At 45.2% G+C, this 288,358-nt stretch overlaps 1 protein-coding gene across 1 annotated transcript; it reads left to right on the forward strand.

Moving 5' to 3' along the window:
- The first annotated feature begins 8,674 nt into the window (after positions 1-8,674).
- Positions 8,675-239,523, forward strand: CTC1 (CST telomere replication complex component 1). The gene is made up of 24 exons (XM_078671543.1): positions 8,675-8,831; positions 15,583-15,770; positions 16,290-16,542; positions 18,056-18,294; positions 19,431-19,572; positions 31,013-31,345; positions 32,053-32,181; positions 33,989-34,215; positions 52,698-52,869; positions 53,640-53,840; positions 64,002-64,137; positions 72,249-72,363; positions 77,217-77,745; positions 90,318-90,407; positions 96,662-96,811; positions 98,763-98,830; positions 130,853-130,962; positions 138,245-138,410; positions 148,383-148,460; positions 148,959-149,136; positions 191,349-191,413; positions 192,467-192,632; positions 202,291-202,417; positions 238,889-239,523. Exons 1-24 carry the CDS (start codon positions 8,796-8,798, stop codon positions 239,041-239,043), a joined length of 4,053 nt encoding a protein of 1,350 aa, XP_078527669.1. The 5' UTR covers positions 8,675-8,795; the 3' UTR covers positions 239,044-239,523.
- Positions 239,524-288,358: the final 48,835 nt, after the last annotated feature.

Below are 288,358 nucleotides of genomic sequence, written 5' to 3' on the forward strand. Positions count from 1 at the left end.
TCACCCACACATAAGGTAAAGCTATCCTTTGGGGTTTTCAAGTGGGGTCAAAGTCTTGGCCACAAGAGTTGCATATGCATTTCTTTAGGATTCATTGTGATTGGTTAGGTTTTGCATATTAAGTGAATCGCGAATTGACTTTGTGGTTTTCTGTCCTGCCTGCATCGTCTGCGCTACAGGAGTAGCCCAACACCCCTTCCTTGCGCTGCTGGACCGGCTAGGAAGCCTGACAACACCTCGTGGCCGCAGAGGAGGGTGAGGCGCCGGCCCCGGGACTGCGAGGACCAGCACACAACAGCTCCAGCTGGTCCTCTTCCCGCGTGAGCCGCGCCCCTTCCCAGTGCCACGCCCCCAGCCAAGCCCAATAACTTCTCGCGGCACCCGCTTCGCGGGTGCCACTCGTGAATTGACTTTGTGGTTTTCTGTCCTGCCTGCATCGTCTGCGCTACAGGAGTAGCCCAACACCCCTTCCTTGCGCTGCTGGACCGGCTAGGAAGCCTGACAACACCTCGTGGCCGCAGAGGAGGGTGAGGCGCCGGCCCCGGGACTGCGAGGACCAGCACACAACAGCTCCAGCTGGTCCTCTTCCCGCATGAGCCGCGCCCCCTCCCAGTGCCACGCCCCCAGCCAAGCCCAATAACTTCTCGCGGCACCCGCTTCGCGGGTGCCACTCGTGAATTGACTTTGTGGTTTTCTGTCCTGCCTGCATCGTCTGCGCTACAGGAGTAGCCCAACACCCCTTCCTTGCGCTGCTGGACCGGCTAGGAAGCCTGACAACACCTCCTGGCCGCAGAGGAGGGTGAGGCGCCGGCCCCGGGACTGCGAGGACCAGCACACAACAGCTCCAGCTGGTCCTCTTCCCGCGTGAGCCGCGCCCCCTCCCAGTGCCACGCCCCCAGCCAAGCCCAATAACTTCTCGCGGCACCCGCTTTGCGGGTGCCACTCGTGAATTGACTTTGTGGTTTTCTGTCCTGCCTGCATCGTCTGCGCTACAGGAGTAGCCCAACACCCCTTCCTTGCGCTGCTGGACCGGCTAGGAAGCCTGACAACACCTCGTGGCCGCAGAGGAGGGTGAGGCGCCGGCCCCGGGACTGCGAGGACCAGCACACAACAGCTCCAGCTGGTCCTCTTTCCGCGTGAGCCGCGCCCCCTCCCAGTGCCACGCCCCCACAACCGACCACACCTTAAAGTCGATCTCTGGAACGCGCATCGCGGGACGCGCGCGGGTCGCAGCCCGGGGCGAAGACCGGGCAAAGAGCGGGCCGTTTGAGGCCGTTCGAGGACCGGAGAGACTGGACTGGGCCACTCCCTTTGTAAGTAATTATTTATACCCCCCATACACTCACCATCCTAGTAATATTTATTGTAGTCATAGGAACATTAATCACTACATCGACTTCTAACATCAAACGATGGTAGTCACAAGAGGAAAAAAGACACTAGCTCCAGGGAGCGTCGGAAAGCTATTGGGCCCTATGGACGACTTTATTACAAAAGCAAACTCGTTCATCGACCAAAGTATCTCCCTTATGGAAAACAGAGTCTCATTGGATCTAGACTTCGCTAAACGATCCTCCCTGGGAAATCTCGCTGAAGCCAGAACTCCCGTTTCGATTACCAATAAAAAAGCACCAGGAACTGTGAACGAGGGTAGACGCAGCCTGCCAAATAATGTAGACTTATCGGTATCCGAGCTTGCAGATTCTCCGTTAGGCTCAGAACTAGAAAAAACCCCTGAGCTACCCCCTCAATCCCCCACTCAAATATTACTCTTGGAGGATATTCAAGCTAGAGGAAGGAGGGAAGGAGCAATTAGTAAAAACAAGCCTACCCAAATAATTTCCATCATACCTAAAACTGCTCCTCCTCCCAATACTCCAGACATTCCACACATTCCATTACCACCACTACAGCAACAACCTGTACATCATGACCTGCAGGAAGGCACTACTCCCATTTTACTGGACTCACCAACCCAACCACCCGCGGAAAAGGGCCCGGAAGACCATGACAATCTTATTTTCATAAATAAGTTAGCCGAAATTTTTAAACAACTTCTACAACCTGTAGAACAAAAACTAACAAAGATAGAGACTCAGATTTCGAAGCTCATTTCCATGCCACAACACAATCAGGGGCCTCCCCCACAGAAGAAAGGGGGCACAAATCCTTTTCATAACGCCCTCTCAAATCCTTTGGGCGTCATCGCAAAATCTACCATTCCCTAAACAACCACACCACAGACAGTAACATCGATAGTATCGTCCCCTACCCCAACACCCCCAGTCACGTCGACCTCAAGCACACTAAACATTACTACCACAGGGCCAACCACATCAAAACAAAGTAATAATGGGGCATCCAGAACTACCTCGTCACAACCAGCACCAAGAAAAACCGCTCCTTCCAAGACCCCGGCACACAACTTCTTTTCCCAACCAACCCAAAGAAATATCCTAAGAGGGACTGGAGAAGTTAGAGCTCATTCTGAGCTTCCCCCTGAGGCTGCCCCTTACGTAGCGGTTATGATTGGAGTACCTGAACTAGCTCCCAATACGGTGGAACCTCCATGGTCCTTAAAAAATAAAGTACACCATTGGCTACAGACAAATCGTCCCATGCCACCAAACTGCGATGGAAGGATTTCCTCACTACGTAGGACCCCATGGGTGGGGAAAGGCAGCAAACAATTTTCAGGGGACTGTATCATCATTACTTTTGAGGACCCCTGGGCGGCAGACTACATTAGCTCCTGGGATCAATCCAATGTAAATGGAGGAATTAGAATTAAACCACTTTCCTTCTTCTATCTCATTATTCAAACTACAAATAATAACTTTTTTGAGGACCCTGTTTTCCCTTGGGTCGAACCACCCCAGCGCCAACCTACATTTTACGAGAATAGACAATATGGCGCCTCTCGCTTTCGGGAGCAGGAAAACCCTTGGCAAATAGTAAATCCACGTCATCAGGGAGCAAACTGGGGAGAATGGGGACATCAACAGCAGAGGATGATCCGTAGAGAACCGCCTAGATGGGACCCTTGGTACAACATTCCACTAGCAAATAGATATAGTTCCTTAGAAATGGTGGACTGACCATCAAGGGATACAGAACATATTAGCTCTAACTTGCTACATTCCCCCCCCCTAAGCAACAACATTGTGACGATCTCACCAACCTTAGCCCCGAAAGCGAATCCCCACACAATACCTTTCCTATTTTGGAATGTGGCGGGTCTACGAACAAAGATCGAAGACCCCGTGGCTGTGAACTTCCTAGAACAAGGCAAAATAATTTGTCTTCAAGAGACCTGGACAACCTCAGAGCTCCATCTACTGGGGTATAAAACCTATTCTTCCCCAGCTATCCGCAGTGCAATAGGTCGACCCAAAGGAGGACTAACAACTTACATTGCTAACACCCTATCCCGCTTAAAAGTCACCAATCTTTTCACTGACTCTAACTGCCAGATACTTTCCCTCTCCTTTGCAAACGAAGACACTATCACTCTTGTTAATTCATATAACAATCTAACGGAAAACGACTTCCTGATTTTCGTTGAAAATCTGCAGGAGAGACTAAGATGCCTACAACACCGGGAGGACAACTCTAAAATGATTCATCTCATTTGGGGAGGCGATTTTAACATTCACCCATGCCCAATGGCAGACTCCCAATGTTGTGGGTTTGTGGACGATCATGAGGTTTCACTAGCCCACTTTGTCCACAACAAATCGGGCAATGCTATGAACAACACACTGTCAGAGTTTGACTTACTGATCGCTAACTCCCCAAAGGCGGAGAAAAACCAGTTTAACCCAACTTACGTGGGCAGAGGCCATCAAACAACAGTGGACTACATCCTGCTGTCCCAAGGTCTCTCCACAATGGTCACAGATCACCAAGTAATGGATAACACACTAAGCGATCACTATGCACTAAAGATTGAATTCCATCCATCAGAATACAAATCTAAGGTCACTGATATAGCAAAAGCTCTTACCCAAGATAGATTGCAACTACGAAAACACAACGGTTACTCTATAAAATGGGAAACGATCGACCCACAAAACCTCACAAAAAAATTAGTGAACCAGGCGTATCCAAATATTATTAACTGCCTGGACCCAGCGCTAAATCACGCAGAGGTCCTGTTGAATTTTGCAGAAATCTTGGTAGTAGCCAAGGGACTACTCACGGGGAAAACAACTAACAAACATCAAGAAAGAAAAGGTTGGTTTGACCACAATTGCACGAGAGCTATAACTGATCTAAAATCTGACCTTCATAAAAAGCCAAGAGATGCGGGCCTTATTCAACTTCTGAGAAGAAAATACAAAACGGAACGCAAGCTAAGACTACAACAAATGAAAGAGAAACTCTGGAAAGACCTAGACAAGAGCTCCCTATCGAAAAACAGCAAGGATTTCTGGAGAACGGTCAGATCCCCATACCTCTCGGATAACAACTCTCCCAAGATAGAGGTGGCCATAGATGAGGGAACTTGGATAGCCCACTTTGAAAACATATTCAAAGATCAAGGAACCACAGACCACCCATTTAACTTTTATAACGAGGTACAATACCCAATCCCAATATCCTTTGACATCTCCGAAATCTTGGTGGCTTTGGAAAGAAGCAAGACAGGAAAAGCCCCGGGCCCTGATGGTGTCCCTGTTGACCTTTTTAAATTCAACCAGGATCTCTGGGCACCTATCCTGACTAGAGTATGTGCAGCTGCAGCCAGCGAGGGCATTCTAGACTCCTGGTCCAGATCAATCATGGTCCCCATTTTTAAGAAAGGGGATCGACAGGATGCGAAATGCTACCGTCCTATTTCCCTCTTGGACTCCCTTGGCAAAGTGGTGGGGAGGGTCATTTTGGAGAGACTCCAACAGTGGAGCGAGGAAAAAGCTATTATCTCGGATCTACAATTCGGTTTCAGAGAAGGCCTTGGGACAGTAGAGCAGGCACTCAACCTTAGTCTTATAATGGCCAAATACATGCACACAAAGAAAAACACGGTATACATGGTCTATGTGGACCTGTCTGCCGCATTTGACTGTGTTTCACATTCCAAACTATGGACAGTCCTAAGAGAAATGGATGTGGATCCCTCCTTGTTGGATTTCCTGAGAGAGCTGTACTCTGGGGCCTCGGCGAGAGTCCGCTTTGGAAAGAACGGTGAGCTGACAGCGTCATTTGGCGTGGAGCGAGGAGTCAGGCAGGGCTGTGTTCTGGCCCCCTTTCTTTTCTCACTCTACACCAACGGCCTGGAGGAGGAGATGCTGAGGGGGGCCCAGGACCTCCCAAAAACGAAACAGAGACCGATTCCAGCACTCCTCTACGCGGATGACGCTGTCATCCTGGCCCGAACGCCGCGCGAACTTCAGCACTCACTTAATAGATACACCACCTTCATGAACGCCTTGGACTTAAAGGTCAACGTAAAAAAAAAGTTTGTTATGATCATGGGGGGGCAAAGAAAGGTACAAAAAACATCTTCCTTGATAGCCAACCACTTGAGATCACCACACAATATCCATACCTCGGGATCATGATAGACGACAAGCTAACATGGAAACCGGCAGTGGAGGCGAGATGCCATCTTTTTAAGCGTTCAATAGCGGCCTTGCAGACCTTCTCACGGAAACTGGGAAGGAGGCGCCCAGCAGAATTGTTGAGAATCTACAACGCCAAGTGCCAGGCGATTGCTCTTTACGGAGCAGGGGTCTGGGGTCACACAGACGTTGGAGCCCTACAAAAAATTGAAAATTTATTTATAAGATTTCTTCTCGCCACTCCGAAAGGTTCATCAACCTACGCCTCCCACATGGAACTGGGAATTCCTTATCTCCAGGATCTTCTCAAAATCCAGCCATTGCTCTTGTGGAGGCGTATCTGGATATCGGACACACACACATTATCTCAGTCGATAGTGGCTGACACAATGTCACTCGACCACTCCTTCAGACTGAAGTGGCTCCGTTATATCAGAAACTTTTTTACCGACCTTGGGCTTGAAAAATACTATCTTCAACCAGAGTCAATTGTCGCCCTCCCAAAAAAGGAGCTTAAGGAACTCGCACTACGACATCTGGAAACACTAAGATTGTCAACCGATGCTGTAAAACCCTCAGTGATTCACGCGAATATAGTTCAGCAAACCTTTGGCATTCAACCGTATCTTACCTTGCAGACTAAAATATATGAGAGGATGCTGCTGACCAGGCTCAGACTGAACCTTTTTTTCAGACTGGTCGCTTTTCCCTTAAATAAGGCCTGGGAATCAAGCATGCCCCCGTGTCCCTGCGACGGGAAATCAATTCAATCTAATATCCACGTTATTATGTTTTGCAAATTTTACCATCCTCACAGAAAACGTTGGATTCTCCCGCTATGCAGGCGATGGGGCCTCAGACAATGTCGACCGGCCTTTTATCGACTGCAAACCTTAGAGTCTGAAGAAGTCTGTTACCTGGTCCTAAACTTTTTAAAATGTATCATGAACCATAGAAAAAACCTTTAGCAACATGCACAAGAAAAAACAATGACTTTTAAAAGCAAATACCCCTTCTTTTTTAATCGTATGTCAGTTTTTTCTTATTGTGTAAACGTTCTTATGAAATGTCTTTTCTAATCATTTGTATTTGTATGGACTTTTTTCTGCTGACTGTTTCTTTTATGGTTTTCTTCGTGATTAACCGAATAAAGAATTATTATATTATATTATATTAAGTTAAGTGCATGCAACAGTAGATGGCACTGTTGCTGCATTCTGGGAGTGACCAATTATGAGTTTCGCATCAGCTGAAATGCACTTTTTATACAAGGAGTTTGTTCTTCGCCCCGAGTAAACAAGCATGGCTTCTAATGGGCTAGGTTCTTAAAAGCAGGTGCTGAGAAAAGTTGCTATGGAGGGCTTCATTTTTACCTTGAGGGTGAAAAAAATATATATATCAACTGGGCAGCAGCACTACTGCTCCAAAAGCCTTTGTCATTTCAAATCGACTCGTTTTCATTCATTTCAGATCTGAAGTATTTTCAATATTATATACAACAAAGCCATAGTTTTTGCTTATTTATTTTATGCAAATAACAACCACTGACTGGGGTCTCCATTTTCGCCCTCTGGGTGAAAAAAAAAAAAAATCTCAATTCAACATCAGCACCACTGCTCAAAGCCTTTGAAGCCTTAATGTAATTCCAAACAGGCCCGTTTTAGTTCTTTCACAGTTTCATTGTTTCAGAACTGAAGCATTTTCAATGCTATATTTTATGTACATCAAAGCTACAGTTGTTGTTTATTTATCTCATGCAACTAACAACCATTGTTGGAATCTGGGGACCACGGTTCGATCCCCGGCTCCGGCGGCAGGTTAGCCCAGCACCATGTGACTCTGGGCAATAGCTCGCTTAATCTTCCCGACGGCCCCCCAGCGCCTAGAGACCCTTACGGGTGATTGTGCGCTTTACAAATGTGGACTTTACTTTTACTTTACCATTGACAAAGCCAATAGTCCTGACTTGTTGCAGGTATAATGTTACTTGTTGTATCTGATATATCTGGAATCAATGACAAACCGCAAAATACCAGTAGGGTGGCACACTATGCTAAGCACAGATTTTTAGCCCCGCCCTCAAATCGCCCCTCCCTCCACGGTCATATGTGCGGCCTCCCGGCGATTAACCGGACAGTGCATTTCGGCCCCTGAGGAAATGTTTGTGAGTACCCATGGTCTAGAGAAAAACAAGGCATTACAACTCAGGATTAAAAACATAACACGGTGGTTAGTGAAGTTTATACTCTAGACTACTTTTAGAGAGTAGGGAATGATTGACGAAAAAAATTTACATTTCTAAGCCTGTGCATTTAGTTTTCACATGCCTCTTTCATGCCACTTCATAGCTCCATCAGCTATGAGTGGGGGCCCCATCCAAGTACTTTGCAGTGGGGCCCAATCAGGTGTTGTTACACTGTTGACTTCAATGCCACGTCAGGGGTAGTAAGCACTATATAAATAATATTACAATATATATATATATATATATATAGTATTTATATTGTGCTTAATATATATATATATATATATATATATATAGTGTATAATAGAGGAGGCAGTCCAAATCTGTAGAAGAGTTAACCTGAGATATGTAGAAATATTTGCCTAAATATGGTGAGGGGGGCAGAGGGGGAACCTAAAAGATTGTATTCAATATACATTCAAATACCAGCATTTTATATGCAAAATATAAAACCAAACACTTTCAGCTTTCATGTTTGACGCTGAAGCCAAATGATGCTTTGCATTATATGAGGTGAGGCAGCATAGAAGGCAAAGAAGCAACCAGACTGATTACTAAATGTTCCTTCATATATACCAACATTTTAGAACAGGAACGGAACGGGAACGTATTGTCCTCGTTGACTTCTATCAACCAGAGGCAATTTCAAGGAGACTGCTGGTATAAACCCATTTGGGTTTCAAAAATCGGGAGCCTCCCTCCTTATTCGGGTGTATTGTCATGTATGATCCTGTCACATTTTAGAACCTCCTGGTATTATTAATTTCCGATTATATTAGAAGACTGCAGTAAAAACACGTGGTTGCCTTTATTTCGCGCCCATTTGAGCCTGTCCTTTTTAGTCTTTCCTTTATTTCCGCACTCCTGCCGCTCTCGGTGCAGCGCCATGTTGCTAGTTCGGCGCACTGTCTGTGTGTGTCTGGTTCTGACGTAGATGGTGGGAGACCCGTTTGGAATGGCGATGCAGTCAAAGGCTCTTGCACATAATGGCAGAGGAGAGGGCAACTGTTCTCAATAGTGCGGTAAGTGATGGGAAGAGCACCAACTACTGGAATCGGAATGTCCTCAGAGTTGACCACTCCCGGGCTGGGCGTCAGACACATTCACAGGTGAGGGCGGGAAGGTACAGTTGGTTCCCCAGCTTTACTGCCATGCTCTTTTTTACGGTCTGTGTTTCCGGAAGTGACGACGACGGCTACAAATAAAGTTTAGAATCGCTTGTGTTTCTCTGTTTCCCGTAACCCGGAAGTAGAAAAGAAAAATGCGTGATCGTTGTTTTTAGGGACAATAAATGCTATTTAGTCGGTAAACAAGCAGTAACAAAGTGTGTACTACTCATGCTAGATAAATTAAATGTTTAAATGTGTACTGTTGTGGCTTTACTTTTGCCCACAATCCAATTACGTAGCAATACCACCCGCTTTGTTTTTATTTTTACGTTACTTATCTCCAAGGCAAACTGAAATTATGCCGCACCAGTGGATTAAATTAATCTTTACTAAAGGTCTTTAACATTTTGCTGTAAGAGCACAATACACACTTCAGAAGCATTCATAGATAAATATGCGAGCTTACCATTGAAAATACTGCACCGCTACTGTCGCCTAACAAAGGCTTACACATAAACAGTGCACTTCAGTATGGTCTGCAAATAACACCCATTACGCTCCAATTTATTCAAAGGCCAGACCACTCCATCATTCCCTTAATCGTGCCCTGTCCACTTCATGCCCTACTAGCAAAACTATCTCCACTCCCTCGCTTTTTTCGGAACCAACACAAATCTCCTGTCCAGCGTCTTCAAGACCATGCTAAATGTCATTATGTCCCACATTTTTCCAGACCGCATCTTCTCTGCCTTTACAGGACCATAAAACAAGCTATGGGGAAAAAAATAAAAAATACACCTCGCTCGAACTCCTGGTTTACTGACCGCCTATTGAAACCTCTCAAAACTAGTTGTTGCAACCTGAAACAACTGAGCGCAAAGAGAATACGTTCGACTCGCTTCTTTTGATCAAACACCTATGCACAGAACACTACCAAGCAATGTTAAAAGCAAAAATAACCATATTATTCAAAAGAATAAAAGAGACGGTGAATAGTCCACTGGTACTTTTCACGGTTGTGCAAAAATTCATCCAGCTACAAAGCCCTGCTTTATCCATGTCCCAAGCACTGGTTCTATGCTCTGCTTTGCTACCTCCTTAAATACATACCCCAAATTAAGAGTTAAGATCAATATCTTTTCAAAATGAAGTTTTAGAACATCCAGTAATAAAATGCGATTCCTCTGTCAGAAAATAAAGTCCAAAATACCTTGCATAAAGAGCACATTGAACTATTCTCAAGAGAGCGCAAATATGTATCTAGAATATGAAACCTCTTGTTTATAATACATTATAATGCACACTATGAACAATTGTTTTCAAATACAGACCACAGATTCAATGTGTTGACAAATGCATGTTAATCTGTTAAACGTACTCACAGTTGTTTTAAAAAATGTACTAACTGCAACATTTAAATTCTGTAGCAAGCGTTAACATAAAAAAAATGTGGATTCTTTTGCAGATGAAAACATTTGGTACAGTAGTCAGTGACAGAGAGATACAAAAGTAGTTTTGGTCATTGTGGCCTGGCATATATTAAAATATAATGCTTCCAGACAGAGTTCCAATCAAAATATCTGTTTATCAGTACAAATTAGTTATTACTACCTAATCCTACTATTCTCGCATTTACACATAACATTTAAAAAAATGTTGATACAGTTTGAAAATTATTATTTATCGAATTAACCTTAACAATATTGACTTGTAGTGGGATAGACCTTTAAGTAGACACACGATCATGGTGACAGCTGCATCCAAACCCTTTATCTTTAGAGTGAGAGTTTTAGATCGTAACCATTGGGCCACAACCACCATACTATTTTTGGAATGCTAGCTGCAATGTAGCACCCCATTAACTGTCAGCCAACAACATTCAAATTAAGGACCAACGTCCTCACTTAAAGTGTTGGCTACAGATAGATATTCATTCGAAATAACAGATGACACAAATAAATAATGGTCAAGTGGTAACCTAGTGTGCACGTTTATATACCTGAACCACTTTCATTAATGCAAGATGTACTCGCATCTCATTGAACTTCCTTAGAGAGCCACCCTAATAATAAAGACTTAGCCTTAAGAATTGTATATACACGTTTGAGCAAATTATACTTATGCATACAAACCTTGCGTTAATGCCGACTATTCTTTTTCGCAGTTTCATACTGCGGTATGGTAAACTGGCAGCCAAAGGGTTTGTGCTGCAAGGAATTGGTCCTACTTGGCCTATGCGCAAAATCAGCATGAAAACATATGTTCTTGGTTTTAACAATGGGACCTGGGTGTCGGCAACAGGAATATGTCCCCTAAACTGTATTAAGAAGCTGTGTTTGAAATCACTTAAGACCTAGTTCAAATATTGTTCCATACCTGAAGGGGTTTCTACAGTTTACACCTCATTGAGGATTTCTCCAACTCACCGCTTTCTGTATTAGAGTGCGCAATCTGAAAATACTGAAAAAAAATATGTTTTTTTCTTCTTCGCCAGTTAGGTTTAAAGGATACTTTATGATAACAATGCAGCCCAAACCCCCACCTCATTTTCTGCATATAATGCATACATTAAAAGCGGACAATAAATATGTTAAAATGTAGTGAGAATAGCATATGGAGTTTGACCACAACAACATTCTTAGTGCTACTGGGCCATGTGATCCGTATTTCCAAGTATTGTAAGCCAACCGTTTTGTGACACACCTAATTGGATATATCAGGTCAAAATACCCAGAATTCTCTTTAGAAATGCGATCTCTAGATCTGGCATGGGCTACATACTCTAGTATTCCTACCCAAAAAGTAACAGAACACTTTTGGGATTACATGTCTTAAACATGGATGTAATGTGTTGATTCCCAGTGTTTCTGGCAAAAGTAGAGAATTTTCCATTTACCTCTGCAGTCTTCTCCATTAGAGATTCCATTATCTGTACCCAGTTGAGTTTAAAGTTCTAATGTCACCTCTAGATAGATAAAATGATTGACACTTTCCAAGTGCTACATATTGACCCATCATGGCTTTGTTTTGCAAGCTGGGTAGTCCATTGACATCTTCAATTTACACAGCTGTGTTTTAAGGTATTGTGATTCCATATATATAATGATTGTAGTGACTAGACACTGAAGGCCAGTCAACATTTTGGAAATGAGAACTGCACAATTGACTTAAAGTAGCAGAGGCAACATCTACTGGCCTTAATTCAGCGTCCTGTTAATTGATATAAGGAGGGTAAAGGAAGGGTGCAAAAATTCACTCTTGCTTTTCTCCTTTCTCCAGTGTAAATTAAGTGGGACATTCCAAATTTTGGTTAATTAATTCTTTCTGCTAACATGGGGCCCGATTAGTATCGCGGACGGACTTGAGTCCGTCCGCGACCCCTGAGGAGGAGGGAACGTCCGCAGGGGCTGCGGCGTTCCCTCCGAGCAGATTAGGATGTGACCGCCAGGGTGACGGTCACATCCTCTATCTTTAAAATTGCAGCGGGTGCAGCTTCAAGCTGCACCCGCCGCAAGGTTATAAATGCATGCATCGCATTTACATGCACAAAGCGGCAGGCACCGTGCAGTCCCTGCTGCCTTGTGCACGCAAATGCAGGGGGGTACCATAGGTACCCCCATGTGCACCGCCACCCCCCCTTCACCCAGGGGGCCCGCAACGGGCCCCCGAAGTGAAAGTCCGTATGCTTTTCCACGGCGGAAAACCCGCCGCGGAAAAGCATGTCTTTCCCACCATCCTAATATGGCTGGCGTTGTCTGTTAGACACCGCCACCATATTAGGGCTATTCCACCGCGGTTGTAATGCGATCGCGGCGGAATAGCGGCGGACGGAATTCCAGACCCACCAGCCATCCTAATATAGCGGTGGGTCTTTGGAGGCTCCGCAGCGGTTTTTCCGCATCCTTCGGGCCGGCGGTGGCTTCCGCCGGCCCGGAGGATGCGGAAAAACCGCAATCATAATCGGCCCCTTAGTGCAGACTGTAAACACCAGTGCCACATAATCTCTGTCCACTCCAACAGTTTGGGTCTATCCTCCATGTCGCAAGTGGAGAACAGATACATGAAAACTAAAAGAATGGTGCCACTCTTGATGGTCACATATTTACTTGCAAGCAAGTAGAGATATAGATAGTTGCCTTGTCTCAAAGCCTGCTCTGAATCCTTGCAGCACATCAGAGAAGATCCCTTCCATCTTGACCCAGTCTTGACACCTGCCCAATAGCATGTTCCCCACAGCATGAGTTCAGAAGTAATATTGGATGATAGCAAGGTGGTTTGCCTCTGATGCCACATTTTTTCATAATTGGAATTATACCTGAAGAAGACCACATCTTTTGGAGTGTTAAGGATTGACAGGATGCATTTAGGATTCCTGGGCAATAGGATGGCCCAGGTCTCAAGGTACAACTTGAATACATCGATTCAAACTCCCCATTAGATTAAGGGCTCTTATTTGATGGACTTCATTCAGTCTCCTCGTTTGCCTCATCCACGGTAAGCCAGTTTTCCGTATATACTTGTCCAGTAACTGAAGGCTGTCTCCCAGGCATCATTGAAGCTGTAGAAATTAGAAGTGTTTGACATCGAGATATCCCCAGATATGGTATCCTCCTTCACTGGCTGAAGACCATGATGGCAAGCTCTTCCTAATAATTGATCCTAGGTGCTGCGAATTACACTGTTGTCCTTCACTGATGCAGCTTTATGCCTTAACAATGGAGCCACGTTTCTGGAGTTTATGCCAAAACATGTAGTGCATGCTGATTTTGAGTCTTCTCCCTAAACCTGCCTTATTTGCTGATGTCCATATAGTTTGAGCCAGATTTCATTTTATGTCTCATTGTAAATTACCATGAGGCTTTCTAAATAAACGTCTTGATTACTTTTGGATAAGATGGCATCTTTTCATTCAATGGACATCAGTATCACAAGGTACCTCTCACCACTAGCTCAACACAATGTTTGTGTAATTGATAACTGATCTGTACAAGAAGTTGCAGAAACAAACATATATGCTGTCTTTTGGCCAGACACAATATTTAATATAAAATACATTTTATGGGTCAGCACACTATAGCTTTGAATTTTTCCTTACCACACGAGCTAGGCTTAGGGTGATGGTATCACAAATAAAAAAATATATATTTTAAATGAGTAGGCAAGACTCAAGGGCACAATTCCGAGACACTTGTAAAGCAGACTGGTATTCCAAACCTGCTCTCCATTGGTTAGAAGAGTTACTGATACTGGGGGCTTTGGTAAGTCCAAGGGGACAGAAATTGAGAGATTATGAATGGGCCCCCATAAAAATAAGGAAATCCTTGTGAAATCTGTAGCACTGTATTCGTTTTTTTAATGTAATAAAGTCCTTTTCTAAAATGTCCACTACCCTAACGTCTACCTATGACAATTCCCCAAAATTTAGAATTTTAAAAGTCGTCTTTTACATGCATTCTTTAATTTAGGTAACTATACACCAATTACTCATTTGTACCCCTTAATGCTTTTCACTCATGAACCCTTTAAACCCAGAACTATCCCCTAATGCTACCCTCCCCTTAACCCTAAAAGCCTCTACTTGCCTTTTGATGTTACCAATCCCTGAACCCTATCAACGCCTTACTATCTCTTAACGCTACTTTCTCTGAACTCTAAAAATTTTTTACTCCCCCTAAACACTCTCCTTTCCAGAACATTAAAAGCCCCTTACTATCCCTCACCGATACCTTTATCTGTACATAAACACCTTAACCCTTGTTGCCACCTTCCTTAAACCCTAAAACCCTTACCACCTGTTAACGCTACCCATCCATGGACCCTAAACTCTTTGACCTAGCCCTTGATGCTACCCTTCCCTGAACACAAAAAAACCTTACTGCCCATTAAGGCCACTGTTGCCGGAACCTAAAAAAACATTATTTCCTCTTCTTGCTACACTTCTGTGAACCCTAAAAAAAAAACTCTACCCCATAGCACTGCATTTCCATGACCTCTGAAAACCTTTGCTGCCTTGTTATGCTACCCCTACCTGAACCCTGAAAACCCTGAATTATCCCATAATGCTACCCTTTCCTGATCCGTAAACAAATGACTACCCCCATTGATACCCTTGCCTGAACCCTAAAAGCCCCCAACTACTTCTTAACGCTACCAATCCCTGAGCCCTAACAACCCCTTACTAATCTCCTGCCCCCTTCCCCACCTCGCTGTAAATGCTCTTCTCGAGCATGAGAATGCCTCCTTGCCTTTGCTCCCAGTACATTTACCTTTGCCCCCAGTACATTTACCTTTGCCCTATAAGGCACAAGATACTTTGACGTTTTTTTTTTAGAGCTACTTTTTTCATTTTATTTTTCCAGTAGACCACAGTTTTGACGTGATTTGTTTCAGCCTACTTTTTCCCGCCCATATAATTTTACTGCAAACAAAATAGGTGACTATCCCCGAAGGGTCTGATGCTGCTGACCGTCAGGCAATTGTCTTATGTTAATGGCCAGTTAACACCGTGCTAGCTCTACTTACCGTGAAGACTTGTAGCTGTTGGCCTTGTGGGCGGCCATGTTATGTGTTGTGGCGGGAGGCTGGACACAGGGGCAGGCATGCTTTGAGTTTTTGCAGGCCCTAATTGATAAGCCACATTCTGGTTTCCTCTATTTTCTTACAGGAAGAGAACTGGCTGTTGGCCTCGCGTCATTATACTGAACATGCTCTGCTTTTGGAAAGTGAGTTGTCCCAGTCTGTGCAAAGCTGTGAAACTCTACAAGCGGCAGTAATCCAAAGCATAAAGAATGTCCTTCACTCCAACACTGGTAGCACGGAGCCAGAACGGGCCCACTTGCCTCTCAGCTACAGGTAACACAACCAGTCATCTGTCACGCCTTTCTAACAATAGTTCACTGTGTGGGAAGGTTAGGTGGGAGTAATGACGCAAATCACTTGTCTTAAGTCCCACCCTTTACTGAGTTGTAAACTTGCAATCTGTCAGCAATTCTTTGCACGCCATGACCTCCCCCGTGCTAAGAGGGCCTTTAAAAAAAAAAAAAGTATAAATCGGAGTCACCACACATTGTGGCAGAAACACATTTATAAACCTCACAATATATTCTCCTTATTTTTTATTGGTTGATTGTTGTGTATTGCGTACAGTCGGCAAATAGCATAAGATAAGGTTATGTGAAATCCTCCAAAGTCCCAAATGGTGGTGAAATATTACCTAAGTATATTAGCCAAACAGGGCAATGTGCCAATTACATAAGCTTCACCATGAGCCAATTGCATAAGCTCATTTAAACTTTTGATGGATATGTGGTGGAAAAAATGTGTACCCTGGAAAACTCTTTCTCCTTAACTTGTTTTGTTACTTTGTTTTAGTTTCCTGACGCTGGCGGACCTCCGCTCCCAGCAGAGCACGCCGGTCTGCAGCCACTTGAACTGGAGCACCAGCCGATACGAACAATGGGCCCATGAGGGGAGGAAGGCAGTACCGGGTCAAAAGGAGCTGCCCCGGGCTCACCTGATTCTTATGGGTTATTTAACAAATGAAGGGCAAGTTCAGCCTGGCTGCAAGTCTGCCTTTGATGGAAGCCTCTATGTCCGGGACAGGACTGGAGTGGTGGCGTGTGAGGTAAAAGGAGAATCTACTACACTGGAGTGGTGATAGGGGAGAGCTTACTGTTGACCTAGTAGGTTATATGTCCAGTTGTTTGTAACATCACCCTTTCCAGGTTTTCTGCTGATTTAGGCCTTTATCGCAGTCCCTGTTTTCCATGCCAAGCCACAGAAGTAGTCAGCAAAGGGAAAACAAATTATTTATTAGGTTGTCTGAAGGTAAAACAATTTCTGGAACAGAGTTGTGCATGATGTCTTGTGTACTGCTACATCTCTCTCCTGTAGTATTCTCCGTAACAGCTGATGACTGCGATACGAAAACAGGCTGAATGATTAATTTCAAACGTGGCCTGCTGCCGCCATATTAAGTACCATATTAGTTTGCATACAGGGTTCTATAGCTATACGTAACTTAGTTTTATACCACAGCCCATGCTCTAAAAAATGTCTATCGAAAGGTATCTTATGTGATGTAGTGATTATAATTAAATATCTTTGAATTTAGCCAATAGTCATCACCAGTGGAATCATAAGTTACCCACAGTTGAACTATAATGGAGAGGATCATGTGTATGAGGAATTTTAACGTAGACTTGGTGAGCATACCCACAACCAAGAGGTTTTTCATCGGAACTATAGCGTACCATATAGTAGAGTTTTTTTCAGTGAATACTTTTAGTTGTGGATATATCTGTTCTGTCAGGTGATGCTCCAATGCCTGCCCTCTACATCTTGTTTATAAATAATTCTCTGCCATCTGTTACATTGCAGGCCCCGTCATATAATGGCGTTTATACACCATAGTCTCTCCTTTTAGAAGTTTTGGCCTGTACCCTGTTGTCTGATGATGTATGTGATGTGCAGTGCTTCGTCCTCTAGGGACGGTTCATTGACTAAGATTTGTCCTGAATGTGGAGGCAATATAACATGCACTGGCCTATTACTGCACCCTGTTCGCGCACCTTGGTTTTTTATGGTGGTATTTCACATATGGGCATATATATGTGGGGTATTTCTTTGTTTATGGAATTCTGTGCTAATGATGTGCTGTTCTAATACTTCAACATTGTTAGATTAGTTTCCACACTACTATTTATTTGGCAGAGTACATATTCACAATGCGGACTATCGGTCAGTTTTTGGCACCTTCTCAAGCGACATGCCACTTTTAGCAATCCAAGGACTTTGATGTTTATGGAGCGAACTACCCGTACAGCCTTAGATCTAGCCTGTGGTCTATGAGATGTAACCGTGGATTCAAGGCTTTTTGTTAGAAGTGTTGGTGTACTCCTGTTGGTGTTTATTTATGGAGTGGGTGTGCCCATGGACTGTTAGCTGTTCACTTATGGTGAAGTGGGTGAAAATGCTCTGCTGCTTTTTTTTCAGAAAATGTGTGCCCATTTTCTTGAGCCTGTTGTTGGCTTATAGTGGTAGCGCATACGTGAGTCTAGAGGTCTTTCTTGGGCAGGTGTGTTTATCCTTGGGGTTGGGGTTTAGCAGTTTCTGAATGATGCTATATATCTCTATAGATGCTGGAGTTTTCCCTTGAAAGGCTGGGGCATCTGTTTCTGTTCACCAACTGGGCTTACATCCCGTCCCAGTACACTCATGCTCGTCCAGGAGGGTACCTTGAAATCTATGCCGCTCCCGTTCACGTGATACCACCAACACTGCCTGTGACACTTCAGCTGGAAGGAAAGGTGCTTGGGGAACCTGAGACAACCACTGCCATATCTGTGCAATCAGCCACCCGGCTTCTGCAAAACAGGTGAGTATGCAGCAGTCTCATTAGAACAGGACAGCATTTAAGTCCTTTCAGGATTCTTTTCAAGTTAGAAAAAGCTAAGAAAGACTTGTAATGCAATCTTTATTGTAGTAGGCTTCTGGACTCCTGTTTTTTGAAAATCTTCTCCATTTTTAAAGATATACAAAAATGAAAAAAATTGAAGTATTGATGAAGAGCCGTGTGCACTCCAGGGGACATATTAGCGAAAGTGTCCGAGGGGCGCTGTGCGAGTTTTCACCTGCTTTTTTGCCCCAAGACTCTTTTGCATTATAGAAGAGGCTGAGCTGCATATATGACCCCTTCTTTATACAAATGGGCACTGGTACGAACTCAGTCTGGCATTTCCACATTTATATGAGGGTGTGCCTCCGTGCAACAGATCCTTTGCCTCTGTATCCATGCCATATTACAGTCAGTGAGCCCCCTCCCCAATGGTGGCCCTTGGAAGGGGGGAAAGAGGGTCCCGGAGAACCCCCAGGCACCCTCTGCAGGTGTGGGCAATCACTCATTGCACCACTACAGGGGGATCTCTGCCCCTCCCCCCTTCAAACCAATCCCAGGCTGCCACCTGCACATTAAAAGGCAGACCTGTGACTGGTTTACACCTGCAGTGGAAAGGTTTGCTGTGATATAGTAGTGTGGCTCACTGGTTAGAGGCGGCAGGTCTGAGAGCAGAAGTCAGCCCGGGACCAGGGTTCAATTCCCGACGCGGCAGGGTTGTGGACCGTGGTCAGCGGACTTGATAATTCTCGCTTCAGTGCTTACTCTAATCAGGGGTTCCACTCGGCAACTCTGGGCATTAGCTTGCCTAATCTCCACAACGGCCCCACCAATTCCGGGGATGCCTGGCTCCACCTTGGGGACTCCCAGCAGGGACCATCCCACAGGGAAAGCCAGGACGGGTTCCCCAGAGTTATACAGCGCCGGGACGCCCCGTTGCTGGGGCAGCTGTGCGCTTTACAAGTATACTACATTTACACACATTTACATATGGCACACTGTCCCAGTCTGTACCAGGTGCACAAACTTAAGTGCAGGCTGCAGCTCAGAGTGGGACAGTGCATAATATCCCTAAAGCAGCCCCTGGACAGTAAAGTAATGTGACTGTCCTCTTGCAGGTCTTTGAGTGGGAAGACATTGTTTACACTAGTCGGAGAGCTGTGCAGAGTCAGCTCCATACTGAAGATCCGGGATCGTGCCATGTTCTTCCTATTCCTGAAGGACTTCTCTTCTGATGTCTCCCTCCCTGTTCTGGTGCAGGTAAGAAAGCTGCTCTGCTCTCCAGTTGTTATTTATGTATATGTTCTGATACGCAGTACTTCAGAATATTATCTGCATGTTCTGTTCTTTTTTACATGTTCCATTTACTTACTCTGCCATTGTTTTGTGGTTTATAACGTGTGCCCCTGAGATATCGGTATTGATAGGGAACACATAACTTGATTTGGTGTTCATGAAAGATTCTACAACGCTCATAATAAGACCTGTAGCATGGTGTACTTGTTTTGTACAGCTTTTAGATGCATCATTGATCACAAAATCTGCCTAATGCAAACAAATTGACTTTTCTTGATAAGTGTCTCAATCTTAATGTTGTAAAGGGTGGTTGTATTATCTTGAAGGACACTTTCCTGTCACCATGGAAATAAAGAACTTTGGAAAGAGATTGAGTGCTCTGAGTAACCTTGTTGGACTGGAAGTCCTGCACAAGAGTGGCGTCCAAATGAGTTCACCCCCTCTTGCAAAGAGCTGTATGCTACCACGGTCTAGTCTAAGAATTACATCTGATGGGACTCAGGATTAGTGACAATTTAGTTTCACTGTTTCTGCAATATAAATAAATAAGTTGGAGGAACACAAGAATAGATATTGGTTATACAAGCATTCTTTAGGAATTTCATGCGAAGCCTCATGTATTAGAGAAAAATAGGAAGCCATAGCACCCACTGAAGCCATCTCTGTCCTCCTTGTCAGTGTTGAACCTGTTGCAAACTTTGAGTTGGCCCTCTTTTCAGATTTGTGTTCCATGTTGCTCCTAGGTAAGACACTCTAGTGATGACAGTTTCCATAAGCCCTAGTACATCTGTTAGCGAGAACGTCTCTTTCAGAGACGTGAATGTTTTTGATCCAATCATCTAGGTAAGGATTTGTGGCAACTATGCCTGAACTACTATCAAGCCCTTTAGGAATACTCTCTGGGGAGGACTTTAAAAGGGACAGCATAACTTTACATTGGAGTAGCTCTTATTTGCAATAAAAGCGAATAAAAATGTGTGTATTGTGTACTCGGTAACAGGGAAGTATGTGCCCAGCTGGTTGATGACTTGTTACCTTTTTCCTTTTTTTAAGTGCTTTACTGCTGTATCAAAGGCCCATCATTTTTAGGTCTCGCCTCTCAATGCGCATGCGCATTGAGCCAGACTATAGGCGCTTAAACAAGGTTTACCCAAGGTTTGCCTAGACTGGCGATTTGATGCTGTGCCCGTGCGCTTTTAGGTCAATGCGCAAGCGCATTGACCTAAAATGCGCGTGCACATCATCAAATCGCCATCTGTTCCCCAGCAGCACTCCTCCCACTCCTTTGAAGTGAAGCTTAGCTTCACTTCAAAGGCCCCTGCTGCTTCACACTCAGCCGTGTCTCTCCCTCCTCGCCGCTCTCCCCGCTCCGCCCCCTGCTGCGGCCGTGTCGCACTTCTCCTCCCCCCTCCCCACATTAATGCCCTCCGTCTTGTTTGTTGCAGTCTGTCTTCCTTTTGTCTCTCCCTATCCCTCTTACTTCACCTCTTTCTCTCCCCTTCCCTCTGCCTTGCCATCTCTTCTTTCCCTCTCGATTCCCCGTGTTTCCTCCTTTCCCCCGCCTCACTCTCTTCACTATATGTCTCACTCCTTTCTTTCTCCCCTTTATATATTTTTTCCGTTCTCTACTTCTCTCTGTCCCTTACCTCTGAGTTATCCGCTCTCCCCTTTCTCTCACCGCACACCCCTTCCCTCCCTCCACTCGTCTGTTCTCTCCCTGCCCCCTTGTTTTAGGCATAGAGATTAACTGATTTGTTTAGGATTGCGGGACGTTGAGATAAAGCCACGACTCGAATGCGACCCCCCCCCCCCCATTCAAAGGTCGGCAGCTCTATCCGTTAGTCCACGTCTTCTCAACGTTTCCATGCTGAAATTTTTGTTCATATGTATTTCTAGGAAAGAATGCCCGATTGCATTACCCTATGATACGTTTTTCAAGTGAAAAGTGCTTCTACTAACCCCTGCCCTTCAGTGACTATAAGCTGCAGTTTTTCAACACAGTTTAAAAAAGATGAAGGACAGAAATATGTTGCTTACTTTCTCCTTAGTTGGTGTCACCGCTTGTTTTTTTTTACCGGAAGCATCACATCACATCGTTAAAGTACACTCAGTTCCGCCCTCCCCTCCCGCTACACCGACGACCGCAAGGCAGGCTCTATCTTAAATAAAGAAATCCGGTTACATACTGAATAATGGTAGCCACGAGTTGCGTTGCCGCGGCTCAATCAACTTGTTTTTTTAATCATTTACATATATTACGCTTCCTCATTTGTTTCCCCTCCCTCCCCCATCTACGCGGCGCCCTTCATGTGGCTTGGGTGTTTTTTTTTCTCGGAGTATCGTGGTATATCTTTTAAACTGCTCCTCCCCACCTCCCCTCCTCCCCTCCTCCCCACTGCATGAATACCAGCAAGGCGGGAACTGTCAATTCAAGCCATCTAGTCTCGTAGTTGCATACGAGACTCCTCTGCTTTGGCCCCTAAAACAACGCTGGCTTGCTGCAGATGAGTGGAACAGGCAACAGGCAGACATTTCGATTATGGGTTGAGTCAAAGAGCTTATCTCATACAAGCAAATTAGCCACTGATTTCAGCTGCTATGTTGAACTGACGTCGAGCCTCGTTCCCAAGCTGCCAGGTCGGCAGCTCTGGCCATTGCACCACATTTTCGCACCACTTTCGATTTTGTTTTAGGTGGTGCTAACAGGAAAAATGGAACCTAGCAATTGTTTTCTTACAATATAACCTGTAAAAGCCCTTTCCTTCTCAAACCGAGAGTAGGGCCAAGAGATCGGAGCAGTGAGTACCAATAGTTGGACCTTCTTTTGCTCCCTTTTTAAACCTCCCTCACTGTTCTCTAATCTCCAGTGGCACCTCATGTGCCTACAAAAATGTATTTTGCTGATTAGGAGTTGTGGCATCCCCACAGCTCGCAAAACCTCACTGTGCCCTCCTTCCCCACCTTTAGAGCTAGAAATTGCAAAGCGCTTCAGTTCTGAATACTTTCAGTGTGCAAACTTGGAGATGCCCACTTCGTTCTCACATAGACAGGAACAGGGGGCGCATCTCACACAGACAGGAACAGGGGGCGCATCTCACAGACAGGAACAACAGACGGCGCATCTCACAAAGACAGGCAATAGGCGCATTGTTTTAGCTTTGCCCCCCTCTATCAAAAGCCTGGGTTATCTGTTTGCGTCCTTTCGTTTAATTTCTCTCTGTGGCGCCTATTCACCCCCTCTGTGAGCTTTTACAGGCGCGTGATCCGTCAGTAGGCGCTGACATGCAGAGCTGCATTTTACATGGCAGTATTTAGGAATATTCGGGGTTCCCAAATGTGTGCGTTTGGGTTCTTTATTTCCTACATATGATGTCCCTGAAAAAAAATGTTGGCATTGTTTTAGCTTTGCCCCCTCTCTTTTTCTATCTCTCTTTCTCTCGCTCTCCTTCATTCTCTCTCCTCTATCTCTCTTTTTCCCCCTATATTCTCTCTCCTCCCCCTTTCTCTTTCTATTTATATCCCCTTCTTTTACTCTCTCCCCTTTAATCCCTCTCCTCTCGCTGTCTCTTCTGTAACTCATTCTCCCACTTGAGCTCCATCTGCCATTCCTTCTTCCATTCCTTCTCTCTCGTTTTTGCTCCTCCACTTCCCTGATCTTTGGACTGCAGGTTGTAACCATGTACACAGCAGGCAAGGAGACTCTCCAGCGGTCTTATTACAGTGCTGTGTAGTTCTAACATATAACTTACAGTTTGTATCTTTTGTTCAAATCAATAATCTATTTATGAAAGTTTTTTATACCTATCTATTGTCACACATTCTATGTTAGATGGATGATTTTTCAGACAGCAGCATTAATTATTACATCGTGCACTGCTGTATTCTGAAACAAGAAGGTGCGACGGGACACATTATGCTTAGTTTCACTTGCAACATGCACTGGCAAGCCATAGGCATGCTGCAGCTCCCGATTTATGTAACTGCTGCTTTCAAGCTTGTGAACAGAAGCTGCTCGGTTGCAAGTTAAATGATAATCCAACCCCACACACACAACCCTCCCCCCCACACACACAACCCCTCCTACACACACAACTCCACACACACAACCCCCCCCACAGACACACCACACCCCCACACCCCCACCCCCCCACACCCCACACCCCACACACACCCCACACATACATAACCCGCACACACAACCCCCCCCACAGACACACCACACACACACCCCCACCCCACACCCCCCCCACACCCCACACACACACACCCCACACATACACAACCCCCCCACGCACAACCCCCCCAGGCACAACCCCCCACACACCTCCCCCACACACACAACCACACAAACAACCCCACACCCACACACTCTATCGCCCTCACTCTCTCTATCGCCCTCACTCTCTCTATCGCCCTCACTCTCTCTATCGCCCCTCACTCTCTCTATCGCCCCTCACTCTCTCTATCGCCCCTCACTCTCTCTATCGCCCCTCACTCTCTCTATCGCCCCTCACACTCTCTATCGCCCCTCACACTCTCTATCGCCCCTCACTCTCTCTATCGCCCCTCACTCTCTCGATCGCCCCTCACTCTCTCTATCGACCGACCCTCACTCTCTCTATCGACCGACCCTCACTCTCTCTATCGACCGACCCTCACTCTCTCTATCGACCGACCCTCACTCTCTATATCGATCGACCCTCACTCTCTCTATCGATCGACCCTCACTCTATCAATCTATCGACCCTCACTCTATCAATCTATCGACCCTCACTATCAATCTATCGACCCTCACTCTATCAATCTATCGACCCTCACTCTATCAATCTATCGACCAATCTATCGACCCTCACTCTCTATCGACCCTCACTCTATCAATCTATCGACCCTCACTCTATCAATCTATCGACCCTCACTCTATCAATCTATCGACCAATCTATCGACCCTCACTCTATCAATCTATCGACCCTCAGTCTATCAATCTATCGACCCTCACTCTGTCAATCTATCGACCACTCTATCGACCCTCACTCTATTACCCTCACAGCATCACTCTGTGCAACCATTCAACAACTGGTTCAAATATGTTCTCTCAATGTTTCAAGCTTTATTACAAATGTCACAAAAATAAGTTAATATTTCACCTCTGTTCTTGGATTTTCGTCACAATAAAATACACTGAACATATTCTTCACAAAAGTTATTTACAATAGTTTAAGCTATTGCTATTATAAATTACAAGAACTTTTATTTAGGTATTAATTACTTAAAAAAATTAAAAGCCATTTGTATTTGTAATATGAATGCATCTAAGTCACGTACATACAAAACATGTTGCATTACAAATGCTATAGGTGTCACATTTGCAAAAGTTATAAGTATTGGCAATGTAAATGACAAAGCTATTAATTTTGCTATTTTCAAGACCAACACATAAAAAAAATGTGTCATTTACAAAGCCAATAGCTCCAACTTTTCTAATGCGAGACCTATTGCATTTCCAATGCTTGTTTAATTTGGCATTGTTTTTAAAGCTCTTAACCCTTATATATAGAATGGGTTTCATCCCTAGAGTATGCTCTGTTGTGATTTTTCCTCTTAGAACTCTTTCTACTGAATGTTTGTCACAGTGGACAAGCCTTTTATTCAACCAGGCCCCTCCCTGGTTGGCTGGAGCCCTTGGAGTTCGGTTTTGAAAGCCCTGTGACACTCCTGGTGCCTTTGTCACTTTCCCCAGCGACACAAGGTTAATTGCAGCAGGAGTGGTGGGACTTCAAGAGACCCAGAGAAAGAGGGGGCAAGATGGAAGGTAAAGAGAAAGTGTCCAGAGAGGGAGAAGAGAGAGGAGAGGGAAGGAGAAAAAGAGAATGGATGGATGGAAAGACAGACATTACACATGCAGATGAAGGGAGCATGGCTGGTTTGAGCATTGCTAGGCTGCTTTTGGTTCCCCAGTCCCTACGTTGGATCGAAACCTCTTGGTGAGAAATGTGTTATATAGCGTGATTGTGCAGCTTAACTTTGTAATAGTAACGCAATTCCGTATTAGGTCCAGTTAAGTTTGTTTGTAAAACCTTAGTACAGTCCAGTCTAGCACAGAGCTGTCAGGCTTTATTAAAGGAACAAGTGTAAAGCATTAAAAAGGACCAAAATAGTAAAATAAGCAGAAAACATAACACAATAAGAATCCAACACCAATTTATAAAAATAGGTTATATTTTTATCTTTCTATTGGCCCCTGAATGAAAAACATCGACTGGGGTAGACTAAACAATAAATCAATGTGTTTTCACTTATTACAATAAATCATTGTTATCTCCTGCAATGACATTTTAGGGTTAGCCATGACAAGCAAGTTGGAAACAACAATATGGGTAGTCTTAGGGATGCCAACTCAGATAGGGAGCCAGTCACAGGGACCTGACAGGTCCAGGGGGGACTGTCCCCCCTGGGGATCTAGGTAAATGAATGGTGGCTTTGGACCTGCAGGATGTCTGCTTTCATGTACCTGTCCCACAGTCTTGTAGGCGGTACTTGTGGTTCAAGGAGGCCCGAAGAATTTTCAGTTTGCTGTGCGCCCCTTCATCCTCACCATCTCCCCTCATTGTTTACGAAAATGATAGCTGTCGTCACAACACATCTTCGGAGGTTGGTGATTCCAGTTTTCCCCTACCTCAGCGAATGGATGTTGAAGACAGGTTTGCCTCAGACAGTCATAAATGACGTCCAGATGACGGCGAACCGCCTGACATCACTGACTTCCTCTATCAATGTGCAGAAATCACATCTGACTCTTTTACAGAGACTTCCTTTCAACTGAGCTGTCCTTAGTGTGGTGGTGATCTGGCCTTCCAGCCACTACGACGAGCCGAGGATATTTGGTTTGTGACTCTATGTTTCAGCCTTGGTTTTGGTCACGATGAGATTTTTCTGAAGCTTCTGTGCCTCGTGGCATCCCACATCCTGCTCGTGAACTATGCTAGATGGCACATGGAGACTCTGCAATAGAACCTAAAATCTCAGTGAGCCCAACACAAAGGAAACCCGTTGGATTACATCCAGGTTTCAGAGTAAACTGCAAAAGACATGCCGTGGTGGCTCTATAGTAATTGGATGGGTGGCAGATGGCTCTCCCCGCATCTGGGAGAGGTCATCTGGGATATCTCTAGTCTTTGGCAGAGACTCTGTTGGAGTTGCGGCAACCTACATGGTGCTGAAAGCCTTTTTGCAATAACTCAAAAGGAGACTGGTTCAGATTCTCACATACTCCACCGCAGCGATGTGGTACTCAAACAAGCAGGGTTGGGGGGGGGGGGGGAGTCCTGACTCCTGTGCCAGGAGGCCCTTTATCGCTGGAGGTGGCAGGAGTGCAGGGAATCCCTCTTGCCTTGAACAACTTGGCAGGATCTTTAAACAGCAGGATGAATGAGCTCAGGCATCGGTGCCTGGCACATTTTAAGGACTGGTTACACTCTGAGGTAGCACCAGGCATCTTCCAGCAATGCCACGAACTCTGGCTAGATCTCTTTGCCACCTTTGAAAATGTGCAATGTCAAAAATGTTATGCGCTGAAGTTACCACAAAGGCAGTCTCAGAGACACAATTCAGATCGCTTGGCACTCAGGACTTCTGTACGGATTTCCACCGCTGCCCCTCTTGCCCTAATTTCTGAAGAAGATCTGGAACGACCAGGTCCAAGTCATCCTAGTGGCTCCGGATCAGGCAAGGAGACTCTGGTACCTGGCACTTTTGGGCATGAGCATCTGAACTCTGATTATGTTGCAGCTTTGGGAGGACCTCCTGTCACAGCAGTAGGGCAGGGCAATGCACCCAAACCTGCACACTATGCACCTCCATGTGTGGATAGTGAGCGGCAGCAAAAGATTGCATTTGATCTTCCTCCCAAATGTTTGGACGTCGTTCTGGCTCCCAGCCACAGAGTCTGTCTGTGCCAGGCTCTGGGACAATTTTGTAGCCTGATATGGCACCTTGAGTATTAATCCATTGCAGGCCAAACTGTCAGATGTCTTACTGTTCATTTTACCCGTGGCCAAGCAAAACTTGCATTGGGCACCCTTAAAGATTCTCTGTCCCCCCTTTATTACTTTTTACTTTAACCGGATTTACCATCCCTGTACAAATCAAAAAAGTTTGACTCATTATTTTCCTCCAAAACCTTTTGTGATGCTGCAGTGGGATCTCAGTTTGGTGCATGTCATTCCAACCAATGTACAGCTGTCCACTATGTTACCTGCCTCTGAAGACTATTTCTGGTCACAATAACTTCAGCTCTTTGAGCGAGTGAGCTTTAGCCTCTCTTGGTGTAATCACCTTACATCACCTTTTTCTCAAAGGGGTGCTGAGGATCAAGGTGGCACTTTTGCCAAAGGTTGTGACTCCTTTTCACATTGAGCACGCCTTTACTGTCCTGACATTCTTTGCTCCCTCTCACCCCTTGAAAGAGGAAGAGAGACTCCATTGCCTGGACTCAGAGGGAGCTTTAAGCTTTTACATCAATCCCACCTAGGACCATTAGGAAGACAATCAGCTCTTTGTGGGGTTCTCTGGAGCAAAGAGAGGAAAACAGGGCACAGAAACAGCCTCAGGTGGGATTGAGGGCCTAATCCACAAGGACCAAAGCAGCTACCACTGCATTGGCACACAGGGTCCCTGTTTTTGATATCTGTCAGGTCGAGACGTGGGCTTCAGTACACATGTTCATAAAGCACTACTGTCTTGACAGCCAGGTCCAATGGGAAGGGCATTTCGTCCATTTGGTCTTGCAGGACATTTGTTATGAACCATGCCACATACCCACAACCTGGGGACATACTGCTTTGGTGTTTATTCTGAAGGCGAGGCATCTGTTACAAATATTCATTAGAAGAACAAGTTACTTACCTTCTGTAATGCTTGTTCTGGTAGGTACCCTGTCTAACCGCAGATTCATCACTGCCCTCCCACCTCCCCTTTTTGTGAATTGTCTCTTTTTCCCATTGAAAAAGGTACCAATCTATCTGCTTCATTATTCAGCGCACACAGAGTTCTGAAAAGAAATTGTGTTGATGTACAGGTGTGGCACTTATATATGCCTCCATCGTCTCTTCCAGGATGGAGCAAAGTCAACATGGAGCCCCACAGTGGCACCTCCTAGCACATGGTAGCCATGTTGTTAAAATCTTCTGGGTCCAGTCTGGTTCCTGAGGATATTCTAAAGATGAGGAATCTGCAGTTAGATAGAATATTCACCAAAAAGAGCATTACCAAAAGCAAGTAACTTGTTCAAGAAGATCTTGCAACTGGAGCCCCTTACACTTAAGGCACTAGTTACCTAAATGTTTAGTCCACAATATATTGTTTCCTGCTTCTGCTATTGACTTGGGTAGCAGACCGGGAGCGATCCAACATTACTCTTCGCTAAACTGTAGAAACAGTGATCAAGTTTACCACAGAAAAAGAGACCCTTTTAAGGAGCTTCATATTTATTTTCGTTATACATTAACTTAGGCTAGTAGAAGTTAGTGTAAAAATTAATAAAGGAGACTCCAAAATAACTGAAACCAAGCATGCAGAGTTTGTGAGAGACTCTGTTTGCGGAACTGGCTCTGTTGTGTACAAATTTAAATATGCATGTCTGCAAAGGCTCCTGATCATTTGACATTGGTAATCTGGAAGGGCTCAAGCATAAAAATAACAGAGGATGTGACGTGTACTTTGCATTTTAAGTGTGAGGTGACAGAACCACCAGTTAGTCGATGCCCTGGGTCTGGGACCAACACTAATACATGCTTAGACCATTAATTATTTCTGAAAAGAAGTGGCAGGTGGTACTCGTACATCAGAAGCCATGACTGAAGAAGTAGAAGATGGTCCCAGGCCAAGTATGCTTGTGAGAAGAAATAATCATTCTACCTCCCATAGCTACTGCATATGACCTGCAGCAGCTAATACTTGTAAGAAACCCACCAGTGTGTTTTGTGTGTTGTTAGCAGGTTGCCACTTGTGTTATGCAGTTCCTATAACAGAACCATGGCTGCAATATAGCAAGGAGAAGAAAATGACTTTCTGCAGCCAGGACTCTTCAGCTAACTCAATATGCAAACTTCACCCTGATGTTGGAATCTGGGATATGTTGAATCTACATATGAAGATCTTTGCTTTCGTAGTTTATATCCAAAATAGAACTTAAACCTCTACCTAGATAACAATTGTCAAACAATTGCCCTTCCCTGAGGGTGTGGGAACACGTACCACTCAAAATATGACGGTACGGTTACTGAAAGTAGCTTGACTGGTGTATTTTACGACTAAATTGGCCAAATGTAATTCAGTGTAGTGGAGATGGAGATCTCCACCTACACTTTGTATAACTGAGAATTGAGAAAAATAAGGACATTAACATCATCTGAGTAAAATAACACACCAACACTCACCAAAAGCGGGTGCACATGAACAGTTCACACCTTGTGCTGTGTTGTTTGTGTTGGTGCGTGTGCTTGTAATACGTATATTATGTATGCATATTATGATTCACCTTTTAAAGTTTCAGGATTCATGTTATATCAGTAAATTGCTTTTTTGTTGTAATTTATTAACAATTTACATCTTTATAATTTTTTAAGTATATATATTTATTGTGTATATATGTTTACGATATGATTTTGTTCATCAGTGACCACAGTGTGTAAAATTATATGACCATTTTTTTTTTTTTTTTTTTTTTTTAATGTGTCTTTCAACATTCATACAGTGTGATTTGTATGGGTGCCTGCAATGTCTAACGACACATGACCATTGTTAGTGGATTGCAACTGGCTTAACCTTTTGTAGATGTATTTTGTACTTGCATGGCCCTCCCTGTGCCCTTTCTTAATTTTCCATTTGCTTCTCTCCTTTTGTAGTAATGTTCCTAATTTTTCCATCTCACTCCTATGCCAATCCCACATTGACACCTAAACACACAACTGTGTATGTGTGTGGTCCTGAACACTCTGCACTCAAGAAATATGACGTGCATAGGCATGGATACACACCAGTACCACTACCTTTGTGAATTGTATTCGAGTGTGAAAAGTAGTCCTACTACACGTACTCTTAAATGCTGTTCTGAATTGCCCCTTTGTGTTCATGGGTAGGTCACATAAACAATTATTGTAATCCAACTAGTGAAGAGATTGTTAAACCAGAAAAACAAAAGAACTACCACATTTTTCTTCATTGCTAAGCCCTATGTGGCAAACATAGGTATAAGCAGGCGTTGCATGTCATTTTTTAACCTTCGGTTAGATAGTTGTAGAAGTGGGACAGTCCCAGCAGGACATAACTTTAGGGTCAGCTGGATCTGAAACATTTACAAATGTCTGACATTGATGTTTTTGTCACCTTGCTGTTTCCCTCTTGCAGAGCCCAGAGAAGTTATGCTGGTTCCACGCTTTGCGCTCCGGAAACCATTATGTCCTCACAAATATTCAGGCCTTAAGGTTGAAGCTGTCGCGGTGTAGGGTGTTCACTGTCAGCTCTGCATCTCAACTCCAGCCCTACGATAAGAACCGTGTCAGTGTGCATGAACCAAACATATCACTTGGTTCTGGGGCCAGACCTGCTTGTGAAGTCCATCTGCCTCCATCAGTTGAAGCTTCTACGCCGCAGTCAAGCATGCAGGACAGTTCAAGCTTGGAGCTCCTCGCAGATGAGCCTGCCTCTTCAATAAAAACTTCCAAGATGCTGACTTTCAAGGTGAGCAGTGGGGGCAGCAGCTGGGTCCTTTAGGGAAAGGTAGGGATGCTCTTTCTTGCTGGCGTAGCTCCATTCAGTACAAGATGCAAACAGTGGATGAGAGAGTGGGTGGCTCTGTCCATGAACTTTTAGTTAGAGGCAGAGCTTACACTTTTATACAAGCTTGTATAGCTGGTGGGAGAACTTACACCAGTGCGAGTCATAATACTCTTAGCAGGGGGAGCTGAAAGTGTAGCCCATTGAAGCACAGTGGGTAGGACAGCGAGTGTCAATAGAAACAATACAATGGGGGAGGGGAATTGACACTGAATTCTAGAGTAGGCATATATGTTCATTGCTGGACACTACTAGGACCACTAGAGTGAATACCTTACTGCATGTGCCTATAGCTGGTTGGGAGAGTTGGCACATTTGTCCATTGTGCTGAACTTTCTTTTTGATTGTACTGTATGCAGTAGTCTTTGTTGATTATGGTACTGAGGCTGCAGAGCTAAAACTTATATGTATGGCCATAGATATTTGGGGGATTAAGTTGGATTTGCCCACGATTGGCAGGAGGCATTTCCCGCATGTGTCTCACCAACGAATGAAAGTATTGGACTTTGGCATTGGGGTTGATGACTGAGGTGAACATAAACATGGGGTGCACAATGTGGTTGAGAAATGCATTTGCCCATGGACTGGTCTTCTCTGTCCTCGTGTTGCAGGGCACCATCACTAAAGTGCTGAATGGTCCGGCTGGTCTCTATGAACTCGATGGCAGCATTTGTCTTTGTGTGGCGCATCAGCCGATCCTCCAGAATGGACGGGCTCTGCGACCTGGGGCCGTTGTAGAGGTAAGATGGTCCCTGTGATTCACCAATGAAAAGCATGAGCATGCAACTTTCCAGCTCTGTCATTCTTCCTGCAGGAAACATATGTTTCCTATGCAGTTGTTAATGCCAGACAAGTGCTGCCCTTGGTTCACTAACATTCCCTGCCCTCTCTTTATCGAGCTGTAACTCTTCTTATGCTGTTTTCTTCTGTCCATCTACCATCAACTATTTTCAGTGTTGTTCCCTTCCCTGCATTGTTACTCTCCAGCACTTTATGTTTATACATATCTTAGACCCTCACTGACACATCTGATTGCTCCCAATACTGCATTGCACATTGAATTCCCATATGTTGGCATCAAGAGATAAGAATGTTGTGGTTAACGCTATTGAAGACCACTGACGGGTCAAGTAGCATCAGGGGCCTGAGTCATGTCCTGTCAGTCCCCCACTTAGGTCATCCGGTATAGTTCACACCCTGCTTCTTTCAACTCACTAGATGAAAGAACAGCCTGCAAAAAATTCAGGAAGGTGCCCTCCACGATTCATGACTGTATTTGCTCCATTGCTATCAGTTTGAGTTGCTCATAAAGATACTGCCCCTGGATATTGACCAGTATTTGTGAGATGTACTCTGCATGTCGTTTCTTTTTATGGCGGAAGTAACAGTTGATCATTCCATAGAAGTTAGTATTGCTCATGATTGACACAGTTCCAAGCAAAACAAGTCCTTTAGACCCATGGTAGAAATATATAAATATATCTTCCATACAGCATAATTATTTCTAGCGGTCAATGTTACCAGATAGTTCTGATCAATTTCATGAAACGTTCAATTGCATATTCAGTCTCATTATAACAAACCATTAGCATACCCCAAATTTCTGTGGTAGGAGTTGGAGATGTTTCACTTCGATTGTTAAAGTAGCACATTTTCTCCTTTTAATAAACATTTTGTGGTGTCTTAGATGGTTCTTATATTTTCCACCGAGGCTTGATAATGGTGTAGATGCTCTAATATATCCATTTTAACTTTTGGATTCCTCGATTCTCTATGTAAACCACCAATTTTTATTTTTATTTTGTCATCCATGACTTTGGATTTGTTTTGGGTCAAGTCCAATTGGCAGTCAGTTTGAAAGAAAATAATTTTCGACATTGCCAATGTAAAGAGGAATTTTATTGAGAATCGGCGATATACTGAACCTAAAGAAAATCTGCAGTGTGGGAATTAACACTTAAGTTTGCCAGGGTGCAAATTGCTTGGAAGAGACTTAATTTGCAGTGTGTCCTATTAAAACAACACCTATATTAACAAATAAGTATTGCCTTGTATAAAATCTTTTCTTTTTTTAGTATAGCCGTACCACCGTTTTCTTTTCCGGGGTAGAGTCTCGAAGGTGCCTGCAGTGTCAACAATACATTCATTCTTAAGCTTGCCTCCCTTTCCTGCCTTGTTTCTCATTAGTGATGATTTTCCTCCGGTGATTTCTATTTTCCTTCCTTGGCTAGCATCTCAGCTGTGCCTCTTTTTCTCTCACTGCATTTCAGAAGTGACTGCTTTCCCTGTCTGGTGTCTCTGCAGTGCCTTATTATCTCAGCTAGAATCTACCCGTAGTCTGCTTTTCTTTGTCTGTGCCTAACCTGAGCCTCGTTTTCTCACTCAGTGACTCTCTGCAGTGCCTTATTTTTTTCTTTTGTAAAATTGAATCTATGGTCACTGTATCTTGGTTTTCATTCTCATCTGCCCCCTCCTTTTCTCGCATCGTGTTTCACTGGTGATTAATGTCCCAGCCAGATTTTCACTACAATGCACCTTCTTTCCTAGCTTGAGGATGTGCATCTTCAGCAGAAACCCTCTTCACACTACCCTCTCATCGTGCTCTGCTGCTGTCTGCGAAGCGTCATAAGAGTGAGCGACTTTTCACGACTCTGCACCACGTACCAGCCGTTCAATGCTGCCACGAATATTTACTCTCAGCTGCTCATGATGTACCACCTGGACCTGCCTGGGTACCTGTGGATGGTGTCTGCAATTGAGTCACTTCTTCAGAAGTGAGTGAGTGAAGCTTGATGTGGGGTGAAGGGCTATTTAAGAGTAGAGAGGATTCTGCTTCACAGAAGGTTTGGTCTCAGGAAGAAGCTGGTAAATAGAGGGAAGGCAGGAGACTGATGGAAGTGGGAAAACAGTAAGGACATATGTCTGTTTAGCTTAATATCTATTTTTGTACCTGACGATTTTTTGGTGCAATCCATAAAATGTAATTCTGCAGGAGAATCTATAGTAGGCCCAGTTGCTGCAAGCCCACCGCCAACACCAAATTTGATGCTCCTGTTGCAAGTACCTGTTATTTAAATGTGTACGACTCCTTACAAGTCCCAGCTGCTTCACATCCATCTGTCAGGAAGAGAATCCACCAGTTGCTTCCTACAGCCAAGTCTGACAACCACAATCATATCTGGCCCTAGTAGCAAGGGAGCCAGAAATCACTGTGATGTCTAATGCACCCTGGCAGTACATTTTGGAGGAAGAGTGGAAAAGTATCACTTTGATTTCAGCCTCGATTATACACCAAAACTCAGTCCTCAGCCACAGTATTAACTCATAATGAACATTTACTGTGTTGCTTTTTTGACGTTTTGTTTTTTAGTCAGTGGCATAGTCCACGAAAACACCACATGCTGCAATACTCAGCCTGTCTTCACCTAACTGGAACCTAAAACGTTCACACCTAGAAAACCTAAAAATGAACAAAGGGATATGGGCACCTTGAACCTAATTGATGTAGAGAAAATAACAGGCACTAATAAGAAGGCACAGGTGGGCATCTCTTGGGCACACTTAGCAACACTGCACCATCAAGATCCCAATTGATGGGAATAAGAGGTAATTGAGAAAGCATCTATGAAAACAGAGAGTTTAGCAAGTCTGGAGGCTGAGGAAAAAATGTAGCCAAAAGAGAAATGGTAATTCATACCACATAGATACTTCACTTTGGTGAGTGTTACACAGATTGAACTTTGCTCAACTGATGTCATAGCTCACTCGTACAATGAAATTATAATGATTGGCATATGGCGCATAATGTGCAGCCAATAAATGTATTTGGAAGAGGACCACCCAACCACTCATTTTTAGTTGTCAGACAGCTGTGTTTAAGTAACCACCACTATTGTTCAGAGAATTAAAACATACCAAGTTATCGGCACAAAAGCGTAGTGGTTCTTTGCTAAACGTGGGCCTCACCAACTTTGTTTCTATGTACAGTGTTGAAAGTTGGGTGCCAGGCAAGGGAATTCATACACACCTCGATAGAGGGTCCCTGATGTACCATGCAGAAGCAATGGAGTTGCAATCTGCAGGTACCTCAGAAGAGGTTCTATAGGGTGCATCCACAAGTGATGAGGTGCAAGCCAGGGAAATGCATGGGAACCTCAGTAAACAGTTGAAGTAAACAGACAATGCTGGAAATATAGGCAAGTCCTTTATTCAGCAGTATTCAATCAATGCTGAAGCGTGATTAGGCGAAATGCTTCCATTATGCAAAATAGCGAAATGATAAGGGCAGAGGAAAGATGTGGGAAAACGAAAATAGTTAGGGAGGAGGAAGTGACCTCAACAATGGCAATATCTTTATTTAGCAGCAGAGAAAAACAAGCATTTGCAATGCAATAGGTCTCGCATTACGCGTTTTGAGCAATTGGTATTGTAAATGGCAATCTTTTTTATTTCTGTGTTGGTTTTGAAAATAGCTAAACTAATAGTTTTGTCATTTACAATGCCAACAGTTTTAACTTGCGCAAATGTGACACTTATAGCATTTGTAATGCAATATGTGTTGTATTTATGTGACTTAGAAGTATTGCTATTACAAATAACAATGGCTTTTATTTTTTTTAAATATTTAATACTTAAATCAAAGTTATTGTAATTTAGAATAGCAATAGCTTAAACGTTTGTAAATAACTTTTGTGAAGATTGTGTTCAGTGTATTTTATTGTGACTAAAATCTAAGAACAGAAGTGACATTTGAACATTTTTCTGTAACATTTGTAATAAAGCTTGAAACATTGAGAGAACATATTTGAACCAGTTGTTGTTGAATGGTTGCACAGATTGATGCTGTGGTGGCGCTGAGTGATGTTGTGGTGGCGAAGAGTGATGTTGTGGCGTTCAGTGATGCTGTAGTAGCGCATAGTGATGTTGTGGTGCCCCTGAGTGATGCTGTGGTGGTGCTGAGTGATGCTGTGGTGATGCGATAGATAGAGTGAGTGCGATAGATAGAGTGAGGGCGATAGATAAATAAAGGGAGGGCTATAGATAGAGGGAGGGCGAAAGATAGATAGAGTGAGGGCGAAAGATAGATAGATAGAGATAGATAGATAGATAGATAGATAGATAGATAGATAGATAGATAGACAGATAGAGGGTGATAGATAGATAGAGGGAGGGCGATAGATGGATAGATAGAGTGAGGGCAATAGACAGATAGATAGCGATAGATAGATAGATAGAGTGAGGGTGATAGATAGATAGAGTGAGGGCAATAGATAGATAGAGTGATGGCGATAGATAGATATAGTGAGGGTGATAGAGTGAGGGCGATAGATAGATAGATAGATAGATGGATAGATAGATAGATAGATAGATAGATAGAGTGAGGGCGATAAATACGTTGAGGGCGATAGATAGAGTGAGGGCGATAGATAGAGTGAGGGCGATAGATAGAGTGAGGGCGATAGATAGAGTAAGGCGATAGATAGAGTAAGGCGATAGAGTGAGGGCGATAGATAGTGAGGGCGATAGCTAGAGTGAGGGCGATAGATAGCTAGAGTGAGGGCGATAGATAGATAGAATGAGGGCGATTGATAGATAGAGTAAGGGCAATAGGTAGGTAGGTAGATAGATAGAGTCAGGGCGATAGATAGATAGATAGATAGATAGATATATAGATAGATAGATAGATATAGTGAGGGTGATAGATAGATAGATAGATAGATAGGTATATAGAGTGAGGACGATAGATAGAGAGAGGGCTATAGCTAGATAGAGTGAGGGCAGTAGATGGATAGATAGATAGAGTGAGGGCGAGAGATAGATAGATAGATAGATAGATAGATAGAGTGAGGGTGATAGATAGATAGATAGATAGATAGATAGATAGATAGAGGGCTATAGCTAGATAGAGTGAGGGCAGTAGATGGATAGATAGAGTGAGGGCGATAGATAGATAGATAGATAGTTAGATAGAGTGAGAGCGATAGATGGATAGATAGATAGAGTGAGGGCGATAGATGGAAAGAGATAAAGTGAGGGCGATAGATGGACAGATAGATAAAGTGAGGGCGATAGATGGACAGATAGATAAATAGATAGATAGATATATAGATAGATAGATAGATAGATAGATAGATAGATTGATAGATAGAGTGAGGGCGATAGATAGATAGATAGATAGATAGATAGATAGATAGATAGATAGATAGATAGAGTGAGGGCGATAGATGGATAGATAGATAGAGTGAGGGCGATAGATGGACAGATAGATAAAGTGAGGGCGATAGATAGATAGATAGAGTGAGGGCGATAGATAGATAGATAGATAGATAGATAGATAGATAGAGTGAGGGCGATAGATGGATAGATAGATAGATAGAGTGAGGGCGATAGATGGACAGATAGATAAAGTGAGGGCGATAGATAGATAGATAGATAGATAGATAGAGTGAGGACGATAGATAGATAATGTGAGGGTGATAGATAGAGTGAGGGCGATAGATAGAGTGAGGGTGATAGATAGAGTGAGGGCGATAGATACAGTCAGGGCGATAGATACAGTGAGGGCGCTAGATACAGTGAGGGCGATAGATAGATACAGTGAGGGCGAGAGATAGATAGAGTGAGAGCGATATATAGATAGATAGATATATAGATAGAGTGAGGGCGATAGATAGATAGAGTGAGGGCGATAGATAGATAGATAGAGTGAGGGCGATAGATAGATAGATAGATAGACAGATAGATAGAGTGAGGCCAGCATCGCCAAGCATTGGCATAGCCAATAGGTCTCGCCTTTGGGACCTTATAAGTGTAGAGCCACGCAACAGTTAATGTTGTTGCACCAAGGATATTGTGCTGCATAACTAAATTCTTACAAGGACCCAAAAGCGAGACCTATTGGCTATACCAATACTTGTTTGCCCTTAGGGGAAACCGGGCTAGTGCCAGGAGGGTCAGGGGTGAGTGGCAGGGCATGGGGGTGAAGGGCGAGTGCCAGAGAGGTGTGGAGTGAGTGTGGTTTTTTTGTGTGTGTGTGTGTGTGTGTGATTTTGTGTGGTTGTGTGTGATTTTGTGTGGTTGTGTGTGTGGTTGTGTGTGTGTGTGGTTGTGTGTGTGGTTGTGGTTGTGTGTGTGGTTGTGTGTAGTTGTGTGTGTGTGGTTGTGTGTGGTTGTGTGTTCGGTGGTTGTGTGTGGTTGAGTGTGTGTGTGGTTGTGTGTATGGTTGTGTGTGTGGTTGTGTGGTTGTGTGTGTGGTTGTGGGTGTGTGTGGTTGTGTGTGTGGTTGTGTGTGTGGTTGTGTGTGTGTGGTTGTGTGTGTGTGGTTGTGTGTGTGTGGTTGTGTGTGTGTGTGTGTATGTGTGTGTGTGTGGTTGTGTGTGTGTGGTTGTGTGTGTATGTGTGGTTGTGTGTGTGTGTGTGTGTGTGGATGTGTCGCACTACGTTGGTAATCATCAAAAGTATTAGCGAGGTTGCTGTTGTGATCTCCGGGCAGCTAGTGTGGATCGTCGGAGGAGGCTGCAAGCGAGTGAAAAATTAGCGGGGAGGGGAGGAGGCAGGGAGCAAGCGAGAGGAAAGACAGATGGCGTTGAAGGCTGGCGGTTCGCAGGTGCACTTCAGCTTGCACTTAAGAGTTATGAGATGTGGTGTTTTTCAGGATTGAAGATGGTGGCTGACCCCGGCAGCTACTTTCTCATTGGAAAAATGAAGCCTTCTAAGAAAATTTCATAAGACATCCCTCTCCCTCGCATAAGTCCAGTTCTAACCTACTTCAGACGAACCAGTGTCATACGGAATGAAATCATCAGTCTTAAGATACCAGACCAGGAGGGACAAAGGACCACGAAAATGTAACATGTATTTCACTTGGCAAGCCTGATCGAGTCCCTTCTGAGGAACCAGTGGGATCCTGGGTCAGCAATGTGTGTGCCAATGTTTGTCTTACAATGACCTCAGGGCACAATTCGTTGGCTGGTCCTACTGGCTTCAAAAAAGGTGTTTTTGTTGCACGTTTAACAAATGATGTCAGATTGAATGCACGTTTGTTTACCGGGTTCGGCATTAGCGTGCGAAGGCCCCTGCTGTGCAAACAGTCCACTCTTAATTGCAGGATTAGGGACTCAGATAAGCCACCACAAGGCAGAGATGTTTAGTTTTTCGCAAGAAGTAAAGATAACTAGACGTTTATTGCTCAATTCAAGGATTAAACATGATTCGGGACACCCTGGTGCCGGTAAACCAGTGTTTTCTGGAAGATGTATTGTTGGTTCAGTTCAAATAAGCCAACTGGAGGAACTCACCTGAAAATAATGCATTAAAGGAGAGATCTTGTTTGCAAAAGTTGTGTTATGGTGACAGAGGGTCTTATGGTGACCCTAGTACTGATTCCTGCCAATACAAATCTAGTACAGTTGTGACTAAAATCGCCCTTGCGCTTTAAGCAAGACATTTCATGTCATACGTACAAGCCCAGCGTGAATTCAAGCTGCTTCCTCACCAAAGCTTCCAAAATGCGGGCAGGATATCGCGTTAGAAAAAAAGTGCACAAAAAAAATCTTTGAATACAGTCAAGTAGGCACGTCACGCATCATGGAGGGAAAAAAAACGAAGAGGACAGACAGCCAAATGGAGACAGCGCATGGAGGGTGCTGCAGACGGCTGGCTGCCCACAAGGGCTGCGTGTTTGCATGACTCGAGCGTCGGGCAAGTTTGAAGCCCTGCCGCCATCAAGAAACCGGTCAGGACCAGAGCCGCTGATGGAGCGTGGGGGCGGTCAGCAGGGCGAGGGGAGGAGGGTCACAAGGGACCTCTAATCCACAGCTGGCACTGAAGCTAAATAATATTTGGGTAGGAAAAAGCAAACACAAACCTCTTATCTTATTGCTTATAAAGCCTTCAAATGAAAACAAGAAGCATTATTTGCCGGAACCCTGTTTTCTTGTGGTTAAAAAAAAAAAAAAACAGATACCAAAGTAAGAAAGAAAGAAAACGATAGTCAATCTGAGAATGTGATGCATTCCCCGGGTAGCAAAACAAAGGAGTCCGAGGCGAGGGGAAACAAGCAGGAAGTAGGTGGCAAATGGTGAGCACTTTCGCGGTAGCTTTGATGTTCTCAGTGGTCACGCGGCTCACTGGGAACATCAAAGCGGCCATGAAAGTGCCCCCAAAGGCTGCAGGCAGACAAATGATGTGCGCGCCCGGCCCACATGCACTGTACCCGATCTGCCTGCAGACTTTGGGAGCATTTTTTAAAGCCCTTACTGAACTCTAGCAGAGCAACACATGCGCGTTGGCTCAGCGAGACTTAAAAAGCACCCCAGAATTGAACCGAGGATCCAGAATAATAAAAATGGGGGCAATATTGGTCTCCTTTTCACAGTTGACACCCAAAAGAACAGGGTGTTGTGGAGGACTCTGATTCTGGTGGAATCAGAATTTTTAAAAGAGTCAATGTGTCATAAAACTTTTTGTTGCGGTTGTGTATGTGGTTGTGGTTGTGTGTGTGGCTGTGTTTGTGGATTGTGTGTGTGTGCGGTTGTGTGTGTGTGGTTGTGTGTGGGTGTGGTTGTGGGTGTGGTTGTGGGTGTGGTTGGGTGTGGGTGTGGTTGTGGGTGTGGGTGTGGTTGTGTGTGTGTGGTTGTGTGTGTGTGTGTGTGTGGGGTTTTGTGTGTGGTTGTGTGTGTGGATGTGTGTGTGGTTGTGTGTGTGTGTGGGTTTGTTGGCCTGAGTGAAACCTATTGCTGTATTTAATTTCAGTCTTTGTATCAAATTTAAAAATGAGAAACAGTAATCGTAGTTCATCTTCCCTTCTCTCATGTTGGTAAACACGAACTAACCAAACTATACTAGTTTGAAGAATGTCCCCTGTCTGACTCACATCATTGGGTTACTTTGACATGCTCTCCTATTCACTGATTGGGGAAGAAAGAAAGTTGAACATTCTTAGGTGGGGTCCTCTGTTTTTAAATCGTCTGGCTCTGCCGCAGACATATAATTAAGCGCTTTGTGCAGGCAGAAAGGTATTAATTTCAGATTATGCTGCAATGTTGTTGTTAAAATGAATTTCATTTTAATTTCGTGGAAGAACGTGAGCATGCCCCTGCCTCTACTGAACTTGGATCCATGTGGCTCACTTTAAAACGGCAAGGCATTCACGTAGAGCTCTATAAACAGAGGGCTGAGTCACACAACATGGTGCAGACTTATGTGTTTTACACCTGAAAGAAGTTCCAATGTATGTTTCAATATGATACGAATGACTGAAACTCTACTTACGTGTGCAGCAGAATAGTATGTACCTGTGCAGACACTGCGCACATTTAGTGTCAACCTTACATTTAAATAGTGGGTCTTCCCAGACAAGAGTTGTAAAAATCTGTCAATATTGTGCAATGCATTCGCGGTGAACACCCACATAGTCACAATACTACTTAACTGGGATTTGTAAATAATTTTGCAACGGATTCCCACACTAAATAGTCTGTGCTTAAATGTTGCAAAAAAAACATGTTTATAGTAACAAGATTGAGCGTAAATGGGAGAGGCGAGGAGGGTAGCTTCGACATGTAATTGCATATCTGATGTCGCACTCCTAAATACTACACGTAGACACACCTGCACAGTGAAATAAATAATTCACACATTTAAATAGAAAAATAAACGCATGTATATTTCCCCTACCGATCGTAAATTAGACCTACGTATTGGAGTTTTTTTTGCTACTTAACTGGGATTTGTAAATAATTTTGCAACGGATTCCCACACTAAATAGTCTGTGCTTAAATGTTGCAGAAAAAACATGTTTATAATAACAAGATTGAGCGTAAACGGAAGAGGCGGGGAGGGTAGCTTCGACATGTAATTGCATATCTGATGTCGCACTCCTAAATACTACACGTAGACACACTTGCACAGTGAAATAAATAATTCACACATATAAATAGAAAAATAAACGCATGTATATTTCCCCTACCGATCGTAAAGTAGACCTATGTATTGGAGGTTTATTTTTTTGCACCTATATATGTTTTGGGGCTGAGGGGTCCTGCCCCATGGGTTCTAGCCTTGCTGCATAGAGTGCATGCAAGAATCGCACTGCATGGGCTGTGTTTGTCTTAGGTCCGATCTATTAGTGTGAACATGAAAGGCGGTTAACCACTAACTCTAACACATTTTCTTACCGTGTTTACACAGAACGTGACAGATTCCTTCTGACTCTTTAGGGAAGGTGTGAATGATTAATCCTTGCCAGAACTCTTGATCTCGCCCTGTCACTTTGCACCGATCGTCAGCCCTTCATTCACGTCAGCCTCGGGGCCCCGATTCCGCTCAAGCAGAAATAGTTGAAGATGGTTTTAGCTAGACGTTGACTCTGCATAACAAACAATTGCCGCGCGGCCGTGAAATGGACGCGGTAGCAAAAGTAAAAGTGATCGCTGGAGTTGTGTGCGCGCGCGCGAAATGAAGAGATCAGCAGCTGCGCGTGCTTATCAGAATAGCCCAAAAGTCTGCGTGAAATAAAATAATTAAAACAAGCCGTGATTTCAAAGAGCCTGAAAAGGAGGTATCCTTTGGTGAGTCAATAGCGGCAGAGAGGCTGCGCTGCTAGTGTGTCAAGACAGAGTCAACCTTCATTCCTCCTCGACAAATAAGAATAGTGGAGGTCATCCCAAGTGGGACATACTGCACGCAACAGGAAGTGATACTCGTTCTAAAATCGGGGAAGGAAGTATGTGTTGATACCAACGCCCCCTGGGTGAAAAAGATTCTCGAGAGGATCTTGCGAAGATCGAATTACTTCAGCGCTTGGTTCGGTCTTCCACTGTAACTTGCTGCACTATCAGCACAAATGAACGGGCAGCTCCCTGATAAATGGACCTGGTGTTTTATTGGTTCATCCCTTCAAACGTGTTATGTACCGCCATTGTCCAATGTTTATGGGCTACATCTACAGAAGCATGGGTGCAAACATACCCTAATACTTAGTATGGGTCCTTCAAAGATTAACACAGAAGTGCAATATGAAAGGTCTACAGCCAGACAATCGTATTCTAAAGTGGGGCGATGATGAACGTTGAGGACATTAGTTTGTGTGTGTAGTAAAGTTACATTAAACCAAAAAAAAAAAACAAGCCGTGAGCGTGCACGCTCCCGAACTTCCGGTTTCGGGAACACTCCCGAACTTCCGGTTTCGGGATGTGCACGCTCACGGCTGTCGTGGGGCGGTACTTATGTCTTTCGGAGAAGCTCAGCACAGAAGCACAGAGTGGATGCCCAGAGGACCGGTGGCAGCAGAAGTCAGGAGCGGCGGCTGAGGCCGCTGATGAGGTAAGTGGGGCTTGGGAGCTTGGCGTGTGTGTGTGTGTGTGCGTGTGTGTGTGTGTGCATGTGTGTGTGTGCACGCGCGACTGAGAGGCATGGCTGACTCTGACTGAGATGTGCACGGCTCGGGAGGCGGGGCTGGGCATGCGCGTCCACGAGGTGCAATCGGCGCTCGTGCCCCGGTCTGTGGTCCCTTCAGAGCTAAGTGGGCAGCAATAGGTCTTTCGCTAACGCGAGACCTAAAAATGCATTTCAATTGAATAATGCGAAATATTTAAATAAAGCGAAAAGCTGTGAAAGAAAACAAGTGAAGCCCAGCACAAATACTTACACATAGTGCTGGCGTCATCTTCCGGCACAACTCGTCTCACATTCATTGGCATCAATACTCCAACTCTCTCCATAGTTGTCCATGTTGACCAAATATGTATCCATAGTCTAACAACACACTGAAGAGCTTCTCACAAGAAAATGCTCTGAAGTCCCTAACTTCTCATCATTCCCCAATTTACCCTTCACCACTCTACAAACATTCCACTGCCTTCTATCTCGTGTCACAACACTGCACTTATTAGCTTTCACAGTTCTTATGGGTTTTACATGTTTAGAACTATCCTTCTCTAAAAATGCCAGGTTTGAGTATTCTTTTGAAACACAAAGGAGTCAGGTCCTATGACGTGTAAGCGGCTGGACCATAAATTACTATATCAAAAAACACTTTGCCGGCTACACATAACTTTAGATCCTCACTCTTGAGGAACAAACCAAGTGAGACTACTGGGTTCGTTGGGTATTTTTTACTCTTACCCTTTTATTTTCAATGTTCAATTACTGATTTTGGAATTTTTACATGTGAAAAAGGGACACTCTCCCGTCCAGGTTCATTTACACATAAAGACTGTACAATTCTACAACACAAATACAACACATATATATACACAAATCTTTTCCTAAAATTTATACACAAATATATGTTTGCTCAAAAAGACAAGAGTCACGCTTTGGACTCAAAATCAAAATTAACAGCAAGTGAATGCAGTCAACCAAGTGTATTACGCTATACAGAATAAACCATAAGTATATTGTGTGGCTTATTTGGCAACTGATGTCTGTCTTTGTATGCCGACACGTTTCGAATCCGGTTTAATCACTTGACGGATTCTTCTCAGGGCTCTGTCTTTCAAAGTTCATCTAAAGGTGTATAAAGCAAAGGAACCCTTATTAAGTCTTTTTTTGTCTTTATTCTTTTAGCTTGCCTCTATTCTCACCATTGTCAATAATAATACCTGTTATCCAGCAGCCGCCGGTTCGATAGTATTAATTTAGAGCTTATCTTCTGTTTCTTTAAAGGGGGTGAAGTATTCGTCCTGTAGATAAACAGGAAGATATTGTAATGCTCAATTGCACCCTAGCTTTGTGGTAATACGAATTCACTCATTCGACATACCTCACAACAGTATTTTGATTCCGCAATGTTCTTCAACAACTGTCTTGTTGCTACTGGCGGCGTTAATCCTTGTCAGTTATTCGCAGCCTGCAAACAACAGCGAAGTGGTATGAAGTCTTGCGCTTACAGTTTGAGAGAGATAGCGTTCACTACTAAAGAAAAGCCTACCTTTCGATCTTGTGTTCGGGCTTGGCTGCTCACGGTGTTTTTCGATCAATCTACTGTTCTTAGTCAGGAACAACGTTTTTCTCCCTGTACACAGATTCCCCATTAGTTTTTGCAAACACTGGTCCAAAAGATTTTACTACCGTTATAGTAACCATTACAGCCTACTTACATTCAACGCGGCAATCTGGCGACCTCTGAATCAGTCTGTGGATTCCGCGGCCATCTTTAAGACAGGCTTTTAAGGCTGAAAGCTCTTAGAGCATGGCGGCCATCTTAGAGTGGGTTATCTCTGAGCGTTCTGTTCCTTTCCAAATATACAAGGTCTTATGTCAGATTACGAAAGAAGGTAAATTACAGTTTTGATTGAACACCTTTCCATTTTCTCATAATCTTGATACTTCTGATAACGAATTCAGCCCAATCAATGTACTATTGAATTTTAATATCAAGTACGCTTCCTTTTTGAGTAAAAATTTTTCTGGGTCCATGGACCTTGGTTGTTGCAAAACGTACAGTACTGTCCACCTGAAGTCATTTTCAGTGTGATTCTGTTCTACAAAATGTTCCACCATCGGCCCCGATGGCCGCCATGCTCTAAGAGCTTTCAGCCCTAAAAGCCTGTCTTAAAGATGGCCGCGGAATCCACAGACTGATTCAGAGGTCGCCAGATTGCCGCGTTGAATGTAAGTAGGCTGTAATGGTTACTATACCGGTAGTAAAATCTTTTGGACCCGTGTTTGCAAAAACTAATGGGGAATCTGTGTACAGGGAGAAAAACGTTGTTCCTGACTAAGAACAGTAGATTGATCGAAAAACACCGTGAGCAGCCAAGCCCGAACACAAGATCGAAAGGTAGGCTTTTCTTTAGTAGTGAACGCTATCTCTCTCAAACTGTAAGCGCAAGACTTCATACCACTTCGCTGTTGTTTGCAGGCTGCGAATAACTGACGAGGATTAACGCCGCCAGTAGCAACAAGACAGTTGTTGAAGAACATTGCGGAATCAAAATACTGTTGTGAGGTATGTCGAATGAGTGAATTCGTATTACCACAAAGCTAGGGTGCAATTGAGCATTACAATATCTTCCTGTTTATCTACAGGACGAATACTTCACCCCCTTTAAAGAAACAGAAGATAAGCTCTAAATTAATACTATCGAACCGGCGGCTGCTGGATAACAGGTATTATTATTGACAATGGTGAGAATAGAGGCAAGCTAAAAGAATAAAGACAAAAAAAGACTTAATAAGGGTTCCTTTGCTTTATACACTTTTAGATGAACTTTGAAAGACAGAGCCCTGAGGAGAATCCGTCAAGTGATTAAACCGGATTCGAAACGCGTCGGCATACAAAGACAGACATCAGTTGCCAAATAAGCCACACAATATACTTATGGTTTATTCTGTATAGCGTAATACACTTGGTTGACTGCATTCACTTGCTGTTAATTTTGATTTTGAGTCCTAAGCGTGACTCTTGTCTTTTTGAGCAGACATATATTTGTGTATAAATTTTAGGAAAAGATTTGTGTATATATAAATGTTGTATTTGTGTTGTAGAATTGTACAGTCTTTATGCGTAAATGAACCTGGACGGTAGAGTGTCCCTTTTTCACATGTAAAAATTCCAAAATCAGTAATTGAACATTGAAAATAAAAGGGTAAGAGTAAAAAATACCCAACAAACCCAGTAGTCTCCCTTGGTTTGTTCCTCAAGACTGAGGATCTAAAGTTATGTGTAGCCGGCAAAGTGTTTTTTGATATAGTAAGGTTTGAGTATTCTGACACAACCCCCTTAGAGACAAAAGAGGCAGCGAACTTTCTTTTCAGAATTTCACCGGGCCTTGTCACCTATCTATTTCTCATCAACCTTCCTATTATTATTATTATTATTATTATATTAGTTTTGTAACGCGCGCAGCTACCCAAAAAGGGGTTTCCGGCGCATAGCAAACAAATTGCTAGAAAAGGAGCAGTCAAGAACTATTTGGTACTAAAAGAGCCAAGTTTTAAGATTTCTTCGAAAGCTGAAATAGGACAGGTCATTCTTCAAGGACACCGGAAGAGAATTCTAGATTTTGGGGCCAAGACAAGAAAAGGAGCAGCCGCCCATTCCTGCAAGTTTAAATCTGGGTATCACGAAGTCTCCGTGGGCTGTAGAGCACTGGCGACGAGAAGGAATGTAAGGATGGATGAGCTCTTGCAGATACGCTGGTGCCACACCTTGTTTGATTTTAAAGATGTAACACAGGGTTTTAAATTTAACTCTTTGATCAATTGGAAGCCAGTGAAGGTCACGTAAATACGGCGAGATGGAAGCCTGTCTAGGAACTTGACAAAGAAGGCGTACTGCAGAGTTCTGAACTACCTGTAGCTTTCTCAGTACCATTTTGCAGCTACCGAGTTAGAGAACAGTGCTGTAATCGAGGCGAGAGGTGATGAGTGCCTGGACTACCGTGCGTTGGGTTGAGGCAGGACGTATCCAGCATTCCTAGCTACCAACTCTTTCATCTTGTACCTCATCTAAATCAGTTTTCTTACAGTATGCCATGGACACAATTTAGATGCTGCCTCTTCCATCAAAACAGTCCAAATAGACCCACATTTTTTGTTATGACTACAATTTAGGACTATGACCTATGATATAATGAATGCCTTTAATGATTTTATTAAAATGCACAGTGGCAATAGTGTGTCTGGGATCTCCTTAAACCCAGAGCTTTTCCTGTCTCTTATTGCTAACATTAATAATCATTTTATACTTAATCAGTTCTTCACATATTGTTCTAAAATTGTAGGACAAAGAAAACACCCTTAACTCTGTTAAATACTCTTCAAAGGTCTGTCTCTCTATTTGGAAACTAGTGTAAAACGTATATCGTTTGGTCTGACCCTTGGACCAAATACATTGTCTCTTGCATGCTATGAAATGCTAATCAAAATCACCATTGTCATAAAAAAAAAAAAATGCAAATCTGCTCAAAAAGTTATGGAAATGACAAAAAGGAAAAGTTGACTATTACTAAACAAGGAGCTGTGGCATTCTTATTAATATGTCCATTCTGGGCAATGTAACTTACGTATGTGTAATTTATATAGTATGAACCTAGCTGAAGGCAGCGAATGTTGTACAGTGTCCTTTCACTATTTTCATCCTTTGCTGCACAAGGTTCCTCCAACTCTTAATGTTTTTGGTGTTTCAATCAATTAAAAAAGTCTATGAAGAGAATTCTTAAAATAGCTGGTGTGGCTGTTCAGCTTCAGTGTCTGTGGATGCAAACATTCTGGGGAAGAGGATACTATGGGAGAAGTAGTGCATGAAGGCCATCAAGTATATGACCTGATTGCATCTGAAGACAATACATATATGTAATTTAAGAAATAAGATGACACTGAATAATGAAATTATGTACTGTGTCACTAAGCAAGTAGAGGCCCTTGTTTAAAATGAAAAGTGAAAAGTTCTAGCTGGTGGGTATCCCATCCAAAAACAGAGATGCCACATCACCTATGCACCTCCAACTGGCACTTCCTAGGTGCAGTTACTGGCTGGTCAACCCGACTGCACAGCATTCTGGGACTTTTGAAGAAGATGGTTCCTTCTATCCAACATGTCAAAGGAAACCTCCAATTGTGCCCGGTGCCAGGGTTCTGTCTGCCCTTTTTTTATCTACTGTGGGGGGATCATATCCAGGCTCGTTAAAAAGAGGCAGTTAATCAATCAATCAATCCACTTGTAGAGTACGCTACTCACCCATGAGGGTCTCAAGGCGCTGTTGGGGGGGGGGGGAGGGGAAAGTGCCGCTACTGCTCGAAAAGCCAGGTCTTGAGGTGTTTCCTGAATGTGAGGTGGTCCTGGGTCAGACGTAGGTGGACGGAGAGGGAGTTCCACGTCTTGGCCGCCAGGTAGGAGAATGATCTTCCTCCGGCGGTGGTTCTGCGGATCCGTGGGACGGTGACGAGGGCGAGGCTGGCGGAGCGGAGTTTGCGTGTTGGAGTCTAGAACGTGAGGCGGTTGTTGAGGTATTCAGGGCCTATGTCGTGGAGCGATTTGTGTGCGTGGGCGAGGAGCCTGAACGCGATCCTTTTGCTGATGGGGAGCCAGTGCAGGTCTCTCACGTGGACTGATATGTGACTGTGGCGGGGGATGTCGAGAATGAGTCGTGCAGATTCGTTCTGTATGGGTTGGAGTCTTTTCTGAAGTTTGATTGTGGTTCCTGCGTATAGGGCGTTCCCATAGTCAAGTCGGCTGGTGATGAGGGCCTGGGTGACCGTCTTTCTAGTTCTAGTAGGGATCCACCGGAAGATCTTACGGAGCATGCGCAGGGTGTTGAAGCATGAAGATGAGATGGCGTTGACTTGCTTGGTCATCGTGAGAGAGGAGTCCAGGATGAATCCCAGGTTGCGTGCATGGTCAGTGGGTGTCGGTGCGGTGTCTACTTCTGCGTGCCACCAGGAGTCGTCCCAGGCGGATGGGGATGGTCCGAGGATGAGGACCTCCGTCTTGTCTGAGTTCAGTTTCAGACGGCTGAGTTTCATCCATTCCGTGACGTTTTTCATTCCTTCCTGGAGGTTGAGTTTGGTGGTGGCTGGGTCTTTGGTGAGGGAGAGTATCAGCTGGGTGTCGTCGGCGTATGAGATGATGTTGAGGTTGTGTTTGCGTGCGATGGTGGCGAGGGGGCTCATGTAGATATTGAAGAGGTTTGGGCTGAGTGATGAGCCTTGGGGTACGCCGCAGATGATCTCGGTGGCCGCGGAGCGGTAGGAAGGGAGGCGGACTCGCTGGGTTCTGTTGGAGAGGAAAGAGGTGATCCAGTCCAGGGCAGCTAATCGCCTTATGCAGATTTCTCCACCACCACCTCCCAGGAGAAGGCTGATCTATATAGATGGGTCTGTTGTTCAGGAGGAGGCTTGATCACCGCTGCTATGATCGTTGTGGGAGTTTTAAATTCAGGCTCAGATGAGAATCTACCAATTTCCACCTGTTGAGGTTTATAGGCCGGGAAATGTATGCACCCCAAACCCACATCTTGTAAGGGGAAAATTGAGGCTAGGGAGATGAGAGTGGAAAACACCGGACATCCAGACTTCGTTATTGAGATATTTGATTTGACTTGCACTACTCAGATGGGAAGAAGCAGCAGCCATGGTAGTACTGACACTGTAAGTGCAGCATACTTGTTAAGTGGGGCAGCACACACAAGGTACGTATTTACATCTGTACTATACTCAGTTTGGTTACTGGGGTAGATCACTAACACACAGATACTAACTTTGATACTGGGATTGGTTATGGCGGTAACAAACAGAGGACGTACCCTGAGACCTTCCCCAAGCACTGGAGCACAAGATGGCACTTTAGACAGAAGTGTGGCTACCAGTTAACAGTATACTGAAGATATGTCTGACGACACGTAAGCTGTCATCCAGGTAGGTTCTAACAAGAGGGGAGGTAAATAAAGAGAAAGGAAGAACAAAAACGTTCACAGTTCTCGAAGACTGTGTATGAACTATTCAGATGTGAACTATACAACTAAAGAAATAACAAGGCAACTTGGGACCTCTGCCTCTGCTTCTTAAATTGTCCTGGAAGCACCTTTCCCATTATCTTGATTGGCCCATTGCTTCTGACTGACCTGGAAAATCCTCCCTTTGTGTCTCTGCCCCAGCCACCACGGCCCAGTCCTCCACAATCTCCCAGTAACATATCTCTGTATTTTTGTTAGTAGTTCGTAGCACAGGAAAACTCTTCCTTTCTAGCTTTTTTCAGGTCGTGACAGGCTTTGAACTACCAGCTCATCGCAGACTAACTAACGTGCCTCAGTAAGGTCATTTGAAACCTGAATCACACTAAAGCTGGCTCTGGGATATTCTTCAAATTTTAAAATACAAAACCTAATACATATAGGTAAAAACCGATACTGTATACATGTTCAGGATCCAGGAAAATATGGTGAACCCCCCACCAATGGCTCTTCTACGTTGCACCAATCCAAAATTATATTTAAAGCATTTTTCATCTACAGTGTTAAGACCTTTAAAACACTACCGATATACACTTCGGATAGTAAAGAAGAACATTTAGTTGTAGATTGATAGTTGAATCATATTGTTTTAGCAGACAATACCCAGTTTATTCTGGATCCCTATGTGCTGATACCAGGCTGAGTCAGACAACCATCTTCCTCACTCTGCCTACACACGTCCACACAGGTGTGCACAAATGTTCCTATGTAACCAGTACAATGCTTCCAAATGTAGCTATGTAGCAGAGGACCCTAATTTAAAAGCTGATGTTTACAGATAAAAAACTATTTTAACAGAAGCTCACAGCGAGTAAGTAAAACAAGTGTTTTTACATTTCAGAACCCACTCTTAAAAGTGAGGGCATGGATTAGAGAGCCCATTATGAAGTAGAAACTGATCAGAGGAGTGTGACCATGGTAGTGCATAGTGTTTAGTGAGTTGTTTGCATCGTAAACCTTAGGCTTGAGACCTTCAAGTCTAATTCTGTAGACCACATTAAAGTGAAAAGGCGATACGGTAGCACGACTCAAATATCCTCTGTCTTAAGAGACTACAGGAGTCAAGATGTTTACATTGCAATAGAAAGTCCTCAGTAGGAGACACTATTCTGAGATGACTTGAAATGAGGTGCAACTCAGTGAAGCAATTCTTCAATAATAATCTGTTTGCGACTGTAAAATTAATTCCTGTTTTTGAGGCCACTAGATCAATATTTTGAGCAATTCATTCAGATGTCTAATTGTAGACTCAATATGCTCATTAAAGGGCGAGAGGGATATCAACAATTTTAGGTGATGATGCTGAAATGTGTTTTAGAATTTTTGAAGACTTGGGGCAGAGAAGGTGTCCTAAACTCCAGGTATCTAAAGTCCCTCTAACTTTAGGGGCTTGTCTTAGTGGGCAGGTAATCTGTGTGCTCTCGGGCTCTTTCTTTTTCTGTTGGTGACTGCATGTGTCTTTCATTGGTCCAGTTTGCTTGTGTTTATTAGCAATTGCTATCTTTTTTACTAGTGTGCAAAGGTGTATATCTCATTGATGAAGGTGTCCGCATATATCTTCCTAAGCTGATGTCTTTGCTTCTGTGTTTGTGTGGCCTTGGTGTGTCTTTCGTTTAAACCATCTGTACATATGTTTGCTTAAAACATAAATCTTTGTTTCTACATCAGTCTGTGTTTCAATACATGTGTAAATCTCAGTATGTAGTTGGACGTGCAGGTCTTTTCTTTGCAGTCCCATCTCTCAGCCGCTCTTTGATGTTTACTTTTTTTCTAATGCCTTCACCCCTTCCCTTTTACAGGTTGTGCCCCAATCTCATGGATCAGCATGACCTGCTGGCTTATTCCGATGTTCCTGGAATGGTGGAGAGGTGCCTTGAACCCTATTTGGCCTTGCTACCAGCTACCAATGATGGGCATCGTGACATCATGCAGGAACTCGTAGATGAAGAGCACCACTGTCCCTTGGTTGAGGTTAAAAAGCAATCTATGCAAGTCTACTCTGTTGCCTCCTAAAGTATGATATGTGTATGAGGAAACTGATAGATCAGGGCTAGTGTCTTCTGCCACTTGCTTTGCTTGCACCAATAAGGAGAGGAAGTGTGTTGAGAAAGACAACTCTCTGTAGTGTCCCCTTCCCCTTTGGGCTCCATTACTGGCTTTCTTAGTTCCTTGCCTTCTCCTGTTCCACACAAAGCAATATTATCAGCCACAAATAACCCTATGTTGATCTTCCTCCTCTTACAAAGACCGACATGCCTCCTATGCACTAGACCTCTGCGTATTGATTTTTAATTGTGACTTGTTCAATTTCCTGGTAACACATGAGCAATTAGATGGGTCCCACAAACCTAGGCATTTTGTGAAACAGATCACGTCAAATTTTAGATTCAACATGTTGATTCAAATCTGCACAATTCTTTTTACCCAGCTCTAACTGCCATCAATCCAAGGGCTGACTACATCTGAAGAATATTAAGGCAATACAGCGAACAAATTAGATATTCTCGCTTTTGAAGTGTCTTCACCATTCTGAAGTGGCGGCAGGGTGCTTGGGGGTCATATTATCACAGTGAAACCTTGGACCATTATCCACCATGCCTCACATTTCCTGGAATGAGGACCTCATATGATTTTTTCCCCGTCTCGATTTATTTCCACTTACCTAGTGCATTTCTCATTGTCTCTCGGTGTTGCATTTAGATGCTTTAGGTTACAGCTTTCTAATTTTTCTCTTCTCCTAGTATCAATCTCTGAAATCCCCCTGCCACATCCCATCTATCTCAGAGCTCCTCTCCATGGCTAAACGGAGGAGCTGGGAACTGCTGCCTGTTTCCAAGATCATCCCTCATGCTGAGGCCTGCTACATGACTTCTCCAGAGTTGAACAGGGCACTGGCATGGTCCTTTCACAGGTTACTCGCAGATGACTTCAACACCAAACCTGTAAGTGTCGATACTCTTTCAAAAGGCTGCTTTCAGTGGGTGTGAGGCCCTACTGCTTTGTCTCTGTACATTGAGCCATTGTCATAGTAGAGTAAGGCCATAGTCTCACTTCGAAGAGTTTCCTTGCTAGCTGATAGCCCAGTTTAATGCATTCAACAATTCCTGATTTAGTGATTGCTTTGCTCTTAACCGTGTATTCGAATGCAACAGAAATTGCCTCTGTTTTTTAAACTGGTTTGACATGAGTTTGCAAACTGGTAATTAAGCATCATCATTATGTGAAACGTTGTTTGACCTTTCTTGCATGAAATAATGTAAATAGGTTCACTGAAAATTCTTAAATTTTGCTTAAATTTGTGATGAGGTGGCAACCACTGAAAAAAGCTGTGTTTCACTGTGCAGAGAATTATGTATCACCAAATTCTATGACCACCAAGGAACAATTCTGCTAAATTAAGGATGCTTGGTTTGAGTGGCAAGATGTGGCTTGTTTTGCTTGCATTTTCTCCGGCAAGTGCAGGCATTTCTCCAGGGATGAATTTTGTTTAACCAGATAAGGCTTATGCTCCAAACATGCACCAAGGCTTTCTATGTCATTGTACCAGAAAACAGGTTATTTACACCAAAGGTGTGCTCAGCAGTAATCATTATCCTTTCCAGGCAGTCTATAGAAACTCAAAAGGAAGTGTAAGTAAGAAGTGGGATGAGGATGACCTTGTCTTTTCTATGTTGGTTGTATCAACTCTCCATTTTAGCTACTCCTTCACACAATGGAAAGCTTGTGGTTATCGGAAGAAGTAGAAAAATGAATCTGCAATAATGTTGTCGATTATCACTTGTTTGTAGTTGCTCCAGCGAATGTTGCCACTGCCTCTTTAAAATTTGCAGCAGTCTTATCAGTCGTCTTCAAGGGAGAAATGGATCACAATGTAAACATTTTTCCATGGAAGTGGAAGGGTAATGGCCATCGCACGTTTAATACTGCCGCTCTGCACGCATAACCTGATGGAATCGCCTCCAACCAGGAAATAGCAGTGCTGGGTACGAGCGTTGTGACCACCCCTTGGTAATAAAGCATGGAGCAAGTAAGTCACTTTTCGTTCAACTTCTAAAGTTGCCAGCCCCCACCTGGCCTCCCTCAGGGAGCAACCCTGGAGTGGCCAGGTGGAGCACTTTATTCCAGTTAGCTTCCTAACCTCCTGCCATCCTTTTGCTCTGGATGCGATGGGACAACTATCCGCTATGTGTGGAATTCATCCTCCAGAGAGAACTTTTGATGGGCTGGCTAGGGCTCCACCCCCTTGAATAAACCTCTAGGGTAAATCATGCAGCATTTCTCACAGTTTGCATTTCTGCATTCCTACATTCCTACATACGTTCGAGGTTTTCACCTGGGTTCATCATCTAGGATAATTGCAACTGGTTAAAAATCTGAGTGGCAACTGCGTGGCCATTTCAAGCATATGCAACTCCGAGGGCTCTCCTAAATCCTCATGGACCATGGTAATAGACAGTCGGCACTGTGCAGTGTGCATTTTTTCTGCAACTCTTTCCGGTGTGGCGCACAAACCCATGTGCACAGTAATAACATCTGCTTGATGTAAAGCAAGTGGAGCCCTGTACGCAGCATGGACTTGAGAGAATGTTTTTGAGGCTTTGAGTCAGATGACAGCACTATTGGTTTGGATCACCTCCAGCCTCAAAAGGGGTTACCCTTCAAGACTTTCAGGGCCAGGATATTGGTTTGTGGTCTCCTCTATCCCTAGTGACCATAACGGTATCACTTGGTACTGATATAGTTGTTGTTTCGGTGGTCTGTTAAGTTAGAGAACTATTAAATAGAACTAAAAAGACCAAATGAATATATGGTGGGTTGGTACAGCTGAATATATATTTTTCCGAACCAGTAAATCCTTTTCCTATCCTAAAAAATACTATTTCGAGTACTTCACTGAATACTGAAGCCTATCCTTGCTTTGCACCCTTTAATATCCCTGACATGATGGCGTCCTTTCCGAATTTGTGACTTGACCGAGACAACACCAGCTGTTCTCCCATTAGGACCAAGAGGTAGAAGCAAAGTTAAACGATATCATCTTAACTGATGTGAGATGTAGTGCTAAGCCTTTTCTTCCCCCACGTTGAGGTGAAGCTCCCCCATACAGTCTGCTCTTAACTGCTCTTAACTGCACTCATGTGGACCTGGTAAATTGGGCTCCCATTTCTCATATCCTTGATCAAGGGGAGATAATGTCTTATCTCAAGATGCAGAGTGTCTCTAGGCCATAAGGGAACAGCCTCAAACGGGTTCCTTAATCGCTTAGCGTACCCGTTTAACAAATTAGTATGTCAAATCGTGGATGCAACTCAAGGAGACAACAATGTTCTGATAGAGACACAAATGGCTTTCATTTTGTTAATATGTCAGGTGAGCTTGGCCCTTTGTTTACTCGTCCTGGTGATCCAGGTACTTGGGTTGGTGCCTGCTAACGTTATTTTGCCAATTTAAAATATATATTTAAATTTTGCACGAACTATTCCGTTTTTTCAAACCAAAGCACTCTGGCATTATTAGTCCTAGAGCACCATTCATGGTCTGATACTCTTATAGCCACCCCCACTGGGGGAGCCAAATAGTGTTTTTGGCATGTTTACAAGACTGGGTACCAGTTATTGAACATAACACTCGTTGCTCCCTAGCACACGTAAGAGATTAATACTGTCAAATACAGGTGTTTCCACATTACATTTCATACAGTAATACACTCAATAAAATTTTCCAGTTCCTTTTGTTCAGGGTTTTGTTGTTGTTTAATGAGGAGACGTCACAACCAACACGTGTTTCGTCGTACTGGGGAATGTAACCCCCGACTTTTTCAAGGCTATTCTCCGTTGCTGTAGTTCGTTGTAGTTTGAGGTGATACTTCCAACCCTCAAAGGGGTTCTGGTGTATTTGTCGTGGTTATTTGTTGTTCCAGCTTCTTGTGGTGTGAACACCATATATTGGTTCACTTTCTTTTCGGCGTGTTCTTGGCGGGGAGTATGATAAGTCCCTTCTGCTTCGAGTAAGAGGCAGTTTGAACATAACACTGTTGACCTGCAGATGCATGTCTTGGTGCCTGTCATTTGAAATCTGTTTTTCATAAAGACAGGGTGATTGTCAGGATGCAGTTGTTCTTTTTCTTCAGGTCATCTCTGAATTTCACTTAACCAGATTATCCCTTTGTTTGTCCCCTTTTTCAGCCCACGTGTCTAGTTCCCAGAAATAGTGACCACTTTGATTGTCAGAAAAACTTGAAAGTTCTATATTAAATGCACATTTTTTATGAGTCTTTGGGCAAATGCTGCTGGGGGACAAGCTTGCAAGGTGCCTGCTGCTTGTTGGATAGTCTCCTACGTATTGCAAACCTACTCCATCGTAATGGCATCCTTCCCTTCAAACCAATCTGTTCATTCAATCAGTGCTAAGCATACACTGCATTCTAGAGGTATGTATCATTTTCAGTGCCTGCATTGCACCTATTTGGTCTATGCTACATACTTATTCAAGCCCTCTCAATCCACATTTATGTCCTGATGCCCTGTTTGCACAGTATATGCCTATCAACATACCAGTTTGATTGCATCCTAGGTAGAATTCTGGCCTAAACTGTCTCTATTTACTTGTTCTGTGCTCTTAGAGCATTCCACACACGAGCAATGGTGCCACATGTTTGAGCATGTATGAATACTGTTAACCTGCTTAGTTATTAGTAGTCTGGGTCCAAAGCTATCTCCCCTATTCGGAAGCCACCCAGCTCTCTCCCCTATTAGGAAGCCACCTTTCTATGGTTCAGCAAGATTTACACAATCGGTTAATTACGTAAGATGAGTTTAAGGTCCACAGGTGTACACGTAATGGCAATGATGTGGATGCAGGAGGAAAGGGTGTGCTCCATGGCCTCCCTATTGAACAGTTTTTCACGATTTTCGCAATAGCATGCTAGTATCCAGGGCTGTTTTTGGCAGAAACATATAGATAATTCAAAGGTGTTTAAGCTTTGTTTTCTCCTCCAACTAGTGGCAACATTTTAGTGGTTTAATTATCTCTAGAAGGCCAAAAGGCCCGGGCAACTGGGCTATTGATGAAAAATGCAGAATAAAAGCTGGTTTTGCAGCGTGAATCTTTCTGGATCCACTATGCTGTGCATATTCCGCAATCTGGTGGTTGGGTCCGGAATCGTAGTCTTTTTTCTCTTTTTTTTTTTTTGTCATAGCCCAGGTGGGCGTCGACGTCCCACCATTTGGTGTACCTTCGGTGACGTCGGCGTGCTTTCGGCGGAAGCTACCACCCTTGGGCGCCATCTTCAGATTCTTTTTTCCGCCGTTGGGTCTGGATCGCACCGTGAAGCTCCAGAAGTTTTGGAGGAGGAAAGGAGAAAATACAGCAAATCTTCAACGGTGAAGACCTGAGAACATCGAGAGAAGAGGACCTTTAGAAAAGAGACGACGAAGAAAGGAGAGAACTTCGAAATCTTTGACGTCCTTGGAGGAATGCGCACACAGGGGGCCCCCTGAGCGCAGGGATGTACAAGAGGCCCTTTAAATTCTGCAAGAACTGCCACCACAAGTTCGCACAGAAGGACCAGCACCCAGTCTGCAACCTCTGCCTGCCAATCGACCACGAGAGCAGAGACTGCAACGCCTGCTCCGTCTTCAAGCCGAAGACACTCTGAGTTCGAGAAAGACAGAGGACGGCTCACCACACGATGCAGGGCAAGGGCCAAGCCCCAACGCTTTATGAACTTGGCCTCTCCACCGACGACGAGGACAACATCGCCGAAGGCCCAGATGACTTCACGGTCGCTGAGACCGATAAGAAAACGCCTGATAAAGTAGGAGAGTCTACGACCCCGAAAACTCCCACAGGGCCTCGAAAACCTGAGGCAGACTCTCGAAAGTCTGAGCACAGAGCCTCGAAAGGAGCACCGGCGCCGAGTAAATCGACGACCGAAGCTGCATCCTCCGAAAAAGAGCCCAGCGGATCCTCCGAGAAGGACTCCCGGAGGCCGAAGACCAGCGAAAAGCAAAGGTCATCGAAGCAAGCCCCCGAAAAAGGGCCTTTGACTTCGACTTCGACGTCGAAAGAAAAAGAGCCGAAGAAAGCTTCGACGTCGACGATGCCGCCGAAAAGAGCGGCCGAAACGCTCGACGACTAACAGGCCGCAGAAATGCAGAGAAAGAGAAGAAGGCTCGAGGCCGAAATGGAGAACATCCTTCAGAGAAAGAAGGACCTCGATGAAAAGATGAGAAGTTACAAGATCCCCTCGAAGCCGGCATCGACCGTCGCTGAGGTACAGGAGCTCGAGGAGTTCGACGTCGAAGAGCCGCCGAAAACTCCGGAACCTTCGGAGCACGAAGAGGAGGAAGACCTCTACTACACAGAAGGGGATTACGGGGAACAGCAGTCAAGCTACGGCTCAGGTTCCTCGACGGTCCAAGACCAGGAATGGCAGGACATCGAGGCCGAAAACCCAGAGGAGGCGGTGGAAACATACCCCTCGAGGGCATACAATGAAGTGGTAAGAAAGGCGGCAGCAGCTTATGGAGTTAAGCTGGAAGAGGAGAAGCCAAAAGCAGACTTCCTGCTCGAGACATTGCTCCCCATACAGACAAGAAGCCAGTTCCTGCCCATGCTCAAGAGTATCACAGACCAGGGGAAGGAGGCCTTCAAGGACCCGGCTACATGCAGATCTGTAACGCCGAGGACAGAGAAGAAATACAAATTCTCCTCCCAAGACCCAGCTTACATCAAGGGATCCGTCACAGCAGATTCTATAATCGCTGCAATGGCCAGGAAAAGGGCAAACGTCCCAACAACGTCTGGACCCCCACCTGACAAAGAAAGCAGGAGGATGGATCTAACTGGCAGGAAGATTGAGAGGAACACCGCAACGCACTGGCGGATGGCGAATTCCAACGCCCTCCTGAATAGGCATCAATACCAGCACTGGGACGAGATGGGACAGTTGCTCAAGCACCTCCCGGAACAATACCGTGAGAGGGCATCACACCTTGTGGAAGAGGGGAAGAGCATCGCCAATTCATGCCTGAAGACAGCCTTGGATGGGGCAGAAACATCCAGCAGACTGATGGCTATAGGCATCACAGAAAGAAGGCAAGCCTGGCTCAGGATCTCAGGATTCAAGGCTGAGGTTCAGAGCAACATCCTGAACACACCCTTCAACGGTGAAACACTGTTCTGAGCCCCAGTTGATGATAAGCTCACCCAACTGAAGAAGGACAACGAGACGGCAAGGTCCATGGGGGCCCTGCAGTTCAGAGGGATGAGAAGAGGCACTCCTACACGGAGGCCGAACAGCAGAGGTGGAAGTCAGCGAGGAGATTCTCACCGGAGTTTCCACCAGGGGCAACAGAGTGACCACCAGGGCCAGCAGAGGCAAAGCTGGAACTACCAAAGCAGGGTGCAGTCCTTTCGGTCAAGAGGAAATGGACGGCCCAGAGAAGGAGAGGCGGTGAACAACCCCCCTCTAAGTGACTTCACACGGGAAAAGGTGCTCCACCACCCAAACCCTCCGGGGGAGGAGCACGGAAAAACAAAGAGGAGAGGGCTACACGGACAAGACACAAAGGAACATGTAACGCCGGTAGGAGGAAGATTGAGATTTTTTCTCCAGGAGTGGAGAAAAATAACAACAGACAAGTGAATACTCAATATTATGCAGTTCGGATACTGCATAGAGTTGGAAAAGAGGCCACCCAACAGAAAACCAAAGAAAAGACAGCACTCGGGAAGAGAGCTGCAACTACTGCAAGAGGAAGCCCAAGAACTCCTCCTCAAAGCGGCCATCGAACGAGTTCCTTTCAAAGAACGGAACAAGGGAGTGTACTCAAACTACTTCCTAGTGCCAAAAGTGGCCGAAAGTCTAAGACCCATCCTGGACCTACGGTTCCTAAACAAATACGTCAAAACTCAAAAATTCAAAATGACATCCCTACAAGAGGTCATCCCACAGATAAAAGCCGGGGACTTCTTGTCCACCATAGACCTCAAAGATGCGTACCTGCACATCCCCATGAACAGGCAGCACAAGCACATGCTAAGGTTCACAGTAAACAAGGATCACTACCAATTCACAACCCTGGCTTTCGGCCTAAAGTCCGCACCAAGGGTGTTCACCAAATGCCTCGTGGCAGTGGCCGCACACCTAAGAAGAAAGGGGATACACGTATACCCCTACCTCGACGACTGGCTGGTAAAGGCAAGCTCTTACAGGACATGCAAAGAGCATGCAGAACAGGTGACAAGAACGCTAGCAAGCCTGGGTTTCTCCATACACTGGGGCAAATGCTCGATGGAACCAGAGCAAGTGAAGATCTTCCTGGGAGCCCAGATCGACACCGTCCAATGCAGAGTCTTACCGAGCGAAAAGAGAACGCTCAGCCTACTGAGGGAGAAACGTCACTACCAGAAGGGGCGAGCTCTGACAGTGAGGACTGTGAGCAAGATCTTGGGGATGATGGCATCATGCATACACTTGGTCCCCAATGTACGCCTACAAATGAGACCACTCCAAGAGTGGCTGCAACAACAATGGTCACAAGCTACAGGAAGTTGGGAGGATCTAGTGGTTGTAACGCACAGGGTGCAGGAAGAGATAAGGTGGTGGACCAAGGAGAGAATAACAGAAGGGAAACCACTAACACCACTGGACCCAACAGTGACCATCACCGCAGACGCATCCCAGAAGGGGTGGGGCACACACATGAACAGGCTCAGAGTGAGGGGTCTGTGGAGCCCTACAGATGCAGTCAGGCACATCAACTACCTGGAACTGAAAACTGTGTTGCTAGCCCTCAAGGCTTTTCAGAAACACCTGTACAACCAGAAGGTGCTAATACAAACAGACAACACCACAACGATGTTTTACATAAACAAACAGGGGGGAACTCATTCGTTCCCTCTGTCAAACTTGGCACAGGAGATCTGGAAATGGGCTATACCACTAAAAATAGACCTGCTTGCCATACACCTGCCAGGGAAGGACAATGTAGAAGCGGATTGGCTCAGCAGGCAGACTTCAGCGTCCCACGAGTGGGAACTCAACAGTCAGGAAACAGAGAGACTATTCAGGAAATGGGGCACCCCAACAATAGACCTATTTGCAACACACCGGAATGCAAAATGCCAATACTTTGCATCCAGGCAACCAGAGGCACTGTCCCAGGGGAATGCCCTATGGATAAGCTGGTCAAAAACATTTGCCTACGCTTTTCCCCCGATACCACTGATCCCCAGGGTTCTCAACAAATGCATGAAGAGCAACATGACGCTCATCCTTGTGGCACCACAATGGGCCAGACAGACCTGGTATTCTCAGATAATGGAGATGGCGCAGGGGCCCCCCCACAAGTTCCCAAAAAGAAGAGACCTACTCTCCATGGAAAACGGAGAAATTCTACACCCAGAGCCAGAGAGCCTCAACATCTCAGCCTGGCTCCTGAGGACTTAGAATTCGCACACCTAAAACTACCAGAGAGCACCCTGCGGGTGCTGCGAGAGGCAAGAAGGCCCAGCACACGCAAGTGCTATGGGGAAAAATGGAAAAGATTCACTCAATGGTGTTGCAAGAAACAGCTCCAAAGGAAACTGACCAAGGAATCCACGGTGCTAAGGTACCTCACGCACCTAATTAAGGCTAAGCTAAGCTCATCCTCGCTGAGGGTGCACCTGGCAGCGATTGTGGCATACACAAGAGGAGAAACAGGGAGAAGCTTCTTCACATCCCAAGTCGTAAAAAGATTCCTTGAAGGAGCTAAAAGAATAGCGCCGCCAAAGAGAATGCCGCCACCGGCCTGGAACTTAAATGTGGTACTGACGGAGCTCATGAAAGCACCTTTCGAACCCATCCACAAAGCATCACTGCAAATGTTAACAATGAAGACGGCCTTTCTGGTAGCAATCACCTCGCTACGAAGGGTGAGCGACCTGCAGGCACTCACACTGCAGGAACCCTACATCCAGATACACAGTGACAGGTTCGTGATGAGAACTGACCCACACTTCATGCCAAAGGTGGTGTCAAGGTTCCACATGAATCAGAGTATTCAGATCCCTAGCTTCTTCCAAATCCCCACCACAAGCGCTGAGAGGTCGCTCCACACCCTAGACGCAAGAAGGGCTGTGATGCACTACATTGAAAGAACGAAGGAACACAGGAAAACAAAACAGTTCTTCGTGTCCTTCGCAAACAGTTACATGGGCAAACCAGTGACTAAAAACACCATAGCTCGATGGATCACACAGACAATTAAATTCTAACAGGAGGGGCACAGGCCCACTCCACCAGGAAGAAAGGAGCAACAATTGCCTTTCTGGCCAACACACCAATTCAGGACATATGCCTGGCGGCAACATGGGCTTCAGTGCACACTTTCACTAAGCACTATTGCGTGGATGTACAGATGAACAAAGAAGCACAAGTAGGACAAAAAGTGCTTCAACATATTTTCAACAACCAACGCTCATCTTCCACCCAACCGCCACAAAAGTAACAAAAACCGCGACAAAATCTATGCACAGCATAGTGAATCCAGAAAGATTCACGCTGCAAAACGAATAGTTTCTTACCTGTCGGTGTAGTTTTGCAACTTGAAGATCTTTCTGGATTCACTAGCGAACCCGCCCGCCTCCGCCAGAAAGATGAGGCTGGAGAAGAGGGTGGAAACACATAGAAAGGAAAGCAAGTTGGAACGATTACAAGATACGTGGAAAGAATAACGTTGAAAAAACGAGTAACAAACATAGCCATGGATTCACTACAAAGACAAAAAAAAAAAAAAAAGAGAGAGACAAAAAAAAGAATCCGAAGATGGCGCCCAAGTGTGGTAGCTTCCGCCTGAAGCACCCCGACGTCACCAAAGGTACACCAAATGGTGGGACGTCGACGCCCACCTGGGCTACGACAAAAAAAAAGAGAAAAACGACTACGATTCCGGACCCAACCACCAGATTGCGGAATATGCACAGCATAGTGAATCCAGAAAGATCTTCAAGCTGCAAAACTACACCGACAGGTAAGAAACTATTCGTTTCAGGCGGCAGGGTAGGAACTCACAGGACACCCATATCCCTCTCTCATGGAGTCCTTTTCTTCACAGGTGGTGATTGGTGTGCTGCGGGCCTCCTCACGTTCTGGCTTCCTCCTGCTGCAGGACGAGACTGGCTGTTTGCCATGCAAAATTTTGAGGAGGACGGAGGATGAAGAAAGCCAATTTTGGGCAACAGATAATCTAGGTGTGAATATGTCATGAAATAGGGTACTTGTGCTCACCATTGAGAACAGCTGATTACCCACTAGAGTGTGACAAGTGAGGCACCTAATTGATCCAGACTGTGTTCGGGTATTTGTCTGGTTAGTCTCCATCTTCTAAGGTCTTTTTTTATAAATGTTTTTTTTTGTTTTCAAAGCATATGACTTCCACATTAATAGTGTAAGTCTCTTTTTCACTTTCAGTTCTCCAATACACATGATCTCACTGCTATAAGCTGTCCTTGATCAGTCCATCTGCCCTTACCTCTCGTCCTTCCCTTATCTTTCTCTATTGACTCATTCCCTGGAGTCCATATCTAATTTTTGGCCCTCTTCATCCAGGGGTTGGTTTGCCAAGTCTAAATTTCGGTGTAGTACCCCCTGTTCCTCCCACCCTGGTACAAAATGCTCCTTCCACTCACCAAAGATTTTTTAAAACTTTCCCGGGCAGCTAATGCTGGTGTAAATAGCATTTTCTGCTTACATGCTGATATCCATGCCTGACATCCATTGTCGCTTACTTGGTGGATGTTGCCTTCCCCACATCATGGCAGTGTCTCTTTTTGCTACCATGAATTCTAAGTTACAAAATAAATGCGGTTAGACCATATAAGAGCAACATTGCACGGAATACCCAACAAGATAAATTGAAGTGTTGCAATTATGTCCACGTCCTTAATTAGTTCTTGTTAATCAATGATGGTGTTTTAATGTTTACTAATGAGGGTGCACCTCTAGAGAGTGTGTATGAATGTGCCCTCAGTCAATTTGTGTAGGGAAGTGCCCCTTTTTGACATGGTCATCCCACTTATTTGCCTGGTATTTGATTCAGTTTTGACTGGAGTGGTCTGGGTTCCTGCTAATTAGGTCCCCAGTGCCAGTGCTCTTTCCCTAAAGCAAGGTAACTGCTCAGTTGTTCCCTACTTGGCAAGAACTTTAGCACATTTGTAAATCCCTAGTAAATGGTACCTCTGGTACCTATGGCATGGGTACTGAAGAGGCTCCCTAAGGTCTGCAGCTTGTATTGTGCCACCCTAAGGGGCCCACCACCAAGCTCATGCAGACCGCCATTGCAGGCTGGTCAAATTGTGCAGACAAATGTAAAAATTTGACAGCGCACACACCCTGTGTGCCATGCCCACAGACTTTGCATGCAATATATGTAAGTCACCCCTACAGTATGCCTTATAGCCGTACGGCAGGGTGCATTATATTACATGTGAGGACATCTCTGCATGAGCAGATATGCACCTTTGCTCTCTAGTTCAATTGCTAGATAGTACAAGTGAACAGAGAAGACATCTTAAGTATATGTACTAGGCACTGGTATTTACGAGTTTCCCAGCTACATCATGGCTTCACTGAAACCTATGGTGTTGATATCAAACATTGTGTCTTAATAAATCAGCTGACTGGTCTCTTCCAGCCTGCTGCCACAGACATATTTCTGACCCCCCCTGCAGATAAGAGCCCACTCTCTCTGAGGCATGAAAAAGTGCCTGCTCCGGAGGAAGATGTCCAGCTGGAGGGCTAGAGATTTAGCATATCAAGGCCAGAACCTTCAAAGTTCCTTCTGCCTTTGATATGCAACCCCATCTTCCCCTCAGACCTGAAAGATGCCCCCTACTCCCCCGAGGCCCATTTGGCACTAGGACAGGTGGGAAATTAGCTATGGAAGGAGGTGTGATGCACTACCAGACCAGTCGCACGCCTAAGGTGGGCTGCCTGATGTACTCCACAAAAAAAGGGTTCCACCATTTTGATTTTGGTGGAATTGGGAACTCTAGGAGAGGAAGTGGTCAAATAGGGGGTGTAGTGGCCCATGGTAAGTAGCCCATTGGCTACTGCCCTTCACTCCCTTAACACACCTAAATTCAATATTTAGGTCCCCTGACACCAACAACTCAGATTCCCCTGATAAAAGAAGGAGGAGGACCAGGAAGAGCTGAAGAAGCAAGAACTGCAGACTGCTGGTGGACTTTGATGCCAAACCCTGCCTGCCTGACTCGTCCTGCAGCTTTGCATCCTCCAAACGCCTTGGAGGGCTTCAAGCACTTCGGCAAGCCATCCATCATTTCCCTTTAAGTGGAGGAGCCACTTCCCTGCAATCTGCAGGCACTGATCAATGTATGGTTCATCATTCCGCCGACCACTGGGTCCATTGACGCAGCAACCCCCCAGGAGGAGGTCATTGTGCTCTAGGAGTTCAGATTCATCTCCCCACCAAGTGTGAAGATGCCAGGACCAACCAGAAGTGTCCTGCACCAATTCCCAAGGTACCGGACCCTCGGCAGCAACCAAAGCTTGTTTGCAGTCCAATCCGGACTCCAACACAGAAACGACAGACCAGCTGACGAGGGAGTACAGCATCGCAGAAGCCAACACCGAGAGTGTCCCAGCTGTACTGTTTTGTTCCCCGCTGCAGGTCTAACTGAGAACCGTGAGTGCCTTTGACACACTGGCCCAGCCGACCAAAACCCTCTGCACCGGAGTCCACGGCTACTGACAGTGCCTCTCTTCTCTTAGGACCCTCACAAACTGAGCCCCCGATTTAGAGCTCCTGGACTTGCCCCAAGGCCCCCTCTGCAGCCTGTTTTTAGGTGGTCCCCCTCTTTGCCTCGGTGTAGTGTGCAACGCTCCCAAACCGTCCAGCACCTCTGCACCCGAACACTCCAAAATGATTCAGAAAAGGGGGTGGTGATGAACAGAGTGCCTGAATTAAGCAGACCACTCTTACCCAGTCCAAAGATCAGGGCTTGATCCATCACCGTTTTTTAGCTCACTGCACCATCCCAGCTCAGAACTTGGCTATATGCAAATTAGTCTGTTCCTGTCCCAGTGCATGATGGGAACAGGGCAAACCAAACTACCAAGCCAATTCTTATACTGGGAACACTCCAAGGCAGGTAAACTTGAACTGCTGGTGGTACTTTGAATCTTGACCCCCTAGCACCTTAAGTCGTAAAGGGGACCCCAGAATAAGATTGCAAGTTCCTGTATCCAGTATAGGTTTCTTTCTCTATATGGAAGCATTACCTGTAAAAATTGATATCTCGAAAAGTACTTACCTAATTAACAAAGTTCTTGGTGTTAAAATGTATATAAAAATACCTCTTATTTTTCTCAATTGGTCTTGAGTTTCTTCTTGGGTGTGTCTCATTTATTGACTGTGTATTCAACAAATACTTAAAAGTACCCCCTGATAAGCTGTAGGAAGCTGGCTCTTTATGTGACATATCAATAAGTTGATATAGCATGTAAAGAGTCCAGGGGATCCCTTATGAGTGGACTGGGGCTTGCTACGCAATCTCAAAGTGCTCTATTAGGGGGTAGTGTGGTCGAGCAGCCTTAGGCGTAACTCTGAGGAGTGCAAGACATTTGCAAAAAACACACAATTACTAATAAATAGAAACACAACTCAAGAAGGAGATCCGCACCAATTTATAAAAATACCAAGTACCTTTATATATGTTTTGGCATTAGAGAAAAATCATTCAGGTCAGTACGTTTTTAAATAGAAATTATTTTCACTTTAAGAAGTGAACACTGCAATTTCTGAGTTCTGCAATGTTATCCTAGGGAAGGAGGAACAAGTTCTGCAAACAGGTACAGTACTTCGACTACAGGACCAATCTCCAGGAGTTAAAGTGAGTGGTGGGCAAGGTCCAAGACAGCACCAAAAGTACACCGGCACAAAGGCAGCCTGGTGCAGGGTGCAAATCTGCATCGGGAGGCCAATGAGTTTCAATTGGGATCAGTCACTGTAAAAAGAGGATGCAGGTTTTGGCTAGGAAGTCAGTTGGGCTGAACCAGCAAGTGGGTTAAGAGCTTGCATTGCTCAAGGATGTGGGGACACCTTTAGTCCTCTTCTCCAGGGCAACGGGTGCAGGGTTGTTGTTAGGTGTCGGGTTTTTAATTGCCAGAGCAGTCATTGTTGAGAGGGTCTGCATGCAGAGGCTGCAGGTGACGTCAGGGAGTCCAGGAGGGGTGAAACCACGATGGACTCGAGCTCTGGAGGGCTAGGGAACCTTGTTGGCATGGGTGGCCCACTTCAACTTGGGCCAGAGGCGACAGATACAGTGGTGGCTCGGGTGTTGGGTTTTGGTGGTTCCGGAGGTCTCCGTCTTCTCTTTTGGCGATTCTTTAGAACAGGTCTGCTGTTCACTTGAGGTCTTGTCTTTTTCAAAGCCAGGAAGTCCGCCCAAGTTTCTGGTGTTACTGCTGCAGGATGAGTCAACTGTGGTGCCGTTTTAAATGAAGGATGCAGATAGGCCGGCAGGGTTGGTACCAGGTCAGCTTCTTCTTCTGGATTCTCAGCTTTTGCGGCTATTCAGTGTCCTCTCTCTTCTTCTCTGGTTCTGCTTCTCTGGTGACAGGGACTCCCCAAAATACTGACTTTAGGAGAGTGTAGTAGCCAATGGGCTACTGACCCATGAGGTCACTACGACCCTCATGTGACCACTTCCTGTGGGGACTGGGTGTAACCCTGTCCCAGAATTCCTAAGTATGTCATCACAAAGATGGCTACTTCTGAAAAATCGTTTCCACCTCACAGTAGCCCAAATTAGGGTGATACTAGCCTGAGGGGGAACGCCTATCTAACTAGCTAATGTTCCCACCTTTCCAGGAGCCAAGGGTGCTCTGGACAGGGGGTGTAGCTTCCTCGCCTTTAAGGGGTGCCAGATTTGCATTCCAAAGGTGGCAGTTTCTTTGAAGCTCGTCTGCCCAAGGAGGCTAATCAGCAGGTCATCCTATGAGAGGGGGTGTTACTCCCTCTTCACAGAAAGGCTTTTGTTCTGGGTCTCCTGACAGCAAAGGGTCTCACACTAGGAGGCCAGAACAGCGTTTCGGGTGGCAGGCTGGCAGAAACCAGTCCGCAAGCACAACCGGGGGGCGGGTACGTTTTCAGGGGGCAACTCTAAGGTGCCCTGTGGGTGCATGTATGGGCAAATCTAACTCTTGCATCAGGGTGGGTTTACCAGTACGGGGTGTTCGATACCAAACATCCTTATTTTCAGTGAAGCCATCATGTGGTTGGGGAACTCGTTTTCACCTTTTTCCATCCCATGTTTTAAAATAGCTTCCCAGGTCACTTGTACTGGCAGTAATAGGACTGACCAGCAGAGGGGCATATCTGATGATGCAGGTATGCCCTCACCTGTGATATTCGGCACCCTTCCTTAGGGCTATTAGGCCTGCTATAGGGGTGACCTACAAATATTGCATTCAGTGGGAGGGGACATGGCACACACATGGTGTGTTTTCACTTTTGTCTGCACCAGGACACGCTGCCTGCAATGGCAATCTTGAATGTGCATGGTGAGGGGTGTCTTAGGGTGGCAAAAATGGTGTCGTAGCCATTAGGGGCCCTCTTTAGTACCTCAGACCCTATGTACCAGGGTACCATTTACTAGGGACTTACAGAGGGTGCTGAAGGTTTTCCCCATTAGGGGTAACAATTTTACAGTTTTTAGGGAAAGAACACTGCACTGGGGACCTGGTTAGCAGAAACCCAGTATACTTCAGTCAAAGTTGAACCAAATATTAGACAAAAAGTGTGTGTGTGGGGGGTACTGCATCCCCGTAAGCCAATAAGGGTCATCTTGATTTTCTACATAGCATACCTCTTCTTGGTGCACTACATTTTAAAAAACAGCTTTCTACACTTTGCATCTCAATCAGTTCGGACTCTCAGTCCTACCCATTTGGAATATCCTGCTCCGGTCATAGTAAACTCCAGGTAGGATCTTCAGCTGAATTAGTCTTAGTCTTAATTTGATGCCTGTTTGTTTAGGGTGCATTAAGGCCGCCTTCAATGTACGTCTTCCATTGGGCCTGCATCTCTTTCCCGGGTCCCCCTAACCCTTGTAAGTTATCTGGTTTATTGTTTATTATGGTCTGATATAATTGTGAGAATACTTTGCAAGTGATCTCCTCTTCAAGTACTCTACACTCTAGGGGGCTACTTTTGGTACCTCTACCCAATCTGTTTTCTCAGTATTCATAGTGCCCGTTGCAATTGAAGTCATTTGTATTTCGGCAGAGATGCCAATTCATGTGCCTGTTGTAACATCTCAAATGATTTTAGCTTCCTTGCTTTTATGATGTCCCCTATCTGGGAGATGCCTTTATTATCCCCAGACAGCCTCCCAACCACTTTCAGCATGTGCCCCTTCACAGCAGCATATGCTTGGTCACCTTCCCTTGCCACCCCCAGATCCTTTGCGACTTTGACCTATGCAGCTCATGTCAACCGGTTGGGGCCCAGCAGATGTCACCTATTCTTTTTATGGTAGAGATAATGTATGTATGCTCATCCATTCTCAGGCTTTCTATTCTCATGGCTTAGTCTGTTCTTGAAGCGAATCCACAGTTGTTGAATGTCTGTAACTGTGCTGCCCATCAGTTAGCCCGGACATCTGGCAACACGATGCCCCAGGTAAATATTGTTCAGTGTACGGTTTGGAAGACGATGCTGGGCATGTGTGATCTTGTCTAATTTTTTAAGTAAGAATTAGGTGTGATAAACGGGGTTTTCTGTAAAATGTGTAACTGTTTTGGCAGCGTGACTTTAAATATTGCTGTTTTCCCCGCCAGGGATAGGGTTACCCGGCTCTGTTTGTCTGAATATGTCTGGTATTCTCGAATTACTACATCCAAGGTTTTAAGACATGTGCCTTGTTAGATGTTATCTCAATCCCCAGGTATCAGATACTAAGGTCTTTTAATATTTCTGACTTTTATGTTTAATTCTGACTTGCATTCTACAGGGGATCCTTTTATATGCACAGTTCATGCCACAGAACATCAGCTTAAATAACATTTCCAAGAGCTTCTATCCAAACCCTCTGGCAAATCTGTAAACTGAGGTTTAGATGACTTTGTGCCAAATCTCAGCATTTGTTCGAATCCCTGAAGGTCTTTCTGCTGCTTCTTACTTTTCCTTTCATCTCTCTGCACACCTTATGCCAATTCTCTGCAGCCTCTCTCTGAAGTCTCACTCTTCATCCATCATGCAGTCTTTCTCTGAGTCTATGCTTTTTGTAATCTATCTTTCTACATAGCCACTCTTTATTCAGTCATTTGTTGCAGTTATCCCAATTCTCTCTCTACATCACTAGTTCTGCTCATGGTGTTTATGCCTTTCTGTACCCTCTAAGTCTTGCACGATAGCTCCCTTTCTCTTTATGTCATCATTATATACTCTGTCTCTAAAGACATTCTGCAACCACTTTTTTTCTGCAGCCTTTTGACACCCTTTGTAAATAATTATTGGACGCACACTTGAGTAGTAAAAGTATATGGCTAGTGTGGGTATTTGCCTTGTAAGTGTTAAGGTATATTATACACATTGCTGAGATCAAATATTTGTTCAAAGTTGTACTTTATCTTTGTTATTTTGTTTTTCGTTTTAGAGCCTTTCCCGAAATTTAAAATAAGTAGTGTTGCACCTGGGCTTCTTTTGAGCAAAATGACTTAATATAATCCTTTAAAAAAAGTCTCTTGTATGCAACGTGTCAGCTGCAAATTGATGATGCTACTCAGAAATATGAAATTAAAAAATAGAAAATAAAACATCCATCGTTTGTTTTGTCTGATCAGTGTGTTTGTGTAAATTATGCATTAACACTTACGGGGCAAACATTTCCAAATAACTTTTTACTTTTGACTATTAAGGTGTGCCTCCAGTACTTACTTTCTGCTGCATCTTTAGTTGCATTTGTGTTTTCAGCAGCTGCTTCAGAGATCCTTGTGCTCACCAGGACCTCTCTATATGTCTCTGAATTCGCTAACCCTTTCTCTTTGCTTTATGTGGCTACTGATCATTCATGTCAGCATTTCTTTGCTCTCACTTGTGTATTTGGGCTGCTTTTGGTCTTGGGGATGGTTAACACTAATGGATGTTGTTAAGGTGTGATCAGGGAAAATGGGGCTAATGATGATGGTCCAAGGGTCATTCTGCTTGTATTCATCCCCACTTGTAGGTAACAGCTAATGTCCCCACTTTCACCGCTCTTCGTTCTCCGAGACAACTAAATAAGTATGCCTGCTTTTGGTTATCTCTATACTTATATTATTCACATCTCTTCAATAGGCTACATATTGCAGGTGGAGAATTACCAATTGGTGGTGGAACGACTCGTGCAGAGCAACTTTCCATCCTGGGAGCAGCTGCGGAACAAAGAATACATTAAGGAGACAAATTGTAGGTGAGTCATTTATAGCACATGTAAATGAGGGGAAAAAAGCAGGAGAATTCTCAGAACACTTACTACATACCCAAGACATGACACAGGTTGCTCTTCAAAAACGAAGCTGACTATATAATGGAGAAGATAAAGTCATTCCTCTTGGAAATGGGGGTTGAGAGAATAGAAGCAAGTGGGAAACATCACTTACAACGCAACTTTTACCACGCAGTGCTTTTACATCGCAGCTTTTACAACGCAAACCATTACAACGCATTGCGCTGGAGGGCGCTCTAGGATAGGGAATATATTTAATTTACTATCCAACACCTTCCCTACTATCCACGGGGACTGGAGTTGGAATAGTAAATTAAATAATTCACTATCCAGCACCCCAAAGCGCTATGCGTTGTAATGGTATGCGTTGTAAAACTCGCGTTGTAAAATCATGTGATGTAAAAGCATGCGTTGTAATGTCGTACATCCGAAGCAAGTTCCTGGCAAATTTGAAAGTAATGTCAGGGACAGAGAGAGGAGCTCTGGGTACTTAGAAAGGAGCACTCGTATTCGATGGAGAGTAGGAGTTGTTGGAAGAGGATCTCAACGTTTTGAGACAGACGTGCTGAGGACTGGTGGAAGGGGGCTTCAGCCACAGGCCAGGGATTGTAAGTGGAACTATGGATACTAGTAATGGAGCTTTGGAGATTGGAAAGGATGCTTTGAAGACTTTAGAATGAGCATCAGTGATCAAGAAGGGATCTCCTGAATCTAGAAGTGGACGCTGTGGGTTCTAGGACATGTGCACTATTGTCTGCAAAGCAAGATTCAGGCACTGAAAGGGAGAACTATGGAATAGTGGAGGAGCTCACAATTCTCTGAATCAGGGGCGATGATGAGTACTGGAAAGGAATTGTTCTATACTTCCAAGAGAGAAGAGCCTGGAAGTGGACTCTGGTGTCTGGAAATGAAAGACTGAATGTATCCAATGACCTAGGAGTCGAGAGGAGAGGAGAATATAGGGGGAAATGGTTTCAACTGTCTGTGACTGAAATCCTGCTATATTAGACTGAAACAGCATTAATGGGATTGAATAAACAGAAGCATTGGAGAATTTCAATGAGACCAAGCAACCATTGGTGGAAAACCATAATCTACGGGTGAAGCATTAACAGTGCCAGATTAAACCCCGTGGAAGCCCCTTAGGCAGATGAAAGTTCAGGGCCCTCTTCACAAATTATCTCCTAATATGTTCTTAGGTCTCGTCTAGGCAGTGATGGCGCTATCTATTCGAGAATGCTGTATTCAGCATATGGGCATAAAGCTACACCAACTTTCTGCCAATCTTTTTAGTTGGCTCCTGTCCCTGTCCTTTGTAAATGATGGCTTTTCATTGGTCAATAGGGTTAGTAGTCCCTCCTTAGAACCACCTTGTCTCTTCTTGTAACCTCCCATGAGGACATCCCTTGTTACATGTGTTGTTACACCCTAGGTTTTAATTACAGCCTCCTAGCCAATTTTCTTAAAGGGCCTCAGGCAGGACACAGCTTGGTCCTAAGCATGGTTGGCAGTGGTTATTCATTTATTTATTTATTTATTTTCAGTTTCATACGTCTTTATTTCGGTAAAATTAACCATAAAAGACATCACAAAAAATACAATTAAAACATTAAAAAAAAACACTACATAATTTGTATAATACAAAATCACATCTTAAAAATTCGAATTACATTTTGTCAAAAAGACGTACATATAACCTCACTCATAGGTTTAATCAGGAATAGACTATCACTGTGGATATCTAACTCTAATGATCCAAGACCAGCCCAAAAATTTTGCTACTGATATGTCCACTGGGAGTGATGTTACCGTCCCTAGCAACCTTAAGGCCTCATTGGCCCCTCTAGTGTTAAGGTTTCGACAGATTGGTTTCATTCCATTTTTTCCATGGGCCGACATATGCAGGACAAACAAAAAAAAAAATGGCCCACAGTTTCTTCCTGTTCTTTACACCATGGACACGAGTTCCCAGACCCACCCTTCCATTTATGTGTGAACGATCTCAAAGGTAGTGTTCCTATTCTAAATTCGTGAAAAAGTTTTCTATCAATACTCATTGTTATGGCGTCCCAGTAACTTTCCAGAACTGGGTCCACCTTGTGACTCAAAAACCTACCAGAAAGGGTTAGCGAGCTATATTCCATAATCAGCTTATTTCTATATACAGCCCAAAACTGATCCTTGAGATCCTTTTTTGATGGGAACACACTGGTCCTGGGGTCGGACCATAGCTGAGTGAGGTCCATATCTAACAAAATAGATTTTACAGCTTTAAACCAAGGGAGATTTCCACAACCCATTATACGTCTAAGATCTTCTATTCCCGCAGCAAATGTAGCCAATTCAGGCCTTCTCCTCCAAAGTAAAATAATTCTCAGTTTTGCCAATTCTTCTATTGGATTACAGCCCAGGTCCAACAATAATGGAAGCATAGGGGTCGATTGAGGGAGACCCACCAAGTTTCGTAAAAACTTATTTTGGATTTTCTCGAGTTGGGACAAATCAACATAGCCCCAGAGATCTGCTCCATATACAATGGCCGATCTAATCTTGATGTTATATATCTTGAGAGCTGGGCTTATTCTCTTGGTTAGGGAGGATCTCTGCTCCCTAACCAATGTCCCACTCAACTGAGAGAATTTTAATGACAATACATCCATCTGGGCAGTCCATCTTAATCTATAATCAAGTACCACCCCCAGGTAAGTCATCTCGTTTACCTGTTCCAAATGTATGCCATTAAGACTTACTTGGCCTAATCTTTGGTCTATTTTTAGTAAAAACCATAAACTTGGTTTTACTTGTGTTGGCCTGCAGGTCATTGGCATCACAGAATTCTACAAATTTGTTGAGTGCCAGTTGTAACCCCTTTTGTGTTTTTGAAAGTATGAGTGGTTATTTTACTCACTAGCACATCTCACATTTATATTAGACCTTCTATAAATGTCCTTTCAACATCTCCACACAGAGTACAACCTAATCCGAAATTAATATAATAATTATTTTGTCACATTTCAAAGCTACTAATTGTATATATGGACATAACTATTTGATTGTACTTGTGGTACTGTCCTGAATGCAATGCATTATGAGTATGGTGGATTTACCATATATTCTGCAGGGTGCAGTACCATATGTGACCAAAGGAGGTTCCACGGGACCTCTTTTGGTCACATATGGTGCTGCACCCTGCAGCATTGCTAGGTAAAAAAATATAGACATTCATAATGCCAATAACTCCAACTCCAACAAGTGCGAGACCGATTGGTCTCGCGTTTGTTAAAGTTAGAGCTGTTGACGTTGAAAATAACAATGTTTTTACTTTCGCTTTTTTATTCCATTGGCAATAGTGCTATGCAAAATATATAACTCCACTGCAAATAAAACACAAAAGTAAAAAACATTGTTATTTTCAATGCCAACAGCTCTAACTTTAACAAATCTGAGACCTATTGCATTGCATGTGATTGTAATTTTACCAACACGAACATGAAGTAGTGTGCATGTCGGCTGCTGGATGGAGATGACTATCACTACTGTACATTTCACATACATAGTTTGCCCCAGATTTTTTTTTACAAACTGACAGCTGTCAGAAGATGAGCTTTTAAAAGACAACCTTTTATGTGAGTTGGATGCTTCTGGTTTATGTACTTTAATTTGTTATTGGGTACATTACATTAATGCAGTATTTTCTCCAAAGAGTCTTTAATTTGCAGGTTTAGTTTCTTTGAGTTGATTAATTATTTTATCCTTGGAAACAATTTAAGAAGGCTTGATTGGAATTTTCTTTCAAGATCAAATCAACTTTATTTTGATCCGTTGTCGTGGGGCCCCTAAAAGGAGTGCTGCCAATAGGCCGGTGCCTAACTTGGCCTATTTGGCAATCCAGGACTGAGCATTAAGTACGAGTGATGCAAGTATTGCTGACTGCCTGGACAGGTTTGATGACCCCCAGGAGCTGGTTGGAAGCTTTGGACAAAGCAAAGGGGCACAATTGGCACATTCAGAGCACCTCGCAAGTGATGTATAATTTTTTCCACTGTTAAGTTTAATTCCCACCTTTTTTTGTGGACTAACTTTTTCAGCACAAAATCCTCTAATAATGAAGGTGTTTAAACCTTCTACATTAGGCTGATTTTGCAATAGCTTTTTTGTCTGATTTCCCACTAATCTTTTTTTTAAACCGTGGTGTTTCGTGCAATCTTTGCTCTGTGGGTTCCTAGCTGATTTATGTCAATTTGAAATTGCAGATATTACACATAACAAATGGAATTTTTGCTTCATAACCAGCATTTCTTGTTTACAGTCTCTTCTCAATTGGGCCCTCTCTTTTCCACTGCCTATCCCATACTCTTCTTTTGACTTAATATGTGAAATAAAACAAATATGCATTGATCATTGTGAATGAGGAATCCCTTTATTGTACATCCAAGACAGCGGTATTCTGGCATCTAGAAAGTGCCAGTCCAGATATTATTCTGGTATGTGGTTCTGGGTGGTGTAAGATGTAGGATGCAGAGCAAATGATGATGAGGTCGCAGTTCAGTTGGCCTTTGTCAGGGATCATTTTTTGGGGGGTGGGTGGCAATGTTTAGTCTATTAGGGGGTCACTGACACTGGGAACAGGTAAGGGAATAATGGAATAAAGAGAGCAGATGAGCTGTACTTTATTTCCCTGCACAGGTAAGTCACCCACCCAAAAGTTTATTGCCTGCAAACTTTCTTTTCTTATACTGCATTAGTAGATTCACTATTATTCAGGGAGCTAACAATAGCCATTCTTATTTTTCTGGCTTTTATCATCCTTTGTGTAGAGTATACATCCAATTTTTCATTGACGATGCTGAGACTTTGGATGAGCCTTCAACCTCATCTCAGAAAGAGACAACATACCCCATCCCAGTAGAGTCAGGAGAACCCTCTAGGTCTTCCAAAAATGAAGGTGACATGAATCCTGTCCGAGAACCTCAAAAGGTAGACCAGGACGCTGACAGTAGTATGGGTCCTCCTAAGGCGAAGTCTGCAAGGATACAGGAAAAAGGACATATTACCAGATCCATCATTCCAGGCCATGTGAGTGGTCAGCAATGTGTGACTCGTCTGTTCATTGTGCTGCATAAGGAAGGCCTCCTACTCAGAAACTGTCCGCTCTCCCAACGAAGCAATGTTCCACGTGGCCAGAATCAAGGCGGCTGCGCCAAGGCTGAGCTACAGCTGAGCTTTTATGCCCTTTCAGCCTGGATTGGAGAACCATGCCTGTGGTCTCACCTGGACAGTGTAAAAGGGATACCTGAAATAGAAGCAGCAGAGCAGGATTGGGATGAAAATACACCATTCCAGAAGGTAAATCTCACTTATTTCCATGTTATCGGAATAGGTGCCTAGATGACCCACTCTAATGTGCATGAATGTGTGTTTGTGAATATTTGAATTACGGTGTTATTGCATACTAAATAATAATAAGAGAGCAAGTGAAAAGTCTGGCAAAGGTCAATTAAATGAGATGCACATTGAAACCTGTTTTCTCATTTGGCCGTCCGGATATAATGGAAATTCATGCAAGAGCAATAACATTGTGGCTACCTCAAGTGTTTAGAGATATTGCTGCTTTAACATGCTTTAGCATGCTGAGAGTGTTTCCATGTATCAATTCCACAGTAACCTTACAGCATACAGCACAAAATAGTCCAAGTGTGAATTCTCTGCATCATAGGACCTTTTAATAATTTCATTTTTATCCTTTGGTTAGGCTGAGAATCCTAGGTGAATTGTTAAACACAGCAGCATTAAACCATGCACATTTAACTATTTAGCCAATCCACTTCAGTGTTTGGGTCTCAGCTCCAGCAATTGAGGTTGAAACGATTATAATGTCCATCCCCTCCGATGCCACCATACCTTAGATTTCCCTACCAAACTCTGTATATGCTTTTCCCTGACTGGATTCGGATCTTTTCAGTATTTTTCACTGGTTTTTCAAGCATATGAATAGGGCTTCCAGTTTTCAGTTAAAACTGGTTCTGATAAAGCACCATATAAAGGATTATTTTCGTTATAATAGAAAGCGGGAAGCACCGAATTTTGCTGCACTTTTTTTGCTTTGGTGTGAAAGCAGTTTAGGTGCAGCCTCTACCTTTAATGTATTTTCTGTGATGGATGAAAATGCTACAAGCCACTTGGGCCATGGTGAGCCACATAATATGCCATTGTGGCCATCTACAAGGTCCTTGGAACCCCTGAAATCCTTGTTCCTAGTTCCTCCCCTATTTTGGTAGCATGGGCAACCTCTTACAACTTCAGCTCACTGTTCCCTGTACATTGCTGTATAGTGGCTAGCAGTTGCTCACCTGAGCTATGAGCTGGTTGTCTGCCCTAGGAAAGAGGCATCACCTGGATGTCATCCTTCTTCACTTAGAGTGGGATGAAGCTTTGCTATTTGATCGATCAGGTATCGGAATTGTGGAATTACAAATGACTGTGCATAGGATACCTCTAGAATCAATGTCCTCCCATGGAACACTGAATCCAGCACTTTTGTTTTTAGCTTTGGGGTGTGATAGCCTGAAAACATGCCTCTGGCAACCATATTCCCTATAAACATCGTTAGCAGCCACATAATGGCCCAGAAGGGGTCCATGGTTATTTAAACAGCTTTATTATTACTAATACGAGAAAAAACGTGGGTCTTTAGAACTGAGCACCAACAGAAACAGGATAGTCTTACTTGATTAAAGAAGTCCTCTTAAAGAGGACGAAATCCCATCACCCACGAGGTGGTATGCTTCATCATCTGGGATCTCCTCTTGGTTGCAATCTCTAGCGCAACCAAGGGCTGCAACCTTCTCAGCAGAGGAAGGGAGCTCACGGATGTTTTTGAGGTAGTGTAAGGTGGAATCTACTATGATCCCCAAGAAGTGGAGCATGAAATATTTTTCAAGGTGATGGTTGCAGTGCATGTGAAAAATATGTGTAACTTAAATGTGATTTTAAAATTGGCTACCAGGACACAGAACAATTTTAATAGGTGCTGTCCAGGTATCAAAAATAAAATAGTGCGTATGCAGTTTTGACCAAATAACTGCAATAGGTCTACATGTTTCAGCCTATAGATCCAATCTGATCAAGGCTTTCATCAGGACCTAGAATTGATATCGCTACTGCAAATAGTGTGATTGTGCAAAATCAGGTAGAGTCTCAATAAAGTGGTTGGTACGATACAACCTACATTCACCTGTGATTCCAAATTTTGGCCAACTGTAACACGAGTATTGGACACAATCCTGAAAAAGAAAGATAATTCTTACAAAGTGCTCCTAAGAACATTCACTAAACTGTTGCTGTTAAAGATGCTCAATATATCCAATATCATGATTACACCAGATACTCATCAATGTATCATATACCTGTAAGTGTACGTTACCAAAAGATTTTTGTAAAAAGATTCATTTGCTTACCCGTCTTTATGCAGGTGCACTCCTCATCTCACATCTGCTCAGAAAGTGAGGCACCACTCTGTATTTAAGGTAAAGAAATAAAAACCACATTAAAAGTCTGACTACTCTGAAGATGGCTACCTATCTTGAAGTATTGACCACCCACTTGTGTGACCATAGCTCAATTTTAAGTAAAACCGTTTGTTCGGAGCGTGGTGCTCAGGTACTAAGTCTTTGTTGGCCATGCATTCCAGTTACTGGACACTATCTATTTAGTGTATGCAGTATTGACTGAGTTACTTTTATTTACACATTCCAGCTACCGCCCACTATTCATTTAGTATATGCAGTATTGACTGAGTTACTTTTATGTACGCACTCCAGGCGGCAGGATTTCAAGGAATTCTGACATTAGTAGGCTTTTTCATTAGTGTGCTGAAGTCTCACCTGACTCCTACACAGTGACTCACCTTCATTGGAGCCATCCTGGATACACTGGACTTCCAAGCCTTCCCTCTGCCTCAATTAGTCCAGGACATTTTGGCTACGATCCTGATGTTTCATTCCTTAGCATAGGTCTCAGTGAGAGCAACTACTTGGCCTCTGGGTCACGTGTTCTCATGCATCCTGCTTGTGGACGACTCCAGGTGACACATAAGGCTGTTAATAGGATCTGAAATATCAGTAGGCTCACCAATAAGGTGACCTTTCAGATTCCATCCCAGTGCTGTAGGGCACTGTGAAAGACCTATAGTGGTGACTGACTGCAATTGATCTGACATTAGACCCTCTCCGTACCCCACCGAGAGCTAACGGTTGTGATGGATACATTGTTACTGGGTTGGGGAAGTCGTCATGGAGAGTTGGAGATAAGAGGACTCTGGTTTACGGCAGAAGCTCAGCTCACTCCCACAACAACTTGTTAGAGTTGCAAGCAATTCAGCTTGGCACTAAAGGTGTTCCACCCGACCATCAAGGGAGAACGGGTGCAAGTGCTCACAGCCAACACTACCCCCATGTGGAACTGCAGCAAGCATTAAGTTGTAGGGCCATTGGTCCTGTGTCAAGAGGAACTTTGCCTCCTGGCAGGACCTTTAAACACCAAAGCGGACAAACTCAGCCACCTTTGCCTAGTGGATCACAAACCTGGCTTGATCTATTTGCCACCGCAGAGAACGCGCAGTGTTCAAACTTTTGTACATTTGAATTCCCAAGGCAGTCCTCCTTTGGATATGTAATTTGACTTCTCTGCGGCTCAGGACTCCTTGACGCCTCTCCGCCCCTTCCTCTCCTGCCCAGAGTACTGAAAAAGAATGAGAGATCAGGCCAAAGGCATCCTAATGGCTCTGGACTAGGCAAGGAGAATGTGATATACAGAACTTCTGGCCATGAGCACATGCCCTCTGATCCAGCTGCTACTTCAGTAGGACCTCCTGGTGCATCAGCAGAGTCGAGCCGTACACCTGAGTCTGCACAACCTACACTTCCATGCATGGACATTGTGCAGTGACAGCTAAATGATTGTAATGTTCCCCCTGACGTGGTTGGTGTCATCGTGGCAGCCCAGCCTCCATCTACCAACGCTTGCGTTGTCTGGGGTCCTTCCTGTAACATCCCACACCTGACTGTGCAGTCATCGGATGTTCTTTTGTCTGTCGTTGGCAATAGTTAAGGGTTACCTGTCCGCCCTTTTGGCCTTCTTACTTTTACCAGATGGGTCATTTCTCTTCAAATCACCCATTGTGATATGCTTTTGAAGAGACTGATCAACCTGTTACCACTAACACTCTTTGTGATGCCGCAGTGGTACCTTCATTTGAGTCTAACCTATCTTCTGTGCACAGTTGTCTTCTTTGCCTTTTAACTTTCAAGAAGACATTCCTCATCACCATAACTTCAGCAAAGCGAGTGAGTGAACTGCAGCATTGTCTGTGTACCTCCTAAACTTGGTTTTTACTGCACAAATTAGTCCTCTGGACAAATGGATTATTCCTTTTCAAGGTAGTCACACCCCATTCCCGTAGGGCAGTCCATCACCTTGACGGCTTTCTATGCACTGCCCCAGCCCTTGCAAGGAGGAAGAACATGTTCACCACTTCAATCTAATGAGGGCACTTAGCTTCTATGTTGATCGGGCCAAAGATTACTGATCGGATGCCATATTTTTGTTGGTGTCTGTGGAGCTAAAAGAGACAAAATGCTACAAAAGAGAACCATCTCTCAATGGGTTGTGTTATGCCCTGAGATCTGCTTTGTGATGGGCAGGAAGCAGCCACCAAAAAAGTAAAAGACCATCAGTCAGGTGTGTGAGTGAACAGCTCAAGATACCTGCATTCGCAGCGCGGATTGCCCAAAGTGTGCTTTGGGCAATTAATTAATTAATAGAGTCTATTCATTAATTGAGTTCTAGATCAATGAAAAGTTGCAGGGTTACAATAAAAAAATCAAAATAGGCTATACAGAATAAATGCCACAAAGGCTCTTTGATGCAGAGTTATATACAGAGTATGTAAAAATCTGAAATTATTTTAAGTTCAAATGAACAACTAAATCAGAAAATGATCAGGCAGCATACCTAGCAGCACCAAAAAAAGCTCCTAAAAACTTGGACTCACCCCCAAAATCAAGGATTTTTTATACACCATTCTTGCATAGAAAATTTTAATTACTGCACATTCATCATGATGTGAGCAAACATATAATTTCTTCAGCAAATCAAAACACAAAAAAAAATGACATGACCTTAAAGCATACGCACTATCCCATTATCTTGAATAATTATCCACCACTTTCTATGCTAATGTAATCTGGAGATGTTTGAACAAATATGAAAAATTTGACAATAAGATTTTCTTTGAATGAATAGGTCGAGTGAATAAACAGAAAACATAGCTATGTTACATCAGCAACATGAAAGATTTACAGTGAGCAGAATAATAGGATCATTGGAAATAAACTATTGTGACTTCAGCTTGTTTGCTTGCTGTGGAGAGCATGTGCTTCTTGGGTAAATACGAGTGAGTAACAAGATGGATTCCATCTTTTTCAAGATGCCGTTTTACACAGAAATATGGCCTAACTAATTAACATTAATAAATACACTTCTATAAATCCTAGGAAGTTAGTTTGAAATTCAATTATTCTTATTCAATCTACATATGTAAAGTCAAGTGTAAAAATCATAGAACACATTACAAATTCCTACCATTCCTCCTCTTGATTTACTATTTATTCTATAATCACTAAAACAATTAATAAAACTTCATTTTAATCATGAACTTATACAGACTGCATCACTTACTGTTTCTTTTCAGAATACTCCTCCATGATATTTAGCTGCTTGTAAACTTGAGCCATGATATTCTCCATCTCATATTATTTGTTCATTTTTCTCTTTGATCATCTCTTTTCGTTTTTATGCCAAAATCTTTCAACCTGACAACCAGAATTTTTAGTAAGAGAAACAAAACAATTTCATAAATTATTATAACTATTTACAGGGGTTTAAAACTATTACAGGGGTAATAAATCTAAAGTTCCTCCATCAAAATTATTAATCTATTCACCAACCTTGCTAAAACCCTTCCCTATCTCATTAACCCAGCCCAGGAACCTAAAGTCTCCCAAACGCCATCATCTTCTAAACCTTGAATTTCACAAGAGATATTGTTTATGTTATATAAGGGTTACTTTCAGGTATGAAAGTAAAGAACCTTTTAGCTTTCACTACCTTACAAACACCGCTTTCCTTCCCAAGAAGAATGCGTAGGGCTAAACGGTGCATTACCAGTGCTCTAATAGCAATTAGTTCAAGCTTAATTGGGTTAAAGTGCCAGCAGTGATTAAAACAAGTCTGTCCACCAATGGAGACAAATGTCTAGTTTTCACATCATTCACCTATGGGGGTATAATAGCACCTAATATGTCTAATACTATGTGTCCAAACCCATGTTTTTCTCTACTCAAACCAACTGCTACAACCATTCCACTCATATGATAGACTCTAGGAAACACTAAAGCAACATAAGATCCAACCCATTACGGAGCAAATTCAAATAAGCATGCTTACCACAAACATAATAAATTCATCCAAATCGAAACCTCACCAATCTAGTAATCCCCATCACGTACATCATAACTTCTTTCACACTCGCTTTCTCTCTCAAATTCTGCCTTGCCATCTCTCAAAGGGTCACAACGCACCATACACATTTCACCTTTCCTTTACTGTTCCATTCTCAATTTAGGATGTAAATTAGACAATCTAAATTATTTTTCTTTAATCTGTCCCCTTATTCCTATTTCATCTCGCCTATCTCTCACAATCTTTGCTCTTCTATTTTTGTATTCCTTAACGCCTTAACCGCGGCGTTTTTTTCGCCGCGGTGCGGGTGTTCTAAAGGGCGGGCGGGGCTACGTCGGCCGTTGGCCGACGGCAGCACTAGGGAGGTAGTGCTCCCGTCGGCCAACGGCCGAAGTCAGCACGGAAGGGGTTAATAAACTCTTGCTCCCCCATACTCATGCCACATACATACCCCTGTTCAGTATGTATTGTTCTGTGTTCAAATTGTGCAATAATTTTCAGAGACAAAAATTCATTGATATTAAATTTACTACCAAACAGTACAGGGAAGACTATGATATTAGAAGTTGCATATAAGAAGAACTCTCCCCTGCAAAAGAGGGAAGAAAGGTACATACAAAGCAGTTTTTAATATTCATGATCTCCACATACTCTATCAACATTTTAGCGTGAATATGATCTTGAAATCCAGTTACGAAGCTTTCCCTACATGTCAGTTAATTATTTTTCAATTCATTATGTACTATAGTTAATTCAATTCTTGTTGAGACATATCCCACTGGAGAGAGTAGGCCAACTAAGACTATTAGTATCTTTAATAGGACAACCAAACGAATAATTCGAAAGCATTTGCTGTTTTCCTTTGAGACTGAAAACAAACATTTTCATCAAGCTCCAAATGTGAAACTCAAGTTGTCTTTAAAACAATAGTAGGTTTTTTTCTTATTTCTTTGAAACAATAATCAAAATAAACTTCAGAATAATCATTTTTTGTTTATTTTCTCAAAAGTTAATTTCAGTTCATGCTCTCAAAATCTTATTACATATTACACATAAATGTGGCCTAACTAAACCACTCTAATAAATACACTTTTATACATCCTAGGAAGTTAGTTTCAAATGCAATTATGTTAATCCAGTCTATATGTATAAAACCAAGTGTAAACATGCATAGTACACATTTTTAATGATGCACAAAAACATAAGCCCACAAAATTCTCTTACAATGCCCCTGTACTGTGAAGGATCAGAACCACGGATGTGTTGAAAGAAACCAGACACTTCCTCGCCCGCCTCAACTGTGAGGCATGCTGCCTGCTGGCAAGAGAAAATTCTGACAACATGTATTTGAGAAAGAAGTGGCCATCCGAACATCCAGTGTGCATCCACCAAGAGTCCATAGGAACTTTCTTACCTTCGTCTTTCAGGCTGAACACATGCTGGACACTGAAGCTGTGTGACTGCTATTAAGCCTAGCCTGGCTCAAAAGGTCTTTTACTGCAAGTGCAAACAAAAATGATAGCCTTTATTTAGCAAATCAGAAGGATGAGCATAAGTGAGGGCTGTTTGGATATTAACAAAAAGGAGGTCTTGCATTGCTGGAAATCAGATGAGCACTTTCTGTGGCCAACTATCTATCTTATTGAAATATTCCATTGCTTTCCCACATAAACTCTGAGTAGCCTTTGAGTAGGGCAGTTTCTCTAGTTCCTTGCGTAACCTGCCTAATGCCATATTGAAGGTTACCTCTAATAACTGAGACAAAATAGGATATTTGGCAACCTGCTTTTTTGCAAGGATGAAACATGTTACATTTGTAGTTTGAGCATGAAGCTGGTGATCTATATTGTGCCCACCATAGAAGGAGCTTTAATGCCATAACACACAGTCAGCCATGTGTGGCATCTGCACATGCACTTTGAGGGTTTGTACATGAGTCAGTCGGGGCATCGGTATTCATCTTGGTATTGTCCAAGTTATGTGTAGCTTGCATGGTTGTTATGGTGAATGGCAGACGCACCACCACAAATTACCTATATTGACCATCTTCCCAATCCAATGTGGCCCCGACGGCAGTAAACAGTTGGAGCGACTTCCAGGTTTCTGTGGGTGGCATCAGTATAAGTTGCCTGAGCTCCAGAAATGGGTATGTGGCTACAATGGGAGATGGGTGGGAACTGTGCCTCTCTCTACCCTCTCTCAGTTCACACCCAGCCATATTTGTTTTTTCTCTTTTTGTTTACCTAGGATGCAGACGTCTCCTTTCATTTAATTACTTCATGAGAGTACTTCTTGTCCCACTGGGGTCCCAGAAGATTCCAAGCTGTAATATAACCTCTCAGTCTATGGTTGGTAGTTGGATAGAAGGGTGGGAAGTTATTCCTTCTTTTTGAGAGTGGTTTTGGATAAGCATAGATATTATGTTTGTGTTTCACTGCTGATCTTCTGTGGTTAATGAGCTCAAGTGTGGTTTTCCTTTGTGACACACGTATGACAGAATTCTCTGTTGTTTTGGTTACGACCTAGTTGCACTTCGGCAGCAGGTTTTTCCCCTGCTTGTTTCCGTATACAAGTCTAAAAATATTGTTCGCTTGATGCCTGGTCCCCAAAGAAACCCACGCTGAAACATTATTGAAAATAAACTAGCCAGCTGAATTTTTGGAGGCCACCGACTCTGCTTGGCTCCAGCTGTATTTACCAAACAAGCGTTGGCAAATCCAATAGGTCTTGCTTATGAGAGCAATTGATTTTGACAATGTTTTGTACTGATGCTGCGTATCAGTGCAGATGCTTTACAATGTGGCTAAAACTAATTTTAAATAGCGCTGTGACATAACCAGGGCTAATGCACGTTTCTTTCCTTCATAAAAATTGCTTTAGCACTGGCTGCATCATAGTTCTTTGTATTATTATTTGTAGCCATGCTGCACAGCAGCCATACTACTCTATAGCTTGCCTACAAATCATTGCCTAAATCGGCAATGCCTAAGTTGTACGGCATGAACAAAGAGCAAGGTCTGAGCCCATAGTCTCAAAGGTGAGACCTGTTGGCTTTATTAATACTGGTAAGGTCTCAGCACAACACCTGCAGGATTCTGAACAAGCCAGTAAATCCTATCATGCGTTAAAAAGAACAAATGTATGACAGTTGGTAAAAGAACATCCTATCACATAAAGAAAGCAATTGCAAGCATGACCATGTCTTAGTGAAAATACATTTGATAGCAGATAACATCTGTTGCCACTGTAAAAGCAGATAACATCTGTTCTTACAGTAAACATCCATTTCAAAGGAAAAAAGAGATTATTTGAAGTTTATGTTGCATTGCAAAACATAGCTACATATGGCAGGAGTTTCAACAAGGACTACAAGAAAAAAGAAAAAAATTAAGTAGTGCCTCTATCACAGTGTGATCAGCAGAAGGACAGAAATCAAGCTGAACCAATTAGTACTTGGTCCGTTCTCCAGCCGAAAAAAGAGGAAGTGACAATGAAGCCAACTAATGTTAAGCAATGGGCTGGCTTCAAGCCCTGTTTTGTATACAGTATCGCTTGCAAGTAAGAGCACATGTTCTGTCACAGGCAAGACATAAAAACTCTCTTATCCTCTTAAATCAAGCTTTAATAAGGTAACAAATGTCTCTACATTTTGATTCAAGACTGCATAAAGACTGCTTGGAGTATATCTTTTCTCACTGATTCACAGTTGTGTATATTCACTCGTCAGTTATTTATTTACTACTTGTGACTGTGGTGAACCTACAGGACAACATGCTAACAGGTGGCACAGTTTTCATCGCCTGCAGCTATGCTTTTTGTACTCACCTAGCACCATTTTGTCAGTCCCACCAGAGTCGAGGCTTGCCAAGCCCAGCCAATGGCCCTACTTTCTTTAAGTGTGAAAATATTTATTGGTTCAATAAGGTCAACAATTAGTTGTAAGAAGAACTACTTGTTACCTCTGAGGCACTATTTAGCATTTTTTTAAGTAAATCATCTTAACATATTTCAGTACTTTTTTAATCTATCTAACTAAATTAAAAAAAACAAGAGTCCGACATTGCAGATGCTTGATAGTATGTCATGTCACCATAATCGTGTGGTCCCACAGTCTCATAACCTTTGTTGTTCTCATCCTGTATGGACATATGCGAAGGGTGGTGCATATGAGGCCGCTCCTTCAAGTTCCTGAAGAAAGGGCAAACCCACACAAAACCATAGTCAGTTCAAACTATACACATGTTCCAGAAGGATGCCAACTATTTTCCTCACCTGGGACTATTGTGTGATTACCCCACACCGTTGCTTATCTATCCAGTGACTACAGTTACTGGCCGGACCGGGAATACCAGACACCTTGTAATACTGTCCTTAGTTATAAAGTGTGTATTTGCTCCTAGAGTTCAAGAAAACAATGTATAGAAGTCTAAAATGAGCTTAATCCCCTCACAAAATATTCTTCTAGCATACACATGGATTTGCATATTGTTTTTTTGTCCCTCTTCTCTACTTCAGCATCATGATGGTCTAGGGGATGCAGGATTTTGCGTAGACTGTGTCCAGGCAGTGCTTTGTTTTATTTCGAATCTTTTTTTAAATTCATTTTCAAAGAGAAAGAAAAGGCAAATGTATACACATGTCACAGTAAAATATGTATCCTGCACGGGAAGTAGAAGAAAACAATATTTTCTGTTTAAGTGAAGGAGATTATTTTACATAAACACAAATCCACTGAAGTCTGTTTGGGTAATCTGTGGTTCGTATTGTGCTGTTACAAAAACACATAGTGTATTTATCATGTATTTGGTACAGCTAAAGACCAGGCAGTCCTTTTGCATGGCCAACTCTTTCTATTCTGGAAACCTTCAATACACAAACAAAGAAACTGTCCTTCCATTGCGTCCAAGACATGGCAGTTTCCACAAGGGTGGGAAGAAAACTAAGGACCTGGTTTAGAGTTATGATATGGAATACTTTGTTACCTGCCCGATATACTGCAGGTGCCCTATAGCCAATAGGACTTGTAATACAGAGGAAGGAATATCCATTGTAGTTGTGACAGATTATCTCTTCCCCCAAACTATATCGGGTCCTAAGAGTCCTTCACATCACAAGGGTTACACTGTAGAAGACTGAAATAGCATAAAAAAACATTATATATATATTGCATTCTTCTGCTACTAGACACATATAATGCAATAAGCATCAGCTTTAATTGCAACATAGTTGTCAATGTATCATTCTGCAAGAACCGGCCTCTGTACCTTCCTACTTTCTACTAACAGTAACTTAAGCTTTTCCCCAAAAATGTCTTCCTCTTCTTCACCCATGTTTATAATGCACTAGCAGCAAGTATTGGTAAACAGTGCCTGTGTAGATACTAAATGTTGCTGTATGTGGCAAACATGAACTCTTTGGCCTCCCCTAACAATGAGGAACATAGCATGTGTGTGTAATTCCCTGATGAAACCTGTACACTGACCAGTGCAATACAAGGTGCTATAAGCGCACACAACCATCATCTCGAGTCCGTTTGTGACCCGGTGTGCAGATTTGACGTCTGCCAGAAGCGCTGCATGTGATATTGTGCCTACCCGATAGATTCTTCTTTCAGATACATCTGATTGATGAGAGATAATGGATATTTCTACAGTCATGTGGCTTTGCTTGACCCACCTTGAGCAAGGATGCTATATATGCAAAACAAGCTTCATGAGATCTCCCAGTGTCCTCCAATGTGCGATATTCTACCAACCAAGGGCCATAGTCTCCTCCGGAGTCTGGCAGGAACACAGGACGAGCGCAGCGCAAAGGTCTTTAGCAATCTCTCAGGTGTTTCCAGGTTATGTAGTTTAGCCAATCTCAAAGGCCTCAACTCTGCATGGCTACTTATAGGTTGGTGATAATTTTACCATGTTGCTGGAGTACTTTGTTGTGGCGTTGTGATGTTCTGACGTGTGTGGGTCACAACATAGGTTTAAACAGTGAATTTTACTATATAAAACCACACACACACAACGGGTAACTTCATTCTTCAGAGCTTGATTGCTGCTGCTGTCTGCTCTTCCTCCACCCACATCCCATCAATGCCATAGAATGAGCTGCAGGAGAGCACCACACCTTGCTTGACCACCAAGGATCAGGCTGATGAATTTAGGGTCTGATGATCAGTTTTAACATTCAGAATAGTGTCTATCAATGCAGCCTGTGTATCAGTTCATCCCTGTGTTTGGCTTCTTCTCTTACACAATCTGTTATTTCTGTACTTAAAATAATGTATACCTCTAGTTCCTCTTTATTTGCCTCTTCATTTCATTCTCTTTATCTGTAGATCTCCATTTGTCATTCTCACTCTCCCACTACCCGTTTAGATAATAGCCTATTTTCCCTGTGTTTAGGTAAAGCTCCTTTTCTTGGGGAAAGCCATAAGGTGGAGTGATGTCCTGCACGCCGGTGGCATTTACCGCATTGTTGTGCCGCAGGAAACTGTGAGTATGAAGCGCCTCTGCCTGGTACTCTGGCAATGCTGAACTTGCTTGATGATGTTAGCCCTGGGGCCAAGTGAAGCTGAATATAATGATACATTGGGGGCTCACTTTGTCTATTACTTTGCTTCAGCTATAAATTTGTACAATTTCCAGATGTAGAATGATAGCAGCCCTGCGCACCGTTATGTTTTACTTTCATTTGCAGATAAACATCTGAAAGAAACAGGTTAGTATTAGATTCCTTACCTTAGAATATCCCCAGGCGTCAGTCTGGATCCGGAAATTTTTGCGTATCAGTACCCATGCGCGTCGGTAGGCGTCGTCCGCGGCTCCGCGTCTGTCCTCGGCGTCATAGGAGCCGTGATGACGTCGTCGGAGTACTTAGACGCCGCCTCCGCGCGCTGACGTCAGTTCCTATTTTTTCTGCACCAGCAAGCGCCGATCCGGAAAAAGTGGTACCCTTAGTCACTTTTTGACTAACCTTTTTCGATCATTTTTGATAATTTTTTCGAAGTCGATAGACTCTGTAGGTGCCGGTAGGGATACCCGGGTTGAAACCCTGCTCCGACTGCGACCGACTGATGTCGGTCACCGACCCCCATCGCCGGTGTCTACATTGCCTGGGGCTCGACCACGACGACAAGTCGTGCCCCGACTGCCGGGCCTTGATGTCGAAGGCTAGGCGGGAGCGGTCCCACAAGCGCCTCGAGCTCCGGCAGTCGGCCCCGTGCCGCTCGAGGTCCCGGTCGAGGGACCGGTCGCGTGGCCGGAGTCGTCACAGCTCGTCGTGTCGTCACCACTCGTCGGGCTCCAAGTCCTCAGGTAAGAGGCACAAGAAGTCGAAGACGCGACACCGCTCTTCTGACTCCCCCCGATGCTCGGCGATGCGGCCGGGGGTTCGGGCGACACCGCCCACGAGGCTCTACCGGAGCCGCTGGCGTCGCGGCCTGTTCCATACCCGTCGGTCCCTGGGCAGCATGCGACGCCGGAGGAGATCGAAGCCTTCCTGATGGCCATGAGGTCGCTCTCTCCTCCGTCGGGTTCCGCGGCGCCTTCGGGCCCAGCAGGCTGGGTGCTTCGGCCCTGGCGCCGTCTGTGACTTCGGTCCCGATGCCGCAGGTCTCCACTGGATCCGATCCCGGATCCGGGTCGCCGCCGGTCGACCTTACGTCCTCCCAGGCGCCGCCCCTTAGGGTGTCGCCCCCGGCGCCGACCTCGGTCTACGCCGTGCCCAGTCCTGCTCTCAAACCGGATCCGACGCCGGAGCAGCGTTGATCGACGCCGCTCTCGACGCCGATGGGAGATTTCTACTTCTATGATCCGGCCCCATCCTTTGAACCGGAGTACCAGGAGATGGGTGAAGAGGCAGATTGGGAGGGGTCTGAGGACCCTCTGGCACGTGAGTGCCAGTCTCATCAGGACTGGGCAGGTGAGCATGGGGATGCCAGTGGCCTGGGCACTTCGCCCGACACTGGCTTTGTCTCCACTCCTACCGTGGCTACGGAGGAGGGGGCTGCCTATAGTGTGGTGTTGACGTGGGCGGCCAATGCTTTACACCTTGAACTCCCCTTCGTGGCCGCGAGGACTAACCTCCTCACTGAGGTCCTTAAACCGCAAGCAAGCTCGGCAGAGCCTCTGTTGCCGTTTAATGAGGCCTTATCTGACGTTCTTCTGGGCACCTGGTCCAGGCCCGCTACAGGTCTGCCTGTAGATAGGAACGTGGCCAGACGCCACCGCCTGGCTCCGGGCAACCCTTTCTTTCTGTCCACCCTCCCCACCCCCGAGAGCCTGGTCATCCAGGTCTCTATCTCCCAGACCGCATTCCCGACGGCTCCCCCCGATCGAGAATCCAAGAGGTTCGAACAGTATGGTAAGAAGATGTTCTCCTCACTGAGTTTGGGGTTGCGGTCAGTTAACACCACATGCCTCTTGGGCCGTTATACCCACTCTCTGTGGGACACGGTCGCGGACGTGCTGCCACAATGTCCGGAGGAGGCCCGGACTAAACTCGCCCGATCCCTTGCGGAGGGTCGAGATGCGGCACGTTACTCCATCCGATGTGGGCTGGATACAACGGACTCGCTGGGTAGAGCGATGGCAACGACGGTGGCGATTCGTCGCCATGCCTGGCTGAGGCCCGCCAACTTTTCGGCTGAAGTCCAAAACACACTTATGGACATGCCGTTTGATGGCCGTCGCCTTTTTGGCGACAAGGCAGACAGTGCGCTTGAGCGCTTTAAGGACTCCAGGGCTACGACCAAGTCCTTGGGCCTGTCAGTCCCGCGCCAGCAAACTGCTGCCTTTCGCTCCTTTCGTGGTCACGGAAGGGGCACCCCCACACGTCCTGCCAGCCATGGGCCGCAGGCTAACATCCAGTGCCGTGGCGGACGTGGTAACTGCCGTGGCGGTGCCCGGGGACAACGGCGAGGCCAGTCCACATCCACCCCCGCAGCATCCGCCTCAAAGCCTTCCTAGTCCGAGCTTTCAGGCCAATTTGACGCCAGTGGGGGGCAGGGTTCGCCATCACCTCCTCCACTAGTGCACCATCACTTCGGACAGGTGGGTGCTGAAAATCGTCCGAAGGGGCTACTCCCTCCCCTTCGAGGCGACCCCTCCAGCCATGCCACCGCAGTGCCACCGCGTGTCAGGGGATCACTTGCGACTTCTGCAGGAGGAAGTTACGGCCCTCTTGGCCAAGGGGGCCATCAAGCACGTTCCTGGGCCAGAAGTAGGGTGTGGTTGCTATTCCCACTACTTTCTGGTTCGCAAGAAGGGCAAAGGGGGCCTACGTCCTATCTTGGACCTCAGGAATGTCAACGGCTTCCTCCGGAAGGAGAAGTTCAAGATGCTGACTTTGGCTCAGGTCTTAGCTGCCCTGGACCCAGGAGACTGGATGGTAGCGTTGGACTTGCAGGATGCGTACTTTCACATCCCCATCCTGTCGGCCCACCGGCGTTACCTGCGGTTCACGGTAGTCCACAAGCACTTTCAGTTTACCGTGCTCCCCTTTGGCCTTACCAGCGCCCCACGGGTGTTTACCAAAGTGATGGCGGTGGTCGCAGCTCATCTGTGCAGGTTAGGGGTTTCAGTCTTCCCCTACCTCGACGACTGGTTGTTGAAGGCGGGCTCGCCCCAGACAGTCGTCAGCCACCTCCAGACTACGGCCGACCTCCTGCACCAGCTGGGGTTCTCCATCAATGTGCCGAAGTGACACCTGTGCCCCTCTCAGAAGCTCCTCTTCATCGGAGCGGTTCTAGACTCTGCGCAGTTTCGGGTTTATCCTTCCGCACAGCGGGTTCGGGATATTCAGGCTCTGATTCCGATCTTTCAGCCTTTATCCCGAGTTTCGTCAGGGTGACGCTGCGGCTTCTGGGGCTGATGGCCTCCTGCATCCTTCTGGTGCATCACGCCAGGTGAAGGATGCGGGCTCTGCAGTGGGACCTGAAGTTTCAGTGGGCCCAGCATCAGGGCAACTTGTCAGACCATGTCTTGATCTCTGAGGGCACTGCAAGACAGTTGCAGTGGTGGCTCCAGGACCGCGATTGAGTCAGCGGCAGATCCCTCTCCCTTCCCCAACCGGAGCACGTAGTTGTGACGGACGCGTCTCTCCAGGGCTGGGGAGGCCACATGGGAGAGGCAGAGATCAGAGGCCTCTGGTCTCCGGCGGAGTCCCGGCTCCACATCAACCTTCTGGAGCTGTGGGCGATCCGGCTTGCACTGAAGGCATTCCTCCCCTCTGTCCGGGGGAGTGTAGTGCAAGTGTTCACGGACAACACCACCGCCATGTGGTACTGCAACAAACAGGGCGGGGTCGGGTCGTGGACCCTTTGCCAGGAGGCTCTGCGCCTTTGGCAGTGGCTGGAACATCAGGGCGTGACCCTGGTGGTTCAACACCTGGCAGGTTCTCTGAACGCCAGGGCGGACGAACTCAGCCGTCGGTGCATGATGGATCACGAATTGCGTCTGAACTCGGACGTGGCGCAAGGCCTCTTTCAGCAGTGGGGAGAGCCTTGGTTAGAGCTATTCGCCACCGAAGAGAACGCGCAATGTCATCAGTTCTGCGTGTTGGAATTTCCAAGGCGGCACTCGCTCGGAGACGCTTTTCGTCGCGAGTGGAGTTGCAGTCTGTTGTACGCCTTTCCGCCTATACCACTTCTGCCCAGAGTGCTGAAGAAGATCAAGCACGACCGGGCCCAAGTCATCCTTGTGGCTCCAGACTGGGCACCAAGATACTGGTATCCCGAGCTACTCAGCATGTCAGTCGATTCCCCGATTCGTCTGCCTCTTCAGGAGGACCTTCTGTTGCAGCAGCTGGGGACGGTCCTCCACCCGAACCTGTCCAGCCTCGACCTCCATGCGTGGAGATTGAGCGGCAACAGTTGAGGCGATTTGACTTGCCTCCTAAAGTCTGTGATGTCATTCTGGCAGCCAGGCATCCCTCCACGAAAACAGTATACGCCTGCAGGTGGAATAAATTTGTGGCATGGTCCATAGCAAAGGCTGTGGATCCACTCTCTGCCCCTCTTTCTGAGGTTCTCCTCTTTCTTCTCTCTCTTGCCCAGCAGGGTTCTGCTCTGGGCACTATCAAGGGCTATCTTTCTGCCGTTTCCGCCTTCTTAAGGCTCCCTGATCAGCCCTCTTTGTTCAAGTCCCCAGTTGTAAATAGGTTTTTGAAGGGCTTCACTCATATGTTCCCTCCTGTTCCTTTCGGGATGCCTCAGTGGACTTGAACCTTGTTCTTACCTTTTTGATGTGTACTCCTTTCGAGCCACTTCATAACTGTTCTCTCCGTCTTCTTACTCTAAAGATTGCTTTCCTGGTTGCCATCACCTCTGCCAGGAGAGTGAGTGAGCTCCAGGCTCTTTCTTACAAACCTCCCTTCTTTTCTGTCCATCCAGACAAGGTTGTGTTGTGAACCCGTCCTTCTTTCCTGCCCAAGGTAGTCACAGCCTTCCACATTGGGCAGTCTATCACCTTGCCCACCTTCTATCCGCCTCCGCATCCCTCGAAAGAGGAAGAGAGGCTCCACTGCCTGGACCCAAAACGTGCGCTCTCCTTCTATCTTGATCGCACACGCCAGTTCCGGGTGGATGACCAACTCTTCGTTGGTTACGTAGGTGCGAAGAAGGAACGGGCGGTGCACAAACGGACCATCTCTCGGTGGGTCGTGTTGTGCATCAAGGCTTACTACTCCTTGGCTAAAAAGGAGCCTCCTGTTGGGCTGAGGGCCCATTCCACTCGGGCCACGGCGGCTACTACTGCCCTGGGCCGGGTAGTCCCCTTGCAGGACATTTGTCTGGCAGCTACGTGGGCCTCGCACACGTTTGCAAGACACTACTGCCTGGACAGCCAAGTCCGGAGAGATGGCTTCTTTGGCCGTTTCGTTCTCCAGGACTTTCTGGTGTGATTATTGGTTCGCAGAACCACCACCGGGGTTGGTATTGCCGGGGTATCTATTCTAAGGTAAGGAATCTAATACTAACCTGTTTCTTTCAGATGCACAAGTTACTTACCTTCGGTAACGCTATATCTGGAAGAAACAGTAGTTAGTATTAGATTCCTTACCGACCCACCCATCCTCCCCGTTCTGCGAACCAGTATCTAGGGTTAAGGTCATCCCTTTCAGGGCCCTAGTTTCATGGCACCAGTGTTGGTTTTTATCATGGCTCTGCGTTTTTCTGGCACGTAAAAGCTGTGTATAAGAACTGACGTCAGCGCACAAAGGCGGCGTCTAAGTACTCTGACGACATCATCACTGCGCCTACGATGCCGAGGACGGACACGGAGCCGCGGACGATGCCTACCGACGCGCATGGTTACTGCTACGCAAAAATTTCCGGATCCAGACTGACGCCTGGGGATATTGTAAGGTAAGGAATACTAACTACTGTTTCTTCCAGATATATCGTTACCGAAGGTAAGTAACTTGTGCTTTAGACCAATTGGTTTAGCAAAGAGTTTATTAAATTTCGACTAGAGATGGGAGGTGTAGTCTACTGGGTTACCCAAATTGTTGACCGTTCTACTCTCCAGAACACTTCATAAGTATTCATATTTGTTGGCCTTTACTTTTTGCCATTAGGTACCTCTTTGGCTTATTAATGGCAATGAGTTAGAGGGAAGTAACATTTTAGTATTTAGCAAGTTTTTAAGCCCATTGGTAGAACACCAGAGTTCCACTGAAGTATTTAGTATTTGTTCCTTCATTAGTGGCTTGCAACCTACCAAGACAGCTCTTCCCTTCCACTCTGCAGGATGTGGGAGTGTTAGAGTGCTCTAATAACTCCTGTATTCCACTGAGCACACAGCACCAGCTTCGTTCTATCTGCCCTCCGAGCCTCCGCGTACAGGACAGATGGAGGCTGCAATATGTGGCTTCACTCTCTGATGTCACCAACCAACAAGTAAGTATTTTTGATACTGAAAACATTAATTTACAAAGGTGTCCACTGCCAGCTTTTGCCTGGTTAAAAATGTAATCTCAGAATGATACTCTTCATAACAGAACTCCCAGGCAGTTATTGGGTTGTGGCTGAAATCTTTCCTCATAAGCCAGGACCAAAAGAGAGGCCAATGGGTGCATAGCCATGGACAAGAGATAACTTTATACCTAGATGTGCCATGGTTTTAAGAAATACCTTATTATTCAAGTCAACCGCATGCTAACAGAAGAACTACCTAAATTAAAATTGGAAGTTTAAAACCAAACTGTATGTATCCTTTTTAGCAGAAATAAAAGTAAAGAGGTGATAACATATGAGACATGACAAACCTTTATTGAAATGGTATACAGATTAGAATATCAGTAGAGGACATGCTGTAAGACAAAACTAGATGGTCTAGGATTTAGGCTCGTTGCATGCATCCCATGCTCTGGTCATTGGAGTGGAACTTCAAGTTATGTGGACTTTATACATAATTCTGTGAGGCTGTATGAGGTCTTTACCTGACCTCCAGCTGTGCGTAGAGTTAATGAGCCATTGAGGTGAGGTGAAATAATGACCACTACCCTACAGAACATGGCGAGGGCCTCCTAAATTCCACTTAGGCTGGCCCACTCATGTATGTGCAAAGACCTTGGGCTAAGAAGGAGCCTCCTGAGGTTTGGCATCCCTCCACACCAATTGTTAAACTCCTGTTCTAATGAGGGCTTCCTTTAATGTGGCTATGATGTAGATGCTTGAACAAAGAAGGCACCAACTTTGAAGTGGTGAAATTGGGACATGGAAAAGAGCGTGGAGCGAGCAGGGATTAACAATTCAAAGAGCTTTAGTGTAGCCTGTTTTATGCTGTTCTTGCATTGGCTTCTGAGGCTTGTTTATTTTCATCTTCTACGGACCGACATTGCTGGTCATGCATATGGGAGAATACTGAGAATCTCCTCTTCGTGATTTTTATATTCAGATTGTTTATTTGAGGTCCTTATCCACCCCTAAAGAGTTAGGGAGGTTATGTGTTCTCCCTGTCACCATGTGTATGGTTATCAGTTTCTGAAATCTTGGCCTGCCTGCGTTTACTATAGTCTGTAGCCATGCCTGTACTTAGTTTACCAATGCGTCTTAATGATGAGTTTCCTCTCTCTCTGTATTTCTGACAGATTGCATTCCTGACTTAGACTGAACCTTACTACTTCTGTGTTGCATGCTTTGTTTGTTTTCCTGTCTAATGTTCCTCCCCTTTCTGCATATATGTAAAAGCTGTTGGGACTTATTCATTCAGTTGAAGTTCACTCTGCAGTTGATTTTGGTTTCTCATCAAGCCTAATCTCATCTTCAGAAACTTGTATTTTTAGTTACTTAACATAAATAATGAAGGAATAAGGGCAAATGCACTTATTTCAGTTCCTCTAAATCTGTGGTGATAAACGTAGCTGTATGATGTCCAGATCCATGACTGAATTTCATGATTACAACTGACTTTTATAAGTGAGTTCTATTTAGTTTTTTTGTATGCACACATACCTTCTTTGGATATCTTGAAAATCTGGTATGTTTCTGACTCTCCTTGCTCACTGTTTAACGTCCCTGCTCTAAATGTTCTGCATAGTCCTTGAATGAAGTCATGCATTTATTTATTTCAAGGTTGTATATAACATTCCTGCACCCCAGAATGTATTAGGATGCTTTGCAAGAAACCAAAATAATTAGTAGGCAGAGTAATAGAGACAGCAACTAATATGAGCCAAGAGCACTTCAGAACACTGGTAAAATGGTAAGATAGAGACAGCATAGCCTGAGAACAGAATTTCAAAGAACAGTATGAGATATTAGCTGTTTTTGGGAAGGAGAGCAGGTGTCTTGAGTCAAGAGATGTATGTGTAAACAACCCGCCATATCTTTTTCCCTTTTTTGCCAGAAAGTGCATGCAGCGCTGGCTTCCATGAGGGCGAGGTGTTCCCCCATTGCGAAGATTCTAAGCTCCAGGTGAGCCCGCTCTTGTTTGTCCTCAATTTGCCTTCAAGAACTCATTAGCTCCCTAATTCAAGTCAGAGCCAGGTATGTCAATGATCGTGGTAGCGTGGGATGTTATGGCCCCAGTTACCCCTCCAACCTACTCATAATCAGTACAGAGTAAAATTGTTTATTAATGTATCCATGGTATCACCATAATAACACTGTATATTGCCTGTTTAATTGAATGTTGTTTTATGAGCATCAATCTCTATATATATATTTTGTACCACTAAATTTCAATTGCGAAGTTCCTGAGCTGGTGTACCTTTGATATGTGTCTTGCCTGTGGAAGTATTTACTGTGTGATAAGTATGAATATCTATCCCAGTTAATTATCCCTCTATCTATACTGCTGCCGCTGCTGCCAAAGTTACTCACCAGCCCTGCCACAGTCTGAGGGGACTGCAACGCCTTCTTGGACGCACTTCGCTCCCGCATTTTGTTTATTCCTGACGGGGTTGCTGGGGACTACATCCCCCAGCGTCCCCTTGTGGCGCCTGCCATCGCGTCACAGTAAAGCGCCAGTAGGTGCTTTAAAACTGCACAAGGGCTCCCGCAGCGCGGGACGCGTGCTGGCGTGCCCCGGCGCTGCCCGGGCAAACCTGGGCCAAGGGCCGGCCAGTCAGCGGCCGGAAGAGGCTGGGCTGGGCCACCCCCCCCATTTACGAACTTTAAGTAAGCTTGTGCTACTGGACTTGGCCGGAAGGCGGGTGATTATCTCTGTTTAAGAGTTCGTGTAGGTTTAAGTTTAATTCATACCCTGTTTATAATTGTGTAGCACTGAATCTTCCAGGGTATGAGCAAGTCCACACGTAAAGGGGGGTGGTGGCGGAAGTGGTAGGGACCCTAGATGCCTTCCTTACTCGGGCTGAGTCCATGTTAATACATGAGATACAGCTAACCAAACGGAGGCTTTCTCTGGACCCATCCTGTCCTCCTACAGGGCAAACTCCTGTTATACAGCTAACTGCTACCCCAACCTTGTGTTCCCAAACTTCCCCAGTGACAGTAGGCAGCCCACAGCCAGGCTCATCCAATTTATGCTCAGTGGATAGTATATCCTCCTCCCTTCTAGCTACCCCTACTATTATGCTTACAAGACAGCAGAAGTCAACACTAGCTCCCCGAGGCAACGCACAAGCAAGCAATGCACAAGCAAAGTAAAGGAAAGCGCGCAGTTCCCCTAAAGCCAGCCTCCAGGTTTCAAAGCAGGCCAAGAATAATGGTGCCGCACCAGGGAGGGGATGGATCCCAGTTCCACCTGCTGAGCTTGTCACCATCCAGTCGGGAGTGTCTAGCATAGACCCAACCTTATTGGGGCCCGACACTTGGACCCTTTAGAGGTCCAAGATGATTTCTTAAATTGGATGGAAGCCAAGCTATTAGCCCTTATCGATCCCCTCCTGTCAAAATTAGTCGTAATAGATCAGAGACTAACTAAGATTGTGCAATATATACTCAAAGCTCCACTCCCCCACTCTGAGAGTAGCCAGCCGGACGCCATAGGAGCCAGTCAGGGGGAAAACCTATTTGGGCCACTCCGACATGTCGTAGCTTGTCCCCCCCCTCCCTAGTAATCCCCCCCCCCAAACACCCTATACCACTCTTGCAACCAACCAATGCTCCGTCAATATGTAAGGGAGGGCCAAAGGGCCCAGTGGGAAGAATACAGCGTCATGGAGGGGACACTTAATCAGATGTTTTTCTTCACCTGCCACAAGAAGCAACACCCTATACTATAGTTTTGGCCAACGTCCCGAGACTTCGACCCCAAGAAGAGGAACATTGGTCCTCGCTCAAGAACAAGGCCCTTCACTACTTGAACTCTAGAACTGGGCTTGGGAATCACCTTTTCTCTGAGTTTAAGATGGTTAGAAGGGTCGCATGGGTTGGCCAGTCAGCTAAAGACCTGGACGGGACTGTGTAGTCTTAAGCTTTGGGTCTCCGGGAATGGACCGGTGCATTCTTGAACGAGCAGCCTCCTTAAAGTTTCGTCAAGAGGCCACTAATGTTCTCCCGCTGGGTCATTTTTATCAATTGAGGACAAACTACAGAGGGGTAAGACAGAAGATACCAGTGCACCCTTTAGGCCCACAAAATTGCGTGGTCACGACCTCCGATAGATATGAGGTACTCAGTTCGCTGGATGACAATGATTGACTGGGTCGCAATTCTGATTCCCCAAGCCTGTGGAACTAGTCGCTAAGGAGGTGGGAGACCAAGTCCTTAATTCGAAAAACTGGAGACAAGGGGGTTCATCGGTAGCAACAATTAATGTCTCGGGGTTTAATAAATCGGGAAGGCAGAACTGGGGAAGATAATATCTTGAACGAGTTAACTCCCATCGAAGTGAGCCCTTTGGCGGGGGTAATTGATCACTGTGTAGTGTCTGGTGACAATCGGTCACACCCATGTATTAATTACATCATTGGTCTTCCAAGCTTCGCTCTGGTTTCTTGGAATATTGCCGGCCTGAAGAGTAAATTGCTATCCTCAGACTGGCATTTTTTTATTGACTCCAACGAAGTTCTGGTATTCCAAGAAACATGGTCAGTGGTGCCAGAGTACAGGTAATGTTATCTCAACTTTTCTAAACCCGCTGTTGCGGGTCAAAGGGGGAGACCGGTGGGGGGGACTAACTACTTGGGTGAGACAGGATGTTAGGTATGACGTTCGGCAGTTGGACACCAACAGTAACAATATTTTGGTAATTAAAATTAAAAGTTTAAATGCAGAGGACCTTTAGATTTTTATTGTTTATGCCAGAGGGATGCCGGTGGGAAAGCCTCTGGCACTGTTGCTCTCCTTGACTCCTATCTCGACCAGCACAAAGGAGGGGGAAATATAGTAGTAGCTGGCGACTTTAACTGCTCATTTGAACCACTAGATACCAACGATGTAGACTTTGGACTTGAGGAGGACCTTCAATGGGATATTCCACAGCTAACACTAACCGCCATTAAAAAATGGACGGAAGCTGCTTTACAGCTAAAAGTCTTATGCATGGAGCATGGGTTAAGGGCTGTAAATGGGAGGGAGAAGTCTGATAAACAGGGCTCTCCTACTTACAGTAACGGGTTGCGTTGCAGCCGCATAGACTGTATATTCATAAACAAGGAATACTGGTCCTCCTTAAAAGACATGGCTGTAGTAGAAAGGGTCGAAAGTGACCATAACCCTCTGGTACTGTCACTTCACCTGGACGTAAGATATGTTGTAGAAGGCCATCCTGCGGGTACAGAAGTATGACACCAGGAGAGTTAAATGGACAAATTGTTTAAATAAAGAGGATCAACTAGAGGTCATTAGTCAGCTGGTCGCCAAAGCAACAACTAGGTAGCGAGCGCTGTGCTGCAGAGGCGCGCTGCGTGTTTTTACCGCGTTTTAAAAATATTCTCCTAGCTTCAAACTGGTTGGTGTGCGCGCAGTCTGTTGGGTAGCTTAAAATTTGCCTTCTTACACGCACTGTGAATCGTGCCCCCCACCGCCGCTTGGCGGGCTTGGTTCCCGGGGTGGGCGCCATCTTTGTGTGGGGCTGAGTAGCTTCATTTTGCCAGCGCTTACTGCGCATGTGTGGGTGAGTGGACGCCTACTAAAGGCGAGTCCCTCGGCGTTCCCTGCTGACAAGGTAGCGAGCGCTGTGCTGCAGAGGCGCGCTGCGTGTTTTTACCGCGTTTTAAAAATATTCTCCTAGCTGCAAACTGGTTGGTGTGCGCGCAGTCTGTTGGGTAGCTTAAAATTTGCCCTCTTAAACGCACTGTGAATCGTGCCCCCCACCGCCGCTTGGCGGGCTTGGTTCCCGGGGTGGGCGCCATCTTTGTGTGGGGCTGAGTAGCTTCATTTTGCCAGCGCTTACTGCGCATGTGTGGGTGAGTGGACGCCTACTAAAGGCGAGTCCCTCGGCGTTCCCTGCTGACAAGGTAGCGAGCGCTGTGCTGCAGAGGCGCGCTGCGTGTTTTTACCGCGTTTTAAAAATATTCTCCTAGCTGCAAACTGGTTGGTGTGCGCGCAGTCTGTTGGGTAGCTTAAAATTTGCCCTCTTACACGCACTGTGAATCGTGCCCCCCACCGCCGCTTGGCGGGCTTGGTTCCCGGGGTGGGCGCCATCTTTGTGTGGGGCTGAGTAGCTTCATTTTGCCAGCGCTTACTGCGCATGTGTGGGTGAGTGGACGCCTACTAAAGGCGAGTCCCTCGGCGTTCCCTGCTGACAAGGTAGCGAGCGCTGTGCTGCAGAGGCGCGCTGCGTGTTTTTACCGCGTTTTAAAAATATTCTCCTAGCTGCAAACTGGTTGGTGTGCGCGCAGTCTGTTGGGTAGCTTAAAATTTGCCCTCTTACACGCACTGTGAATCGTGCCCCCCACCGCCGCTTGGCGGGCTTGGTTCCCGGGGTGGGCGCCATCTTTGTGTGGGGCTGAGTAGCTTCATTTTGCCAGCGCTTACTGCGCATGTGTGGGTGAGTGGACGCCTACTAAAGGCGAGTCCCTCGGCGTTCCCTGCTGACAAGGTAGCGAGCGCTGTGCTGCAGAGGCGCGCTGCGTGTTTTTACCGCGTTTTAAAAATATTCTCCTAGCTGCAAACTGGTTGGTGTGCGCGCAGTCTGTTGGGTAGCTTAAAATTTGCCCTCTTACACGCACTGTGAATCGTGCCCCCCACCGCCGCTTGGCGGGCTTGGTTCCCGGGGTGGGCGCCATCTTTGTGTGGGGCTGAGTAGCTTCATTTTGCCAGCGCTTACTGCGCATGTGTGGGTGAGTGGACGCCTACTAAAGGCGAGTCCCTCGGCGTTCCCTGCTGACAAGGTAGCGAGCGCTGTGCTGCAGAGGCGCGCTGCGTGTTTTTACCGCGTTTTAAAAATATTCTCCTAGCTGCAAACTGGTTGGTGTGCGCGCAGTCTGTTGGGTAGCTTAAAATTTGCCCTCTTACACGCACTGTGAATCGTGCCCCCCACCGCCGCTTGGCGGGCTTGGTTCCCGGGGTGGGCGCCATCTTTGTGTGGGGCTGAGTAGCTTCATTTTGCCAGCGCTTACTGCGCATGTGTGGGTGAGTGGACGCCTACTAAAGGCGAGTCCCTCGGCGTTCCCTGCTGACAAGGTAGCGAGCGCTGTGCTGCAGAGGCGCGCTGCGTGTTTTTACCGCGTTTTAAAAATATTCTCCTAGCTGCAAACTGGTTGGTGTGCGCGCAGTCTGTTGGGTAGCTTAAAATTTGCCCTCTTACACGCACTGTGAATCGTGCCCCCCACCGCCGCTTGGCGGGCTTGGTTCCCGGGGTGGGCGCCATCTTTGTGTGGGGCTGAGTAGCTTCATTTTGCCAGCGCTTACTGCGCATGTGTGGGTGAGTGGACGCCTACTAAATGCTCCTCCCTTCCGTAGCGGGATCGCGGAGCGGGCGCGTCCTTGCGTGGCCGGAGTCGTGCCAGAGTCCTGCCCGTCTGCGCCCGTCCGCGATAGGACGCGCTGGACGTGGCTGGACTCTGGCCCCCCTCCTGGTCGTACTATTTTTCATCATGCGGTGCTACACCAGAGATAGTCTGGTTGCCATTGACAGGTCTCGGACGACCTGTACTATACCTAGGGTGGACCCCCTATGCGGCCCGTTTTCGTGTGGATGCGGATGTTTTTCTTTGTCCGCCCCCGTAAGCAGGAGCTGTAGAGACGCCCCGCGTGCGCCCCTAAGCCCGTTGCCTAGTATTTGTATCTGGAATCTCAATGCTAGGTCGCTTGTCAAGCATCACCTCGACATTAACGATCTGCTAGGCGGGGAGTTGCCTGACCTATTCTGTGTAACAGAGACCTGGCTGCAGGATGTTGACACGGCCATTGTCAATCTGGCCTTCCCGCCGGAATACGCAGTATTCACCTTGAATCGGACCTCAAGAGGCGGTGGAATAGCTCTTGCTGTCAAATCCTGTTATTCCTGTACTTGGCATGGGCAAAAAATCCCGGGGTGCGAAAGCGCCCTGTTTAAGGTCGCCATTACATCTAACTTCACCCTGTCGGGGCTAGTGATCTATCGGCCCCCGGGGAGTGAAGTGGCCTTTCGAGCAGCGCTACCTGACGCTATTAGCGATCTGGCTACGGGGTGCTCCAATTTTACCATCATTGGAGACTTAAATCTGCATTTTGACAACTCTAGCAGTCCCTCAGTATCCAGTTTCCTGGCAGACCTTGAGGCGCTACAGCTGAATCAGTTAGTGACGCAGCCTACTCACTCAGGGGGTCATACCCTTGATCCGTTTTTCACCAACCTTACGGAAGCCTGCGTCACCAGCTACACACCCCTGGCTTGGACTGATCATTATTTGATACAGATCCACTGCCCTATTGTGGCTAGTCTACCTAAGCCAGTGGTGTGTTCTGTTCCAAGACGACGCTGGAACAAACTCAAGCTGGATGAGTTCTTCCACCTCTTATCGGCTGACCCGTTTGATGTCTCGGGCCCGCCTGATCAGGTATATGACAGGTTTAGCGACTGGGTCTCTAGGGCCCTGGACACCCTCATTCCCTTGGTAACCTGCAAAACTAGAACTGGTAAGGCCAGCCCCTGGTACGACGACTCACTGCGGGCTCTGAAGGTCTCTTGTAAGCGCGTAGAGCGGGCGTGGCGTAAAGCCTACTCCAGCTCAAAGAAAGCTCTATATCTGTCCACGGTGAAGGTGTACCACCGGGCGGTATGTAGAACTCGTGCCGCTTTTTATGCGACACAATTTAGGAATAGCTCGAACCCGTCGAAGGCTATCTTCAAGGTACTGAAAGACCTCACTGCCAAAAAAGTCACAACATCACATCAGAGCTCTGTGGAGCATTGTGAAAAGTTGGCAGAGTTTTTCTTGGAAAAGGTGAATGCCATCTATCGAGCCTTTCCTTCGGTCGCTCCCTCGGCGAATCCATCTTTTAAGCCTCTACCATCTGAGGGACTACATTCTCTACCTTTGCTAACTTCTGATAGCCTAGGCACTTTGGCCCGCAGAGTGAAGTCTGGGTCCCCAGAGGATCCACTTTGCCCGGAAGTGTTCAAGGACCTAGCGGTACATGACATCTCACCGCTTTGTTCCTTGGTCAATTCGTCACTAACATCTGGCGAAGTTCCATTGAAGTGGAAGCGAGCCATGGTTCGTCCTATTCTTAAGAAACCTAGCCTGGACGGGAGCAAGCCGGAGAGCTATCGGCCTATTTCACTCTTGCCATGGCCGGCTAAGGTGATGGAGGCACACGTAAATGCTGTTCTCTCGGAACATCTCTGTCGAGTAGATATTCTCGACGCTACGCAGAACGGGTTTAGGGCAGGTCATAGCACGGAGACGGCTCTGCTTTATATGGTGGAGCACCTTCGCTCCGTGCTTGACGCGGGACAAACGGCAGCGCTTGTGCTATTAGATCTAAGCGCTGCCTTTGACACCGTCTCGCACCCTATCCTTCTGCTGCGCCTAGAGGAGGCTGGTGTCACCGGCACTGCTCGCGAGTGGTTCCGGTCGTTCTTAACCAACCGGGCCTTTAGCGTGACCGTCCCGCCGTATCAGTCCAAATTCCATCCGTTGAACCTGGGCGTCCCCCAAGGCTCCTCGCTGAGCCCTACGCTGTTTAATCTTTACGTAAGGCCGCTAGCTGAGGTTGTCAAACAATGGGGTATGACCATGGTGTCATATGCCGATGACACCCAGCTAGCGGTCACGATCAGCGGGGATGCCGAAGTCGACGCCCCCAGGTTTCAACAAGGACTGAGGGCGGTCGCTAGCTGGATGACGTCCAATTGTCTTCAGCTAAACGCTAGTAAGACCGAGGTCATGGTATTTGGCAGACAACCGGAACTGTGGGGAGAGAGATGGTGGCCGGGGGAGTTGGGTCCTGCTCCCATCCCAGTCGCCAAACTTAAAAACCTCGGGGTCTGGCTGGACCCTTCCCTTACGTTTGCATGCCACACTAAACGCACGGCTGCATGCTGCTTCGGCATCCTGCGTGGGCTTCGTCCTGTGCTAAAGTTCTTCGATGCCCCCACCAGGCAACTCATGATCCAAGCTACGGTCATCTCCAGGCTGGATTATGCGAGTTCCTTGCTGGCCGGTTTGAATGTGGCAGAGATCAGGCGCTTACAGAGGATCCAGAACGCCGCAGCGAGAGCGGTGGTAGGCCTCCCAAGATTCTGTCCTACCTCCAGCACCCTACGGTCACTGCATTGGCTTCCGGTGGCCCAGCGGATCCAGTTTAAGGTCCTCTGCGTCGCCTATAAGATCTTGAAGGGGTCCCCGGCAACTATCCTTACGACCCTTCTGGCCAATTACATCCCAGCTCGACCCTTGAGATCGGCAGACCTCGAATTGGCCGCTGTGCCGCGCTTCAAGCGAAGTAGGGCCGGTGGACGCTCATTTCGAGTGCGTGCAGCTGTTCTGTGGAACTCCTTACCCCCGGCAATTCGCGCTATGAGCGATTTGCTTTCCTTTCGTCGCGCAGTGAAAACGTTTTTATTCCCCTAGTTGTATACTTGTGTTGTCTATTGTCTAGTTGTGTTATGTAGCTGCCTTGTCGGGCGCCAGGACGCTCCTTAGCTGGAGCATCTGTGCGCCAAATAAAAATCACATAACATAACATAACTGACCTCAAAAATTGTATTACTCAGCAGGAAATTGAGGTTAAGGCTATTTCCATCCCTACTTGAACTTTTTAACAAGCTCGAGGGCTTTTTTAGGATTAGTGCACATAAACCCAAGGACCATGTTAAACAAATGGTCGAAACATGGTACGGGAAATCTTGTAGTGAGGCCTATAAAGCATTGGCAAGGGCGATAAGATCCAAGAACAGGGACAGAATTAAAAATGCGCGGGTGGAGTACAAGCGAGTGCAATACAAGGCTAAAAGGGAATGGGACGAGCAGTATTGGAATGAGCTTTACTATTGTAGTAAAGATGGAAACATGGTGGCATTTTGGCATCTGGTTAAATGGGGAAAGGGCAAGCCCAGTCAATCACCTACTAATTATGTAGCTCCCGAACACTGGGTCTCACATTGTAAGATGCAGTTTGCCATTAGTGCTTGAGAACCTGAATTATCCCAAGGCCCTTGTAGGAAATCTCCCCTTGCACTTCACTAAGCAGGAGGTTGACACAGCACTCAACATGGTATCGAGAGGTAGAGCGCCCAGGCCAGATTGATGTTCTTGTATCAAAGGGCTGCGTAGGCATCCTATATTCAGGCCCTAGTCAATGCTATCACAAGCGGCTCCCCTATACCTGATTCATGGAGGGGGGCTGAGATCATCCTGATTTTTAAAAAGGGGGATCGCTCAGACCCCGGTAACTAAAGGCCCATCAGTTTAATCGACTGTATCCAGAAGGTGACTGCTAGGCTCGTGCTGAGTAGAATTCAAGTGTGGATCACTGAGTTTGATATTCTTTCCCCCTTACAGGCTGGGCTCCGCTCACACACGAGCACTATTGACCAGGTTTTTAGATTTGTTTTAATATATTGGCGTGTAGTGATCCTCAAAGGCGACACATTATATGCTGCGTTAGTAGATCTCAAGTCGGCATTTGACCTTGTTCCGCGTGGTAAGATGTGGAGTGTGTTCGCGGAACAGGGCATGCCCTTGGATCTCCTGGCCTTTTTAATTCAACTTCATGATGCGAACGTTGCACAAGTTAGATGGAGTCAGCAAGGGAGAGTGACAGAGAGATTCCCGATCGCCAGAGGGGTTTGTCAGGGGTGTGTACTGACACCAACGTACTTTTCTTTGTACATCAATAGAGTGATCCAGTACTTTACAAACCATCCTACTGATGCCCCTATACTGGGTGGCAGGAAGATGCCCCTTCTAATGTTTGCAGATGACACCTTGCTAATCTCTAAAACGCAACAGGGTCTACAGACAGCATTTGAGAGATTCGAGGTGTTCTGCCGGGATCATGGTCTTATAATCAATGTGGACAAGACTAAGTTCATGGTATTACATAAACAAAAGACTGTGAACGATGTCACATTAAAGCCGACCCAAGTTTTTACTTACCTTGGTATTACCCTAGGGCAGGGGAACTCATAGTACGGCCCGCGGGCCGCTGGCGGCCCGGTAAGCCTTCCCTGGTGGCCCGCGGACCTTTCAGACATCGTACCCGAGTTTTTTTTTTTTTTAAAGGCTGTCTGCAATCAGAGCTCGACTCAGAGACTCTGCTGCCTGTGGGGGCCGGGCGATTTTCGCCGTAGTCAGAGTGGGGCTGCAGGGGCGCTGAGAGGTGAAAATAGCCTTATTAACATGCTAATGGTCTTTTAAAGACCTGTGAAAGGCTGTGTGCGCGTGCCTGGAAGCTGTCACAGCCCGGGAGGGGGGGGGGGGGGGGGAAGGAGGGCAAGGCCCTCTCTCACAATACAGACTCCTAATCTCTAGTCTTGTGTATTACTTTAAATACTACTCTGCCTCTGCTGTAGCTCTTACAGCTCCCCGTTTCATTCTGTATTCCCCAGGGTCGGGTCACGGTGTAGTGTAGTTCCTATTATCCCAATAGGCTCTGCGCACTGGAATAATACCTTCAATAGTATAGACCTAGGACGGAGGTTAACTAGGTCTTCTACTGACGATATTAGACTTAAAGTTTTGGGTTTGCCAGCTAGCTCAGAGTTCACTAGAAACTTTCTCGAATAGGCAAGGAGGAGTTGAACCTCCCTGGATAGACAAGAAGGGATTTAGTTTCTGACAACCATAGAACATGACAACTTTGCTCTCCCCTAATCAAGAGTGTATCTCTAGAGTCGTGTGAAAACAAAAGACAACTTATTTTACTCAGTCAGTTCAGTGCATTCTTAGTTTCACCAGATTGTAGAGAAAAGAAAGAGACGGGCGTGTTCAATAAAAGATGGTATTTATTGATCAGTCTCTTTTCTCGTACAAGAGAAATGAATCGATATTATTGCAATACTTATGGTTAAGTAAAGTGCATACAATAAAAGCAGAAGTATAAAATAATACTGTAAAAACATTGATATGGTTTCTAAGCCATATGGTTGTTTAAAATGGGTAAAATAGATACATACATATATACATTTGACTAATCGTACTCAACTGGTGCTTCTGACTACGCCTACCCCAGTGTACCTGACCTAAGCCTAATACGTGGGCGGGAGTAGATAAGTAGCAGTTTAAGTTAAGTTTGTTTTGCCAAGTGACTGACTCAAGAATTCTCTGCAAGGGGTTATTCAGTTCTGTACCTGAGATTTAGAATGGTTGAGGGTTGGTATCTCTCGTCTTTTGGTCTTGATATTCCAGCTGCCTGCAAGGGCCGCTTGGAAGCGCCGGAGCTGGATTTCTCGGCAGGAGAAAGCAGCGTCTCGTTCTCAGCGCGTCAGGAAGGCGGGGCAGCGCCAGCGGGATCCGCTCTGTGCTGGCTCCTTCGGCAAGTCTCGCTGCTCCGATCTCGTCACCACCGCGTGTGTTTGCTTAAGGCAATGTCGGTAATATTTATACCTGTAAGGTGCCGAGATTGACGTAAGGATGGACATAGATACGTCAATAAGGATGTCATACGAACTGGTCGTTAGCACATTCTTTACTGAAGTTCTCGGTGAAATCAAAACAATGGCCGCAGGGATTTTCCCAGGTTGTCATAGGTTTGATTTGTTTTGAGAACTCCGTATGCCTTATCAGGGGCTGTAGGAATAGTGCTTGCCTAATTAGATGGCAAGCGTTATGACCTAATCAGATAACGCGTTCCTGTGCCGTGGTGTGGCTTATTCAGATAACGGTTTTTGCATCATGGGATGGCTGCTAGTTAATTGTTAACCAGAACAGGGTCAGGAATAGGGGGATCGATACAGAACCTATAGGAATACATCACACCCACTCCACGCTAACTATGTCCATGTTTACAAATCTAGGCATAGTAAATATACAGTGACGTATGTGTATACCGTACCACCCCAAAATACATCCATATGCATTTTGAAATTATGAAAGTATGTAATATACGAGAAAAATACAATCATATGCACTATATGCACATAAGCAGAAGAGGAATGCTAATTAATCACGCATATGTATACATCAATATTAATCAGATATGAAAATGACACATGAAATGGCTCTTAATACAGAAGAAAAAGTGCGAGACCATTTCATCACAAAATAAAATATCCATGAATATGCCAGAGGACAGCTAATATCTCTAAAGTTCCTAAAATAGAAATTTAGTTCTCTAAGAATAGTTTCTACTTTAAGCAGAAGATAAGTGTCCCGAAAAAATCATAAAAATATTTTGGGGGTTGTGAAAAAAACTGCTGTCCGTAGACTGGAGAAAAATTGTTCACGTTACTTTATCATTAAAGTTGAAGGCCAAATTCACGGTGGTTGGAACGCCGTGTGCTAGCTTGCTCAAAAGTAATTATTTCTGCTCTGGTGAGAACATCATATCATTTAGACTGTCGAAAAAGCTGTCAACAGCTTCCTGTGAAAGTTCCACTAACTCGGAAAAAGTGGTCACCATGCATTCATGTGCATGATTGCCTCCATTGATGTTTTGATCAGCATAGCTGACAGAAGGTCGTACCTGATCGATGCTGCTTTCATCTTGAACCTCACTACCCTTCAATCGTAGTGGTGAAGTTTCCACGAATGCCGTCATCAGGATTGGTAGCCGCTGGGGACAGCACAATGCATGAGCCGTGACCGGACCCAACAAAGTTTCTGCATCCATTGGCGCATCCGATTGTAGCGTCAGACAGGTGTCCAACACGCATTCTTCTCCGCATAGCAAGCACCTTAATACAGGTAAAACACATAGTCATGTTTAGGTCTCTAAGCCGGGATAGTCCAAGGATCTTAGATATCCGGTCCCGGTATCCAATGGCTAGGATTGTTTCTTCCCTTGTCGCAGGTGTTTTGTCTGTGACTCGGTCTGCCATAGCGTAATAACAGGATCAAAAATAGGATTCCTGCCACTAGTCCCAAAAGGAGAGGAAGCCCACCAAAGATGGAATGGACAAAGTCCGGAAAAATACTCAGAATGGCTTTAAATGGTGTTAAAGCCCCCGAAAACACTGTCTTAAATACATTTGAGACTCCGCTGGTATCAGAAATATTTAAGATTTCGTTCAGGATTTCTGCGAAATGTATGGGGGAATTAGTTGATAACAATGAATGAATCTCTGCTGTTGTCCTTGCAACTTGGAGATCATACGTTTCTTTTGATGACGTGAGCCTGGTTGGCGTCTGAAGGAGCACTGTTTTCATTCTGCTTAAAGTATCAATTCGAATAGAAGCAATTTTCAAGTTCGGCCATAACCTTGCCTCCCTGTCTGGCATTGCGCTGGGGAACAATACTTGTTCACAGCACATGACCTTCGCAGTCGTAGTTACGAGATAAGGTACTCCGGGCACCAAACTACAACATCTGCGGTCTACAATTACGATGTAACTCCCGTTCGATAGTCTCCTAAAGAATGGTTCTATTTGTGCTGCAGGTGTGCCTAGCTGGTGGCATGAAAGGTTATTTGAGGACCCTTCACAGGCGCCCTGTAAACTAATTCCATTACACAGAAGTGTACCGCTTAGTGACATCGCACAATTATTGCCACTAAGAAACACTTTCTGGCCTTTATTACTGACACATGCATGTGAATAGGGCAAGTTCCATGTTGACTTAATGTACCCTTTACCCAATTTTTCGTACATGCCAGCCTGTATATATTTTTGGCAGTATTGAAACCTGAAAGTAGATATTGGAATATTAATTATCCCATGTATTATCCATTCACTGACAGGTCGTTCTGACATTGTCACTGGTAATCTCTCGAGTTTCTCAATGCTCAGGATTGTATAATCAGCACCCTTCTGTGCCATACTGATTTGTTTATCAGTAAGGTTAAAGATATCGAATAGTGACGTTGTGTTTATTAAACGCCAAGGCACATAGCCTGAACGCAGATTTTGTAACGTCCAGCCAAGCTGTACAATAGAACGCAATTGGGACTGACAGTGTTGTAACAACAGTAAGTCTTGCGATATTATGTCGATTGCTGAAGACACAATGCTGTCCAAAGAGTATATTCTGGAGGACAGAGTCATTAACCCATTGTCCATAACAGAAAGTGATTTTTCCAAATTAATACGGTCAATTTCCCGTATTCTCTCTGATGTTTCAATTTGAGTTATTTTCCAGGCTTCGTTATAAGCTGCATATACAGAGGCTGCTATGAAGCGTTTTTGACGCTGTTTGCGTGGTCCCATAATGAAATCACGCAAGTCAGCACCATCAGTAAGTAAAGTTAGGTGTTGCTTAATTTCTGTCAGTGTGGATGTTTGTAGCCATTGAAGGCAGAGCTTGCCCACACTGTACGTGGTAATTATCCCTGGGTGTTGTCTTTGGGAATATCTAGGGTCTGGCCTGGTCAATGTGAACCCCTGTATTTTGTTCAGGAATCTGTCTTGACAGTTATTAGTATCTGTGGGCCAGATCAACCACTTTTTCCAATCAGGATGTGTTCTGTTTTGGCTTAATATATGGTTTACGTCTATCTCCTCATCTATAGAGCTATTACTGTTCATTGTTGGCTTTGGAATAGACGGTTTGTTTAAGTCTTTGATTATGGCTAGGCCAAGACAGGTAGTTTGTTGAACAGTGTCATTCAAAAATATAATTTGTTCTGGGATCATGCAGGCTCTAAACAATGATTCTATACCTTGTACTTGCCATTCTTTTGTACCCCAAACACTTTTTACTTCAACATTTTTGTCCCAATAATCAAAACCAAATGTACTCATTTGTTCAAAAAATGAGTCTGAATATATCAATGTTCGAGGCATGTGGGCTGCTAAATTCATATCTTTAGCATAGATCGCCGCCTAGTGTTGGGTCCGGATGATTGCACATTGTTGTCCTGGAAGAGTCTTCGAAGTATCACGAGATAGGTGGCTCCTCCCCTGGACTACAGTGCGCATGGGCATCGGCTCCATCCCCAGATTGTTTTTTTCCGCCATTGGGTTCGGATGTGATTTCGACGCCTCCTTGTCGGAATCGAATATATTACTACCTTAAGGCCAAAAGGCCTTCGTTCTTCGCGTCGGTATTGTTTGCGAACGGTCCCGAGCATCGTCCGACTCTTCGTGTCGGAATTCTGAGGAGTTTCTTACTCTTCGCATCGAGGCCCTGTGCTCGCAGCAAGACCCCGACGAACTCATCATAGAACGGAGTCCGTTCAAGCGCTGCCCCGTGTGTGGGTCCAAGTACCCACACATCGACGTGCATCCAGTTTGTAATAAATGTCTCTCGCCGGATCACGACGAGGACAACTGCATGGCCTGCTCCAAATTCAGGTCAAAGAAAACACTCAAGCATCGGCGCGCGGCGCGCCTCGAAGCCTTCCACGCAGCCCCGGCACCCGACGACATATTCGACGACCCCGCAGAAGAAGGCCTAAGCCATCATCTTCAAATTTCGCCACCATCGACGGAGGTCGAGGCCGATCCAGAGGAATACATCGACGGACAGTGCCAAGACCTTGAATACGTCGATGAGGTAGGGGACGACGAAGAAGTCTATGGGGCCGCCGAAGATAGCTCAGAGGAAGAGCTATGCCCCGAACGTTACTCGACTCAGGCTCAGGTCACGGGATCGCCACTCGGCCTTACCCCGACCCTGCACCGATATCCCCAGCCCCGCCTTCGGGCCCGGCCACGGATACACCGGAGGAGCCGTCGTTGCGCGTATCGAAACTGAAACCGCAACCATTCCAGTCGACAACATCTAAGATGGCCGGCGTCACGCCTAAACCGAAACCGAAACCTACGGCCTCGACGACACCTAAGATGGCCGAAGACCCGTCGAAAACGAAACTGAAACAAACGGCTTTGTCGACGTCTAAAATGGCCGACGTCCCGTCCGAGATGACGAAGCCTGCTCCGTCTTCGACTCCGTCGCCCTCAGGCCCTCCAAAGTCGAAGAAGGCTGTCGAGTCACCTGCGCCACACACGGTGGCCAAGGACACGTCCTCGAAGAAGGTAGTCCATCACGTCCCGACGGCTGCAGCGTCGACCTCCAAACATACGGTCGAAGCAAAGATCAATAAAGGCCAAGATCCAAAAGCCGGAGCCACTACTCCCCGACACAAAGATGCTGGATCTGCATCAACGGCGTCGGCGCCTAAGACTGCTACAGGGCAGCGAACCGTTGGACTCGAGGATTCATCGGTGCCTACTTCTGCCACGCCGAAGTCCTCCCAAGCGGACGAACATGAAGCATCGGTTACCAAACCCTCGGCTTCATTTACAAAGCAGGTCTCCGACTCCCTCAAACGGATTCAGGAGAAAGCCGTGCCGTCGACGAAGGCTGCGCCGTCGGATCCAAAACCAGTGGAGCCACCTGCCAAACCGTCGACGAAACTTCTCTACACCCTGCCACCGAAGGTGGCACCAAAGGCGTTTGCACCCAAAACGGTGCCTAAGACCTCGGGAACGTCGGAATATTCGACGCCCAGTGCTACTTTGCCTCGACAAACAGCGTCAGAGGACCAATCAGAGCGTTATATCGATGCACACACAGGGAAACTGACACTTTACAAGAGAAAGATCACTTCCCAGCCACTGGAGTCTTTTGTTATTCCACTAAAAAAGAAAAGGCAATCACAGGACATACCTGCCCTTGTTGAACCTCTTCACCCTCCACCAAGGAGGAGTCCAACACCTTCCCCCAACCAATCAGGGGGTGAGGATGATGACCAAGATGAACAATACAGCTTCCCTACTGGCAATGACCCTGATGTACAACAGGACTCATATGACGACGCTGGGGACCAGGGAAGCCATCAGGTGATACAGGACCCACAGGGTTTTGGGGCACGTACATCACCAACAGAGGATTCAGCAGCTTTCAATGCTTTAATAGAGAGGGCAGCTGCAAATCATAATGTAGACATGCATGCTGACCCGGTGGAAGAGGATTTCCTGTTTGACACTTTCTCTGTCTCCGAAAGAACAGTCAAAACACTTCCTATGTTGAAAGGTGTCCTTAAACATGCACCAGAGATCTTTAAAGAACCTACAAGGGCGAGAGTGGTAAACCCACGTATCGAGAAAAAATACAGGCCAGCACCTGGGGACCCTGCCTATATTCGGGGACAGTTGCCTCTGGATTCGTTGGTGGTCGCAAATGCCCGCAAGAGGGCCAACTCCCAAACAACTGGTGAAGCTCCTCCCCCAGACAAGGAGTCGCAAGTGCTTGAGGCATCCGGCAAGAGGGTGGCTGCGCAGGCTGCTAATGTATGGCGTATTGCTAACACACAAGCACTATTGGCGCGTTATGATAGGGCACATTACGACACCCTAGAACAGCTCCTTCAACATCTACCTGATGAGTATAAGGAAGCAGCCGAAATGCTCATACAAGAGGGAAAGCTTATATCAAATGCTGCAATAAAGTGTGCACTTGATGTAGCGGACACAGCGGCTAGAGGAATTAACACTAGTGTCATGCTGAGGCGCCAAGCCTGGCTTCGTATATCTGGATTTAAGCCTGACATCCAAACTACAATCCTTAACCAGCCCGTCAATCCTGACAGACTGTTTGGCCCAGATGTAGACACCACACTTGAAAAGATTAAAAAGGACAACGAGACTGCTAAGTCCATGGGGGCACTTCAGTCACAACAGTTCAGGGGCAACACTTTTCGTCGCTCAGGAGCGCGTAGTGTTACCAGAGGACACATGGGACAGCAAACACAATTCACAAAAGGTGGTGCGCAATCCTCGTACCCCAAGCAAGGTAGAGAGGGTTACCGAGGTAACAGTGCCAAAGGCAGGGGCAGAGGGAACAACAACTCCCGTTCCTCTGCCGCAAACAAGCAGTGACTCCCTGTCACTACCCCCCGACCATCCAACACCTGTCGGGGGAAGACTCCAGCAGTTCCTGCCAGTCTGGTCGTCCATCACCACAGACAGGTGGGTGAGAAAACTAATCCAGTACGGTTATTGTTTGGAGTTAACATCCACTCCTCCCAACATTCCCCCAAGACACCGTCCTATGTCGGCAGAGCACTTGCACTTATTGCAGCAGGAAGTGCTAGTAATGCTGCAAAAAGGAGCAATCGAACTCGTGCCAGTGGAGGAGGAAGGAACAGGAGTCTACTCCCTGTACTTCCTCATCCCAAAAAAGGACGGATCCCTCAGACCCATTCTGGACCTCCGCCCTCTCAACATGTATATACTGTCAGAACATTTTCACATGCTGACACTGCAACAGATCCTTCCCCTCCTCAACAAAGGGGACTTCCTGGCAACCTTAGACCTCAAGGATGCTTACTTCCACATCCCACTCCACCCGTCCCACAGAAAATACCTCAGGTTCACCATTCACAACAAGCACTATCAGTTCAAAGTGCTACCCTTCGGAGTGACTACTGCCCCCAGAGTGTTTACAAAGTGTCTGGCGGCAGTGGCGGCGCACCTCAGGAGACAGAACATACATGTCTACCCATACCTCGACGACTGGCTCGTTCAAGCAAAGTCGGAAAGACAGTGCGCCTCACACATGTCCCACACTATTCAACTCCTTCACAGCCTGGGGTTCTCGCTAAACTACCCAAAGTCGCACCTTCAACCAGCCCATGTGCGGCAGTATCTGGGCGCGACAATAAACACCCTGACTGCTATGGCTCAGCCAAACACAGTCAGAATCAACAGCATTCAGTCGCTGATCCAACGGTTCAGACCGCAACACTCCCTGCCAGCGAGAGTGTTCATGCAGTTGATAGGCATGATGGCCTCCTGCATCTTCATAGTCCCGCACGCAAGGTTGCACATGCGCCCCCTCCAGGAATGCTTGGCAAATCAATGGACACAGGCTCAGGGACAACTGACAGACCTAGTGTTGGTGACCGGTCGGGCATACAACTCTCTGCATTGGTGGAATCCACACAACCTTTGCAAGGGACGACCGTTCCAAGAGCCTGTGCCACAGATTGTCCTAACGACGGACGCATCTCTCCAAGGGTGGGGAGCGCATGTGCTCCACTACACGGTGCAGGGACTGTGGTCGACCCAGCAACAACGATTGCATATCAACTACCTGGAATTGATGGCAATCTTCATGGCGCTCAAGTCCTTCAAAGTACATCTGTGCAACAAGGTCGTGTTGATCCGGACGGACAACATGACAGCCATGTACTACATCCAGAAGCAGGGAGGTACTCACTCGCCACAGCTGTCTCATCTGGCTCAGAGCATGTGGAAGTGGGCCATTCAGAGGAACATCTTCCTCATGGCAGAACACCTCCCGGGCAAGGACAATCAGATGGCGGATCTGCTCAGCAGATACAGCCATCAAATGCACGAGTGGGAGATACATCCATCAGTACTCCACCCGTACTTCCAGCAGTGGGGTCATCCAGAGATAGACCTGTTTGCCACAAGGGAAAACGCAAAATGCCAAAGCTTTGCCGCCAGGTTCCCTCACCCGGAATCGCAGGGGAATGCGATATGGATGAACTGGTCAGGCAAATTTGCGTACGCTTTTCCCCCAGCGCCTCTCATTCCGCTGGTGGCAAGAAAGCTAAAGCAACACTCGATGACTCTCATCCTGGTTGCTCCAACATGGGCACGCCAACCATGGTACACCACGTTTCTAGAACTTTCCGTGGTACCGCATCAAAGGCTGCATCTCACACTCAGCCTCTTGACGCAGAACCATGGCGACATTCAGCATCCAGATCCGCAACAGCTCAATCTGGCGATCTGGCTCCTGAGGTCCTAGAGTTTGGCTACCTCAACCTGCCTCCTGAATGCATGGACATCATCAGAGAGGCAAGGAAGCCCACTACCAGAGCTTGCTATGCAGCAAAGTGGAAGCGGTTTGCCATTTACTGTACTGACAACAATATCAACCCGCTAGATGCATCCATTCCTAACATCATCTGCTATTTGTTACATCTTTACAAATGCAATCAAGCGTACGCTTCCATTCGGATACATTTATCCGCCATAGCGGCTTATCTCCAGAATAGACAGCACCTCTCTGTTTTCAGGGTGCCTGCCATTAAAGCCTTCCTGGAGGGACTGAAGCGAGTCATTCCTCCAAGAACACCACCAGCTCCAGTGTGGAACCTCAATGTGGTCCTCACTCGGCTGATGGGTCCACCCTTCGAGCCACTGCACTCCTGCGAAATTCAATTTCTAACATGGAAAGTGGCTTTCCTCATTGCTATTACATCGCTCAGGCGTGTTAGTGAGCTGCAGGCGCTCACAATCCAAGAGCCTTTCATCCAAATACATTCCAACAGGGTGGTGCTACGCACTAACCCCAAATTCCTTCCTAAGGTGGTGTCACAGTTTCATATCAACCAAACTATTGACCTACCCGCATTCTTCCAAAACCCTCAAACAGTAGCTGAACGAATGCTCCATACACTGGACGTTAGGAGGGCGTTGATGTACTACATTGACAGGACACAACACTTCAGGAAAACACAACAACTTTTTGTTGCCTTCTCAGCACAGCACAAAGGCAACCCCATTTCCAAAGCGGGAATAGCCAGATGGATTGTTAAGTGCATCCAAATCTGTTATCAAAAAGCTAAGCGCACTTTAACAATACCCCCAAGGGCGCACTCCACACGCAAATTGGGGGCGTCCATGGCTTTCCTGGGGAACATTCCTTTAGAGGACATTTGCAGAGCAGCCACATGGTCCACACCACACACATTTACAAAACATTACTGTGTGGACGTGCATTCCAAGCAGCAAGCAGCTGTAGGACAGGCTGTTCTCAAGACACTTTTTCAAGCTTCTGCAGCTGGCACGGGCAACCGCCCTTAATGGAGGGACTGCTATGTATTCTATGCTAAAGATATGAATTTAGTAGCCCACATGCCTCGAACTGAATATGCTACTTACCAGTATGCATCTGTTCTTGGCATGTAGGGCTGCTAACATTCATATCGCCCTCCCTCCTCCCCGGTGCCCGTAGCGGCTGCAGATACTATCTTGCATTCATCATTAGCATGGACATCCTTTACACTATTTCACTCCATCTCTGCCACAATGGCTAAAAACAATCTGGGGATGGAGCCGATGCCCATGCGCACTGTAGTCCAGGGGAGGAGCCACCTATCTCGTGATACTTCGAAGACTCTTCCAGGACAACAATGTGCAATCATCCGTACCCAACACTAGGCGGCGATCTATGCTAAAGATATGAATGTTAGCAGCCCTACATGCCAAGAACAGATGCATACTGGTAAGTAGCATATTCATTAGTGTTTGTAAGCATGGTCTTCGTGCCTGTCTTATTTGACAATTTGAAATAAAATGTTTCTGCATTACTTGTGTTGAATCCTGAAAAATATGAATATTTGTCATAAAAAAGTTCTTGAGCTACCTTTTGGAGGGGTTGCACAGTGTTCCCATTGATTATAATTTAAAACATTTCTAGGTTGTGCAGATTTATGCAGATAATGGTTGCCAAAGTGATTATAGCAGAACATCTTATCATAATTAGACGAACCCTGCAAATAATCATGTTTTGTAAATTTAGCAGACATTACTAGGTCAGACATCATATCATTAATACTTTCAAAGTCCCAATCATCAGCAAATGAGCTTGGTTTTACAAAGTCACTCAATGAGATCTTGATTTGATGTGGATATTTCAGGATTTCAACCGGACCATAGATTTCATAATCAGTTTTGTCCCATGCTACCCCACCGGGTATAGGATTGGCTGTGAAGTTGACTGAAGAAAGTTCTCTTTTCTCGACGTGTGAAGATGTGTGTGGTTTGAGGACCAAGTTGATTTTCTGGCTTGCTGTGTCCATTTTAGCATATTTTCCCTCAATGAAATGTCCCAAACATAGTATCATGATGAGCCAAAGTAGGAGGATAAGTGCACCTAAGGCCACCCAGAATTCAATCCATGGAGAAATCAGATAGGTTTCTTTCAGTTCTTTAAAAAGTTCCTTAGCTTTATCTTTAAAGGTTTTTGTTGATGTCTGTTTCTTTGATTCACTCAGATCTTCAGATGAATCATCAAAGTTGATGAAGTAGCCGGATGCCGTTCTGTCTATTGTTCCAATTGCTTCAGGATTACTGTTTGCTTTATTAGTGTGTTTTGTTGCAGCAGCATAGTCATTTGTTACTTCATTGTAGATTGGTGTGTCTCTGCTAAATGTTTTTATTTGGGTTTTCAGAGGTTTAAGTTCCATAGCATTGTTGCATAGTCCTTGTTGTTGTTCTGTAGGCATTTCAAATGTGAGTAGCCTCTTAGATTGAACCTCTGTGTTTGTAGCAAACCTTGGTGTTCTACTACTTATCGGGAGTCCACTTGGCCTACTGTTTGTTATCGGCCACATGATTGTGGTTTTACCAGGTCGATTGATACAACTCTGTTCTCCTTTTTACCAGCAAGGGGCGGTAGTACTACTGATCTTGTCCCATTGATAGACAAGACAGGAACTGCTTTTCTGTAAGAAGGCCCAAATTCCTTCTTTACCGCGATCTTTTCTCTGACTAGATCCCCGACTTTTGGAATCCAGACAGGTCTTGCTGGGACAGGTGGTTTTTCTTCAGTGGTCTTTGGCTGTTGTTTCAACTTTATGTTGCTCAGGTCTTTCCTTGTTTCATTTAAGTCCTGCAAAATAGCCAAACGATCTTTGATATCAAAGCTTTTTTCTTTAACCACTGAAGTCTGACTGTCAAGATCTAAGACCATCATTCTAGTCCCAAACAATAATTCGTACGGACTGAATCCCCTCAGAGAATTTCTTGGCAGGTGTTTAGACTACGTTGGACACTTATTAGATGTTTGACCCACCCAGCTCCCGAACCTAATACCTTCGCTGTTATAGATTATTTTATGCCTTTGGTTTTTTCTTTACACCATCCCGTTCCCTCAGGTAGGAAGTGAGAAGAGTCCCGCTATGCTATGCTCATTTGGCCATGTTTTTCCACACGCTTTAGGGCAAGAGGAAAAAACATTAGCCAAACGTAGCATGCTTCTAGCGTATATGCCATTATAGACTCGCAAATCTTTTTATAACAGTTCAGACGTCAGCCGAGTGCTGGGGATCTACATTACAAGTGGAAGCTAGTCTTTATATGTTAATTGGACGCATTAATTTTTATTGTTGATCCATTCTGGAGTGAAACGCCATGGTAATATACCGTTTCTCTCGCCACTGCGTTCTCTGTTGCAGTTAGGGCATTTCTTTACAAAAATATGATGCTGCAGGCTCATGCCTGGCCACCAGTACTTTGATTGTAATTCTTCCAGAGAATCTTTTAGTTTGAGGTGTCTGAGACCCTCACCCATATGTGCGTCTGCTATTAACAAGCCTCTCCTGTCCGTGTTTGTAATTACTCTATCCCCCACTCCAGGGATTCGAGCAAAAGGGACGGAGTTTGCATCGATTATGTATGTATAATTGAGTGGATAGTTGATCGGTAGCGCTGAGCAGTCGCCTTTTGATGACGTTTTCACCGCCAGCACTGTTTCACCGTCAATGTTTTTTACTGCACGCTTTTTTCTAACTACGGAAGCCGATTCAGTTGCTGCCGTTGTGGCTTTCTCAGCCAATGAATTCCCTGCAACGTGAACGCCATCACGCTGATGACTCAGTGAGTGTATCACGTGAGTTTTTGGTAGTTCTTTCTGTAAAAGAACTATTTGTTTCCAAAGCACTTTTTGCTTTATTGTTGCACCTGTGTCATCTTTGTAACCGTTTTGAATCCATTTCTGCAAATCGTTGTTATATGAATTGACGCAGTAATATGAATCGGACACTATAAGTGTCGGGAATTCGCGATCTGCATTATCTAGCGCCATTTTCAATGCTATTATTTCAGTTTGTTCTTCTGAATTAGTTTCTACTGAGTGTGTTTTTATTAGCAGAGGTCTCAGTTTCCCTCCGTGCCACACTTCTTTTGTGATTTCACATGTGGGGTTATATGCTTGTTCTCCCCACCCTGGTGGTTGAGCATGGCCGTCTGTATAGATTACACAGGCGTACTGTCGTAAGGGCCGAATGTCGATTGGCAGAGGGTATGTCATTTCATATTCTAGATATTTTAATTCTTTTAATTCTGGATCAAAGTAGTATTTTACTCTGTCCGTTGTAATTGAATTCACCCATTGTATCCATTCTGGATTCAACGCTGTTGTTGGTAAATGACATGGGGTTGTTAATGCCTCAAAGGCTGACTCCGCTGTTCTGACTGTGATACGTCTACCGTCAGCGTTGTCTTTTTCTCTTGCTACAGCCGTTTGAACTGCATGAACAATGTTTTCTTTAATACTGAAACTCTTTTCAGCTTCTGTGTACCAGTGTGATTTATATGCAATTGGTACCTTTTCTCCCTCACTAGATGTCAGGTATGTGAATCCGCATCTTCCTGGGATGACTCGAATCACAAGATTGCGTGTGTTATCACGTGTTTCTAATTTTGTTTTAATTAACATGTCTGTTTGTAAAGATCTCAAAATTTCTGTGTGTTTTTGAGTCCAATTGATTTTTTTAAAATCTGGTTTTATTAGATCATAAAGGGGTTTGACCCCTTCTGCGTAATTTGCAATGTATGTTCTTCCGAAATTTAGGAAGCCTAGAATTGATTGTAGGTTTTTTAGTGTTCTAGGTGCTTGGAGTACCGCACATTTCTCTAGGAAATTGTCAGCCAGGCTTTTGCCTTCACTTGATAATTCATATCCTAAAAACAGGACTGTTAGATGGGCAATTCTAGATTTTTTAAAGTTGAATTTGTAACCCTCTGATGCGAACCCAAGTATTATGGCGTTCACTCTCTTCAAGTGAGTATCCAAGTCATCATCTGTTAGGTAAATGTCGTCGACATAGGATAATGCCTCGTCATCATATGTTGTTTGTAGTAATTCTGTTACTCTCGCTGAGAATAATCCTGGGCTGTTCTTGTGCCCCTAGGGTAAACGGCAGAAACTTTTTTGCGAGCCATTTACCGAGAACGCAGTCAAATATCTGCTCTCTGGTGCTATATTTTGACAAAAGAATCCATTAGAGATGTCTAATGTTGTTTTGTATTTTTTGCGCACTATGTTATTCATTAGTGCAGCACTATGCGAGTTTTGTACTGCAAAAGTTTTGCAACATGAGTTAAGGTGTCTGTAATCCAAAACTAGACAATATGAGTTGTCTGGTTTGGAGACAGGAAACAAAGGGTTGTTCATTTGTGAGGTGCAAGTTTCAATCACCCCCTGGTATTCAAGTTGATCTAGGATCTCTTTTACCTGTTTTTTAGCTTCTTGCTTAATTGGGTACTGCCTTTGTGCAGTAGGTTGTGATTTTAACTGGATTTTATGAGGAGGAGAGTCCTTATCCCATCCTACATGATTTTTATATAAAACAGGAGCTAGAGCTACTGCCCACTTTCTTGCAAGTGTATATTTTTTATGAATTGGAATGTGATTTGAGAAGGCAGGCATAATTATTTCTTCGCCATGAGGGCACTCCCTGACAAACTCGGGTGGCCAGTCTCGTTCAGCTAGAAGGATGTCATAGCCCTGTGAGAGATTATCCCAAAATAGACCCCTTATTTTTCTAGTCTTATCCCCCTCTATACGTAATGTTATTTCATATATTTTGTGCGATTTGCTAACTCTGGTGTCTGCAGTTTCCACCTGAATGTATTCATTCGTGTCCACTGTCTCCAGATGATTCATAAGGACTTTGCGAGCTATGCTCACTTCTGCTGCGCTGTCTAGCATTGTCTGAGCCCATTCTCCGTTTTTCAGTTGTGTCCTCAGTATTCTCGGCATTATTGATTACTTTAATACTGGCTACCTTCTTTTTTGGAAATTGTAATTTTTTATTTGGATGAGCAAGTTCCTTGTCTTTGGACTTGACGTGCTCTTCCCTGTGTTCTGATCGTCCTCTTCTTTCCGATTTCTGCGAGGAAGTCTGAAAAGATTGAGAGGGACGTGTATCATTATCTGGATATCTATCAGGTTTCTTTATATTATCCCTATTTCTAAGGTTGTATTTTTTCACAGAGGGCTCCCTTTGGGGAGACTTGCGTCCTTGGTCAGGAGATCTTTCTCTCTGCCGAGGAGACCTTCCTCTGGTCTGGAATCTTTTTCCTTTAGGATTGGATTGTTTGTTTCCATCCCAGCTCTTTTTTTGTGTTGTTAAATTATTTGTAATAAATATTTTTTCAGGACTTTCAATTAGTTGTGGTTTCACCGGTATTCCACCCAGACTATCTCTTCCTAGTTCTTCATAGGATTTTGCTATGATTCTGGCAATTTCAGCTGGTTGGTCTGCTATATCTGTTTCTTTTAACCTTTGGCGGATCGCCACGTTTGCTGCTTCTCCCTTTATGTTGGCTAATAATATAGCCGAGACCTGCTTGAAGTCTTTCAGTAATTTCATACCAAGAGTTAAAGCGGGTTCTGGACCATATTCATCTTGAATTTGTTTTAGCACATCTGGTATTACTGACATGGATGGTACACCATGTGTTTTTGTGTAGATGGAAGCAAAGACTGTACCCCAAGTGTCACTGTCCTCTATGTGTGGTGCGACTCCCATTGGAAGACAGATAGTCAGAATCCTGTGTTTCTCAAGAGGAGTGGTGTCTGGAAACACCGCCTCTATTTGAGTGATTTTTTGTGCTAGCCAGAAAGGTATTTGTTCCCGTTTTGCGGGTACTTTACCTAGACAGGACTGTATGTTCTGTGGTGTTATTTTATTTATGTTCCCCTAATGAGGGGTCAGCTGTGGAATTTTGATTGCTGGTTGGAAATTTCGAAGTCCACATTACATATTGGACTAATTGTCTATGTAATTTTATTAATTGTTTTAGTTGTACTAAAAGAGCTGCTGCAGACATCCCATCGATGTCTGGATGTGGTGTGTATCCGGCTAGGACCGGCCACGTTGCTCCTGGTCTACCTAGTGGACCGAGCCTTGTAATGTGATTATTATGTTTTAGGGCGCCATTAAACAAGAGCAGGTGCTCTTGGAATTTAAGTGGTACTTCCACCTCCTCGAAAGGAGTGTACTCATTAGGAGGTTCCTCTGTTTTGTAATAGTGGAAGACCTTTGTTACAGCATTAGCTGCTGGAAAGTTTATCCATGAATAGAATATCTCTGTCTGCCGATATTCGTGTGCCTCTATTATGAATATGACTGTGCCACCTCTAGGTGTCAGTCCATTTTCTATAAGTTTTAAAGTTACAGATTTTCTTTTGTTGACCGGGATCAGTATTATATCCGGGTCTGCTTCTTGCATAGTATTATCAGCTGCTACGAGTTCAGCTGCCATTCTAGCTGCCTCTCTTTCTCCTTCACTGTCTGACATTGTACTGTCCAGAAGGTTATTCCGTTTGTTTGCAGATCAGGTTTCTTATGGAAACAAAGATTAGATGCACAATATTTTGGAACAGTGTATCCTTCAACGTTGACTAAACCAAAAACCATACATAGTAGTTTCCTCCTGCGAGGTTTGGCGGATATGACCTTTCACCCACTCCAGACGTCTTTGGAGTATTATGGGAAAAAAGGGGTTCTGTGTGAAAAAGCACGACTGAGTTACTCTAATGTCTTGCGTTAGTTTTATCGCCTTTCCAAACGTTTGGGCGCCATGTAGTGTAGTTCCTATTATCCCAATAGGCTCTGCGCATTGGAATAATACCTTCAATAGTATAGACCTAGGACGGAGGTTAACTAGGTCTTCTACTGACGATATTAGACTTAAAGTTTTGGGTTTGCCAGCTAGCTCAGAGTTCACTAGAAACTTTCTCGAATAGGCAAGGAGGAGTTGAACCTCCCTGGATAGACAAGAAGGGATTTAGTTTCTGACAACCATAGAACATGACAACTTTGCTCTCCCCTAATCAAGAGTGTATCTCTAGAGTCGTGTGAAAACAAAAGACAACTTATTTTACTCAGTCAGTTCAGTGCATTCTTAGTTTCACCAGATTGTAGAGAAAAGGAAGAGACGGGCGTGTTCAATAAAAGATGTTATTTATTGATCAGTCTCTTTTCTCGTACAAGAGAAATGAATCGATATTATTGCAATACTTATGGTTAAGTAAAGTGCATACAATAAAAGCAGAAGTATAAAATAATACTGTAAAAACATTGATATGGTTTCTAAGCCATATGGTTGTTTAAAATGGGTAAAATAGATACATACATATATACATTTGACTAATCGTACTCAACTGGTGCTTCTGACTACGCCTACCCCAGTGTACCTGACCTAAGCCTAATACGTGGGCGGGAGTAGATAAGTAGCAGTTTAAGTTAAGTTTGTTTTGCCAAGTGACTGACTCAAGAATTCTCTGCAAGGGGTTATTCAGTTCTGTACCTGAGATTTAGAATGGTTGAGGGTTGGTATCTCTCGTCTTTTGGTCTTGATATTCCAGCTGCCTGCAAGGGCCGCTTGGAAGCGCCGGAGCTGTATTTCTCGGCAGGAGAAAGCAGCGTCTCGTTCTCAGCGCGTCAGGAAGGCGGGGCAGCGCCAGCGGGGTCCGCCCTGTGCTGGCTCCTTCGGCAAGTCTCGCTGCTCCGATCTCGTCACCACCGCGTGTGTTTGCTTAAGGCAATGTCGGTAATATTTATACCTGTAAGGTGCCGAGATTGACGTAAGGATGGACATAGATACGTCAATAAGGATGTCATACGAACTGGTCGTTAGCACATTCTTTACTGAAGTTCTCGGTGAAATCAAAACAATGGCCGCAGGGATTTTCCCAGGTTGTCATAGGTTTGATTTGTTTTGAGAACTCTGTATGCCTTATCAGGGGCTGTAGGAATAGTGCTTGCCTAATTAGATGGCAAGCGTTATGACCTAATCAGATAACGCGTTCCTGTGCCGTGGTGTGGCTTAATCAGATAACGGTTTTTGCATCATGGGATGGCTGCTAGTTAATTGTTAACCAGAACAGGGTCAGGAATAGGGGGATCGATACAGAACCTATAGGAATACATCACAACGGCGCCCCCAAGCACCGAGAGGTTATTTACTTTGCACAGAGCGCTATGCGAGAATATTCCCTCCTATATAAGGGCCTCTCTCACAATACAGACTCCTAATCACTAGTCTTGTGGGTTACTTTAAATACTATTCTGCCTCTGTTGTAGTCCTTACAGCCCCCGTTACATTCTGTATCCCCCAGGGTCGGGTCACGGCGTCCCGAAGAGTTCCTACATCGGGAGGTGGGCGCAGAGGCGCTGGTGAGAAGCGACGCTTGCTCAAAGAATGAAATGTTCCAGTGGTGGTTTTCTTGCGCAATCGATGGGGGGCGAGAGGAGGTGGGGGAGGAAGTGTCATTCTCGCTCTAAGTGACTTGGCATTTCCTGGCTCCTCTAATTTACTGGTTCTTGTCTTTCTTGCACAAGTGTGCAAGGTTGTCTGTTCCTGCAGTGTGATAATCTCCCCTGGCACTGAAGCTTTCACTGGATGGCCTTCAAGGTCTCCACCCCGGTCGTGCCACGGAGGTCGCTTTGTGTAGTGTTGGATCGCAGACCTGGCTTGTGTTGGCCAAGCAGCTGCATGCACGATGGACAGAGCCCTGGGAGCTCGGTGGGTGCCCAGGGAGACATGGAGACATGGAGAGAGGGAGAGATGGAGACATGGAGACATGGAGAGAGGGAGAGATGGAGATAGGGAGAGATGGAGACAGGGAGAGATGGAGACAGGGAGAGATGGAGACAGGGAGAGAGAGGGGGAGGGAGAGAGGGGGAGGGAGGGAGAGAGAGAGGGAGAGGGGAGAGGGAGAGAGATGTGTTTCTATGCCGGGTCTGATGGCTCAGTGGACGAAGGCGTCCGCTGCAGGGACCTATGATCAACCTCATGGTCACAGGTTTTTTTTTGGTCTAGCCCTGCCCCTTCCCCACTGACCCCGCCCCCACCGGTGCGGCCCTCGGACACAAACCACACTGTAAATTTGGCCCCTGAGAGAAAGTTTGTGAGTACCCATGCCCTAGGGTGTAAATTAAATTGGAAGCCGCATATAGACCAGATGGTCCTCAAACATGCCCAACTATCCGGCGCTTTAATAAAGGAACAGTGCCTCTCCCATACCAAGCCGATCGCCCCTGTGTTAAAGATCTACAATTCAAAAATCACTGCATCGGTCCTGTATGATGCCGAAATCTGGGGCTTAAGCAACCTATCGGCACTGACGACCTCCCAAAATAAATTCATGAGGGGCATAATTGGTCTACCGCAATCTACCCCATTGCTGCCCCTTTTTTATGATTTAGGATGTCAGTTCCTGGAGGATGTGGCACGCTTTAGACCTGAGGCCTACTGGAGGAGGCTCTGGGCTACTCCTGAGCTCTCCCAGTACGCCCAGGCCTTACTTGAGATTAGGAATGCTGATAGAGGGTGCAAAATGTCATGGCTGAGGCAGGCAAAGTACACCTATAAAGATATGGGCCTTAGCTCCTTGTGGCAAAATCCCTTTGACAATGTCTTTCCATCTAGAAAGGATTTTAAGGAGTTATACTGGAACATGGTCACCATGAAACGCTTTGCATCATTAATTAGGCCTTCCATATCCAGGGACTTTTTGGAGTCTAAACACACCACAGTATACGAAGGGTATTGGGATTGGATCACGGTTCCCAGTGATAGAAAACGGTACCACCATTTTAGGGTGGGCACTCTCCCAGTTAATTAATTCTCTGGTAAATGGCGATCCAAAAGTAGCACGAAATGTCCTTTCTATCCGACTCAGAATGAAACTATAGCTCATATTCTGTTTATCTGCCCAAAGTACAAAAAACCGAGGCTCACATGGTTGAAGCCCATTTGCTTGTTGAAGGGCATTAATACTGATACAGAAGCGCTAAGGATTCTGAAAACGGACTCTACGGAACCACTTGTAATAGCGGTTGCCACATTTTTACACTGGATGTGGGCTATTCGCGCTTACAAACTGAGCCTGATTTAAACTGTTTTACATTGTATATCTGTTTTTTAAAATTGTTTTTAACCAAGTTACTGCTATTTATCCGCCTCTACTGTACTTGGGATTTTATTGTTTGATAGCTTATCATGCTTTTTAGACTACTTTATTGTATATAGGGATGGAATAACTCTGGCCACATTTTTCTACTATGTTACTTTGACAACTACGAGACTGGAATGGTTAATATTTTAAATGTAAATGTATTTTATGATCATGTGAATCGCAATAAAGACTTATTGAATTAATTATCCCAGGTGTGTTTGATAGAGTCAGACTTATAAGCTGCAGATTGCATCTTAATGCTAAGAGTACCCCTTTCTGCTACCAGAGCACTCAAAAGTGTACCACTCACACCCACATACATGCCGCTTGACCTCACTACAACCTCCATTTTCCTTCAGGGTGGAAAGGACTCGTTATTATAGTATCCAGAAATTTGGCCTTACACATTTTACTTTTGTTTTTGCACACTATATTTTGTTTTCTCTGTGTGGAAGCCCTTTGCATTATGCACCAATCAATTATGGGGGGCCTTCCCTTTCCCAGCATGGAAAGACCATTACGCTTGCTTTTAACAGGAACATTTTTAAATGTATTCGCAAGGTGGGAAGCTACCTGTAGATTTGTTGTAAATACCCACAAACCTGTGTTTATATGCAGTTCACTGCCCTTTGCGTTACCACCTTCTCCTCTGTTCTATTTCTACACTTTCAGTGGTTGAAAATACACTGTATATCAGATTTTACATTATCCTAAGTTGTCTATACAATGTACTTTGAAACATCCATTGATTGATTGTCTGTAAACCAGGATGTGTAATTGTGCAGCAAAATGGCGTTTTTGTAGGCCTAAACTGCATTAAACTATGCCTGTGTGCATGCAACCTCTTGAGAATCAGGCCCTTGCAGACGAGTAGCAATATAGCTATGACTAAGATCCACTGTGTGACACACTCTACCGTACGGTGCTAATGAAGGTCAAAGTACCCTATGTGTGTGTATCCACCAAGCTCAAAAAGCTGAAGTTGGTGTAGAAAGTATGATTAACGCTGCTGTAACTGAGTGACATTAACATAACTTTATTTCTTAGTGCTACAGATACATTGGTCTCGTTCTGCTGTGAAGTATTGGGCCGCAGTGTGTGTGAATCAGACCGAAATAGCAGGTCCATCGCAACCCAGCGGACCCGGCGGAGCCATGGTGAGGATATATATTTCACGTTCATTGGGCTTTGGAGAAGAGACTTGTGAGGGAAGGACACATTTCTTTTTATTTTCCTTGCTGTTTTACCTGGCAGCATCTCCAGCTACAAAAACAGCATTAATGGAAACAAACAAAACACAGAACTGTGCAGCATTTCCCGCAGTTGCAACAGCAGGTTCAAATTTCAGCATCTTGCTTTGGACATTTTATTGAGATGCAGCCAGTGTGCCAGGCGGATTGCGGTTTGTAGATCCAGATGGAGTTGCCCATTCCAGTCCTGAGAATTGTGGCGTTTTGCAATTTTTTGGAGGCTCTGACATCATTCAGGGTTCAGTGTCCAGGATCAAGCATATGACATATCTAGTATTAGCATATCTACGAAGCAATGGAGGGCTCTATATAATTGGGGTTTTACAGTGGTTAGAGCAGCAGAGGTAGCAAGCAGGGGTACTGCATTACTTGTACACAGTAGAGAAGTGAGGGTTACAGGTGGCGTTAAGGCAACAAGGTAAGTGGTTCAGTGTCAAACGGCAACGGGGATTTGTATATTTGCAGTGGGAGTGGGATGTCTTCACGGGCAGTCCAGCATCCATGTGGTCAATGTGGGGCAAGGTATTGCTTGAAGTCTGGGGCTTCAGCTTCTTTCAGAAGTTGAGATGGGATGAAGCTTGGCTGACCTAGACTGGTATGATGTTCTAGACTCTAGAAGCGTAGCAGGCGATATCATTGGGTCTAGTCTTCTCCTTCATGAATTTTTACATTTCCGGTCTGAAGCTGCTGCTTCTATGAGTTGTCCATACTCTGCATTCCATCTGCGTTGCACTTGACTCCAGACTTCACAATGGCTTCCCACAGTCCATTTCCCATATCCACAGTAGTAACATCTAATGCATCCTGTAAAGCTAGATTTGTACCACTAAGGCCTGAATCCTGCTCTTAACATTTGATAGCCAAGAACACAAAATCAACACTGTCAATCACTGAGTGTCTCACCAGCAATTTTAAGGTTGTGAAGAATGCTCCAAATGCTGCAGAATGTGCCTCTGATGTCTGGAAGAGATCTAGATGCCTGCTATACAAATTAGCTTAAACAGATCCAGGAAACATTACTCACTCGTAGCTGATTAGTCATGATTCTTTCTCCAGGCCTGAAACACTCACATTCCTGACAGCTGCAGGTAGACTCCTCTGGAAATGTTCCTGTAATTTTCTCAATGTAGAAAATAAATGAATGAAGAGTGTTGTAATATACTGTCTGTAACTGCAATTCTATCAAACAAGGAATCCTCTGCATGGCTTGTAAAAGCTGTGCTGTCTGTTTGTTTTTTGCCTGCTCTGTTTTTCCTCCAGTGAACTGTGAGTCCTCAGGCAGTGCTCCATGTTTTTACTGTGCTGTTCATTAGCAGAGCTCTTTTCGGTTGACTAGGTTATCTAAAGCAAACTTCTTACCTTTGTAAGGGGCAGCTACCTGTTGAATGGGGTTGCTTTCCATCACCTACCTCTCCTACTAGAGAGAAACCTACCTCTTCCTGTGTATCTGGCTATCAGCTGGCAATAGAAGGGCTTCCTGGAGCAGATAACAAAATACAACAACCAGTTTATACCTTTCTGTCCTAGGATGTCCTACCACAAAAGGAAAATGCAATTCTCATTAACTGGGAGAGAAATTTCATCTGATAATGCAGACCTTTATTTAACTCGGGGTTCTTGCTCCAATTGTGATATAACTGGTTACCTTCAACCAGTAACTCTTATATTGCCAATACTTTGAATAGACACTCACCACTATTAAGGAGATATATTACCAGAAGGGAAACGTTTTCTGGCGGATAGCTCTCCCTTGGCCTGGAGCAAAGTCTGTATTCCTGGAGACCTTTGTGCCCTGACCTTCAGTGAAGAAGCTGGACTGCCCTGGGAGGTGATGAGCTGCATGGCCACTGGAAAAACCGACAAAGGCCCAGTTGTTTTACTTACCTGCATGGAGGATGGCTTGTGGAACCAGGACTACTGAGGAGCCATGAGATACTACAACCCAGATGACAAAGTTCAAGGCTTCACAGAAGCATGGCCTAGGTCGTGAAGCTTCAGGGATGCTTTTGTTTAGCATCTAGTGAGCATATACAGTCCCCACTCTTTCCATGTCTTTAGGGTGCTTGTATCTGTCCTCCCATGGCTCAGAGAGACTTGGAGGTTTGGAACCATATTGGAGGAAACCAAATCATGGAAAACCAGGTTTCAAGGGGAAACTATTTTAAGGAAATACAAATACATTTTAAATTAAATTAAACATTTTAAAGGAAAGAAAATTCTAACAAAATCCAAAAATTACATTAAACTTTGGAGTTGAGGACTAGCGAAGGGTTTTTAGGTTCAGGGATGACTAATGTTTAGGGTGGTATGGGATTTTTAGGTGTCAACAATGGGTGGAGTTCAGGCACAGAAAGGGGTTTTTAGTGTTCAGCAATGGACGGAGTTTAGAGGTGGTATGGGTTTTTTAGGTATCAGTAATGGGTGGAGTTTAAGGGTGGTGAGGGGTTTTAAGGGTTCACGGATAAGTGGATTTTAGGGGTGTGAGGTGTCTTAAGGTCTTGAATGGGTGGAGTGTAAGGGTGTTGGTATGTTTTAGGGATCATGGATAGGTGGAGTTTGGGCTGGATAGGGTTTTTAAGGTTCAGTGATAGGTAGAGGTTAGGGGTGGTGAAGAGTTTTTAGGGTAGGATTGGGTAAAGTTTAGGGTGGGGAGTGGTTTATGGTTTCAGGAATGGGTGGAGTTAAGGGGTGGTGAGGGTTTCAGGGGTCATGGCTGGATAGTGTTTTGGATTGTGAGGGTTTTTGTATGGTTCAGGAATGGATGTGGTAAGAGGTTTTAAGCGGTCAGAGATGGTTGGGGATTACGCTTAAAAAGAGGATTTTAGGGTTCAGGAATGGGTGGAGTTTAGAGATATTGAAGGGTTTAACGGTTCAGGGATAGGTGGAGTGTAGAGGTAGACAATGTTTTTAGGGGTCAGGGATGGGTGCAACCATTGTATTTATCAGGAAATAAGCATGTAAAAGCCAATTTTGAACAAAAAGACAATCTAGCAATTGATTTCTATGAAATGTCCATTAAACAGTTTAGAATAAATGGATTCTAAGTAATGGTATTTGAATTCACTTACAACCTCTTCACAGTCCCAGTGTGGTGTGGAGCATCCACAGTAACAGTGTGTGGACTAGTCTTGTTGACTTAAGCCAGCCTTCCTAATTCCCACGCTATTTTAACCGTCTTTCTGTCACTTACAGTTTCAGGGATATAACTGTAAAAAGTTACAAACCATTCTTATTCCCAATGTCCAGATCTGAATTGGAACTAGTGAAGCCAAGGAGTCTGGTCAGTGCCCCCGTCCGATGGGTGTACCTCCTCACTAAGACTCTTCACCTATAATGGCCCTTTCCAGTATGCAAGACACTTTATGTACTTATTGTTGGAATGCCAACGTTGGCACTGAACCTCTATTAGATCTATCCCCATTTTAGGACCTAGAGACAAATTGGGAATGTAACTGGTATCTGAAAAAGTTGACCTGGGTTCCTCTTGGATTCTTGTTTCTAGTTCCAACGCTAACTTGGACACTGAGATGTTGGTATCCTACACTCTACCGTTGACTCTACTTATGTGATACCCTTAATGTTTGGGTGGTGATATTTTGGAAGCAAGGACTTTTTTATATTGAACTGGAAACTCTGCAGCTAGGCCTCCAGTCCAAGGAGCTGTCCAGTGTTCAACTCTGAGCCAGAGAACATGACAAGAGATATCTAGTAATAGTTAATTAAGGGTGCACTTTCCTCTGGCACCATTGTCCGATTGATGGCGTCTTTTTTAGTAAACGTAGTAAAATGAAAAGTCCTGAAGCCGACTCAATTGCAGCATATTGGCTATAGGGCAATAGTTCCAAAACATTGAATACCTAGGGCCTGATTACAATGTCGGTAGGAGTTGTCTCTGACGGACATCGCTGCGGATGGAGATCCGACTGACCGCAAGTCAGCAGGTCCAACACCACAATTAGGATGCGACCACACATGATGCTGTCCCAGACTTCTATTTTTCAATGGGAGCTTGTGCAGCGTTCTGAAACCACCTGCAGCACAAGCTCCCATTGAAAAATGGAAGTTTTGAAACATCCCTGCACCATGTGGCGGGCACCTCACAGCGGAGGGCCAGGGGATAAGGGGGCCCTGCTAGGGGCTCCCAAAGGCACTTTAACAGCAGCTCCATGTCAGAAAGGCAGACATGGAACTGCTGTCGGAAAGTGCCATCATAATCCTGATGATGGAGACTCAGGGCCAGATGTAGGTAAATCTATTTTACCGACACTTAAATACCGAATTTTACCGATTCGGTATTTAAGAGTCGGTAAAATAGATGTACCGAGATGTAGGTAAATCCAGATGTGGATTTACCGATTCCTTAAAAGTCGGTATTTACCGATTCGGTAAATACCGACCTGTAATGCTCCATTCATTCCTATGGGCTTTGAAGCCCATAGGAATGAATGGGGCATTACAGGTCGGTATTTACCGATCGGTAAATACAGATTTTTGGCAAGGGTGCAGGGGGTGTCACTTTGACACCCTCTAGCACCCCCAAAAAAGGTTCGGGGGCCATATGGCAGGCATACCTGCCCTAAGGGCAGGTCTGCCTGTCATATGGCACAGGTGTGCATGCACACATTTGCATGCTCACCTGAATCGGTATTTCACCATCAAATTGAATTTGATGGTAAAATACCGATTTCTTAGGCCTTGTGGGACTCATCAGAGTCCCACCTACATATCGATTTTACAGAATCTGTAATTTTACCGTTCTGTAAATTTACCGACCGGTATATTTACAGATTCTGTAAAATTACAGATCGGTAAATTACAGAACGGTAAAATTACCGATTCTGCCCCCTACATCTCAAATTCCTTTTACCGGTCGGTAACGGCCGAATTCGGCCGTTACCGACCGGTAAAACCCTACCTACATCTGGCCCTTTGTCCTTGAGGGATTATGAGGCCTTTCCGACTGGCGGAACGGAGTCAGTTTCCCCGGCAGTTTAAATTCCGACCGCCGTCATCGTAATACGGCGTGTGGAGTTTAAACCTACAATGTCTGTCGGAAAGCTTCCAACCAGCAGCCAGAGGCTTTCCGACCACTATTGTAATTAGGCTCTAAGGGCCAGATGTAGGTAATTCAGATTTACCGACTCTTAAATACCGACTCATACCGAATCGGTATTTAAGAGTCGGTAAATTGGAAGGAGGCAGAAGTAGGTAAAAAATTACCGAATCTGTAAGAGTCTGTATTTACCGATTCTGTAAATACCGATTCTGTATTTCCCATTGATTCCTATGGGCCTTGAAGCCCATAGGAATCAATGGGAAATACAGAATCGGTATTTACAGAATCTGTAAATACCGAATCCTGCAAGGGTGCAGGGGGTGTCACTTCGACACCCTCTAGCACCCCAAGTACAGGCTAGTGTGACATGTGGCACACATACATGCCCCAAGGGCATGTCTGTGTGTCACATTGCACAGGTGTGCATGCACAGATGTGCATGCACACCTGAATTCGGTATTTTACCACCCAATAGGATTGGGTGGTAAAATACCGACTCTTAAGGGCCTGTGGCACTCTTAGGAGTGTCAGCTACATATGGATTTACAGAATCGGTATGTTTACCGATTCGGTAAAATACCGAAGTGGTAAATTTACCGAATCGGTAAATATACTGATTCTGTAAATACCTACCCACCTACATCTCAAAAGCCAAATACCGGTCGGTAACGGCCGAATTCGGCCGTTACCGACCGGTATTTGGCTACCTACATCTGGCCCTAAGTGTGTAAACTCTAGGAATACATTTGGGATCATATCTTAGCCTCAGAAGTTGGTTCTTAATGCAAAATATGTTTTACATGCTTATAGTACCTCTTAATAAAAGTCCTTTTCTGTTACGACATTGCGTTGATAGTGTTGTTTACTATGTTATCCTGCATCAGGTTTGCCAACCCCTAAAACTTTCTAGGATTCTTGGTTGAATTACATACCCCAAAAGTATCAAGCACCTAAACTGAGTAACTTAATTATGTAATAGGAGTGCTAAAGTATTAATTGCCCTGTTATGCATGTGGCAAACTAAATACCCACAGTGGACACTGCCAAGTAACCAATGATTGCCCCAAGACCAACACTTTATGCCGATGTCCTGCCACTGACCACATTTCACTTTTTTTCAACTAATGAAAACTTCACGTATTTTATAACCTTGTTAATTTTGTTATTTTATTTGTATTTCAGGCAATTTCTGGGCTCCGAAGTCTTGCTTTCTCTGTCGTTTGAGCTTCATGACCTCGTATGACAGTAGTTTATCTAGAAATGTTCAACATTCTAGCCTATTGTGTGTTGACTGCCCTAAATTGGGCACACACAGTGCTTGTACACAGTCTAGCTCTTGTGCTGAAATTAGCTGAGTGCAAAAGGTGCTTGCTTTATTTTTTTCCTTTGCATTTACTGTGAATGCAAAGTAGACATTTTTTTTTTAACACATGCAGAAACAAGGTCAAATATTGTTTGGACATGTTACTGCCTGAATTTGGGCGCAAAACAGTAAATCAGGAACACAAACTTGTATGACACATTTCACAAAATTAATTTGGATATGGACGTTTCATATAATATGTGGCATAATTGTTTTTTATTGTGATTGCATTTGTGTAGAGTAGCTTCCCCCTGAAAATGTGCATGATTTTAGTGGTGCCAAGTATATATATCTCCGAATCTAACCTGGCCATTATAGGCTAGCACGATCGTTCTCTATCCTTGCATGCATATTTACTTTGAGAATTAATATCTTTTTGGGCTAAACAATGACATCTCCTGGTCCGGTGATTCTTGCATGCTGTTCATCATTCATTAAATGATTTTTCTCAGCAGGCATCTTAACAGTAAAAAAAAAATTGATTTCACTTTCTAAACAATAGGGATTCAGATATAGATTTGACTGGCTAAGCACCACAGTGGAGACATCATTGGGTTCTTAGTGGGCCCTCTGGATGTGATCAAGAGTTCTCTGGACCTCTCTCATAAGATATATTAATGCTGGAATTTTTCTGAAAATAATGTGGGTGGTGACATAAAGTTCTGCCAGTGTTGAAGATGCCAACAGCAAAATCGAATGGATACATGTGCCCGACAGTCTGCTTACACGCACGGATATTTTGTGTCTGATTGTTATTTTGTTTCCTGCAGATGTATTCCTGCCCTGGGATCTTTCAATAAAGGTGACGGTGAAAGACCCCTCAGACGCCTCTTGCTCAATGGATGTATACATGGACCTTGCGTTGGCGCCCTATCCACTTGGGTTATTGCCTGGAGCCAAGGTTTACTTTGAGAATCTTCAGATGGTTATCTCGAGGTAACTGTACCATCCCAGTGTCACCACAAAGGAAACTTTCTATACTGTGACTAGTTACCTTATGTGATGAAATGCATTTATTTATATTAGCTGCTCGCTAAGTGTGTTACCTCCAAAAACTGGGAGGCAGCGTTTATGCCCTTCCTAACTGTGGAAATGAAAGTGGGATCATCTGCAGTTCAGGGCAGCTTTAAAACCCAATTTGTTTATCTAAACCCTGGTCTCTGGACAGGCAACAAAGAGACTGGTTCTCAGTTTTTATTCCAACTCAACAACAACAATTCCTATTGAAAGTTTTATTTTCTGCGAATTAAGAGAATGGTAAGAATTTGATAAATGTTTGTATGCACCTCAGCCCACTGAATCAAACTTGTGCACTGTAAACCACTACAATACACATTTCATCAAGCACAAATATGTCATTGAGGCTCAAGCACTCAACACCTTTTCATGGTCACATTGGTTGTTAGGTTTTAATTGGCACTTTGAAGCACAACCATATAGGCACAGTACCTTGAATCAGTGACTAAACATACTTGTTAAAATGTTCTATGTGTGCATAAAGACATAGAAGGCATTACATGCGATCTGTATACCATTCCTACTGTTCCATCAGTTCCGTTCACTACATTACTCAGATCACATAACATAATGACCCCCAAATGGAGTGTGCCCAAAACATCCTCACAAGGCCTGGCATTCTGTATAGGTATTTAGGGTGAAGTCTGAACCCCACCAGCCTATCAAAGAAGGGCTGTGGAAAAGAAAGGTGTGAGCAATTGATCACCACTAAGACAACAATTTTGCCACATAATCTTGATCTGGTCCGACACAAGTCACTTCTGTTGAGTAAGCTGTAGAAGTTGTTGAGGTACAAATCATACTCAAAGCAGAATATGTCCAGGCAAGAATCATCTCAGTCTTGCCGCTCCCATCCCGAGGAGAGATCACACAGTTTGCATTCCAAGTACTTGAATCCATTGCTAACATCTGACTTAGAGTTTGTTCCGAAGCTTGTCCCAGCTCTGCCCAAGATTCCTGGGCCATCATGTGCTGATGATAGAGGCATTTAGGAAAGCCATGCTGCAGCTTTTCAAGGCAACAGCAACTCCATCTGGAATGCCTTTGGAGGCACTGGGGCCTCCAGTCGAATTTTTGCCAGCGGGTTCAGCCCAAAACCAACTAACCACGTTTAGTCTCGATCTGGATCTAAGAGCGGAATTTGAACCACTGTTTATATTTATTTTTATTATTGTGTCTATTTATTATGGTGTAGGTTATCCCATAAATCATATTTATGTATCTGCAATGAAAGGCAGTCTATAATATTTACTCATGAAAAATAAATTCTGATATAAAATGAATAAATCTGCATTTGTGGTGTAATTTGCCTGGGTTTAGGTGTTTCTATATTAATACATTGGACCTCTCCTAGGCCTTTCTGTCTAAATCCATAGGGCAGGTACCCGTTCCGTATTTGATGTCGATCTGGATCCCTGCCCGCACTGGCCTATACCTCCACTCCTGAGCTAGAGATGTCATTTGCAAAGGCACTGGCTCTAGCTTCAGCAGGACCCACATCAAACCAATCCAAAACCTTTGTGATCCCTGGCTAAGCCTGTTTCATGCTACAAGATTAGTTGGGCGCAGTCCCCAACTTTGGATGAACACCAGCCTCTCCCTCATTGCCAGTTGCTCTCTCTATTGCGGACCGACTGACGAGAGTCCGCACAGTAGCAGAGGTTAGACCTCTAACTACCTTCTAGATAAATTTAAGCAAACCTATTAACAGAAATCTTGCAATGTGGACCTGATACTCAGAACCTTTACTACCTGTTAACACGGCCATGACAGAAACCTTTATGATGACCTGGTCTACGCCAGGTTTAGCTCCCCCAGTAAGTAGCCCAGTATCTAGGCTTAATAGGCTCGCTTGGAGACCTGGCCTTTTTGGCTCGCCACCTGTAGGAAACTGACTCTTTACACAGTGTGGCAAAATTAGGTGCACTGTGTAGAGGGTTCAGGTATCCTTTACTAGTGTACAGGGACTTGCTTTAACGATCCCAAGGTGCTGTAATTTTGGTAGTGTGGTCGAGCAGCCTTAGGCTTATCAGAGGGGAGTGTTTGGCATTTGCGGCACACACAGAGTCAATAAATGGGACACATGCTCAGTACAATAAGGGATTCCAACACCGATTTGTAAAATAACACCCATTGTTTTATATAATTTTAGACACCAGGATCTTCTGGATGAGGTAAGGACTTTTCGTGTTAACGATTTACAGAAAATTAGAAAATACAGCCGTCAGATTTAAAGCATGAGAGTTGAACGCAGTAATGTAATCCTATGGGAGAATCATACTCTGCACAGGAACACTGGCAAACGACTTACAGGACTGTTCTTCTGCAATTAAGGTAAGTAGGGGCCAAAGTCCAAGAAAGCACCAAGGGCCAGATGCACAACGGATTTTTGCTTGCGCAAATGGGTTTTAGACCCGTTTACGCATGCAAAAATCCTGTGGGCTATGTATTAACCCTATTTTGTGAGTTGCAAATAATTTGTGAATTGCAAAATATTGTTTAGCGACTCGCTATTAGGAAGGGGCGTTTCCTTCCTAATAGCGACCCCAATAGCTGTGTAAGAAGGTTTTGCAACCGGAATTTAGGGCCGCAAAACACTTGCAGTTTACCACCCTTCTTAGTAGGGTGGTTAAGCACTTGCAAACGGGAAGGGGTCCCCAGGGGACCCCTTTCCCTTTGAGAATGCATGGGCAAACATTTTTAAACAACTTGAAAATGAGAAGTTACTTTTTTTTTTTTTAAATGCATCCTGTTTTCTTTTAAGAAAAACAGGTTGCATATAAAAAAAAACAGCTTTATTTAAAAGCGGGCCCAGACTTGGAGGGCTGCTTTCCCCAGCATGCCAGCATTCCTGGGAGTTCCCGCCATTCCCAAAGGGGTCACAAATTGCGACATCCTCATTGATATTCATGAGACATGCAATTTGCAATACGATTGGGAATCGCGAACAGTGTCTCAGACACTAACAAAAAAGAGAACAGAGGGCAGGGACCAATAGAAACCGCACCTAACCAAATGAAAAGTGTCAATAAATTTAATTGTAGGTGCACGAAACCAGGGAGTGCTTCCCTCTCCACTCCCCAAATAATAAGATAAGACCTTACAACTATTGGAACATCAGAAAGTGGTTTCAGCACTCCAAAGACAGTAAAAGTTTTTTTAAATATCACATCCAACTTAAAGATTTTCTATCTTCAGATAATATGCACAGAAGGAAAGAAAAAGTCCAAATTCAGTATATGTGTTTCTTGTTCCAAGATTTTTTTCTCTTTATTATTCACATAACAGAAACTTCTTCCAAAAGTGAAATCATCAAAGCCATAGCCAACGCGTTTCGTCTCGCTAGGAGACTTCTTCAGGGCTTCAAATCAATAATATAGGTCTACAGTCCTCAAGATACGAAATAGTATGGTATTCACAATGGCAGTTAAATGGAACGTTTGTTAGCGTATTCTTATAATCGCAAACTGGCATGATAACCGCACGATATCCGATCCATTCGAGGGTTACGTCTCAGACACCGTTGTACATTTGCAATTGCGAGTCGCAAATTGCGAGTCGCAATTTCCATTGGTCGTACATCTGGCCCCAAGAGTTCAAGGTTACCTGCCCTGGGGTTTCCAACTACAAAGGTGCTTTCAGCGATGGTAGACGCTACAAGTTGAAGTTAATGGGTAACAGTAACTGCAAAGAAAGGCTGCAAGGGGCGACTGAGGGACCAGTCCGGCAGAACCCAAAGGGGGTCTCAGCTCTTGAGATTCTCAGGACCACAGAGGTCAGTTTCAATGGACTCGGGCTGGGGGGCTCGGATGCCTAAGTGTTTTGTCAGGCGGTCGGCGAGTTTGAGGCTCTCGCAGTTCTCAGTGCACCTGCAGAACAGTGAGAAAATGAACAGCAAGACGACTCCTGGCATGGGACTGACATCTGTTGAAGTACCTCGAAATGCAGGTCTGTTTCGGCAGTGATGGTGTTCAGTCTGAACTCAAACAAGCCTTGGTGCCTGCAACAGGCTCTGGTACCCAGGGTATTGGTGCAGGGAGCCTTCGGGTTGGATCAGCCCCTAGAAGACTGGATGGATCGATGGCCTGACCTCCTGGACACTCTGTGACCTCCTCCTGGGCTGCTGCTGCATCAGTGGACCCGGTGGTCATCAGATCAGTGAACTGGATTGTGTGGTTGATGCCTGCAGGCTGCAGGGAAGTGGCTCCGCTACTTCAAGGGAGATGCTGGCTGCTTGGCAAAGTGCTGGCAGCCCTTCAAGGCATTTGGAGGATGCGCTGTTGCAGGATGAGTAGTTTCTTTGCAATTGTCGGGACAGGAGCAGCCAGGCAGGCTTTGGCATCAAGTCCACAACTAGTCCACAGTTCTTGAGTTCTTCAGCTCTTCTTTATCCTCATTCTTCTTTAGTCATCTGAGTTCATGATGCCAGAGGGCTACCTAAATACTAAATTGAGGGAAGTTACGGGGAGTGAAGGGCAGTAGCCAATTGGCTACTTGGCCTTGGGGCCACTACACCCCCTATATGACCATTTCCTGTAGGGCATAACCCTGTCCCAGAGTTGCTAATTACACCCAAAATCACGATGGTGGAACCCTTCTTTTGTGGAGCACATAGGTAGCCCACTTTAGGGGTGAGACCAGCCTGTTTGTTCAACATGCCTCCTTGCATAGCTGACTCCCCGGCTGTCCTGATGCCAAATGAGCCTCAGGGCAGGGGTTGGCATCTCCCATGTCAGTGGGAAGCAGGGGTTGCATATCAAAGGCGGCAGGGGCTTAGAAGCCCCTGGCATTGATATCCTAAATCACTAGTCATCCTGTCGGAGGAGGTGGGAAAACCTTCCTCCAGAGCAGGCATTGTTTCTGGCCTTAGAGAGCATGGGCTCTCACCTCAGGGGTCAGAAACTTGTCTGTGGTGGCAGGCTGGTCGATATCAGTCAGCCAGCACACTGGATAGGGGTAGGTTTTTTTAGGAGCACCTCTAAGGTGCCCTCTGGGTGCATGTCATAATACATTTTGTACTGGAAACAGTCCTGAATTATTAAATCATGGTGTTTGAAACAAAACACCATAGGTTTCAGTAAAGCCATCATGTAGCTGGGGAACTCGTAATGACCATTGCGCAGAACATATACTTAAGATGGCTTCCCTGTTCACTTGTAGCATCTAGTAATTGAACTAGACAGCACAGGGGCATCTGCTATGCAGATATGCCCTCACATGAAAGATAATGCACCCTGCCTTAGGGCTACAAGGCCTGCTGTAGGGGTAACTCACATCTATTACATGCATTGACTTTGGCATAGCACACACTGAGTGTGCCTTGTTGTGTTTTCACTCATGGTTTGCACTATGACACGCAGCCTGAATGGCAGGCTGCTTGCAATTTGTATGGGGGTCCCTTAGAGCGGCATAATACATGCCGTAGCCCTTAGGGGACCCTCTTTGGTACCCATGCTCTAGGTATCCTGAGCACCACTCACTAGGGAAGTACAGGGGTACCAAAGTGTGTACCAATTGTGTTGCAGATAGGCAATTTTCCTTGTTTTCGGCAAAGGGCACTGGGGCCTGGTTAGCATAGACCCGATGCACGTCAGTCGAAAAACATCCATTTCATTGGCAAAAAGTGAGGGATAACCATGACAAAAATGGGCAAGTGCCTACAGTCCCCGACTCAACAGAGCATAGTACTCCAAGTTTCTACTAGCAAGGCAAATTGTAGCGCAGGACAGGGAATCCAAACACATGGACATCTTCGGGAATAGTGATTTTTCACTTTTGCTCATACAATTGAAGATGGACAGTACACAGCTAACGGCCGGTCACGACATGACGGACTGTGTGATTTGCTCTGTGGGCACCAGTGTAGTGATCAGGCATTTTGCCTAGATGCATGCCACAGAATTCTCTGGTGACCTGCAGGCATCCTTTATGGATATTCCATTTGAGGCTGCAGGTTATTTTGTCAAATAAGTGATTCGGCACTGGAACTCTTCAGGGACAGCTGTGCTATGTCCTGTTCCCAGGGCGTGCACTCTGCTCCCTGTAAATTCCACGAGCAATACCAACATTTAGAGGCTATGCTCAATTTATCTTCTACTGCCAGAGGCAACCCTCGCACTCTTCACAAAAGCTAGCGCAGCCCTTTTTGCAGTTGATGCAGCTGTGGAGGGCAGTAGTCTTCTTCCTCCTTGCCTGATATATCTGGTGTCATACCACCTTGATTCCTACATCTATGGTCATGTGCAACTGGTAGGGGGCAGGATTTGTTTCTTCCTACCCTGCTGGCATGCTATAATGTCAGAGCAGTAAGTGCTGAAGATTGTTCAACATACTTACACCCTTCTACTTGCATCTCTTTCTCCTCACATCCCTCTGGTTTTTGTTCAGACGCCGGCAGATCATGCCTCGATCCTTGTGCAGGACATGTGGTCTCTACCAGCCAGGGGTATGGTAGGAATTACCCCAGACCAGAGGCGAGTAGGTGATGTTACACTAGTTACTTTAAGGTGACCAAAAAAGAGAGAGGAATCATCCTAATTCTAAACTTCGACAGTGGCATCAAGACATTCTACCCCCACAACCACATCTGGATCTTTTCACCGCCACTGAATATGCATGTTGCGAGTATTACAAACTGTAGTTTCCACCAAGAGATTCCCTGGGAAATGCATTCTGCATGCAGTGGAACGCCGGTCTCCTGTACTCTTCCTACTTCTGCCTCTCCTCTACCGAGTTCAGGAATGACATGGTTCAGATCATCTTGCTAGCTCTGGATTGAGCCAGAAGAGTGACAATGTTGAGCCCGAACATTTGTCCTGTGATTTGTCTACCTCTTTGAGAGGACCTTCTGTATCAATTAAAGGGTAGGGTCCTGCACCCACAACTCCATGCATAGAGATTGAGTGTCGCCAACTCAGCTGTTTTGATTTACCTGCTGAAGTAGTGGATGCTATTCTTGCTACTAAAAGTCTACAAAATCTATTTAGTTTGGTGGTTAATGTTTGTGGCCTGATGCGGAGACTCAAGTTGGCCCTCTTCAGGCCAATCTGTTGGGTGTTTTTTTGTAAGTTTTTTCTTTGGCTTTGTAGTAGGTATTGTCACAAGTTAATTGTCAGGCTTTTCTACTTTTGCCTGGCTAGCCTTTCTTATTCAAGTCACCTGTGATGCATGTCTTGAAAGTGCGAGCATGCATGTTCCATCCTGAACCCTTTATTATTCCTATTCCTATTTCTCAATAGGACCTTTTTTTTGGTTGACACATTCTTATTATGCACTCTCTTCGAACCTCTGCACATGTGCTCTCTTGGATTGCTGACCCTTAAGATGGTATTCCTCATTGCAATTACTTCTGTGCACCGTGTCAGACAGCTACATTTGCTTTCAGTGTAACTTCCATATATCACCTTCTTCATGGACAAACTGGTGCTACAATCTCGCACTTCTTTTCTGCCAAACGTAGTGTCGCTCTTCCTCGTCGAACAGTCCATCATGTTTCCTGCTTCTTTTGCTCCACCTCACCCCTGTAACAGGAAGGAGAGGCCCCCGAAAAGAGCCTTTGGTTTTTACATCAAATGCATGAAAGTAGCGTTTGGATGACTGGCTTCTGCACTGCTAAGAGAATAAGGCAGTCCTGAAGAGAACCTTAACCAGGTGGATCGTCCTATGCATAAAAACAAGCTTTGCCTTTGCCAAAAGTAAGCCTTGTGAGGCCATAGCTAAGAATGCCATTGTGGCGTTCGCAAGAGGAGACATTTCACTCACTCAGTCTTGCAGTACTCCCACGTGTGAATTCCACTCCTAAGACCCTCCACATTTTGGCGAGTACTGGTTTGGTATCTATTGACTATGTGAGGAATCTGTGGTTAGAAGTATGCATCAGAAGAAATGTACTCTTTTGCTTGTGGATACTCTGTATTACCCTTGAATCCTCACTGGCCTACCCTATTCCTACTCTGCAGAATGGAGTTATAGTGTTCTAAAAAGGTTATATTTGGCACATTGTCATTCCTCTTAATTGTTACAGCTGCTCCACATCTGAGGGAGTGGAAGAATTCAAGTGAAAATGAATGTCAATGCGCAGGGGTGGCACCTATATATGATTCTGTCCCATTACTTCTGGAGGCAGTGCTTGGTCACTGCAGAGTCTGATCATGCCACTGCTATGAAATATTCTGTATTCAGCCTGGTTAAATTCACTAAGCAAGGATTCTATGATTGTTCATTCATAATGTGTCGCTGTAGATATGCATGCCTTGCATACACCTGCCATCTATTATTGTGCTCGGACATTACAACTTATTTTCTTCTATGAAGCTTTGAGTCATGGGATGTGCTGTGACTCTTTAGTTCAAATTGTGCATGGGTGGCAACACCACCTTGGGTTTCTTTTTTTTCCTGCAATTTGGTTCGGACGTATTCAGCAACGACTCTGAGATCAAAGCTTTACTCGTGGCGCTTCAGACCTAACTCTACACTTCTAGGCCGACAACTCAAATGCATGATCAACCTGTATCTGACAATTCCCCCAAGGGGACACTGTTCTAGTTAGATCTACTGCTTCGGCACCCGGCAGCTGACGCCCCAGTCGAGTCTACCTCTATCCTTACGCAGCTCGCCCCAGAGAAAGCATACAGGAAGAAGGCGAACTAATGCACATCCTTCCAATCTCGCCAAAGTGTAACACAGAATACCCTTGGGTGGAGCAAGCATGGCATCTGAACCTTCGCCTCTCTCCTGAACATGACTAGACCTCATGCAAGTTCCACCTTACCTTTTGGTGTGAGAAGACCTTAAGGTACTTAAGGGAGATGCTTTGGGCATATTTGAGAATTCAGCAGAAGTCATCCTCTGAGACAGCCAACATTTTAGAAGACCATAACACCTGTACAGGAAAGACAGTAGGAGTTCCACCTTTGCTGGGAGGAAATCACAGCAGTTCAGTGGGTGCTAGTAGTATTTCAGCAGGGGTCCTGGTTAGAATTGCATGCCACCTCAACCAATACACTATGGCAACACATCCTCTGCTAAAACCACACACTTTCTGCCACGTTGGTGGGGTAGCTTGGGCAAAGGTGCTCTGGCCTATGTGATGTGATCACTTTTGTCAAAACTGTTTTTCCGCTGATGTATTGGTGGTTGCATGACATACTTATTTCATTTGCCAAGACAAACTCCTGCAATAGCAAAAAATAAGTGCCCTGATGTGCAGTGAGATTTCTCTTCACAAGAGCGGTTAGTTGCTAATGTGTTCTTCCCTAGCCCACCATGCAATGTAGGAAAGGGCAGGAAATGGATACATCAGAAGGACTGCTCTGCTGACCTACATATGCCAGTGGACCGTGGGTGGTTGAGCCAGTACAGGCTTCACTGTAGAAATCCAGCAGTTCCCCAACCTCTACATTTGGCTTAGCACAGATTTTTGTTAGGAAGGAGCTCTTTCTATTCATGGTGTGGCTTCTGCTCTGACAACTCTAAATCACCTCACAAGTGTGTTATTCCTCTTCTCTTAGAGAGAGCCTCCACTCTTGCTCTCTGTGTTAAAATTAAAGTTTTCTTGGTAGATGAACATTGAAGGAAGGAAAATGCAAAAGGGCTTGTTTGGGAACGGAAAAGGGTTCAAGATGTCATACATATTAGGGATGAACTGCGGATAAACTGATTGCACAAGTGATACTACGGTGAATAAGTTGTACTTTTTACGGCCAGAGAGAAAATGTCACCATGTTTGATACCAAGGAGGAAATTATATCCCAATGTCCCATTGTCTGTATGAGTGAGCAATTGCCTAACATCTACCCTTCTGTTTCAATATCTACTTGAAGTCTCTTGAACGAGGAGTGACCTCCGTTTTAGGGTTCCATTTGTAATGTATTTTTTATTTTTACCATTCAGAGCGAAAAAGGTATACTGCAAGTACTTGGTGTGCAGCTCCTTCACCTTACTGAGCTTCATGCCGGATGAACAGCAACGGTGAGCATATTAATTCAACAAGATGCCCCCCTCCCACCCGAGAGAATACCTTGTCATTTTTTCACTGCACCTAGGAGAAGACATCTGCTGGTAGTGTGGTGTTTGCAGTTTAAACATCATGAGTGATTGATTGGATGGAGATTACAGAATTTTTCTTGGCAACATTTTGGGAGGGAGGACAGTGAGAAAGTAGTGAGGAGGTATTTCATAGGCTGGATCACTTTGGAACTGAGTTGTTTAATGTAGGGCCCAGTGGGCTGGGTCATTGCTTGTACCATCAGGCTGCTCGCTGACTGCATTAATCCTTTCTGTTTGGATTCATTTTATGTATCAAGAAATTCATAAAAACCCCAGTTGGTACCAGCCCACCTGTCTGGAGCTACATCTTTGTCAAACTCCCCAGATTATTTGCAGAAATTGCACTGGTCGTGTATCACATTGGTTGATTATTGAAATCACAAGCAAGCTTTCACTGCTTTTCTTCCTTCGGTTTTACAGGTTGCTTTTACCACATCCTGAGATTTCGCCCATTTCCTCCATTCCTCTGGTCCTGTTCATTAAACTGATGTCCAAGTCTGAAACGCCACACAAAGGGCGCTCCACCTGCAGGGTGACCTCTGTGATCAGCCTGAGTCTGCGTTGGGTGTGTGCAATTTGTACAGCTATCTTCAAACAGGTACAGTTGTTAATATGGGGCAGTCTGATGGTAATGGTATGTTTATATAATTTGAGATATGGTATGTTTTGTTAGTGTCCTTGTAAGTCGCACACTACAAATGGCATTATCCCTATATGCTGGTCTCAGATGTGAAACCGAGAGAAAATGAATGGCAATAAAAGAGCAATCAGGGTGGATTACGAGAGGATGTGCTAAGAGTGGCAGGAATTGAAAGGAGGTAGAAAAGGCTGCCATGGGAACCATCTCTTTACCCTTTTTGTAGTGAGGGTTTCTGCGAGCGGAAATCCTGGCTTGTAGGGCGATTAAGCATAGGTGATCAAGTGGTGTGTGTAACATACTAGGATCAAAGCAAAAAAGTGCTATCAGTTGAGAACTAATAGCATCCCCTAGGGCACACTAAAATGGCGATTCTTGCCTCCACAGTTTATAAAGAACCAAAGATGAAAAATGTCTTATTGGACCAAATGAATTTTAATCCATAGTATTAGATTTTGATATGTTTATCCACATATTATGTAACATGATTTCTCTTGCTCCAATGCATTTCGGACATTGTCCTTCATCGGGGAGCATCTAGAAAAAGAATGACATACACACAGATCTGTATATATCCTAATGGGTTCAGTATAAAAATTACGTGATGTGTGCACCATATCGAAAAACAGTGTGGTGTTAAATACAAGTGAAACCGTGGTCAAAAGAAAGGAAGCGTGAAAAACGATTTAACGTAAAAATCACAATTGAAAATAATGTTCAAAAACGTGCCAACGTAAAAGTGCAAGGTAAAGCATTCACCCAAACTGACTAAATAGGAAATGAAGTTCAGCCGAACATGGTGGGAGGTACGTGATGAAACATCATGCAAACGTTAGAAACATTAAACCTACGTAATAAAAGATAAGCCACATTTCTCCCAAGTAGAGTAAACGAAGTTCACCCAAATAGTGTAAATTATCCGCGATAAAGCTGCATACAAGCATTCCCAAATTAAACCCAGCGAGTCGCCCGGTTAAAATTGTGCACGATAAAGCTGCATACAAGCATTCCCAAATTAAACCCGGCGTGTCGCCCGGTTAACTGAACTTACATGAGAGAAAAGTCATTGCGGCATCATGAGCGTGAGTTCAAAACACTGCGCCATGAGCGGGAGGCTAACACGGAAGTCTAAATACAATTTGGATGCACGTGACACGGGGTCAATTGCTAAAGCTAAACAAGGGACTAACAAAGATAAGGAAACGCGGGATGTTTTCACAAAGGGGTATGGACCCAAAAGATCAATGTAGAAGTGAAATACACATGAGAACAGTCTCCCATATAGTGTGAATACATAGAATGTGAAGTGACGTGAATTAAAATATAAAAAAATAAAATTAAATGAAAATTAAAATTAAATGAAAATAAAATTAAATGAAAATGTAATGCTAAATGTAGCAACAAGGAGAAATGTCCAGAAAAAAATCCCCTACTGGGGATAGATGCAGGAAGGTTTTACAGGTAACATGAAAATTCGATGCGTTCATTAAGCCCAAATGGCTTCATTGACTGCAGTCTATATATCCAGTAATATTCTCTTTGGAGTAATTGTTTGTTGTCCTTTCCCTCTTCTTTATTGATGACTTCAAGAATAGTGTATTTCAGTTGAGAAACAGAATGTTTCATTTCGTTGAAATGGGTTGCTACAGTCGATTTCTGGTTCATAGTACGAATATTAGACTTATGTTCGTTGAGGCGTGTTTTGACTTTGCGTTCTGTTTTTCCAACATAAGTCTTTCCGCAAGGACATTTCAAGAGGTAAACACAATTATTGGTGTCACAAGTTGCAGTCACTCGTAATTGAATTTTGTATCCTTTCATAGGATGTGTGATTTCTGTGCCAGTTATTATGTTATGACAGTTATTGCAATTGTTACATGTTCTGGTACCACGGAATTGAACGTTCAATGTTTTGGTCTCTTTGAGGATTTCTCCTAAGTTCTTGCCTCTGGTGTAAGCAAATAATGGTAACGACTTGAAAATGTCATTGAAATCAGTCTCCAATTGTAGTAATGGCCAATATTTTAGTATTATATTTTTGTAGTTGATGCTTACATTCGAAAATTTAGAAACGACGACCAGCCGGTCGCTTTTGGGTTTTTGTACAGTTTTCTTTAGAATCTCTTCGCGTTGCATTGGTTAGATGAACATTTTTGCCGATTCCAAAATTTGATCTGGGTATCCTCTTGAACGGAATCTTTCTGTCATTTCATTAATGCGTATTTCTGAAGTGGTTGGATCTGAGGTGATGCGTTTGACTCTAAGTAACTGTGATCTGGGTAGATGTTTTTTTAGGGATGGCTGGTGAAAACTAGTATAATGCAAGGTATTATTGCGATCTGTTGGTTTTCTAAAAATGTCAGTGGTTATCTGGTTATTCATGAGTGTAATTCTTACATCCAAGAAGGTGATCGAATTAGGTTCAATGTTCCATGTGAATTTTATTCGGTCCTTGGTGTGATTTAACTTGTCCAGGGCTGTTTCTAAGCTTTCTTTGGTGTTCTTCCACACAATGAATAGGTCATCAATGTAGCGTACGTACATTTTGAGGTTATTGCTCCATTCAGATCTTGACCAAATATTTGTATGTTCGAATTCTCCCATAAAGATATTAGCGTAGACAGGAGCTGCAGAATTCCCCATGCTGGTGCCCACGAGTTGCAAATACCAGTTATCTCGGTGTTTGAAATAACTGTGGTAGAGTGTGAAAGTCATTAATTCCATCAGGAAGATTTTAGTAGCTTCATCCAAATCTAAATTTAGAACCGCTTGTTCAATAGCTTCTATGCCTCCTGCGTGTGGAATGGAAGTGTATAGTGCACTGACATCAGCAGTGCATAACCACAATTTTTCATTTGGACAAATGACTAGCTCTTGTAGCTTGCACAGAAAGTCTGTTGTGTCTCTAATGTAACTTGGTAGTGCCTGGACCGTAGGCTGTAATTTACGATCCAGATACTGTCCAATCGGTTCATGAATGCTGCCACATGTAGATACTATAGGGCGAATCGGCGGATTCATCAAATCTTTATGTATCTTGGGCATGGCGTAAATCGATGGACTTCTAGGATGAGATTGAAGAAGAAAATTTCTAGTTCTTTGGTCAATAATGCCCTGTGACTGGACTTTTTCAATAATAGTTTTTAACTCTGTGGCAAACTGTTGTGTCGGATTACTAGGTAATTTCATGTAGACCATTTCATCAGAAACATGATCATGTAGTTTTTGGTGGTACATCGACGCGTTCATAATCACAATTGCGCCTCCTTTGTCAGCTTTGGTGCAAATTATCTGGTCATTGTGAGCTATCGATCTCAAGCGATCTTGATCTTTCTGAGTCATATTCTTATATGAGTTTTTGTTGTAATCAATGCTTGTCAAATCCTTTTTGACGAGTTGTTCAAAAAGATCAATGGTCTTATGGCTTACTGGAGCCTGAAAAGTACTTGATGGTTTTAGACCCATTAATGGGTCCTCTTTTTTCTCTCCTTGTTGAATGATATTGTCAAAAAAAATTCTAAGTCTCAATTTTCTAACCATTTTGAAAGTTGCTATTTCTAATTCCAACAGGTTAGATTTACTAGCAGGTACAAACGAAGTGCCTTTCTGTAATATTCGCATGTCTTGACTTGTAAAGGTGTAGTCGGATATGTTAATGACTAATTGATTGTCCTCGTTCATTTCTTTTTTCTCTCTTTCTCCTTTGGTAGAGTTACACTTCTTGTTTGTGGCATGCTTTTTTGTTTTGCCCCTCCGGGGTCGTCTTGTTCCACGACCTGTTCTAAAAAAGGAGTTGTAGTAGTGTCAATAGAAGTACTAGGGATCGATTCTTGTAACCTCACAGTTTGCTTTGCTCCTAACGGACGGCCTCTCTGTTGTCCAGATTTTTGTTGACGTTCAGTGAAGTCTCCTTCCGACGAAGACGTGTCCGTGTTTTGGGTGTAGGGACGAGATCTTCTCCTCTGGGCGTAGACCTCCGCCCAGGTATATACCTCATCCAACTTGTAATCAAGCGTATCACGCCTGAATTTTCTAATTTTTCGATCGTTAATCTCCATTTGATGTTTCTCCAGTTGTTGTTTGATATCGGCTATGAATTCATCCCATTCTTCCGTGGGGATGTTCTTAGTAAGCTCCTCTTTGGTTTCTTCAATTTCCTTTTCAATCTCCATTATGATTTTAGATAACTCTTCCACTATTAAAAGAATCAAATCAAGGCTACATTTGTTTAGTATCGCATACCATTTGTCTTGAAATGGTTTAGAGTTCTTACACAAGGAAGGTTTAAGTGCAATTCGCAAGCCCCTGGGGATACGTGATGTCTTATGATATTTAATTAAAGTCGCTGCATGTAAAGTCTGGTTGATCTTACGTTTAGACAGGTATAACAATTGTTTGGCATTCTGTTCTTTACTCCTTGTTGTCGAGGATTGAGTGATGTCGTCCTGAATTAAAGCATAGATTTTGTGAGTTTCTTCAATGCCGAAGGCAAAGGTGTCTGCTCTAGCTTCCGTTGAGCGGGCTATGTCTTCAAAGTTCATTGTCAAATTTCTGGCGTGCCACCTGGCCGTTGGGTAGATCCACGTAAATAATGAGATAAGGTTTAGTGGACAAGTGCACAGCTATGTTCAACTTATTTAGTGTTGATATTCAAAAGGTAAAGTAGGTGCTCCCGGGTGTCGTCCTCCGCCCTGTGGACGAGTAATGTTCAAAGCAAAAAAGTGCTATCAGTTGAGAACTAATAGCATCCCCTAGGGCACACTAAAATGGCGATTCTTGCCTCCACAGTTTATAAAGAACCAAAGATGAAAAATGTCTTATTGGACCAAATGAATTTTAATCCATAGTATTAGATTTTGATATGTTTATCCACATATTATGTAACATGATTTCTCTTGCTCCAATGCATTTCGGACATTGTCCTTCATCGGGGAGCATCTAGAAAAAGAACGACATACACACAGATCTGTATATATCCTAATGGGTTCAGTATAAAAATTACGTGATGTGTGCACCATATCGAAAAACAGTGTGGTGTTAAATACAAGTGAAACCGTGGTCAAAAGAAAGGAAGCGTGAAAAACGATTTAACGTAAAAATCACAATTGAAAATAATGTTCAAAAACGTGCCAACGTAAAAGTGCAAGGTAAAGCATTCACCCAAACTGACTAAATAGGAAATGAAGTTCAGCCGAACATGGTGGGAGGTACGTGATGAAACATCATGCAAACGTTAGAAACATTAAACCTACGTAATAAAAGATAAGCCACATTTCTCCCAAGTAGAGTAAACGAAGTTCACCCAAATAGTGTAAATTATGCGCGATAAAGCTGCATACAAGCATTCCCAAATTAAACCCAGTGAGTCGCCCGGTTAAAATTGTGCACGATAAAGCTGCATACAAGCATTCCCAAATTAAACCCGGCGTGTCGCCCGGTTAACTGAACTTACATGAGAGAAAAGTCATTGCGGCATCATGAGCGTGAGTTCAAAACACTGCGCCATGAGCGGGAGGCTAACACGGAAGTCTAAATACAATTCGGATGCACGTGACACGGGGTCAATTGCTAAAGCTAAACAAGGGACTAACAAAGATAAGGAAACGCGGGATGTTTTCACAAAGGGGTATGGACCCAAAAGATCAATGTAGAAGTGAAATACACATGAGAACAGTCTCCCATATAGTGTGAATACATAGAATGTGAAGTGACGTGAATTAAAATATAAAAAAATAAAATTAAATGAAAATGAAAATTAAATGAAAATAAAATTAAATGAAAATGTAATGCTAAATGTAGCAACATTTTCATTTAATTTTATTTTCATTTAATTTTCATTTTCATTTAATTTTATTTTTTTATATTTTAATTCACGTCACTTCACATTCTATGTATTCACACTATATGGGAGACTGTTCTCATGTGTATTTCACTTCTACATTGATCTTTTGGGTCCATACCCCTTTGTGAAAACATCCCGCGTTTCCTTATCTTTGTTAGTCCCTTGTTTAGCTTTAGCAATTGACCCCGTGTCACGTGCATCCGAATTGTATTTAGACTTCCGTGTTAGCCTCCCGCTCATGGCGCAGTGTTTTGAACTCACGCTCATGATGCCGCAATGACTTTTCTCTCATGTAAGTTCAGTTAACCGGGCGACACGCCGGGTTTAATTTGGGAATGCTTGTATGCAGCTTTATCGTGCACAATTTTAACCGGGCGACTCGCTGGGTTTAATTTGGGAATGCTTGTATGCAGCTTTATCGCGCATAATTTACACTATTTGGGTGAACTTCGTTTACTCTACTTGGGAGAAATGTGGCTTATCTTTTATTACGTAGGTTTAATGTTTCTAACGTTTGCATGATGTTTCATCACGTACCTCCCACCATGTTCGGCTGAACTTCATTTCCTATTTAGTCAGTTTGGGTGAATGCTTTACCTTGCACTTTTACGTTGGCACGTTTTTGAACATTATTTTCAATTGTGATTTTTACGTTAAATCGTTTTTCACGCTTCCTTTCTTTTGACCACGGTTTCACTTGTATTTAACACCACACTGTTTTTCGATATGGTGCACACATCACGTAATTTTTATACTGAACCCATTAGGATATATACAGATCTGTGTGTATGTCGTTCTTTTTCTAGATGCTCCCCGATGAAGGACAATGTCCGAAATGCATTGGAGCAAGAGAAATCATGTTACATAATATGTGGATAAACATATCAAAATCTAATACTATGGATTAAAATTCATTTGGTCCAATAAGACATTTTTCATCTTTGGTTCTTTATAAACTGTGGAGGCAAGAATCGCCATTTTAGTGTGCCCTAGGGGATGCTATTAGTTCTCAACTGATAGCACTTTTTTGCTTTGAACATTACTCGTCCACAGGGCGGAGGACGACACCCGGGAGCACCTACTTTACCTTTTGAATATCAACACTAAATAAGTTGAACATAGCTGTGCACTTGTCCACTAAACCTTATCTCATAACATACTAGGATGGCATGAAGGGTCCTTAGGGGTGCAGTAAGGATCAACAACTATGGGAGGATGCTAGCCACAGTGAGGTGTATGGTATGAGTACAGACATTAACATGGTTAAGCATTTATGTTATATAGCCCTACTGTTGCTACTGTGGTGCACAGAATCAGGGTAGAAATCTCCCAAACACCCTGAGTACTTCAAACACTCATATTTTATAGGCGTCTTTCCTTTGCAAGTCTCTAGGGATAGTTAATCTCAACTACCTGGCTTCCCAGACCAATTGCACTGATTTACGCTGTCTGAACCTGACCACTGCTGAATCCTTCTAGAGGCCTCCTTTGAATTATAATAAGAGTGTTACTTTCTTCTCCCAATGCTGGGCCCCATGGCAAGTTATGCATAACCCTCCCCATCTATCCTCCCTTTCTGTGTAATATTTTGTGTTCCAAGGATTTCTGATCGGACAATAATTCTTATCTCACTGTCAAGTGTGTACAGATATCATCCCATGCAGTACAACTCTACCTGTAGCACCTCTCCTACAGAAACTTTGTCTATTGAGTACTCCCCCACCCAGTTCAACTCTCCATGCAAGTTACATATCTGTAGCAAAATGAGCACTAGGACTGTATTTGTACCTTGAGACCCCTTATGTAAGGGCCAGGAAGTGAGACGTTGTGCTACTCGGAAGAAACGTATCTCTTATAGAAAGATTGTTTTATGTGACACATTCTCGTCTTTCCTAAAGGTGATATTGGGGTGACTTCAACAAACTCTGCTCTTTTGCTGCTCAGAATTGGAATGTGTAACTTACTCTGCTAGTTTGTTGCCAGGGCTTGCAGTGCTGTTAAACATACTCTTCTGTTTTGAGGTTGGTTGAATTAAAATTTCAATCACCCTCTTCTTTGTGCTGTTTTTGGTGTCTAAATCTCAATTGCTTGCCTCTGAGGTGGCAAGAGTAACTCCCTGTCCCTATAGATCCAAAATGGTATCCAGGATTTACCTTCATTTACTTGAGTAAACATGTGTTACTCTAATATATTAAAACTTTTATTGCTTACTATGTTTCCCTAATGGAGGCTTCGAACCGCAGATTCCTTACCTTTAGAATATTCCTCATGAGCCAAAATGGATCCGGAAGTTTTTAGAGCAGTGCTCCAGTGTGTTACTAGGTGGCATCATGCGTGTCCATCTTGTTCCGCCATCAGGAGTGACGAAGTGGAGTCACATATAGGTGCCAGCCTTGCATGTTGACGTTAGTTTTTTTTCTTTCCACACCTTCGAACTCTGATCTGGAGCTCCACCCACTTTTTTGTTGGTTGATGAATTCTTTGCAAAATATTTTCCAATGTGCATGGCAAAAATGTTGCCCCATCCCCCTGAAGACTACTGGGTTCAAGCCATGCCCTGACTGCCATAAACCGATGTTGGTGACGGACCCGCATGAGGTGTGTCTCTGGTGTTTGGACTCAGGGCACATCTTCAAGTGTGCCCTTATGCACTCAAAGGCAATCTGGGTCCAGGAAATGAAACTGCATGTTGCCTAATACCAAAAGAAGTCATGGACTTCACACAAGTCCAGCTCTTGCTTTAAGTCGAGGGGGTAGACTTGTTCCCGGTCTCAAGGGCACTCTCGCTACAGATCCTCTTTATCTGGTGAGCCGAATCTAAATACAAGGTGTTCAAGCAGGACCTGGGTCATCGGCGATGCCACCGCTAATCAAGACCTTTAAGGAGGCCATGTTGTGAACTTTTGGCATTCTTCCAGCTCCCTCTGGCATGCCTTCGGGTCCCAGTGAACTGCAGGGGCCTTCAATTAGGTTTCACTGGCGGATCAGTCCATGGCACCATGTGTGCACCGTCAATTTGCCTCATATTTTGCACCGACTCTGGTGCTGACCTCCATTCCAGATCCAAGATGTATACCGGTTCCTTCTCCACCGATGCCGGAGGTTGAGCCTTGGCTGATTTCGGGGTCTGACCTCAAGCCAAATCTGCTTCGTCCTTGACCAAGGTTGTGTTTTGACTCCACTCCAACACACCTCGTTAATGTACACTTTGATTCTGGCAGAACACTCCCTGTTTCACAAGGCCTGCCTCAGGCTTCACCTCCTTTGGCTTGGACTTTTATTGACCTGATAATGATGATAGTAATGATGGGAATGGTTTACCCACACACTGTGACGGTGATGATATATATAGGGACTTGTAGTAGGCCAGTGGGCTAGATACCTCCCCTGACACGTTTGGTTTGACCCATTGGCCCCCAACAAAGAAGAGTGCATCATTTGACATAGTGATTATACGTTCAGCTGAAGTCATAGACCTTCTGTAGTAGGGGATCTCTGTGTATAGTCATAATCTAGTGAATAGTCCCGCCCATGTGCATGGACCCCGGAGCAATCAAAAATAATCTCTTAGAGTGTCGAAAAATGCAGAAATGCACACACACTTAAGAGAGAATTTAAAGACAGATAATGCAGCCTAAAAAGGCTACACTGTCCAGTACTCCAACTAGAAATTCCACCAAAAAAATCCACAAAACAGCAAAGTCTGTACAGATTTCCCTTGCTTAAACAGCAAAAACCCTCTGGAATGATAGAGAGGAGGACCTGGACTGACAAGCACCATAGGCTGCCATTATGTGGCTCAGAACAGGATACTGTGCCTTTAAGAGAACTTTCCAGAACTTCACAGTATCCCAGAATGCACTGCAGGTCCCAGTTACTTTCAGTTCTTTTTTCCGGCTCCTGCAAGCAGGACCCTGGAGCATTGAGCTCTCCCTTTTCAAGGGTTTATTGTGTTTTTTCACTGAAAATTCGATCTGAGTACTTTCTAAGTACTTTTGGGCTTTTCTTCTTGGGTTTTGCTCTCTTTTTGTGTCAAATATGCCTTCCTTATTTGACAAATGCCCGGAGTGCTCCAGGAAGATGGCTAAGTCAGACCCTCATGAGGTGTGTATCCTCTGCCTGCCCTCTTCCCATGTTCCAGAGGAGTGTGAGATCTGTAAAGGCTTCTCTGGCAGGACCCTGAAGGACAGAATGAAGATCAGACTTCAGGGCCTCGAGGAAAGAAGGCTGAAGGCTCAAGGTGGGTCTGGTGGGGCTTCATCTGCCCATGCTGAGGCCTCTGGGGGGGCTCCCCAGGGGCAGGAAGTCCAGCAAACGTCCACAGTCTCCGTCGGGGTCGGTAGCGCTGACCACGGCGTCGAGAGGAAGGTCCACGGCCAGTTCCCGGTCTCCCCAGGGCTCTGGGTCGAGAAAACGTCGCCCGTCGACGTCGAGGGACTTACACAGGCCGCCGTCGAACCCAGTGACGATTTCATCGACGTCGAGTGAACGGCGTCGACGGGCCCGGCGTCGGCGCTGGCCGTCAAAGCGACACCGCCGATCGCTGTCGACGAACAGGACATCATTGTCGTCGAGGGGATCCTCGTCGTCGAGGCCGCCGTCGAAGCGGAAGAGGTCGCCGTCGAGGCAGAAAAGATCTCCGGCGAAGAAGAAGTCAACGTCGAGGCGGTCGAGGTCGCCGTCGAGGCACAAGAGATCGCCGTCGAGGCATAAAGGATCGTCGTCGAGATGGTCGGGATCGACGTCGAGGCATAGAAGCCGTTCGACGCCGAAGCATGGAAGACGGTCGACGCCGAAGGGGCGCTCGACGTCAAGGGACCTGCGCTCGACGTCTGAACACCATTCCTCGACGTCGAGGGGTCGTGCGGACAGGCCTAGGACTGTGGGGGGCTCCCCTCAGTCCGGGAAGGATGGCGGGTCACCGGGATCGGTGTACTCGGAGGTGTATACTCCGATGAAGTCTGTTACACCTCCGCCTCCGTTGCCAAGAGGTCTACCTCCGAGGGCTCCAACCCCTCCTCCGTTACCTCCTCTGCCTCCGCTTCCAACAGGACCACAGACCCCTGTGCCTGTCAAGCCGCCACCGGTTCCGCCGAGGTCGGTCTCGTTGCCCAGGCTTCCGACCCCTCCCAAGAAGACTCCTAAGTCTAAGGAACCTCCTAAGCCCAAGACGTCCGCCCCGGGGAAACCGGCAGAACGTCCCAGGCCCAGGAGATCGAGGTCTCACTCCAGGAGGAGAGAAAGGTCGAGGAGCAGACACAGGTCCTCCACTAGATCCAGAAATCGCCACAGGAGGCATAAGTCCAGGTCCCGTTCAACCTCTAGGACCCGTTCCTATTCGCCTACGTTGTCGGACTCCCCGGAGACTAGGGTGTCTCCGATCGATGACATTGGCACGTTCCAGGAGGTTCTCCTGAGGGGGGCAGCGAAGTTGGGTATCACGGTGACGGTATCTACACCGACGACGTCCGTGATATTCGAGACTTTGCACAAGAAGCACCTGTCTCGCCCCCTACTACCGTTGGTGCCAGGACTGGTTGAGCCTGCTGAACAGCTTTTTCTTACGCCAGCGGTGGTGAAAGCCGCTCCCTCCAGACTTCTGAAGAAGTACAGGGCGCCTGACTCGGACCCGGCCTTCCTCCGGATGGATCCAGTGCCCGATTCGGTGATAGTGACGGCGGCCAGGAAACTCAATTCTACCTCCCCGTCCTCCACCGTGCCTCCGGATAAGGAGAGCCGCTGGATTGATTGGGCTGGACGGAAGGCGTGTGGGACTTCTTCCACGACTATGAAGGCTTCCAGCGACTCGGCGTTACTGGGGTGGTACGACCGTGCGCTGTGGGATTCCATGGAACAGTTCGCGGACCTTGTCCCGTGTGACAGGAAAGAGGACTTCATGGAAATTGTCCAGGAAGGGATGCTGGTCTCGAACCAGGCCATCAGGGCCGCGGCGGATATCTCCCTGTTGGCCGCACATGGATACTGCCACGGTATCAATCAGCGACGCCATGCTTGGCTCAGGCTTACGTCGCTCAAGCCTGAGGCGCAACAGCGAGTGGCTAATCTGCCGTTTTCCGGTGATACTCGGGAAACATGCAGACGACGAAATGGCCCGGATGAAGGCCGAGGCTGAAACCCTGACGGCCGTGGGCTTGGAGAAGCCCAAAGACAAGAAACCCTACCGCCAGTTCCAACGACGGTTTGGCTCGCAGGGGAAAGGAAAGGACAGTCTTCTGGGCAACAGCAGCAGCAATTCAGAAGACCCTTCCAAAAACGTCAGAGGGGTAGAGGTGGACAGCAGTCCTCTACCGCGAACAAGGGCCCGGCCGGGTCTCGACCCTGAGCGGTTACTTCCCCTTCGTCCGTTACCCGCTCCGGTGGGGGGAAGCGTTCAATTTTTTCTGGCAGAGTGGAGAAAAATTACTCAGGACAAGTGGGTGCTGAATATTGTTTGCAATGGATACAGTCTTCGGTTCACCAGCCCGCCTCCATCGATTCCTCCGGTCAGCTCGCAGTATCAGCTGCGCGAGCTCCAGGCGGAGGCCGATATTCTGTTAAGGAAAAGGGCGATAGAAGACGTACCTCTGTCTCAAAGAGGAAGAGGTCTGTACTCCCGGTTCTTTCTGGTCCGCAAGAAGGACAAGAACGAGTTCAGGCCCATTCTGGACTTGCGACAGGCAAACAAGTGGATTCGCAGAGAAAGGTTTTGCATGCTGTCGTTGCATCAGATTTATCCTCAGCTGCAACAGGGGGACTGGCTTTGCGCCATAGACCTACAGGATGCATACTTCCATGTGCCGATTGCACACAAACACAGGAAGTTCCTGCGATTTCAAGTCGGCGCCAATCACTATCAGTACACGGTACTTCCGTTCAGCCCGAAGTCTGCTCCCAGGACGTTTTCGAAGTGCATGGCAGTGGTAGCGGCACACCTGAGGAAGAACAGGGTGTTTGTCTACCCGTACTTGGACGATTGGTTGATCAAGGCCTCCTCCTTCTCGGAAGCTCAAGCACACTTCCAGAAGACGTGCGTTCTCTTGAACAAGCTGGGGTTGCACATCAACATGTCCAAGTCTGTCCCGACTCCGGTCCAGTGCATCCAGTACTTGGGAGCCGCCATCAATACGCTGTCAGCAAGCGTGTCTCCTTCGGAAGAGCGACGTTTATCACTACTTCGGAAGGCTCAGGCTCTCATGTCCACTCCATCTACGACGGTGCGGACGGTGTCTTCCCTACTGGGATCGATGGCCTCTTGTATCTTCCTGACGTCACATGCGCGGCTGCACATGAGACCGCTGCAGGAGTGCTTGGAAGATCAGTGGGACCAGAGGAGAGGGTCTTGGGACGACAAAATACGACTGTCTCTACATGCTCTTCAGTCTCTGAAGTGGTGGTGTTCAGCGGAGAATCTCCTCAGAGGGGTTCCCTTCCACAAGGACATTCCCACACAGACTATCGTGACGGTTGCTTCTCTCCAGGGTTGGGGAGCGCACTCCGGAGACCTACAGATTCAAGGGACGTGGTCCCCGACGGAGTCCACGTACCACATCAATTTCCTGGAACTCAGAGCTGTTCACTTGGCACTGAAGGCCTTTCATCCGTCCTTTCAGACCAACTCTCTGCTTGTACAGACGGACAACACGACTACGATGTATTACCTCAACAAGCAGGGGGGCTCGAGATCCCGCACTCTGTTGCAGGAGGCGCAGGCGATCTGGCACTGGCTTCTGTACGAAGTACTAGGAGAAGTCTTCGCAAGGTGGGGAACTCCAGACGTAGATCTGTTCGCCACCGCCGAAAACAGCAAATGCCGAGGCTTCGCCTCCAGGTACTACCAGCCGGGGACGCTGGGGAACGCGCTATGGATCAACTGGTCGAACAGCTTTCTGTACGCTTTTCCACCCATTCCCCTGATTCCGGCGGTTCTCATCAAGCTGTCCCAATCCAGGGCGAGGATGATTCTGATTGCCCCTGAATGGCCCAGACAGTGGTGGTTCACAGACCTGCTTCACCGGTCCCTCCTTCCTCACATGAAGCTGCCGTGCAGGCAGGACCTTCTCACGAAGTTTGGCGGGAGGATGGTGCACCCCAACCTCTCGTCTTTGAGTTTGGCGGCATGGCTCCTGAAATAGTGCAATATGGCCATCTGAATCTCCCAGAGGATTGTATGGACATACTGAAGGAGGCTAAGCGACCTTCCACTAGGACTTCTTATGCTTACAAGTGGAAGAGGTTTTGCATCTGGTGCAAGTCTAAGAACTATGACCCTACGACATGCAAGGAGGATGTCATCCTTCCATATCTGCTACATCTGGCGCAGTCTGGCCTTAATGTCCATTCCATTCCTGCATGATTTTGATGCAGGCACCCAACTTTTCTTTTAATCATTGCCAATTTGTTTATGTAAAACCTCGTTTTTAAAAATATTGTACTGTGCACTTTCTACCTCTTGTGTGGCCTCCCCAGCCCCGTTCCATCACGGCTGCTCGTGCCGATTGTGTGGAGGGCGGGCGCCATTTTGGGTGTAGCCTGAAGGCTGTCTAGACCGCAGTTAGCGGTCCAGCTGCTCGGGGGTGAACGCCATAAATTGCGATGTGTCCCAGTGCGCGCAGCGGACGAGCGCAGCGGGCGCGACGAATGCGTGCCGAAGTCGCGCCTAAGTCAAGCCCGTCTGCGCCCGTCTGCAGCCGGACGGGGCCAGGGGCACGTCCTTATGCCCCTTCCATCTCCTACTCTTCTGAGGACCTCAAATCTATACAGGGTAATTGGCCTCTACCGGACTCTACCAGCTGTATTATATCCTCCCTTGGCCTTACACCCTCATTACCCTCGTTCCCCCCTTCACCACAGGCACCCCTGATGCTGACTCCCTCTGGCGCCAGCTCTCCCTCCTCTTCCCATTCCCTGTCTATTATTTTGCTCAACACCAGGTCAGCGGTGAAACACCATCAAGAACTGTTTGTTCTATTGGATTCCCACAAGCCTGACATACTGTTCCTAACCGAAACCTGGTTTTGTGAGTCCTCTCTACCTCTCCTTTTCCCCCTGCTTATGTGGCCCTTCGTGCTGACCGCCCGGCGGGTAAGACAGGGGGTGGCGTGGCACTTATTGCCCGGTCTGAGTACAACTTCCAACTTCTCCCCTCCCCCCCTATAGTCCCCGCTGAGCATCTTGTGGTTCGCTCATCCACCTTCTCACCCCCGCTCACTTGTCTGTTAATGTATCGCCCGCCCCAGTCTACCCCACTGTTTATGCCAGCCTTTCAGGACGTATTGGCCACGCTGGCGGTTAACTATGCCTCAGTCTTAGTATTAGGCGATTTTAATTATTGGCCCACAGACCCCCAGGAATGCACATCCTCCAAGCAATTCACAGAATCACTTCAATCTTTGAACTTTATCCCCCACATTCAAGTTCCAACACATAGACACGGACATGTGCTAGACCAAGTTTGGTCTCTCAATTATTCCATTTCATCCATATCGGTGTCCCCATGCCCATGGTCTGACCATGCTCATATTTCTTTTTCCCTCCATCTTAACCCTGCCACTAAGGTTCCGCTTGCAAAAAACACCTGGGCACGGAACTGGAACCGTGTTGACCTCCCCTCACTATCTTCTTCTCTTCTGAACTCCTCACCTAACCTGGTGGGCCTATCTTCTTCATTGCAAGCTACTGCTATCGATACCTGGCTCGCTGGAGGTTGCGATTTAGTAGCTCCTTTACGTCGGATCTCAACCAAAAGACCTAAGGAGTCTAATCGGTGGTTCAGCGAAGACTTAAAGGATAAAAAGCTGATCCTCCGGGGAGCTGAGAGGCAATGGAGAAGGGATTATTGTCCCCTATTGAAAACCCACTATCTCACACTATTACAGGATTATAAAAAAGCTATTCTAGGAGCCAAAACTGCCTATTTTTCATTAAAAATCCTGGCGGCAGAGAATAAATCTAGGGAGATCTTTACCATCGTACATGATTTAGCCTTCTCTGAGAGGACCACCCCTAAACTCCCTCCTACCCAGCCCTTATGCGATTTACTGAATTATTATTTTTTGGACAAAATCACCAATATTAAGACTAACATCCCACCCCCTTCTTCTACTTTTGTTGATCCCCTCCCTCCCATAGTCCAGTGTCACCTGTCTTCGATCCCCCCTCTCACTGAAGAAGTATTTTTGGAAATTCTTCCTAAGGTAAAGTCAGGTTCCCCGCCGATACCTGCCCAGCCCACATTCTTCAACAGATTTACTCTGTCTGCACTCAGCCCCCGATTACTTTTCTCAATAGCTCCCTAGCGCAAGGGGTTGTGATTCCAGTTTTTAAATCTGCCACAATAGTGCCTATTTTGAAGAAGCCTGGTGCAGATCCATCCGCCCCAGTCAATTATCGCCCCATCTCCCTGCTGCCATACTTGGGCAAGGTGCTCGAGCGCCACGTTGCCTCGATACTCAGTGCCCACGTGGAAGCAACAGGGGGCCTGGCGCCCTGCCAAGCGGGATTCCGGCCTAGGCACTCTACTGAGTCCGTCGTGGTGTCGGTCCTGGACAACCTCAGGGAGGGCATGGACCAAAATAAACACCAGGCCCTGGTGCTCCTCGATCTCTCCGCCGCTTTTGATACGGTGGACCACTCCATCTTGCTTTCACGTATCCGAGCGGCGGGAATCGGGGGCACAGCCCTGGTTTGGCTATCGTCCTTCCTGAGGGATCGCACCCAGGCTGTCCGGTTGGGGGATTTCACGGCAACTCCACTCAAGATCACTTGTGGTGTTCCCCAGGGTTCCTCTCTTTCCCCTCTTTTGTTCAATCTTTACATCTATCCTCTGATTTTCGCACTCCAGCAGCTGGAGGTCACCGTATACAATTATGCGGATGACCTCCAGCTCGTTTTCAATCTTTCTCCTTCTCCCCATTCTATCTCTAACTTTCAGACTATTATGATTTTCATCAGGGACTGGATGAGCCACAACCACCTGAAGTTGAACCCGGACAAAACCGAGTTGGTTCTCACTGGTGGCTCTTACAGTCCCTGGAATTCTTTATTTTGGCCTTCTTCTTTGGGTTCCCCTCCCACTCCCACTCTTACAGTTAAGACCTTAGGTATCAAAATGAACAATCACCTCACCCTTCACTCACAAATTAGTTCTGTCGTCTCCTCTTGCTTCTTTACTCTTCGTACTATTCGCACTGTTTCCCGTTTTTTTCCCCCCCTGGCACTTAAGTTGATTATGTCTGCTTTAGTGATCTCCCGGCTGGATTATGCCAATGCCCTGTACAACGGCATTCCAGCCTACAGCTTACGAAAGCTTCAGCTGGTGCAAAACCAGGCGGCCCGGCTAGTGTACGGCCTCCCCCGCTCCCATCATTCAACTCCGCTATTGAAGGCTCTCCACTGGCTGCCTGTCAGGGAACGTTCCCTCTTTAAAACTGGCTGCATGGTGTTTCAGGCACGCCAGGGAACAGCCCCTGCCTTTATCATCTCCTTGATAAAGGAATATATCTCTGCCAGAGAGCTTCGCTCTTCTTCTCAATCCCTGCTACAGGTACCCCGCTATAAGCGGAAAAAGTGGGGAGGGGCCAATTTTTCATTTTTGGCACCCACCTTCTGGAACTCCCTCCCCGACCATCTGCGGTCGACCAAACACTACTTCCTCTTCCGCAAGGGCTTGAAAACTTTTTTGTTCAATCAGGCTTTCCCGCACTAATCCATTCATTGCTCCGCTTCTGCTTATTGTGCCTTCAAAGCGCCAAGAAACCGTCTGGTGAACGCTGCGCTCTATAAGTATTTTAAATTCAAATTCAAATTCAATTAAGGTTCATCTGGCTGCTTTGACTGCCTACAGGAAATGCCCTTCGCAGACTTCTTTTTTCCAGATTCCTGTGATTAAAGACTTTCTGGAAGGCTTGAAGAAAGTGTTCCCTCCTGTCAGGCTTCCTTCGCCTTCGTGGGACTTGAATGTGGTGCTGTCCAGGTTGATGAAGGAGCCTTTTGAACCTATTCATAAGGCTTCGTTGCAGCACCTGTCCTGGAAGGCGGCGTTCCTCGTGGCCATTACATCGGCCCGCAGGGTGAGTGAAATTCAGGCGTTGTGTTGCCAAGAACCTTATACTGTATTTCATGCTGCTAAGGTTGTTATGCGTACTCACCCTAGGTTTCTTCCAAAGGTTGTTTCTGATTTTCATATCAACCAGACTATAACTTTAACTACGTTCTTTCAGAATCCTTCATCTCCAGCGGAAAGGTCTTTGCATTCCCTAGATGTTAGGAGGGTGCTGAAATTTTATCTGGATAAAACCAAAGGTATTCGTAGGTCAGACCAATTGTTCATCAATTATGGATCAGTCAGGACGGGTCTTGCTACCTCTAAACAGTCCATCTCGAGGTGGATTGTGTCCTGCATACAATTGTGTTACTACAAAGCTAATAAGACCTTAGGGGGCAAACCTAAGGCTCATTCCACCAGGGGCAAAGCTGCCACGACAGCTATGCTTCGTAATGTTCCCATTGCAGAGATCTGCGAGGCGGCCACTTGGAAGTCGGTCCATACCTTTGCTAAGCATTACTGCCTGGACGCTGATGCCAGGGCAGACGCTCAGGTTGGGCAGGCTTTGCTGCGGAATCTGTTCGCACAATAGTGGCGTTATTTCTTCTTTTCTCCACCGCCGCTTGGTGTGGGGATGGGCTTGCCATTCTATTCACTAGATTATGACTATACACAGAGATCCCCTACTACAGAAGGAGTAGTTTCTGTCCTATAACTCCAGTTCTGTAGTAGGGGTATCTCTGTTATAGTCATAAGCGCCCGCCCTCCTCCCCGGTGGACAGAGATATTCATGTACGGAATGCTACAGGTCTGGCGTGTTACGCCTTCAAAAAAGAACTGAAAGTAACTGGGACCTGCAGTGCATTCTGGGATACTGTGAAGTTCTGGAAAGTTCTCTTAAAGGCACAGTATCCTGTTCTGAGCCACATAATGGCAGCCTATGGGGCTTGTCTGTCCAGGTCCTCCTCTCTATCATTCCAGAGGGGTTTTGCTGTTTAAGCAAGGGAAATCTGTACAGACTTTGCTGTTTTGTGGATTTTTTTGGTGGGATTTCTAGTTGAAGTACTGGACAGTGTAGCCTTTTTAGGCTGCATTATCTGTCTTTAAATTCTCTCTTAAGTGTGTGTGCATTTCTGCATTTTTCGACACTCTAAGAGATTATTTTTGATTGCTCCGGGGTCCACGCACATGGGCGGGACTATTCACTAGATTATGACTATAACAGAGATACCCCTACTACAGAACTGGAGTTACAGGACAGAAACTACTCCTACTGCTTCATTGAGACAAATGTCCTTACTGTGGACTTGCACCCTGGGGCAGCCTCATTTGAGCCTTTCCTCCAATTAATAATGCCCTGACTGATGCTTTGTTGATAGTTGGGTTAACCCTTGCTCTTGCCTTTGGTGGCGGGCAACCCAGACATTCCTACACAGCACCTAGCTCATGAGAGTTTGTTGGTCTAAGCTTCCACCAGCAAATTGGACTCTAATGCATTCCTCATGACCCCTGCAGATAAGATGTAAACACTTGGGGCATTTGGGAAGCAAATGTTCTGTCCCGCCAGTTTGGTTTTAAGTTCAATAAATGTGTTCTGCCTCTTAGGCCATGATATGCATGGCCTTTGGGACATGACCAGTGAGATCCTGCTGGCGGTCCTGGAGGAGTTTCAGGCCGCTTTGGCTCAAACCATTCAAGACAGCCAGCTTGTGACTAAATATATAATCTGATAGAGACATCTAGCCACAGATTCCTTAACTTATAATATTCCCCAGGCGTCAGACTGGATCCGGCAAAAACTTTGACCCCTGCAGTACCTCTGCACGCCGGGGGGCGGCAGCGTCCGACTCCGTCCTGACTTCGTCCACGGAAGTGACGTCAATGGAGCCATATAGCCCCCCCCCCCCCGGCATGCTGTCAGTTGTCTTCTTTTCCGCGTCCCAACCCGGATCCGGTGAAGTGGTTACCTCTGGCCTGTTTTTGATTTTCAGTCGTTCTTGATGCCTTTTGGCGTCTGGGAACAGTGTGTTATGCATTCGGGCTTCAAAACGTGTGACTCCTGTTCACGCCAGATGTCGGCAACAAATCCACATGCGATCTGTATGTGGTGCATGGGCGAGCCCCATGACTCCTGCCGCCAGCTGAAGCCGAAGTCCTTGGGGGAATGTCGCTTGAGAAGATCCTTCTCCTACTTAGCGGCCAAGACCTGGAATTCCCTTCCCATCCACCTCCGCCTTACTCAAAACCACCTAGCCTTCAGAAAACAACTTAAAACATGGATATTCGATAAGTAAACCTCCCCCCCCCTTTCCTCAAGCGCCTTGAGACCCTATGGGTATGTAGTGCGCTATATAAATTCTGACTTGACTTGACTTGAAGTTGCTGACCGCTCGGATGTCCCGTTCGGAGCTCCCAGGTCGCCGATCTCCTTCTTGTGCTGGGGGATCATTTCGGGACAGGTCGCTGAGTCGTTCCCGGGGTTGTCGTTCTCCTGCCGCAGGTAAGCATAAGAAAAAGAAGTCATGGAGGTCGCCGACCTCACATGACGGCGGGGACCGTTGCTCCTGGTCTCAACCCAACACGGATCCTGAGGAGTCTACCCCCAAGTAGGCCTATTCTCGGGCCTTGCTATCCATCTTTGGGTCACCCCCATTCCGTGGCGCGCCTTCGGGCCCCATAGAGGGGGTAGGGGCTCAGATGGGGACTTCGCCGGAGGGCGCCGGTTGAACACCATGACTCCAATTCCGGAGTCGCTGCGTCGTCGGGGCTTCATTTTCGCACGTCCAAGCCTTCCAGGTCGTCTTTGCACAACCCTGTTCGGCTCCCTGCGCGACGCCAGACGCGGCTGCAATGCAGCTCTCGCCCCTCAGTCGACTCTGTCCTCGCCGCAGGTTTCCAACTCGGTGGAGGTCGCGTTGACACCGGTCCGGGGCCGGGTGGGCGAGGCTCCTTCGTGGGATCTCGACATCGTGTTGACCCCGTCTCAACGCTGTTCGGCGCCAGAGGTCGTGTCGACGCCGGTCCTCCGCCAGCCGGACGAGGCTTCTTCGGGGGCTCTCGACATCGAGCTGACACCGTTCGACTCCGGTGCCCTCTCCGGCCGTTTCTCTGTTGGTGGAGGGTGGGGAGGACGAGACTGAGGAGGCTCCTGTGGGTTCGCCACCCCCTGGATTGTTTCGCTGTCCCCCGGACCAGTCCGCCTGCACTGGCAGGGCTTTGGATGCCCTAAGGCTGTACAGCCACCATGTTTTGGTGGCATGAATATCTTCATGCCATCCCCTGTGGATGACCTGCTGTCGCCACCTCGAATGGCCACGGTGGCTAGTGCTGAGTTTGCAAGGGCGGTTCGCAGGGCTACAGACATCTTACAACTGCACCCGCCATCCGTCTCTTTGCCCTCTGATCCCTTGCTGGAGTTCCTCCACCAGGACAGCGTGGACATGGATCCCTTGTTGCCTTTTGGTGAGTCGTTTTACAAAACTCTTCTAAGGGCTTGGGCGAGGCCCTCTTCGGGGATCCTGTGTATCGTGCCATTGCGCATTGACATCCCCCTGCTCCAGATGATCCTGTCTGTTTGTCCCTCCATCCTAGGGCTCAGGGGCTGTTGATTCCGGCAGTTTCGGTCTCGTTGCCTTCTGCCCCTCATCCATTACTCCCTCTCACTTGGGAGTCTCACTGGTTGGAGTTATGTGGCAGCCATGTATTTGCTTCCACCAGTGCAGGCCTTCAAACCCTGAACACGTCTTGCGTGCTCACACGGTCCACTGCTGCTCTATGGGACTCAGTCAAGCGCCTCCTCCCCTGTCTTCCAGAGGGTGCTCGGGCTGATCTGGATCAGTTAATTGATGGCCGGGAATTGGTGCATTTTTCCATCTTCACATGCCTGGTGTTGGGGGTCTTCCCCAAGTGTTTTTCTCTCCCTCTCTCTCTCTCGTGAGCGCAAGACCTCTGTGTCACTCACCGGGTTTTATCTCCCAGTTCTCCTTCGCCGTTGGGCTTCTACATAGGCGTGGTGTAGTGTTCATGATACCCACTGTCTCCATGTGTGTATCATGTCATCCACATGCATGTTTCTTCTGGTGGCCTCGGTTCTGTATATCTAGACATGGTGACGTTCTTCCCTCACCTTCCTTTCTTGGCATCCTCTGTCTTGTATGCTTCGTTTGTCTGCTCTGACGCTGATCTACTGTCTCGCCCCTCCTTGGGACGGTGTTTATTGCAAATCTGTGGGATCTAGTGTTACCTTGCAATTCTTTTTGCACAAGTTTTTATACTTTCTTCCATCATACACTGACCTTATTGCTTCGTGTCTTTCCTTCTTTTATTCTGCCTGTACGACTGACTTCTCATCTGTCCTCCGCAGGATTGTGGTGCCTTTGCCTCCCCTTCTCATAGCTTCCGTGCAGAGCTTCATGGGTCTGGTGTTGGCCGTGCTGGCATTTGCTGTCCCCACCGTGTTTTGGTCAGTGTTATTGACGGATTCCTTCTCTTGGAACTTCGTGGGTTTTCAGTTGCAGACCCCCCTCCAAGGGGTATGGCTTTGGTGTCTATTCTAAGTTAAGGAAACTACGGCTAGATGTCTCTATCAGATGAATGAATTACTTACCTTCCGTAACAATGTTTCTGGTAGAGAGACAGTCTAGCTGCAGATTCCTTAACGCCCACCCATTCTCCCCGTTCTGCGACAGTCTTTCGGGTGGGATTCTGCCCACTGGCCTCCACACAGGTGGCCTTAGCCTTCTTGAGGGGTGCCCTGGCTCGCCTGCCTCTGGGGCAGGGTGTGTCGCTCTGTTCTAGCGCATTGGCTCTCCACCCTTTCTCTATTTGGATCAATAGGTTATGTGCTTTTACTGATCTCCCGCCCAGGGGTCTCTGGCATGGAGATCCCATGTTCCTTCCACCCTCCCTCCACCTCTGGTTTCCCCTCCATTGCCTGGGCCCCCTTTTGTTTATGCTCATAAACTTGGGTTGAGGTTGTATTTGTCTATGTTCCTCTTCATAGGTCCTTGTGGGGAGCGTGGTGCACTTGCTCTTTTGGTTCTCTCGCCATGACACATGTTGTTCTGCTCTTCTTGTACTATGCAGTTCTGCCATGTGGTTACTGACTGTCCTTCATGCGCATCCCTTCTGTGGTTGCGCACAGTTCTTCATTTGTCATGCCCTTCATTTCTGATGCCATTGCCTCTTCGGAGGGGTGTGTTTCCTTGTCTGGGCATGGCTGTTTCTGGTAAGGGGGCTGCTTCGTCCCCTTCCCTTCCTTCAAGTCTTGAGTGCTCTTTTCGCATGTTTCCTTCAAGTGTTGAGTACCCTTTTCACGTAGTGCGGGTTCTCATAATTTTATAGTCTCCTGTTCTTCTTGTTTTACAGACTTTTGTTCTCTTTTTCGCACACTGTTCCTATACTCTCACTGTTTTTGTAGTGGTTCCCGTTGTGCGGAAAAGTTCCCTATAAGAAAAGTGACGTCAGCACGCAAGGGGGGGGGGGGAACTATCTGGCTCCATTGACGTCACTTCTCTGGACGACGTCAGGACGGAGCAGGACGGAGCCGCCCCCCGCATGCAGAGGTACTGCTGGGGAAAAAGGGTTTTCCGGATCCAGTCTGCGCCTGGGAAACATTCTAAGTTAAGGAAACTGCGGCTAGACTGTGTCTCTACCAGGTACATCGTTACCAAAGGTAAGTAACTCGTTCATTAGGGCTGGCCTGAATAGTATGGCTGCTTGGTGGTTACTAGTGTGGTACTCCGATGCCACACATGGATGTGATCGACTGGCTATTCTGGGGATGTGCAGGTGTCTCTAATTGAAATAACCTATGTTGGCTTTCGCCTCTTTGGAAGAAAGTCTTATTCTGCCTCGCTCACTTTAAAGAAAACATAACAACATAAACTCCTGCTCACATCATTCCTCAGCAGCCTGAACTTTCCGAGGCTTTCCAGAGGGCTAGCATATAGACATCTCCAGGTTCCGCCTTCACCACAGCAGTCAATCCAGTCTTTTCATGGCCAAGGACAGGGATCAAGCATACATTGTGCAGGCTGTGAGACCCACAGTTCTACCCAGTGCTCCCCTCCATCATGTGGTATCAGCCTATAAGCCGTTTTTGTTGAGCCTTAGCCACACCTATCAGTCTTGCTGCAAGAAGCACAGACTTTACTGGTCAAAGGGACCTTCAAGTGAGTGCTGGCCTTGGAATTAAGGACAGGTTGTTACTCCCGCTATTGCCTCATGCTGTAGAAGGATGAAGGCCTTAGTCTTATTTTAAATCTTCACTGTCCGAATACCTTCCTACGGAAGGACAAAAATTAAAAATGCTAACACTGGCCCAAGTTCTGTCTGTCCTGGATCGGGATGACTGTATGGTTGCTTGGGACCTGCTGGACGAATACTTTCATGAGTCCATCCTGCATCCTGTTTATGCTCCACATCAGAAGATACGGCAAGAGTCACTCAGGACACTCGCATCAGCTTGAAGGGGTGGTGCCTGTATGTGGTTCCACTCCATCGCTTTCGGGGAGGAACAAGGTCAACACAGAACCGCTAGATGCCACATAGCGATCTGCAGGAAAACTTCTGTAGAAATATCCATTTCCACATCCAGATCCAGTTTGACGCCTGTTTAATATTCTAAAGGGGTGGAATCTGTGGTTAGGTAGAGTATCCACCAGATGGAGTATTACTAAAGGTCAGTAATGTCTTCTTCCTGGCTATGTTCCTTGTTTGGCTGCTTCACAACTTTTCCTCTGTTCTCTCTCCATTTTATTTAAAGTTTCTCCACTTGACCCATTCTTGTCTGTTTTCATTGTCCAACGGCTTGCCTTCCTTTCCAGTTAAACCTCTCCTTTTCTTTGAATACATCTTGACTCAGCTTTTGTGTCAGAGCTTTTCTTTCTTTACTCCTGGCTATATTTTGCCTTTTCGGAGACATCCCAGCATGAAGTCAGTGTTGGAACTATAACACAAATACCCAAAACATTATGTCCCTTTCAGCTGCTTCCAAAGTGCCACAACATGTACCTGCAGAAAGGGTACTCTCTATTGACTTTTTACGCTAAATAGCGCCAGTCAAACATATTCCCCAATCGCTGTTCTGGACACCTGCCAAATTCCACACCTATGCTGAACTGGAGGGCACTTACTCTGAACACAAAGTTGTAGAATCTCCATATTCTTTTTAATGTATTTCTTTCCAGGTACACAAAGTAACTTCCACATGCTTTCTGTTTTGATAAATGCTCCAAAAGATTATCAACTTTTTTCTTGTGGTGGCCAAGAAGACTGTGCTGCAAGCAGACATCTCCTTGTGCTTGAACTATGGACACTCTCTGTCTTTAGGCCTTCCTATAGTTTGCATATGCAGGCTTCAAAGCATTCAGAACACTGCCAGACTTGAACTAAATCTTGCTCAACATTCATCAACATCCTCTCACCTTGCACAATTTAATTTGCTTCCTGTGACCAAACATGGTGCCTTTACATAGAGAGTTCTAGCTGCAGATTCCTCACCTTTGGAATATTCCCCAGGCATCCGACTGGATTGGAAACCTCAGCACACTATCAGGTGGAGTCATGCAGCTCCGCACTGGCACTGTTTTGCTCCAGAAATGAAGGGCAGAGCCAATTAGATACCACCCTGCATCCTGACATCAGTTCCTTTCTTGCCACACCCCAGGCATGGATAGAGAGCTCCCTTTGTGTGTCTCATAGACATTACCTGGAAATATCTTCAGTGTGCAAGGGATTTCACCACCTAAAACAACAGATTTCAAGCCCGATAGGGAATATGGCCGACAAATGCCTGTGACGGATCTCCACCAGGTATGCATGTGGTGTCTGGAGTCAGGGCATGACTCCAAGGCTTGCAGCTACTGTGTGTCAATGAATCTGACAGCCATCAGCAACCACAAAGTCAAACTTCACACCACCAAGCACAAAAAAACTCCTTGTTGGGGCTGTTCCAAGTCGCGGTCCGCATCCAAAGTTCCATCTTGTTCCCACTCCCAAAGTTGCCGGAGCCACTTGAGAGGCCTGTCTTCTTCACAGTTCAAATCCTCATGTAAATTGAAAAAGAAGCATAAGAAATTGAACCACTCACATTTGCCTGAGCAGACGCGGGGTGGTGCGCGCTTCGCTCTCTATCAAAGTTGGTTACTTTGGAGCCGATCCCGCAACCAGTAATGGCACAGCCCAGATTTCCGGAGCTAACGGCCACTCTAAGCCAGATCAGAGTTCCATGCAACCGTGCTCTGTCTCTTTAGATCCTTACCGATTTCCTCTGGCGCTCCATCGGACCCCAAAGAGCCAAGAGGTCTTCCATCTGTATTCTTGCCAGTTTAGTATGCCCTTGGAGTCAGTTGGACCTTCCAAGCCTATCTTACCTCCACCTACAGTTCTGATCCCTCTTCCCGCTGCACGAACTATGCCACCCCCAGGTACTTCAACCAATGCCTCAGGAGGAGGACCCAATAGCTCTCTTTTCTGCCAAATTGGCACTGGTCAAACCTCGACCGAATTTGCACCAGATTCCTTCCTAAGTGCCACATTTCCCACTTGATTTGTCACCTCCACAAGGGAGGCAACATTATCTGCATTCCCTTTTTGGAACAGACTCGGACAATGACTATGACCTGGGTGAACAGTTTTCACTACCCTACCAGAATAATAATTGGTATGAGGACTTGCAGAAGGCTATTGGTCTTGATACCTACCCAGAAATGGATCTACTCTTGTCCCCTGGACCAGCCACAGAATAATCTGCTTCCTACAGCATGGCAATGTATAGGTCGGCCGAAGTGCTTGACGTCCAGCTCCCCACCTTGAATATAAAAATTAATGAATTGACATAAGTCCTCCAAATGGGGCAGACATCTTCTGAGCCCCTTCTTTTTTTTTTTTTAACGACGTACTGACAGATACTCGGTTTGGGGACTTGGCCCGACCTTGTTCTGGCCCGACAGTCATTTGACAAATTATCAGATGCCATCGTCGTGCTCCAGGCCTACCCTGCTTTTCTCTCGCACCACCCTTCACCCAAGAGCCTAGTGGTGCAAGCCTCCACAAGCTGATTTAACCTCAACACATTTCCTACCACTACCCCGAGTGTCTTAGCGGGAAGAAACATTTGGCAAACTTCTATTTTTTTCCATCAGTCTGGCCCTCCGATCTGTTAACGCAAGTTGCTTTCTGAGACGCTACTCTCGCGCCCTTTCGGGTTTGGTGGTACAGTCCACCCTGGTGTGCCTTAAGATCCTCGACCTGTTCTCGCTCAGATGATTCTAAGTTGTCATGATGAAACCAAGTTCATGATTGGTTGTGGCTTGCGCACCACTGATTCTTATTGGGTGGGCCATAGGCATCAATGTTGGCATAAGCTGCCAACTGTAGCTACAATCAATTAGGTACTCAGGCTATATCCAGTCCTCCCTGATCGACATGCCTTTTGACAGGACTCGCCTGTTCGGGAGCAAGGCTGATTCTGCTCTTGACCATTTGTTGAAGAGCAGAGCTACCACTCGCTCTCTGGGCCTTTCTGCCCCACCTCATCAACTGCAACAATTCCACCGCTCCTTTCTTGGATTTGACGGAAGTGCCCCAGGCTGCCAGCCTTTCCAAAGAACCTAGCAGTTTCATCGTCTATCTGCCCACCGCCCCCAAGGTCAATCAAGATCAACGGGCCTCCCAGTCTACTGCTCCCCCTGCAGCCCCACTTGCCAAACTTCTTTAGTGTGCCCTTAAATGAGCACGTCCACCCTGTGGAAGGCAGAATCCACCAATTCTACCCGGGTTGACAGGCAATATCTTAGGACTGTTGGGTTCTTCAAATTGTCCACAGGGGTTACTCCTTACCAGTGTTCCCTCTAATTTCTTTCCTCTGTGTGCGGCAGTGGGGGGACTCTGTGCGCTGCAACCATGGCTATGTGCACCAGGAACCAAACCGCGTGTGTGTGCGACGCCAAATTGCACTCAAAACGTTTACTTTAAAAAGTGAACAGATGGTGCATTTTCACACATACAGCGCCACAATAAGGGTCTTAAGGGCAGTTTGCAAATTGGATAAACACGCCATGACATGAATTGGTTACACAGGCAAGTACACTTCAGGTTTAGAAAAGAACAATACTTCAACGGTGGTACCATCATACGATTTTAATAAATATTCTTAACTGGAGCACAGTTCATTGGGTGGGGAAATGTTGCAAGCCTATACAATATCACATATACACAATAGGGAGAGGGCTGTTCAGACACGTCAAGTGGCATCACTAGATAGGTGACAGGGTTGCTTCTCATGGCGATCCTTGCCATTTTTCCAGTGCTGATAAACTCGGTCTAGGTCAACTTTCCCTTTCAGGAGGTAGGCCTTTGTCCTCATCAGCATATCCAAATGCTTCTGCTCTAGTCTATTCCTCAATTTGCTCTTGATAGTATTCATGAGGCTGAATCCTCGTTCACAATCTGTACTAGATGCTTGAAACGTTGTGCAGACATCCACAAGCTGAGACACCACACTATACAGAGCAGCATTGCGTACAGTGAAATTCACCATGTCTTGAAAGGTGGTAAATAACCCACCCTTTACATGTTCTGCCACCACATATTTAAAGTCTCTGTATTGTCGAACAACATCTTCTGGTGTTTCACAATCACCCAGGGCCAAGACATTTTTATACTTTCCAACAAGTCTTTGAATATTCTCAGTCCGAAAATCAAAATGTGATTGTGTTGCTATTGCCTGGATTTCAAAACTTGCCCGTTCTTTCAGCTCATCTTCAGGGAACATTTTTTGCATGTGCTCACAAAGAAGGGACACAAAAGACAAAATAGGCCCACTGTCAAACTCTTGCCTTTCCTTGTACAACACCATCAGATCTCTTACATTGCTGCTCCAAAAGACAGTGTCCCCCAAATACTGTTGCTTAATTTGGCCAATCTTTGCTCTTGCATACTGTACAGCTTGAACAGTAGTCAAATAACTTTTTTGAAATAGTTTGCACAAAGATGCAAATTCACTCAGAATGTCATTAAGTACTGCAAGGGAAATATGGTAGTTGGAGTCCGATAGCTTTTTATAACAATATTTAGCAATTGGATCATTCTCCTCAACTTTCTCATGCTCAAAGTACTAAAGAACAGTCTCGTAATTACGAATTAGTGCACCAACAGCAAAATGCCTTGAAAGCCACCGGACTTCATTCAGTGGTCGAAAAGAGACAACTTCACATTCAGTGACCAATGCAATTTCATCCAGCTTGGACTTCCTTGCAGGAGATCTGGAGAACACAGTGTCGACAGTCCTCAATAATGTCTACATCTCTTTAATCATTGGAACCCTCTTCCAGGCATCATCAACTCCCAAATCTTCTCGATGGGCGACACAATGCTACTCAACTAGATGAGGAATGGATTGTTTAAGGCGAGTAGAAACACAAGTATTCTTACCCAGCATCACAGACGCACCATCGGATGTGAACATGACCATTTTCATGAGGTCCAGTTCATTGGCAGTTTAGAATTCTTTCACAGCAGTAGTGATAGCCTCAGCATTACAACTAGTCAGCTTCACTATGCCCCCAAACTGTTTTTTGTGCTCTGTTCATGTTACAGGTCGCAACTTGAAGTACAGGATGAGTATTTTTGTAACAGAAATATCTGTGCTCTCATTCAATTATCAAGGTGTGACACAAAGCTTGCCGAAGTTTGTGTATCACGCTATTGATGGCCTCAAGGAACTCAAAGGCATAGTTATTGCTCCTCTAGCTGTCTGGTATCTTCACATACAAAGCTAGGTGGTCATGGATGTCTTGTACAGATAACATTGGAGTATTCATCTTGACTGCCAGCAACACGTTGTTGATGAGAATCTTTTTCTCCTCAGGCATAGATCTTTGGCGTTCAACTACTTCCATTCTATTTGCTTTGTCAGTGGCAGTTTCTGTCAGCTTTGCCCGCACTCCATAACCAAACCTGGCAGCAGCACTTCTGTTTCTCAATATCACCATGGCAGACTTGTGTACTTGCTAAGTAGATGGCATTTCATGTAATCCAGTTTCCAGCCATCACTCCATTTCTTCCCTGTGGAAAAGTCCCCAACAATCTTGGCTTCGGCACATGCTTTGGAAATCAAGCCCACGTCTGGACTGTATTGAAATAGTTCCCACAGTTGCATGCAAACCTTGTTTTGTGACTTCTGTGTCTCAGCCTCCACAATTTCCTTCATCCATTCTTCCTTGAATTCAAGGCAACATTTCTTCCTTTAGGAAGCACCGCACTCTCCCAAAGTTACAGCTTTGCACTTGAACATTTCCATGCCCGCCGGTTTGAACCTGCTGTGCCACAAAGCCTGCAAAATAAGGGAACATGGCTTACGTTGACGCCTAGCTTATGAATGCAATCTGTTATACTACAATGTACAAGATGCACCACAGTTTAACTCTACCAAACAATTGCCTCTTCTGCTTGAACTCACGTATGCCTGTTTAAATGTATGGGGTTCTGGGTGCGAAACCTGCAACAGAAGAAAACATGGGTAAGTATATTATACTACAATGGTCAAGATGCACCACAGTTTAACTCAACCAAACAATTACCTCTTCTGCGTGTACTCGCGTATGCCGGCTTAAATGTGTGGAGTTCTGGCTGCGAAACCTGCAACAGAAGATGCACTAGTTTAACTCTACCAAACAATTACCTCTTCTGCGTGTACTCACGTACGCCTGCTTAAATGTGTGGAGTTCTGGCTGCTTAACCTGCAACAGAAGAAAACATGGGTAAGTATATTATACAACAATGTTCAAGATGCACCACAGTTTAACTCAACCAAACAATTACCTCTTCTGCTTGAACTGACGTATGCCTGTTTAAATGTATGGGGTTCTGGATGCGAAACCTGCAACAGAAGAAAACAAGGGTAAGTATATTATACTACAATGTTCAAGATGCACCACAGTTTAACTCAACCAAACAACTACCTCTTCTGCGTGTACTCATATACGCCTGCTTAAATGTGTGGGGTACTGTCTGCAAAACCTGCAACAGAATATGCACTAGTTTAACTCTACCAAACAATTACCTGTTTGTTCTGCCTGTACTCAAGTCTGCCTGTGCAATTGTATTCGTAGTACGGTCTCACGAACCGGCAAAAGAAAAGGGGTGCAGATTGTGAATCTATTTACCCAGCAACCCCCAACCCAATGAGGAACGTAAACAGAAGTTCGAGGCATATGAGCTGCAGATTGTACACTATGCATAGATCGCCACCTAGTGTTGGGCTCGGATGTTTGCAGTTTGTTGTTGTCCTGAAAAGTTCTTTGGAAGCCACGACATAGGTGACTCCTCCTTAGGACCACATTGCACATGGGCATCGGCTCCATCCCCAGATTGTTTTTTTCCGCCATCGGGCTCGTATGTATCTCCTGCGCTCCGGTTTGGAACCAAGTTTCCTTCGGTTCGCAATCCTCACCCAGTTCGACGGTATTGTCTTGATCTCGATCTACCACGCGTTTCTCAACTAACTTCGAAGTCTTTCGATTCCGGTCGTCGACGAAGGCCTTCAAGCCTACCTAGGCCTCACTTTCTGGCTCATGGAAAGGATGCCATTCAAGAAGTGTCCTCAATGTGGGTCGAAGTTTCCCCACACCGACCTACATGAGGTGTGCAACCTGTGCCTTTCACCGGAGCATGAGGCCGAAGACTGTTCGGCCTGTGCCTCATTTCGCTCCAAGAAGACGATCCGGGATCGACGAGCTCTAAGAACTATGGCTCGCTCGTCAGCTCCGATTCCCGATGACATCTTCGATGAGGGCGTCAACGTGCCAGAACACCAGCACGCCGAAGAGAGTATCGGATCATCAGATGCCGAAGACTCCGACGTCGAGGAGGTCACACCAGCTCAACGGGTCGTAAGTAAGACCGTCGACCCCACCCCTTCCTCGACACCATCTAAAAAGGCTTCGGTCACACCCTCGCCTTCAGGCTCGGGTGCACACCGAGAGACTACTTCTAACGCCCCGCCTTTGGGCCCGGCAAAGAAGACCATAAAGCCTTCAGGCGGCTCGGGCTCGGGCTCGGGCCAACCTACTTCCGGCGCCGACCCAGTACCGACACCGAAGAAAAAGCCAACTTCCTCTTCCACCTTGACCGTTGCTTCGACACCCAAGCATACGGTGCCGAAGACTGGCAGCGGTTCGTCGACACCGAAACCGCACTCGGAGCCAAATAAAAAAATCAACCAAAGCTCCAGACTCACACTTATCGGAGCCGAAAAAACCCTAGGAACCGAAAAAACAGGTTCCCATAAAAGACACTTCTAAAGGGCACACTCTTAAGCCAACTGCCGACTCGATGCCTAAAAAACCTACGGAGCCAAAAATTTCAATGCCAAAGGATTTATCAGGCTCACAAGAGCTTTTTACACCGGATCCACAACAAAAAAACCCTTGTAAAGGATCCCAAAACTGGACAATTGACTCTCAGCTCCAAGAAGAGACCACATGAGGCGCCAGCACCTCCTCCCCTGCAAAGAAGAGAGACATTGCAACCTCTCCACTAAGGGTCCCTTCTCCTCCCCATACTGTTCCTACTCATACACCTCCTCCACCACAGCATTCAACTACACCATCTCCTAACCCAGACGATGATGTACACACAGACTCTGATTATGAAGGTGGGGGTGCACATTACCCACCACACACTAATAGTCCTCCTCAGTCACCTAATCCATGGGATGATTACAACACCCCTGATGTGCCTTATGTCCCACAGGATGATGTATCTCCTTCCAGACCTTCCCCACCAGAGGACACCATAGGTTTTAACTTGCTAGTCCAGAGAGCTGCACAACATCATGGGGTGGACTTACACACTGATGCAGTGGAGGAAGACTTCCTATTAGACACTTTTGACACAACACAAAGGTTTACAGCCATCTTGCCAATGCTTAAGGGCGTCATCAAGCATGCAACAGAGGTCTTTAAAGACCCCGTTAGAGCTAGGGTCCTCAATCCCCGCATTGAGAAAAATATAAAGCTGCCCCTGCAGACCCAGCTTATATTAAAGGCCCGGCACAATTAGATTCTTTGGTGGTATCCAATGCACGTAAACGTGCTAATTCCCAAACAGGTGAAGCCTCACCACCAGACCAAGAATCTAAACTCCTTGACACTTCTGGCAAGAGAACTGCGGCACAAGCAGCTAACATCTGGCGTATTGCCAACACTCAAGCCTTGCTGGCAAGATACGACAGGGCACATTACGACGAACTAGAGTCCCTAATGCAGCACCTACCAGACAAATACAAAAACAGGGCTATGAACCTATACAGGAAGGTAAAAATATCACTAATACTTCCATCCGTTGTGCCCTAGACGCTGCCACAAGGGCAATCAATACCAGCACCTTACTATGCAGACATGCCTGGCTACGCATTTCAGGATTTAAACCTGAGGAGCAAAACTCTATACTTAATCAGCCATTTGATGAAACACATTTATTTGGCCCAAATGTTGACATGTCTTTGGAAAAAATGAAGAAATACACCGACACTGCAAAATCGATTGGAGCTTTGCAGCAGCAAGCTCCCAGACGTTCTTTTCGTCGCTCATCGTACAGAGGCAACACAAGAGGCTACTCCTCAGAAAGTCCCTCCTCTTCCTACCAGACCCCTGGCCAATCCACATTCACCAAGGGCTACCAGAGAGGGAGTTAAAGGGGTAACAACAACAAAGGCAGAGGCGAAAACAATACCTCCCGCTCTTCCTCCACCCCTACCCAATGACTTTCCTCCCCTTTCCCCCAACATTCCACTCCTGTGGGAGGAAGACTCCAACAGTTCCTGCCTGCATGGATCAACATCACATCAGACAGGTGGGTGCAACAAATTATTCACTCAGGTTACTGTCTAGAATTAACATCTACCCCCCAAACATACCACCCAAACAGCATCCAATGTCACAAGAACATCTGTCACTGTTAAAGCAAGAAGTGGTATCTCTGCTAGAAAAAAGTGCAATAGAACTAGTTCCTCTGCACCAGCAAAACAAGGGGGTTTACTCTCTATATTTTCTAATTCCAAAGAAGGACGGCTCTCTAAGGCCTGTTCTAGACCTCAGACCGCTAAACATATATATACAGTCAGACCATTTTCACATGGTCACACTCCAGCAAGTCCTTCCTCTCTTGTCACAAAACGACTTCCTGGCTACTCTAGACCTCAAGGACGCATACTTCCACATTCCCATTCACAAAGCTCACAGGAAGTATCTCAGGTTTGTAATAGACGGGCAGCACTACCAGTTCAAAGTAATCCCATTCGGAGTCACAACTGCACCAAGGGTCTTCACCAAGTGCTTGGCAGTGGTGGCAGCGCATCTAAAAAGACAGCACATCCATGTCTTCCCGTACCTCGACGACTGGCTCATAAAAGCCAGCTCACACAATCAATGCGTAAAACACACTCTTACCACCATCCACCTGCTCCACGACTTGGGGTTCACAATAAACCACACCAAGTCTCATCTACAGCCATCCAAAGTACAACAGTACCTAGGTGCCACAAAATACCTCAACAGCGCTGGCTTATCCCACCCCAGCAAGGATAGCCAGCATGCAAACTCTTCTAGCAAAGTTTCAGCTACAGCACTCCCTCCCAGCACGAGTGTTCATGCAACTCATAGGGATGATGGCCTCTTGCATCTTCATAGTGCCCCATGCAAGACTTCAAATGCGTCAGGTCAATGGAACCAGGCTCAAGGTCAATTAACAGACCTAGTGTTGGTAGACGGTCGAACTCATCGCTCTCTGCAGTGGTGGAACACCAAGAACCTTTCCTAGGGACGACCGATCCTAGAGCCAGTTCTCCAAATAATCTTGACTGCGGACGCATCGCTCTCTGGCTGGGGAGCCCACCTACTGCAACACACTATGCAAGGCAGGTGGACACCGCAACAAAAGTTACTCCACATCAATCACTTGGAGTTACTAGCAGTATTCCTAGCACTAAAAGCTTTCCAGAAGCAAGTAGCAAACAAAGCTGTGTTAGTCCGCACAGACAACATGACAGCAGTGTATTACATACAGAAGCAAGGAGGCACGCACTCCCTGCAACTATCTCAACTAGCACAAGAAATATGGAGCTGGGCCATACCTCAGAACATATTCCTTCTAGCCCAACATGTCCCAGGAGTACAAAATACTATAGCTGATCTGTTAAGTCGTCAAACACAACAGACCCACGAGTGGGAAATTCATACGCAAGTTCTTCAGCCATTCTTTCAGAGGTGGGGACAACCTCAGATAGACCTCTTTGCCACCCACGAAAACGCAAAATGCCCAAGCTTTGCTGCCAGATATCCACACCCACTGTCCAAAGGCAATGCGACATGGATGAATTGGCCAAACAGATTTGCGTACGCTTTTCCACCTCTACCACTCATGCCACTAGTAGTACGCAAACTACAGCAGACAACCGTGGTACAACACACTGCTACAACTGTCTGTGGTACCACACCAAAAACTGCACGTCTCCAGACCTCTTAACACAGAACCGTGGAGAGATCAGACACCCGAACCCAGCTCAGCTCAACCTTGCGATCTGGCTTCTGAAGTCCTAGAATTTGGATATCTGAACCTTCCTCCAGACTGCATGAATATCATTAAAGAAGCTAAACGTCCTATCACTAGGGCATGTTATGCAGCCAAGTGGAAACGATTTGTAATTTATTGTCATAACAACGACGTTAATGCTTTAGATTTGGCCATTCAACACATCATAGGTTACTTACTGCATCTTCAAAGATGTAACTTAGCCTATACGTCTATTAGACTACATCTTGCTGCAATAGCAGCATATCTGCAAAACAGACAACATCTATCTCTTTTCAGAGTGCCTGCCATTAAAGCCTTTATGGAATGCCTTAAAAGAATAATTCCTCCCAGAGTACCACCTTCACCTGTATGGAATTTAAACGTCGTTCTCACACGGCTAATGGGGCCTCCCTTCGAACCCCTGCACAAATGTGAATTACAATTTTTAACCTGGAAGGTTGCGTTCCTAGTAGCTATTACCTCCCTGCGCAGAGTTAGTGAACTACAAGCCCTAACCCTTCTAGAACCCTTTTTGCAAATGCATCAAAATAAGGTTGTTCTGCGTACCAATCCAAAATTCCTGCCTAAAGTCATTTCTCCATTCCATCTCAATAAATCTGTGGAACTGCCTGTTTTCTTCTTGCAACCACAGTCAGTAGCAGAAAGAGCTCTTCACACTTCAGATGTCAAAAGAGCGTTGCTATACTACATAGAAAGAACACAACCGTTTAGTAAGACAAAACAACTTTTGTGTCTTTCTCACCACCACACAAGGGCAATCCCATTTCAAAATCTGGAATAGCTAGATGGATTGTCAAATGCATACAGATTTGCGACCACAAAGCTAAACGTACACTATCTGTTCCTCCTAAAGCCCACTCTACCAGAAAGATAGGGGCTTCAATGACATTTTATGGGGACATTCCCCTAAACGACATCTGCAGAGCAGCCACATGGGCTACACCGCACAAATTCACAAAACACTATTGTGTAGATGTGCAAACAAAACAACAAGCTAATGTGGGCCAGGCTGTTCTCAAAACATTATTCCAAACTACTGCAACAGATAGGGGTGGTCGCCGCTAAGAGTGGGTACTGCTATATAATCTATGCATAGTGTACAATCTGCAGCTCATATGCCTCGAACGGAAAATGATACTTACCAGTATGCATCTGTTTTTGGCATATAGAGCTGCAGAGTTGTACACGCCCACCCGCCTCCCCGGCTACCCTTGTCTGTTCCAGTATTATCTTAATTAGAAACAAATTACACGGGCATCGTTCCTGTACTTGCAAAGCTCCATCATTTCCCTAATGGCGAAAAACAATCTGGGGATTGAGCCGATGCCCATGCGCAATGTGGTCCTAAGGAGGAGTCACCTATCTCGTGACTTCCAAAGAACTTTTCAGGACAACAACAAACTGCAAACATCCGGGCCCAACACTAGGTGGCGAGTGTACAACTCTGCAACTCTACATGCCAAGAACAGATGCATACTGGTAAGTAGCATTTTCCTTACCTTGTCTTTGTGGTTACTCTCACCTGACCACTCAAATCCAAATACCTTACAGACTGGAAACCTACAATTGAAGAGAAGTAAGTCAGCAAACGCTCGAAGAATTACAAACTATGCATGGGACCGGTCTAGAGGCCCCAATAGGAAAAATGACCAAATAATTACCTGGGATCCCAGCCTAGGACAAACAGGGGTGCGCCCATGTGTTCCATTATTGGCATCCATTATCTTAAACTGGTCTATAAATCTGAATCCCAGGGAAAAGCTGCATCACAGAAGGTGTAACACAAAATACAAACTGTGCAAATGGTTGAGGTGGGTGAAAAAGGTAATCTACAGGAAGACTGAGCAGCACACAATCCATCAAAAGATCCCACCTGAAGATGATGCAGTGGCGTGCAAAAAATATGATAACTACGTTCAAGCAATTTTAAGACAACCATAAATATGTCAAGATAACTGAAGAATGATGGACCTGCTGCAGAGAGATCTAAGTTTTGTCTACTGGAAGTTGACTCATCATTAAGTAGCCGAGGAGGTTAAAATGCCTGATGAAAAGCTGGTGAACCAGGCAGATCACAAATTACATGCAATGTAAATAGGTCAGTGCATTACTGCTTCTGTCAGAAAGCTCATTTTGTTACTCTGTAATGGTATACCACCAGGGAGCTCACAATCAATTCAAATGAATGGCAGGGCTGGGATGCTATAGCAAGCTCTTTGATTGACCTTGTGCTACATTTGCCCACTAATTAGACCAACACTGCTGGGAGGAAACTTGCACTTTTGCACTTTTCTAGATACAGTAATGGCTCAATTGTCTCGTGGAATAAGTTCAGAGCACTGAGTTGGGCTGGACATGCAGCCATAGCTAATCTCTGAAACAAATATTAATAAAGGGGACCCCTGATGGAATCACAATCTTTGTATATTGGTGAACACATTTGAAATGTGCTCTATCGCTAGAATACCCCACAGTCTCTAAAATAAATATGCCATAAGAGCAGGCTCTTTCTTCTTCCAACGTGCAGCTATTGTAGTCTTAGGTGCTCCCAAACAATTCCACATCAATATTTTATCTGACGTGGTTCGATAATAGTTTGGGGTCACATAGCTCTAGTAATATGAAATCAAATGTGCATCGAGAGCAGGTAACACCGCCAGAGGCTGTTTGCTCACCCTACCTGCTTGCAATGCCCCCGGGCCTGCAACCGCAAAGACACGAGTATGGCTCAGGGCACCAAACAGGCCTGTAGGTCTGGGGAGGAATCACGACAAGCTGCTTAAAAATACACCAAAAAATAGGCATAACCCACGGATGAGCACGCTGGAGCTACGTGGGGCCGGGAGCACTCTGATGCAGCTGGAGGTGCTCACTGACTGAGGCCCACAGCACTGATAACCATTAGAGGAGTGGGTGGGAGCACTGCAGCAGTTGAAGATCTTAGAATTACTGGCTGCTCAAATAGGTGTAATTTCTGATTATATGTATCCCTCATCTTCATTGGTTGACTTTTTGCTCACGAGAAGGTGTCACTCATAGTTGGTGATTGTCACTCATAAACGCACTGTATTCATGAAAATGTAACACATAGCAATCTGAAACCTTGACAGCTATGTAAGTATTGATGTTAATGACTGCAGAGTGCATGATGCAGTGTGCTGCAGCTGTGCAACCCTCGGGTCCTTGTGCGACTCATGCCGCAGCCACCAGACGGACAGGGACGATGCAGACAGCAGTCTGAACTCTGCTATTTCATTAAGTAAGTGTTTTACTTTCAAAGCGCTGCGCGCCAGGCAGAGCCCTGACTGACTTTGGTACTGTACACAGTTTACTGTAACTTGTGTCAGCGCCTCTGCCGAGCGGAACGCACAGTCTGATCAAATAAATTAATTTCACACACAATAGTTAACATCTGCAGGCAGGGCTGCTCTGTCTCCTCATCCTTCCTGAGTGAGCCTGATTTATCTGCAAATCTGATTTCATTCAAAATAATTCACAGACACAAACTCTAAACAAAAGGCTAATTTCATGTTGTACACAATACAAGATGACATGCAAGAAGAGATTACTATATGGAAATGCGCTCCACACTGGCATTATATACAGTTAACACTTGGTTATTTGTAGCACTTGTTCAGTCTACGTAAACTGCTCTTCAATGCTTAATTTTGCTCGCCAGTGTCACTCATAGTTGTTGAAATGTCACTCATAATTATACCGAATTTATAAAAATTTCACACATAGCAATCTGAAACCTTGGCAGCTATGCCATCGTCCCCGGGCTTTACTAACAAAAGCGTAGAGCCAGTTTCAAAACACAGCGTGTGCTAAAGTACACACTGTGTTTTGAAACTGGCTCTACGCTTTTGTTAGTAAAGCGCGGGTGGATTGTGGCCTTTTGTTTAAGTATTGCTGTTAATCAGAGCCCCTTCACGGGTTCTGATTAACACCAATACTTAAACAAAAGGCTAGCAACTGACGGAGAACTATCTCTCCAATGCCTTCCTTCGGAAGCCGAGCCTGAAGCCTAGAGTGTGGCGTTGGACCTGCAGGACGCCTATTTTCATATACTTGTCCTGTCAGCCCAGGATCTTGTGGTTTGTGGGGGGGGGATATAGGAGCACTTTCAGTTTGCAGTGCTCCCATTTGGTCTCACTAGTGCCCCTTGGTCGTTCACAAAAGTGATGGTGGCAGCTCGCCTTTGGCGGTGGGGTGCCAGTCATCCCCTAATTCGATGATTGGCAATTGAAAGCGGGTTCGGGCATGTAGTCATCAGTCACCACCAGACTATGGCAAACCTCCTCTCCTCTTTGGGGTTCACTATCAATGTGCTGAAGTCACACTTGATTCCTTCCCAGGCTCTACCTGTCACATGAACCACTCTGGACAAAGTCTGGTTTTGTGCTTTTCCCTCAGGAAAGAAAATCCAAGACATTCAGGCGATGATCACAATCTTTCAACCTTGATCCTGTATTTCAGTTAGGTCAACTCTGAGGCTACTGGGGCTGAAGGCCGCCAGTATCCTGCTCGTCGAGCAAGCCAAAGGGCATATGAGGGCTCTACTGTGAGATCTGAAGTCCCAGCGAGCCCAACAACAAGGGGACCTCTCCACCACATTGAGATTTTGGAGGAGACTGCAAAAGATATGGAGTTGTGGTTGCTGGACTGTGATTGGGTCAGCGGCAGAACCCTCTCCCTTGCCCACCCAGAGCTGATGGTAGTGACCGATGCGTCACTTCTGGGTTGGAGGGGCCACTTGGGAAAGGTGGAGATCAGAGGCCTCTGATCTCCAGTGGAGTCCTGGCTCCATATTAACCTGCTGGAGCTGAGCAGGCCTCTGCTTGTTGTTGAAAGTCTTCCTGCCCTCTATCAAAGGGAGGCCTGAGCAGGGACTCCCAGACAACAACGCTGCCATGTGGTACTGCAACAAACAGGGTGTGGTGGGGTCACGGACCCTGTGCCTGGAGGGGAAAAGGCAAGGCTGTGCAGAAAAGTACCATCTCCAGCTAGATCATGCTCTGCATTAAGATCTGCTACATATTGGCTAAAAAGGAGCATCTGGAAGGACTGCATGCTCACTCTACAAGGCCATAGCTACTACCACTGCATTAACATGTGGAGTCTTTGTCCTAGACATGTGTCAGGCAGCTTCGTAGGAGCCCCTCCATATGTACACAAAGCACTATTGTTTGGGCAGCTAGATTAGGTGAGAGTTGCATTTTGCCCGCTCAGTCCTTCTAGACTCTCTACTTTATATCCATTCACTGACTCGTCTCAAATAAGTACTACTTTGGTATCAATTCAAAAGGTGAGGAATCTGTGATTAAAGGTCTCTATCATTAGAAAAAGTTACTTACCTTCTGTAACAGAAGTTCCTCACTGACTTTCTAATCCTCCCACTGCTGTGATTGGACTCTTATCTTTAATAAGATCTCCCGCCCTGGAACCTGTACACTGGTCATGATTCGTTCTTTAGGTTCTGCGTCTGGGGGCTCAGCAGCCTTGAAAGCAATTTATGTCAGCACGCAGGGGTGGTGCCTATATGGGCCCTTCATGTCATTTCCATAGTGGAACGGCTTTAGTGCAGAGCTGCACAGCGTACCTGACGGCGTGCCGAGGTACTAGTGAAAGGTTTCCAGAACTAGTCTGACGCCTGGGGAATATTCAAAGGGTGAGGAATAAGTGACTAGATAGAGTCAGTACTAGAAAGAGCGCTATCGATGGTATGTAACTTTTTAAGGCCTTCGTCATCCGTTGTGCACATTCATGGATTCCAGTTTTTAACCTCATCCAATGGCTTACCTGAAAATTCCTAAATATCGAAGCAAAGGTTTTGGAGGATTGTCAGCTTCTGCTAAGCTTTAGAATTCTTTGTGAATCTATATCCTTTTGAAATCATGATGCCTGTGGTACAACAGTAAGCCTGAAGGTGGGACGTCTGGGACTACGAGCTATGAGTGAATATAGGATATATGGCTGGGCCACAGTGACCCCTTGGTCTAGCTACCCAGTGCCGCCTATGACAATGCAACTCATTTGAGCGCTCCTTTCTATGATTACAGATGATTTCTTTGCTATAGATGAGCTGCATAACACTTACAAATCTTACAAAATACAGATAAAAAATTTAAAAAATGTGGATAATAAAGAGAGATGACCACTTAAATTTGAGATATTTTAAACAACTCCACTCTTCCTACTTGGCAATATGTATTTTTCATTAGCTTCATACAGTTACCGCTGAGGCTTGCAATATCTATTTCCTAGATTTTCAATTTTTTATAGCTCCAGCTCTGCATTTCAGGGATTGGATGTCTGACTGATTGGGCATTTGAGGGGTTGGTTCTCTAGCTGCTTTGCTCTTTGCTGCTGGGGTTGGCATGTTGAACTGTATGGTTGGAGGGGCAGCTAGTGGCCAAGATCTTTGGTAATGGGAGATTGAAAGCATAATGGTTCGGTGTTTATTGCTGGGGACTGGCATCTAACAGCCTCAAATCTTTGCTTGAGGGTTGTGGTTGCCTAACAATATTGGACCTGTGCCTCTTGGTGTTGTATTATCATTCGCATGCCCACTCTGCTGTTACCTCTGGGACTTTTATGTCCTTGTTCCGCAGGAGTTTGGAATGTCAGACTCTAGATCTCAAAGCTTGGTGTACATCATTTTGAATAACATCTTTTCTTCTTCCTTAGGGCCGGTGTACTCAGAACCTACCCCCTTGCCCATCACGGAGTGGAGTATTTCAAGCCAAAGCCAAGTAAGTTCTCAGGAAAACGTTCACACCTACTATGCTGCACCCGACCTTCACAGTGCCTCATCCCATGCAGCGGTGCCTCCATGTTCACCATAGGGGCGAACAGTTCAGGATGCACAGTAGATAGTGTATCCTCTACCCTAGCTGCGCTCTGTTTGAGTTTTAAAGTGTTTGTGCTGCACACTGATTGGCTGCGCGGCTTATGAATTACTAGGCGGAGCGCTTATTGGTCTGAACACTTAGGGCCTCATTACAATGTCGGTCAGAAAGCATTCCGACCAACTGCATTCTGACCGACTCCTTGTCGGAATGGTTCCCAACCGAATGGAATTCGTGGAGTCTGACCGACCGAATATGATGCTTCTGAACACCTTTCAGTCGGACTCCCATTGACTTCAGTGGAAACCTGTGTTCCGACTGACAACACACTAAAGAGGGAGGGGGGAGGTGGTTGCAGAAAACCTTGCATCCTGTGGCAGGCTGCCTGCCACACCGTGCATGGTTGTAAGGAGGAGACCCATGGGTATCCCCAAGGCCCCGACCGGAGGACTCCGGGTGAAGGTCTGCTACAGGCTCCCAAATTCAGTTTCCGATAGCCGATTCGTGTCCGAATCCAACATCGTAGTACATTGATCGGAAACGCGGTCTGTAGACCTGTACGAATCGGCTCCGACGGACTCGGTTTCTCCGAATGCTGGTCGGGACCGAGTTGGAAAGTCCGAACAGTTTACGACTATTGTAATCGGTCGGTCGGATATGTTTCCGAGTAGGTCGGAAAAGCGGGTTCCGACACGGATTCGGAATGCCTTTCGGAGCCTTTCCGACTGACATCGCAATGAGGCCCTAAGTGAGTTGTAGCTTAACCTGCTGTGTTGGAAGTGCACTGATCGTAAATGCGGCTACATCATTAGTTTGCTGCCCTCCATCTTTGATGTATTCCAGATGAGCTGCACACTGATTGGGCTACAGTCGGGCTGTGCAATGAGACTGTATGATGACTGGGCGACATGGTCCCCTGCTCTTCTCTCACACATGGTTTGTGCTGCTCCCTTTTAGGATTGTGGTAGAGGATGGCTCCTCAGAGGCCTTGGTGCTGTGCAGGAACCAGCTTGTGATGTCGCTGCTGAGGCTGTCATCTTCCCAGTGGGATGGGGTGCAGCAACATGTCTTGGGGTTGGGAGAAGCCTACGTCCAGCAATGGGGTCGGAGCGCTGAACTCAGGGTAAGATATGGTTGCAACCTATATTGGAAAGCAGAGTGTGCTGCAAAACTTAGATGGATGCTTGAAGTAATGTAAACCCTTAGCACGGCACATTCATCCTTCATAATCAAACAGTACAATAACTTCCCTCGGCGTCCCCACATTCAAGTGGATGGTGCTTGCATACACTATCCACACGGGATAGTGTAGAACCCGATTCCCAGATCCAGCTGGCTTCTTTCTTGCCAGAGCCCCTACTCACCTCGTAAAGAGCATTTACACTTGGTGCACCCCAATAACCTGTTCACCTGAGGGCCTCCTTGTGCTTCTTTATGTGGAACGCACCTATCTCGATGTCCCTGAAACCAAGGACATCCAAATTCACAGTACAGTGCGCCTTCATTGCACACATGTACACTGTTGTTTTCATCCCTCTTTCTACATATCCCTGACACTTTCTCTTGAAAATGAAGTAAATGGGCCATCTAGTACTGCTTAAGAAGGGAAGCAGCAGTGCAAGCATTGCCTAACCCTGACCACAGTGCTCAACCCCACTCTTCCACTCAGCCTTACCTTCTCGGTCCATTTTCTGTAGCTGGATGTAGTACATAATTAAAAATACAAATTAGCAAAAGGCCCAAGCGCTATCTTTGGGGCCTAGCGTTGTCAGATACTGAGACTAGTCTCAATTCCACCTCTTGCCTCTTTCTTCCATCACCCTCCTCTCCTATCTCTTTATCTCACTCCTTCATGTTCTTTTCTTTCTCTCCTTTCTGGCTGTTAACTTAGATTTGCCTAACTCCTCTTTTTCCTCTATTTTTTTCTGCCTTTCTCTCTTTTCTTCTACGTCAAAGTCTGATGATGAAAAATAATTCTAGTCCCTAAAAGTGAGTGACCACCTCCTACAAACACCAGCACGATTTAAGCACTGTCTTTCACAGTCATATGCACCATGTCAGCTGTTCTTGTTGGAGATTTCACAAGCACATGTAGCTTTTTTTAACATTCACTTTTTTTGTACTAAACAGACATTGTAAAGGGCAGACCCTACAAGAATTATATTTCAGGATACGTCTCTGGTGGCCAAAGCCCAGATTCAATATCCGTGCATGTAATATGTGTGACTTCTTGTTAAGGAGAGCTCTTCGGGGATATTTGCCTCTGTGACTAATCATAATTTGGTCTCTGACCCCTGTGTATCTCATAAACTTGTGAGCAGGAATCAAGAAGAGAGAGAGTACATTACTTTTTACGCCGCCTCCGGTCCCTGGGGGTTTGTTATTTTCTATCCACCTCAGTTTGTGCTTTGTTCCTGCTTTTGGGAAAATCTAAAACTCCCATTCCTTTTCCATTTTTACTATCCCTGATCTGACTTACCTCAGCCCCTTCCTCCGTCGCTCTCCTCTAACACACTTAAGTCTTCATCGAGTTAGGCGAATATTCGCGCATGCAATTTGTGGAGTCTGAGTTGAGTATTTATGATGCTATGTGGAGTGGTCCACTACACCCCGAGTAAGGTCAGCAATATAGAAATACCCATGCTAAAATAAATAAATAAAATATTCCAACAGAGTGCTGGGGTAGGGAGTTTTCCTGAATGTCGTAGGTTTTGCAGTTCTCGTGGTAGCTCCGCTGGGGCTAGTTGAAAGGTGCTCTTATACCATAGGTAAAGGACTGAGGTAATGCAGGGCATTCCTGTAAAGATTGAGGCTTGTTTCACCCAAGATTTCCTCTTAACTGCCACAGCTTAAACCCAATGCCTGCTATGTAGAGTCTTGTCCAATAATATCCATAGTGCATGTAGGCTCCCACATAGAGCATAGGAAATGTAAATGTTCTGTACCATTAAATGAATTGAAAACCTCATGCTTCTAGAAAATTGCCTAGGGCTTAAATCTCAGCACTGGTACCACAGTATTCCTGCTGGTTTCCACTGGGGGCTTGTACCGCCGGGCACAGCCATTGGTCTCTAGTAGGATTAATTAAACGTTTGTATGGTAGAGAGATCACCACATTGGATTTGCATGTTGACCAGTTGATCGGTAAGTCCCCTCTCTCAGTGGATTCACAGAAGAATTGTGTTTTTGAGACGATATCCTTCATACACACAAAAGACTTGGGGTGAAGATCAGGCTTGTGAGGCCTCTAACTTCCCTTGGCAAGGCCTTTAGGTGGAAAGGACCAGGATTTCATCTTACTCCAGTTGCCCGGAAAATAACTTGACTTGAGGTCAGATTTGTTCAAACTTTCCCTGTTGAGTGTACCTTGGCAGACCTGAGAAACATTATGTTCATTGAGATCCTCTATCCAACCCCGAGGATCCCTTGATTTCCCTGGCATCCAGGCCTACTGGGTGGATTGGACTTCCACATAGTTGTCATCCTGATTAGGGCCTCAGTAGAGCCAGCCTAGGGGGTCTTCTGAGCTCCCAAGTGATCAGTACTTACTGAGAGGGGTGAGCAACTAGTTTTACTCCATTTTCAAACAAGCGAAATCCACCTTTTTTTAGTTGACCTACAGATCAAAAATTGGGATTCCAACTCCAACACAGCGAGAGTACACCCCACAGTCCAGTTTCAGAAGATGGCATAACTAGCATAGAATTTCTTGACTTATGGGCACCTTTCATATGAACAAAGGGATCACGGACATCCACGGAATGTGGGATATGTGCAAATGACTGATGCTTAGTTGTAAGGTCCAAACTAAGACCCCCTTTTCCGCTACTTGAGAGGAAGTGATCCACTCTGAGTGGTGTGCAGCCTTACTCTGGAGTACCTGCTCAGACTGCCTTACATAAACCGTTTGTGCCTTTAACTAGGTGCTAGTAAGTTCATCATAACCTGAACTTTATGCATTTATGTGGACTCCTGTTGTAAACACTTGCACGCAAATGTAGTACTCCGTTCCTAAATTGCTCTTTTATATTGTCTGTTGAATGGCAAGGTGATTACTTTTTAAAGCCGCATCCAGTTGTAATGCCGGTGTGTGTGCTCAAAGTGCAGTCAACCCTGTCCACACCCAACCTTTGTTTACAGTTACAGATGTTGTCAGATATGGTTTTATGGTGTGCAGGAATGCATGCAATTTAACTGTTGTGTACATCAGGGTATTATGTGACTATGGCGTGTGCACATTCCATTTAATTGTGTCTAAAGTTCTCGAGTAGTCAGAGGAAATTATGACAGCTCTGGAACCTTGGACCTCATGTGAAATGTGCACTTTCTATATACTGCATGCCTATCTTAGACTCAATCACATGGACTTCGTAAGCTAGCGATGTGGGTAGGGGTATGGGGAGGAAATCACTTGAAGAATGTTGGATTAACCAAATACAATGGGTTTGTAGGCCTTAAGGGGAGCGAAGCTGTTGGTGCAGGTGGTGATCCAGTTGTTGAGGCAACGGATGTTGATGTCGGCAGCATCAGAGAGAGTGGGATGGTGTAGGTTGAGGGTGTTGATTCGTGCTTGTCGGGTGATGGTTTTCCAGTTGTTTCTCAGTGTAGGGGGTGTCACTGTCAGAGTAATCTGGAGGGGGATGAAAATTTTGAAATGAATGATGAAGTGGTCTGTCCAGGTGAGCGGGAGGGTGTGGCTGTCCTTTGATGTGTTGATGGTGGAGCAGATCGGGTCCAGTGTGTGGCCTGCTGAATGCGTGGGGACTTGTCACAAGCTTTGTGAGGCCAATGTTGAGGAGGCTATCCAGAAGGTCTGTGGTGTTGGGGCCGATGGTGTCATCCAGATCGAAATTGAGGTCGCTGAAGAGGAGAGAAAATACTTGGAGCCAGCAGGAGTCATAAGGTCAGTAATGAGGTTGCTGATATTCCGTCTGGGGTCCAGTGGCCGGTAGGTGACCACAATCTTTCTATTCACACCTATTAGTTTATAGTATCAAAGGTGGCCAAGAGGCCCAAGAAGATCAATGTCCAAGGGTAACCTTCATCACTGAAATTGAGTAGTTGTTCCCTGATGTTTAGAAGTGTTGTCCCCCCGCCTTAGTAGGGTCTGAAACATGATTGAACGTTGCTTAGGAGACTGTTTTCTAACAACACAAGGTCCGCTGGAGATGTGATTATAAATGGAAGGATTATCTGGGTCTGTGATGGGTCTCTTTGGATTGGGGTCATTTGGCACATTTGATGATTTGAGGGATAATTCCACTACCCACGAAGAGTTTAACTAGGCTGGTGAGGTTTGAGGCCCAGATTATTGACTTTGGCTTTGTAACTATTCTAAAGAGAAGATTTCTTGAAAGAGTTCAAAGTATTACTGGTTGATCTCCAAGATGGGGGTTAACCTGCAGTGGGGTGTTGCACAGGCTGGTAGGATGGAGTCAAGCACAGACTCTCCAAGGCCCATGGAGTGGCATTTCTCGTACGAGGTGACAGGAGATAAAGAATGACAGGAGGTTGTTGCAAAGCTCAATTGAATGGATTGGCATGCTGGATTTGGGGGCCAAGTTTGTGGGTGCTGATAGGAGCCAAAGTATTCAAGGTTCATTTGAATTCCATGTGATCTAGAATGTCAGAAAGAGATTCCAAATTAGGATCTGGCATTTCCTAGAGCAGTTTAGTGAAGGATTCAGATTTGCTTTGGTGTTGCCGTGAGTGATATTGTGAGGACAAAGTGGGCTGGATTATTGCTGGCATCTTGAGGGAGTGTCAGCGATAAAAGCAACATAGCCATATTTTTTGTAGAGGGAGGAAAAGAGGCATTTAGGGTGGGTGAGAAATGGTACAACTGAGGAGTAAAGTAGTGTATAATTGCGACCAAAGAGTCGATAGTGGCCAGGCGGGTGGCTGGGGTGGGACTCTGGTTCCTATTTGTAGGAAAGGTAATGGAAAATTGATATCCACACAGAGAAGTTGTAAGGCCACAGAACATTCAATCAATCCATTTGTTAAGCGCACTATATACCCGCAAGGGTCTCAAGGCGCTGGGGGGCGCGGGGGGGCTGCTACTGTTTGAAGAGCCAGGTCTTGAGGAGTCTTCGGAAGGTGTGCAGGTCATGGGCCTGCCGCAGGTGGGTAGGGAGGGTGTTCCAGATCTTGGCGGCGAGGAAGGAGAAGGATCTTCCGCCGGCGGTCGTTCGTTGAATGCGGGGGACCGCGGCGAGGGCGTGGCTGGCAGAGCGGAGCTGTCGTGGGCCATGTAGACGTTGAACAGCGTCGGGCTGAGGGATGAGCCCTTTGGTACGCCGCAGATGTTGGTGGCTTCGGAGCGGAAGCGGGGGAGGCGGATGCTCTGTGTTCTCCCGGAGAGGAAGGATGTGGTCCAGTCTAGGGCTTTCTCTTGTATTCCGGCCTCTTGGAGACGTGTCTTTATTGTGCGGTGGCAGACCGTGTCGAAGGTGGCTGACAGGTCCAGGAGGATGAGGGCAGATGTCTCACCGTTGTCTAGTTGCATCCTGATGTCGTCTGTGGCGGCGATGAGGGCTGTCTCGGTACTATGGTTTCTTCGGAACCCGGACTGGGAGGGGTCCAGGATGTTGTTGTCTTCGAGGTATCGGGTCAGTTGCGTGTTGACGACTTTCTCGATGACCTTCGCCAGGAACGGGAGTAGGAAGAGGGGCGGGAAGTTCTTGAGGTCCTTGGGGTCCGCTTTGGGCTTCTTGAGGAGGTCGATGATCTTGGCGTGCTTCCAGCTTTCCAGGAATGTGGCTGTCTCGAGGGAGCAGTTGATTACTTTTAGGAGTTGGGGTGTGATGATTGCGTCTGCTTTGTTGAAAATGTGGTGTAGGCAGGGGTCTGATGGTGATCCTGAGTGGATGGCGTTCATGGTCTTGCGAATTTCGTCGTCGTTGACATTGGTCCAGGTGGTTGGTGCGGATGGTGAAACGCCAGGTGGGTGGTGTCTGGCGTTGTGGGTGCGGTTGCGGTGTTGAAGCTGTCATGGATGTCAGCGATCTTGTGGTGGAATAAGGTGCCCAGTGAGTCGCACAGTTCTTGTGAGGGCGGGATGTCGTTGGTGATGGCGCTGGGGTTGGAGAGTTCCTTGACGATGCTGAAGAGCTCTTTGCTATCGTGTGCGTTGTTGTCCAAGCGGGCTTTGAAGAACGATCTCTTGGCTGATCTGATAAGGTGGTGATGGCTGCGGGTGGCGTCCTTGTGGGCTGCGTAGCTGTCCGATGTTCGTTCGAGGATCCACTCCTTCTCCAATTCCGGCATGTTTGTTTGGATGTCTGGAGTTCTTCGGTGAACCAGGCGGATTTCTTGCAGGTGCGGCTGTTGGATGGTTTCTTGAGCGGGGCGAGGGTGTTGGCGCAGTCGTCGATCCATTGCCTGAAGTTGTGGGCGGCGGTGTATGGGTCGGTGGGTGGGTTCTGGGCGAGGGTGTCGGCACACTGGTCCTCGGTGACTTTGCTCCAGCATCGGCAGGGTAGCTGTTGGGTACGATGGTGCGTGGCGGGTTTCTTGTAGGTGAAGTGGATGCAGCGGTGATCCGTCCAGTGGAGTTCGGTGGTGTGGTCAAAGGAGACGTGGGTGCTTGTGGAGAAGATGGGGTCAAGCGTGTGGCCGGCGTTGTGGGTGGGTGCGGTGACCAGTTGTCTGAGGCCGAGGTTGTCTGTCAGGGTGGCGGAGTTGGTGCCGTTGTTGTTCTCGAGGTGGAAGTTGAGGTCCCCGAGGAGGATGTAGTCCGTGGAGGCGAGTGCGTGGGTGCTGGCGAGGTCTGCAATGGAGTCGCTGAACTGTGACCGGTGTTCGGGGGGTCTGTAAACGAGGGGTACTCTGAGGGTGGTGTTGGGGTCGGTGAGGATCCGGAAGTGCAGGTGCTCGGCGGTGCTGATGGTGTCGTCTGCGTGTGTGGAGGCCATGAGGGAGGACTTGTGGATATGGCTATTCCTCCTCCGATTCCGTTGGTGCGGTCTCTGCAGGAAATCTTGTAGCCATCCGGGATGGCTATGGCGATGTCCGGTGCTGAGGAGTCGTTCCACCAGGTCTCGGTCAGGAAGGCAACGTCTCGGGCGAAGGTGTCGAGTAGGTCCCAGAGCTCGACGGCAACATTAACATGCCTTGTTAATTGGTTACAAAGAGGCTTTGTGCCTGGGGAAAATTGGAGTGTAGGAGACTGGGCTCTACACAGTTATTTGCTTTTTGGTTCACAAGTTTTTAGATCTCTACTGTAAGTCTCCCTATTGGAGTCTTACTCCCTGTAAGCTTCTGTTAAGCTGGTTGGAGCTGGAACTGCCAGAGCCCACTTTCTTAAAACAAAAAAGAAAATCCACTGCTGCACAGCTGGTTTAAGAGGCTCTACGCTAGTTATGTGTGAAAACAGGTGAACTCGCCTGTATAACCATGTGCAAGCTGTATGAAGAAGATTGGTATGTCACTCAGCCTGGTACCCTCACACAGGGAGTCCTATCGCAAATGGAACCCAGAACAAATTTACTGTGGCCTGTTCCTGACATAGAATTCAGTTAGGTATTCAAAAAGAAATGGCCCATTTATTTTTGGTTAAAGAGTGAATGTAGAGTGTTTATGATTTATTTATATTGTGGGTAAAAGGTTCTTAAAGTGTAACCTAGAATTGGTTCTTTGTAGAAGAAAGCCATTGGCATGACATTTCCCATATTCTGCTGGGTCATGAATGCATAGCTAGTATCCTAAAACAATAAACTGAAGCACTCCAACAATTTGTTAAATAACACAGTTTGAGGACAAATTACCAGAAAAGTCAGTCCATAAGTCCAAGGTCTTGTTGTCTTTGTGTTTACATGCTTCCAACCAAATACAAGATCATCAGCCGACATGTGTTTCATCCGTAATGGGACTTTTCAAAGCGTTTGACTACAAACTGTATTTTCTATTCCTTTAACAATCATACAAGAAATAAGACGATATAAGAGCCAGCATACAAATTTCTTCTAGGTGATCTCTCCTGTCGCCTATTCGACTGTTAGGTTCTTCATAATAACAATCGTAGTCGTCTTCATTTGTTTGTCATCAATAGTTCCAGGCTCGAAATGAAGTGGTGGACACATTCAGTCATGGGCGACACAGTTGTCGAGAGCCGTGATAAGCCCTGTCCTATCCATCGCAAAATGAAATGTGGGTGACAATGACGAAAATAGATCACATGACCCTGGATTTATGGACTGACTTTTCTGGTTATTTGTCCTCAGACAGTATTATTCAAACAAATTGTTAGAGTGCTTTAGTATATTGTTTTACAATATTGTGGCGTATACTGTGGTAGCACCATTCTCTGAGCAAGTATTCTTTCTGTAGACTTTTACCCCGACTAGTTGAGTACTATGAGACATCTGTTGTTATTGCCTCAGCTACCTATCTGTATTTAATGCATATCTAATATCTGTTTATACCACTATGCTTTCTCTTTTGTATTTCGAAATTAGAAGGATTACACTGAGTCAGCCTTAATGTGAGTGAGGTTTTGAACTACCATTCTGTGCCTAGTTAATTACTCTGCTGGCTAGTTACCAGCCTCTCTGGAGCATAGGGATCAGAGAAAAAGGGGATGGGGAGCAGTAGCGGCTTGCACAGTTAAGAGCACTCTCCTCTTTCTTTGTGAGAACAACATGCCCGACGTATCAAAGAGAGACAGTGAACCACATTATGGCAACGACCCCTCCCCACTCCCACAATGGCGGCTCGCACAGTTAAGCAGTTAAGATAGGTGAGGCAGGGCGAGGTGGAGGGTGGTGGAATACGACAGATGACGGGATAAGTAATATTAAATAAATAGATAAAACCACTTACTTTGCGCTCGCAGCATCAGTGATGCCGCGATCACAAAGTAAGTGGTTTTATTTATTTAATATTACTTATCCCGTCATCTGTTGAATTCCACCACCCTCCGCCCGCCTCACCTCTCTTATCTGTACAAGCCGCCCCAGTGGGGAGTAGTTGCCATAAGGTGGTTCACTGCCACTCTATGATATGTCAGGCATGTTGTCCTCACAAAGCGAGAGCAGACAGGCTTCTGGGTATGCTCACTCCAAGGATTCCCTTTGAAGTGTTGGAGGAAAGAACCCAGTTTAGGCTGGAAGGAGTCTGGCAAATTGGAGAAAGAAGTCCTTTCTAAACCTTAATTGAAATTACCATGTTGAACATTCCCAGAATGCTCTGCAATGGGGTCATCTCCTCCTTTGTCTACATTATTTCTTTTCTCTTAAGTCACAAACTTATTTCCTCAATCTAATTTCTCCCCTAGGTCTCTCTGCTTCCATTCTTCTATCTTATCCATTCATCCCTCCTATCTAGTCCCTCCAACCATTGTCGATCTTCAGGGGCTACCTCTTGTTTCTCCCTTCAACTTCTATTTTATGCGCTCCAGTTCCTCCATTCGTCCCTCTATATCCTACGATCCATTCCTCTTGGTTTAGCTGGTGTATGTTCCTCCAGTGTCTTCCCCTATCTTCCAGCTCATTTTCTCTCTTTGAAGTTTACCCATTTCTCTTTCTGCAGTCTCATCGCATCCAATCTCTCAATCCTGTCCCATACAATGTGTTTAGGTTATACCTGTCCTTCCAAACCCACCTCTATTTCCCCTAGTCCCCCACCCCTCCAGTCTGGGCCCATACAGTCTCTTTCTTCTTTCCTATCTTTCCTATGCACCCATGCGTCTATAACTTATGTCGTCTCCTGCTGCTCCCATCATTGTGCTTTCTCCTCTTTCTCCCTGTACTCCCAGTGATTGTGCTTGACGTGTTTTGTAGGATGAGGAGTTAACCGAGGACTTCTTCACTCATGTTCTGAAGATGCTGTGTAACAGTAATAACGTCTGCAGACCCATCCTGCTGACCTTTGAACCAGAGAGGAGGGCTGCTCAAAGTGGCCAATCAGGTGAGTCTGTAACGAATACAAAGTTTAGCAGGGTTCTGGAACGTCACAAGATATTTTACATCCTTGGCGAGGGACAATTCTTGTACTCCCTCCCCTTTTTTTGTTATCCATCTACCTAAATGTTTTTATGGGGTTTCGAGGGGTTTGTCAAAAAGGTTAACTGACACAGGAACTCTGGGTAAGGAAGCTTTTATTGTCTTATACAGTCTTCGTTTTTGGACAGGCACTCTGTAAAAAGGGAGCGGTGTTTCCGTTTCCTCTGTCGTGGTTTTTCCTGCTCCCGGCCGCCGTTCCCACTGCCTCCGGCAAAGGAAAAATAACAAGTCTGAGTCAGTCTGTCCTTAAGATAGGACTCGGTGCAGGGAAAAAGGGGTGAGGATTTCACACGTGCACTCCCATACCCTGAGCGAGTGTCGGGGGGGGTCAGTGAGGGGGGGGGGGGGGTTCAGTGCTTAGGGAGGGTAGTGCGTGATCTCAGGGTGGCTTGCTCCTTCTAATGCCCGCCCACCCGCTGAATCTGGACCGTACCTGGTCAAGCCACACTTCGCGGGAAGTGTGGCTGGGCGATGCGTTATCCCGTTGGCCTCCTGGCTTGATGTAGTAGCTGCCGTCACGGTCTCCCAGCTTCTCCGACCTCGGCGCCTCTGCCCTCGGTTCCTCCGACCTCCGCTCCTCCTGATGGTACTCTTCCTCCGACCTCCGATCTTCCTGCTTGTACTCCTCCTCAGTCCTCTGATCTTCCTGCTTGTACTCCTCCTCCGTCCTCCGATCTTCCTGCTTGTACTCCTCCTCCGTCCTCTGATCTTCCTGCTCGCTCCAGTCCCACTCTGCTTCGCTCTCGCTCCACTCTCGCCACCAGTCTCCTACGCCTCCTCCGGGTGTCTCGCACACCTGTGTGGATTCAGGGACGGGTTTTACCTCTGTGACGGGGGTGTGTCCCAAGTCCGGCTCCGCCCACTTAAAGGTGCAGGGATGCAGTGTTTCCAACCCGGGCCGGCACCTGATGACGTCGGGGGTTTTCCAGGACTCCGTGTGCTGCACAAAGAGAGGAGACACATCAATAGGTAGGCCAGGGGGCCCCGCATCCGGGTCCCCCGCGTCACACACCTCCCCCCTAGGATTCTCCCGATCGGGGAGAGGAAACCTGGACAGGAAGTCCGCATTGACATTGTCAGACCCCTTCCTGTGGCGGACCTGGAAACGAAAGGGCTGCAGGGCCAGGAACCACCTCATGACCCTCGGATTGTTGGAGATGTTTCTACTCATCCATAAAAGGGGGGCGTGGTCAGTGTATAACACGAACGGACGCCCCTCCAGGTAATACCTCAGTTTGTCAATCGCCCAACGTATGGCAAGGCACTCTTTCTCGATGGTCGGATATCTAACCTCTCTTGGAAATAGCTTCCTGCTGATGTAGAGGATGGGCTTTTCACCACCCACCCCCGTGTCTTGAAACAACACGGCCCCGATGCCGAAGTCTGAGGCATCCGTATGCAGGATGAAGGGCTTGGTAAAATCCAGGGATGTCAACACCGGGCTCGTCGTGATGGCTTTCTTGAGTGTTTGGAAGGAGTTCCACATGGCAGGAGTGGGACTGTGGTAATCGACCCTTTTATGCTGTTTCTTTAACGTGTCCGTCAGCGGGGCAGCCACATCTGAAAACGCTGGAATGAACCTCCGGTAGTAGCCCACTAGACCCAAGAAGGCCCGCATATCTTTGGTGCTTTTGGGAAATGGGGTGTCAGCAATAGCCCTCACTTTTTCAATTTGAGGCTCTATGGCCCCGTGACCCAGGAGATAACCCAGGTATTTGACCTTCTGAAATCCGATCCTGGATTTCTTCGCGTTTACGTGGAGTCCAGCGTCTTTTAGTTGTTGAAGCACGATCCGTAGGTGTTGCAGGTGTTCTTCCCAAGACGGACTAAAAATGATGATGTCGTCAAGGTAGGCTGAGCTGTATCGGTGGTGCCCCCTTAAGACCCGATTCATCAGTCTCTGGAAGGTGGCCGGGGCACCATGAAGGCCAAAGGGCAGGACATTGAACTCGTACAGTCCATCCGGCGTGGCGAAGGCTGTCTTCTTTCGGTCTTCTTCTCGTAAGGGTACCTGCCAGTACCCTTTGGTCAGGTCTAGAGTGCTTATGTATTTGGCCTCCCCCAGTTTTTCGATGAGTTCATCGATCCGAGGAATCGGATACGAGTCGAACGAGGATACCGCGTTTAAGGCCCGGAAGTCCATACAGAATCGGCTACTGCCGTCCGGTTTTGGCACCATTACTATGGGCGAGGACCACTCACTCCTGGACGGTCTGATTACGCCCATCTTCAGCATCTCGTCTACTTCTCTCCCTATGGCTTCTCTCTTGGCAGCGGGTATCCGGTATGGACGTTGTTTGACCGTGGTTCCGACGGGAGTCTCGATCCGGTGTTCTGCTAGGGTGGTCATGCCGGGACGGTCGGAAAAGATAGGGGCAAACGGCCGTAGGGTGTTTTGTAATCCCTCCTGCTCGTTCAGATACAGCTCGTCGTTAATCACCAGTTCCCCAAGAGTGGTCTTCGTGGATGTCTCAGTTGGGGTTACCAGGTGGGCCGCCACTGGTGTCGGTCCCAGCCATTTCTTTAAAAGGTTTATGTGAAATATTTGGGTTTTCCTCCCAGGGAGACGCAAGCGATAGGTGGTCTTCCCGATGGTCTCGGTGACTTCGTAGGGGCCCTGCCATTCGTTCTGGAATTTCTTGGCAGTTGAGGGCAGCAGTACTAGGGCCCAGTCTCCCACAAGGAGCGTTCTCCATCTCTTTCCTTTATTATAATGAACCTGTTGTTGTCTTTGGCTTTCTTCGAGGTTGGTAAAAGCGAGTTCTCTGATTTTTCCCAGTTTGTTCTTCAGGTTCGTGCTGTATTCCAACAGGTTTCGGGTTTCTCCCGTCTGTTCTGTCTCCCAGACTTCTTTAGTCATGTCTAGGAGACTCCTGGGCTGTCTTCCATACAGCATCTCAAACGACGAGCACCCTAGACTGCTTTGTCTCTGACCGCGTATGACATAGAGGGCCAGAGGCAGTAGTGAGTCCCAATCAGTGTTGTTCACGGACAGCATTTTCTTTAGTATGGCTTTTAGTGTTCCGTTATATCGCTCTACCAGACCATCCGTCTGGGGATGATACACCGAGGTTTTGATCTGGTGAAGTCCTAGCAGCTGGCATACTTCCTTCATGACCTTAGACATGAACGGGGTCCCTTGGTCCGTTAGGATTTCCTTGGGAAATCCCACGCGTGAGAACAACTCCATGAATTTATCTTCTATGTTTCGAGAGGTTGGTGTCTTCAGGGGAAATGCCTCCGGGAAACGGGTGGCGTAGTCTACGATGACTAGAGCGTATTTGTACCCCCTTTTTGTCGGTGGCAACGGACCGATCAGGTCCATGCCCACTCTCTCGAAAGGGGTTCCGATTACCGGCAGAGGTTGCAGTGGTACCGCTGGAGGCCTCTGGGTGTTTTTCCTCTGACAAAGGTCACAAGACTGACAGTGCACTTTGATATCGTGGTATATTCCTGGCCAATAAAAGTTCCGGAGCACATTTTGAGTAGTTTTTTCACTCCCGATATGCCCTGCTAGTAAATGAGTATGGGCATAGAACATAATCTGTTCTCGAAAACAGGTTGGCACCAGCAACTGCATGGGTTCCTCCAGGTTGGCTTGTCGGTATAGTAGGTCGTCTTTAATCAAAAAGCGCGGATATCTGTTAGGCGTGGTGTTTGGATCGCTGTGGGCTTGTTCCCAGGCGTTGAACAGAGATGTATCGTTGGCCTGTGGAAAGCGGAAACTCCTATCACCCTCCCAGGGACCCGTAGATAGTAGCGTAGTAACTGCTGCATTGTCTCTGCCCTCCCATTGCATACGGTCTTTGAAGAGGTCAAGAAAATGGGGATTGTCTGTACCCAAGATTAGCTGTTCAGGAAGGGAGTTCAGAACCCCCACTTTCACCACCATCGAGTCTTTGCCCTCTACTTCAATGGGCAGATAAGCTACCGGGTATTCCTTCACATCACCGTGCACACATTTTATAAACACTACTGCGTCCGGCATTACCTGAAGGGGCTTCACGAAGCAACCCTGGATCACGGACTGCTTGCACCCCGAATCTAGGAGAGCCCTGACCACCATCCCATTGACAGTAACACTCACGTGTTATGCTCCGCCTAGCTCCGCCGAATACATGACTGCCTTGGGCAAGTAGTTGATGTCCATGGGTTCCTCCGGGGCCCGTTTCTGGGGGCAGAGACGAGCTATGTGCCCCCACATCCCACAGTCAAAACACTGCGGACCCCGGAATGGGGGTTGTTCTGCTGCCAGCGCTCTGGGAGGTGGGACGGGGAGCCCAGGGGGTGCTCTCATCCGTCTTTCTGGCCTAGGAGGAGGTTTGATCGGTCTTTCCGGTTCAGTGGTATGTAGCTTTGGCTGCGCACGGGCATGCGTGGCCGCCATTTCCATTGCCTGGGTGGTGGAAAGGTTGGAGTGTTGGCGGAGCCATCGTTGTGTCCCGTAGGGGAGGGCTTCGAGGTATTGCTCCAGGTAAATCCTGTCCATGATCTGCTCTTTGGTGCTTGTTGTCGGGGTAAGCCACTTGTCTGCGGCTGTCTTCAGGCGGAAGAACAAGGTTTTAGGGTTGTCACCGGCTTGCCCCCTTTCTTTACGGAAGCGTACCCGATACGCCTCCGCATCCAAGCCCAGATGGTCTAGTATGATGGTTTTGATTAGTCCATAAGGCGTCTGGCCGTTGCCGTCGGCAACCTGATAGGCCGCTTGTGCCTCCCCGCACAACAGGGGAGCCAAAAAAAACGGCCATTTCTCCATGGGCCATCCACACGCCAATGCCACCCTCTCAAAGTTTGTTAAGAACGCATCAGGATCCTCGCCGGTGACATATTTCTGCAGCGAAATGCCCGGTGGGGTTGGGGGGGCCGAGTCTCTCGTGCATGAACGCCGGCTGGGTCGCCTGTAACCCGCATACCCTCCAGCTGCGACACTACCGTGTTGCGAAAGGTGTCCCGGTCCAATTGGGCGGCGGCGAGTTGTTGTTCCACCGCCCAAGCCAGCTGCTCTTGGCCTTTCACGAGTGCCTGAATCATCTCATCCATCGTTGTGTCCCGGATGGTGTCCTCTAAAGTGCCTGCATTCTCCACCACTTGTGGAGTTTCGAGGGGTTTGTCAAAAAGGTTAACCGACACAGGAACTCTGGGTAAGGAAGCTTTTATTGTCTTATACAGTCTTCGTTTTTGGACAGGCACTCTGTAAAAAGGGAGCGGTGTTTCCGTTTCCTCCGTCGTGGTTTTTCCTGCTCCCGGCCGCCGTTCCCACTGCCTCCTGGGAGTTGTAGGCCGTCTCTCCGCCGTCTCGATAGCCTCTCGATACCGGCAAAGGAAAAATAACAAGTCTGAGTCAGTCTGTCCTTAAGATAGGACTCGGTGCAGGGAAAAAGGGGTGAGGATTTCACACGTGCACTCCCATACCCTGAGAGAGTGTCGGAGGGGGTCAGTGAGGGGGGGGGGTTTCAGTGCTTAGGGAGGGTAGTGCGTGATCTCAGGGTGGCTTGCTCCTTCTAATGCCCGCCCACCCGCTGAATCTGGACCGTACCTGGTCAAGCCACACTTCGCGGGAAGTGTGGCTGGGCGATGCGTTATCCCGTTGGCCTCCTGGCTTGATGTAGTAGCTGCTGTCACGGTCTCCCAGCTTCTCCGACCTCGGCGCCTCTGCCCTCGGTTCCTCCGACCTCCGCTCCTCCTGATGGTACTCTTCCTCCGACCTCCGATCTTCCTGCTTGTACTCCTCCTCAGTCCTCCGATCTTCCTGCTTGTACTCCTCCTCCGTCCTCCGATCTTCCTGCTTGTACTCCTCCTCCGTCCTCCGATCTTCCTGCTCGCTCCAGTCCCACTCTGCTTCGCTCTCGCTCCACTCTCGCCACCAGTCTCCTACGCCTCCTCCGGGTGTCTCGCACACCTGTGTGGATTCAGGGACGGGTTTTACCTCTGTGACGGGGGTGTGTCCCAAGTCCGGCTCCGCCCACTTAAAGGTGCAGGGATGCAGTGTTTCCAACCCGGGCCGGCACCTGATGACGTCGGGGGTTTTCCAGGACTCCGTGTGCTGCACAAAGAGAGGAGACACATCAATAGGTAGGCCAGGGGGCCCCGCATCCGGGTCCCCCGCGTCACAGTTTTATAACCTGTTCTTAGCCTGCTGTCCCTTTTTCTGCGAGGTCTCATCAGGTAGAATCCTGTGTGTAGGGGGTTCCTGATGAGGCAGCTGAAAGGAAGATTGCAACCTGCAGGCTGTGCATGGAGTTGGCTTGAGGTGGATGCAATAAATTACTTCATCCTGAGAAGTGATGGAGCACTTCTTGACAAAATCCCTATTTAGTGAGTCCAAGAGTGAAACTCCCACAGGTGACTGCCTGGTACACGGCCACTACATCAACTGGCCACTGCATCGATGTGACCAGTATAGAGATTACCGAGAAGGTCACTTTATTATTCCAGGTAAGTAAATAGCATTTCATTTTATTTCAGGGTACTATAGTGTAACAAAGCAAAAATATGTAGTTTAATATAAATTATTAAAATCACTACGGTTAAATATTTAATGTAATTTATTTTCACAAAAATTCATGGTTAGGGTAAATTAGTGTATTTTCATTCATCAACAAATATATATTTTGAGATAATTAACAGAGGGCATTAAAGTTATTTTAAGAATAATTAATAAATTAAGTGAAAAGTTATTGATCATGGGGTGGGAATTGGTTACTGTGGGGATAGGTGAGAGATAAATATTTATTTCAATTTAGATTATTTAAAAGGGTGAGTAATATAATTAGGTTAAGGATAAATATGTATTTACATTGGAAATAATTATGGGACATGGTTAGTACTAGATTTAGTTTAAAGATAAGTATTTAATGTATATTAATCTAACTGATAAATCTTATGTACCCTTACAGCTGTTTAACAAACATAAAATGAAACATAAAACAGTAATGAAAAAAAGATAAAAAATGAACTTAGGAACCTTCAGTAGCCACTGGCAGGATTATCAATAATTGCCATACAAAAGCAGATAATTCTGAAGCACACATTTACACAAAGGGTGGGTGAATAATGATGCTAGCAACTCACCGATGAATGAAAGTAGTAGTGGGAGAACACCCGGGTTTTTTAAAATCGTTTTTGCAATTTTCTGATGGTTAGAAATGGTTCAAAGATGATTAGCAATGTTACTCTTATGAGCCAAGATTAAAACAAATCACAGTGAGAGGAAACTTAACACACTGGTCCCATCCCCCCGTCCCCCAAAGCCCGATGGCAACAGTGTCCCAGGGACCTCATCCCACAGAACACTCCTGTTACGTTCTTGCAAGGGCATGGACAGGCAGAACTTCAACTCCCTGCCAGGGTTTTTGCAGGCTGGGAATCACAGGATTGCTCCCAACCTGCCATAGCATAAATTAAAGCTTCTCCCGCGGGCAGGAGCAATCCATTGGAGCGGACTTCTGCCACACCGGAATGGATGTGGGCTGGGGCCATGGGCCTCCCACCCACTTAAAAGAAAGTCACAAAAATGAACACACAGGAATTGCAGAAATAGGCTTTTCACACTGCACTTTTTGAAACAAAATGTAGGCTGGGGGTAAGTAAAGATTGAACAAAAAGAGCTGCTTCATTATTGAAGCAGCAAGCCAAAAAAATATTTGCAGCTTCCTCCCGGTAGCTCCCCATAATGTCCTGCATGTACTTCTTTTGTCAAGTGTGGTTTTCCTGATGCTTGAATAAGTGGCAGGGCTCCACCTAAAATTTTTAAAAAGTGTTGTAAAAGAGCTGCCAGATGCACAGCAGCCTCTTCCCTAAGGTCAATTTCAGTGGTTTCTTTTAGTTTCAAATGGTATGTTTGAACTAATATGTTTAACTATAACGTCCCATTAACTTTTGGGTATTTTTTCAGTGATATATATATTTGTATAAGTATTCTTTTTAGTAAGCACTGGGGGCAGTGTATGTACCTCTGAGATTACATATATGTGTTTAAAAAGAAAACAAAAAGAAATATGGAATCTCTGACTGAGAGAAGAGAAGGACATTTATGGAGGTTAAAGTCTAAGAAGACAATGAAAATTGTGTCACAAGTGCAGAACAATTCGCCATATATCCAAAGCCTAACTGAATTGCTTTTATTTATTGAAAACTTCCCTTAATCGGTGTCTTTGGCACACCTGTTTGCACTGTATTCCCTGGTGAGTGTTACTTTTTCATCTGTTTGTCCCAAGGATGCAGCATGGGGTTGGGTGCAGTGCCTGGCCTGCATCCAGGCCCTGAACCCAACTCCCCACAGACACCAAACCCCTTGCCCGGCATGACCTTTGGCTTGCTTAGCAGGCGTTGGGCACCTAGTAGATCCTGCGAACAAACCCCCTCATTCTACGAACCGCTGACTATATCGTGTAACTATATAACGGGTGTCATTTTTAAAAAGAAAGACCTACTGACTGTCAAAGAGTCATAACACTGAAGTATAAGAAGAGGGCATATTGGCGTTATCAAGGGATCAACACGTCAACATTAGAAGCAGACCTGTTGGCTTTGTCAAAAAGTCACTAATAGTTACAATTAAATCTATATTTTGGGAAGTCACACATCGCAATGCTTAATTATAGTGATCCTCACAAATTATTTTCAAAAATGGATTTTGTAAAAATAAAATTGCATGTCTATTTGAAATATTTTCCGGGCACAAGGGGCAGCTATAGGGGTCCTGCACTCCCCCACATCATTTAGAAAAAAAATTAGTGGTCCTCCCTTTTAAAGCCCTTGTAATGCCTTTTAGAACCCTACGGCTGGAACAGTGAATGTGAAAAAATGGCTACTCTGCTTATTTAACATTCCTGCTTTACTTACTTTGTATTTGCAGAGGTGGCATGATGCCTCTCTCCCTTGCCATTTCATGGCCCAAGTGACCCCCATAGCCTCCGGCCATTCACATTTTTTATGGAAGCGGGGCATGCAACCCCTCTCCCAAGCCTTTTTAAGATCTCTGGGACCCCATATCTCACAGCGATATTGTTTTAATGGAATGGGGGTGGGGGGGCATGCAGCCCACCTCCCTGAGCAACAGCTGGGACCCCAGCCCCTGGATCCAAAGGTTCTTTGGTAGGGGTTGTGGGGCCCTTAATCCGAGGAGACTTTAAAGGGCCTCGGGTATCCTATCCTTCAGGCCAAATTATTTTATGGAGAAGGAGTCGCCAAGTTCTAAAATGTCTGTTGCTACATTCTGTGTTGATGTGGTGGCAGCCAATCAGATCTGACCTTTAGATCAGTCAGGTCTGTGCTTTCTCAGTGGCATGCTATAAACATACATTTGTAACCTTAATTTCTCATAAACTACTGTATAAACTACTGGCTGTATTTACAGCAAATCACAAACAGCACGCTGTCTGAATCATATCTAGCTTTCTGCCAAATTGGGAGGAAATCTTTTCAGCTGTTTTGGCAGTAGCTGTGTCTAATTTTCCTATTGAAGATTGCACGGAGAAAATGCATTTTGGGACTCATCCTTATTCTTGGTGAATCACCCCAAAACTGTCCAGGAAAGAGCTGAGGTTGACGAGACCTTTTTTTGGAAAGTATTGTAAAGGTTCGTGAAACTGTGCAAAAGTTATAAGTACACCCAAAAATCTATTCTGTATGGAAACCTGGCCCTAACTATACCTAACATGCTGTTTTAACTACTCAGATAAAACATAGGTTTTAACAAAACCACTGAAATATACCAGTTATAAGTATGTCAAGTAGCTATAACTCACGTCCCCGCCATGCACAGTTTTGTCATCAATGATGTAAATGCAAATGGTGCAGAGATATTATTAATAAGGTCACAGAACATGTCATGAGTGGTGTAATATGATGGGTAATCTGCAATGCATGGCAAGGGCGTGAGTTATAGTTATTTTAGGGCAAAAGTTAGGGTTACTTGATATAAATATAACTGGTAACTTTCGGTGGTTTTGTTCGTTTAAAAAGTATATTTTAACTGAGATGTTCACCTAACTTTAACATCTCTTTAACCTTTGTTTTTTTTAGTAGATTTCTATTTTTTTTTTTAACGTTAAACAACCCCACACCACGCACATCCTTTGTCCGTGCTTGGCGTGGATTTGGGCACAGGACCTGGCCTCAACCAAGCATAAGGGGGCTCTTCACAGATTAGAGCTCGAGACACCCATATATATATATATTTTTTTAGGTCTCGCGACCTGTCAATGCGCATGCGCATTGAGCAGAGCGAGACTATAGGGGCTTAAATAAGCTTTACCTAGACTGGCGATTGACTGGCGATTTGATGCTGTGCCCATGCGCTTTTAGGTCAATGCGCAAGCGCATTGACCTAAAATGCGTGTGCACATCATCAAATCGCCAGTCAATCACCAGCAGCACTCCTCCCACACCTTTGAAGTGAAGCTTAGCTTCACTTCAAAGGCCCCTGCTGCTTCACACCCTCATGCCGCTCTCCCCGCTCCGCCCCCTCCCCTGCCCGCCGTGTCGCATTTCTCCTCCCCCCTCCCCACAGCAATGCCCTCCGCCGGCCGTACTTTCACTTTGACGGCCGCAGGCCGTCTCTCGTGTTTCTCCTTGTTTCGCTCTGTCCCTCATACTTCTTTTGCTCCCTTCTAAATACTCCAACCATCTTCCCGTCACTTCAAACCCATCTTTCTCTTCCTCCATATCCCGCCACCCCAGTGCCCTTGTCTTTCACTTGGATAACTCGTTCTTTGAATCCTTTTCCACCTCCCTCGTGTCTCTCACTTGCTGCCCTCCTTCCCTTCCGTTCCAGTAACCTAAGACCGCCTGTTGCAGAATAGTCATAGAAGAAATACAGTAGCACTTGACATTCTTTATTTAGGCTGCTAATAAAAGGTAGCATTTACCCAAAATCTTTCACCCCTGATTGGTTTAAAAATACTGGTCTGTGTGCTAAAGGAGTGGCGCGAGCCGAGGAAACACAGCAGGAATTTCAGGCACGGAGTGTGGCTGCAGCGAGCATTATCAGCACACAACCATGGTGTCACCAGGCTGTGTGTGCTGCCACCGCGGGCACCATGTATATGTCCATCTGCCTCACCGCCCTTCGCTGCTCTAGGAGCGGTGAGGGTCCTACATATCTGCACAAGCCCTTATGTGGTCTGAGGTTCTCGTGTTATGCACCCTCCCCCATTGTGCTTGCTTCTACAGCGTTGTAAAGCTGGAAATAAGATCTTTGCCACAGTCCAATTTAATGCATTTGAGTTAATCGAACTCAGAAGGATGCCGAGCTTCGTCGGCCCTAGTAGAGATTCAAACACATGATAGCACTTTACATTCCCATGTCATTAGCAAACAGTTGTGTTATTAATTTAGGTGAGATCATGTTTTATGGTGTGAATGTTTGTTATGTTTACTGATTACAAAACACGAAAAGGAGACCAGGTCAAGTAATGGTGTGCTGTTATAAATGGTGAGCAGGAATCACAAGAGCACCCGTGTGAATAGATATGTTGGATTACACTGGGCTGAAAAAGTCCCATCAGACCACCCTCTTGGCGGTATATCATCATCTGGGAAGGGCAGTTATTCCATTACCCGCCTATGTGACAGTGCGGGAGAGGAAATCAACGTAGTCTGCCTCAGTAGTGCCCCAAATGAAATGTGAAAAAGAAGAATGCAGTGCTATGAAAAAAGTGATGCATAAAAATGACTACCTAGACTAAGGAAAAAACTTGTCAACAAAAGTGTAGGTGTCATGATTAAAAACACGCCTAGTAGCGAATGAATAGAGCTACATTATGGCGCTGTGTAGAGTGGTCGACTAGTTTCAGCTAGATAGAGTAGTACTCCAGCTTTCATCAGGACCTTGGAAAAGATGCGCTACTGCAAAATGAACTCAAGGGTATACAAGTATAAGGAAGCACACGTTGCATCAAAATACTATATAAAGGAAAAAGTATCACCCAAAACTTGGAACTTCTGTGTCCTCTGCAGACAGGAAAGACATGTTCTACCTGTCAAGTAAGCAAAAGATACCATATATGTATTACCCCACAAGTGACCACATGACCCCATATACACCATCAAGACAAGACCACACCTGCATGAACAATTTGCGTCCTGCATTTTAAATAAGCATATTAGCTTTATCACGAAGAGGCATTTCCTCACAGTGATACTTACCCAGCTTTGTGTGGGTGAAAACCTCACCTTGCCCGGCAACCGCTCGGGAAATTGAGGCCCCGCTCTAATGTGTAAAAGAAGGGGGGAAAACACTATTAGCTACAGTCTAAAAGTGTCCAGCCCACTAGCTATATACACAAACCCAAAAGACGTGTGATAGACTCCTTACTGCCCAAACATTGCCTAACCTGTCACTGAGCCCGCACCAATAGTTTGTGAAGAAAAAAACTGAAAAACTCTCCCTCAAAACATAAGGTAATGAATAACACCAATGGTGACCAAATATTATAAATAGCACTATAGAGTAGCTGCAAGGGAATGCTGCCAAACCGAAGAAAGCCCAAACCTTAAGGGCAAGAGCTGGGTACAGATGCTAATGCAAACGTAAACGACCCGAAAAAACAGTCACTTGCATTCATGCATAAATTGCAGATGTTGTTCAATAAAGTAATCAAGCCTGTTCACTCCCAGCATAGCCTCCGTGCATACTAGGTGTTAGGAACTTGACCTTAACCACTTAGCTGTTCATTCAACCCACTCCGAACTAACCTGTCCGTCGGTGCCTCTGCTCGAAATCGAGCGGAAGTGAAGGCACCGAAGGAGCTGTTTGTTTGCTTTAAATAATGAGGCTTCCTGTACGGTCAGCCAATTGCGGCCGATGTTTAAGACCAATTTCTAGGTGTGGCTAGAATCAAAGAGAGAGCTCACCCGTGTTTGTAAAGAAGGGAGCCAGATCTAGCGCGCCCGGCAGTGATCATAACGCGCATGCGCCGAAGTGCTCAAGTAACGTTCATGGAGCACTGTACTATTGCGCATGAGTGAAGCTGTTCCATAACAGCCGGAATTTCACATAAGGCAAAGCATCCAGATCCAGAGGAAATAGACACTGACCAGCATGAGCTTAATGGGCCATTTATCTTTAAACCTCAAGAGAATATACTTATATATATCCCCACAGATTGGAAATTAGAAGAAAGCTCACTGTTGTCCAGATGTGCAATGACAATTTCGTGTGCTGCACACAACATATGTGGTAATGTAAAGCAAGCAGCTGGGAATGGCAAAGGTGCTTGGTATTGCATATATTACGGGGCAAGACAAAAAAGGGGGAAAAAAAGGGAAAAAAATCTAGCCAAAGAGGCTGTTCAGGTACAATAACTGGTAGGTTCAAAAACCAAGGCTTAGGAAAATAATCCGAGAGCCTAGACTAGAGGATTCCAGCGAATCAAGGGTCAGACTAAAGACAAGAAGTGGCGGCATAAGGGCAGGAGGAGTCACACACAATTAAATTAGGTGAGCTTATGATGCAAACACAGAGAACGTTCACATCTGGAAAAAGACCCGCAACAAGAAGTTGCTCTAAATACTAAAAAACAAATGTGTGGAGGGTCAAAAGGGGATATAATTTAATGACCTGTCAACTTATGCCCCAATAATAGATACAAAACACGAAAAGGAGACCAGGTCAAGTAATGGTGTGCTGTTATAAATGGTGAGCAGGAATCACAAGGGCACCCGTGTGAATAGATATGTTGGATTACACTGGGCTGAAAAAGTCCCATCAGACCACCCTCTTGGCGGTATATCATCATCTGGGAAGGGCAGTTATTCCATTACCCGCCTATGTGACAGTGCGGGAGAGGAAATCAACGTAGTCTGCCACAGTAGTGCCCCAAATGAAATGTGAAAAAGAAGAATGCAGTGCTATGAAAAAAGTGATGCATAAAAATGACTACCTAGACTAAGGAAAAAACTTGTCAACAAAAGTGTAGGTGTCATGATTAAAAACACGCCTAGTAGCGAATGAATAGAGCTACATTATGGCGCTGCGTAGAGTGGTCGACTAGTTTCAGCTAGATAGAGTAGTACTCCAGCTTTCATCAGGACCTTGGAAAAGATGCGCTACTGCAAAATGAACTCAAGGGTGTACAAGTATAAGGAAGCACACGTTGCATCAAAATACTATATAAAGGAAAAAGTATCACCCAAAACTTGGAATTTCTGTGTCCTCTGCAGACAGGAAAGACATGTTCTACCTGTCAAGTAAGCAAAAGATACCATATATGTATTACCCCACAAGTGACCACATGACCCCATATACACCATCAAGACAAGACCACACCTGCATGAACAGTTTGCGTCCTGCTTTTTAAATAAGCATATTAGCTTTATCACGAAGAGGCATTTCCTCACAGTGATACTTACCCAGCTTTGTGTGGGTGAAAACCTCACCTTGCCCGGCAACCGCTCGGGAAATTGAGGCCCCGCTCTAATGTGTAAAAGAAGGGGGGAAAACACTATTAGCTACAGTCTAAAAGTGTCCAGCCCACTAGCTATATACACAAACCCAAAAGACGTGTGATAGACTCCTTACTGCCCAAACATTGCCTAACCTGTCACTGAGCCCGCACCAATAGTTTGTGAAGAAAAAAACTGAAAAACTCTCCCTCAAAACATAAGGTAATGAATAACACCAATGGTGACCAAATGTTATAAATAGCACTATAGAGTAGCTGCAAGGGAATGCTGCCAAACCGAAGAAAGCCCGAACCTTAAGGGCAAGAGCTGGGTACAGATGCTAATGCAAACGTAAACGACCCGAAAAAACAGTCACTTGCATTCATGCATAAATTGCAGATGTTGTTCAATAAAGTAATCAAGCCTGTTCACTCCCAGCATAGCCTCCGTGCATACTAGGTGTTAGGAACTTGACCATAACCACTTAGCTGTTCATTCAACCCACTCCGAACTAACCTGTCCGTCGGTGCCTCTGCTCGAAATCGAGCGGAAGTGAAGGCACCGAAGGAGCTGTTTGTTTGCTTTAAATAATGAGGCTTCCTGTACGGTCAGCCAATTGCGGCCGATGTTTAAGACCAATTTCTAGGTGTGGCTAGAATCAAAGAGAGAGCTCACCCGTGTTTGTAAAGAAGGGAGCCAGATCTAGCGCGCCCGGCAGTGATCATAACGCGCATGCGCCGAAGTGCTCAACTAACGTTCATGGAGCACTGTACTATTGCGCATGAGTGAAGCTGTTCCATAACAGCCGGAATTTCACATAAGGCAAAGCATCCAGATCCAGAGGAAATAGACACTGACCAGCATGAGCTTAATGGGCCATTTATCTTTAAACCTCAAGAGAATATACTTATATATATCCCCACAGATTGGAAATTAGAAGAAAGCTCACTGTTGTCCAGATGTGCAATGACAATTTCGTGTGCTGCACACAACATATGTGGTAATGTAAAGCAAGCAGCTGGGAATGGCAAAGGTGCTTGGTATTGCATATATTACGGGGCAAGAGAAAAAAGGGAGAAAAAAAAGGGAAACAAATCTAGCCAAAGAGGCTGTTCAGGTACAATAACTGGTAGGTTCAAAAACCAAGGCTTAGGAAAATAATCCGAGAGCCTAGACTAGAGGATTCCAGCGAATCAAGGGTCAGACTAAAGACAAGAAGTGGCGGCATAAGGGCAGGAGGAGTCACACACAATTAAATTAGGTGAGCTTATGATGCAAACACAGAGAACGTTCACATCTGGAAAAAGACCCGCAACCAAGATTACTATCTGCACCAACTGTTACAGTGCATATAGCAACCTTTTAAATAGATTTCAAGAGCTTTAATTGGACATTGGTTTGCATCCTTTAGGTTAGATATATACAAAGGACCACCGCCATTCTGAAACGTTCCTATACCGCTCTTTAGAGTACATTGTCCACCCTGCAGGGAACGGATGCGGACAATGCTTGACTCATAAAATAGATTCAAATGATCACAGTAAACTTCCACTGGCCTCTTCAGGTACTCACCAACAACTGGGAAAGTTAGTAAAAAGCACTTGCTTTCAATTACTAGGAAAATACACTTGCTTCTAATTATGTTACCCATGATGCACCACTGAAAACAAAAACAACAGCAATAAGACTTCCAAAAGCCTCTCACTCCCCTTTCCAGCTCTGGAGGTGAAGGGCCCTACTTGCATCTGTGACTTACTGGACTTCTCCCATATGTGATTACACCGTAGTCGTGCAGTTGACGGGAACATAACAGTGTAAGCCTTTGCAAAGCCAATAGCGCTATGCCATATGTTAACAAGCATTTGCTATGCAATAGGTCTCGCAGTTGTGAGAGTTTGAGCTATTGGCATTTTAAATGCCAGTGCCTTTTATTTATGTATTGGTTTTTTAATCATAAATAAAAGGCATTGTCATTTACAATGGCAATATCTTAAACTCTCGCAAATGCGAGACCTATTGCATTGCAAATGCTTGTTTTAATTAGGGGTGAGGGGAGCAGGACTCCGGGGGCCTGCCGGCTCCTCTGCCAGCACCCATACTGCGTGTCAGTGCCAGTGGAAACCGGCAATTCTTTTTTTATAATTGTTGGGAGAGAGCGTGTCCCCCCTCCCCACCCCCAAAGCCTTTAAAGGCTCCAGGGACCCCATCTCCCTGGGTAATATTATTTTTGTGGGAAGGTGGGCATGTGAGCCCCTCCCCCATCCATTGGGGCTTTTTTTATTTTACGGTTATGGGGCACATGGTTTACCTCCCCAAACCTTTACAGGCCATGGAACTGCATCCCGGGGATGTTTACTTTATTAATGGGAATTGGGCACGTGGCCTCCCTCACGGAGCCTTTTGGGCTCTACGCACCCCATCCCCAGGGGCTATTTGATTTTATTGAGGGGAGGCGAAACGTAGTCCCCGTCCCTAACACTTTAGAGCTCTGGAGGCAACATCCCTCGGGGCCTTTTTTTTTAAGTGGCATGCAGCCCCCTCCCTGAGCCAATAGTGCCCCCAGGGACTCCTTACCCTGGGGCCTCAGTTGGGTGCCCTAGTGCCCACCCCCGGGCACCCACAGGACCCCTCTCACCAAGCCTGGGGTCGGAGGCAGGGTATCTCTACCCTTGTTATTCTCTTGCAAAAGTCCTAAGATGGCTGCTGCAATGTCTTATTGGTGTGATGGCAGCCAATCAGATCTTATCTGTAGATCTGTCGGGTCCCCGGGTCCTCCGCGGCATAAAGTATACAATGTTTTTGAAGCCCCATTTACTAAAAAACGGTGCAGGGGCAGAATATCGAATCAAAAATATCGATTTACATAAATATTGAGTTAAAAATATCGTGGGTTCGAAATATCTTCAAATTCTCGTGGTCAAGAATATCGAATTTAGGTAAATAATATCGATGTTAAAAATATCAAAGTATAAAATATAGTTGGCGAAAATATAGTTTTTAAAAATATCGATTTTTTTATTAAGGTTATGTATTTTAGTATATATTTTATATGTATGTGATGTATTTGTTTGTATAAGATTTGTTTGTATTTGTAATATATGTGTTAAAAATGTAGTAGTTATTATTTTTTATTTGATTTTTGCGATTTTAGTTCCTAAGAGGGTTTTGTGTTTATAGGGGTATAGGGTGGGAAGTAATTTAATTATAGAAAATTAATTGATTATTTTTAGCAGTTATTAATCTTTGGTCATTTGAATTTTGCGTTTTTAGTTTGTAGCAGGTTGTGGGTTTGTAGGGAAATAGGGTAGGAAGTAATTTAATTATGTTAAATGTATTGCATATTTTTTTATTTATTATTTGTTTACCTGCGATGTTATAGTGTTAAATGGGTAAAGTACTTTTTTGTGAACTAATTAATAACTGGTTGTACATTTTAATTAGTTAATTGGTAATTTATTATAGTAATTGTGTAATTAATGTTAAGTGTGTGCTGCGGTGTTTATAGGTGTTAGTAATTTATTTTTTGTTGATCAATTATTCATTAGTTATTAATTATTTATAATTCATTAATTAGCAATTAATTAAGGTAATTGTGTTACAAATTTTAGGTCTGTGTTGTGGTGTTTATAGGAGTATAGGGTGGTAAGTATTTTGTGTTTAATTATTACATAGTTGTTAATGTTAATTATTTGATATTTATTTTGTGTAATTGTTTATTGTTTTGTGGGATTTTACTTTTAAAGGGGTAAAAGGAGGGTATTAAATACATTTTTAAATATTGAATTATTAGTTGTTAATAGTAATAGTTTTTCTTTTAAAAAAATATTTAATTGTGTTTTATTATTTTCTAGTTCAATTTACTTGTGTGTTGTGTATATTGTCTTAAAGCATGTGTACTATATGAATGTTTATTTTTTTTTTTATTTGATCATTAATTATGTTAACTATGGAAAAAAATTATTTAAACATTTTGAAGTGTTTTGTTGGTGTGGTGTTATAGGGTAGGAAAGAAAATAAATAGATTTATCTTTTAATACTTTTTTGTTAATATGTGGTACTTCTAAATAATTATTGTTTATAAATGAATTTATTAATTTATTTTATATGTTCGAAACTTTTTGTTATATGTAATTAATATTATATAATATGTGTTCTTTTTATGTTTAATATATATATATATTTATTAAATATTTTTATTTTAAAATGTAATATTTTTTGGTTTTTAAAATTGTTTAAGTGTTATTAGTAATTGTTGTTTCTCTGCTGTTGAACACTTTCCCGAATGTTGTAATCACTGGAGTGGGAATACTAGTTTTTAGCTCTCTGCTATTCTGCACTTTCCCCTACTTTTGCACTCACTGGAGTGGAAATAGTAATGTTTACCCCTCTGCTATCTAACACGTTCCCTACTGTTGCACTCACTGAAGTGGGAATAGTAATATTTGCCCCTCCACTATCCAGCACTTTGTCCTACTGTTGGACTCTCTGCAGTGGGAAAAGTAATTTTTACCCCTCCGCTATCCAACATTTTCCCTTCTGTTGCACACACTGGAGTGGGAATAGTAAATTTAATTCCTCCGCAATGCAACACTTACTTTACTTTTGCACTCACCACAGTGGAAATAGTCATTTTTATCCCTCCGCTATCCAACACTTTCCCTACTGTTGCATTCACTGGAGTTTGAATAGTAAATTTTATTATTCCGCTGTCCAACACTTTTCCTACTGTTGCACTTATTGTATTTGGAAATGTAAGTTTCATTTTTTTTGGTGATATTTTCATTTTATTTAATGTTTTTTTATTTTAAATTATTGATATATGTATATATATATTTATATAATTATTTGTATGTAATATAACATTTTAAAAATTAAATAAAGATAATGGTTAATAAATTATTTTTAAGTAAATATATGTATATGTATAATTTTTTATGTTTGTGTATTTAGTTTTTTAAATTAAGTTTATTAGTTATATTTAGTTAAAATGTATATTAGATGTAATTTATTTTGTTAAAAATATTGTTAATATTGAATATATTTAGTATATATTATTTTATTTTATATATATTTGTAAATCCTTATTTTTTACTTCTATATTTTTTACCTCGATATATTTGATTCAATATTTTTGTACTTACATGTTAAGGTATTTGTTGCATTCAAAGATAACTCCAAGCACTCCAAAAGTATAAAACACAAGTGTGTACTATTGTGGAAGAGTCCAGTGTCTTTTATTCAGACATCAGGCTTGTCATTCAGGAATTCGGATTCACCATACATGTTCTTCCTTGACAACACTACAGCTCCATGCAAACACGTGTTTCATCCATTTAAGTAAAACGACTTCATCAGGGCTGAAACATAAAATAATGTCAACATAGGGAATATGAGGAGTTATGGGATCAGATATTAAACTCATCTCCAAGGTATATCACCCGAGTTGTACCATGCAAAGTTATATGTGAGAAATAATTGTGACTGTTAGTCACTAATAATACTAGGAAGGTATGGCTATCAGTGTAAAAACCAAGGCAAAGCTGAGGATTGAAGCCATTTGTTAGCATCAAACTGTGGCGGCCATCTTAGCGTGTAGATTCTCCTTATATATATTTAAGGGTTTAGCAGATTAAACAGAGTATATGACATATTAAGGTTAAAACGCAGTCTGTGAGGCATACTTTTAATTAAGCTCCTTGAATATTCATATTATTTATTGGAAAAGCGTATTCAGGCAAAAACAGAAATTGGACTTATATATGTGCAAAGGTTAGCCCCAAAACAGTAGCGGCCATCTTGACGTATGCAATCTCATGGTAAAATTACACACCTACTCCGTGATGCATACTCTACCTCAGATTAAGCTCCATAGATATTCATATTATTTGTTAGAGGTAGTGGTGGCTATATAAGCGTATACAATCTAAAAGTAAATCTTACAAAATCAAAAAAGGACTCAAAGCATCTGCAGATTAGCCCCAAAGTAGTGTCAGCGATCTTTACATATATGCAGTCATTGTATATGTGTGTGAATACATCTCGATAGCGTAGTGTATGATGTATTAATTTATTATTTTGTCTAAGTAGCCTACCCATCGTGGATTCAGAAGGGGGAATATTATACATCCTAATATTCTAGTGACCTTAATAACTATGATTCACGGTCTCAGGAATGGGACAGTATTACTATGTCGTATTCCAGAAGTACCTAAACGTATTAGTAGTGAGTGCCGCTCATTTAGAGACTATCATACTTATTATTTAAGACCACCAACACTATTTATACCATGAACAGTGGTTGAAAGGAGAGTGAAAAAGAAAAAGGATTTTTTTTTTTAGAAGAAGCATATAGATGAAAGGTTATAAAGGTTATGAAGGAGTCATAAGTAATACATATAGATAAGATGGTGGAGGCCAAGAACACGCCCAACCTCCTAACATTAAATACACATCTACATAGTTAACATTAGTTTATATGTTATCATACATGAGATGGTTCACACGAGGACATGAGTTACAACCATTGTTCAAAAATCTTAGTACATGATTCATCCAAAGGTAGGGGGTTTTTCAGTCTTCCAAATTACACAAACTTACTAACATTACATTACCTAATCCAAAAATATAATATGTTGAGTCCACTGATAGTCTATCAAATATTCATCATTCCCCCCAAAAATAATGCAGCTCACGGTCAATGTTCAGACCTTCATCTACTGCCCTGAGGCGCATAATCCATACAGCCTCTTGGCGCCGTAATCTTAACTCTCTATTTCCGCCCCTTTCTAATGGAGGGACCACTTCAAGGCCATGGAATTGGAAGAATGTATGCTGATCTTGTTTATCACATGTTAATGTGTGTACTGCGAATGGGCATCTCAGGTCGCCTTGTTTGACTGCCCCAAAGTGTTCTTGGATTCTCTCTCTGAGCATCCGAATGGTGCTCCCTACGTACATATTCTGGCATTTGCAATTCAATACATAATCCACATAATGTGTGTAACAGTTTATGTTGGTTCTTATCACAAACTTCGGGCTATGATTTATGCAAATTCTTTCAACTCTATACATAGTCTACAAACGGAACAGTGTCCACATTTATGTGAACCTGTGATCCGGGCTGTTAGCCAGACATCTTTTTTAGTTTGGACAGGATAACTCGGGCTAATAAGTCTGCCCAATGTTTTCCCTTTTCGGAACGTTATGCTGGGATTCTTCATAACCTGTGGTTTCTATCACTTGTCAACTAGTACCAATGTCTCTTAAGTATCCTGCTTATGTCCCCTGTGTTACTCCCAAAAGACATAATAGGCCTGATCAGATCCTGTTGTTTGCTGGTCTTTCTTGGATTGTCAGAGAGTGTTACTGTTCTGTTAAGTTTCATTGCTTTGTTGAAAGCTCTATTGAGTAGATGTTCGTCATAGCCTCTTATTTTAAATCTGATCCTAATCTGTTCCAAATTACTTTTGAAATCCTCGTTGCAGCTGCAGTTCCTCCTGGCCCTAACCATCTTGCCAAATGGTAATGCTTCAATCTGATGGTTAGGGTGGTAACTGCTCACATGCAACACCGAATTGCATGAGGTATCCTTTCTGTACATCCTACTTCTTAACTTCTGATTGTATATATACAATTCCATATCTAAAAAAACAATTATTTGCTTACTTGAATTCATGGTAAAAGACATATTGTATGGATTACTTTCCAAATGCTGTTCGAAATTAACCAGCTCTACTGCTGTCCCAGTCCATATCAACAAAATATTGTCGATATATCCGCCCCAAAAATGTATTTACTGTATCCAGTATGCACCTTTGCAGCCTCAGTTAAAATGTATATTAGATTTAATTTATTTTGTTAAAAATAATGTTAATTAATATATTTAGTATATATTATTCAATTTCATAAATATTTTTAAATCGATATTTTTTACTTCTATATTATTATTTTTGATTCAATATTTTTGCACTTACCTGTTAAGGTATTGGAGTCGATATTTTTCCAGTCAGTATTTTTTTTTATATTTAGTTTGTTACATCGATATTCTATCAGTGAACCCTCAAAAACTACTGTAAGTATTTACAAAGTCACAAATATCATGCTTTCTGGACTAAGATATAGATTTCTGCCAAATTAGGTGTAAATCCGTTCAGCCGTTTGGGCTGTAGCTGTGTCTAAATTTCCTATGAATTTTATTTTAGGCAAAAACGTGTTTTGAGGCCGACCCTTTTTCTCAGTCCCTGCTTGAAAGATCACCCCGAAATATTCCAGGAAGGATGTGATGTCGAAGAACATTATTTTGGGAAAGTTTTGTGGAGGTTCATAAAACAGTACTAAAGTTATTTGGAAAACAAAACATGTTTTTTCTGTAGAAGCACCATCTTAGCTATAAATCCCCTGGTGTGGGCGGGAGAGAGAGAGAGTGAGAGGTTTATTTTCTTTGGAACCCTCAGCCGAGGTTACCACATGACAAGGCTTTCGAGTTTTGATTCTATCTCCTGCTTCCTTCTTTTACCACTCTATACTTCCTGTCTTTTTCTCGCACACTTACAAGTTAATTTCCTACCCGCGTTTTCTCTTTTTAGGTCGAGCCTAGACAGCGCATGCGCTGTCGCAAGACCTCTCATAAACACAAAATGGAGGGTAACTTGTCCTGCCGCTTGCCATTGGTCAACTCTGACATTGCACTTCTTACCTGGCTTATTGTTGGCTGTCAATCCGATAGGTCACTTCCATTTATTCCGGAAGCAGCACAGCCTAACTACAGTTTTCATCCGATTTCATGTTTTATGTGTCTCGGAGGGGGACTTTTTTTTAGGATTTTTGCAGCCCAGCATGCTGCTTGCAGCATGACACAGACTTAAATACATTTGATTTATTAACACCCCGTCTTTCTGCGCCCCCTCTCGTCACTCGCTTCAGTTTAAAAGCATTTTCACTCTTAGCTTGGTGCCGGCGGTCTCGCCGCCCTGAATTATTCAGAGCAATAGACGCGGGCTTCGAGGGAGCATGCATGCATTAATGCAGTTTAGAACTTTGGGGGTGGGAGCCAAGGAGGGGCACTTGGAGGGCGGCTATTTTTTTATTGCTGATTATGCAGGCCAGCAGAGCCTCTCGCCGGGTTTTAAGGCGGCTTGCACAAGTGGGACCAGCCATCGACGCTGCCTATCAAAAATCCAGCCTTGCTCCAGGCAAACCACAACAAACCCGTAGACTGATATGGGGTTAAGATGTTAAATGCCATCTTTTAATGTAATAATTTGCTGCAGACACAGGCCTTTATTCAATTATATACAGCGCCGCTTTCACTTTAATGTAAGAACCCGAGGTGAGCGCTGCCCTTCAACGTACGCCTTTATTTCTGCATGGGGCCGCTCATCTCCCCTGCTATTGATTGCTTTCCCTTATTCCCAATGTGCCATTACAATTGTTTCCGGGCCAGAAAAGATCGGGTTTCAAACTCCGGACTAGTTAATTCCTTGCCCGTAGCCTATGGCTAATGCTGCAATAAAAGGCAGGGGCACAACCATTCTCGGTCACCTCCCGTACCCTGCAGCAGTCTGGGTGGAGCGGACAGTGCTCCTGCTGGACAGGTATAAGTGCACCCTTGAACCCGGGTCTACCTCCCTTCAACCATCCACTCCAACCCACACTCCCGCTGACAATTTCTGCCTGCTCAGAACAGACTGAAAGTTTCAGTCCTGGTTTTTTTTGGCAAAATGGTGACAAATTGCGTGGTAAAGCACCAAGTAACACAGGTCCGAGCAGTTATTCCAAATTTCAGGGGGAAAAAAATCAAATGATTGGACTTTCCTGCAGAGATACCAGCTACTCATTTTAATGACAGCATCCCGGTATCTTCACACCAAAGTTTAGCCTTTGGTAATAAAGGCCAAAGACTGCATGTTTCCATTATACACAGAAAAGTTGTAAGTCCGCAGCAGTGTAGTTAGGTACATTTTGCCCAAATTTCTCTAGGCTTGTTTACAGAAACACTGGTCTTCCCTCACACAACTGAATTTGAGCAGCTTGGACTAGAAGTGCATGCTTCTCACTCAGAAAACAAGCATTTTCCAGTGAACTTAGCAAGCTCCCCTCACACAGAAAATAAGACATAGTCATTAGAGGTGCAAGCTCTATAGGCAGGGCCGCTGGAATTTTATGCGGCAGTGGAAAGCCAAATTATGCGGCAAGGTTGAGTAAATTATGCAGCAAGAAAAGGCAAATTATGCGCACATTTTGTGATAGTATTACTTCATTCATTGTAAATTTTAAACTTGTTTTTAATTGCTACGGCACCTGCTTCATGGGCCGTGGCGATTTAAAAAAACAGACTAACACATGTCACTTTTGTACAGCCCCCTCTCCAAATGGGTCTGTCCCCAACGCTTCCTACCACCATCGTGTTTCTTATAGCCGCACCGGCGTAGCTAGGGGGGGGGCGAGGGGGGCGGTCCGCCCCAGGCGGCACTATGTTGAGGGCGGCAGCTGCGTGGCACTGGCCCGTTGCGGCGGCCTTTATAATTTATTTGAGTACAGTGTCCCAAATAAATTATAAAGACCACCGCATTACTTGTGTGAGACTTCGCAATGAGCACTGCTCAGTGCTCTGCTTCTGAGACTGAGAGTCATTTTGTATTGCGCCATGATTAAGCTCGGTGGCGGCTGCGTAGAAGAGCGCTCGTGCAGTCCAATCACACCCACCCCGGAAATGGTGACAGTAGCGCACGTGGGAGCAGCTGGAGCGCAGGCACCGGCGGCACCGGCTGTGAGCTGCATAGGCAAAGGGCAAACAGGCATAGCACCTCTCTTATCATGCACAGCGCTTCTTCCTGACTCCTCTGGATGATGCATTTGCATAAGGTATGAATACACAAATGACGTCTTGTTTTTTTTGAAAATATTATTTTTCATGTACTTCCGACAAACACGATCCCTCTAATCACAATTCGGTTTAGGATTATTTCTCATGGCGAACGGGAACATCTTTCTGTGTTGAATTAAGATCGGGCTGAAAAATAACTATCATGTTAAAGTGAATCTATTTCCCCCACACTAAACACACTTCTCAGCCGGGCACATTGGCAGACTGGCGACTTTCCCAAGAGAGTCAACGTGGGCCCCTTAGAGGCTGGTCTCAGCTCCTGTACACCGGTTCCATTCCACCAGGGTCACAAAAACGGAAAGTTACAAGAAAAATAGTTCAGCTCTTCGTAGTCTTAAAAAAAAAATCGCTTCTGCCTGTCCTCCTTGTGAGTATTTTGTTTCTCTTTGTTGTTGCTACTTTGGAATTTAAGGCAAGGGGGTCAGATGCGTTAGTAGAGCAGGAGGCTCTGTAGTTTGAGAAGGAGCAGTGTTTTGAAGGTAAGAATGGCATTTTACAGTTAAGATGTTGTTTAAGATGATAACGTTTACTTTAAAGGTAGGAGAGCAGAGTGGGTCTGAAGAGGCAGTTTTTAAAACCGGAGTGTAGTGTGTGGGTTTTGGTGATATAATGTGAGGGTAGAAGGAGTAATTTAAAGGTTGGATAGTTTAATATATAGGATGGGTTAATATAAGGCAGAGGTAGTTGGAGTATGGAGTAGTTTGGGTGTTGAAGGGGTAATTATGTTTGTATGCATTTAGTGATCTAGCACGTTCTAAATGCAATACACTTGTGAGCAGATTTACAAAGGTTCACACTATGCAACTATGTGCAATAGTCTCCCTTGCACAACCAAAATTAGCATTGCATTGTATATACTGCGCATTGTGTCACAATGATGGCATCAGCCACACACATGCAAATAACTCTGTTATTTGTGACAATAAATATGATTTTTCATTTATGCAAAGACAGAGAAACAATACTTTGTACTTTGTATGAGTTTTGTGATTTGAGTAAACCCTCGAATACAATTCTTTCATGCAGACAGCCTCCTAAGGGTAAATTTGTCACTGTGTGTAATTTTAGCAAATATCACACCTAATATGCTTTGAAATATTTAGGGATTTCCCATTGTCTGTTGTTTGTACTGGGCTACACTAGTTTGTATGGCTGTAGTTTAGTTGATATGGCTTTACTTGGAGTTCTAGGCCTGTTGGTGTGGTTCCTAACCCATTACACCCACTTTGCAAGAAGTGGGTTTTGTGCTACGCAACTAGAGTTAGATTACTCAACATTATGTTGTTACATATATATTATAATTTATGGAGTAATAAAAAGTAAGATGAGAGAGGGTGAATTTCAATATTAGTAAATAACCCATTTCTATAAATCCTTGGTATAGTCAAGAGAAAGGGGCATGGGGGCATGGGGTATTGAGGCTGAAATTGTGACATCAAAGATTTGCTTAGGTAAAATGGGTCATGCTGAGTGTCCAGGGTAAGTTGATACTGGGTGACTGAGTATAGGAGTAGGAGGTGGGGACAGTTTGAAAGTTGGAAGTATTTAGAGGTCAGGAGGGATGTGACAAAGTATAGGGTAGCTTTGGTGCTGTGGAGGGAGTTGGAATAGTTTACAACTGGAGGTAGTTTCAGTATTCGAAGGGTAGTTTGAAGGTGGAGTTCGCGTGAAGGTAGGGGTAGTTTGTTTGAAGGGGTGACTTTGTTCTAGAAGGTAGTAAGTGGAGATACTCTGACTGTAGGCAGAGTTCTTTGACAATAAGAAGTAGTTTGAGTGGGGGGTAGTCTAAAAGTATGGGGTAGCGATAAGATGGGGTAGTTTTAGTGTTGGAGAGGTTGTTTTCGGGCAGTTTGGGTGAAAGAGGTTAGGTTTAAAGGGGAGGGATCATTTGAGCATAGAAGTGCTAGACTGACGATAGATGGGGACAGTGAGAGGGAAGATTGGGATATCTGATGGTTGGGCTAGTTTAAGGGGCAGTATCGGGTAAAAGTGCATTAGCCTTGGCTGTGTATTAGTGCCCTTTAAAATGTGTTTTAGCCACACTGCAAAGCATCTGCACTGCTGTACAGCATGGCTACAAAGCAATAGCTCTCATAAGCAAGACCCTTTGGCTTTGCCAGTGCTTGGTTTTTATTACAGCGTCATCTCAGCAAAGTACGTCTGTGCTGAAATGGACATTTATAGCTGAAGAGTGAATGTGGCAAGCAACACCTGTATGTTCTTAGTAACACACACAAAAAGAGCGCAGGTGATATGAAGGTGCAGAGACCTTGGCATTACTCATGTGCTAACAAGAGATGTTTGTGAGGACAGGCACATACCGTGATATCAGGACTCACATTCAATTACTTTGCTTTCTAAACAATCACGAATATTGAAACAAGGCACCTTGGGTGCAATTCATTTTAATATTACATTGGGATACTGTTATTAGTATACATTGACACGGTTCCTTCTGCAGATTCCGTGGGTTGTCCCCTCCTAGTATACCCTTTTCCCCCCACAAAAATATGAAAATATTTCTGGAGTTTTTCACATATTTTTTGTGGGCATGGGGCTGTCTCAAGTGACAGGTGCAGGGTCAAGGCTGTCTCTACGATGAGCCACCGGTCAGATCCCTCTTCTGGCCTTGGTAGGTAAAAACTGAATTTTTCACATTCTACTGCATTCTCTGGCCTAACACTCCAGCTTATTGAAATGCTTTCCGAGCACTGACAGTCTTCAAAAACTCACACTACTTTACTGGTGTGATCGTAGGTGACACTGAGTTGGTGTTGAATGCTCTCTGGTTGGCGGGAGGGAGGAGTAGAATGGTTACACTGCTCTCTCCTGGGATGGGGGGGCGGTCAGGGTATGTAGTTCTTCTGCGGCTGGGGCAGTGGGTGGCTCCACTGCTCTCTCCTGGGAGGGGCATGTGGGATGGCTTCTACTGAGCTCTCATGGGGGGCTTGGGTAGAGTGAAAAGGCTTCCACTGCAGGGCTGGTACTGCCCCAACTGCAGAACTCAAGTTAGTCTAGTGATCAGGTACATTGGCCTCACCTGTAGTATCTTGAAGGTGCTGCCAGGGGAATCGTGGTCAAACTCAGTGTGGTGGACCGTTCTGCAGACATTGCTGAGGTCATGGACGGGCAGATAGGGGACAGGGAACAAGGGTCCTGCACAAGCTGTGATGTTATGAGTGAGATGTCACAAAAAGGGTAGGTAGAACTGATGTAAGTTTTGGGTTTCCTTCTGCTTTTCCTTCAGCGGCGTAGCTAGGTGGGGGCGGTCTGCCCCAGGCGGCACTATTTTGGGGACGGGGCTGTCTAGCCCTGGACCGTGTCTTGTATGTGCATGTAACTTGCATGATCGAGGTAACTATTAGCGGCGATACTACGTGTCTCTCTGACGTCTTTCAGGTCCTCGCCGTCCTTTTTCCCCCAGCACCCCCCCAGGGGGGCGGCAATCTGAAGGATAGCCCCGGGCGCCACAAGCTCTAGCTACGCCCCTGTATAGCCGGTAACCCTCCTTCTGTGTGTTCGCTGTTGGCTGCATTTAGTAAGTGCAGTTTCCTGAGCCAACCCTATGTGCTGTTCGTCTGCCCCTCTGTCCATTCCACTGCGGCTGTCACTGCGCCTGAATTACATTTCAGGAGATAAGTATGAGGCCGAAGCCGCAGGCTGCCCTCGGTGGTCACACTTCATCCAGGGCCTCGAAAACGATCAGACATGTGTGTTATGTGATCCAGGGAGAGGGCTGCGATGTCACCACTGATTGCCCTTTACATTCCTGGTCGAGAAATGCGCTGCGGTAGAGGGGAGCAGCTGCTGGATGGAGTCCACTTTGTGGAAAATGCCACTGGTCAGGCACTCAGCGCAGCCTCTGCTGCAGTGTGCAGTAACAGTAGACAAGCGCCAGCACCCCCGCCCTCTCCCCCCCTTGACCCACCATGCAGCCTGCATGCGAAGCCCTCCGTGATGCCTTAAATCTGATTTCATAATGCTGTCATCCGCATTTCCATTAAAAGACGTTAGAAGCATCGGGTGTGCGTGAACAATCCCCGCCCTTATGTTCATTATTCAGTTATTCTAGTACATATGCGGTAAATATATATATATATATATATATATATATATATATATATATATATTAACTTTGTGACGCAGCCATATCTCCATGCGTTGAGTTCCTGAAACCAACTGTTTAAAATTCAAATCCTGGCAGTGATATCACAACTTTTCATCTTTCGATGGTCGGTAAATAAGTACTATTAACTGTAATATTATCCCTTTTCATTTAAAAGCTTAAAGGTAGTTGAGGGTTTTGGTTTGTATTGCATGAGCTGACTGTTGCACTCAGTAAAATAAAGATGATAACTCCTAGTTGTAATGTTCATGTAGTATATTTATTCTTGGGATTAGATAGTCAGGTACAGCATTCAAGTAGGAATGTAATATGGTAAGAAACCCCACCTGGAGCAGATAACTTCCTGCTCAGCCTCCAGGTAACTGAATCCCTTGAATAGCAACAGGTAGAATCATGGATGACATCACAGGGACATGACATAGACAAGCAGACACTAACACTAAGGAGGGACAAAGAGAGAGGAAGAGCAGGATATAACACTGACTAAGGTAGGTTTTATTTCAAGTATGACTATCAGTTAATACGTGGTAGATTTTTTGTACATAAATTGTAATAATATTTGATTATCTTCGTAAATTATCACCAGTACATCCTTAACATCGTTTCATAAAATGCAAATAAAATGGCTTTCAATTAAAAAGCTTTGATTTGAAATGTCTTCAATCTGTGCCCTATATTTACTAAACCTTACGCTACTGCGTAACTGTTGTAAAGCAGCGCAAATAGCAGCGCCGCTCAAATGTTGAGCGCAAAAGGCATAACAAGGTGGGGACAGAGCAAAGACCCATAGGATTCTATGCAAAGCCAGCTCAACTCAAGTAGTGCAAACCAGCATGACCCGGCTTTATGTGAACTTGGTGCCCTATATGTGGTCTAACCTCGGTGTGAAGAAAAATCATGAGATTTTTCCACAGCTGAGATGTGTAATGTTGTCAAAATAGCATAGCACCAGATTGACCCTTATTCTGCATCAGGAAATTTGTTTTCGAGATGCTCTTTGAGTACAACTGTCACGCAAGACACTGATTGTTCGCCTCTGCGCTGTGGCCAAAATGTTTCAATCTCATCTTTTTCACATGCTGGCGAAATCTCTCAGCTCTTCCCGTTATAGATCATTTGTCCCATGTTTACTGGACACAGTAGTATCAGGTGTTGGAACCCTACGCCTCTTCCTGGAGCAGTGCGAAGGACTGACTGAATAATACAGTGACTTAGAAGAGTGCACACAAAGAAATATGCAATCCCAAGAAATTTGTTTTTTGGCATTTGCTGAACATCAGTTACTTTGGTGTGTTTCAAGTTTGGTTTGGTGTCAGTGGCAGCCGGCATGGCTCGCGGATGGCTGGGCAGGGGTGGACGCAATGTAATAGGTCTCGCATGTACGTGAGTTTGACCTATTGGCATTGAAAATAACAATGCCTTTTATTTATGTTTTGGTTTTTAAAACATAAATAAAAGGCTTTGTCATTTACAATGCCAATAGCTTAAACTTGCGTGGTAAAAAAATGCAATAGTTTGCGAGAGTTTAAGCTATTGGAATTGTAAATGACAATGCCTTTTATTTATACTTGAAAACAAACATTAAATTACATTGACAATAGCTAAAACTCTAAGAAATGCGAGACCTATTGCATTGCAAAGGCTTGTTTTCACCTTCTTACCCCTTTTTCTGTCTTTCCTCTCTTGCACTGTGTCAAAATCTGATGATGAAAAATAAGTTTGCGTCCTAAAAAATGAGTGCTGGCGCCCACCACCTGCAAACATTGAGCACAGGCTGTCGCTTTTTACCAAATATTTTAGTCAAGGTACAAGTACACCTCAAGCAGAGCCAATTGATTTTCGCCATCGAAATTTTGAGTGTTCACAACTGGCGTGAGCAACTGACATCCCTATTATGTTCCACCACATATTCTATAAAAAAACAAAACAATGTAGCATAATATTTTTTAGGTTGCCTTTTAAGGAGCTGATTTGCTCTATAATCAATTCACTACATATTTTAGGTGACCTGTGTAGGGATCGAGTGTCACCCCATTCAATGTTCTGTGTAACTTCACTAACACTGTGAGTTGTAACGTCTGACGTCAGCACACATTTTATTGCACCTAAATCCTGCTACTTATGTTGCTCCAGCCACATTGGTATTTCTTTTACAAGTGCACCGGTAAAACCATGAAGTCATACTGTACCGGCATTAGCTGATACTGTGGGGCGTGGTAGTTACCGATAAAAATGATGTAGCAATACAGCACCTGATGTTAATGGACACTGTGGGTGCAGTAATTACAGATATGGTAATTACCCATATGAATGACTCAGTAATAGAGCACCCGGCATTACCTGATACTGTGGATGCAGTAACTACTAATATGGAAATTACCCATACAAATGACGCAGTAATAAACACCCAGCATCAATTGATACTGTGGGTGCAGTGATTACTAATATGGTATTTAGGCATACAAATGAAGAAAAAATAGTGCACCTGGTCTTACCAAATACTATGAGGTGCAGTAATTACCAATATCATATTGCTGCCTCTTTACAAATTCCCCAATAGAGAAAGTGGCTTAACATGCAGAATTGTTGTGGGCATTAGTGACATATTTCCATGTTTTGTGTTTTCCTGAGCACTTTCCCCTGTTAACGGTTGTATGATAGAACCACGAGTGGATAAACCACGCGTGCCTCTACCACGCAATCTAAACAACAAATGCATCTTAACCATGCATTCCTTTACCACGCATGCCTTTACCACGTAATTTTGTGGTAAAGGCATGAATCGTAAAGGGGCATGTGTGGCTTGGGTCGCGACCCCTCTCTCTCCCCCACCCTAAGCTACAAACTCCCCCGCCCTGAGTTCCAAATACCCCTACCCCCTCAAAACTACTCCAATCCAGCCCTAAAAACTACCCCAATCTCCAGCCCTGAAAACGACCCCTGACTCCCAAGCCCTAAAAACTACCCAGATCCCACAGCCCTGAAAACTACCCCGACCCCTCCAGGCCTGAAAACTAGTCCCGAACCCCCCACAGCCACGAGAACTACCTCCAACCCCCCCAAGCCCTAAAATCTTCCACGACCCTACAGCCCTGAAAACTAATCCTGAACCCCACCATCTCTCAAAACTACCCCTGACACACCACCAGCCTACAAAACTACCCCGACCCACTCCAGCGCACAAAACAAATCTGACCCAGCCCACAAAACAACCCCCGACCCACCGCACAAAACAGCCTGACTCACCCCAGCACACAAAACCCCAGACCCACTCCCAGCCCAGAAAACTACCAAGACCCCTCCAAGCCCACCCCGGCTCACAAAACATGCCCAGACTCACCCCCAGCCTACAAAACAACCCCTACCCACCCGCAGCCCACAAACCAACCTCTGATCCACCCCAGCCCAGAAAACAACCCCAAACCTCCAGCCCTTAAAACTATCCGACCCCCAGCCTACTAAACTACCACAAAACAATCCCCACTCCCACCCCCAGTCCAGAACTATACCCAGCCCCACTTACCTCACAGCTTCCTGGAGGTCTTCCTGCTTCTGTCCACAGCAGGCAGCAGCTAGACCATGCATTCTTCCACCACGCGTATGCATGGCTGAGGGATATGTGAGGTTAAGACATACGTGGAAGGGCTTGCGGAGTCGAAACACTCATGATTTTGACAGCAGTGTTCGACTGCTTCCCTCGGTTCACACTGCACCCATTTTTTCCTGGCTCTCTTTGAACAGTGAAAGTACTCAATATGTGGCTTTTCCTCCACAACTCCTAATTCTGATTAGGGTGCAAATTCAAGTTTTGGTCCATAGTTACATCAGGGCTCACAATAAAGACCTTTTGTCTCACATTTTGTGGCAGCTTTGTCAGTAAGTGTGCACAAGGCAGTTCTGCTCCTTAACCCCTTGCGTGCTGCTGTTGGCCGCAACGGCCGACGGAGCCCCGCCCACTCTTTAGAACTTCCGCACCGCGGCAGAAAAAACGCCGCGGTTAAGGCGTTAATGTACTCACAGCCACCATTGCTTTGAAACTGTTTACCTGGAAAACAACATACTCAGTGACCACTTGAAGCCTCAACAACACTGAGGACGCATCTTGTTGTACCGAATAGTGTCCCCTACTCTGTTGGTGTAAATAGTCTTCATTTTCTTCTGAAAATGTTTTCTGACTGACTTTCACATAAACGCGAAAATCCTCTATCCTACTTTCTTTGCCAGTCCTGTCATTTAAGGCTGGATTGTTCCTTTTGGGGCAAAACTTGATTTACATATGGCTGGTCTCTGTCTGGGATGGCATACTTGGTAAAAACAATGGGCTGGATTGCAATTCTAAGCAAACATCTGTGTCTGAACGACAGATGTGGGACTCTTGCTCCATGTGCTGCAGGACTCATGTTATACATCACTGATGATGTCTAAGAAGGCTGAAACCAGTCTGGTATTGCTCATGTTCGCATCTGGAGGAGGCCAGGCCTGACATTTTGGGCCAACTGTTCCTATTGGAGCAGGACCAAAACTGATTGGTAAGTGGCTGGTCTCTCTCTAGAGTAGCATTGTGGGTGAAAAACAGTGGTCAGGAGCGCAGAACAAGTGATCACCAGTGACTGAGATTAAGTTAAGCATTCATTCCATCACCTTTTTGCTGTTGCAGTGTTATCTTAGAGGCGGAAATAACATTCCAAAATCTGGCCCGTAAAAGGACGTTGATCTTTGACTACTTCAACAATAAATAATAAATACTTTTTCCTGAATCCCCACCAAGCAATAAATCATGGTGTCTAAATTGTGCTTTATTTAGGGGTGCTGTGGTAGTCGAGGTTCTTGGCTTCCTCCTAATGTTGTTATAGTTTGTGCCAGGGTAGCATCTCTCGCCACTTGAACTGCTCAATTGTTGGGTACCCAACATGCACTCCGGTAAACTCCGAACCAATTATCCAGACACTGCTTACTTAGCATATTGGTGATGGGTCATGCTGTACAAACCACCAACATCAAATTTGATTGTGTTTAACTCGCATGAATGTTTGGATCGAAGATGTGCAACCTAATATTAAAGAGCCTAACCCAACCCCATCCCTGAAAACTACCTCTAAACCCCCCTAGCCCTGAAAACATCCCACCTTGAAAACTAATCCTGAACCCCACCAGCCCTGAAAACTAGTCCCGAACCCCCTACAGTCCTGAAAACTACCACCAACCCCTTAGTCCTAAAAACTTCCCCATCCTCCTACAGCCTTGAAAACGAATCCTGAACCTGCCACGGCCCGTGGAGAGAGTTGTGGTGGGGAAGAGAGGCGGGGCGGGGGAGGGGCAGGGTGGTGGGTGCTAAAAACCGGAATATGGATAATTGGAGGTAAGTAAACAATTTAATAAATAAAACGAATTTCGTAGCGCGCCCTGCATCGCAAAATGCCATGCAGCCCGCGCTATGAAATTTGTTATCCATATTCCGGTTTTTAGCACCCCCCACCCTGCCCCTCCTGCGTCCCGCCTTTCTGCCATACCGCAACTCCCTCCACGGGCCGCGGCTGTCCTGAACCCCACCAGCCCTGATAACTACCCCTGACCCACCCCCAGCCCACAAAACTACCCCGACCACCCCAGCGCACAAAAGAAATTCGACCCACCCCAGCCCACAAAAAAAAACCCGACTCACCCTGCAAAACAACCCCCAACCCACCCCAGCCCTCTATCTGTCGTCACTTGAATTGCTCAATCATTGGGTACCCAGCATGCACTCCGGTAAACTCCAAACCAATCATCCAGACACTGCTTACTTAGCATATTGATGATGGGGTATGCGGTACAAACCACCAACATCAAATTTGATTGTGTTTATCTCGCATGAAGGTTTGGATCGAAGATGTGCAACCTAATATCAAAGAGCATTGGGCCCTATCTAGACTTCGGCGGAGAGAGTACTCCATTTAAACGGTGACGGAATACGCTCTCCGCCAACGTTGAGTTCCTTCTGCCTTATTTTGGGCAAAACTTCAGTATGTATTTAGCAGAGACTACTCTGCCTCCACTGCCTGCATACCCCTCTGACAGGCTAACGGAGTAACAGCCGTCAGAGGTTTGGCCATGTGTTCACCCATCCTATTTAGAGTAGGCGAACACGTGATCAGTTTTCACTGCCATTCACTGCCAGATGAGATTTAGTTTTTAAAAATAGAAAACAATTTAAAAGTTTGACGTGCCACTTTGTCATGTTGACGGAGCTGTCTGTCAAACTTTCAATTCATTTAAGGAACCGCCTTGATGGTGGCTCCTGTAAAAGCAAGAGATGTCCTCTGGACCGGCAGATATCTCTACATTTGGAGGGAGGTTAGTCGTGGAGGCCAACTGAGTACTTTACTCTGCCGCCCTGACTGAGCAAATTCCCGTCCACCAAACTATAAATGAGGCCCAATGTTATTTGGACACTTTCTTGTCATAGCTGTTATTCCCCAGTGTATTCATGCCTGGGCTCAGCTGGGAGTAAGAGTAAGAACAAGTTACTGTAGAACCATAAGCCTTTATCTTCCACGCCACACTTCATTCATGATACACCATCTTCAATGCCCTCTACTTGTTGCCAATTTGTGTATACTATCTTTGTCAGTGGAATCGAAAACTCACCTCAATTTTCAGTGCTGTAACACAATTGCTTCGGTTTATCAGGCGAATAGACATCATATTTTCTGTGAAAAAAGAAAGAGGGGTCTTAAAGAAGTACCTGGTACTATTAGAGATAAGCACTTGAGCAACTTTTTTTCTGAAAGTTGTGCTGATTTTTCCCTTTACATTGCACGTTTCTTATGTTTTATTGTGATGAGTTGAGAATTAAAAAGATTTTCATGGAATATTTACAAAATAAATGCACAAGACAAATGTTGAAGTAAATGTTTTTTATTGATTGTTAACAAGTCTGCAAGTGAATGCAATCCACACTCTTTCACTTTGACCAATTGTTTATGATCTTCCTCCAGATTCCAGGCAGATGAGAAGATTCACTCACAGAGATCAGGAGTATGTCACTACGTTGCACCCACAGCTGTCCCTCATCTGTCTGGACCTGCAGGAGGTGGACTACAGAGCGCTCAGTCACGTGTGCAGTGACAGGATTGAGCAGAACAGACTTTAGGGCACAGCTACAGCTCTGCCTTAACATTGTGGATAAGTAAAAGGATAAGAGAAATGCCTTCCTCCGGTCCATTATAGGGCTTGTAATCTAATACAAAACATGTATGAATGATTTGTGGCCTTGTGGACATTTCAGGCTCCATCTGTCGCTAGCCAAGTATTCATTTTAGGTAGCTACAGATATGATATATTGGTAGCCAGCCTGGATCCAGTGTCTATGGCCTGCCTGTCTAAAGCCAAAGCATACTTTTACATGAGCAGTTGAATGTAGGTTTGCATGTCACACTATGGTGTTTTCAATACCAACTGGCAAGGATATTGTATCTGCAGTATTGACTGACAACATAATGTCAAGGTATGGGCATATGGGGAGTATAATATTGTATATTCGACACTCCTCGTGTACTTTACCTTGAAAACAGGTTAGTAATCGATAACACATGTTTTCAAGCCAATATTAAAACCATGGTATAGACCTAAAGCCTTATTGTTTTCTATTTTAATCCAATTCCTTCCCTCCTCCTTTCAAGCTCTCCCTGTTATTCCTTGTAAGGTAGAAGGGAGAAAACGATTACTTGAGGTGCTGGTAATGGGCACAGAAGTCAAAATGAGATGCAAGCCCTCATGTGTGTCACACTGATTCTTTTTCTCACCTCTTCCGCATGCAAAAGGATTCGTAGGGGGGCGAGATATCATTGGTCTGCTCCCACCTACACCCTTTGTTTTCACAGAACATTTGTACATGCCTTGAGTATAAGAATTTGTTTGTACGTTTCCATCTGCTTCTATACAGTGTCTTCTCCAGTGTCGTTTGGCAGCAGGGAAGCTGTGCTTCTCCACTTTTCAAATGCTGCCAGGATGCATGGGCAACTACACCGAACAACCCAAACACCCATATCACCTCCATTCCTGCAGTCCTTTGTTCTCCCTTTTGCAGAGAACGAGGATGAAGGCGGCTCGCCAGGGAACCTCTCTGAGCTCTAAATAGGACTTTGCTTGCCTGTAATACAGGACACAATGGTCTCAACCTTTATGCTGCATAAATGAGGGTTTAAAGATCTCCTGCTTCACTTGGAGGAGGTGCTTTGATGCAGATGCCCCACATACCATGTCTTTGTCAGTAGACAAAGTCATACAACTAATTTCAAAGAATAGGATAAGACCTAGTCCAAGCTCTGGGCACACTAAGCTCTCTTTTGCTGCTCTGGGATTTCCCAGAGTGTCTTTGTAGGACTTAAAACAGCGTCATATTTGCCTCCTGCTGAACATGCGATAAGCATCATTGAGGTCCTGTTTGTTTTATGCATGCTGATCTCCTTTAATGCTGCACTGATACAGCATGAACATCATTCCCTCAACCCAAGTTAACTCTTCAGCAATCACAAGATGAGACACCCTTATGTGACCTTCATCCCTAAGCAGTAGTGAACACCCAAGTACTGGTATTTTCAAGTGCCCTTTGCACCATAACCTGCCTCTAGAGTTGCAAAGTAACTCTAATACACGCTTTGACCGAAGAGACTTACAGCCCAATGTCTGAGGTCCTGGACTCTATTCTTCAAGGGTTTGCACCTTCTAGTATCATAATTGTAAATCCTCAGATACCTCTGCGGCTCTCTGGCCTTAACACTGGGGCTGTTTATTTGGAGTCCAAGGTCCCAGCACAATGCTCATCGCCCCTCACACTCTTTATGCCGAGGATGGTTGTCACCTCATTCATCAATTACCTTTTTCCAATCACATGGCTCTGGGGATTAAGTGAACTACCACCATGGCCCAATTTTCCTCCTGGTACAATCTGAGGAGCCTCTATTCTCCATTCCATAATAAAGGTTGGGCCTTTGTTACACAAAATGGGGGTGATACAGAGGGAAGGCACGGTCTCTTGTGATCTAGTCATTACTTCTTATTGTCGAGTATATAGCAAGCTTCACTTCCATAAGTAGGCGCCTCGGTAGCATGGTAGACTTAGCTTTTGAAATGCCCCATCACATGCAATGTTGTTACACATAAGTGACTGTCATTGAAACAGCTACTAAGGTAGTTGGAAGTCAAAATTTGGAAGTTCCCTTACTGGATTATGGAAGAAGAGCCTTGAATACATAAAGATAGACTTCTTGCCCTCTCCTGCTCTGGTGATGCAGAACTGACTGATTCTCAGTATGTATCTACCTGTCCATGTATTCCTTTCTAGGAGCACCCAACACCAGGATGATGCAAGAGCTTTACTCCATCTGGGACAGTAGAGCATAGTGGTTCTGGAACTTTGTACTTTCTTGAGATTTGGACAGCTAATTTTATTTCCAGTCATTACCTCTAGCGTAAAAAGGGGTTTAATTTTCTCTTTTGGCAGAAGCTGCACTGGTTGGATGCTACTGGCTGGGTTTCCCCTCTAACCTATTGTTCACTTTTGTTTAAAAACTAACAGCTATGGACACAGTAATTTTCAACTCTGTCACTCAATGGCTTATTTTAGAAAAGTTAAAAGTATTCAGCCTGGTTCAGCTATTGAAACCATTGTAGCTATAGAGTTCGCTCTTTGTAGACAAACTCTTAAGGCTGTACCATTCTGGTAGGGTCTTTGGAGACTGTGGTATTTGTGATTGGAACGCTTTAGTCCAAAATAAACTACTTTCTTTCAGCCTGTAGCTCACCTTGTAAGCCTTAACCATGAGTGTGGCATTTTGACCCTTAAGATTGGAGCAAGAATTCATGAAATTGTTCTTCTTGGCGATGCATTACTTTTATTTGGAAAAGTAAAATCTGATTCATATTAATACATATGCCCTCTTAGTGGTCTTTCTTGCACTAAGTGCCTCTTCCCCTACTTACTTCATCTATGAAAATAATCCTAAATAGCATAAACAAGTAGATAGCAATGTTGATGGCTAGAAGACAGCATTGTACGCACACCACTGTTGTGGGCACCATAAGTGAACACCGTTCTCTCTCTTCCGCCCCATAATTGCAAACTGTAATTTCTATATATTGGCAGACCGAGTTATTACAATGTGTTCTTCAGAAATGGACTCTCCACTCAGTGGCTGCAGTCATTCTTTTTCACAAATTCTAGTTAGCGCAAGGATTGCCTTTTTGGGGGAAGTAGGGCCTTACATTGTGAAAATACGTGTATTTATATTCCCCAGTTCATTTGCTTTCAAGCGAGGTCTGTGAATGCATAAATCAGACCTACAAGCAATTTGTTCACTGCAAGGTCACTTTCTCACTGGGATGTCAGTTCTGCACCATTACCCTCAGTCAGGTTATAGAGGCATCATTTTAGATGCCTGCTGTGCTATAGTAAAACGTTCTTGCTGTGGGGCTTCTTTAATGCCTGGTCATAGACCCCTCTGAGGTTTCATGCCTGCTGAAATCTTATGGACTTATTCAAAAGTTGTCAGAAATAGGGCATCTGCAAGAAACTGGTGGATTCCCCACTCCATCCACCTTTTACTTCCCATGCTTCATTTAGAAGTGGGGGAGCCACCAGGTTTCAACGACACATCCCCAGCTGGCTCCACCACCATAGAAACCACTTGCCAGAGGGCCAGGCGTCAGAGGTCTGCTGGCTCAACAGCATTAAAAGGGCCATCCTGTTTTGATCGTGGTTTTTAAGCTGTTCTTTTGTTTGCACGTGCCATGTAAGGCATGGTTTCGTGAACATGAAAAAAACAACTCTTCCCATGCACTGGGAAATAGCAAGGATATCTCCATTTTGTTTTTCAGAAAGAAACCCCCGCTGCTGGGATTTCGTTCTGAAGGAAAAACATGGCGCTGGCTGACACTACACGGTATCCTGGCCAGCAATGCATTTAGCAAAAAGTGCTCCTGGGGTGTAGGGAAAAACTTGTTCAGTGAAAATGTCCCTAACACAACATGAAACTCAGTATTTAGTTAGTGGGTGACAGCAAGGCAGCCATAGGTTGCGCTTCTGCCACCCCATCTGCCCTCACCAGTATCTTGCAATTATGAAACCCCTTCAGTGTCCCATGCCCCATGTTAGCCTTCCAGAGTCACTGTGCATTTTTGAAGATTTATGTTTCCCCCATCAACTTTTGTATATCCTCCTTCTGATGTCTGTGACGGCATGGCCTCACTGCACCAGTGAGCTAGCTGCCAGCATTGTTGGCCATGTGATGTGTGTTTGCACAAGCTTAACAAAAGTGGGCGGTGTGCGGGACACACTGAATCTGTGTACATTGTATCAGCATGTAGCGTCTGTGCTCGACAAATTGTTTCTGTATTTTGACTTGTTTAATAAAATCCACATTTCCAATAATGAAATGGATGTGTCTTATTTGTCATGGACGTGGTTGTGCAATCGGATGATGAACATAATGCTATAAACACTAATTTATAACTGCATGATTAGGCCCATCATGATTGATTGCCACAGTTCTGCCTAACACTATCCCGAGGTGTTTGAAACTGGTGTGATTGGTACCAGAGCAAATCCAGATTAGGAGAGACTTGTACCCACCAGGAAGCTTTGTTTTTTTATGAGTAGTCCTTAAGGCACTTTTCCCTCTGAATCCTATAAAACGTTTTCCAATGGATACATCTAACCGCAGACCCCTTGACATAGAATATCCCATATCCCAAGGCGCCAGACTAGATATGTAAGATTTAAACAGCATTGTTCCTATGTGCTTGTAGGTGGCCATGTTTGACTCTGCGTTGGCTTTGTTCTACCCCGATGTGAAAGTGGATCTTGTGACGTGCAGGCCTCTTTGATGGATATGCAATGTGACAGTTCTCGTCTGTTTGGCGAGAATCCTGATTCAGCATTGGAGCACTTCAATGAACACTGGGACACAACATGCTCCTTAGGCCTTTCAACACCAGTGAGACAGCACTCTGAGCAATTTAACCCCCTTTCAAGGCTACTCCAGGAATTTTGCATACCAGCAACGCCAAGGTTCACCGCTTTCACCCGTGGGGCGGGGATGAAGCATACAACATCCAGGCCAACAAAGGCAGTCCTCTGCCCATCTGGCATCAGCCTTCAAGCCAATTTAGTTGGCCCTTAGTGGCATTTGACCACCCTTTGGGGGACAGGCTCGGGCATTTACTCCAAGGGCGGTAAATCCAGCAGGTTTGTTTTTTGATTCATTCAACTAGCCTAAATTCAATGTGGTCTGCCATTGCTTTTTAACTCGTTGCAGCTTCCCTTATAAATGTTTCCAAGAAACCACCTGAAAGTCTCTTAGACTCAGAGGATGAAAGCCTATTTGGACCTGCATATGGTCTTGGCCAATTAAAGGTGAAATGCCAGGAATATGATGAGGACCAAAAATACTAAATCCACACCCCACCGGTTGAACCCTATCATTCTAGATCATACCAGCCTTCCGAAAAGGAAGCCCGTCTTCTGTGTTGGCAATCTCATCACTAATCTGAACCATCATATTATGGAAAAAAAAATGTCCCAGATGCAATTAAAATACCAATCGCTCTGGCATAATACCTTCCAAATAGCGCTAAGTCATCAAACACCACAAAACATACCCCCTGTGCAACTTCTTAGAGCACAACATATTGAATATGTTGCTGAGGCTCCATCTACAAAACAAACACCTCAACCAGCTAATCCACTGTTATTACCAGCACAAACAGTTTTTACAACTGATGACGACCAGGACAGAGGATGGCTGAACTCAGAATGAAATGACTATATAGTCCTTTGGCCAGAGTCCCCGATGGCAGCACCTGTAGATAATTGCCACCAGATGATATAACACGTTTTCATCCTATCATCAAAGCTTGTAAAAGTTTTGTTCTACCTTTACCAACAAAAGAGTTTGATTGCTTCACTTATCATTTCAAGGATTCACCAAAGAAATCAGTATGGTCAATAACGTTTACTGACCACATATGGAATAACGGACTTAAATGTATGTGGAACCTAGCCACAGTATCAGCAGTGGTCCTGCTTCTGTATAAGAAATATAAAGCACCTGAAACTTCACCAGCTTGCCTAATAGGACATCCCTAAGCAGAATCTGTTGTTATGCAGGCATCGCAGAGAAGGTCAAGAAACCCTTTAACACCCTACAGGGTGTCTCCAGAAAGAGAGGTTAGACACTTGGGCAACATCAGCAAAAAAGTATCAGCAATGGCAGCAACAACTACTAAAGCAGTACATTTCCTGGCTAATGTTGACCATTTTGACATGCAAATGTGCTTGGATCTGGCACCGCTAATAGATCATTTACCTAATGACAAAAAAATGAACCGATCACCATTCTACAAGAAGGTAAACAAACATTAACAGTGATTATAGATGCATCTATTGATGTAGTTACCACAGGATTTATATCACTTTCCAGGGCTGCTTTCTTAAGACGACAAGGGTGGCTACGCTATACATCATTCAGACTATAGGTTCAGAGTAAGAATAAAGAGATCCTATGGATGGTGTAACTTTATTGGAAAACATGTAGAGGAAGCACTACAGGGTATACAAACGGATACAGAGGCAGCAACCTCACTAGGAGTCCTGCAGCAGCTCTTTCGAACCGTAAAGAGGTAAAGGATAACCTTCATAGAGAGGTGGATATCAACAATATATTTCACATCCGTATCATGTTCAGCCCCGACCATACCACCAGCGGTATCAACATCAATATAAACAATCATCAGTTGCATATTGCAGAACTGCTTAAAGAAGAAGCAATACCACCCAGTCAAGATCCCAGGACTATGGATGAAGACATTGCGGAACTACAGGCACCCTTCACCACAACCTTCAAAGTGTCAACTTTGCACCAAGTAGGCGGGAAGATTTCCACCTGTCCAAATATTGGAGAGAAATCACAATGGACAAATGGGTCCTAGATCTAGTAAATACGTGTCACTCCTTAGAATTTGTGGAGAACCCTCCAAGAACACTTCCAACCAGAAAGCAACATTTTCATCTCCACAAATTGCAAGAGTAAATTCTCTATATTATGAAGAAATCTGCTACAGAAATAGTCCCAAGATTCCAACGAAATTCAGGATTCTATTCTTCTTTCGTTTTAATCAGAATAAAACCAGGAGATGGGAGACCAATCTAAGTTTTGCAACAGCGTCTGAAAAAACGTCATGATGATCTCATTACAAAAGATTCTTTATCTACTAGGAGAGTCAGACTTTATGATGAGGCTAGACTTACAAATGCATACTTCCACATCCCTAATCACCCCAGACATTGAAAATATTCTCATTTATAGGCGGATGGTTGTCATTATCAGTTCAGGGTATGACCATTCAAACTGAAGTTAACCCCAAGAATATTTATGAAATGCATGGCCCAAGTTGCATCGTACCTTGAGAAATACCTAGGGAAACAGGGGCATCAGGTTTTTCCTTATTTGGAAACTGGCTAATAAAAGATCCAATACAAGATTCAGTCACAAATTCACCCCAAGTGTGTCAACCTGTTCAAAAGATAGGGCCTCGCAATCGTACACAGAAATCTTTAACCACGCCACAAACCAAGATACCGTTTTTAGGCATAATACAAGACACAGGAAAAGGAAAAGCTTTTTCTACCCAAGAGAGATTGCACCAATTGCAAAATGTAGCACTTTGGATTTGATCCAAGAAATGGATTACAGTATGTCAACGCAATCGCCTCCTAAGCATGATTTCCTCTAATACCCCTCTAATGTCATTTTGCCAACTGCAAATGAGATCCAGTGACTATTTTGTTTTCTTTTATACGTTTTCGCCACCGCCACTTTGTTGTCAGGTCACCATCTCAAACTGTTTTTTTTAACAATGGTGGGAAGTTTTAATTTTTTTATTTTACCTATTCCAGTTCACACGTGGCCATCAAGGATGCAAATGCGTCCACAGCAGTCATCTATGAGTGGGGTTCATTCAAATAAATGAAAATACATTAAAAAATGGCCACCACGGAGGCACGCACATCCATAGTGACCATTTTTTTATGATATTTGTTAAATTACAAGTGCATTCAAAGATGGGCTCTGTAGATGCATACGCATTCGCAGCATTCGTCTTTTAATCTCTTAACTAAGGCAGCAAGGATAATAAAGCATCACGTGAACTAAGAAAGCAGGGAAACTGAGGAACAATAACACAAGAACTCAGACAAGTGTATCCATTAAAAGTAGCTAAGATTAAGAATTAAAGGAGCACTTACAACAGTGCTAGTACTATCAGTGCTAACTCAGTCAAAAAATAACTTTATTCGATTCAAAAGAAACATAAAAGTATACAATTTAACATACATATTCACAAATGGTATTTCATATTTAAAGATTCAGAAACAAGAACACAATACACGGTATATCAAAAGCTTAAATTCAATAAAACATATTAAAACATAATGATCCCTAAATAAAAATGAATCTGATAGAACTGAGCATAAATCTACATATAAAAACGGTTAATAATAGTCTCAAATGCTCCAAACTTCCTTATATATTCAAAGTCAAATATCCCTCAGGAAGAGTTTAGTAACTTCTCTTGGAACCATATAAAGCGAGCAAGATAACGTAAAGTGCATTATGCATTGTTCAGCTACGTCATCACATATAAAAGGAGGTAGCCTCTCCTTGTATATGTAATGACGTAGTGCTAACTCAAGAGTATAGGATGCACAAAAAAACAGCTCTACCTCAAAATAAAAGTCACACAACTAAAGAGTGAAAGTTTAGGAAAAATTGAAATTACTGCAGCACAAGAATGATGAACTATCTTGGAAAAAGGTCTGTTAAACTGCTGCACCGCACCAATGACCAGAACTAGACTAAAGCAAACAACAGAGGCTGTAGAAGAGCTTGCTGATAGTCACATGCCTCAGACGTGATGAGGCTAGCAAGTGCCAGTCATTGTTGTGCTGATTAGTCCACTTATCCTTGGCCTACAAGGGTATTGGCAAACCAGTCCGCAGTGCTCGGAAATGCAGACGGGAAAAGCATACAGGCTGCCAGGAATCTGACATAGATCTATGATGTAAGTCAAGTCTTGAATGTTTTTCAAGAGGCTGAACTCACTGTTGGAACATGCCACAAGGTCAGGGCTGGTGACAAATATGGTCGTCAGAAGCAAAAGCATCCTTTCTGTCACAAAACCCAAAATAGATTCGAAATGAAGAGAAAGTTCTGAAAATTGTCAAGGAGACAGGAAGTCAGTACTGGGTTCTAGCATGCAAGATATAGTACCACTACAATGCATCCACAACAACATGTCACAACTGCAGTGAAGTTAAAACTACATATTTACCATTACACTGAGGTACATTACAAAGAGGTAAATTACAATGCATTACAATGACAATGCGTTTAAAAGTTACATGGTTGAAAATGATTTTTAGGGTTCAAGGAGGGATCGTATGGAGGTTGTAAGGGGGTTTTAGAGTTTATAGCTGGATTGTGTTAAGGGTTTGTAAGGAATTGCTAGGGTTCAGTTATAGGTAGTGTTAAGGGGTAATAAGGAGTTCTTAGGCTTGAGGAAAGGGCAGTTTTAGGGGTGGTAGGGGGTTTACGGTTCAGGGAATTAATGAGTAGTAAGCTGTGTTAGGGTTCAGAGATAGATGGTGCTAAGGAGTAATGAGCTGTTTAAAGGTTCAGGAAAGGGTATTGTATGAAGTAGTCACAGGTTTCTAGGGCTAAAAAACTGGCAGCGCTAATTGGTAGTAAGGCTTTTAGGGTTTAGGGAAGGATAGTTGTAGGGGGCAGTAAAGAGGGTTTTAGAATTCACACAGAGTAGTGTTAAGTGGTAGTAAGAGAGTTTTAGAGTTCAGACATTGGTATATTGAATGGTAGTTATTTTTTATTTTATTTATTTGTTCGAATCGTTTTATAAAGCGCGAACAAGACCCTTAAGGGTATCCGAGCGCTGTACAGAATTTGCAAAAGCAATGGTCACAAACACAATGGGATAGTAGGTGAAGTTACAACAAAGGGAGAAACAGATCAGGTAATGAGTTGGGGATATCAGCGGTGCCCTAGAGCACAAGAGAAAAATAACATAAAAGCATACAATAAAATACAGCAGTGTAGTACAATAAGAATCAGAGTATTAACAAAACAAGAGCATGTTCACAAGTTGATGCTGTTAAAGTTCGTTGAAGAGTAGCCATTTGACAAGTTTCTTGAAGGAAGCAGTGGAAGGATTGGATCTGATCTCCGGTGGCAGGGAATTCCAGATTCTTGGAGCAAGACCGGTGAAAGCACGATCGTAAGATCTTTTCTTTTTGAATCTTGGTGGTTTCAAGAGTAGTGCGGATGTACTTCTAAGGTTCCGGCTAGAGCCCGAAAGTTCAAGCTTATTTGCCAGATAGATCGGGATGTTGTAGTGTATGGCTTTATCGGTCAAGCAGGCTATCTTGAGTCGGATTCTGGCTTCGATAGATAGCCAATTTAGTTGCAAAAGGTCAGAGGGGACGTGGTCATGCTTTCTAGAGTCTAGCCGATGCGTTCAGTGTAGCTCTGAGCGGGGTCAAGCTAGCTTTGGAAGTCCAGCAAGGACCACCCGACCATATTCCAATCTAGACATAACCAAGGATTGAATCGCCGGTCTGAGGTATTTGGGGGGGGGGGGAGGTTTGATTTTCTTAAGGGTGTTAAGTTGGAAGTTGGCTCCCCTAATAGTAGCACTGATGTGCACTTGCATGTTTAAGTGTTTATCCAAGGTGATGCCTAAAGATTTGGTAGAGTCTACACCATGAGGGGTGGAGTTTAGAGCAGTGGGTTGTTTAAGCCAGGCCTGGGTAGGAGCCAAGTTAATGGGGGAGGGGATCAAAAGAAATTCCGTTTTGAGGGTATTTAACAGCAGATGGTTCTGAGCTAACCATTGTTGGGTTTGTGCAAGTGCAGTATTTAACGTTTTTATGTCCTCTTTAGAGGAGATCTTCAGGCACAGTTGAGTGTCATCTGCATTTATGTGATACTGAATGTTCGCAAGGTTCTGAATTGTAGGTCCATAGTCGTAGTGAGCCGTGCCTCTGTGATGTAGGGTAGTGCGGGTTGGATGGCTGGGATAAATGGGGGATATTTACCGATTTGGTGATACCCAACACGAGAGCTCTAAGGCAGGGCTCCTACCTGGCGACCATCTTTTAGGGTTAAAGGATGTGAAATGTTTAGGGGTTGTATGGAATAATATATATATATATATATATATATATATATATATATATATATATATATATATCTGTGGCTGTTTCCGCTGGGTGGTTATAGTTTGGACAATATTTCCATATGAAGTGTTTTTTTTGGTTTGCTAATAACTTTGGCGCCATTTGACAAATCTTCACGAAATATTCCACAAAAAAAAGTTTTCCTCCACCTCAGCTCCTTTGTGGAACAGTTTTGGGGTGATGTGTCTAGCGGGCCATGAGAAAAAGGGGAGATTCTATAGCATGTTTTCCCTATACAGTTTTCCACAGGATACTGCAAAAACGGCTGAATGGACTGACAGCAAATTAGGCAAAAAGCTAGATCTTCATCCAGAAAGCATGCATTTTGTGATTTAGGTAAACCCCTTCAGTAGTTGTGGAGATATGAAAGTTAAAAATGTATGTATATTTTGAGCCGCAGATCCCCCACGGTTCCACTGCATTGGATCTGCAAGTTTAAGGAAGCATTGTGATTGGCTGGACACAACCTGATGGGAACATTCCGTCTGCAATCGTAGGATTTGGGAACTCAGTCCCTGAGTCGTGGAAACTACAAAGAAATAACATATATTGAGGAAAGGTATGGTTACTCTGACACCATGGCCCTTGTGTAGTGAAGTGCCAGAAGGACATCTACAGGGGCCAAATTAAAACAAATCGGGGTCACTTTGAAGTTTGTGGCTCTGCAGACCACTGTGAGGCCCAGAGCAGTCTTGTTGAGAATCACAGCAGATCCGTGTGCTCAAAAATAAAGGGGAATTCAGCACTCCAATGGGGTTGAGTGACTTGTGGCCAACCGCATGCCCCCACACTCGCTCCCTTGCCATGCACTGGTTGTACCCTCACATATTACATCACTCATGAGATATTCAATGACTGCATTAATAACAACCGTAATGACATCTGAAGTGACATAATTGATAACAAGACTGTGCATGCTGAGGGCACTGGTTATGGCTACTTGAGATAACTATAGCTGGTGAATTTCAGTGGTTTTGTTATTTTAAAATGTTCTATTTTTACTGACATTTTCAACTAACTCTGTTATAACATCCCTTTAACCTTTGTGTTTTTCAGTGAATATATCTTTATTATATTTTTGGGTGTCCCACGGCCCTTCTCCATTTGATCAAAATGCAGTCCCCAGGGCCTTTTTAGGCTCTGGGATGGGGGACGCACACCACTTTCCCCTTAATCTGTTATACGGCTCCTTGGGATGGTGTCTTGAGGGCCTTTGTTGGTTTGGGGAGGGGACTGCATGCCCCGTCCTCTTTAATAAGATACTGGCTCCTGGCAAAGGGGCCAATTAGAGGATTTGAGAGCGGGCCACCTGCCCCCTCCCCTTAATTATCATATGCGCTGCCCCCAAGACCACGCACACCCGATAAATATGTGTGTGTGTGCACGTGTTTGAATGTGCGTGCGTTTATGTGTGCGTGCGTCAGGCCCGGCTCCAGGAATTTTTATTTGGGTGGCCAAGGGTGCATTTGGGTGGGCCACTGCGGGCTTGATTTGTTGCATATATGTCTAGACAGGCCTGCTTCGGGGCCCTCCTTTATTTCTTCTTAGTCTTACAAGGCCCAGTAAAACTCACTGTTTTCCAAATCTCTTTTTAATGTTATCACTCTCAAAAAGTGTTTTTTCCATGTAATGTTACTTTGATGGGAAGAGGAGGTTTCTGAGGTGGGAGTATCAGGCAAGTGACACTCCTCCGGCTCCCTCTGTGCGAGCCTTCAGAGAGATTTCCTCTTCCTTACTATCTCCACCTAACCACGGACTCTGCAACACACTCCCTTACAGGCTTCGATTAGCCATTATTCCTCTCCAGTGCACCTTATCTCACAGATGACCTTGGGCCTCAGCCCCATATCAGGCACCATTGGGCTCCACTTTCATTTTTCCCGGTAAAAACATTAGTAAAATCACCTTCATACTTAAAACATAGCAGTAAATGCAATTAGCAGGCACTTTAAAGTATGTTCCACAGTAGCCCTTATGCCCGACTGCTAATTAAATAAACAAAAACAGAAAGGCCATGACAGGGCAGGCTTGAGCGCTGATGCGAAAGTCTTTTTTGGCGCTGCACCAATAACCTCTTTCTCAGCAAATACCTTTACTACCACCTTCCAACAGTGCCCTCATCCCTCCTTGGCCCCCCTATTGACCTCTTCCTCGGATTCCCTCACTCTCACATGCCACAAGTGCCCCTCATCTCCCAATAGCCCCTCCCCCTTATGACCTCCTCCTCGGATTCCCTCAGTGCCACCCTCCACCAGTGTCCCTCATCTCTCTGTAGCCCCTCCCTCTCATGACCTCCTCCTCAGACTCCCTCACTGCCACCCTCCACCAGCGCCCCTCGTCTTTACGTAGCCTCTCTCTCATATGCATTTCATTTGTTGTATAGCGCTGCTCATATCAGTGTAGTGTGTGTCAGTACTTTACACCACACACATTATACAGAGACAATGAATCATACAAGTATGTAAATCAGTCTACAGGGAATGTCACATAAACCAATGAGGATTACAAGGTGTATGAATCACATGTCATCCATACTGGTGGGCGGGATATTTTAAGAGGGTTTGGTCTGGGGAACACAACCTTAGGATTTAAAGAGTATTCCATGGGGGTCAGCTTTACTGATAAAAATGTATATCTGCCCAAATATACTCATTTTAGCAACATTAGAATGATGAAAGACTGGGGAAGTTCTAACTATATCACAAAACAAAAAAGCAAAGTTCTAACTATATCATTCATGTTTGTATGCAGCTCTTTGGTGACAGTTCATTGGTCACTGGCCTGTTAGGATTGTAACTTCTGAACTGCAAGTAACACAAGGATCTCTGTGACAAAGGCAGTAACCCACTGAACTATCCACATAAAATGCACTTCTTCTGCATTTAAAAACTATTAACAGACAAATAATTGCTCTCCAGAAGGATCATTAATCACCAGCTTATCTGGGCATTTTGTATTGTCTTATTGCTGTCCTGCATTGGCCATGGTAATGATAAAAACTGTTTAAATGAAGCACACATGAAGTATGTGTCCTGCTGGGCCTGTGCAGATTTTAAAAAGAAAAGAATGTAGTAACACATTCTCTTACCTACTAAATTAGTCAAACTTTGTGTCACAGCTTGATGTGATAAGCTGCTGCAGGGGTCAGGAAAGGTGACAAGGAATAAACAAACTTATTTTCTCCTGTGCTTCATAGAAAAAGAAATATCAACGCAACCGGACAGTAGGCAAAGGTTTTTTTTTTTTTTTGTAAAACTCTGTTTATTGCACAAGAAAGCAATCCACTTTCACATACAGATGTAACAAGGTAAATATCGAAATGTATTAGTTGAGTCCATAACCAATAATGAGATGTATCACAGAGGGATTGCCACCTACTAGAATGACACAGTGCAATAGTACATGTTTACTTTTTGACGAAACTAGAAATAAAAAGAAAAATCATACAGGAACTGAGGAAGAAATTACAAGCAACATGCAAAAAGTGAGTCATATCAGTAAGATTGCGAGTACAGTAGAGCAGATCAATCAGCACAAGAAAACAATTCCATTCTCAATATAGCGCAATAGGAAATGGAAACATCAAGGCATTCAGGTACAGGCCGGTTCCCCACCCAACACCATAGGAGTGACAGCAGAGTCCCGCAGTCAAGGAGGCAACACCTAAGGCAGCCCATGTGGCCTTTCCGCAATCCACCGGAGCGCCCAGTAATGATGTTCTGCAGTGCAGATTATACGTGACCCGCAGGAAAATAACGATGGAGGCGGTCTCCGCGTGGTCGCGGAGCCCACCCTAGCCCACCCCCGTAGGAACAAAGGAATTAATCAATTGGGATTGTGCCTCCTGAGCGAGCCTCGCCACATACTTCCGGTATGGCCCCCATATGTCAATCGGTCTTGAAGCAATTGGAATCTGTTCTGAATACTCAACACTATTAACATTACAGTAGGCCAAACTACGGAGCCGAGCGCGGACTGTTGGAGCGCGCCTAGCACACCAGAGCAGCGCCACCTCTCGCTTGACCAAAAGAAAGCCAATGGATGCCAGCTTACGAAGAGGGCATGGGAAGTTTGCAACATAACCAAGCAACACAATTTCTGGGATGGGTTGCAGGTCCATGCCCAATATGTCCCCCAGAACCCGGTGCATTTGTAGCCAGTAGTTAGCCAGTTGCGGGCAAGTCCAGGAAAGATGGGCGAAGTCCGCCTGTGGGGCTTTACATTTAGGGCAATGGTGTGTCCTGCTAGAGTCAATCCTATGTGCAAGTGCGGGAGTGTAATACATCCTCCTCAGGAACTTAAAGTGTATGAGTTTATGTCTGGTGTTAATGGACACTTCTCTCGTGGTAGCACAACACGCCGCCCATTGGTCATCCGTGATCTGGATGCCCAGGTCGTCCTCCCAAGCGGAGCGCACCACTGCGTCAGAGGAAGGGACCGAGGCAAGGCATATCTTGTATAACTTATAGACAACATGTGCCCCCGTCTGGTTCTGTATTATAAATGTGAGTGCAGGGGTGTCATCAGGAGGGAGCGGAAATGTGTGGAATTCAGCCCTGAGCATTGAGCAAAGTCTAGTCAGCGTGAATGAGTCCATAAACGTCCTGTCTGTGAAGCGGTGGTCTTACATAAGGGAGAAAGCATGGCCGTCCGGGAAGAGATCTCCGACCGTGTGTAGTTGGAATTTGGACATTGTGCGCTGAACCACGATTCACCTGTAATGGGGAGCCAGTGAGGGTTAGGCAACGGCAGGGCAGGCGAGTGTAGTTTCTCAACGTGCAGTAGGCGTCGCAGTTTATCCCAAGCCCAACATGTAGTGGATAAAGGCTGTATGTCTTGTGGGTCCCGAGGTAGTCCCCTAGGAAGGATGGAAGTGAGGGCCACAGGGAGCGCCAAATCAGCCTCAGACCTCAGATATGGAATTCTGGCATCCGGGTGGAACCAAGGGTATGCGTACGAGCTCTGTGCTACTAGGTAATAGAGATAAAAATCTGGTACTCCGAATCCTCCACGTTTGTAAGGGAGTGTCAATGTGCGCCAGGCCACTTGTGGGTTCCTACCGCCCCATATCAAACGCAGCAGTAAGGAGCGAAGTTGTGAAAAAAAAAATCTTGGTGAGAGGGATCGGAATGTTGTTGAATAAATACAAAAACCGGGGGAGGACAATCATTTTGATGATGGCAATCCGGCCAGCCATATACAGTGGGAGGCGGAGCCAGCGCTCCGTGTGATCCTCCAAAAAATCAAGGGCATGTCCGTAATTCAAACGGACTATGGACACTGTGTCAAGGTGGATGTGGATTCCCAGATATTTCACAGAGTCGGTGCTCCATTCTAGAGGAAACGAGCAGTTCCACTGCAAGGTGGAGGGGGTGAGTGGAAAAATGACCGATTTGTGCCAATTTATTCTAAGGCCCGAGAAGTCGCCAAAGCGGGTAATCTCCGACAATAGCGGCTCCAAATTGGACTGAGGAGTCCGAACATACAAAACAGTGTCGTCGGCATACAGCGAGACGAGTAGTGGCCCGGTGCTGAACTGAAGCCCCCTGTGGAGGTGTTTCTCTTGAAAATGCCATATCAGGGGGTCCATCGCAATGATGAACAGGAGCGGGGATAAAGGGCACCCTTGACGGGTACCTCGTGAAAGTATGAAGCTTTCAGTAATGGTGCCATTCAATCGTATCCGGGCGGTGGGACAAATCCGGACTGAGCCGGCGAAATGATGGTTTCCACGAGCAGCGCCAAGCGAATTGCTAGGACTTTTGCCAAAATCTTGTAATCCAAGTTCAAGAGGGATAAGGGCCTGTAGGAGCTACACAAAGAGGGGTCACGGCCCTGCTTGGGTAATAAAACAATGACCGCCTCCCGGAGCGTGGGTGGTAGTACGCCGGCCTCAGGCGCCTCAGCGTATACCTCGACAAGCCTAGGGACAAGTTCCTCCTTGTATTCCTTGTAAAAGTCAGCCGAGTAACCATCAAGGCCTGGAGCCGAGGAGCCTCTCAATTTGGCAATGGCCTCGATTATAAAATCTGGCGTTATGGGCATGGCCAAAAATTTCTGCATGTTTTTCTCTAGGTGCACCATGGCAATTTCATTCAAATACGGTCCCGGGTTGCATTGTTCCCCCGAGAGTGTGGAAGTGTAAAGGGTTTTGTAGTATGACAGAAAAGTGTTGGAAACATCGGGAGTGGAGTGTTGCCGCGTACCCTGTGCGTCAATCACTTCAGTAATGTAAGCTGCCTGGTGTGGCGGTCTAAGCATTTGCGCCAATAGTTTGCCTGGCCTATCACTCTCGCCGTACTGCCGCGCCATGTAGTGTTTACCCATGAACCTCAATTCCCAGTCTGCAGCGTCCCGAAACTCCAAGAGTAGCTCAAGGCGTTTAGCCTCACGACCCGCAGAGGTATCCTCAAGGATCTCTTTCTCTAGCGCAGTGATATCCGTTTCAATGCGAGACAGGGTGGAGCGAATCTCACGCAGGGACCCTACATGTTTGGCGATACAAACCCCACGCAAGGTGGCCTTGAACCCCTCCCATAACGTGGCCCAGGAGGTGACAGAGCCGGTATTAATATCAAAATAGTCGTCGATGGCAGTACGGATGTCCTCCTTAAAAATTGGATCCAGCAGAGCCCTGCCAGGAAATCGCCACTGCCTCTCGTAGCCTCCCAACCTGGGGATTGCTATAGTCAATACTATGGGAGAGTGGTCAGAAGCGTGGAAAGGCCATCCACCCAGCCCGCAATGCCCGGGGAGAGGAGCCAATAGTCAATTCTAGTGCTGGTATTGTGGAAGCCAGAATGATGTGTATAATCAGGCATGTGTGGGTGCAGTCTAGCCTCTATGTCCAATAAAGAAAAGTGAGTGCAAATTTCCGCCAGTACTGAGCGGGCCCTGGGTTTGCTATCCGGAGAGGGAGAGGTACTGTCTCTGTCAGGATTCATCAATATGTTGAAGTCACCCCCCAGGACCAACAAATCTATGTCAGAGTGAAGCAGCGTCATCTGCAGGTCCTGGAAAAAGGCTGGGTAATCCACATTGGGACCATAGACTCCCACCATTGCGATCTTATAACCAAACAATACTCCCATTATAAGCACGTATCTACCCTCCCCATCAGTTTTAATGCCAGTCAATACAAAGGGGACACGTTTGTGCACAAGAATTGCAACACCTCTTGCGTATCTGCTGTAACAGGAAAATACTCTGTGTGTCCCCAAACCCCTAGCCACGGAGACCGTGTCCGACTGTACCAAATGAGTCTCTTGCATAAAGAGGACATCTACCCCATGTCGCGCTGCATAGTTCAGTACCTGTTTGCGCTTCCTCGTGCTATTTAAACCACGAACGTTCCAAGACATCAAAGTAAGTCTGGACGGTCCAGACTGTAATCCTATTCTGGCCATACATCCACATTATAGATAATCTTTGACAGGTGTGCATACGACAGTCTACTCCCATGTTCCTCGCAACTTCTCACAAACATATATGTCCAATGAAACAAAACGCATCCCAACCCCCACCCACCACCCAGCCTCCCAGAGTCCCCAGAGAGGCGATCCCCAAACAATTGCTGAACAACAGTGCAGATTACAGATGTTAGTGACCATTCAAGGAAACGGTGTTGCTGCAAAAAAAAAAGTTAGTGTTAAAGCCCCAGAAAATATAAACAACAAGGCCTGCGCCATAGGGGGTAGCAACGCCACGCCATGCGGGCGTCCCAACAGGCGATTTCCGAATAGGAGATCAGTCAATAAACACTGGAAGGTCCACATTCAATAGACAACATAACAAGAAGGGTGCCAAAAGTAGTTAACGTTAAGCAATCAGCCCTGGACAGTTTCAGCAAAAAGGTCAGCACTGGATTGTGTGTCGCTGTGAGGAGAGGTATGCGGCGCTGAGCCGGGGGCTGCCGACGAGCCCTGCTTCTTGTAGCCATGACAGAAGTCCTGTGCCTCCACGGGAGAGTCAAAAATGCGGAATCTACCGTTCACATCCACCTTCAACCTGGCCGGGTACAGGATGCCGTATTTTAGACCCAGATTCCGGAGGGTGGACTTAACTCCATTATACTTGCGTCTTGCCTCCTGGACCATCAGTGTGAAATCGGGGAAAAAGGACAGCTTGCTGCCTTGCCACTGGATCTCTCCAGCCTCACGTGCCGCACGTAACACTGCGTCGCGGTCGCGGAAGTTCATAATTCTGGCGATAATAGGTCGTGGCAGTTGGCCAGGGCGAGGTTTGGGCCCCAGAGACCTGTGTGCATGTTCGACTACAAAGCCAGCAGTGAAGGTGTCTCTGCCAAATAGTTCAATGAGGAGGTGTTCAACAAAGGTGTCAAACCGGCCCGTGGCAGTAGTCTCTGCCACGCCAAGAATGCGAATGTTATTGCGGCGACTACGCGCCTCCAAGTGTTCGTTTTTGATGGCCACGTCTTTAAGGATTTTTCCAACCCGCTCCAGTCTCTTAAGCGACTTTGAGGCGCCGTCTTCGATGTCCGATATCCTGGATTCAGCCACGTCGAGCCTCCTATCATGGGCCTGCACCTTGGTGCCCATGTCCGCAAGTTTTTGTTCTAGGCTGTCGAAGCGGGTGTCAAGCGCCTTGAAGCCGGCGCACATTTCACCCATCATGGTGGTGACCAGAGCCGCGGCGTCCCCCAAGTCTGTCGAGCTGGAAGCACCAGTCGCCGAACCAGGTGGAGGGTCCGTAGCGAGAAGGGAGGTCTTATCGAAGCTAAGCTTCCTCTGATTAGGGTCTCTCTTTCCCATCACCGCAGTAGCACGGAGGGTGTGGTCGGGGAGAGACGACCAAGGCAACTCGTTAAGGGGGAAAGTAGTAGTGCAACACCAAAGCTCCAGTCAGCCCCACAAACAGGAAGGTCTCAGCGTTCGACTGTGAGTTGTGGCCAATCGAGGTGAATGGGAGCTAGATCAGCCTCACACACGGAGGGTTATGGCGCCAGGCAGCATCCGATGCCCAGTTCCAAGTTACAGCGTGGGCCTGGTTCCATGCATTGAGTGCACCCGCTTTGGCCAGTGGAGCGGGGAGCGACCCCCCTCCCGTCGCCTGGAGCAGGAGGAATGGAGGGACTCGAAGATCCCCCCGAGTGCGTCTGAGGCGTGGCCGCTGAATATCACCTACGAGCGCCCCCCGGCCCCCAAGCCACCGCACTCCCCCACCCCCGTCGTCCCCCAGCGAGAGTTCCCGCCCGCCGCCCAGCACACAGCCCAGGCCCGCAAATCGAGGCCCCGGTCCCGGCCCCCCGCCGGGCCAACAGGCAGCGTTCACACCAGGAACCGGGAGCCAACGGCGGATGGGCAGCACGCGGGAAATCCCGCAGGAGACGTCCAAAACGGCGAAGGCCCGGCAACCAGGCACCGCGCGGCACTCACCAGCAATCCGGCGCAGTTAGAGAAGATGGCGCCGAGGTCCGAGGGCCCCGTTTCTCCTCCGCCGTGCACACTCCCCAGGCCGCTCCCACGATCTCCCGAGTCACCCAGATGGTCGGGGCGACATCAGCGTTCGGGTCCGCAAGGATGTGGAAGGTAGGAATAGCGGACTACATCTCAGTCGCCGCCATCAGGAGCCCGCATGGAGGAGCTTCACGGAAAGGCGGCTATTCCGATCGCCGCCGTGGCCACGCCCCAAAGGTTACCAAAGGTTACCATTGTCAAAGAAAGGATTTGTCGCCTTTCACCATGCAGAGATGAAATGGTGAAAAAATAAATAAAGACTTGTTAACATTTAAATGATCTTTAAAGACCTGTGAAGTACTTGGGTGCGGCTGCGATAATCTCTAAAACTGTCTGTGTGTGTGTGTGTGTGTGCGCGCGCACCGGGAAAGCAGTTTCGGCGCGGGCTGACACACACGACCTGTGCGTTGCACGCCTGCCTTCAAGCCCTCATTGCGAGGGCCAAGGCTCCTGTTTGGGTGGGCCTGGCCCACCCGGCCCACCCGCTAGAACCGGGCCTGGTGTGGGTGCGTGCAAAAATGCATTGCACTTTCTGTTTTGCACTGTAATAGCAAATATGGTTTTGGGTGAATGAGTGCATTGTAGGTTTAAGTTATTTGACGTGCTTTGTAACTGAAATGTGTGGTGTTGTTGTTCGTTGTAGTACTCTATATTTACACACGATGTTAATGATTTAAGTCCATTGGAAAGTCCCTGTATTTCCTGTAGTGACGTCCCTGACAGACTAGGCAGTGAACTGTGACATGTTATCTTTTCTGTCACTTCTACAATATTTATGTTGACAAATTGTTCCGTTAATTCCAATGAAAAAAGTACTCACTATTCTGTCAGGAGTCAATCGGCCACATGCATCAACATATTTATGAAGTGCAAACGGTGCGAATCGGTAAATTCGGCCGTTTGCGATTCCTAAATACGTTTTTGGGATGCATCATACATTTTTGTGAAATTCGCAATTTTTAGCGATTTCCAAAAATGCGATTGCTTTTAAGGAATCGCAAATTTGCGATTCCTTAAAAGCAATGCATGATTGTTTTTCAAATTGCGAATTAGCAATTAGGGGGTGCAAATTACCACGAGGTTGAACCTCGCGGTAATTTGCGAAAAGTTATGAAAATGCTCAAAAATGCATTTTTTAAACTTTCCTGTTACAGACACACATGTCCCTAGGACATGTGTGTGTGAAACATGCACTTTAAAATACATTTCAGGGGTGCAGGGACCCCCCTCTGCACCCTTGGAATGCATTAACAAATTGCGAATCGCATTTTCAAATTCGCAATTTGTAAATGCCTTCCCATTGACTCCTATGGGCCTTTTGGCCCATAGGAATCAATGGGAATTGCGAAATCGCAATTTAGAATTTGCATAATCCTTGCGATTTGGTACAAATTGCGTTTTTCACCGAATCGCAAAAATTATGCGAATAAATGAATGCATCCCATTTTGCGATTCCTTATTTGCGGTTCCCTATTTTTCGCAAATAAGGAATCGCAAAATGTCCCGATGATGCATGTGGCCGAATATCCTTACGTTTGCAGGAAGAGCATGTGGTAGACCCTGAAAGAAAATAACATAATAACCACTTGACTTTCAGGATACTGATAAAAGGCTTAATATTCTTGCTGCCCACTGTTCTCTTTGTAAGTAAATCTGAATCGGAACCAGAAGGCGAGGAGAAATTAGATGGGAATGAAGGGAAGTTTAAAAAGAAAGATGTGACCAGCTTTTCACGCCCCCCCCATTTCCGGTGCAGAACAGTGAGTGGAAAAAGAGAACTCGATTAGTAGCCTACATGGGGCAGTATGAGGGTAAGAACAAGTAGAAGGAAATCAAACGTTGTATTGTGCTCCACCTTTTTCCCTTTTGTATTCTGTAGGGAACTGATCTTTGACCTCTGGATATTGCTGATCTAACTCTAGTATGGGGTCTGTCCAAAGCAGGGAAATAATTTGTACCTAAATGTCGCCGTATTTCACACTTTTATAAGTCAATTGCAACTGTGCAGAAACTGGTTTGAGAAGTTGCACACATTTCAAATATGCAAGTGAAGTAAATGATTTTCTCTTTTCCATTTGAAAATTAACGTGTTTAAAAGCTCCTGCGTGTGCAGCGGGCTGCATAGTCCCGTTTTTTAAAGTGTGGCATGGAGAAACATGCATTGAAAATGCAATAGGTCTCGCATTAGGAACGTTTTTTTTTTTTAATTTATGTGTTGGTTTTGAAAATAGCAAAATTAATACCTTTGTCAGGTGGATGTGGTGGTGGATGTGGTGGTGAATGCGATGGTGGTGGATGCGATGGTGGTGGATGTGGTGGTGGATGCGATGGTGGTGGATGTGGCGGTGGATGTGATGGTGGATGTGATGGTGGATGCGGTGGATGTCATGGTGGATGTGATGGTGGATGCGGTGGATGTGGCGGTGGATGTGGCGGTGGATGTCATAGTGGATGTGATGGTGGATGCGGTGGATGTGGTGGTGGTGGTGGATGCGGTGGTGGATGTAGTGGAGGTGGATGCGGTGGTGGATGTAGTGGTGGTGGATGCGGTGGTGGATGTAGTGGTGGTGGATGTGGTGGATGTGGATGTGGTGGTGGTGGATGTGGCGGTGGATGTAGTGGTGGTGGATGCGGTGGTGGATGTAGTGGTGGTGGATGCGGTGGTGGATGTAGTGGTGGTGGATGTGGTGGTGGATGTGGTGGTGGTGGATGTGGTGGTGGTGGATGTGGCGGTGGATGTGGTGGTGGATGTGGTGGTGGTGGATGTAGTGGTGGTGGATGTAGTGGTGGTGGATGTGGTGGTGGTGGATGTAGTGGTGGTGGATGTGGTGGTGGTGGATGCGGTGGTGGATGTAGTGGTGGTGGATGTGGTGGTGGTGGATGTGGTGGTGGATGTGGTGGTGGTGGTGGATGTGGTGGTGGTGGATGTGGTGGTGGATGTGGTGGTGGATGTGGTGGTGGATGTGGTGGTGGATGTGGTGGTGGTGGATGTGGTGGTGGTGGATGTGGTGGTGGTGGATGTGGCGGTGGATGTGGTGGTGGATGTGGTGGTGGATGCGGTGGTGTAAGTGATGGGGAGATTACTAGTGAGCGCATTCCAATGCTGTTTCCATACGCTTCATGTCCCCAACATTAATACTACAAGGCAGGCAAATAGTAGTTACTTAATGCAAGCATTCTAAGCATTCTGATTAGATGAGTCAAGCTCAGGATGCCAGCAAGATATTGCATCACATTAAAAATGTATCTCACATCTTCCATGATCTGCAGGTTATGAGATTGAATCTCAGTAAGACTTATTTAGGCGTTCATGCTTCTGAGGTTGGGAAATTCAGTACAAATAAAATGATAACAGTAGAACCTGTGATTGATAGAACTTAGAAACGGCAAAACTATGATAAGAAGTGTTATAAAGCCTGTGATTGATAGAACTTAGAAACAGCAAAACTATGATAAGAAGTGAACATGCAGCGGATTAAAAAAAAAAAAAGAAAAGGAGACACGGCCGGCCAGCCGTGAAACTGAAAGCACGGCCGGCCGGCCGTGAAAAAGCCTTTGATGCAGCAGGGGGTAATTAGGGGAGGAGAATGGCTGGGCTGAGGCAGAGCGCCAAGCCTTTGATGCAGCAGGGGGCGGAGCGGGAAGAGCTGCTGGCGGCACTAAGCTGACGATTTGATGCTGTGCACGCGCATTTTAACTAATTGCGCTTGCGCATTGAGTTAAAAGTGCACATGCACTTCATCAAATCGCCAGTGAATCGCCAGTGTAGGTAAGCTTTGTTTAAGCCCCCATAGTCTCGCTCTGCTCAATGCGCATGCGCATTGACAGGCGAGACCTAAAAACCTATATTAGGAAGCTTCTATAAGTAAAGTGCTATGAACTACAAATTCAAAGCATGGAGGAAATTCAGTGTGGCACAATCATTTGAAATAGTTACGTGTTTAGTATCTACATTCTTTCTGCTTGTTTGTAGGTTTGCAATTTTGTCTGCTTGATACTTAGTAACAGTGAGTACAAAAACTATTCATATCACCAAGATAACTTACAGCTGTTGTGATCCCCTTGATCCTTTTCAGGCCTCTGCTCCCTTGGGCCTTAGATGGTCACCTATCTCCTAAGGACTCTGATGCAAAAGATGCAGGAAGAGGAGGACACTTGCTCCACACCCACTCCTTTCAAAAAGAATGCACATCACAATATACTTGTGAAGAGAGCCCCTCATGACGCCCTTTGAGCGGCTCACTGTAGGGACATTAGAAGTGATGGGGCCTGGAAGCGGGGACCTCTGTAGATCCTTTGCGGAAGCACCTGCACTGGCCTTGGGAGGTGGCTAGAGGTGAGCATGGAGATAGCCAGCAGATGACAATTTTCTTTTCTGTAGCTTAGTGGACTCTGGGAATCCTTTTGCCACAGAGCAGATGTTTACAAGAGGAATTGAGGCACTTTGCCAGAGATATTAGGTGGGGAAAATGAGAGAACGTTAGTATAATTCACTGAAGTTTATTTTCCAGCCACAGACTGGTTTTGCCCATCAAAGTCCTTGCACAGTCCACTCTCAGGAGTGATTTCTTACTGATTATCACAAGTACGCTTCGCTGCAGGCAGCTCAAAAGGATTTCTGCATGAGTATTAGCGATAGTTGTCTCCTTATTTGAACATGAGCCTTTAGAACCAGAATTTATCTCGAAGTCTAAAGGCACAAGTCTCTCCTGGACACCAAAATAAACAGAGATCCATATCCACTGAGAGAGCATCATTGGCCTTTGGAACTTGACTGTTGAAGCCGGAAAGCCCGTAAGGTCCTGGAGTTAGAGATAGAGGAGTCCGGCTGGATGGACACCAGTAGACCACTTGTAACTGGACATTTCTTCATCATGCCTAAGTGAAGTATCCCTTTGGTATCTGGGGGATGAAATGGGCCTTGTGGTTACATGGAGTTTTGGATGCTGCAGAAGAATCCTAAGGATCAGTCATAATTGGACATTATGCTGGGGACCTGAGCTAAGCCAAGTCTGCCTGCAATATGAACTGCTATTTAATGTTTGAGAAACCTTCTCTGAAAATCATGGAGACTCTGGGAGCACCAGAAAGGAAGTCAACAAATGTTGGTTAAAGTTGCAGTTCGCATATTTTCGATCCCTTGAGCACTGTCAAAAGATGCCGAACCTCATTCCAGAAAACTCCCTCTCCTGCTAGATTTTAGTGGTGTGTTCTGCTCTGACTTTTTGGCCATGAAATTTGAGACAACTGCAGGACTGCAAATATGACTTTGGGCCCAACCTCCGGCAGACAGTCATCCCCTTGCACATGGCCCTCGCCATGCGCTGTGGGGGTTAGGCTTCAGGGCTACCCCTGCACATAACCCGCCCAAGGTGCCCTCCCTCCATTGGCGAGGCACTGAGCACATCCATCCCTGGACAGCCAGTCACTATTGCCCATGGCCCTCGAGACTTTGGGATTAAGCCCCGTGTTCTGTAATAGCAGCCGCAAGAGATTTCTCTCTGTTGAGGTCAGCCAATCAAAGTGTCAGATTCACAAACCAGGCCTTGGGTCCACCAAACTGAAATGGAAGAAGGGGAAAAATGCGTCCTCACCAAATTATATTTGCTTATTTTTTAATTCAATGTGGGGGCTCAGATTTTCTGATCGTTCATGGACTAATAATCTAGATACCTCCTAAACTTGTAAACTTTGCAAGCTCACCCAAAAACATAAAATCAAAAACGAAATTACAAATTGATCAAACTCTACTGAATGGATTTACGCCAGACCTGGCAAAGGTGCTTTCTTGAGGAGAGTTCTGCTTCCACTCAAAGCTAGTTGTATTTATTTTCAACTTTTTTTTTAATACAGAAGAACAAAGAATCATGTGTGACTCGTTTTTTTTACCCACCTCCCTTTTAGAAGGAAATTAATGAAAATTGCCTTGCCAAAGCCAAATTGGATGAACTTTGTATTTAGAAAATTTGGTGCAGATTCTTTTAACGATGCCAACGTTATTAGGAAGACAAAATATGTATTTTCAATTAAATTCTGACCTAAATATAACTACACATTCACTATCATCGAATGGGTATAGATTTCTGGTTTATACAACTCCCCACAGGTTATTCACCTTATGAATACTCCTTTCAGGCTTCAGACTGGTCTGGAAATCCTTGTCCTCCGCAGCGATTCTTCAGTGCGGCCAGATTGAGTCATGCTGCTACAGTCCTGACACCTGGTATGGATGTGAAGTTACCAGGGTACATTAGGCATTGATTGATGCATTGGCATCAACGAGGTAAGGACCATTCTTTCTGTATCTTTGCAACAAATTTATCAGCTATGGACAGGGATGTGGTCCAATGTCTCCTCTAATGGCCTCCAGCTCAAAGCCTTAAATATGGTACAGCAAGAAGACATCCATGCATCCAAAGGCCATCAAGGAGAGAGAGGCCAGTTTTTTGGGGAGATTAATGCCTGCATGGGGGCCCTCAGGTATATTCTCTCTCCCAAAATTAAATAGTCTTCTATAGGAGATTTTCCTAAAAGGAGTTCTATTAAAACCACAATGCTGAACTCTTCATATCAGGTGAACCCCCAGCACATAAGAAGCACATAAGAAGTCTAAGGAGGAGTTCTCTGCTTCTTCAGCCAACTCTGCACTGGTTGAAGCTTTCTGGCTAGTAAAGCTGTATCATTTCAGCTGGCTTAGTAACCCCTTGGGCCACTCCTGAAAAGGGTTCTTTCAACAAGTTTGGTGATTACTGCGCCTCCAATGCCTCCTGATGGGAGGCCTTCAAAGGTTCCAGCCCTAGTGTCTAAAGTGAAGTCAAATACTGACTAGTCAGTGTCCCCATCTTGTTAGGGGCCATCCTTGGTACCAACCCAAGTCAGGGTAGTAACGCTCCTGGAGCAGGCTCCGTGTGTTTGCTTTGTTTGCCCTAAGTTGGCAGGGTATGCCGAGATGTGGGCCTCTTGCACACTTTACACTGGATTCAATCTAGCTTGGCTGATGAGGGATGTTACACCAAAATCGATCCCAGGGTGCTTGTTTAAGGTCCAGAGAAGACCTGGCATGGCAGACCGAGCTGGGCTGGTCCCATGAGGAACAGGGTCAAGAATGATTTGCATTTGGCTGGGTCTGAACTAGGGTGGCAAAGTGAGTTAAGGAATGATGATGGATTTAACCCAGATCTGTGACTGGGGGTGAACAAGTGAAAAGTTTCAGTGCTCTATCCATCCTCTCCTTGTGTTTGCTGGCTCCGGGAACTGTCATGGTGTCAACTGGAGAAATTATCTTCTGTGTGACAAAGGGGAAGTCAAAGATTATTTCAGTGTTAAACAGTTATCTGAGCTCCTTAATAAGGCCCAATGATTTGAGTGCTTAGAGAACTCTTCTGACGCAAATTCTTTGGCTATGGAAGATTGGGAGCATGGATGGATCGAAGATGATGTCTCACCAGGGATCACCTCCTGCCACATTACAACACTGATGTTGGCCTTTATTTGGACTTACAAAATGCCAGTAGCTGGATACTTCTCCATAGTGGGGTATTTCTTACAAAGTCTGGCCATGCCTCCATGGAGGTCACAGGTGGGCTTCATAGGGGTCAAGGGGTGGGCATATCTCGCATAATACTGTGTAGCGTAAACACACAGAATTACCCAAGAATTCCACAAAATTAAGCAACATTGCACGAGAAGATTAATTCGGACTCTAAACCTATTTTCGTAGCACAAACTTGCTCCCTCGCGTTCAAAATGGGTGCATTTTGCACTAAGAAATAGTGCTAAATGCAACAAAACTTAAACAGCAGCTTGCACTGGCTAAATGTGCACTTGTGGTAGGATTTCCCCCTCCCCCCCCCCCAATTACTCTTAAAAACCCACGTGGGGGCAATTGCGGTATTATTTGTAATTCTGCATCAAACAGTAATGTGGATTTACCAAAATTAGTCCAGATACTCTGGCGTAATTTACATTTTACCCAGGCTTAGTCATACATTTCAGAACAATTGTTTGGAAGGTGGCTGAGCCCCTGGCACTGACTTTGCCTTCCACAGAAGTGAAGTTTAATATTTTGAATGAAATTTTGCAATTCTCCACTTGTTCTATCTCTTAAAAGCTCTTGCTTTTGTTCAATTAAGCTCTAATCCCTAAATTGGTTACATGGGAGAAACCCCTTTCAGGTCCAGATGTCCACAAACAGATTTCCAGATGTCAGAGGCCTACTCTGGGTGACCCACGTATTTTTTCATTCAATCCATCAACCAAGAGTCTGGTTGTTCAGATGCCGTCTTCTAAGCAGAACATGAACCCCTTTTTAAAATCTCCAACAAATAGGGAATTAAAAAAGCTCACTGACTTGGGTTACCAAGTTTGTGCCTGTGAAATCTGGCTGTCCATGCAGCCAATGTCACCTGCCCCTTAGGCTGATATGGCCATGCATTGTTGGTATTAGCAAACCTTACAGCTACCACCAGCTTGCCAAAACTTATGAAAAAGCTGTACTGAGACCTAGTTATTGATGACCTAGATGTCTCAAAACAGATAATGAAGAGTGGCTTTGCCTCTGTGGATATAGTTGTTGAGTTTAAGGTTACAACTAATATGCTGTATCAACAAGCTTGGATGTGTTCCACTGGAATTTTGGTGATGTGCAGGCTAGATTCATGGACATGCCCTTTGCTAGTGGGCAGCTTTTTATCAGGAGACAATCGACTTCTCCCTGGAATGTTTCAAGAACAGTAAAGCTATGGCTTCTACACTAATCCTGGCGTGTTCAGCATAGCTATTTCACCAATGGGGTCAGACGTTCCTTGGCTATTCTAGGGATGTGCAGGCCGAACTGCAGCAACTATCGCATTTCATTCAAATGTCACAACAAAAGTCCATCTTCTTTCGAAGTTTGTATAGATAGAAGAGGCATTATGAGCAGCTGATCTAGATCCCACCGTCTTCTGCGGGTTCTGCAACCTCCCAATCCCTTTGACCCTCCCAAACATTGTGGACTACTTGATGCTCCAGATGATCCTCTGGGTTCACTTCTGTCCCTATTCAATGCAACTGATCACCCCCCTTCGTTCATTGTGTCTTGACCTGCTCATACCTCGTTGATGGAAGCAGAAGTTCTCATCGGCTGGAAAAAGTGGAGATAGAAGAAAGGACATCTGGAAAAGAAGGGCATGGGATTTTACTCCTTTTAATTGTTGGTCCCCAAGAGGAGGCAAGGTCAAGGTCTGTTGGCTCATCCCCACACAGAGACTGACTTACTTTTATTGGTGTGGGGCTCAACACAGTCCATATGAAGGCCTTCCCACTTCCTCAGAGGATTACAGACATATAGGCGATGATTACAATGTGTCCGGCTCAAGCCCGGATCCCATTCTTTCAGGTCTTGCGTCTGTTAAGCCTCAAGGCAGTGTGCATTCATATTGGTGCATCATGCCACTTGGTGGGTAGTAGCCCTATAGTGGTATCTGAAGAGGCAAAGACTCAAACAACAAGATAGTCTCTTGGCTCAGGAGCAGTGGTGGACCCTTTGTTGGGAAGTCATTCAGCTGTGGAAGTGGGCACAGCCAGGAAGCATCTTCCCAGTAACTTCTCACCTAGGAGGCTGCCTCAGTGTAAGTGGATGCAGTCAATTGCCTCTCGCTGGAGAGACATGCACCCTAAAATGATGGAATTGATTTGCTCCAAACTGGGGTTTCCATTTATAGATCTCTCCACCCCATCCCAGAACACGAAATGTCCTCAATTTTGCGTCATATACTTCTCCTTTAATGGCTTCTTGGGTGATGCCTAGTGGAGCAACTGGTCTCACTGACTGTTGTATACATTTTTGAAGATCCAGCTTCTGTCCAGAATACTGGGAAAGGTGCTGGATGATTGTGCACAGCTGATGCTGATCACCCTAGACTGGGAAGTGGGGATCTGGTACCTCAATTTGTTGGTTATCAGCATTCTGCTACCTCTTTGATGCAGACCATAAATGCTTTTGCAGCAAGATATTAAGGTCATTCACCCTAATCCCCAAATGCTGTGGCTCTACATGTGGAACTTGAGCGCTGCCAGTTAGAATACTTTTGTCTTTCTGATGGAGTTGCAGATGTCATATTGGTGGCCAGCAACCCTCATTCAAAATCCATCAATGCGGCCGCTAAACTAAGTTCAGTCAATAGTGTGAGCTGAATTTTTTTTGGAGCAGTGAAAACCTCAGAGAAGCAGCAACTTGATTTTCATGCCCAGTGAGGTTGCACCTTGGACCAATTGTTTTGGGTGGGGAGGGGTGGGGGGAGGTGCGTCCTTGTCCTCTGGAAGTCCCAATCTTTCAGAGATTGTTGGAGAAATCCAGCTAGACACAGCATGGAAGAAGAAAATACTTTATTGTTGATTAATAAAAATCATTACAAACAGGAAGTAAAAATAAAAAAACATTACATTTTGGAAGACACAACAAAACATTGTAAAGTGTAAAATAATATCGGGAATACATTATATTTCAATTCAGCAATCACACCATAGAATATCAGCATTTTTAAGGTTTTTCTCCAAATCCTAATAAGTGCCATTGCTAGAGTGCCATAATATGTCAATATTACAAGGATGCCAACCTTATCCGGTTGACGTACGATTTCTAATATTAGAAATCAGATGTTTCACACCAGTCACGAAAGACAACGCTACATTATTTATAAAACTAATAATTACATTTTCTATGAAATTTTGTAAGAATTACCTACAGTACCCTGTATTTTAAAATTCAAAGATAGAAAATGTCATAAATAAAAAAAAACATAGATAAAGTGCCTCTGTGCAATTCCTTTTTTCAATGGAGCCTTTCTCAAAATCTTCTAAGAATTGCTTGCACTGTGCCTTATTTAGATCAAAGTGATAACATTCTATAATTAAAATACCTTAGATACGGTGCCACGGCGCAGACCCTTTCAAAGAAGTCTTTCTTACGTCAATCAACATTCTATATAGTTGTCAGATTATGGCGGTATAATTGACAATTATATCTTTCGGACAGCATCGTTGGACAGGTCAATTATTGGTTATCACAAGCCGGTTATTGGTTATCACAAGCCCCTATCATCGGGTGGCACACTCTAAAGTTAACTTTTTTTCTGCAATAAGAATAAACTTTACAAACTGTGTAGTTAAATGAGCTGATTTCCTGGAGTGGTAAGTGGTAATTGCTTGTCAACATGTCCTCACCCCATGCTCTTCAAGGATGGATTTTAATAGGGCTTTCCTCTCTTGTAGCAGTTGTGGACAAATGGATAAAATATGCAGTAGTGATTCATTATGAAAACCTCACAACCTACAACTGTTTGAGGGCCAAGTTTGTACCCATGGGGGGTTCCATCCTATGTGGGGTATCTCCAAACTCTTAGAAGTAGGAATGTATCTCTTATAAGGGGTTTTAACCGGGAGATAAGATACATTTGTGGCTCCAATTTGGTGAATGAATTGATAACCGACCATGCATGGCTTTTTTTTTAGCAAGCTCATCCTTATCCAATAGCATCGTTAGGAAATTGGCTGATTGGTTTAGTGTTTGTCTGAACACGACTTTATTTCTTGCTACATCTTCAAAAGGCTGAGACTTAAAATTATTTAAGCTCTCCAATAACTAAAATCTCCAACCCTCAGTATGCTCATATCCCATTATTTCCTGCCAGCAGTAATTAGCAAGTGTGCCTGGGTCTGAATAAAAGAAGGAATATAAAGACTTTAACAATGCAGATTGTCTTTTCAGACCAAGTTCCAATCTGACATTGGCATGCCCGATGTTCTTTGGAACCCTGAAGACCGATTTTAAAACTTTTATCTGTAGATTGTCAAGAATGTTTGAGTCTTTTCCTTGGAAAATCACTGACCCATAGGCCAGGGAAGATATCAGCTTCGCTTTCATTACCTTAAGTAAGTGTTCATAATTCGGACATAGTAAGGTGTCTCTCAGCTTTCTGAAGGCAAAAGACAGTGCCGTAGCTTTCGCTATTAAGTTAGGAAAATGCTGTTTAAAAGACACAGCCATGGGTCCCAAGACCTCAGGGACAGCACTCAGCGGTCAGAACCCACTCCAGTAGAGGCCACCAGCAGGCCTAGTTCAGGTCCAGTTGGAATAGGTCACATGGGCACTTGTTGTGTCCCTGGAGCCATAAAGATCCAACAGCTGACTTTTGGAGTCTATTTCCTTGTACTGGGTACAAGTGGGAACATATCCAACCCTTCAGGTCTCCTTAGCCGTCTCGAACAGTAGGCACAATGCTTCTTCCACAGTTCTAGAAAGTGTTCTGCGGAGCCATGGGTGAGGTGCTAGCTTCTAGTTTCACTAGCCAGTGGATGGGGAGCCTGGTGTAAAAGCCCCAGCTCCTTACTCTCAGAAAAGCTTGATTCCATGGGAGCGAAGAAGGACCCCTAATCCCCCAAAAGGCAGTGCCCAAATGAGTGTATAGGCAACTCAATTGCAGGCTACATCCTATCAGGAGAGAAGGGACAGAAAAATGGACCACCAGAGGTAAGAGGGGACAGCAACACTCTGCACTGCGAGGGCTCGTCACTACCGTTCTGCATAAACACAAAATAATAAAGAAGGGGGAGGAACAAACAAACATTAATCAAATCATGCAAATCAACAGACTGTCGAGTCAATCTTTTCTTCCACCCCTTACACGTTCTTTGTGTATGCACACATACTCACAAATAATATAAGCAAGAAGTTGAATTCACTCCCAGCAACTCTTGGAAAGGTAGAAATAAAATATCAATAAAAAAGGTGTCTCTTCCATAGATTGTAACAGACAAAAGGAAATAATATCTTCATCAGTGCACTGACCTCGTATCTGCTGGTCACAAACGTAAAAATCATAAGTGCAGCTTCATTTAGCCACAGCCATTAGCTAGACTGGGAACAGTTTGATCCCACAAACGTAAGGGAAGGGAAAGAAAGGTGTGAAGAATGTTCGTTCCGACACAGAGCGTCCTACTTGCCAGAATGGAATGCGCGAGCACGCCGACTTGCCATGGCGTGAGGATGCGCATTAATGTGGCTCCATTAACTTATCATGGGACGCAGGGTAGTTCTTCAACAAGCGTTAGAAGAAAATGACACCGAAGTAGATAGGTTCTTAACCGATCGAAAACCAAGACAGGAAAAAACAACCAGACAAGCTGGTAACAGGATCGTGAGGCTGATAATCAACCGGAGGGGCGTGGTTCACTCTCCAAACAGGAAAGTAAGCCAAGCAACGATATCCGCCTGAAGACTTCTTTTATGTTCATTGTCCATCACGTAAGGAGACGGCGTCAGAATTAGTGGGTATATACAAAGAAGGCCATTCTCTATTTCTGATTGTGTGGCATATCAGAATGGTGCATTTTGGGTGCGGTAGTTGTTTGAGGGTTTGCTCCAAGCGAGTACACATGAGGCTCAAGGTGTAACACCTGGATACTCCCTAACCAATGGAGAAACAATTCCTAGTGGCAATCCTACCCACTTTTGCAGCACACCCTGTTTGTGTTTTCTGCAAACTGGACCAGAATACACTATCCAGAGGAATCCAAGATGTCACAGCACTGATGTACTTGGAAGGATTTTCTGTGCCAGGCAGGGGCGTGTTTATGAAAATGAGCAGTCCCCTCCTCCTAAGCTACTCCAAACGTGCAGTGGACCATCTCTCCTTCCCTCTGTGCTGGTGCCCAATTGACTACCCTGGGCCTAAAGAACAAAGGACCCTTCCTTAGGCTTCCCTTTAGACTAAACTGTAAATGGGCAGACTTCACCTCTCTCCCTTTCAAGGTAATGAAGTTCCTGGACCCTCCTCCACTGCTATGAGCTGATAGGAGTCATCTGCCCTGCACCAGCTCATCCTGCCACCAGGCCTAAGCCCTTGGTCTGTTATGGGAGCAGCTTTCACACCTTATTAAGGTCTAGCGCTAACAGGGAAGCTGCAGGCATACCACTGCAAATTAGTCTCCAGGACGTTCAGACAGTGAAAGTATTGTTCTTCTTTAATATTTATTAAAAATCTAATTAACCATTGGTTTGGATTTTGAATAAATACTAAAAATAGTAGTTGAATCATTTTGAGTATATTTCACACCCATGCTAGCAGATGTAATATTTTAATCTGTAGTACTTTTGTTTTCTCAGAGACAGGCAAAGCCTTCCATAGTAAAATAAGCTTTTGGGCAATTGTCATCACAGGACATGGTAACACTAAATTTCTACATGTCGAGATTTTAAATACCATTCGCCACACCTTGTTGGCTACAAGGCCTACATAGGGCTGACCAATTAATACATAAAAGGACGGTTTTTCCCCTATAAAAAGTGTTATTTTGACAGGTTGAGCTGCAATTTTAAACTACAGCAGTCAGGCTACAATAATGAGTATGAAGTCACGTTTTCCTTTGTTACACTATTGTGATATTTACAATTTGGTGCCAGTGGGTGAATTTCTGCACCATATTCTATGGCCTTATAAGAAAATTAAATATGTCAATTACGATTCATCCAATTTTATCAGATTCTAGGGTCAGAGAACATGCACTGGGCCTGATTAACAATGCCCCAGTGCACAGAGTGAAAACATCAACAGCATCTGTCTAATAAATTGGAGGGGGTCACCCCAAAACGGGCACTTTCTCACATATCACAAGTAAAAAGTTACTTAACTTCAGTAAAAATATTTCTGGTGGTGAAATAATCTTCCTGCAGATTCCTCACCACCAACCCAGGGGCACCTTCCTGCGTAAAAACAATCCTGAGAGGCATATTCCTCTATCTACGTGTGCTACAGAACATTGCACACATAGAAAGAGGAAGTAACAAGGAGAAATAAAGATATTTCTCCTCGTTACGCCTCCCCTAGGAAGGCATATCTTTTAGGCGGATTCCCTGGTAAATATGGGAATACATTAAAATCCTTGGGAGTGGCGTGGGCACTCCCACACAACGCCCATGGAATGTCTTCCCAGGGCGGAGTAATGCTACGCAGTGATTTGCGCTGTGGTACTCCAGATTTACAAAGTCACTCAGGACCACACAAGGTGGCCTTGCATGGCTTCATAAAAATCATTTTGGATTTGTGTCACGTTGCACCACGTTGCGTGATGCATGACTGATGCAGCCCCTCTCAAAAATATGCCCTCAGGCTGCGGAGAGCAGCCCTTCTTCTCAGGTTATGGAGGGCCTCTAGTATGAAAGCAGAGGCATACCTCCAGTGCCCGATCGTACATGCTCATCATGCAGGTAGCAATGCTATCCCTCAGGTTACTTAAATCGCATCAGACAAGAGAGCTGCTACCCAGGCTGCACAAATCTGACTGGCTCAGGCCTGAGAGAGCAGCAGAATCCATCAAGCCTCACATGGCCTATAGGAAGGAACAGAACCATAAATATCTTCAGTAATCAACCACACAGGCTCAGAACTGAGGCAGCCTCAGATTACTAATAAATTACAGGATTAGAAATCAGACAATACAGCTGCCACTAGGGTTTCACAGATCCTAGGTGTGATTCATCAGAGCTGACCACCAGATTGGACCGATGTCACGGCTCGGGCCACAGGACTGTGGTAGCTACGGAGACCTTAGAAGTTCAAGACTCACACGTAACATAAGGGCTGTCTTGCAAGTTACTAGCGTATTACAGACTCGAGCCTTAGACAGTACAGGCCACCACACAATGATCATGTATATCTAAGAGACTTCGACAGCAGATCTCCCACACACAACAGCACATGCTAGGAGCACATATGTGAGAGATATCTCTCTGATTACAGAGATGCTGTTCCCTTAAGATTCCACCAGCGGTTGCTCTGTGTGCCTCAGGGCCACAGATGCACTACACCTGGCTTCTCCAACGAGTAGTTCTCCAGCTACATGTAAGTAGGTCTTCTGTGTGCAGCCCAGCCAACTAGATTTTGATTGGTTGAATAAATATATGTATACCAGTATTGAAAAAAAGAGTATTCGAGATGAAAATGTGTGTGTATTTTCAGAAATCATAAACTAGGATTTGGAAAATAGCTGCTGAATTTTCAAAATAATTTTCAGCTGATATTTTAGTGATAAATCATGCCACGCATGGGTGATATTACAAATACGTTTACCTTTTTTCCACTTTACTGTTGGCAACCGTGACTGATGCACTAAATCGATCACTGCTGGATATCCTGCATATGGTGGCCTCTAAGGTAATATTATCTCATGTGGTCACCTGTAATATTAGTAGATTGGGGAGATTTTAATTGAACACAAGAAGCACTTACTACAGAAAAGGTTGGAGTTCTCTGCACTACTTCTTTGTGATCAAAAGATGAATAATTACTCTGGTTATAATCTCCGAGTTAAGAAAGCACAGCTATCGCTCGGGTTACAGTATTTTGCCAGCTCCAGTTTCATCACGGAGTAGTCTCTACAGACCTCTCCTTTGGTTCGTGCCTCTGTCTCACCTAGCTTCTGATCATTACGCCACGTCAATGGACTCTGTGTAGATCAGCTCTATCTACTAGCTGCAATGTTGGACCTTGTTCCAGACCCTGCTTCCCTGACGTCACTGCAGTCAGGCAGCAGGCCAGGCACTTTCCGCTGTGCGTGACATGCACGGGGGCTTGGGTGGGTTAGGAAGTGGGCTGTCCCACTTCAGTGACCCAGAAACTGATTTTTGCAGAGCTTGTATTTCCATTGCGGGTCCGTAGTCTCGGCCCCCAGCGAGATTACGAGGTACCTCGTGCAGGGGCCTGTGTCCGTGGCACGAAGAGTTCGGGGGCGCGCGCAGCTGTAAGATTCTACATGATGGAGGACACGATGAGCACGTGCAGGGACTACGCGCGTGGCACGAGGAGCGAGGGCATGGATGACCCAGCGCCCAAGGTTTTATGACAGCTTAGCCCTCACTTCGGCACTGACTGGACTATTCACCCTGACACCCGCTTTAGCACCAATTTATTATTCATGCCCCCCTGGCACTCACCCTGGCATCCATGGATTTCTGTATAGACACTCTGGCACTTACGCTTCTGTCCATGGCCCTGGCATTCATTCTGGCTCTCACCTCATTGCAAACCACAGCTCTCACCCTGGCATTGATCCCTTTATTCTCCTTAACACTCACCCAAGCACTAATTAATAGAGATCCTGGTACTCACCGCAACATCCCAGGTGCTCAAGCTCTTGCATTCACACTGGCATTTCTGGCTGTCACTGTGGCCCTAATCCTGGCTGTGACCTCGTTACACACCTGGGTACTCACCATGGCCTTCCTGAGACTCATCTTAGTGCTCACCACAATACTTACCCTGCCACTTACCCTGCTATCCTTGACACTCATCCTGGCTTTCGTCTTGATGCACACCCTAACACACAGCATAGCATCCCCGGCACTCATTCTAACACTCATCATGGCTCTCATCTCAACCTGCCCTTTGGCACTCACCGCAATACTGGCACTCACTCGGGAACTCAAAAAGACAGTCATTGTCAATCTCCATGATTATTCACCCAGGCACTAATATTGGCTCGACCTATGTACACTCACTGGCACTCACCACGATACACACCGTAGCACTCATATTGCCACAAGCTTGTTATTCATCCTGGCACTCAATCTTTAACTTTCTCTGACACTTACACTCATCTAGTGTGCATCTGGCAGCCAAATGATGGCACATTCGATCTCTCATCCTGTTACTGGCACTTATTTCAGGCCATACCCTGCTGTCAATAAATCAATCAGATAGTATTTTTAAAGTTCATCTAATAACCCCCCGTGGGTATCCAGATGCTGAGGTCTTGTGGGTCTTGGTTGAAGAGCCAGGTCGTAAATCCCTTACTGAAGTCTGAAAGTGAGGGTGAGGTTTAGAGGTGGAGATGGAGGGGGAGGTAGTTCCAGGATTTAGCAGTGAGTGTGGAGAAGGTTCGACCTCTGCTGTCGCTTCTGCGGATGTGGGGGACGTGGACGTGGGAGGCAGAGTGAAGTTGTCTGGTGGTAGGTGGAAGGTCAGGCGGTAGTTGAGGTATATAGGCCCCCTGGCTTTGGAAGAATTTAAAGCTGTGGGCTAGCATCTTAAACTGGCATCTCGTCTGGACGGGGAGCCAGTGGAGCTGGCTGTGGGGTCCTGCATGGTCGGGAGTCGCTTGAGGAGTTGTGTGGAAGTTCTAGCATAGAGTATGTTTCATAGTGCAGTTGGCTGGTAAGGAGGGCTTGCGTTTGTGCTGATGGGGATCCATCTGAAAATATTATGGAGCATATGGAGGGTGTGAAAGCAGGAGGAGGATACTGGGGTGACCTGGAGCTTCATGGAGAGTTTGCTGTGCAGGGCAATGCTCAGGTTGTGGGTGTTGTCAGTGGGGGTAGGTGTGGGTCTGAGTAAGTTGGGACACCAGGTGTCATCCCACAGTGAGGTGTTCTTCCTGAAAGCTGATGCACCTCAAGCTTGTCCGTGTTTAGCTTCAGGTAGTTGGACCTCATCCAGTCTGCAACGTTTGCCATGGCTGTAATGATGGACACACACAGGGGCACTAGGACCGGCCCGAGGAAGGCCGAGGGCGGGCGGAAAGGGAGGAGCCGGGGACAAAGAACGGCAGTTAGCCGATGTACCAGGACGAGGAAGGGCAGACAATAAAGAACTCCCAAATAGTAGCGTGTGTCCGTGTCTCCATATACCAGGCAAGACACTACATCTGGCGACAAAGGTATTAAGAACCCCTGCGTGTGTGGGAAGAACAGCTAACTCGGTGCACGTCCCCTGGAAGTGGGGAGGCACCTAGAACTGTGGGCCAGTGACTGCGTTGTGACCGATTCACAGCGCGAGCATCCTCGTGCGCTGGGAGCCCACCCCAGCTATCCGGCGGAGTGTGTGACCCAACCGGAGCTCGCCCCGCTGCACCACGTGTGCATGCGGCACGTCCTGGGGGCTGGAGCCTGCTGCCTGCCTGCTCGCCGGGAGCCCACCCCAGCGATGAAATAAAGAACAGAAAACAAAAAAGAAAAGAGCTGTCTCACCTGATTCTCAGGCTGAAGAGAGAGTGCCAGCCGAAATCGCCGATCGGTGAGTGAGAGAGCGAGTGAAAAATCAATGCATCTGTGTCTCCGGTAAACAACGAGCCAATTCTTGCTGTACACGAGATTCTTGCGGCGGCCATTTTGAGGTCAGGCAATTCTGTCCAATCTCCTGTCAGGGATGCTTGGCGGCCATTTTGGAGTCAGGCAGAGGGCCTGAAAGAGCAAACAAGCACTGGCGAGTGCAAATGAAAAAATAAACAGGCACTGGCGAGTGCAAATGGAACGGTAAACAAGCACTGGCGAGTGCAAATGGAACAGTAAACAAGCACTGGCGAGTGCAAGAAACAGCAAAACAAGCACTGGCGAGTGCAAATGGAACAGTAAACAAGCACTGGTGAGTGCAAAGAAAAGTAAACCAGCACTGGAGAGTGCAACTGGAACAGTAAACAAGCACTGGCGAGTGCAAGGGAAAAAATGAACAAACACTGGCGAGTGCAACTGGAACAGTAAACTAGCACTGGTGAGTGCAAATCCAATCACAGATTTGACAAAAAGGACTTTTGTTGGCACGTTTGAAATAACAGGAGTGTGCGATGGCTGACCCCGTTCCCATGAGCATGTTGGGAGTCTCGTTCCTACGCCCTCCAGAGCCCCTCACTCTTGAATCTGGTGGGGGTATAGGCTTGCGGTGGCAAGAATGGCTCGAAGATTTCACAGACTTCATGACGGGGTCCCATGTAACTGAGGCTTGACAGCAACTGATCGCTCTCAAGAATCTTGTAGGCAAAGAAGTGGGCCAGATCATAAAAGAGTTGCCTGCTGAGTCAGCCGGTTCATATGCTAAGGTCTGTGAAGCACTCAACCGCAAGTTCTTACACAAAAAGAATGTCGATTATGAACAATACACCTTCAACCTGGCATCGCAAGAGAAAGGTGAGCAAATGAGTGCATTTGTCACACGCTTAAGACGTTTAGCAAGATATTGTGATTTTGACTAGTTCTCCACCGAGGATGCCCTCCGACTGAGAATCATAGAAGGCTGTCTATCAGAGCCCTTGAGACGCAAACTGCTCAAGAAAAGCTACCCGCTAGAGGAGATTGAGGAGATGACAAGAGTTGATGATCATGGTAGGTGATAATGGGGTAAACCCTCAGTTCACCGACCTGGGTCAGCATGTAGTTACAAAAAGAAATGGTCGGTTACAAAACATATTCATTGCGTTCATTTCATCAGTAAATGGTTAAAAGGTACACATCAACCATGTCAGAGCGAAACTGAGTTTAATTCAGCTATAAGCAGTGGTATTCAATTTATACACAGTTATTCAGTATTTAATTCATACAATGCATAACGGTGAATGTGGTCATTATTCAAAATAGTGCTCAGTGAGTGTCAAAAGGAGGGATTCCAGATTAAGTAGGGTAGGGAGTGGTTGGAATAGATGGAGGGACAAAGAAAAGGAATTGTGTCCTGTAGACAATTCAAAATTAATCCTAAAACATTTCCTGTCTATAACAGATCACACTGTTCCCTATACAATCAATACACGAAAACCAATTATGGCAAATCCTAGCGTAACGTGTATGTTGGAGAGTAATGATGTCGACGTTTCGACCCCGGTATTTAAGGGCGGGTGGTTCCTCAGTTTAGGGTCTTCATCAGGACAGTGAAGATAGTGTTAGTGAGCACCTACGGAAATAGATACGTATATCACTCAGTAGGGTGAAATTAAAAAACTATTAAAAAAGGCATCAATAAATGGTTCCTAAACTCGTGTACCTACATTGATTCAGGCGTATCAGAAAGTCCCACCTCAGTTGGAGACATGCGCCGTTGTTGGTGTTCTGTGAAAGAACAATTGACATTTAGGAAGGTATACGTCGGGCAGGTCAGGGAGGAAACATCCCACACATGAGATGGCCCTACTTACTAAATTCTTTAGGGTTGTCAGCCTTGGGTAGATGATTGAAGTCCCAGATGGATTGGGAAATGGCGTGAAATCTGCGGATACAAATGTTATATCCATGTATCTCTATGCCATTAGCAGAGGTGCACAGTGTTTAAAAATTCAGGTGGAATTCGAGGGATTCAGAAAGGATGAACTTACTTGGAAGTATGTCTTGATTACGTATTGGTAGGTGAATCTGCGGATACAAATGTTATATCCATGTATCTCTATGCCAATTGCAGAGGTGCACAGTGTTTAAAAATTCAGGTGGAATTCGAGGGATTCAGAAAGGATGAACTTACTTGAAAGTAGGTCTTGATTTCGTATTGGTAGGTGAAGAGTCAGTCAAACACCAATTTAAAGGATTAGTCTTCAAAAAGTTATTCTCTCATCATCTGTTAAGACCAGAATGCACTCTTAAAATGAGTCATTATGTGGGGTTGCTATTAGGACGACATTGAGAGAGTTAACTTATTAATCCCACTCTATCCCGCAGGAGAACTTATCCAACAAATAGGGAATTAAAAAAGCTCACTGACTTGGGTTACCAAGTTTGTGCCTGTGAAATCTGGCTGTCCATGCAGCCAATGTCACCTGCCCCTTAGGCTGATATGGCCATGCATTGTTGGTATTAGCAAACCTTACAGCTACCACCAGCTTGCCAAAACTTATGAAAAAGCTGTACTGAGACCTAGTTATTGATGACCTAGATGTCTCAAAACAGATAATGAAGAGTGGCTTTGCCTCTGTGGATATAGTTGTTGAGTTTAAGGTTACAACTAATATGCTGTATCAACAAGCTTGGATGTGTTCCACTGGAATTTTGGTGATGTGCAGGCTAGATTCATGGACATGCCCTTTGCTAGTGGGCAGCTTTTTATCAGGAGACAATCGACTTCTCCCTGGAATGTTTCAAGAACAGTAAAGCTATGGCTTCTACACTAATCCTGGCGTGTTCAGCATAGCTATTTCACCAATGGGGTCAGACGTTCCTTGGCTATTCTAGGGATGTGCAGGCCGAACTGCAGCAACTATCGCATTTCATTCAAATGTCACAACAAAAGTCCATCTTCTTTCGAAGTTTGTATAGATAGAAGAGGCATTATGAGCAGCTGATCTAGATCCCACCGTCTTCTGCGGGTTCTGCAACCTCCCAATCCCTTTGACCCTCCCAAACATTATGGACTACTGGGTGCTCTAGATGTTCCTCTGGGTTCACTTCTGTCCCTATTCAATGCAACTGATCACCCCCCTTCGTTCATTGTGTCTTGACCTGCTCATACCTCGTTGATGGAAGCAGAAGTTCTCATCGGCTGGAAAAAGTGGAGATAGAAGAAAGGACATCTGGAAAAGAAGGGCATGGGATTTTACTCCTTTTAATTGTTGGTCCCCAAGAGGAGGCAAGGTCACGGTCTGTTGGCTCATCCCCACACAGAGACTGACTTACTTTTATTGGTGTGGGGCTCAACACAGTCCATATGAAGGCCTTCCCACTTCCTCAGAGGATTACAGACATATAGGCGATGATTACAATGTGTCCGGCTCAAGCCCGGATCCCATTCTTTCAGGTCTTGCGTCTGTTAAGCCTCAAGGCAGTGTGCATTCATATTGGTGCATCATGCCACTTGGTGGGTAGTAGCCCTATAGTGGTATCTGAAGAGGCAAAGACTCAAACAACAAGATAGTCTCTTGGCTCAGGAGCAGTGGTGGACCCTTTGTTGGGAAGTCATTCAGCTGCGGAAGTGGGCACAGCCAGGAAGCATCTTCCCAGTAACTTCTCACCTAGGAGGCTGCCTCAGTGTAAGTGGATGCAGTCAATTGCCTCTCGCTGGAGAGACATGCACCCTAAAATGATGGAATTGATTTGCTCCAAACTGGGGTTTCCATTTATAGATCTCTCCACCCCATCCCAGAACACGAAATGTCCTCAATTTTGCGTCATATACTTCTCCTTTAATGGCTTCTTGGGTGATGCCTACTGGAGCAACTGGTCTCACTGACTGTTGTATACATTTTTGAAGATCCATCTTCTGTCCAGAATACTGGGAAAGGTGCTGGATGATTGTGCACAGCTGATGCTGATCACCCTAGACTGGGAAGTGGGGATCTGGTACCTCAATTTGTTGGTTATCAGCATTCTGCTACCTCTTTGATGCAGACCATAAATGCTTTTGCAGCAAGATATTAAGGTCATTCACCCTAATCCCCAAATGCTGTGGCTCTACATGTGGAACTTGAGCGCTGCCAGTTAGAATACTTTTGTCTTTCTGATGGAGTTGCAGATGTCATATTGGTGGCCAGCAACCCTCATTCAAAATCCATCAATGCGGCCGCTAAACTAAGTTCAGTCAATAGTGTGAGCTGAATTTTTTTTGGAGCAGTGAAAACCTCAGAGAAGCAGCAACTTGATTTTCATGCCCAGTGAGGTTGCACCTTGGACCAATTGTTTTGGGTGGGGAGGGGTGGGGGGAGGTGCGTCCTTGTCCTCTGGAAGTCCCAATCTTTCAGAGATTGTTGGAGAAATCCAGCTAGACACAGCATGGAAGAAGAAAATACTTTATTGTTGATTAATAAAAATCATTACAAACAGGAAGTAAAAATAAAAAAACATTAAATTTTGGAAGACACAACAAAACATTGTAAAGTGTAAAATAATATCGGGAATACATTATATTTCAATTCAGCAATCACACCATAGAATATCAGCATTTTTAAGGTTTTTCTCCAAATCCTAATAAGTGCCATTGCTAGAGTGCCATAATATGTCAATATTACAAGGATGCCAACCTTATCCGGTTGACGTACGATTTCTAATATTAGAAATCAGATGTTTCACACCAGTCACGAAAGACAACGCTACATTATTTATAAAACTAATAATTACATTTTCTATGAAATTTTGTAAGAATTACCTACAGTACCCTGTATTTTAAAATTCAAAGATAGAAAATGTCATAAATAAAAAAAAACATAGATAAAGTGCCTCTGTGCAATTCCTTTTTCAATGGAGCCTTTCTCAAAATCTTCTAAGAATTGCTTGCACTGTGCCTTATTTAGATCAAAGTGATAACATTCTATAATTAAAATACCTTAGATACGGTGCCACGGCGCAGACCCTTTCAAAGAAGTCTTTCTTACGTCAATCAACATTCTATATAGTTGTCAGATTATGGCGGTATAATTGACAATTATATCTTTCGGACAGCATCGTTGGACAGGTCAATTATTGGTTATCACAAGCCGGTTATTGGTTATCACAAGCCCCTATCATCGGGTGGCACACTCTAAAGTTAACTTTTTTTCTGCAATAAGAATAAACTTTACAAACTGTGTAGTTAAATGAGCTGATTTCCTGGAGTGGTAAGTGGTAATTGCTTGTCAACATGTCCTCACCCCATGCTCTTCAAGGATGGATTTTAATAGGGCTTTCCTCTCTTGTAGCAGTTGTGGACAAATGGATAAAATATGCAGTAGTGATTCATTATGAAAACCTCACAACCTATAACTGTTTGAGGGCCAAGTTTGTACCCATGGGGGGTTCCATCCTATGTGGGGTATCTCCAAACTCTTAGAAGTAGGAATGTATCTCTTATAAGGGGTTTTAACCGGGAGATAAGATACATTTGTGGCTCCAATTTGGTGAATGAATTGATAACCGACCATGCATGGCTTTTTTTTTAGCAAGCTCATCCTTATCCAATAGAATCGTTAGGAAATTGGCTGATTGGTTTAGTGTTTGTCTGAACACGACTTTATTTCTTGCTACATCTTCAAAAGGCTGAGACTTAAAATTATTTAAGCTCTCCAATAACTAAAATCTCCAACCCTCAGTATGCTCATATCCCATTATTTCCTGCCAGCAGTAATTAGCAAGTGTGCCTGGGTCTGAATAAAAGAAGGAATATAAAGACTTTAACAATGCAGATTGTCTTTTCAGACCAAGTTCCAATCTGACATTGGCATGCCCGATGTTCTTTGGAACCCTGAAGACCGATTTTAAAACTTTTATCTGTAGATTGTCAAGAATGTTTGAGTCTTTTCCTTGGAAAATCACTGACCCATAGGCCAGGGAAGATATCAGCTTCGCTTTCATTACCTTAAGTAAGTGTTCATAATTCGGACATAGTAAGGTGTCTCTCAGCTTTCTGAAGGCAAAAGACAGTGCCGTAGCTTTCGCTATTAAGTTAGGAAAATGCTGTTTAAAAGACACAGCCATGGGTCCCAAGACCTCAGGGACAGCACTCAGCGGTCAGAACCCACTCCAGTAGAGGCCACCAGCAGGCCTAGTTCAGGTCCAGTTGGAATAGGTCACATGGGCACTTCAGGAGAAATACCTCTTTCTGCTTGTTGTGTCCCTGGAGCCATAAAGATCCAACAGCTGACTTTTGGAGTCTATTTCCTTGTACTGGGTACAAGTGGGAAAATATCCAACCCTTCAGGTCTCCTTAGCCGTCTCGAACAGTAGGCACAATGCTTCTTCCACAGTTCTAGAAAGTGTTCTGCGGAGCCATGGGTGAGGTGCTAGCTTCTAGTTTCACTAGCCAGTGGATGGGGAGCCTGGTGTAAAAGCCCCAGCTCCTTACTCTCAGAAAAGCTTGATTCCATGGGAGCGAAGAAGGACCCCTAATCCCCCAAAAGGCAGTGCCCAAATGAGTGTATAGGCAACTCAATTGCAGGCTACATCCTATCACGAGAGAAGGGACAGAAAAATGGACCACCAGAGGTAAGAGGCGACAGCAACACTCTGCACTGCGAGGGCTCGTCACTACCGTTCTGCATAAACACAAAATAATAAAGAAGGGGGAGGAACAAACAAACATTAATCAAATCATGCAAATCAACAGACTGTCGAGTCAATCTTTTCTTCCACCCCTTACACGTTCTTTGTGTATGCACACATACTCACAAATAATATAAGCAAGAAGTTGAATTCACTCCCAGCAACTCTTGGAAAGGTAGAAATAAAATATCAATAAAAAAGGTGTCTCTTCCATAGATTGTAACAGACAAAAGGAAATAATATCTTCATCAGTGCACTGACCTCGTATCTGCTGGTCACAAACGTAAAAATCATAAGTGCAGCTTCATTTAGCCACAGCCATTAGCTAGACTGGGAACAGTTTGATCCCACAAACGTAAGGGAAGGGAAAGAAAGGTGTGAAGAATGTTCGTTCCGACACAGAGCGTCCTACTTGCCAGAATGGAATGCGCGAGCACGCCGACTTGCCATGGCGTGAGGATGCGCATTAATGTGGCTCCATTAACTTATCATGGGACGCAGGGTAGTTCTTCAACAAGCGTTAGAAGAAAATGACACCGAAGTAGATAGGTTCTTAACCGATCGAAAACCAAGACAGGAAAAAACAACCAGACAAGCTGGTAACAGGATCGTGAGGCTGATAATCAACCGGAGGGGCGTGGTTCACTCTCCAAACAGGAAAGTAAGCCAAGCAACGATATCCGCCTGAAGACTTCTTTTATGTTCATTGTCCATCACGTAAGGAGACGGCGTCAGAATTAGTGGGTATATACAAAGAAGGCCATTCTCTATTTCTGATTGTGTGGCATATCAGAATGGTGCATTTTGGGTGCGGTAGTTGTTTGAGGGTTTGCTCCAAGCGAGTACACATGAGGCTCAAGGTGTAACACCTGGATACTCCCTAACCAATGGAGAAACAATTCCTAGTGGCAATCCTACCCACTTTTGCAGCACACCCTGTTTGTGTTTTCTGCAAACTGGACCAGAATACACTATCCAGAGGAATCCAAGATGTCACAGCACTGATGTACTTGGAAGGATTTTCTGTGCCAGGCAGGGGCGTGTTTATGAAAATGAGCAGTCCCCTCCTCCTAAGCTACTCCAAACGTGCAGTGGACCATCTCTCCTTCCCTCTGTGCTGGTGCCCAATTGACTACCCTGGGCCTAAAGAACAAAGGACCCTTCCTTAGGCTTCCCTTTAGACTAAACTGTAAATGGGCAGACTTCACCTCTCTCCCTTTCAAGGTAATGAAGTTCCTGGAATCTCCTCCACTGCTATGAGCTGATAGGAGTCATCTTCCCTGCACCAGCTCATCCTGCCACCAGGCCTAAGCCCTTGGTCTGTTATGGGAGCAGCTTTCACACCTTATTAAGGTCAAGCGCTAACAGGGAAGCTGCAGGCATACCACTGCAAATTAGTCTCCAGGACGTTCAGACAGTGAAAGTATTGTTCTTCTTTAATATTTATTAAAAATCTAATTAACCATTGGTTTGGATTTTGAATAAATACTAAAAATAGTAGTTGAATCATTTTGAGTATATTTCACACCCATGCTAGCAGATGTAATATTTTAATCTGTAGTACTTTTGTTTTCTCAGAGACAGGCAAAGCCTTCCCTAGTAAAACAAGCTTTTGGGCAATTGTCATCACAGGACATGGTAACACTAAATTTCTACATGTCGAGGTTTTAAATACCATTCGCCACACCTTGTTGGCTACAAGGCCTACATAGGGCTGACCAATTAATACATAAAAGGACGGTTTTTCCCCTATAAAAAGTGTTATTTTGACAGGTTGAGCTGCAATTTTAAACTACAGCAGTCAGGCTACAATAATGAGTATGAAGTCACGTTTTCCTTTGTTACACTATTGTGATATTTACAATTTGGTGCCAGTGGGTGAATTTCTGCACCATATTCTATTGCCTTATAAGAAAATTAAATATGTCAATTACGATTCATCCAATTTTATCAGATTCTAGGGTCAGAGAACATGCACTGGGCCTGATTAACAGTGCCCCAGTGCACAGAGTGAAAACATCAACAGCATCTGTCTAATAAATGGGAGGGGGTCACCCCAAAACGGGCACTTTCTCACATATCACAAGTAAAAAGTTACTTAACTTCAGTAAAAATATTTCTGGTGGTGAAATAATCTTCCTGCAGATTCCTCACCACCAACCCAGGGGCACCTTCCTGCGTAAAAACAATCCTGAGAGGCCTATTCCTCTATCTACGTGTGCTGCAGAAAGTAGCACACATAGAAAGAGGAAGTAACAAGGAGAAATAAAGATATTTCTCCTCGTTACGCCTCCCCATGGAAGGCATATCTTTTAGGCGGATTCCCTAGTAAATATGGGAATACATCAAAATCCTTGGGAGTGGCGTGGGCACTCCCACACAACGCCCATGGAATGTCTTCCCAGGGCGGAGTAATGCTACGCAGTGATTTGCGCTGTGTTACTCCAGATTTACAAAGTCACTCAGGACCACACAAGGTGGCCTTGCATGGCTTCATAAAAATCATTTTGGATTTGTGTCACGTTGCACCACGTTGCGTGATGCATGACTGATGCAGCCCCTCTCAAAAATATGCCCTCAGGCTGCGGAGAGCAGCCCTTCTTCTCAGGTTATGGAGGGCCTCTAGTATGAAAGCAGAGGCATACCTCCAGTGCCCGATCGTACATGCTCATCATGCAGGTAGCAATGCTATCCCTCAGGTTACTTAAATCTCATCAGACAAGAGAGCTGCCACCCAGGCTGCACAAATCTGACTGGCTCAGGCCTGAGAGATCAGCAGAATCCATCAAGCCTCACATGGCCTATAGGAAGGAACAGAACCATAAATATCTTCAGTAATCAACCACACAGGCTCAGAACTGAGGCAGCCTCATATTACTAATAAATTACAGGATTAGAAATCAGACAATACAGCTGCCACTAGGGTTTCACAGATCATAGGTGTGATTCATCA

This window comes from Lissotriton helveticus, chromosome 12, assembly GCF_964261635.1.
Source record: "Lissotriton helveticus chromosome 12, aLisHel1.1, whole genome shotgun sequence".
Taxonomy (NCBI): domain Eukaryota; kingdom Metazoa; phylum Chordata; class Amphibia; order Caudata; family Salamandridae; genus Lissotriton; species Lissotriton helveticus.

Coding starts and splice junctions, on each gene's coding strand:
- CTC1 (XM_078671543.1), top strand. CDS start 8,796: ATGGCAGAGGAGAGGGCAACTGTTCTCAATAGTGCG. Junction 8,832..15,582: donor CAACTGTTCTCAATAGTGCG/GTAAGTGATGGG, acceptor ATTTTCTTACAG/GAAGAGAACTGGCTGTTGGC. Junction 96,812..98,762: donor CTGATGTCACCAACCAACAA/GTAAGTATTTTT, acceptor CTTTTTTGCCAG/AAAGTGCATGCAGCGCTGGC.